Raw genomic sequence first — 249,940 nt, forward strand, 5'->3', positions numbered from 1 at the left:
CACAGTGGTGCACACCTGTAATCCCAGCTACTCAGGAGGCTGAGCCAGGAGAGTTGCTTGAACCCAGGAGGCGGAGGCTGCAGTGAGCCGAGATCATGCCACTGCACTCCAGCCTGGGTGACAGAGCGAGACTCCATCTCCAAAAAAAAAAAAAAAAAAAAAAAGGAATTCTCAATTCTCAAGCTTCTCGGGGAGACAGATTTGAGGTTTCCTCTTACATCTTTGTTTGGTGGCCCTACAATTAAACCTCTTTCTCTGCTACAAAACAATGGAAAAAAACTGGAATTTCTAAGGCTCCTCATTTTTTTTTTTTTTTTTTGAGTCAGGGTCTCACTCTGTCACCCAGGCTGGAGTGTAGTGGTGCCATCATAGCTCTCTGCAACCTCTGCCTCCAGAGTTCAAGCAATCCTCCTGCCTCAGCCTTTTGAGTAGCTGGGGTACAGTGTGCCAGCACACCTGGCTATTTTTTTCTTTTATTTTTAGTAAAGATGAGGTCTTGCTATGTTGCCCAGGCTGACTTCTTTTTAGCACCTCTGAAAAGTTGTTTCCCCAAGCCATGCTACTAGAAGCTTCTTATTCCATCATTCCATCATTGCTCAGAGTGGGGACCAGAAGTAGAAGGGACCCTGGGTGACAGGCTGCTTGAAGATCCAAAGAAAGTTTCATGCAGTGTGAATGGCCTGTCATCCCAAATTGGTGAAATCGTCCTACTTCCTCATTTGTGGAACCCAGATAACCTTTGAGCTACACTTCTCAAATCCACGTATCATATGTAAATTCCAGGATGTGATCTCAGAGGCCTGAATCACAGGATCCCAGGCAGCTGTTTGACAATGGTGGAGTTAGACACCAAATCATGATGCCAAGGACATTTACTGGGCTCTTCCTCTTTGCCAAACATGGCTGGACATAATTTAATTCCCACAACAACCTCTGAGGCTGTCATTCTTGTGGTTCTGTTTCACAAATGAGGAAACAAGACCGGTCATGGTGGATCACGCCTGTAATCTCAGCACTTTGGGAGGCTGAGGCAGGTGGATCACCTGAGGTCAAGAGTTTGAGACCAGCCTGGCCAACGTGGTGAAACCTCATCTCCATTAAAAATACAACAAAAAAAAAAAACCAGCCAGGCGTGGTGGCATGTGCCAGTAGTCCCGACTACTCGGGAGGCTGAGGCAGCAGAATCGCTTGAACCCGGGAGACAGAGGTTCCAGTGAGCCGAGATCATGCCACTGCACTCCAGCGTGGGCAAAAGCTTGAGACCCTGCCACAACAACAACAACAACAAAGAGGAAACAGGCTCAGGAGGAGAGAGGAAGGGACTTGCCCAAGGTCCACACACAGCTGGTCACCAATCCATACCTGGTGTGGCCGCTGATCTGATGCTCATTGTCTGACTCCAGGGGCCAATATGAGGCCTCGAGGAAGACACTGGTGACTCCATCACTGCGTGGTGGGCACAGAAGTAGTGTGAATGGTGGAAAGCTCATCTCATGACAAATGTTGATGGGCAGAGCCCTGTGCCGGGAACCCTGGGATTATGGAGAAGCAATAGCGTGAGGCGCCTCCCTCCCAGAGCTTTCAGTTTTCATATGGACAGGCGAAAATTAGAAGCAGTTAAGAGCCAAAGGGGTGAACGTGACAGCTGGTGAGGTGGTAGGGAGGGAGAGGCGACTGCACTCAGGGAGTGGTGTATGCTTTGAGGGACGATTCAGAGGCAATAATGAGGCAAGACAGAAGTGCGCTCGAGGCTGAGGACTGAGCAGCAAGTGGGAGGAGGCAGCGGGAACTCTGTGCATGGGGGCAAGACGAGGGCTGGCATTTTCCAACCTTCGTGCACAGGCCACCTTGACCTCTCCATGCCCAAGGACCGCTGTAACTTCCATTACTTATTTTTCATTAAATCAGTTCAACATGATTCCCCTTAAACTTCAGGTCACTGACATAAATAGGAAACCAGCATCATTTGCCGTAAATAAGAGGTGACTGCAAAATTAGTGAAAAGAAAACAATGTTTTTCAGCTGCAGCCAGGTGGAATCGCCCCAGGGAAAGCTCTGCTCTTGTTTTCGTATTAAAAAGGAAAACTGACAAATATTACAGAGATGTTACGGGCATACACGTACCCAATGGAGACTTTCTCCTTAAAGCTTTCAGAAAAGGCCTGTAAAGGACAGACTTTGGGGACAATATCACTTAATACCTTCCAGTATGTTTCTAAAACTTCCCCCAGTTCCACTGGAAGCCCTCATCCACTTCTGGAAGCTCACTCACTAGGACAGCTGGCCCGCACACAAGTGGTGGGGACCTCAAATACTGGACAGAGGAGTATGGAATTTCTTCCGGGGAAAAGGAAGCCACTAGAGGTTTCTGTTTGTTTTTTGAGAGGGGTTCTCGCTCTGTCACCCAGGCTGGAGTGCAATGGCGCGATCTTGGCTCGCTGCAATCTCTATCTCCCAGGTTCTAGCAAGTCTCCTGCCTCAGCCTCCCAAGTAGCTGAGATTACAGGAGCATGCAACCACACCCAGATAATTTTTGTATTTTTAGTAGAGATGGGGTTTCGCCATGTTGGCCAGGCTGGTTTCCAACCCCTGACCTCAAGTGATCCACCCGCCTTGGCCTCCCAATATGCTAGGATTACAGGCATGAGCCGCCACGCCCGGCCCACTGGAGGTTTGAGAGCAGTGAAGGTTGTAGGCAGATCTGTATATATGTATATAAAGATACATATATTTATATATATTATATATTATATATTTATATATTTTATATTATATATTTTTATATTATATATATTTTATATTATATATTTTATATATATTTTTATATATCTATATATTATATATTTTATATATATTTTTATATATTTATATATTATATATTTTATGTATATTTTATATATTTATATATTATATATTTATATATATTTATATATTATATATTTGTATATTATATATTTGATATATTATATATGTTTATATATTATATGTTTATATATTATATATGTTTATATATTATATGTTTATATATTATATATGTTTATATATTATATGTTTATATATTATATATTTATATATTATATGTTTATATATTATATATTTATATATTATATGTTTATATATTATATATTTATATATTATATGTTTATATATTATATATTTATATATTATATGTTTATATATTATATATTTATATATTATATGTTTATATATTATATATTTATATATTATGTTTATATATTATATATTTATATATTATATATGTTTATATATTATATATTTATATATTATATATGTTTATATATTATATATTTATATATTATATATGTTTATATATTATATATTTATATATGTTTATGTATTATATATATTATATATGTATGTATGTTTACATACATATATACATATGTGCGTATGTAAACATACTTATATACATATGTGTGTATGTATGTTTATATACTTATACATATGTATATATATATATTTATACATATATGTGTGTGTGTATATATATATATTTTTTTTTTTTTGAGACAGGGTCTCCCTCTGTCACCCAGGCTGGAGTGCAGTGGCGCAATCACAGCCCACTGCAACCTCTGCCCCCTGGGCTCAAGTGATCCTCCTACCTCAGCTTCCTGAATAGCTGGGACCACAGGCACCAACAACTATTTTTTTGTATTTTTAGTAGAGACGGGGTCTTGCCATGCTGTCCAGGCTTGTCTTGAACTCCTGAGCTCAAGCAGTCCACCCGCCTCGGCCTCACAAAGTGTTGGAATTACAGGTGTGAGCCACTGCACCTGGCCAGATCTGTATCTTTAAAACAACACCCTGGCTGCTTTGTGGCAGACGAAGAGGTGCAACTGTAAGCTGGGAGACCAATGAAGACACAAGTGCACTGGATCAGGTGAGAGGTAGTGATGTCTACAACAAGATGGTGGCAGTGGAGTAGAGAAAAGCACCAATCCAAGAGACTTTCATTCATTCATTCATTCATTCGTTCATTCAACAAATATTTAGTGAGTGTCTATCTGTTGAACATTTTTCTGAGTCTGAGAGGTAGGCAGGGGTGAGACCAGAGGTAGCCTTCTAGGCCACGAGAAAGATTCTGGATTTTCTTGTTGGTATAGTAGGAAGCTCTTCATTTTTGAATAGAGAAGTGATATGATCTGCTTGATGTTCTTAAAAGGCCACTCTCTGCTGTATAGATAATGGACTATGTGGAAAAACAGTGGAAGCAGAGACGCCCACAGGTGGCCTGGGCAGTGGTCCAGGTGAAAGATGATGGCAGCATGGACTAGGGTTGTGGAGTGGGCAGAATTTTTTAAATGCCCCCCAAGACGCCTGCCTTTGGTGCATACACACCTTCTTTCAGTTATCCAATTAGACATGAATCTAGGTGTTCCTGTGAAGAGATTTTGCAGATGTAATTTAAGTCCCAAACCAGCTGACTTTTTGATAGAGAGATATTCTTTGGTGGGCCTGGCCTAATCAGGTGAGGCCATAAAGGGAGCTGAACTCTTTCTATGAAATTAGAAACATGAGAATTAGAAACGTGAGAAATTAGAAATGTGATTCCACATAAGGGAGAGTCTCTGTTGCTGGCTTTGAAGACAAGGGGGCCACTTGGCAAGGGATGCAAGTGGCCTCTAGAAACTGAGAGACCCCTGGCTGACAACCAGCAAGAAAATGGTGACAGGGTGACAGTCCAACGACCATGAGGAACTGAATGCAGGCAACAACATGAATGAGCTTGGATCCTTTCCTAGAGCCCTCAGGTAGGTACACAGCCCAGTCGTTTAAGAACCCGAGCAGGAGACCCAATCACACCACATCTGGACTGCTGGACTATAGACCTGTGAGATCACAAATGGGCAGCGTTTTCTTTTCTTTTCTTTGGAAACAGAGTTTCGCTCTTTTTGCCCAGGCTGGAGTGCAATGATGTGATCTTGGTTCACTGCAACCTCCACCTCCCAGGTTCAAGTGATTCTCCTGCCTCAGCCTCCCAAGTAGCTGGGATTACAGGCATGCACCACCACGCCCAGCTAATTTTGTATTTTTAATGGAGATGGGGTTTCACCGTGTTGGCCAGGCTGGTCTCGAACTCTTGACCTCAGGTAATCTGCCCACCTCGGACTCCCAAAGTGCTGGGATTACAGGCGTGAGCCACTGTGCCCAGCTGACAAATGGGCAGTGTTTTAAGCATCTGCATTTGTGGCAATTTGTTATGCAGCAATAGAAAATGAATACAGGTGGTGGTGGTGAGAGGCGGTCAGAGTGGAGTGTTCTGGAAGTAGAACAGCCAAGAACTTACTAAGGTATGTGAAGGAAAGTAACTGTGGCCAGGTGGTGCTGTCTGTTGACAGAGGAAGACTGGAGGAGCTGCAAATTTGGGTTAGAAAATAAGAGCTTGGTTTTGGATGTGCTGTTTGAGATCCCAATTAAACATCCAGGGACTTGTTGGATATATGAGTCTAGAGCTTGGGGAAAAGTTGGGGCTAGAGATAAAGAGTCTAAGTCATAAGCATAGATGAGAAGTTTAATAATCAACTGGGCTGAGCATGGTGCTCACTCCTGTAATCCCAGAGCTTTGGGAGGCGAAAAAGGGAGAATCCCTTGAGGCCAGGAGTTCGAGACCAGCATCGGCAACACAGCAAAACCCCCGTCTCTACAAAAAATTAAAAAAAAAAAAAAAGGTAGGTGTGCTGGCACATGCCTGTAGTCCCAGCTCCTCTGGAGGCTGAGGCAGGAGAATTGTTTAAGCCCAAAAGTTTGAGGTTGCAGTGAGCCATGATCAAACCACTGCACTTTAGCCTAGATGATAGAGCAAGACCCTGTCTCTATTGAAGAAAAAAAAGTCAATAGGAAGATTGCTCAGCAATAAAAAGAAGAGAACTACTGATACAAACAACATGGGCCCAGTCGTGGTGGCTCTATTCCTAGCACTTCGGGAGGCGGAGGAGGGGGTGGATCATTTGAGGTCAAGAGGTCAAGACCAGCCTGGCCAACATGGTGAAACCCCATCTCTATTAAAAACACAAAAATAAGCTGGGTGTGGTGGCACATGCCTGTAATCCCAGCTACTCAGGAGGCTGAAGCAGAAGAATTGCTTGAACCCTGGAGGCGGAGGTTGCAGTGAGCTAAGATCGAGCCACCGCACTCCAGGCTAGGCGACAGAGGGAGACTTAGTCTCAAAAAAGAAAAAAAAGAAAACCATGGAACTCAAACTCATAACACTAGGTGAAAGAAGCCAGGCTCAGAAGACTACATACTATATGATTCCATCTCTGTGATGTTCTGGAGAAGGCAAAACCATAGACACAGGTATGTGGCTGCCAGGGGCAAGGGCTGGGGTAGGGGTTTGAATACCAAGGGACACAGGGGAGGGGGTTTGGAGTGATGGGAATGCTCTGAGAAAATCTTGATTGTGATGGTGGTGACATGACTGCATACATGTGCCAAAACGTGCAAAAGCATACACTAAAAAGGGCAAATCTTAGTCTATGGAAATTATACCTTAATTTGGCCAGGTGCGGTGGCACACGCCTGTAATCCTAGCACTTTGGGAGGCCAAGGCAGGCGGATCACCTGAGGTCAGGAGTTTGAGACCAGCCTAGCCAATATGGCAAAAGCCCATCTCTACTAAAAATACAAAAATTAGCTGGGCATGGTGGCGCACACCTGTAATCCCAGCTATTCGGGAAGCTGAGGAAGGAGAATCGCTTGAACCCGGGAGGTGGAGAGGTTGCAGTAAGCCGAGATGGCACCACTACACTTCAGCCTGTGCAACAGGAGTGAGACTCCATCTCAAAAAAAAAAAGAAAGAAAATTATACCTTAATTTAACAAATGAAAGAAATGAAAAGCCAATAGTTGCTTGGGCTCATTGAAGAGTGAAGAGAGGAAACAGAAAATAGGTGAGGACTTCACTCTAGGTTGCACCACCATGGAGGTTGGAGAGAGGGAAAGGGAAAGCTGCAAAGAACAAGTGAGGTGAATAGAGGCCGGGCATGGTGGCTCACGCCCGTAATCCCAGCACTTTGGAAGGCTGAGGTGGGAGGATTGCTTGGAGCAATCCTCAGGTCCCTAGGAGTTCAAGACCCACCAGGGCAACTTAGTGAGACCCCCCGATCTCTGCAAATATAAAAAAACTTAACCAGGCGTGGTGGTGTGTGCCTGTAGCCCCAGCTACTTGGGAGGCTGAGGCAGGAAGATTGCTTGAATCCAGGAGTTCGAGGCTGCAGTGACCGTGACCGTAATTGTGTCACTGCACTCCAGCCTGGGAAACAGAGTGAGACCCTGTTGTAAAAAATAAAAACAAAAAAGATGAATATAGTTGGTGAACGAAAGGGATTCAAGCAAATTTGTTGCAGACCTACTAGGTGCTAAGTGTGCTGACATACTGGTCTTACCCACTCACCTTACTGAGATTGTTGGGGAGGTGAAATGGACTAGCCCTGCTATACGGATGAGAGGAAAGTGGTTTGCCCTGGGTCCACACACAGCATAATAGTGGTGAAGTGAGAATATCCATGCTGGTGTGTCCTGCACACTCTTCCCTTTGTATCAAATGAGTGGAAGAATGAATGAGTGAATATCACTGCAGGTGCTGAGGTTTCACTAGCAGATTCCAGCCAAGGATCTGAGAACGTGATATTTTTAGCGAAGTTGGGGCCATAAAACTTGTTCCATTTCCCAACTTGTGCAACGCCCAGCCCCTCCCCCTGTGGCTCTGAGATTGCTCCCCGGCCTTGGGAAGGGCTCCCCAGGCTTATCTAGGGGGGAGAGTGAAACTGTAAAAGCCTTTATGGCTTTGAGATCACGTCTGCAAGGGGCAGCGATTGTCGTTATAAACTTGAGCTGGCCCTGCAAGGGAGGGCAATAGCCTGGGCTGAGAGGAGTCAGGGGAGAGTTGAGCAATGCCAAGGGAGCGGCCGTGCTGAGCCGAGCATTCTGGGGCCTGTGGTCAGGGACCATCATTCATTTACCTCATTTCATCCTCACATAAAACCCTGTGAGTTTTTTTCTTTTTGAGACAGATCTTGCTTTGTCACCCAGGTTGGGGTGCAGTGGCTCAATCATGGCCCATGGCAACCTCGATCCCCTGGGCTCAAGTGATCCTCCTGCCTCACCCTCCTAAGTAGCTGAGACAACAGACACATGCCACCATGCTTGGCAAATTTTTAAATTTTTTGGAGACTTAGGGTCTCACTATGTTGCCCAGGCTGATCTCAAACTCCTGGGTTCAACTTGTCCCCCCACTTCAGCTTGCAAAGTGCTGGGACTGCAGGTGTGAGCCACTGCGTCTAGCCTTATTGCAATGTTTTTAAACATTCTATGACATGCCCTTTTTCACATTATGGTATCTCTGAAATCAGGATGCGTCTTTAAATCAATGGCGTCCCACAATTGCTAAGGGTTTGATCAGGTGGTAGCCCTGACCTAGTTGGTTCTGGTCATTATTTCCAGTGGCCTAACTGGACAACTGCACCCCCTTTGTATTTCATCAAAAATGACTTAAGGACCATTTGAGGAAGGGACCAGAGTCCTGCTTGTTTCCCAAAACCTTCCATTAACACCTTCTGATAAGATCAAGAAAGCACCTGGGGCAAAACCTGCAGAATAGGAGGAAGTGGGTTGGGAGGAAATCCAGGAGACAATAGTGGAGTGTTTTTTCAAGAAATGCTGCATGGGCCGGGTATGGTGGCTCACGCCTGTAATCCCAGTACTTTGGGAGGCCAAGGCGGGTGGATCACGAGGTCAGGAGATTGAGACCATCCTGGCTAACACGGTGAAACCTCATCTCTACTAAAAATACAAAAAATTATCCGAGCATGGTGGCAGGCGCCTGTAGTCCCAGCTACTCGGGAGGCTGAGGCAGGAGAATGGTGTGAACCCCGGAGGCAGAGCTTGCAGTGAGCCGAGATCCCACCACTGCACTCCAGCCTGGGAAACAGAGTGAGACTCCGTCTCAAAAAAAAAAAAAGAAAAAAAAAAAAGAAGAAATGCTGTAGGAACAAAGCATTAATGGGATGGAAGTTGATATTGCATGGAAAAATATGGACAATGAAGATTCTGGGCAGAAAAGTGACCTCAGTGGGCTGGATGCTGACTGTGAGATTTTGAAACTCCTTACCTAATCTATCTTACCCAGATTTTCCTTTTTATGTGTGCACAAGGGTGATATATGATTTTTTATTTTCTTGAGACAGAATCTTGCCCTGTCGCCCAGGCTGGAGTGTAATAGTGTGATCTCAGCTCACTGCAACCTCCACCTTCCCGGTTCAAGCAATTCTTCTGCCTCAGCCTCCCGAGTAGCTGGAACTACAAGCGCGCACCACCACACCTGGCTAATTTTTGTATTTTTAATGAAGATGGGGTTTCACCATGTTGACCAGGCTGGTCTCGAACTCTTGACCTGAAGTGATCTGCCCACCTCGGCCTCCCAAAGTGCTGGAATTACAGGTATGAGCCACCATGCCTGGCAATTTTTTTTTTTTAGATGGAGTTCCACTCTGTCGCCCAGGCTGGAGTGCAGTGGCAAGATCTTGGCTCACTGCAGCCTCCACCTCCCAGGTTCCAGCGATTCTCCTGCCTCAGCCTCCCGAGTAGCTGGGATAAAAGGTGCCCGCCACCACACCCGGCTAAGTTTTGTATTTTCAGTAGAGATGGGTTTTCACCATGTTGGCCAGGCTGGTCTCAAACTCCTGACCTCCTCCCGCCTCGGTCTCCAAAAGTGCTGGGAGTTTTACAGGTGTAAGCTGCAGTGCCCTGCCAATATATAATTTTAAAAACTATGTCTAAGTCTCAAAGAGCCTTTTAATAAATAGAAAATAAAAATTCTAAGTGATAAGGAGGCATTGTCACAATTAATTGGCAGTGTCTTTTCTAAGTGGTACATAAAATGCTAGTGCTGCTTACAGCAGAAGCATCTCCAGTCAGGTTATCTCATTTCACAGATGAGAAAACTGAGGACACAGAGGCCACAGGGCAAATCAGTGATGGTGCCAGGGCTCTCTCTGACAACAGATACTGTGCTCTTCCTGACACCTGAGGATGACTTGGATGTGGATTAGCCCCCTGGCTCTTCCTCCCTCAAAGGTCTTGGTCCCAGCCAGACAACTCCAACTCTGCCATCCCAAGGGCCTCTGGGAGGCAGTAAGTTCTCCTATTGTTCAAAACTCAGGCCAGCATGGTGGCTCACACCTGTAATCCCAGCATTCTGGGAGGCCGAGGTGAGCAAATCACCTGAGGTCAGGAGTTCAAGACCAGCCTGGCCAACATGATGATACCCTGTCTCTACTAAAAATGTAAAAATTACCCAGGCATGGGGTGGTGGGCACCTGTAATCCCAGCTACTCCGGAGGCTAAGGCAGGAGGATCACTTGAACCGGAGGCTAAGGCAGAGGTTGCAGTGAGCCAAGATCACGCCACTGCACTACAGCCTGGGAGACAGAGCAAGACTCCATCTCAAGAAAAAAAAACCAAAAAACTCTAGCTGAGGAGGGTTAGCCGGAAGCCTTCTTCCCAATGTACCAACCACCCCTACTTCCCACTGCTCACCTCAGCAACCCCAGTCTGGCCAAGTCCATCCCAACCCATGCTGCCACACGCCCTTCATGCTCTTCCTAGGACATTTAATCACCTGGTCTTGGGCCAGGCAGACTGGACTCTCCCTTCATTTTACAGACAAGGAAACTGAGACACAGAGAGGCTGCTGGACTGTTGCAGGCAAGTCAGGGAAGGGCACGGTCTGGAACCCAGGGCTCAAAATGCAGTGTTCTTTCCAACTTCACAGATTTCTTAGATCCAGAAGAGGCAGGCTGGCAAGGGACAGCAAGGGACTCAGAGTGAGTCAAAAGAAAGGACTTCCAGATCAGAAGGATTGGTAAGACCTGAACATGTAATTGTGGGATGATGCCAAAGGTCTTCACCTGACTCTTGTCAACACTAACAGGTTCCGGGACAGCTGCACTCTAGGGGGCCAGTAGAGGCACCATCTTGCTCAAAGAATGGGGCCAAACTACACCAGGCATCTCTACCATCCCCATCAGATCCTACCTCTCTCTGCTTAAAACCCTCCAATGGCTTCCCATCATTCTTGGAACAATTTTAAATTCTTCACCAGGGCCCCAAGGTCCTACAGAACCTGGTTCCTGATCACGCCTATGAGATCATCTCCCCATGGTCACTCCATTCCAGCCCCCTTGGGCTCCTCCCTGTTCCTCAACACACTAAAGCTGTTCCCATTTCACAGCCTTTACCCTAATGTTCCCTTTATCTGGAACATTCTGTCCTCAGCTCTTCTCATGGCCACTTCCTTCTAAACATTCAGGTCCCTACTCAAACGTTGCCTCTTGGAGAGGCCTTCCCTGATCACTTGGCTAAATACACGAGGCTTTGCAGGATATACAGTCCCTGCTGCAACTACTTAAGTCTGCTCTTACAGCGTAAAACAGCCATAAGCAATATGTAAGTGAATGGGTGTGGCTGAGTTCAATGAACTTTATTTACAAAAGTAGGCAGTAGGCTGGATTTGGCCTATGAATGTAGTTTGCTTACTCCAGCTCTAACTAATTGTCTTGTTTGATTGTCTTCCTCTATCCTTCCCTCTCTAGACTGTTAACTCCATAAGAGCAGAGACTCTAGTCTCATTCAATGCTGCTGTGGTAGCCAGCCTCCAAGATGTCCCCCAGTGATCCCCATTTCCTGGTATTCCCACCATTATTTACTCCCCTCCCAAACTGAGTAGCGTTGTCTGTGTAATCACTAGGATATTGTGAAAAAGATGGAGTGTGACTTTTGAGGCTAGATGATAAGAGGCATTGTGGATTTCATCTTGCCACCTTGAATCCCTTGCTCTGGGGATGCCAGCAGCCATGCTGTAAGGACACTCAAGCAATCCTATGGCAAGGTCCACATGGGAGGAATTGAGGCCTCCTGCCAACTGCCAGCCATGCAAGTGAGCCAAATTGAAAGTGGATTCTCAAGCCCCAGTCAAGCTTTCAGGGGATCACTGTCCCAGCTGGTATTTTGACTACAACCTCATGAGAGATCTAAGCCAGAACCATCCAGCCAAGCCATTTCTGAAGTCCTACCACACAGAAACTATGATATAATACATGTTTGTTGTTTTAAAATTAAGGTAATTAGTAATTAGTTATGCAGACATAGATGACTCACATAGTTGCCTAGCACAGTGTCTGGTCACAGAATAAATAGGCTAATTAATATTGGTTAATAAATAAGTGCTTAATAAATATAGAAGGACACATTATAAAAATAAATGTTTGGGGCCGCTGCGGTGAGTGCATTCTCACTCAATAGGCGCCAACTAAACTTTTATTAAAATAAAATAAATGTTTGAAAGACAAATGTATTATAGTTTTTATATAAATAAATGTAAAAATATACATTAAATAATATAGAAGGGCACAATTAAAATTTTCCTAATCCACTGATAGTCCTTGGACAAGATGCCTATATAAGAATTCTTTCAACCTTGAGATCCTAAGATTCGGAGATTCTCAGTTTCTGTGTATAATTAATGCTAAGTCTAGGATTATATAATTCTGAGACTTTAGGCTTCTGTTTCACCAAGTCCATGGCTCTAAAAGCTTGTGATTCTAACATCTTATGATTCATTTATCAACATATATCTTGGCTGAACAACTCTTCTCTGCCAGGCACAGTGCTGGGTGCTAGGGATTCAGTAGAGAAAAGATGATCCCGATATCTGCCCTCCTGTGGCTCATGAGTGGATGGGGACACAGGCAAACACACGGGCACACATGATGTAGTGATCTCTGTCACATGGTAAGCACAGCAGCTGGGGTGGGGACTGTGGTAAATGAAGGAACACCAACCCAGATATTCAGGAGGGATGTGAGCAGAAACTGTCCTCAGAGCAAACAGGAAGAGAGAGGACTTCAACCAGAGAAGGAGGTGGTGTTGTAGACTGTGTTCCAGGTAGCGGGAACAGCCAGTGCAAAGGTCCAGGGGTCAGGGGAGAGAGCCAGCATCCAGCACATCTGGTGAAGCAAAACAAGTTCTGTATGGGTTGGTATAGAGTTGGGGGTGGGGGGCGGTAGAAGGCAGAGTGGCCAGACTGTGGCCAGATGACTGAGAACCTAGTAAACCATGTCAAGGAGTTTGAACTTTATCCTGAGGGCAAAGGGGAGCCAGGGAAGGGTTTTAAGGGGCAGCAGAGTGGCACAATCTGCTTGGTAGTTTGGAAAGATGCCTCTGGCTCCTGTGTACGGGTTTGGAAGGAGGAGAGACAAGAGACAAGTCTGGAACAAGATCCCAGGTGAGAGAAGAGGCCTGAGTGAATGGGAGGTGGGCCCCAGAGAGACATTTCATTTACAGTGTGGGGAATGGACAGGGAGTTGGTGGCAGTGTGGGTTATACTGGTAACCTAGGAGCCCAGGACTCCTAGATTTTATGATTCTAAAATTCTTGGCCAGGCACAGTGGCTCATGCCTGTAATCCCAGTACTTTGCGAGGCCAAGGTGGGCAGATCACTTGAGGTCAGGAGTTTGAGACCAGCCTGGCCAACATTGTGAAACCCCGTCTCCACCAAAAACACAAAACAATTAGCCGGGCCTGGTAGTACATGCCTGTGATCCCTGCGACTCGGGAGGCTGAGGCAGGAGGATCCCTTGAACCCAGGAGGTGGAAGTTGCCCTGAGCCGAGATCGCGCCACTGCACTCCAGCCTGGTTGACAGATTGAGACTCCTTCTCAAAAAATAAAATAAAGTAAAATTCTCTGATTCTGTGTTCAACACTCCATCATTCTTCAACACAAAATGTTCAATGATATCACCATATGTGTAGGATGCCCAACCTTACCGCCCTCCATCCCTCCTTTCTGAGCTTCAGTTTTCCTTGTTTACAAAGTGAGGATCATTAACACTGTCCTTGCAAAGCAGCCGTGGGAGTGGGAGACGGTGTGTACTCAGCATCTGCACAGAAATGTGGTCCATCATGGCAGGCGTGTTTGTCTGGAAGTGCTCAACACACAGGCACTGTCAGGAAAGAGCCGGGTGTTGAGAGAACAAGACATCAGCAGGGAAGAGCAGGGCAGGCAAGGAAGAGCCTGGTCCTTGTCTGCTCCTGGAGACCTGGGCTGCTCTGGCCTCCCGGCTTCTGCCTGGGCATCTGATACCCAGATTTGGTTGTTTGCTTCCGGGTACCGACAAGTTTACATGTTGTTTGTGGAATTCCCCATTTCTGCAGCTGGCCAGAAACTCCCCTTTCCTGGTCTTAAACTCCCCCAAGGGCTACAGACACCAGCTGGGGGTAGCCAGGCAAGATCTGGTCTTCCCTGGACTGATCTAAGCCAGATCAAGTCCCAACCTGCTCACACTCTAGCGCCCCCTCTAGGTCACACTATAGGCATTCCCTTCTTAGACAACTAACTGTCCATTGGCTCCAGCAAGAGCAAGTCTTTGGAGACAGAACCCTCACTCCTCTCCCCAAAACACATGGTCTCCTGAACCACACCCAAGGTTTATGTGTCTCCTGCATTCTAATTTGCTTCTCACCAATGGTTCAGTTTTAATTCAGTCCAATCCACAAAACATCCATTGAAGCCGGGCATGGTGGCTCACACCTGTAATCCCAGCACTTTGGGAGGCCGAGACAGGTGGATCACTTGAGGCCAGGAGTTTAAGACCAGCCTGGCCAACATGGTCAAACCCCATCTCTACTAAAAACACAAAAATTAGCAGGGCGTAGTGGCGGGTGCCTGTAATCCCAGCTATTCGGGAGGCTGCAGTGGGAGAATCGCTTGAACCCGGGAGACAGAGGTTGCAGTGAGCTGAGATAGCTACACTGCACTCCAGCCTGGGTGACAGAACAAGACTCCACCTCAAAAAATAAAATAAAATAAAATAAAATAAATTGAACAACATAACTGTGACAGGCTTACCCGTTGCTTGGAGAAAGAGATGGGAGGCCAGCAGTGGTGGGCCTGAAGCTGCCAGTGCTTAGTGGATCAGGGTTGGGCTTAGGGTGTGAGGCCAGAGAGCTCAGTTCATTTCTTTGCACACAGTAGGGGCTCTGTAAACACCCGTGAAATTAAATCAAATTAGGAGTTTAAGTGACACAAGCTAGCATGTGCACCAACTATTTCCGGAAGGCGATGAGAGACCGGAGAGTGAGATGGCTTTCGGGGTGGGTGTTGGGGGGCTGGGTAGCTGGGGTCGGGGTGGGAGGAAGACCTACTTCTCATTTTATGCCCTTTTGTACCTTTTGAAATGTTTTACTTTCACCACATGCACACAGAGCAGAATCAATCAAACAAACAATCACAATTAAATAAACAATGCAGGGAGCCAGGCTGTCTCAGAGCTCCATGGCTTCATGCCTGCTCTTCCTGCTGGTGAGATACTGTTTCCCAGCTTTCTCCAACTGGGGAAGTACACGTCCTCCAAGAAGTACACAAATGTCCTGTCTTCTGGGGCCTGTTCCTGCCTCCCTGTGATGGTTCTTCTCTGCTTACCCACCTCATCCACACACGAGTGGTCCAATCTCCAACCCTGTCTGTCCTGCTCTGTGGCCTGGAGGCACCTGTGCCTTCTGACATCACAATACATTCAGCCAAGGGGAGGAATCGGCAGAGATAAAAGGGCAGGATGAGGGAGAACTGGGCATGTTTATGCCACCCCCAGCTCCCTCCCTGTTTTGCCTTAATTTTGGCAGTGGCTGAATTTCTCCATGGTCTTAACTCCTGTCTTAGCCTCACTTATATGGCTCCAGCTATCTCTGGGTCAAGTAACACCATTCTCTCTCTCACCTCTTTGGCCTTGGGGTGCTAACAGCTCCCCACTGTTGCCAGTCCCTGCATGCCTCACCTCTGCAAACACTTCCTTCATTAAGTTTGCTTCAGTTAAGCCAGTGGTTCACAATCTGGGGTGACTTTGCCCCCAGGGGACATTCGGTGATGTCTGGAGACACTTTAGGTTGTCATGACTGGTAGAGAAGATGCTACTGGCAGAGGCAACAGATAGTGCTAACCATCCTACTCCGCACAGGACATCCCCCACAACAGAATTAGCCAGCCCCAAATATCAATAGCACGGAGACTTTGGGTCTCCCACTGCTCCCTGCCTGAAGCCCGACAGTTCATGGCTGGGATTCTGGACTCCTGCTGGCCTCTCTGCTTTGTGGTGTGATCTGCCAGTTTCCACACCTGCTGTTGATCTCCTCTTAGTGACACAGAGATGAAAAGACCCCATCCTTGCCCTCAAGCTGGCCATAGTGCAGTGGAGAGAGACCCTGGTGAGCGGGGTTCCCCAGCAGCCTCGAGTCCTTGAGGGCAAAGTCTCTTTGTCAGTCACCACGTAGCCCCAGTAGTAGGAGAGCAGCAGACATTTGCCAATTGAAACAAAAGGTCCTTTAAAAATATCTTAAAACAAGGCCAGGCTCAGTGGCTCACGCCTGTAATCCCAGCATTTTGGGAGGCCAAGGTGGGTGGATCACCTGAGGTCAGGAGTTTGAAACCAGACTGGCCAACATGGTGAAACCCTGTCTCTACTAAAAATACCAAAAAAAAAAAAAATTATCTGGGCATGGTGGTGAGCGCCTGTAATCCCAAGCCACTACTCGGGAGGCTGAGGCAGGGAGAACTGCTTGAATCTGGGAGGTGGAGGTTGCAGTGGGCTGAGATTGCGCCACTGCACTCCAACCTGGGTGACAGAGCAAGACTCTGTCCCCCCCACCCCCCCCAAAAAAAAGTCTTAAAACAGACAGAAGGTTAGGCTCAATGGCTAAACAAGACCCAGGAAACCCTGGTGAGTTTCCCTGTAACAAAAGTTCCAAGGAAACCACAATCAGGCAAAGATGTACCAAATGAATGAATTCTAGTCCCAGGGGTATGGGTGGGTGAGTGGGACAGAAGACAACTATGAGCATCCCGTCTCTAAAATGGTTATAATGGTAGAACCCACCTCCTAAGATTGAATGAGATTAAATTTAATGAAAATCACTTACAGTGTTACCTAGGGCATAGTGAGCACCAGATAAACAGTATCCACCAGCTACCTGGAGGAAATGATGGGGCAGCAGCTTCAAGACGGGTCTAGGGAAGAGCTCTGCCGCTAATATTGGACTGGTTTGCACCCCTGGGCCTCACTTTCCCAATCTGTAACGTGAGGAAAATATAAGCAAGATTAGTGTTTTGCAGAAATTATATCATAGGGATGCTTGAGAGGGGTTCTACAATACGTAGTGCAAATATCATTTTCAACATCAAACCTGTAATTTAATACAAGTAAAAGGTCAGTCTGTTAAACTGGAGGGAAATATTACCATCAGGCAGGGCTAGGGTGACCAACTCATCCTCTTTTGCCCAGGACTTGTCTAGTTTTAGCTCTGAAAGTCCTGTGTCCTGAAACTCTCCCTCAGTCTCAGCGGATTAGGATGGCTGGTGACCCCAGCAGGTCAAATGATCAGCTTGCCCATACTAATTTTAAAGATAATAAATAGCTAGCTGCCCGACACAGTGGCTCACGCCTGTAATCCCAGCACTTAGGGAGGCTGGCTCGGGCAAATCACTTGAGGTCAGGAGTATGAGACCAGCCTGGCCAACATGGCGAAACCCCGTCTCTACTAAAAACACAAAAATTAGCTGGGAGTGGTGGCAGATGCCTGTAATTCTACCTACTTGGGAGGCTGAGGCAGGAGAATCGCTTCAACCCAGCGGGCAGAGGTTGCAGTGAGCCAAGATCGTGCCACTGCACTCCAGCCTGGGCAACAGAGCGAGACTCCATCTCAAAATAAATAAATAAATAAACAAACAATATATGTTGAATACTTATTTTGTGCCAGGCACTGACTTCACAAGTATTAGCTCATTTAATCTTTATAAGAACCCAGCAAGGTAAATATTAACATCTCTCTTTATACAATCGCACAGAAAGGTTCTGTAATTGCCTGAGTTCACACAACTCCTGAGTAGTAAAGCCAGGATTTGATTCCAGGCCATCTGGGTCCAGAGTTGCCATATTTAATTTGACCTGTGCTATATATTTGAATATATTTTTATTTTTTATTTTTTGAGAGGAAGTCTCGGCTCTGTCACCCAGGCTGGAGTGCCGTGACATGATCTTAGCTCACTGCAACCTCTACCTCCCGGCCTCAAGTGATTCTTTAGCCTCAGCCTCCTCCCAAGTAGCTGAGATTACAAGCATGCACCGCTATGCGCAGCTAATTTTTGTATTTTTAGTAGAGATGGAGTTTCACCATTTTGGCCAGGCTGGTTTCAAACTCCTGACTTCAAGAGATCTGCCCACCTCGGCCTCCCAAAGTGCTGGGATTACAGGCGTGAGCCACCACGCCAGGCAAATATATTTTTAAAACGTCTTTGGAGACAGTAATAATATCAATAATGATGATAATAATAATAATGGAAATATATTTTAAAACATTTTTGAAATAGTAATAATGACAATACATTTTTGAACACTGAAATATGCATCCCAAAATTTAACACTATGGAGGCCACGTATAAACTAACTTGAGCTGCTTGATTAGCCCATTGTTGTGCAGACCTTAGAATAAAGCATTTTTGGCCACCTCTGCTGAATTAAAGCTAGAATGGAAGACTCAAATGTTTACAGGGCCAGGTGGGTGATGTCAGTGAGTGGTTTTAGGGCAACAGAGAGTGGTGGGGACTGTGGCAAACGGGAATAGAATGCATGAGCTGAGAAGATGCAGCCAGGACTCAACTCCAGGCACTTGGAATTGGGGACCAGCAATGGCAGATCCTTCAGGAGGAGACAAACATCCATCTTTATCAGCAACTAATTCAATGAAAACAATACAAAAACACAAGGTGTGTGAAACAAAACGTGCCTGTGGGTCAAACCCAGTTCCTGCTCTCCTTCCACCGCTGCCCTGCCCAAATTGAATGTGTGCTCAGATTATCAGGAAAGCTGTTAAAAACAACAACCACAACAACACTGGCCAGGTGTGGTGGCTCACGCCTGTAATCCCAGCACTTTGGGAGGCCGAGGCGGGCGGATCACGAGGTCAGGAGATCGAGACCATCCCGGCTAAAACGGTGAAACCCCGTCTCTACTAAAAATACAAAAAATTAGCCGGGCGTAGTGGCGGGCGCCTGTAGTCCCAGCTACTTGGGAGGCTGAGGCAGGAGAATGGCGTGAACCAGGGAGGCGGAGCTTGCAGTGAGCCGAGATCCCGCCACTGCACTCCAGCCTGGGCGACAGAGCAAGACTCCGTCTCAAAAAAAAAAATAAAATAAAATAAAACAAAAAACTATTTGAAACTGTGGCATATTCATTCAATGGAACACTATACAGTAACAAGAATAAACTCTAGCTATGAAAAATATGGATGAATCTCACAAACATAAGCCAGACACAAAAGACTACATCCTGTGTTATTCCGTTTCTTTAATGTTTAACAACAGACAAGACTCATCTCTGGTGTCAGGAGTCAGGCTTGTGGTTACCCTGGAGAGGGGTGCTAGTGAGTGATTGGGAGGGGCAAAGGGAAGACTTCTGGGAGCCTGGCCGGGTTCCATTTCTTCATCTGGGTCCCAGTGGCATGGGGGTTCTCTTTGCGATGATTCATTGAGCTGCACACTTGAGTTTGTGCATTTTTTGATGTCTGTTTTTTGGTTTTTGTTTTCTTTTGAGTTGAAATATTTGTCACCCAGGCTGGAGTGCAGTGGCACCCAGGTGGAGTACAGCTCGCTGCAGCCTCCACCTTCTGAGGCTCAGGCAATCCTCCCACCTCAGCCTCCCGAGTAGCTGGGACTACATACAGGCACGTGCCACCATGCCTGGCTAATTTATTATTATTATTTGTAGAGGCAGGGGGTTTTGCTATGTTGCCCAAGCTAGCCTCCAACTCCTGGGCTCTAGTGATCCTCCCGACTCAGCATCCCAAAGTGTTAGGATTACAGGCATTAGCCATCATGCCAAGCCGTATGTGCGTTATACTTCAAAATTTATGTAAAATTTTTTGAAACACATACACAGAAACCATTACCATTTGGAAATATTTCTCTGGACAAAGCAGGATTGTGTTTGGATAGAAGGGAAAACAAATGAGGAAATAATCCATTCCAAGTATGGGAAGCATCTGACGACCCTTTGCTGAATAGGGTGAAAAGAATACAATTGTCAGGGCTGGGCTCACCACTGAACTCCAGCCTGGACAACAGAGCCAGACCCTGTTTCAAAAAAACAAAAAACAAAATGAAAAAACAAAAGTGTCTCCTTGGAGAGGCCTTTCTAGGAAGCAACCTTCCCAGTTACTTCCTCTTAGGGTACTATAACTTCCCCTTAGGAAATGCTGATTACAGTCTGCAATTCCCTTGTTTATTTGGGGTTTTCTTTCTTTTTTCCTTTTTTATTTTTTTTGAGATGGAATCTCGCTCTGTCACCCAGGCTGGAGTGCATGGCAAGATCTCGGCTCAATGCAACCTCTGCCTCCTGGGTTCAAGCTATTCTCCTGCCTCAGCCTCCCAAGTAGCTGGCATTATGAGCACCCACCACCATGCCTGTCTATTTTTTTGTATTTTTAGTAGAGACGGGATTTCACCATGTTGGCCAGGCTGGTCTTGAACTCCTGACCTCGGGTGATCTGCCTGCCTCGGCCTCCCAAAATGCTGGGATTATGGACGTGAGACACTGTGCCCGGCCCTTTTTTTCTTTTTTTAGTTTATTGTCTATCTCCCCTTCATGAAGACAATGATTTTGCCTGTCTTATCCATCACCTGGCACATAGCAGGTGTCACAAAATATTTATTAAATGAGTGAAGAGAAGAAGGGAGGGAGAGAAGGAAGAACAACTGAGTGGATAATTGGGAGTTAACAAGGCAAAGCTGGGGGCAGTTGGAAGCTGTGAAGACCGATGCGACTAGAGATGAGAGACCAGGGGGTGCGGCAGGCAAGATGATGTCCATTTTACAGATGAGGCATCTGAGGCTCAGAGATGGCAAGGGGCATGACCAAGTCATCCAGTGGGACAGGTCCTGGATGAATCCAGTTTCCGACTCAAGAGTCAATAGAACCTCAGTTACTGAGCACTCATCTGTACTAACTGATGAGGTGAGTATTGTTATTCCTTCCTAAGGCACAGCCAGGAACAGTGGTTCATGCCTATTAATCTCAGAATTTTGGGAGGCCGAGATAGGAGGATTGCTTGTGGCCAGGAGTTCAAGACCAGCCTGGGCAACATAGTAAAACCTCCATCTCTACCAAAAAAGATTTTTCGAATTAGCTGGGCTCGGTGATGCCTGCCTGTAGTCCTAGCTGCTCAGGAGGTTGAGGCAAGAGGAACACTTGAGCCCAGGAGCTCAAGGCTGCAGTGAGCTATGATCAGGCCACTGCACTTCAGCCTGGGCAACAGATCAAGACCATGTATCTTATAAAAAAAAACAAAAAACGGTGGGGGGAGCCGGGCGCGGTAGCTCACACCTATAATCCCAGCACTTTGGGAGGCCTAGGCGGGCAGATCACCTGAGGTCAGGAGTTAGAGACCAGCCTGACAAACATGGAGAAACCCCATTTCTACTAAAAATACAAAATTAGCTGGGCATAGTGGTGCATGCCTATAATCCCAGCTACTCAGGAAGCTGAGGCAGGAGAATCGCTTGAACCCGGGAGGCAGAGTTTGCGGTGAGCCGAGATCGCACCATTGCATTCCTGCCTGGGCAACAAGAGTGAAACTCCGTCTCAAAAACAAAACAAGACAAAACAAAACAAAAGGACCTAAGGCACAGAGAGTTTGAGTGACTTGCCTAAGGTCACACAGCTAAGAAGCAGCCAAGCCTCAGGGCTTTTGTCTACTCTGAATGGCTATTCTCCACCACCCACCCCACCTTGCTGCCAACTCTCTGCTCGGACCCCAGCACGGTCTATGAATTCAAACCCTAACCCTTTCTAGAGCTTTGGGCAAAGCCAGGAAATTCCATGAAACCCCTTCAAGGCCTGGGTTCCAGTTCCCCCAACTCCAAACCAAAAGAGAGCAAAACTAGCCCTCCTTGCAAGGTGGCTGTGAGAAAACAGTGATAAAAATTAATTATAGGACTTGTATGTAATAAAAATAATTGCAGGGCTCCTGGCAAACAGCCCAGCTCTAGAGATACGGACTGATGATAGCAGGCATTTATGGCCCTGCGGCCCAGCCTTTCTGAGGCTGGGGTGATAGGAGCCGGGTCACGAGGTGGGGGTGGTCACAGGCAGGAAACTCCCAGCAGCAAGGCCTGGGCCTGTCTCTGATGCAGCCTGCACATTGGTTTCAGGGACGCTTGGAAGGACACTCCCCTAGCCTCGGGGGGTCACCATTAGTTATCCATCTGGTTGGGTCTGATGTTGCTTGCTGTTTGCCTTTCTAAAAACCTACAAACAAGGCCAGGTGTGGTGGCTCACACCTGCAATCCCAGCACTTTGGGAGGCCAAGGTGGGTGGATCGCTTGAGGTCAAGGGTTCAAGACCAGCCTGGCCGACATGGTGAAACCCCATCTCTACTAAAAATACAAAAATTAGCTGGGCATGGTGGCGGGTGCCTGTAATCCCAGCTACTCAGGAGGCTGAGGCAGGAGAATCACTTGAACCCGGGAGGCGGAGGTTGCAGTGAACCAAGATCGTGCCATTGCACTCCAGCCTGGGCCACAGAGTGAGACTCTGTCTCAAAATAAATAAATATAAAAACCTGTAAATAATGAGCACTTTACAGTGACTTCATTCATTCGTTAATTCTCAAGGCCCCAAGGATAGGCAGGGAGCAGATATTGGTGGTGGTGGAGGTGGAGCAAGGCCCAGAGGAGACAGTGGTTCATTCTTCCTCTATCCAATGGATATTTATTAAGGGCCACTCCATGCCAGGTGCCTCGCTGTTGGAAGGTAGTGACAGGGACACCAGGGACTTGCCCAGGATCACAGTGGGTGGGAGAAAGTCAGGGCTGGCCCCTGGGTCCTCAACACCAAGGACAGTAGTCTCATTGCCACAAAAAGAGACCGGAGTGGTTTGTCCCTTTGGAAAAATGACTCCCTCTTAGGATTCTAGCCTTCCCTGCAGGCATTCATAGTTAATTCTTAAAGACATCAAAAACCCATATTAGAACTCCAGTAATTTTTTTAATGAAAACGGAACCTACTTATCACAAAAGCTCAACCAATAAAGAGAAGTACAAATAAGAAAGTTCAAAATGTGGAAATTTTACTACCCAGAGAAAAATGCTCTTAGCAGAGGTAGCAGAGCTAAGTGGTCAAGAGCACAGACTCAGACCAAAGTGCCCAGGGCCACGTGCTGGCTTGCAACCTAACCATGCTAGAGTGTAGCCTCTCTGCTGCCTATTTCTTTACCTGCAAATCTGTATAATGGCAGCACCTGTCACACATAGGGTATTAAATGTTAGGAGCATGAAACAAGCTAACCATTTGTGGAGTGCTTAGCACAGCACTCAACACAGAATAAGTGCTATTTAAAGGGTTGTTCAGTGTATCCCCAGACGGGGCTCCATGCAGACATACCACACCTGCTTATGGTCTTAGGACCTGATTTTATATATGTATATACACATATATATGTATATATACGTATATATATATGTGTGTGTGTGTGTGTGTGTGTATACACACATATATACATATATGTATACACACATTTATACATATATATATACACACATATACACACTAAACAAGATATTCCAGGCACATTGCCATGTCTATAAGCTTCTTTCTATAAGTAAGAATTTGATTTAGGCTGGAGACAGTGGCTCACACCTGTAATCCCAGCACTTTGGGAGGCCAAGGCAGGAGGATCACTTGAGCCCAGGAGTTTGAGACCAGTCTGGGCAACTTAGTGAGACCTCCCTAAGGTGTTGCAATGTGCAGCTGTAGTCCCAACTAATTGGGAGGCTGAGGTGGGAGGATTGCTTGAGCCTTGGGAGGTAGAGGTTGCAGTGAGCCAAGATTGTGCCACTGCGCTGCAGCCTGGGCAACAGAGTGAGACCCTATCTCAAAAAAATAAAAAGAATGTACGTTTCATATCGGTAGAAACTTTCTGGCTGTTTCAGGTCCTAAAAGAGTGCTTGGCACATAATAGATGTGCAAAAAAAAAAATGTTGAATGAATGAATGACTCTAATTTAGTCAATATCCATGACAAAGGGATCTGTTACATACTGGGTGTGTGACTTTGAGCAAGTATCTTCAAGCCTCTGAACTTCAGTCTTCTCCTAGGTTTCATGGGTATGACACAGATAACATGTACTGAGTTAACTCTGTGCTGGGACTAATTTGAAGTGGTTTATATGGAATATCTCCTTTAAACCATACAACAGCATTTGAGGTACTATTATTAGTCCATATTAATGTGGAGTTAGCTGAGGCATAAGGAGATTAAGTAACTTGGCTAAGGTCACAAGTAAGAGGTGGAGCTAAGAGACAAGTCCCCCAGGCCTCTGATACCACAGTGCATTCACTTACCACCACTCTATACTGCTTTTCTAAGATAACCCACCCTTGGCCACCGACAGTAGAAGGAATAAGTACATGGTGGTACATTTGTACAATAGAATACTATACAGCAATTGAGTGGCTCATGGGCTGGGAACCGTGGCTCATGCCTATAATCCCAACACTTTGGAAGGCTGAAGCAGGTGGATTACTTGAGCTCAGGAGTTTGAGACCAGCTTGGGCAATATACCAAGACCCCCATCTCTAAAAAAAAGAAAAAGAAAAAGAATACTATACAGTGATTAAGAAGAGCACATTGATGCCAGGTGCGGTGGCTCATGCCTGTAATCCCAGCACTTTGGGAGGCCAAGACGGGAGGATCATGAGGTCAGGAGTTTGAGACCAGCCTGGCCAACATGGTGAAACCCTGTCTCTACTAAAGATACAAAAAAAAAAAAAAAAAAAATTAGCCAGGCATGGTGGCACGTGCCTGTAATCCCAGCTACTTGGGAGGCTGAGACAGGAGAATCACTTGAACTTGGGAGGCGGAGATTGCAGTGAGCTGAGATCATGTCATTGCACTCCAGCCTGGGTGAAAGGGCAAGACTCCATCTCAAAAAAAAAAAAAATAAAATGACATCCTGAATTTTTATGGCAACCCTAAAGTTTGCATATGTATGATTCCATTTATGTGAAGTTCAGAAATAAGCAAAACGAATAAATGGTAATAGAATCAGGAGCATGGTTTCGTTGGGTGGGAGTAGGAGTGAGTAGAAAGGATATTAGAAAAGCTTTACATCTTGATCTGGATGGAGGTTACCTGTGTGTATACACATGTAACAATTCACCAAGCTGTACACTTAATGTTTTTACCTTTTACAACACTTGTGAATTACAACTCCATAAAAAAATATTTTTAGGCCAGTTGCGGTGGCTCATGTCTGTAATCCCAGTACTTTGGGAGGTCAAAGGCCAGCTTGGGCAACATGGCAAGACCCTGTCTCTACAGAAAAATTAAAAAATCAGCCAGGTATGGTTGTGCATACCCGTAGTCCCAGCTTCTTGGAAGGCTGAGGCAGGAGGATTGCTTGAGCCCAGGAGATCTCGGCTACTGTGAGCCGCAATTGTGCCACTGCACTCCAGCCTGGGCGACAGAGTGAGACCCTGTCTCAAAAAAAATTATATATATATACATATATATATATGTGTATATATATGTATATACGTATATATATATGTATATACGTATATATGTGTATATATATGTATATACGTATATATATAATACACAAATTTTTTAAATCCCACAGAGCGATATGCCCTATTATAAAATCTTTGATAATATTCTCTAACTGATGGGATGTTTGCAAGGTTAAAATGTGATAAAGTTTGTGACTCTCTTGCTACATTTTAGGCTCTCATAGTAAGAACTCAATGTTAAATGTAAACAGCATTGTTAAATGTAACAGCAGCATTCATACAGCATCGTTATTATCATGGCTTTTTGTATTTCTCTCTATTGCTGATAGACTGGAGCGCCCTCGAGTGTTTAATTTGTTATAGTACCTCAGTTATTACAAAGAGCACCCTAAACCCAAGTTTGTAGTCTCAATGCCAAAGGGCAATGCTTTTCTTTTCTTTCACTCCAGTGCCACATAAAAAAGGACCAAAACATGACCTCCTGGGAGCAAAGAAACACCAGGTTGCCTAAGGAGAGGTGAACTGGCCCAGGCTGGAAACAGAGCAGGTCAAATCTCACGCCCTGATCAGTGGTGGGATCACGCCTGTGAATAGCCACTGCAGTCCAAACTGTGAGACTCTGTCTCTTAAAAAAAAAAAAAGTAGCAAAATTCACATCAAATCAATGGGTCCCAAGGCCAACTCAAGCCCTGCCCATGGTCACTCCCTGAAATGTGTCAGAAGGAAGGCAGAAGGGAACACGCAGCTCTACCTCCCTTTGATGCAAGCACATTGCAAATATCATCTCGTTTCACAGGAACTCACATAATATTTGAATGTGGCATCATACTGACTACAAAAATCCTTTCATATTACTAATAGTCACAGCTAGCTTTCAGTGACAGTTTCCTGTGTCCCAGGTACCCTACTAGGAGCTAGATGTCATTGTTAGCTTTGATCTTTAAAATGGCCTGTGAGGCATATATTCTTTTGTAGCCTGCTTTTTTCCCTTCAGCAGTACGCTTTGGGCATCTTTCCATGTCAATAAATAGAGCTGGGTCGGAAGTAACTGATTCAAAGGCTGAGAAACTTAAACAGTCAGCAGCCACTGCCCAGGTGAAGATCAATAATAGTTAACATTTATTGAGTGCTTTATTACACACCAGGCCCTCCACTCATTGTTTAAGGTGAACTCTCTCGCATTTGATCCTTGAGGCAATCCCAAGGTAGCTTCTATTATTATTCAGATGGGGAATCTGAAGCCCAGAGAAGCAAAGGAACGCAGTCAAGGTCAGACAGCTGGTGTTCAATGGCAGAGGTGGGATTCAAACCCAGGTCCCTCTGATTCAGGCGCTGGGCTCTCAGCCAGCACATTTGGAGGACAACATGGAGGAGGATGTAAGGGGAGTCTTCGAAGTGGGAAAAGGATCCACTAGCAAAGGCTGAAGACAGGCAGGAGGGTGGTGTGGGCCCAGGCCACTGTCCTCCATGGAAGTGACAGTAAGGCTTCCTGGAGGTGACACCGTTTGGACTAATTCTATGTCTCCAGACAATAAAGGAGGTCTTTTTATAGCTTACCAGTTCCTGGGCATACGTCCAGTGAGACATACGTGGGTTCAAATCTTCATTGTGCCACTCTAGTTTAAAAAAAAATCAGCATTATCGCCAGACACAGTGGTTCACGTCTATAATTCCAACACTTTGGGAGGCCAAGGCAGGCGAGTCACCTGAGGTCAGGAGTTCGAGACCAGAGTGGCCAACATGGTGAAACCCCATCTCTACTAAAAATACAAAAATTAGCTGGGCGTGGTGATGCACACCTGTAATCCCAGCTACTCGGGAGGCTGAGGCAGGAGAATCATTTGAACCCAGAAGGTGGAGGTTGCAGTGAGCCAAGAACGTGCCTGGGTGACAAAGTGAGACTCAGTCTCAAAAATAAAAATAAAAAATAAACAGCATTGTTGAGATATAATGATGTTCAATAAACTAAACATACTTAAATTGAATAATCTGATGAGTTTCAACATATGTACATACCCAAGGAACCATCACCACAATCAAGATGCCAAGTGTTTCCATCGCTTCCAAAAGCTTCATGCTCGTTTATAAGCCATCCCCCATTCATCCCACCACCCCATTCCCAGGTAACCATCACCAATATAGGTTGCTTTCTTTCACTATAGATGGCTTTACATTTTCTGGGATTTTATAGAAATGAAATCATGCTATATGTACTCTGTCTTAATTTTTTTTTTTTTTTTTTTGAGACAGAGCCTCTCTCTGTTGCCCAGGCTGGAGTGCAGTGGTGAAATCTCGGGTCACTGAAACCTCTGCCCCCCAGGGGTTCAAGCAATTCTCCTGCCTCAGCCTTAGTAGCTGGGATCACAGGCGTGCGCTACCATACCTGGCTAATTTTTTTTTTTTTTGTATTTTTAGTAGTCTCGAACTCCTGGCTTCAGGTGATCCGCCCACCTCAGCCTCTCCAAGTGCTAGGATTACAGGCGTGAGCCGCTGCGCCCCGCAAATATGTACTCTTTCTGTCTGACTTCTCTCATTCAGGCATGAACCACCATGCCTGGCCATTTCGCCATTACTTTTAACGGCAAAAACCGCAATCACTTTTGCACCAACCTAATAGATCTCACAGGTGAAGCACGGTGGCTCACACCTGTAATCCCAACACTTTGGGAGGCTGAGACGAGCAGATCACTTGAGCCCAGGAGTTTGAGACCAGCCTGGGCCACATAGCGAAACCGTGTCTCTACTAAACACCAAAAAATTAGCCAGGCATGGTGGCATGTGCCTGTCTGTAGTCTCAGCTACTCAGGAGGTTGAGGTGGGAGAATCGCTTGAGCCCTAAGGTCGAGCTGCAGTGAGCCGTGATCGCACCACTGCACTCCACTTTGTCTCAAACAAACAACAAAGAAAGATACAGAAGCCATAGTTTCTTCACCCATGCCCCTGGGCATGTCATTGTTTCCCCCAGTTTTTGCCTATTACAAATAAAACTGCTATGAACACTCATGTTCATGTCTTTGAGAGGACAAACGCTTTCATTATGCAGGAATACAATTGCTGGTCACATAAGTGTGTGTTTAACTTTTTAAGAAACTGCAAACTACTTCCCAGTCTGGCCTTTTTAATTATAGTCATTTTAGATGCACTCATTTTTTTTAACCTGTGGATCTAATAGATGGTTTCTTAGACTGTCTGGACCTCAGTGTTTTCATGTGTAAAATGGAGATAATTGGCCGGGTGCAGTGGCTCACGCCTGTAATCCCAGCACTTTAGGAGGCTGAGGCAGGCAGATCATGAGGTCAAGAGATCGAGACCATCCTGGCCAACATGGTGAAACCCCATCTCTACTGAAAGTACAAAAATTAGCTGGGCATGGTGGTGTGCACCTGTAGTCCCAGCTACTCGGGAGGCTGAGGCAGGAGAATCACATGAACCCGGGAGGCGGAGGTTGCAGTGAGTCAAGATCGTGCCACTGTACTCCAGCCTGGCAACAGAGCGAGACTCCATCTCAAAAAAGAAAGGAGATAATTACATCAGTTTTGAAAGGTAGTGAAGACAGAGTGAACTAGCACATAAGCACATATGCAGCACATAGAACAGGGACTGGGACATAGTAGGGGTTCCATAAACGGTGGGTTTTTGTTGTTGTTGTTGTTTTTGAGATGGAGTCTCGTGCAGTGTTGCAATCTCAGCTCACTGCAACCTCCGCCTCCCAGGTTCAAGTGATTCTCCTGCCTCAGCCTCCCAAGTAGCTGGGATTACAGGCACGCACCACCATGCCTGGCTAATTTTTGTATTTTTAGTGGAGACAAGGTTTCACCATGTTAGCCAGGCTGGTCTCGAACTCCTGACGTCAGGTGATCCACCTGCTTCGGCCTCCCAAAGTGCTGGATTACAGGTGTGAGCCACCAGCCTGGCCAAGGGTGATTATTTTATTACAATTGAACCACAGCCATCCTATGATCTGGCCACTTACCCCAGGATACAGCATCCTCAACTAGATGGCAAAAAGCCACTTCCTTTGCACTTAGTCAGTGCTGTTAGCCTGGAGGAATAACAATGGCACCATCGATTGTGCCAGGCACTATCCTAGGTGCTTTTGTATGTTGAATCCTTGCAAAGCCCTGTGAGGTGGGTCAGTGTTTGCCTTCTGTATGACAGATGAGAAAACTGGGATGTAGTAACTAGTCATTGGCCAAGGTCACACAGCAGTGAAGTAATGGTGCTGTGATTTGAATCTATGTAGTTTGATTTAGGATCTAGAAGTTTCGCTAATGGATTACCTAGCTCAGAACTAGTGAAAGAGCCCAGTCACAAAAGCACCTCCTGATGCCCAAAATCATTTTCAGCTCCTCAGACACAGAGCCTGAAGCAAAGATTAGGTACTGTGTGATTTATAAAGGAAAGAACCTGTAAGGGATGAAGGGAAGCAAGACAGGGAGGGAAACAAGAAAAGATGTGGTCTCAGGTAAAGTCTAGCAAAAAGGCTGGCTTTGTGTACCTCTGTACGAGTCAGCTGTTGGCTGCCAGCCACCCTGTGGGTGAGGGGAATAAACTCCAGGGTGAGGTGATTCCTGAGATGGCAGTTCTCCGTAGAAATGGAAATAGTAAGCCATTCGAAGCCAACAACTGAAGCATCTGGGGGGATGGTGTTGGTGTGCTAGCCCATGAAGGGCTCAAGAGGTTCCCAGAGGCACACTTCTTGCCTGCCTAATGAATCAAGTTCTAGAACATTCTGGAACATTCACTTCCTAGACTTGTTTTGGAGAATCCTCCTTCTCACTGAGACCAGCATGTTGAACAAACCCAGCCTGTGACATAATCAAAGCATACCTTAATTTGTATCTCCCAGTGTCCTTTCTAAGATGTATTTGGTAGAGAAACATTTTCCCTGCCACTGGGTGAAATCTCCCCATTATTCTTCTGCTTGTTCTGAGGAAACAGGCAATTCTATGGTCACTTTAGGTCACAAACACAACCTCAATTTAGAAATGAGAATGTCCAGTCAAGCTTCTAACCAAAATTCCCAATTTGATTTGGGTTTAAACCTTCTCCCCTCACCCTCAGGCCTGCTTCAGGGAGGTGGTGTGGGTGACTCCTTCTCTATCTCTCCTTCCCTCACCCACCCGTGGGGTACAGTGGGGGGTGTTGGAGATGGCAAGGGGAGAGGAAGGGTCTCCCTTGAGCTGCCACCATCCTGGCTGGCTTCAAGCTGCCCCTTTCTGTCGTGGGCTCCATGGAGATGGCCACTGTCACAGGGGCCCTCTCACTCTTAACCTTGGGGGATGCATCTCTCCTCATAGGGGTCCCTTGCAAGTCCTTCGTCAGCCCTTAGGAACCCAACATCCAACTCAAGCTTCTTGCTGCTGCCACACCTCTGCCCCTCCAGGAGGCTCTAGGGGACAGGACCCAAGAGGACCCCTTGTAGGTGCTCTCTGCCAACACTGGCCCATGGGAAACACTCCAGCCAGCAGCCTGTACTCCGAAAGTCCTGGGAATGTGGCTTACCTTAGCACGCCCACACTGGCTCCTTCACCAGTTCAGCCAGGCAGCCCGTTTCTCTCAGCCTCTAGATGTCCATGCCCACATGAGACCACTGGGCCCCCTCATAATGGCCACACATTATTCTCTACATATAGTGGCCCCTCTCATGGAAGAGCCCCCATGACCCCATTCCACCCTTCCAGGGAGATGGTCACCAAAGAACTCTTTGCTTCCTCTTCCCATCCTAGGAGAATGTGGTGGGTATAGGGGTAATAGTAAATGTGGGGGTTTTGGGTAGCCATGGCCAAATTTTAGCAGCTGTGGGTTTGGACTGGGCTCTTTTTTGTTGTTGTTGTTGTTACGTAAATTAACCCATTTATTACAGGCCAGTGATGTCTCAAAGAGTAGAGGAGCGTCTACTGGTCTTTCAACTCCTTCAGGCTTCTGATGGCGGACTTTACCGTGATAGCGGAGGTGGTATTGTATGTCCAGGCACCGCCAGCCACTGTCTTCACGCGGGAACCACAGTGCCAGATCCCCGCAGCTCATCTCTTCATCTTGGTTTTGCCACAGAAAGAGCAAGTGTACTTGGCCTGCTGGCTGATTTCAACTTTCTTCACCATTTTCCAGAGGGAGGCCCCATAGCGGGTCCCGTATTTACCGACGATCCCGACTTTCTTGGTAGGTTTGGCCATGTCACCGCGAACTAGGTCCGAGCCCAGAGAGTTGGACTGGGCTTTTAAAAAACAGTTACTGGTTGTCACAGCAGAGCTTTCTAGAAACATCTTACAAGTCATGTCCACCACCCCCAGCCTCAGTTTTTTCATATCCTTACTGCGGGTGGCAGCACCTTACTGGGTGGGGGTTTGTGGTGAGGGCTGAGTGAAGTAGTGAATTTGCGGAGCTAACACTCCAGAATTCCACAATCACAGACCTGCAAATTCCATCTCCGTGGGACCATTTACAAGTGATGTGGCTTCTCTGAGTCTGTTTACTCCTTTGTTAAATGGAAGAGCCTCTACTCCATTGCATCTCTGTAAGGTTAGTTAAGTGAATACATATGACATGCTTAGCACGGGACCTGGCACCTGGTAAGAACTCAGTCCATGCTGGGCGTTTTTAATACAACGGTGGGTGGCTGGTACTGACGGAGGGGATTTGGGATCTCCACCCCTTCCGTTTCCCTCACTATTCCAGGCCCTGTTTTGGAAATGCTTCAGCCAGGCTGGGATCCAGGGCCCCTGGGAACAGAGAGGACATACTGTACCTCCAAGCAGCCATGCTGACTCAGGTTAGGAAATCAATGTGTGACCACAAAAACACAGCCAGGTTCTTCCCACTTCTGGGAAATCTGCACAGCCAACCCATGGGCATCTCTTTACCCTGTCCCGAGAGGTGGCCAGCTTCGTTCTAGGACCTGATTCTGCAGCTTGTGAGCACAAGGCTGGCACATGGAGAAACAGGAGTCTCTCGCTCCTTAGGGAACCCCAGGCCCGGGGTCACAAGCTTTGCACGACCCTCTGATTGGGGTCAAACATGTCTGGTGTTTGCGAAGCCTCTGACTTCCCCCAGCCTGCGTCTGGACACTTCTCAAGCCAAGCCAGGCTCCGGACCACTGGTTGGGCAACGCATGACCTCAAACTGGGTCAGACCCATCAGATGAGCATCTGTTTAAGAGTATAGGACACTTTGTTCTTTAGAATCCCAAGGGTCAGAGTATGAACCCTCCCCGTCCCCAATTCAAACTCCTCCTCCATCACTTACTGCCATTTACTTACTCTGTTACTTTGAGCAAGTTTTTCAGCTCTCTGAGTTCTAGTTTTCCTAGCCACCAAATGCAGACTAACAAGTACCTTCACCTTCCAGGGTTGATGTGAGATTCGGGTAGTGAATGTCAAAGAATGGCACACATATTAGCAGGCACTCCATAAGGGGGAGTTATTATTGCAAACAGGGGCACTAGACACCAAGTAAAAAACAGTATGGTACATATGCTACAGTGGATGAGAGGGCAGAGCTGAAAGCCAGACTGCCTGGGTTCCAAACCAGGCTACTGGCCAGGTGCGGTGGCTCATGCCTGTAATCCTAGCACTTTGGGAGGCCAAGGCGGGTGGCTCACTTGAGGCCAGGAATTCGAGACCAACCTGGCCAATATGGCGAAACCCCATCTCTACTAAAAATGCAAATAAAATTAGCTGGGCGTGGTGGCATGTCCCTGTAATCCCAGCTACTCAGGAGACTGAGGCAAGAGAATAGCCTGAACCCAGGAGGCAGAGGTTGCAGTGAGCCAAGATTGTGCCACTGCACTCCAGCCTGGGCCACAGAGTGAGACGCTGCCTCAAAACAAAATAATACAAAACAAAACAGGCTGCCCTGCCACCTCCTGTGTGGCCACAGGGAAAGTCTCTAAGCCTCAGTTTTCTTCTCTGTAAAATGGGAATAATCATAATACAGTTATAAGGATTCAATTAGATTAGTTGCACTGGAAACAGTGCCTGGCACATAGTATCACCTAATAACCATTAACGATTTTTTATTTTGTTTTATTTTTCCAGTCTCTGCCCCAGTTGGGAAGCATGAACTATTTTTAATTAGCCACACAAGTTAGTAATGTCGGTAATGGTGCTGAAATCACACGGGTCAGTGTTTTGAACAAAATTCACATGGAAGTCATATTTAGTGAGCATCTACCTACATACCTGGTGCTAACAGAAACCATACATTTAGATACATGTATATGTACATGTAAACACACATATGCACACACACATAGTGTGAAGTAAGTGTTGCTGTCCTCATTTTTTAAAACCTTTATATTATAGAGCAAAACAGTTGCAGAAAACCACACAAATTAAATTTGTAGCAGCCAGGTGCAGTGGCTTACACCTGTAATCCCACCACTTTGAGAAGCCGAGGTGAGTAGATCACTTGAGCTCAGGAGTTTGAGACCAACCTGGGGAACATGGCAAAACCTGAAATGCCATCTCTACGAAAAATACATAAATTAGCCAGGCATGGTTGGCACGTACCTGTAGCCCCAGTTACTCAGGAGGCTGAAGCAGGAGGATTACTTGAGTCTAGGGAGGTCTGAGGCCACAGTGAGCTGAGATCACACTACTGTACTCCACCCCAGGCAACAAAGTGAGACACTATCTCAAAAAAAAAAAATTGTAGCTTAGTGAGTTATATCAAGGCAAACACCCTGTAACCACCACCCCGGTCAAAATACAGAATTTTTTCAGCCACCTCAGGGTTCCCCTCCCCACCTCACCAGGTACTCCATACCAATCACAGCCCATCCCCCCAAAATAATCACTAATCCGACTATTAATTACTTCCTTGCATTTCTTCATGACTTAATCATCTGAGTGTGCATTCCTAGATGTTATTGTTTAGTTGAGTCCACTTTTTATTTTTATTTATTTATTTTTTGTTGAGATGGAGTCTCGCTCAACCGCCCAGGCAGTGGCATGATCTTTCTTGGCTCACTGCAACCACCGTCTACCGTGTTCAACAGATTCTCCTGTCTCAGCCTCCCCAGTAGCTGGGATTACAGGCACCCACCATCATACCTGGCTAATTTTTGTATTTTAGTAGAGACGGAGTTTCTCCATGTTGGTCAGGCTGGTCTCGAACTCCGGACCTCAGGTGATCCGCCCGCCTCAGCCTCCCAAAGTGCTGGCATTACAGGCGTGAGCCGCCACTCCCGGCTAAACATATTTGATAAGTTTCAATCAACTGCAAGTATTGTCTTTGTTGCAGCTAAAATTGTTTCATCCACAGGCTGGCTTGTAAGTCCTTTTGGTGTGACCCTGGTAGCCTTCGATAGCTTCCTTGTTAATTGGCGTGACAAGATATTCCAGGCTTATTTTGTATATTTCCTGCTACAGATCTGGAATGAGTAATTTCTTCAAGAAGTCTTTTTATTTGTATTAATCAAAACTATTATCTGGGTGCAAGATATGCTCATTGCTACAAGATTGATTATGGTTTAAGTCTTTTTAATAGCTAGAACTAGGTATTATATATATGAATACACGCATATACATTTCCTTTAAAAATAGTTTCGAGTTCACATTGATATATCCAATGTAAATAGAGTTTTATAGGATGTTTATGGAATCTATTCTGTATTACACCTGTAGTTCCTTTCTTCCACACTTGGAATCTTTCATTTTCAAGGATACAGGGGCTGATAAAATGGAAAGATGCTATAATTACTGGTTAAAATGACTCAGTAATTCACAGGGGTTAAAAACTCCTTTAAACCTTAGGTTGTGTGGCAAACACCTTACACTCGCCCACTACTGGAGTTGGCAAACGCTTTCCAGTTTCAGCTGCTGTTTTCCCAACAACACGTGAATACATGTTGCAATTTTAGCACTCTCCATGTCTCAGGCCCGCCAGACACCTTGCTGCTTCCCTTCTGTTTCTACTGCACAGAGATGCCAATGGCATGCAGGCCTTGTAGCTGTTGGTGATTTGTCCCCACACGTTTTTTGGAGTTCATGAAGATGCCTTGTCACTTAGTTTTGTTGTAAATGTGTTTATGAATTTTTTTCTATTTTTATTTGGGGATTTGGGGATATTCAAATCTATGCTAGGCATTATTGCCTCCATCTTTCCAGAATTCCCCAGCTGGTATTATTTTCACCAATGAGGAAACTGAGCCCCAGGGGAAATGTGATTTGCCCAAGATCACACAGCCAGTGACAGCGCAGAGATGCATGTGAGGTCACCTGCTTTCATGCAAGGTACAGAGAAGATGCCTGATATGGACCACTCCCTCCTCATCTTCCTCCCTATTTCCACTGGTCAGTGTCTTTACAGGATTCTGGGGGGTTTGGTGGGGGGCTTTTTTGTTTGTTTTTTGAGGTGGAGTCTTGCTCTGTTGTTTAGGCTGGAGCGCAATGGCACGATCTCGGCTCACTGCAACCTCCACCTGCCGGGTTCAAACGATTCTCCTGCTTCTGCCTCCTGAGCAGCTGGGATTACAGGCACCCACCACCACACCCAGCTAATTTTTGTATTTTTAGGAGAGATGGTGTTTCACCATGTTGGCCAGGCTGGTCTTGAAATCCTGGCCTCAAGTCATCCTCCTGCCTCAGCCTCCCAAAGTGCTGGGATTACAGGCGTGAGCCACCGTGCCTGGTCCCATGATTCTGTTATTGACAATCAAATGAAACTATCCATGCAAAGAGCTTATCACTGTACCAATGAAAGCATTCAGTGACTGGTAGCAGTTAGTATAGGATTTTATGGTTGATGAAACCAAGGGTTGGAGAGACAGATAACTGTTCCATTGTTACACAGCTGGTAAGTGACACAGGCTTTAGACTCAGGTCTGTCTGACCAGAACCTAACATTCTTTCTCCCACACTAGTTCTTAATTCAGAGCAGCTTTGTCTCCCAGCTGGTATTTGGCAATGTCTGGAGATACCTTTGGTTTTTATCACTGTGAATGTGGAGTGCTACTGTCATCTAGTGGGTAAAGCCTAGGAATGACATTAAACATCCTACAGGACAACATCTCTCCCATGCCCCCGAAACAAAGACTTTTCCAGCTCCAAATGTCAATAGTGCTAATGTTGAGAAATTATGCCCTATACTGTGGTGCCATCCTAAATAAGCCTTGCCAGGCAGGGCACGGTGGCTCACTCCTGTAATCCCAGCACTTTGGGAGGCTGAGGCAGGCAGATCATCTGAGGTCAGGAGTTTGAGACTAGCCTGGCCAACATGGTGAAACCCGTCTCTACTAAAAATACAAAAATTAGCCGCGCGTAGTGGTACACACCTGTAGCCCCAGCTACTAGGGAAGCTGAGGCAGGAGAATCGCTGGAACCCAGGGGGTACAGGTTGCACAGAGTCGAGATTGTGCCACTGCACTCCAGCCCGGGTGACAGAGTGGGACTCCATCTCAAAAAAAAATAAAAAGAAAATAAATAAAACTAAATAAGCCTTACCTTAGAATCAATACTAAGGCTGGTCCTAGGAGATTTTCTGAGCTCAGAATCACAGGCCCTGAACAGAGACAGCTCAGGCATGTCTAGCCTCCTCCAGCAGGTATGCAATGCAATGTCAAGATTTTTTTCTTCAGAGGCTGGATGAAACGAGGAGAGCAAGATGTTTGAAACCTTCCAAACCAAGACACAGGGCAAGCCGCCCCCTGGTGATCTTTCTGCTTGAGAGGGGGTGATCATCACCGATAAACAGACATTTCATGATACAATGTGCCAGAACTCTGCACATGCCATTCTTTTTTTTTTTTGAGACAGAGTCTCACTCTGTTGCCCGGGCTGGAGTGCAGTGGCATGATCTCGGCTTACTGCAACCTCTGCCCCCCGGTACAAGCGATTCTCCTGCCTCAGCCTCCTGAGTAGCTGGGATTACAGGCGTGTGCCACCACACCCAGCTTGTTTTTTTGTGTTTTTAGTAGAGACAGGGTTTCACCCTGTTGGCCAGGCTGGTCTCAAACTCCTAGCCTCAAGTGATCCGCCCGCCTCAGCCTCCCACAGTGCTGGGGTTACAGATGTGAGCCACCGTGCTCGACCTGCACATGCCGTTCTATGACATCCTCCCAAGGATCCCCTCTAAACAAAGGCCATATCCCCATTTTATACATAAGGAAATGAGTCTTTTCAAGAGGTTGTTCAGACTCCATAAATTCTGAGTGTCCAAGGCAGAGAAGACAGACATCAAATACCAGCTCAAACACTTAGTCATCATGTGACTTTGGGCAATTTTTTGTCCTTCTCTGATCCTTTTTCCCAACCTGTAGAAACAGAGACAGGGCTACATGACCTTTAGGACAAAGTAAAATTTGGGACCATGGTGTCATACAGGCTTGAATTGATACCTAGCTCTCTCTTTCATATCTTGAGCCCTTAGGAGACTTTCTCTTTCTGAATATTTTACATTATTTTATTTTATTATTATTTTTTGAGATGGAGTCTCGCTCTGTTGCCCGGCCTGGAGTGCAATGGCACAATCTTGACTGACTGCAACCTCCACCTCCCGGGTTCAGGTGATTCTCCTGCCTCAGCCTCCAGAGTAGCTGGGATTACAGGCGCCTGCCACCATGCCTGGTTAATGTTTGTATTTTTAGTAGACACGGGATTTCACCATGTTGGCCAGGCTGGTCTCAAACTCCTGACCTCAAGTGATCCACCACTTTGGCCTCCCAAATTGCTGGGATTACAGGCATGAGCCACCAAGCCTGGCCTCTTTCTGGATTTTAGTTTCCTCTTCTGTAAATGGGACAATCCTAGCTCGCTGTTCACAGGGTCATTGTAAGGTGAAATTAAGATCATACAAGCACAGTGCCTGGTATATATAATTCAAAAAGCAGAAACTCTTTTTGTTGTCATTGTTTATCGGAGATGTTCTAATCCTGATATAATCTGGTTCTCTAAAATGTAATACCAAGAGGAACAAGAAATAATGGCCCTCAGTTGAGGGAAGAGGCAGGGATTTCTGGGGCATCTCTGAATCCTCTCCCTGCCCTGCCCTTGAGACCAAGTTCTTCTCCTGCTGGCAACATCTAGGATTGCCATCTGGGCTCCAGGTACCAGTAGTAGGTCCTAGGTTTGGGTTAAGGAGAGGGGTGAATTTATTCCAATACCTAGGACAGCCTGGTTAGGACAGGGTCATCCCTCACCCTTTGCCACAAGAGCTGCCATTTGGCAGGGCGCAGGAGAATGGCTTGAGCCCAGGCAGCCTCCCAGGTGGCTGGGATTACAGGCCTGGCTAATTTTTGTATTTTTAGTAGAGACAGGGTTTCACCAGGTTGGCCAGGCTGGTCTCGAACTCCTGAACTCAGGTGATCCACCTGCCTTGGCTTCTCAAAGTGCTGAGATTATAGGCATGAGCCACCACATCCGGCTGTTTTGGGGGGTTTTCTTTTTGAGACAGAGTCTCGCTCTGTCGCCCAGGCTGGAGGGCAGTGGCATGATCTCGGCTCACTGCAACCTCTGCCTCCTGGGTTCAAGTGATTCTCCTGCCTCAGGCTCCCGCATAGTTGGGTGTGACAGCCGGAAGTGGGGGCCTCGGATTACAGGCGTGTGCCACCACGCCCAACTAATTTTTGTATTTTTAGTAGAGACAGGGTTTCACCATGTTGGCTGGGGTGGTCTCATCATACTCCTGATCTCAAGTGATCCACCTGCTTCAGCCTCCCAAAGTGCTGGGATTCCAGGCGTGAGCCACTGCACCCGGCCTTACCTTACGTTTTAAAAGATCTCACAGATGTGATTAATGTAAGGATCTTGAGATGGTAAGATTATCCTGGATTATCTGGCTGAGCCCAATGTAATCCCAAGAGTCCTTATAAGAAGAGGGAAGCAGGAGGATCAGTCAGTAGTAGAGGTGACAACAGAAGCCAGAGGTTGAGGTGATTTGAAGAAGGGGCCATAAGCTAAGGAATGCAGGTGGCCTCTACAAACTGTAAAAGGAAAGGAACTGATGCTTCCTCCAAATCCCCAAAAGAATGCAGCCTTGCCAACACCTTGATTTTAGACTTTTGACCTAGAGAACTGCAAGAGAATATATCTGTGTTGTTTCAATCCATGAAGTTTGCAGTAATTCCTTGTAACAGTAACAGGAAAATAATACATAGATTTAGCAAACAAAACAAAATCCAGGATGCCCAGTAGTCATATTTGAATTTCCTATAAACAACAATTTTTAAAGTATAAATGTGTCCCAAATGTTGCATAGGACACACTTATCTGTGTGTATGTGTGTGTGTGTTTGGAAAGGAACATGCTTAAATGTTTATCTGAAATTCAAACTGTAGTGAATGTTATATATTTTGTCTGTCAATCTTAGAAGTGATGAAACTGAGAGCAGGAGTCAAAACTCATGATTCCCAGGTCGCCTCCATACTGCTGCCCCCTGCCCCTCAATCTGGCAGAAACTGCCACGTTCTTGTGGCCCTCATGGGTCACTTCCCATCTTCTTGGGACTCCTCTTGCCCCTGGGGTAGGAAAATGAAAAGACTGTTTAAGGTCGTTTCTTTAGGCTCAGAGTTCTCCTGGACCACCAGAGGTTCTGCCTCAGAGGGACCTAGGAGATTTGCCTCAAAGTTGCAGTTGCACAAAATACTTGCGGGCGGATCTTAATGGACTGGGGTGGGAGTTAGTAAAGCCTTTGTCTGGAGGGAACGTAATGAACCCCAAAGCAGGAAAAAAGTAATTATTGAATCAGGCTCCAGAGCAAGAATCAGGTTTCAGGTAAGGAAACGGAAGCACAAGAAGGAATGGGGACTTGCTCCAGGTCACTCAGTTAATGACAGACAGATGTCCCCTGGTTTGGAGTCTCCCTTTTTGGAGCAGCTAGTCCTGATAGCAGCCATAGTGGGGGGAAGTCTAGAATGCTAATCCTGAGGTCCGGGTTTGAAGCCCTTTACTGCCTTGATTGCCAGTTTCCCTTTCCTGAAATAGGGGAATTGCATAAATATGAGGAGTTAATGAGATCATGGATGTTAAACAACAGGTACATGTTAGCATGTTCTTGGAAAATGGCAGCTTCTTTCCTTCCTTCTCTGAGCCTCAGTTTCCCCATCTATAAGCCGGGTTTGACAAGCGGCTGGTGCCCCAGCTCCTCCCAGCCACTCCAGGTCCGCAGCTCGGAGCTCCGGCAGCCAGGTGGGGACTGAACACCAACGCCGCGGGGAGGCGTCGCACATGCGCGCTCCTAGGCGGAGCCCCGCCTCCCACGCCCTGGATCGTCACTTCCGGCGCGAGAGGCCGGGCAGGCCGGGCAGGGAGTGCGGGTCGGTTCTGCGTGCGCTGCCGGACGAGGCTCCCGCCGCCGATTGACCCGCGCTCCGCCCGTAGTCGGGCCGGTGAGTGCCCGCGAGCCCATCCGTGTGCCCTGGGAGCTGAGGAGAGGGACCCCTGAGAGGGAAGGATAACCGGAAGTGGGGACCAGAGGAGCGAGAGACCCCAGGAAATGGGGACACCTGGGGAGGGGGTGACAGCCGGAAGTGGGGGCCTCGGAAGGTTGTCCACGGGATATGGGGTCTCGGGGGCTCTAGGAGAGATGGCTTCCTGACCTCTCCTTGTTGAGAGGAAGGGGTGGAAAGGAAAGTGATGCTCCAGAAAGGATGGGCTCCAGGTGGGGGAGATCTTTGGCTTCACCGTTACCAATGGTGTCTGCATCTCACTCATATGTCCGCCTGTCAGCTCATTCACCAGCCTGTGACTGAGTCCTGCTGAGCGCTCGGCACTGCTGAGTCCCTGGAGAGTCAACATGAAGCTCCAGGTGGAGGGTACAGATTAGAAGCCCAGGGTGGGGCTAGACGCATCCTTGCTCTGCCTCACCGGGTGTGCCCCCTTGGGCGAATCGCTTAACCTATATCCTCCGCTGATGTGTACAGACCACTGCCATGTGCCCGGCACTGGGGGTGGCAGTGGACATGGCAGACAAGCCCTCTGCCCTCGTGGAACTTAGATTCTAGGGGACAGTCCTTTTTGTCCTCCTTTGTAAAATGGCAACAGTAATAGCGCTCTCACCAAATAACGTGAAGATTAAATGAGGAAATGGGTAAAGGGCTTAGCAATGCTTGATACATGGTAAAATGCTCAAGTATGCATTCTCTTCATTCCACTATAATGTAAGCTTTATTAGGCAAGGAATTGTATTGTTTGCGTCTGTGTTCCCAGTGCCTGTGAGCACAGTGCCTGACATATATGGTAGGTGATCGGTAATTATTTGATAAATGAGTGCGTGGTGAAACTGACTCTAGATAAATGCCCATAGCATTGGACTGTAATTTCTAAAAAAGAAATAGGAACCCAGTTCTGTGGAAAACTGGAGGGAATCACCCTCAGGGAGTTTGGGAAGGATTCACTGAGGTGGTGACATGGCAGCTGAGCCTGAGCTGTCAAGTTAGGAACAAATTAGAAGAGGAAATTCCAGGCAGAGTGTATCAGAAGTGCACGAGTTATTCCAAGGATGATGGGTTATTAGTTTGTTTTGACTGGCATTTAATGTGCATCAAGGTGGGGTGCGATGGAAAATGAGGCTGGAGAGGGGCTTTGAGGTGAGGCTTGTACCTTGTGAACACTGATGTTTGATGGGATTGCAGGCATCTCTTGGTTACTTCCATAGAAACAAAGCCATAGTTGTTCCATTCCTCACTTAGCATACCTGTGCCAACCAGACTAAAGTCATTCAACAAATATTTATGGAGTGCAGATTATGTGTCTAACACCATGTTAGGCGCTGGGTTTCAGGTGATGAACAAGACAAACTTGGATGTTGCTCACAAATTGCCAACAGACAATTGCAACAGGGTGGGAGAAGTGCGGGGGAGGCACCTAACCTGGCTGGGGGTCAGTGAAGGCTACCTACTCCAGGCCACCAGCATCTCTCAGCTGGATTATTGCAATAGCCTCTAAATGGTCTGCTTCAGTCCTCACTCCCTTAGAGTCCATTCTCAAGACAGCAGATTGGTCCTTTTAAAATATATTTTTATTTATTTATCTATCTATCTATTTATTTATTTATTTATTTATTTATCTGAGATAGCGTCTCGCCCTGTCGCCCAAGCTGGAGTGCAGTGACATGATCTCGGCTCACTGCAACCTCCGCTTCCTGGTTTCAAGCGATTATCCTGCTTCAACCTCCCAAGTAGCTGGCACTACAGGCCCGCACCACCATGCCTGGCTAATTTTTGTATTTTTAGTAGAGACAGGGTTTCACCATGTTGGCCAGGCTGGTCTCGAACTCCTGACCTCAGGTGATCCATCCACTTCAGCCTACCAAAGTGTTGGGATTACAGGCATAAGCCACCACACACAGCCCAAGAAAAAATTTAAAAATTAGCCAGGCGTGGTGTGTGCCTATAGTCCCAGCTACCTGGGAGGCTGAGGCAGGAGGATTGCTTGAACTTAGGAGTTCGAGGTTGCAGAGAGCTATGATTGCGCCACTGCACTTCAGCCTGGGTGACAGAGCAAGACCCTGTCTCTCTCTTAAACAAAAAAGTGCATGAGTTCAGGTCCTCTAAGAAGCAGACACTAGGATGAGGTTAGACGTGCTAGAAATGTAGAGGCAACCCTTGCGAAGGACAGCACCTGGGAAGGGAGCTGGAGAAGTCAGGAAGAGCCACTGGCAGTGATGCAGATCAGCTCCTGTGAAGGAGGTTTGGGCAGCAAGTCTCTGACTGCAGGGCAGTCCCAACAAAGGTTTGGCCAGGCCCTCAAGCAAACGCTGCCTGTTAGAGGAGTCCTATGTCTCACTAAATCATTGGCTAGGAGCAGTGAGGCCACAGAAGGGCTGTGGAAAGTTCTGGCTTCCCCTGGATAGTGGATCTAGAGGGACAGCCACTGGGGCCCTTTATCAATTACGTTTTCCCAGCAGATCTGACCGGCACATATTCCCGACTGCCACGATAAGTTACATGGGTGTGTAGTAAAAAATTCAAACAGTATAGTAAAAATCCTCTTTCTCATCTTAAATCTTCACTTGTCCAGTTCTGTTCCAAGAGATAACCATTGGTAAGTTTCTTATATCTCTTTCCAGAAGTTTTGTGTGCATTCACAAGTGTATGTGTATAGTTTAAAAACGTGATTTTCTGTACACTATTCTGCAACTTGCTTTTTTAATATGTCAATTCATAAAGATCTGCCTACTTTTCGCTTTTTTTGTTTGTTTGTTTTGAGAGGGAGTCTTGCTCTGTCACCCAGGTGGGAGTGCAGTCATGATCTCGGCTCACTGCAAGCTCTGCCTCCCGGGTTCACGCCATTCTCCTGCCTCAGCCTCCCTAGTAGCTGGGACTACAGGCACCTGCCACCACGCCCGGCTAATTTTTTGTATTTTTAGTAGAGATGGGGTTTCACCGCGTTAGCGAGGATGGTCTCGATCGCCTGACCTCATGAGTCGCCTGCCTCGGCCTCCCAAAATGCTGGGATTACAGGCGTGAGCCACCGCGCCCGGCCCCCTAATTCTTTTTCATGACTGACTAGTACCCCATTAATATGGTAATATTACTTAACCAGTCTCCCCTGATAGGCAGTTAAGATGTTTCCAATCTTTTATCATTATAATCAATACTTGTGAAGGCCATGTGCATATTATGCATATATATACAAGTATATGTCCTAGAAATGGAATTGCTGACCCAAAGGGCATGTAGGTTTACATTCTGAAGATATTGACAAATGCCCTCCAAAGAGGCTGTCAATTTATACTCCCAGCAGCAGCAAGCATATTAGAGTACGTTTATTTTTGCCAATCTGAATCTGAGTTGTTTTTTTTTTTTTTTTTTTTTTTTTTTTTGAGAGTCTTGCTGTGGCTGGAGTGCAGCAGCGCCATCTCGGCTCACTGCAACCTCCACGTCCCGGGTTCAAGCAATTATCCTGCCTTAGTCTCCCAAGTAGCTGAGATTACAGGCACTCACCACACCTACCTAATTTTTGTATTTTTAGTAGAGATGGGGTTTCACCATGTTAGCCAGGCTGGTCAGGTGATCCGCCTGCCCCAACCTCCCAAAGTGCTGGGATTACAGCATATACATTACAGTTGTTTTAATTCACATTTATTTAATGATGAATAAGGTCGAGCACCTATTAATACATTTATAAGGAAGGCCCTGGTGTTTATTAGGGAGTGTATAGTCTGCTGTAGCTGCTGCCTGCCTCCCTGGGGACTAACAGCAGCCGGCCTGGGGTCAGACTTGCGTGTATGGTTTAGATCCAGTTCATTGCCCCCAGTTGAGAAACACTGCCCTGAGGTTACTCGGTTTTTACAGAAGTGTTCCTGTCCCCTACACTGTACTGCCCTAGGATTTGAAATAAGCACTTGTTAACTTTGCTTAGGGCTTCTCTGTTGGCAGGGACCTTGGTAGCTAATGTCCGAAGAAAGTGACTCTCTGAGAACCAGCCCTTCTGTGGCCTCACTCTCTGAAAATGAGCTGCCACCACCACCTGAGCCTCCGGGCTATGTGTGCTCACTGACAGAAGACCTGGTCACCAAAGCCCGGGAAGAGCTGCAGGAAAAGCCGGAATGGAGACTTCGAGATGTGCAGGCCCTTCGTGACATGGTGCGGAAGGAGTACCCCAACCTGAGCACATCCCTCGACGATGCCTTCCTGCTGCGCTTCCTCCGAGCCCGCAAGTTTGATTACGACCGGGCCCTGCAGCTCCTCGTCAACTACCACAGCTGTAGAAGAAGCTGGCCCGAAGTCTTCAATAACTTGAAGCCATCAGCCTTAAAAGATGTCCTTGCTTCCGGGTTCCTCACCGTGCTGCCCCACACTGACCCCAGGGGCTGCCATGTCGTCTGCATCCGCCCAGGTATCTCCCTAGACTGTTGTGGGGTGTGTGTGTCCAGTCCTTCTGCAGTGTGTCCATTCAGCACCCTGTCCTCCTTTCCAAGTCCCTTTTTTACCCCTCCTTTGTTATAGTCAAGGCTCTTTTGATTGCAGATAACACAAACCTACTCAAACCAACTTCAGAAAAAAGGGAGGATTTAGTCGAAGGAGACAGGAGTCCCTCCCAGAACCAGAGAGCTGAAGGCGTGGCAGCTTTTACTAGGGCCTAGAACCAAGAACCAGAATGCCACCAGGAGCCAAGACAGCCGTTCTCCCTGTCTCTGCCTGACGGTCTGTGTATCCTTCAGCCACACATTTCTGCCTTTTGCATATCTTCTTCACACTTTTTCTGTGTATGGCTGTCCCGCTCCTGTGCACGTAGTTAAATCTGGCACCCTCTCAGCTCTCAGGTTTGCCTGACCACCAAATTAAGTTCCTCAATGCAGATTCCCAATTTCTAGTGGGGAGCATCTGGTGGGGCCTAAGAATCTGCCCCTGGCCATAGGATACAAGCATGACTGCCAGGGCCCTCTCTGAGCCCTCTTTGTGAATAGGTTGAGGTACAGGTATCAGTGCAAGGGTGCGGACTGGGCAGACACCTGGAAAGGTGCCTCCTCTGTGCCTCCTCCAACCTTTCCTTCCTTTCCTCTATTTTGTGAAGCCACTGACAGGATTCACTTTGGATTTGTTTTTTGATCTTAGCATTTCATGGCAGTGATTAGGATACCTTACATTTCTTTGTCATGGTGGTTTACGAATGGGGGCTCCCTGCCACTAAAAGAGCATTTAGAAATACTCCCCTGCCAGGCGCAGCAGCTCATACCTGTAATCCCCGCACTTTGGGAGGGTGAGGGAGAAGGATTGCTTGAGGCCAGGAGTTTGAGACCAGCCTGGGCAACATAGTGAGACCTTGTCTCTACAAAAAATTTAAAAAAAAATGCTCTTTGGGGAGCATTTCAACACAATGACCAGGGGCTGCCAGAACTCAAGATTTCTGATTCTTAGGCCTGTTCTCTTCCATGACACCAAAAGCGTTATTAAACTTTGGAATGTTCTACTCCATTCCTAGCCTCAACATTTTCCATCAGACCAGAGCTGAGAGAAAAATGGAAAGTAAGATGCAATGTTCTCCCCAAGTAAGCCAGGGAATGAGAACACACTAATAGCCCTCTTTCGCTCATTCATATAAACGCCCTCTTGAAGGGAAGTTTGATGGGGAGTGGACACCTCCATGCACTTTCCTCCGCCTTTACTCATTCCCCAAACTCTCTTTGGAGGCTAAACCATTCTCTTCAGACTTTACTATGTATGTACCAAGACCACTGTTAATGGCTTACCTGCCATTTTAGGTACTTGCCAAAATTAGTGGTGTTTATTTTAAAATAAGCAATGCAGTGCAGATTTTAGGGCGCCAGGAGACTTAGAAACCAGTCAGCAGGTTTTTCTGCTGCTCCTCTGTACTCAACTCATAAGAATATTACAACACAGTCAGATATTACAACACTGATTGCACCTTTGCTTGTGTAGTTTCAACCCTTTGCTTGTGAGATGAATTTTTTCCCCATATGTCTGGAGCAGATCTGGACCCCTTTCCACTGACCCAGCGTTTTAGGAAGAGGCATACACAGAAAGGTTTCTTCTCAATTGGGTATCAGCTTTGCCTTTGTTAAAGCTCTTTTGAGACATGTGATTGAAAGGGATGATATCCAGTTACATAGAGGCAGGGTTAATTGGCAGCAACGTTAGACAGCAAGCTGGCACAATTTGGGGACAAAGATCTTTCACGAGAATTTTGCACATATCAGGTCAGGTGTGGTGGCTCATGCCTGTAATCCCAGCACTTTGAGAGGCTAAGGCAGGTGGATCATGAGGTCAGGAGTTCCAGACCAGCCTAGCCAACACAGTAAACGGCCCCCGCCTCCCCCCAACCCCCACCCCCTGTCTCTACTGAAAATACAAAAATTAGCTGGGCGTGGTGGCACATGCCTGTAATCCCAACTACCCCGGAGGCTGAGGCAGGAGAATCGCTTGAACCCGGGAGGCAGAGGTTGCAATGAGCCGAGATCACGCCACTGCACTCCAGCCTGGGTGACAGGGCAAGACTCTGTCTCAAAAAAAAAAAAAAAAAAAGTTTTTTGCACACATCACATATCCCATTGTTGGCAAATGGGAAGTTTTATCTTTTAAGAAAGAGGCACATAGATTTTGCTGGGATTTTCTTGAGAACAGTGGTTAACAGTAAAAAGTGGGCATTCTCATTTTTTTTTTCCCAAAGAGAGGAAAGAATCATTAAATACATGGGGTGTATTAAAAAAGTATCCACCTTGGAAAGAGGAGGGGAACATAGCACTATGTTCCATCCTTACAATACCTCCGTCAAGGTCGTGTATGAGTCAAGACTCAGCTTTTTTTTTGAGACAGAGTCTCGCTCTGTTGCCCATGTTGGAGTGCAGTGGCGCGATCTCGGCTCACTGTAACCTCTGCCTCCTGGGTTCAAGTGATTCTCCTGCCTCAGCCTCCCAAGTAGCTGAGACTACAGGTGTGCACCACCATGCCCAGCTAATTTTTGTATTTTCAGTAAAGACAGGGTTTCACCATGTTGGCCAGGCTGGTCTTGAACTCCTGACCTCCAATGATCCACCCACCTTGGCCTCCCAAAGTGTTGGGATTCCAGGCGTGAGCCACCACATCTGGCCAAAACTCAGTCTGTGTGGCAAGTGACAGCCAACTCACGTTAGCTGAAACAAACAAAAAAACCTCAGTTGCTCAGATAACTGAGGTCTAGCCGTATTTCCATTCAGGGGCCCAAACTCTGGCACTGGAAAGCTGTCCCCACCACTGCTGTCCTCAACAGGGGCTTCACTCCCAGGCCAGCTCTCTTGCCTCATGGGGCCCGTGAATCTCAGACTCACCGCCTCAAAACTACAAGAGGGAAGACAGAACTCTTTCCAAAGGGCCAGGGGTCCTAGAATTGAGTCTCCTTGACTCTGCTTGACCTGGCTTGGATCACACACTGTGGCCAGAAGGATGTGCTGTCAGATTGGCCAATCAATCCCCAGTCACTTGCTCACCTCTGAAGTCAGGAGTCAAGTCAGTTCTATCCAAACTGCATGGCTAGAGTGGGAGGAGGTGGTTCCCTAAGGAAAATCAGGTTAGTGCTATGAAGATAAGGGGAAATACATGATGGCAGAAAGCACAGATGTCCATGAAGGTAGGCATTATCACCCTATTCTACTTATGAGGACATCGGGGCTCAGAGTGAGGTATTATAGTAACTTGCCCAAGGTCACATAGCTAGTAACATTCAAACCTCAGGTGTGTCTGACTTCAGAGTGCATACTTTTTTTTATATTTTTGAGACAGGGTCTCACCCTGTCACCCAGGCTGGAGTACAGTGGCATGATCACTGCAGCCTCAACCTCCTGAGCTCAAGAGATCCTCCCACCTCAGTCTCCCAAGTAGTGAGACTACAGCCACACCCCACCATACCTGGCTAGTGTTTGTATATTTTGTAGACATGGGGTTTCGCCATGTTGCCTGGGCTGGTCTTGAATTCCTGGGCTTATGCTTAATTCCTCCCACCTCGGCCTTCCAAAGTACTGGGATTACAGGCATGAGCCACTGTGCCCAGCCAGAGCTCATGCTCTTAACCTCAACACTCAATTGTATTTCCATCACAAAATGTGCTGCTGTTTGGAGTTAAGAAACCAGCTGCTGCTTATTGTTCCATTTACTAACCTAAATAAGAGTCATGGCTACTAGAATATCTTTCTTTTCCATTTTGAAACAACAGTGATAGAAAGGAGATAAATCTTTGTTTGACCACTTATTTATATTAACTTCTGTAACATACTGTCAATCTCTTATGACCTTAGACAGATGGATACCAAGCAACTATCCAATTACTGAAAACATCCGAGCCATATACTTGACCTTAGAAAAACTCATTCAGTCTGAAGAAACCCAGGTGAATGGAATTGTAATTCTTGCAGACTACAAAGGAGTGAGTTTATCAAAAGCATCTCACTTTGGCCCTTTTATAGCCAAAAAGGTGATTGGCATCCTCCAGGTAAGACCCGTATGTGTCCTGCCTGTTTCGTGGTGGCTCTGGCTTTCCCCAGGGCCTGTCCATTTACTGTGGGTCTCACATGATACACAAACTGCACATCCCACACCTGCAATCTGAAAAACACAAAAGCATTATGGGAAGAAATTTAAAAGTCCTATTTACCACTTGTTCTCATCAGTCTCTCAAGTACTCTCTGGAGTAGGTACTTCAGTAAGACAAGAGTCCAAAAAACTAGAGAATTTGCTTGTTGCCTTTTCTTGGTCTGGAAGGCAGAGGAAGAATTCTCATAACAAACAAAACTGGCTGGGCGCGGTGGCTCACGCCTGTAATCCAATTCTTTGGGAGGCCGAGGCAGGTGGATCACTTGAGGTCAGGAGTTTGAGACCAGCCTGGCCAACATGGTAAAACCCCATCTCTACCAAAAATACGAAAATTAGCTGGGCATGGTGGCAGGCACCTGTAATCCCAGCTACTTGGGAGGCTGAGGCAGGAGAATCATTTGAACCCAGGAGGCGGAGGTTGCAGTGAGCTGAGATCGCGCCATTGCACTCCAGCCTGGGTGAGAACAGCAAAACTCTGTCTCAGAAAACAAACAAACAAAAAACCTAAGAAATTATGCTTCTGCGTAAGGTGCTGGAGCCCCTCCTGCCCTCTGTGGACCTGAGGGATATGGTGTTCTGTTGGGCTGTATTTTGGTCAGATGCTTCACACCTCATGTTCTGTGTTTCAGAACATGAGTCACTGGGGACTGTGGTGCTCCCTCCATATCTGCACCGTGTTTAACAGCTTGCACAGTGCTTTTACAGTCATCAGGGCCTATTCAGTCCCTCAGCGAATCCTCTGAGATAGGCAAGGCAAAAACTATTTTTCCTTTTTGATAGATGGGAAGATGGAGACCTAGAGAAAATATAGCCTGTCACAGCTGTGACAGGTTTTGATTACTTGTTCATTCTGACCCACCACGTGGGGTGTTTTCCCTTGTAAACTATGGGGCACCGGTGGTATAGTAGCTCTTCTCACTGATTCCACAAATGTTTCAGCCCCTGTGGTGCACCAGGTTTATTATTTAAATAAATCAGTGCACATTTGGACATTATCAAACATTTGGATTCTGGCTTTGAGCCAACCCTGGCTTTCCTTCGCTGGCACTCCTTTTGATGCCTCCTCCTGAATACCTTGTAGATTCAAGTGTCAGGATCAAGAGTGTGGATCAGTGTTAGTACCGTAAGATCATCTGGAGAGGAGAAAAAATTAAGTAAGTTTGGGAAATGCTGTATAGCATGTCCCTTTCTTGTGAATTTCACTGTAAGAATTTACATGTTAAAGGCTCTGAACAGGAATGCAGTTAAGGAAACTCACTTGATTATGCTTAGTGGACTACGTTTCTCAAACTCATTTGCCTGCTGTGGAGCCCTGTTTTATATAACCTCTAATAGCCTGAGAAATATACTTTGGGCAACACTGATCTGGAAGGTCTGGTATTTGCCAGATCTGTCCCTGTAGACTCAGACTGTTTTCTGCTGTAAGAGCAGCAGCTCTTCATATGTTTGCCTCTCTTCTTTTTTTTTTGAGATGGAGTCCAGGCTGTCATCCAGGCTGGAGTACAGTGACACGATTTTGGCTCACTGCAACCTCCACCTCCAGGGTTCAAGCAGTTCTCCAGCCTCAGCCTCTCCAAGTAGCTGGGATTATAGACACGTGCCACCATGCCCAGCTAATTTTTGTATTTTTAGTGGAGATGGGATTTCACCATGTTGGCCAGGCTGGTCTCGAACTCCTGACCTCAAGTGATCCGCCCACCTCGGCCTCCCAAACTGCTGGGATTACAGGCATGAGCCACTACACCCAGCCTCTGTTTGCCTCTCTTCTAACCCAGTTTTGGGTCCCAGGAAAGACTTTCCCTGAGGTCCGTCTTCCTAGTTAGGCCCCACGTGGACTGTCATTGAGGAGGCCATAAGGATCAGATCAGACTGATGTTGGGGCTGAAAGTGAAGATTTAACTTGGGGGAGGAAGGTGTGGAAAGATTCTCCAGATGTTCTAAACCCCTTTGCCTTTCCCACACAGGATGGTTTCCCCATTCGGATAAAAGCAGTCCATGTGGTGAATGAACCTCGAATATTTAAAGGCATTTTTGCCATCATAAAACCATTTCTAAAGGAGAAAATAGCAAACAGAGTAAGTGATGATCCTATTGACTTCAGATTTTTCTTTTCCTCTGTTGATTTATTTGTGACATCTGGTACTTGTTTATTATTTTTGCCCTGGAACAACTAATTTGGAAAAGTACAGAGTTACAGATAAAATAAATGAACAGTCCCTTTTGTGAGGAGAAGATGGAAGAGTAAATGAACAAGAATTTAATATTTGCCAGTAGAGAGAGCAGAACCAGGATTTTTATCATAAGAGCCTCCCTGGGCAGTATAGCAAGACTCATCTCTAAAAAAATTTTTTAAATTAGGTGGGTGTGCCTGGGGCACAGTGGCTCACGCCTGTAATCCCAGCACTTTGGGAGGCCGAGGTGGATGGATCACTTGAGGTCAGGAGTTCGAGACCAGCCTGGCCAACATGGTGAAACCCCGACTCTACTAAAAATACAAAAAATTAGCCAGGCATGGTGGCACATGCCTGTAATTGCAGCTACTTGGGAGGCTGAGGGAGGAGAATCACTTGAATCCGGGAGGCGGAGGTTGCAGTGAGCCAAGATCATGCCGCTGCACTCCAGCTTGGGCAACAGTGAGACTGTCTCAAAAAAAAAAAAAAATTAGGTGGGTGTGGTGGCACATGTCTGTAGTCTCCACTACTCAGGAGGCTGAGGTGGGAGGACTGCTTGAGCTCAGGAATTCAAGGCTGCCATGGGCTTGAACAATGGGCTATGGTCTTGCCACTGTGTTCCAGCCTGGGTAACAGAGCAGAACACTGTCTCTAAAATAAATTTTTTTTAAGTTATGGTCATTAGAACTGTGGGGTTTAAAAATGCTACTTAAGCCTTTCCATTTGCCTAATATGTTGTCCCACTGTACAGTTTGTGGAGCAATTCAAGGTTTACGAGCTATGTGAGTTTTTAGCTTACCTCTTATTTAAGAAGGGATAAATAGCACTTTGTCTTCCTTTCTGACCCAGAAGAGCCAATTCCCTCTTCAGCCTTTCCCAGTCCCACTGATTGAAATGGGATGGGTGGTATTTTTCTCCTTCCCTAGGCCTAGGAAGGTCACTGCAAAGACTGGGCCCTGAATTTTACTTGCTTTTTCTTTTTTTGAGACGGAGTCTCGCTCCGTCACCCAGGCTGGAGTGCAGTGGTGCGATCTCAGCTCACTGCAACCCCTACCTCCCGGGTTCAAGCAGTTCTCCTGCCTCAGCCTCCCCAGTAGCTGGGATTACAGGCACGTGCCACCACGCACAGCTAATTTTTGTATTTTTAGTAGAGATAGGCTTTTACCATGTTGGCCAGGCTGGTCTCAAACTCCTGACCTCAGGTGATCCACCCGCCTTGGCCTCCGAAAGTGCTGGGATTACAGGCGTGAGCCACCGCACTGGGCCCTTGCTTTTTCAAAGTAACATATATAGATGGAAAATCTCAAGGAGGTAAGGGAGGGAACTTGAAATCCAGCTCCAGATTCCTAGGCTCTTTCCCTGAAGATTTTGATTCATCAGCTCAGGGATCTGTGCTTTAAAATCCCCTTAGGAAATTCTGATGCACAGCTAGATTTGCAAACCACTAACTTAGTGGCTTCCCTGACTGTATGTGAACCCATGTGGGTCCCTAAAGATTCTGTTTGGAACTTTCACCAAAGCAGCCTTTGGACAGGTCTTTTACATCTGTGAAATGCGCTGATTTGGGGCCCACAATGTTCTTCGTTTGTTCCTTCATAGGTTCCTTTATTCAGAAATATCTATTGATCAACTCTATGTACAAGCATGTTCTAGATGAACAAAACAGACCAAAACCCCTGCCCCTAGGAAAATTATATTCTAAAGGGAGCCACAGTGAATTATCTAGTATTAGAATGTGGTAAGTGCTACAGAGAAAAATAAAGCAGAGAAAAGTATAGCGTGTGTGAGGTGGGAAGGGTTGCAGTATTCAACTGAGTGGTTAGAGATGGCAGCCTTGAGAAGCTGACATTTGAGCAAAGACAAGAAGTGAGAGAGTGAGCCATCTAGGTATCTGGGAGGCCAGCAAGGACACAACCCTGACGTGGGAGCCTGTCCGGCATGCTGGGAGAGCAGCTAGGCTGGCGCAGCTGGGTCAAGACTGGAGGGGCAGGTGGTGAGAGGAGCACTCAGAGAAGTAATGAGGCTAGATTATGATGGGCCTCAGAGTCTGAGGTGGGAGTGCTGGAAGGCTGTACATAGAGGCACGACTGTGATCTGAGTTTCACTGAAAAGAACTTAGATTGCAGAGGGACAAGAGTGGGAGCAGGGAGACCAGATAGGAGGCCACTGGAGGAATCCAGGGAGAAGCGATGTGGCTGCTGCCATTAATTGAATAGTGTGGTGGTGAGGCGGCTGGATCCTGGATATATTCTGAAGCTCCAGCCAACAGGATGTATGGTATAAGGAAAAGAGAATTAAGGATACTCCAGGCTTTCTGGGCTGAAAAAGTAAGGGTAGAGTTGCCATTAACATTTCCTTTCTTCATTCAACAGATATTTATTTGAGCACCTACCATGGAGGAGATTTCTGCATTCCTGATTAACCTAAGGACATGTGTGTTTTCATTTCATTCCCTTTTAGTTCTTCCTCCATGGGTCTGACTTGAACTCTCTCCACACAAACCTTCCAAGAAGCATCCTCCCCAAGGAGTATGGGGGCACGGCTGGGGAGCTGGACACTGCCACCTGGAACGCGGTACTGCTGGCTTCAGAAGACGATTTTGTGAAAGAGTTCTGCCAACCTGTTCCTGCCTGTGACAGCATCCTGGGCCAGACGCTGCTGCCCGAGGGCCTGACCTCAGATGCACAGTGTGACGACTCCTTGCGAGCTGTGAAGTCACAGCTGTACTCCTGCTACTAGCCCGTCCCCCAGGGTCACCATCTTTAATTCTTTTCCTTCTTTTCTTTGGAGAGGCACAAGGAGAATTTAAGGGTCCATGGATTCAGTCTTGCTCCTTGTAATTAAACTGCAGGATGGAGGAACAGCCTGAGATATGAGCATGAGCCCATTTTGGGGTAAGCCTTTGGTTACTTTAATTACTCCATGGAAGACATGGAAAATGTCCCCACTGATTCTTAAACATTTGGAATCCCAGTCTGCAACTATTAATCTGGAGGCTATATCTATTTTGTTTTGCTTTTTGGTTGGGGGGTGGTGATCTGGTTCTTACACATCTTGGAAGCAAGAACAATCAGGACCAAAGTCACTTTGATCCCACTTTTCCAGGAGAAAAACCACCTGTTTGGCCAGTGAGAACTACTTGTATGAAATAATTTGGCCAAACCTTCAGTGTGACCAAATGTGAGACTGGGAGTTTGTGTTTTTCACAGGAACCCTAAGTATAGACCTCTGCTGCTCATCAGGAAACTTACTGGAGATGAAGGCCCCAGCTGTTGTCACCGGGTTTGGAAAGCACCTTAACTGAATCATGTAAGCATCAGGACATAAGCAGCACTTTGTGGTCAAATGTGGAAGCCGGAGACTTCAAAGCACCTCTGGGACCCACTGGTTGAAGTTTGCAATAGAAACTTAAGTTTTCCCAAATCCATAAAGCCTTAGCCCTGGTTCTCAATAGAATCAGGGACCTAGCAGGAAATGATTTTACTCAACCTAAAATGCTGGATCCCAGGCCCGTGTAGCTATAAGAATTCTGGCCTGGATCCCAGGTGTACAACTATGGACAAGATATGGGCCTCTACTTTCTCCTCTATAAAATGAGGCTGGATGAAATGTCAGCTAGGGCCATTTTGGCTGCTGAGGCTCTGGGATTTGGTTTAGTTACTGAATGTTAGATTTTCTGCCTAGAAAGATAACTATCTAGATACAAGTGGTTGGATCCTGTTTTTGTTTGTGGTACATGTGTCTTTCCAAGAGAGATGTGTCACCAATTAGCCCTGCCTTTAAAGAAACTATTATGTGTATTCCTGGGACTCACTGACACCAATTTTCTTTTTATAGTGATGGTTCAATTTTGAAAAGATGGCTTTTGTGAGGCCAGGTTAAGGTGACCAGGATCTTGTATGATGAATTCCTTCCATCCCTGAGACTCTGGTACTATATTGTAAACCTGGCTACAGTAGTTAATTACTTGAGATTCTTTAATTTTGGTCTCTGAGCTGGGCGTGGTGGTTCATGCCTGTAATCCCAGCACTTTGGGAGGCCAAGGTGTGCGGATCACAAGGTCAGGAGTTCGAGACCCGCCTGGCCAAGATGGTGAAACCCCATCTCTACTAAAAATACAAAAATTAGCTGGGCGTGGTGGCGGGCTCCTGTAGTCCCAGCTACTCGGGAGGCTGAGGCAGAAGAATCACGTGAACCCAGGAGGCAGAAGTGGCAGTGAGCCAAGATCGCACCACTGCACTCCAGCCTGGGCGACAGAGCAAGACTCTGCCTCAAAAAAAAAAAAAAAAAAAAAAAATTTTTTTTTTTTTGGTCTCTGGAAATGAACACAAGGGCAGGTTATTCCTGGGTCACTTCTGGGCCCCCCTGCCCTCCCAGCCCCACTTGAGTTTCTCTCTCTGGTGTGGGTGAACCAGTCAGCCTGAATGTTCTGCATTTCAGCACTTTAGAACCTCCCTGTGAAGATTTTAGCCTTAGCCCAAACATCAAATTAGACGGTTCACATGATGGTTTTTGACCTATTTCCTTTCTAATGTATTCCACATGATCATGGTGTTAAATAGTGAAAAGTACTGTGTTGTGTGTGCACCTTCTCCGTGCATTTATTAGACTAACCAGTCAAGCAGACAGCTCAGTTAGGGAGAAAACAATACTCTGAAATTTGAAGGCCAATCTGTTGTTACTAAGCTGTTTATCTCTATTGCCTTTTTAAATGTCTGGATAAGTTGTTGGTGGAAATTAAGTTACTTAACCTCATTAATACCAATTCTAGAGAAAGTTCTTTTCACCATGGATAGTAACCCTGGATCCTCTACGGTACTGGCTGAGCTGGAAGTGCCAAAAAGCACTCCTGGCTGCTTCTGGTTCCATCTGATGATGATGTGACACACACTGCTGAAAAGGCCCAAGCAGGGCAAGTGGGATGGCTGAAGGAGGGAAGGAGGGGGTTCAGAACCCACTGGCCTGGATGGGAGAACTGGGTGGAGGCTTCCCCAAGAGGGAAGACAGATAAACAAAACAAAACAAAAACTGGGTAAAGAGGAATGAATCACTCAGCCCTGATGTTTCAATTCTACACTGCATTCCTGGCCAGTCGCATTTGTTTTAATGCAGGCATGGCCACAGCTCTCCTAGAGAATTATCTCAAAGACCAGAAGGGACCTGGAGAGGCCTATTTCTTAGGTTTTTCCAGTTGGACAAGGAAGGAGTGGTTTCACTCAGCTTCTAGAAGGAGTTGGAGCCTAAGTTTATCTGCCTCCGGGAGCTGCTTGCTTTGTTTTGGCTCCGAAGAGGTATCAGATAGTTTTGACACCTCAGGAAACTTGAACCAAGCTGTGAAACCAAGACCTCCCTGCGTGAAAATCAAGGTGGTCTCCTTGTGGCTTCACCAGGATGTTTGTGTCAGGCTGTCTCAGCAGGGTGGGGAATGACCAGCCAGGGAGCACAGTGAGCCTTACTCAGCACTGGGGAGCGCACTGGTGAGGCAAACCCATGAACCTCAAGAACTGGGAGTATGTTCCTTCAGGGAGAAGTTCTGGCCCATTGCACAAACACTTGGAAATTAACTTTTCCCTAAATTCAAGATAGTGTGGTGTCGGAAGGAAATGGGACAGTAAATTAGGAGACGCGGGCTCCACCTTTACCTTACTACGTGGCCTTTGATGAGCTGGCTTAACATCCCTGAGTGATTCCATGATAGAGATCTATACTCCAAACTTTATTCCTGGTATCTAGTTGGCTTCACTGCCACAGACACTGTACTCTCTCTTTTTAGAAGTTTTTTTCCTTTTTTTTCCCCCTCAATTGGCTTATTTAGTAAATTTAGGTCTGAATGAATTGGTACCTAAAAGCTTCCAAATCTATACATTTCAGAATATGGGAATTTTCTTCCTCTTCTTCCCCCATATCCCAACATGGAATTCTGGAAAACTGTGCCTCTTCCCCTGTTCTGCCTTCATGGGGGAGAGACTGGATGAAATCTACAAAAACAGCCAAAAGTGCCACCCTGGCTTCATGTCTTGAATTTCTAACTTGCTCTTGGCAAAGGTCGCTTTATTTTTTAATTTTTTTCCTTGCATTTTCTTTTTTATTCTATTGCTGCTGCAAAAATTAAGGCAAAAGTAGCTTTCGATCTTTCATATTTCATCCTGGTTTCACAAGGAGTCACTTATCTTAGGAGGTCTGTAAGTCAGGTTACAAGGCCGGGAGCGGTGGCTCACACCTGTAATCCCAACACTTTGAGCGGCTGAGGTGGGTGTATCACCTGAAGTCCGGAGTTTGAGACCAGCCTGGCCAACATGGTGAAACCCCGTCTCTACTAAAAATACAAAAAATTGGCTGGGCATGGTGGTGGGTGCCTGTAATCCCAGCTACTTGGGAAGCTGAAGCAGGAGAATCACTTAAACCCAGGTGGCGGAGGTTGCAGTGAGCCGACATCGCGCCATTGCACTCCAGCCTGGGTGACGAGTGAAACTCCATCTCAAAAATAAAAATTGAAAAATCAGGTTACAAAACACCATTTTTCCCGAAATAAGACAATAAGAGGCTTTTCTCTGAATTCCTTTATATTGAGCCTTTCAGAATTCTCCCTGGGTGGGCAATTTCTTTAAATAGTATTTGACCCTCAGATCAATCCTGGGAATTTTTTTCATTTGGGTAGCAAAAGCTAGAGTATTGCTGTGGCGATTATAATACTTTTAAAAAGTTTTACCATTTTAAAGTTGCCAACATTTAATTAAGGTTTTCCTTTGAAGCCTCCTTTAATTTAGGGAGTAAAATGTTAGCTAAACCAATTATATACTATATACTATACACTGTATCTCCTGTGGCCATGAGAGGTGTGGCTATACCGAACAGAAACATGCCTACTGTTCAGGAAAGATGTCAGTTCTGGTAACACCTCTCTGTATTGGGATCTGTTAATTTTGTAAATCTAAATTCTTCTGCTCTTGGCCAGGTGCAGTAGTTCATGCCCTGTAATCCTAGAACTTTGGGAGGCTGAAGGGGGGGCGGATCATTTGAGGTCAGGAGTTTGAGACCAGCCTGGCCAACATGGTGAAACCCCATCTCTACTAAAAAGTACAAAAATTAGCTGGGTGTGGTGGTGCGTGCCTGTAATCCCAACTACTTGGGAGGCTGAGGCAGGAGAATCGCTTGAACCTGGGAGGCAGCGGTTGCAGTAAGCCAAGACTATGCCACTGCACTCCCGCCTGGGTGACAAAGCAATATTCTGTGTCAAATAAATAAATTCATTCTTCTGCTCTCCTGACTTAGAGAAATGGTTTGCTTAAAATGCTAGTAACAAACATCACAGTCAACAGGAGCTTGCTTCATGCGAAGGATCAATGTGATTTGTGGATGGAGATGATAGTGATGAAATTCCTGTTTCATGGGGCTGTTTTTCTTTTCATCTCACTGGGCAGCAGGTTTAGTGAGGCAGTGAGATGCTGCTGCTGTGGATTCTTGTAGCTATGCCTCGGCTTCTTGGCATATCAGGTAGGAACCTGTTACAAGTGAAATACTTGAAACCTCTCTGACCAAGAGCCTCTGATGGAGTGGGAGGTGAGCTAATTCTCTGACCAGCTTGGGGCACTGTTTCAGCCACTGGTCACATTCCTTGCTTCAAACTGAAATTCAGTTTGGCTTTGAGTATAGGGATACATGGTGGATTCATGTACTTCAGTGTTTGTTTTGACCAAAGTTTATTTTTCTAGTGCATTTTCTAAGTCAAAGTGGTGAAAATATGTAATAATTTTAGTATGCATGACTCAGTCTGAAACAATAAAAATCTCTGAAAAATGTGCATGGGGTTCTTTTGTGATGATGACAGTTTGGATAAAGGTTCCAAGGTTCATTATTCACAGCCCGGGTAGACCACCTCCTCTGCAGGTGAGGGAGGGAGGGGCACTGTGATAGGACAGTGCATTCTGTAGATGCGCTGGCTGCCTCTGAAGATCATACACAATTAGACTGCTGCAGTATGGAGAGGAGAATGCAGCTAGCTACACAGAGCAGTAGAGGTGATATGCAAATTTTTACATTCTTGAGGCCCAGCTATACTTCTTGGACTGGCCTTGAGTCTTTCCAGTGATAGCCAGCGATTTCCTCAATGTGCGCATGTGGGCTGGGCACACATGTGTTAAGGACACTCATAAATAATGTATTTTAACCTTCAGCTACCCTTAATGAAGCTGCATTACTGTTCCTGTTGGCAAAATGTAGCTTGCCCAGTGACACACAACTAGCCAAATACTAAGGATGGGATTCAAACCCAGGAAGTATGACAAGCCCACTGTTTTCTCCTGATGGCTGGAGACAAATAACGAGTCCCCAGATAGAAGAGAGAGAGAAGGCAGGACTCTTTCATAGAGTAAGAAAGAACCAGAAATTGACTTTTTAACTGGCTTCTTGAAAATACAAGCAGTGGTTGTTAACCTCTCTGAAACCCAAGTTGTAACAACATTTTATTCCAGAAGTAAGCCCAGACTCCTTGAGGGGTAACTGGAGCACGGCTTGCCCAACTATGGTCCCAGGCCTGCTAAGCTGTTTCTATGTCCCCTGTTTATTTGGTACTCTGTGCCCCAGAGTAGACAAAAACTAGGTCCCCATGGTAGATCTGGTGACTTGATGAGTCAGTTGAGAAATACTCTAACACAGGAGGTACACTTTTGATGATGCAACAGGTTAAGTACTTATATTGCAGCATAACCACCCCTTCAGGTCAGCCTTTCCTGAGGAAATTGTGGAACTTAAGTTCAGTCTGTTTCTCACATATAGAAAAATGAAGCTAACTGTTAAAATCCTTTTCTCTCACAGCAGTCTTATGAGGCCCTTTTCCATGAGTCAGTATTTTCTTGATGCCCCCTGCCCCCTCCTTACACAGTACTGGTTTGGTACCCATACACTCAATGGCAATAAAGTTTCACATTATCGCATTTAAAGGGTAAGTAATAAGACCCTTTAGGGTACCACTCTTCTGGGGAAAACGTTTTTAACCTAATATTCATGCTTTTTCCTGAGTAGGTGCCAGCCACTAGGGATAGCTGACCTAGTAAAAGACATGAGTCACTTGCCTTCAGGTGACTACTAACTTGTCTTTGTCAGTGATGGGTAGAGGAGCAAACACTCTGTGCCTGAGAGTAGACAAAAACTAGGTTCCCATGGTAGATCTGGTGAGTTGGTGATGAGTCATTAGTGAGCCAGATGACTCCCCTACATGTCTCTAATAAATCCTGTCTCTTATATTCTTATGGCCCAAGAGACACTGAGGTCTAATTGAAAAAAGAACTCTTAAGCCAAGCCCTGGGTTTCTCTGTTTCACCTCTTACTGAGTAACCATAGGCAAGTCACGAACTTCTCTAAGCCTCAAACTGATACGTAAAAGGAAGGAGGGAGGGAAATAATCACCACCTTACAGGCATGTGGATACTGTCTGTTTAATGCTTGGTACACCTACCCATCTATGTGGTTTCTATTATTCTTCTTCACCTGAGAACATAGGCATGGTGTGGCTTGAGTCATCCAGCAGTAATTAGGACATCACTGAGTTGGGTGCCTAGGTAACAGGACGGACAGACCAACACAACAGGAGTAAAGAGATGAACAGCAGCTTCCATTAATAAGCATAAGCCTACTATCTGTTATCAATCTGCACAGATCAAATGCACAACTCATTATGTGAATACTCACTTTAGCCTGAATGTGTAAAAACAGCCAGGTGCAGTGGCTCCCGCCTGTAATCCCAACACTTTGGGAGGCTGAGGCAGGTGGATCACCTGAGGCCAGGAGTTCGGGACCAGCCTGGCCAACATGGTGAAATCCCATCTCTACTAAAAACACAAAAATTAGCCAGGTGTGGTGGCGCGCACCTATAGTCCCAGCTACTCAGGAGACTGAGGCAGGAGAATTGCTTGAACATGGGAGGTGGAGGTTGCAGTGAGCCAAGATGGCACCACTGCACTCCAGCCTGGGCAACAGAGCAAAACTCTGTCTAAAAAAAGAAAAAAGAACCAGTTACAGATTTCTTTGTTCCTTCTCCATTCCTCACTTGGCTAGCCAAAAAGAAAAAGAACAAAACCTCTATACTGAGAACCAGGTCCATGGCTACTCTTTGGCAGGCAGTTTCTTTGATTACCAAGAGAAAGTTTTACTTCCCAACCAGATAACCCGCAAGACCAACCTAGAAAATAAAGGAGTCCAGCATGGACCTAGAAGCTTTCTCCCGGCTTTAACGAGGTAAAAGTGGCAGCCACTGCTATTGCCTTTGATGAGTTCCTAGAGCATGTCCCTGATCTGAAAGCCAGGGCCCCAACCCGCATTCCCCAAGGCTAGGCAAGCCCTTTCATAGTGATGAAACATAAAGGTACTCATCTGGAATGAAAGGCCACCCTGAGATCTGATGACTCAAAATACTCCCCTGCTTTAAATGATGATCCTGGCCTTATTCAGAATGCTGTCTTACTCATGCTTGTATATAATTCAGCATTCACATGTATAATTCACTTGAGTCTTGATTAGACTACTGGTTTTCCTACTAAGAGGCAGACTTCACTACTTCTTAAGGTAGGACCAAGCAAAGCAGGGACACTGCCTCCCGACTTTTAAAGAGCATTTGTTACTTCAAATTAATATCAGTTATCATCATGAGAAAAAAATAAAAACTTTATTGGACTTTGTTACATTTATTTTACAGTTTAGTATTGTTTGTATTTTGAATTACATTAAGGCGGAGGATGGGGCACTGTAATGTTTTTGAAGTTTAGGACCTTTAAAGCTCTTAAGCTGACTCCGCTACTGTAAAGAAAAGCAGGGTATCTGCTTCACACTGGCAAAATAAGGGGCTACATTTCCCCATCTGACCCTCAAATCCCTTGAAACGCTATACCCTGACATAAACCACTGGTTTAAAAGACAATGATTCCAATAATTTATATCAAGTCCTGCTTCCCTACCCCACACCTCCACCCTAACTGAGCCTGTCCCCTCTGTGTTCCTCTGTCTAATTCTGTAACAAAATCTGAAATCCAGCCTCCATCAGATTCTGGCTAGATATCTCTGACCTTTGAATATTGTCTTATTTTAGCCCATAATGAGATCAGCAGCTACTGTCAGTGCTATGTCAGTGCTAAAAATGGGTTACACTTTGCAAAATAACTTTATTCTTTAACAATCTTGTACACTAGGCACCAACACTGAGGCTCAGCTGCCTGTGGTCATAAATCAAATAGTACGTACTCAACAAATAATAGCTGACAAGTTTGATAGCCAGAAAACGGCAAAGCTGGGATGCAAACCCAAGCAGTCTGACTCCCAAGCCTCTTAACCATTCTTAAGAGACCACCTACCTCCATTCTTCTTCGAACACATGTTTTTCCTGTTTGCCACCTGAATACGTGGAACCACCATCCACCCAGCTGGTTAAACCAGAATCACTCAGAAATCTACCTCTCCTTCATATTATTCATAACTGCCAGTGTTAAAATTCTAATTGCTGGCCAGGCACGGTGGCTCATGCCAGTAATCCTAGAACTTTGGGAGGCCGCGGCAGGTGGATCACGAGGTCAGGAGATCGAGACCATCCTGGCTAACATGGTGAAACCCTGTCTCTACTAAAAATACAAAAAAAATTAGCCAGGCGTGGTGGTGGGTGCCTGTAGTCCCAGCTACTAGGGAGGCTGAGGCGGGAGAATGGCGTGAACCCGGGAGGCGGAGCCTGCAGTGAGCGGAGATCGCACCATTGCACTCCAGCCTGGGCGACAGAGCAAGACTCCGTCTCAAAAAAAAAAATTAAAATTGAAAAAAAAAAATTCTAATTGCTAAGTAGCCCTCACCTGTCAATTTCTCCCCGTCCCTACGATTCCACTTCTCTATTTCACATCTCATATGGACTGCACCTGGTCTCATCTCTCTAAATCCATTCTCTATATATCAGCCCAAGTGACTGAAGATAAAATTTGTTCATGACACTATGAATATGTTTTCAGCCACCCTCAACATAAGGTCCAAACTCTTTACTGAGGTTGATAAAGCCCTTTAAAATTCAGTCCCTGACTACATTTCCCCATTCCAGCTTTACTGAACTTTTTTTCCCCATCTTCCTGCCTTTAACATGCAGTTTTATCTACTCCAGCAATGTCGTCTCATTTTCCCATCTCTCTCTTAGCTAACTTCTAAGAGTTCTTGGCTTAAATATCATTTTCTCCAGAAAGCCTACCATTACACCAAATACCTCTCCTTTGAGTTCTCTCCAATTCCTAAACCACAGCACTAATTCACATTATAACCACCTGTCAGCTCATTTGCTCTCTTCTCTAAGCTATTAAAGTCCAAGACGGCAGAGCCTCTATCATGTTTAACACTGTACCCCAAAACCTACAGGGTCTAGTACAGAATAGACAGTAAATCTTTGTTGAAAGAACTCTTTTATTCTACCTTTTTGCACACCACCTCTCATGAAAATGGTTCTTGACAATGCCTTCCGTCTCTCATCTACCAAGTGTCTTACCTAGAGAAGGTATTTAGGACTTTTGAATAAATTCAAGACTTTGCTCACTAGTCAGACCGTAATTTTTAGAAGGAATAGGAGCATCCTGACTAGAAGCGTGATAAAACCTGGCTATCCAGAAAATAAAGAATGGCTGCTAACTATAAAAGCTGTTGGAAGAAAGGGCCTTAAAATCTTAAAAGTCTTTGTATTTTAACCAAATACCTTCATAGTGCAAATATGATAAATTCACATGCATTTTACTTTTACATACTCATAACAAGATAGTAACACAGACTAAAGCTGCAGTGTTTTCCCAAGTGAATCTTCATTTTAACCAAACTCACAAAGCATTTATGGAAATTAATACATCTGGCAAAGCACCAGACTTGAATCAAGCAGTCTCAATGCTACAGTGTAAAAAAAGTAAATTAAAAAACTCAAGATGTAGAAGCAGTAGCCATATCAGCAACCATTCTTCTAGGGAAGGGACCCACATATACGATCCTTCCCCAAGAACTTTGATGCTACCCCGCTGAAGAGTTTAAGCACAAAACACAGTGCTTGTATCATATAAGTAAGGACTTTCATAGAGGAAAACTGTAATATAAATGCATTTTTTTTTTTTTGCTTTTAAAGGATACTGCAATATAAATATATTAAGCATGGCCTCAAATATCCAACATTTTCCTATCTTACATTTTAAACCAAAGTTAAAAGAACCTACAGGCTTTATAAAGAACTCTCTTCACAGCACAGCTGTAGTTCACTTTAAACAAAAAATGTTCCCTTTGTGCTATATCCTTAGAAGTAAACATAATATACAGATAAATGAGAAGTTTCGATTCTGCATCAAGCATTATTCAATCTCACCTTCTGATATAAACCTGCATACAGTCAAACTTGCAAAGCATTCACTTAATATTTTAGTTGAAACAAACTTAAAAGGTATATGGGTTTTCGGTGAAGGAGACCTTTGTGAGTTCCAGTGGTGTCCTTGGCACTCAGAGGTTCAGCTGAAGTCCCGACTGGTGAGGACAAGTGGAGCCACAAGGGTCCAGACGTAAAGCAGGAGGCAGACCCAGCTGGAGCTGATCTTGACCCACACAGCTGGCCACTTGCTGGTCATGCTCTGAAACTTTGCATCAGGGCTAAGAAAACAAGAGAGAGTCAGGTAGAAAAGCCTGGTCTACCTGACTTCTATCAGCCTCCTGCAGCCCCCCAGCCAAGGCCAAGAAATTCTCCAGTGAAACTTGGCTGGCACTACCCCCCAGTAGGGTTGAAGGGGACCAGAGGAAGCTGCTATTTTTAGTTCTTATGACCAAGAACTAAACAGCTCATTGACTCTGCCTCTCAAATGACTTTTCTTCTTGCCAGCATGAAAGACCCTATCAGGGCAAAGTTCTTTAAATGTTCCTAGTTACTGGCAAAGGTCTAGATTGAGATAGCCTCCCTGAAACTTTCCTTCCTTAGTACATTATTACGGGAACCAGAATGCTCTGACATGGCCATCTCTATACACAGAAAATTAGTGAACAAAGATGGGTCAGATTGCTTTATGTCATGATTTTCTCTCTCAATTAACTCAACTCTGTAAGAGCTCCCAATGATTTGCATTGCAAAGAATTCCAATGGGTTTTAAATGCTAGAGGGGATAAAGTCAAGAGTATTTAACCCAACTTCATTATATGGGTAAGAGCAAGGGTTCTGAGGTCAGGACAATGGATGAGATTTTATAGGCCATCCAAGGGTTTTATGGTCTTCTGTCTGTTTTGTCTGTGTCTCCTACCTGTACCAGCTGGTCAGGGTCATCATGATGTACAAGGAAGCCAAGCAGAGCATGAGGTGGAATAAGGAGTAGCTATACTGCACTCCCTCTTTCTCGTTGTCCACAGCCCGCCGAGGCTGTCCATCTTCTTCATCACTGGCACCACTGGTAGTTGTATCACCAAGGATGACGCTGTCACTCCCTGACAGGGTCAGCTTGTCTACTTGGCTATTAGTGGAAGTGCGGATGCTGGAAAGTGATCCCAAGGAAGACAAATCAGAAAGGGGCCATGACAATGAACTGCTGCCACTGGCCTGTATACAAGACACTTACTGCTGAGCTGTTCCTACTTTGGAGACTGAAAGCTTTCTGAAGATCCTGCTTAAAGTTCTGAACTGCTGCCTGTCATCATAAGACTGACGTCACTGTCATCAGTTACTACTTGATGTGATGGCTTAATTGCTTAGGAGTTTCATAAAACACACTATGCTCTCTGTGTCTGTTTCCGTGACTTCACAAGTGCCGCTTCTATGATTGGAAGGTACCACGTGCCAACCTCCTTCCAACTAACTTACTCATCCTTCACTTCTCTGACTTGCTGTCATGTCCTCTGGAAGGCCTTCCCTGACATCACCCCTCACTGGCTAGGTTACAAGACACTCCTCCGACTTCCCACAGCTTCCTAGGCTTCCTTCTGCCACTGCACATATCACTCCTATCTTCCTTGCTATTCAAAGAATGCCTTAACAGTGACCTTAGTCTATGTAATTCTAGCACTACAGATGTTCACTAAAAGTTTGTTAAATGACTGAATAAAAATGTAAATACAAAAACAGGACAAAAATTACATGCTCGTTTCAACAGACACAGAAAAAACATCTCACAAATCCAATACCTTTCCATGATAAAAACAGTCAAAGTAGAACTTCCTCAGGCTGACAAAAGGAACAAAAAACCCAGAGCTAACATCATACTTAACAGTGAAAGACTAAAAACTTTCCCCCTGAGATCAGGAACAAGACAAGGATCCTACTCTCACCATTTCTATCCAACAATGTAGTAAAATTCTAGCCAGAGCAAATAGAAGAGATAAATGGTATCCAGACTAGAAAAGAAGTAAAACTATCTCTATCTGTAGATGACTTCATCTTGTTTATAGGAAATCCTATGGAATACATACACATGCAAACTATTAGAACCAATAAATAAGTTCACCAAAGTTGCAGGATACAAGATCAATATATAGAAATCAGGACTGGGTGTGGTGGCTCACGCCTATAATCCCAACTACTTGAGAGGCTGAGGTGGGAGGATCGCCAGAGGACAGGAGCTCAAGACTGGCCAGTGCAACACAGCAAGACTGTTCCTAAAAAGATTAAAAATTAGCTGGGCATGATGGTGTGTGCCTGTAGTTTCAGCTACTCAGGAGGCTGAGGTGGGAGGATCACTTGAGACCAGGAGCTTGAGGCTGTAGTGAGCTATGATCACACCACTGCATTCCAGCCTGGATGACAGAGCAACACTTCTTCTCTTCAAAAAAAAAAAAAAAAAAACACAAAAATCAATTGTATTTCTTTTTGAGATGAGGTCTCACTCTGTCACCCAGGTGGACTGTAGTAGTACAATCACAGCTCACTGCAGACTTGACCTCCTGGGCTCAATTGGTCCTCCCACCTCCCCAAGTAGCTGGGACTACAGATTGCACCACCACACCTGGCTAATTTTTATAGAGACGGGCTCTTACTATCTTGCTCTGACTGGTCTCAAACTCCTGGATGCAAGCGATCCTCCCACCTCAGCCTCCTAACGTGTGGGAAATACAGGCATGAGCCACCATGCCTCGTCACCAATCATATCTCTATACACTAGCAATAAACAACCCAAAAGTTAAGCTAAGAAAACATACATTCATTTATAATACCATCGAAAAGAATAAAATACTTAGAATTGTATTTAGAATAAAACACTTAAAAACAAAATAAGTTTAAGATTTGTATACTAATAACTAACTATAAACCACTGAAAGAAATTAAAGACCTAAATAAATGGTTTAAGTAAAGAAGACTTCAGTAAGGTATCTTCATGGTCACAGACTGGAAGCCTTAATATTGCTGAGATGACAATACTCCCCAATTTGGTCTATACAGATTCAACTCAATCCCTATAAAAATCCCAGCTACATATTTTTTTGCAGAAATTGACAAGCTGATCCTGAAATTCACATGGGAATGCAAAGGACCCATAACTGCCAAAACAATTTTGAAAAAGAACAAATTTGGAGGACTCATACTTCCTAATTTCAAAACTTACTACAGGCTGGGCATGGTGGCTCACACCTGTAATCCCAGCACTTTGGGAGGCTGAGAAAGGAGGATCACCTGAGGTCAGGAGTTCGAGACCAGCCTAGCCAACATGGTGAAACACTGTCTCTACTAAAAATACAAAAATTAGCCAGGCATAGTGGCAGGTGCCTGTAATCTCAGCTACTTGGGAGCCTGAGGCAGAAGAACTGCTTGAACCCAGGAGGTGGAGATTGCAGTGAGCTGAGATCCTGCCACTGCACTCCAGCCTAGGTGACAGAGCAAGACACTGTCTCAAAAAAATATATATGTACACAGCTCTGTAACTGAAGCAAGTAAAGAACTTTTCATTAAAGAGAGTGAAGTTTTTAAATTTCTCATGCTGCTTTTTGAAAGCAAAACAGCTTCTTCACTTTATTATCAACCTCCATGAAAATCTTGTTCTAAGTACCTTTTAACTTACCTAGAATACAAGAGGCAGAGAACAAAGACAAACAGTCCAATAAAATTATCTGAATCCAGTAAAGACCCACTCTTTGATGGTGGAGTAGGGGTAGGGACCACAGCAGTTGAATTTCCAGGAGCCAGGGTTGGTGCAGTTATGCGTGTAATAAAGCTCATCAGGTTGGGATTGCAGGAACGATCTGAAAATGAGAAAATTTGTATTATCCTTGGTTACAGCTCATCTTGTTCCAAGAAAGAACTTGAGGAGTTCCCTACATATCATTCAGTCATGATGTGAAACATGGGAATGCTTTACTTAAAAAATCTGAAACTTAGCAGTCAGTAGTAACACGTTTGGTCACAATCAATGACAGAATTAGGAAAAAAAAAGAAAACAACAACAGAATCTGTCAAATTTCATAAACATCATTATTGATTTTATTGGTTTTGTAGTTTGACAAATCTTTTTAATTCTTTAAGTGTCAAGGTTTTAAGCACAGAAGTTTATCTCTATTTTGGTTTTTACATAGTTACTTAAGAACAAAATATAAGTTATCATTGGTGGAAGGGGGGTCTGCATTGTTTTCCTTTAAAAGAAGCCCATAGAATATCCTACTGAGAAACAATCCTATAATAACTACAAAAGGAGATTTCCTACAGCTGTTTCTTCTACAGCCTGTGACATCAAACTAAAATTCAGTCACAACAAAGGGCCAAAGCCCTTGACCACAGCTCTTAACTAGTTTGACTCAGCCTAGGTTAGGTAAAGCCTAGACCATCTAAAGGACTCTGACCCTTTAGACTGTCAGTTATAAATAGCTATCAATAGATGTGGGGACTAAAATGTGAAAGGTAAATACCTACAAACCTACAGTGAACACTGTACGTTTAAGTTTTGTTTGCTTGTTTCACATTTGCTCTAGCTCTAGTTTTTGTACCAACTATGTAAAGGCTGATTTCCTACTTTCTTTTTATCAAATGAATGTGTTATTGACATTCCCTTACCAGGTTCATTGGACATGGCTGACCAGGTGAGGTACATAGTGTAGAGGGTGATGAGGGAGGACTGCAAGAGGCCGGAGCGAGGCTGGTGTTCCTATGGAATCAAAAGGAAAACAGTGGCACAGGGACTGCCAAGGGCTGACTTTCCAAAATGCAGTGCACTTCTCTGGAGTTAATTCAACTATCAGTAACTGAGAACTTTCGGATTCTTCTTGAGAGTTGAAAGGTGACAAGTAACCTTCTGTTCAGTTAGCTCGCAAAAGAACCCAGAAAGACCAAGCAAGTACTACTGGTTCTCAACGCATTTCACAATCCTAGAAATTCCTGTGCATCACACAAGGACTTTGATTTTCCACTCCCTTGGTGTAGTGAAAAGATCTAAGATCAGCTCTGCAACTAATTAGTAGCTGGGAGAGGCCTATCACTTCTTTGAGACTTCTGTTTTCTCACTTTTAAAAGGAAAGGTGATGTCTAGATAGAATTTTCATATTTCATATCTATAACTCCATGAATTTTTTTAAACGGTTTTTTTTTCTTTTTTTTCTGAGACGGAGTCTCGCTTTTGTCACCCCGGCTGGAGTGCAGTGGTGCGATCTCAGCTCACTGCAACCTCCTCCTGGGTTCAAATTTCTCCTTGCCTCAGCCTCCTGAGTAGCTGGGATTACAGTGCCCGCCACCACACCCGGCTAATTTTTGTACTTTTAGTAGAGATGGGGTTTCGTCATGTTGGCCAAGCTGGTCTTGAACTCCTGACCTCAGGTGATCTGCCCGCCTTGGCCTCCCAAAGTGCTGGGATTACAGGCATGAGCCATCACGCCAAGCTGGAGTTTCGCTCTTATTGCCCAGGCTGGAGTGCAATGGCGCAATCTCAGCTCACTGCTACCTCCGCCTCCAGGGTTCAGGCTATTCTCCTGCCCCTCAGCCTGCCAAGTAGCTGGGATTACAGGTGTGCGCCCCCACGCCTAGCTAATTTTGTATTTTTAGTAGAGATGACGTTTCACCATGTTGGTCAGGCTGGTCTTGAACTCCTGACCTCAAGTGATCCACCCGCCTTGGCCTCCCAAAGTGCTGGGATTACAGGCGTTAAGCCACCACACCCAGCCTAAACTATGGTATTTAGAACTCAAGAGCATGAGTTTTGTTTTGAAATATTAAAATCAATTATTTTTCAGTTTAATTCCCCTAAAATATCTTGGCTAATGACTCATAAGAATCATTCCCAGCCACATGCGGTGGCTCACAACTGTAAAACCAGCACTTTGGGAGGCTGAGATGGGTGGATCACCTGAGGTCAGGAGTTCGAGACCAGCCTTGCCAACATGGTGAAACCCCGTCTCAACTAAAAATACAAAAATTAGCCGGGCATGGTGGCAGGCGCCTGGCCAAGGCTGGAGAATCACTGGAACCCAGGAGGTGGAGGTTGTAGTGAGCTGAGATTGCACCATCGCACTCCAGCCTAGGGGACAAGAGTGAGACTTTGTCTCAAAAAAAAAAAAAAAAAAAGACTCATTCCCGGCCAGGCGTGGTGGCTCACGCCTGTAATCCCAGCACCTTGGGAGGCCGAGGCGGGTGGATCACGAGGTCAAGAGTTCAGCCTGGCCAAGATGGTGAAACCCTATCTCTACCAAAAATACAAAAACTGGCCAGGCCCGGTGGTGGCTGCCTGTGATCCCAGCTACTCGGGAGGCTGAGGCAGAGAACTGCTTGAACCCAGGAGGCAGAGGTTGCAGTGAGCCGAGATTGTGCCACTGCACTCCAGCCTGGTTGACAGAGCGAGACTCCATCTCAAAAAAAAAAAAAAAAAAAAAAAAAAGCACTATAAATTTTCAAGTTACCTGGGTTTTTTTTTAATGATAGTGAAATTCATTTAATTATGATATAGGCATGAAATAGAATTATGAAGACTTTATAATATGGAAAAATGTTCAAGTGGATAAACTTAGACATAAATTCATAAGAAAGGGTACCTAGATTTTAAGCTTAGAATTAAAAACCTTTCACAGGAGAAAGAAGTAGTAAACAATCATACCTGAATTTTTGGGTGGATCGATATAATAGAAGCCACAACGCAAAGGATCAGGTTAATACTGATGAAGAACTTGTTTTCTGTGCAGCCATCTGGTTTGGTGTAATATGTATAGAGCAGCCCGACACAGATGATTGACAGGATATAAAAGGCGCTTGTGAAAGACAGTAAAGCTGGAGAAAGGGAAACCAATATGAATGACCACAACTATAATAAACTAATAATGAAGGCCAATTTTCTTCCACTCCATATAAAAATGAGGAGACATTATGTCACTTTTCTGGGGTAATTTACAGTAAAATTACAGAGGTCTCAAGGTTAAAGTATCAAGATTGTATTCAATTGGCTTGATGTTAAATTCCAAAATCCACCAAGCAACTGAATTCACTTCCTGAATTACCTGATTTGATTTCATGGGTTGATTACCAGACATTTGATCATTCCAGCTAGAGTTTACTGCTACCTATATGTTAATTAATGTGTATTGTGAGCTTTTCTTAGGAACCTAAATGATTCCTTTACCCTCAAAATGACCCAGTTCACAGCAAGCTCCATGCCAGGATGGTGTTAGAGGAAAACAGAATACACACACTGGTATCTTTTTATGACAGTTTTTTCCTCTGCAGCCATTGGCTATCTAAATCCATTTCCCATCACAAACAATAAGACTGTCCCTGAACTGGAAAAGTGGCTCATTTGCTATTTTTTAATATCTAAAGTAATGGTCTTTTCCATTCACACTAAAAATCAACAATTAGCTGTGTTGGCTGAACATGGTGGCTCATGCCTGTAATCCCAGCACTTTGGGAGGCCAAGGTGGCTGGATTGCTTGAGCCTGAGTTCCAGACCAGCCCAGGCAACATGGCCAAACCCTGTCTCTACAAAAAATACAAAAATCAGCCAGGCATGGTGGCATAAGGCTGTAGCCCCAGCTACTTGGGAAGCTGAGGCAGGGGGATTGCTTGAGCCCAAGACATAGAGGTTGCAGTGAGCCGAGATGGTGCCACTGCACTCCAGCCTGGACAACAGAACAAAACCCCATCTCAAACAACAAACAAAACAATTAGCTGTGTAGCTCTGAAAATTAGAAAACATGAAACAGCACATACAGTACACTCAGACCAACTGCAAGAATGATGAGCTCAGCTAACTTGTATTCAAGTCAAAGCCCAGATTAAGAAAACTAGTTTCTACTTATCTCAATGAATTTTGCATGTCTAAAATTAAATGATGTACATTAAGTTACTAGCACACTTAATGTTTTCACCTCTGAATATACAAGATTTTTCTACACTTAGTTACTGTAAAGTATGACCAATTTGCAACTCAATAAATTCTTCTAGAGTTGTATGATCCAAAATGAATTAAAGAAAATAACAGCCGGGTGTGGTGGCTCACGCCTGCAATCCTAACACTTTGGGAGGGCAAGGCAGGTGGATCGATTGAGTCCAGGAGTTCCGGCAACATGGCAAAACCCTGTCTCTACAAAAAACACAAAAATTAGCCGGTCGTGGTGGTGTAGGCGTGGTAGTGTGGGTGTGGTGGTGTGCACCTGTAGTCCCAGCTACTTGGGAGGCTGAGGTGGATAGCTTGAGCCAGGAAGGCAGAGGTTGCAGTGAGCCATGATTGTGCCACTGTACTCCAGCCTGGGTGAGAGAGTGAGACCCAATCTCAAAAAAAAAGAAAAAAAATAGATAAAAATAAAATTGTCATTACAAACAATTTAAATGACCAACACTAGGGTAAAGGTTAAATAAATTATGGTATACTCCGCTATGGAATGCCATGGAATTGTATGGAATGGAATACCATGCAGCTTACAGTAAACTCCATGCCAGGAGCTTGAATGCAGGTTAAATGAGTAAGACATACCTACACTCACTGGTAAGGAAGGATATTCATCATGTAGGAAGTGAAAAGAGCAAGTCATGGAACAACATACAGTACAATCCTGTTTACATTTAAATACAAAAGCAAGGTGAATGCATAAATACATAAAGGTTCACAAGAGTGGCTACATCTGGAAAGGAAAATGGGTTGCAGATAGGTGGAGATTTGCATGTTTTAGTCTTTATAAAGTTCTATCATTTGTCTTTATGGTAAACATAGTATTTTTAAAAACATGTAAATATTTTAAAAAACTAAATCAAATGAAAATAAAACTGCGCAATTCAATAGTATGTACTGAAAGCATTTTAAAATATTCATACACTTTGACTCTTCTATTTCTGGGAATCTGTCCTAAGGAAATAATCAGAAATGTGTGCAAATGTATATTATGAAGTAGTAAGTGCTCTAACATAGCCAAAATATATTCGCAAGCTACTGTTAAATCCCATTATCACTCTAGAAATTGTAAGTGCCCCTTTCCCACCAGAAAGTTTTTCATAGCAGGTATGGGGCCCCTCTCTGAATAAGGCCATAAGGACTACTCACTCCTATCTGCCTAAAGTAGGTGGGCAGCTGTCCCATATGTTGAACCCATCTGAGTTTCCTCTCCATGGAAACAAGGTTATCAAAACCAGAACTAAGTCACTAAATATAACTGTTTTTCCTTATCTAAACACATGTAATTAAATTATGACTCTCAAAATACATAAATTGGGAAAATCGAACAATTTATATTATCTGTGCTACTTTCTTCCAGTGATGCATATAATTCAGAGCCAAATTCTGGAAATTGTGGATTTTTTTCCTTTTATTTAATGTTATTATTATTTTTAGAGACAGGGTCTTGCTCTGTCACCCAGGCTGCAGTACAGTGGCATGATGATAGCTTACTGCAGCCTTGAACTCCTGGATTCCAGAGATTCTCCTGCCTTAGCGTGCTGAGTAGCTAGGACTATAGGTATATGCCACCATGCCTGGCAAATTTTTTTTTTCTAATGTAAAGATGGAGTCTCAATATGCTGCCTAGACTGGTCTTGAACTCCTGGATTCAAGCCATTCTCCCACCTTGGACTTCTGTCCCTGAGGACTATAGCTGCTGGGACTATAATGATGATTTTTATTGTACACCGTGCTTAATGTAGCAGTATGGCTAACATAGGTGAGTAGAGATACCTACCAGCATACCACAACCTTGGGTTTCCTTCTTCCATTCGATTTACCCATGATTCATTCCAAGAATGAGCAAAATCTACCAGCAGCACCAGCTGAATGAGGATGAAGAGGGCGGCCCCTATCATGCCAACAACAAACCAGACTACAAGAACCAAGAGAACAAAGTTATTCTCTACCATAGAGTAACATTTCAGAAGATCCAACATTCTGAACGGATTTCAATTAAAACAAGACAGAGGTGGTAAAGACATTCTGTCTCCAGCAGTACAGCAAGATTCCAAACTCAACGGCATTCTTAAAAGCTTTCTACTGGGTTTCAGACCTTTTAAAATATGTTTTAGCTTGTGCCAAGGGAAGCCTGGGACCTGAGTTCCAAATGATACTATAAGTCTTTTCTTTTAAATCACAGTAGAAATCTAAAGATGTCACCTGATGCCATGCTTAGGAAGTAGGTTAAGACAGAGATAGGGGAGCACAAGAGTTGTAAGTCCTTATTTTGACAGGCTCTCTGATTAGCTTTGTATTCCATCAAGTGAGAACACAAACTATTAAGATATTGCCAAAAGATTAACATATGGTTCCAGAAAATCTGAGAGGTGCAGTGAATGCCTCCTGACCTAAATCCACATATTAATAATGAGTTGCAGCCGGGCGTGGTGGCTCACACCTGTAATCCCAGCACTTCAGGAGGCTGAGGCAGGTGGATCATGAGGTCAAGAGTTCAAGACCAGCCTGGCCAAGATGGTGAAACCCCGTCTCTGCCTAAAATACAAAAATTAGCTGGGCGTGGTGGTGGGCGCCTGTAATCCCAGCTACTCGGGAGACTGACGCAGAGAACTGCTTGAACCCAGGAGGTGGAGGTTGCAGTGAGCTGAGATCGTGCCACGGCACTCCAGCCTGGGAGACAGAGTGAGACTGTCTAAAATATATATATATATATAGTGAGTTGCAGGTACTAAGTCATATTAATCGGATACCATCTCATTTACTTGTCAGTTCTACAAAAACAGTAATTAAAAGGTAGTTTTGTTTTGTTTTGTTTTTTGAGACAGAGTCTTGATCTGTCGCCCAGGCTGGAGTGCAGTGGCACGATCTTGGCACACTGCAACCTCTGCCTCCCAGGTTCAGGCAATTTTGCTGCCTCAGCCTTCTGAGTACCTGGAATCACAGGCGTGCACCACCACGCCTGGCTAATTTTTGTATTTTTAGTAGAGACAGGGCTTCACCATATTGGCCAGGTTGGTCTCAAACTCCTGACCTCAGGTGATCCGCCCGTCTTGGCCTCCCAAAGTGCTGAGCTTACAGGTGTGAGCCACTGCACCCGGCCTAAAATGTAGCTTTAACTCAATCATCTATAGAGTTTATATAGTTTAAAATTAACCCCCTCAATGGTGAACCCTACCTGAGCTGAAATAGCCCCCAGGGATGTAGAAAGAGCCAACCATGATTCCAATAAGGGCAGCAATTTTGAAGAACCAAAACCTATTAAAATATAAAAATGCATTTATGAAATGCTAAGTTTCACCCTTATACTGAGAAAAATTCATTTCTGAAATGCAAAAATAATAACTTAATAGCTTTTTTCCCAACATGATTGTCTGGACTATTTTCTTCATTTGACTATTCATTTAATAGGCTAATTCATTTAATATTTCACACAATTAAAGGACAACATTAGCCTAGAAGATAAATCACTCACATTTATTACCAGAGAAAACTGAAAATTTAGAGTCTCCCTACTTTTAGCACTTAAAGGTAGGCATTTTTCTAGCATTCTGGGAGTTCTAAAATAACAGTGTTAGGTACACACACAGCCATTAACTGTTAAGGTCTGGATGAAAAGTAATCACAAATATTTACAACACAGGGCACAGATACCTTGCCCACAATGACACAGCTCATCACTGGCACCTGATTTTCAGTTCATGATCTTTAATGACTGCCTTGTATGGCAGAGTGGAAAGAACCAGGCTTTGGAGCTGGACAGATCTAAGTTTCAATCTTAGCTCCAACCTCCAACTGGTTAACAGGTCTCAGACAATTTATTAACCTCTCTGCAGTTCAGTTACTACATCTGTAAAAAGGGGATTATAATACACATCAAGTTTATAAAACGCCATTCAGTCTTTGAGAATTAGAAATACGGCTGGGCACAGTGGCTCACGCCTGTAAGCCCAGCACTTCAGGAGGCAAAGGCGGGCGGACCACCTGAGGTCACGAGTTCTAGACCAGCCTGGCCAACACGGTGAAACCCCATCTCTACTAAAAATACAAAAATTAGCCAGGCATGGTGGCAGGTGCCTATAATGCCAGCTACTAGGGAGGCTGAGGCAGGAGAATCACTTGAACCCGGGAGGGGGAGGTTGCAGTGAGCCGAGATCACGCCATTACACTCCAGCCTGGGTGACAAGAGTGAAACTCCATCTCCAAAAACAAAACAAAAAAAAAAAAAAAAAAAGGAGAGAATTAGAAACATAGGTAAAAGGTGGTCAGGAGTCAGAAGCAATAGAATATGTAAATCAGTAGCACATATATATTCACTGACTTTTGTACACTGTTTAAATTTATCAGGTACATGTTTATCTTTAAACAACAGAAAGAAAAAAGTGTGTGTGTACGTAGTATCTAGCATAGTGCTTCAACTATTTAACAGGTGTTCAATAAAAATCTAAGAACATGAAGCAAAGGAATTTAATAGAAGAAAATAAAAAGACAAGACCCCCTATCCCCTCCATGTTACAGCAATCTAACTGAAAATGACATTAAAACAATTTCACATGCATAATAGATCAGAAATGCATCTGAGCCACTCATTTACATATTCCATTGATTTCATCAGAATGGCTATATTAACTGCTGAAGGGAAGGAAGAGCCACACCATAATGTAACCAGTTAATCATAAATCTAACATACCCATTGTGTACTGCCGCTCGGAGATCTTTACTTGTTTTTACTTTGAACATGAGCAGAGAAAAGACAAAGAAAAAGATGGCCATGGCAAAGCTGATCCGATACACAGCTTTATAACCAACCAGCACATCACAATCTTTATCTGCATTTATATCAGCCTCATGGATTTTAAATCCCCCTTCACAAAATCCAGGAATCTGGAAAAAAGCAATTTCAATGTTACGAGAATATCTACATTTAGACAGAGACTCTAACCCACTGCAGGAAAGCCTGGATTTAGAAAATTAACTACTTCAACAACTGCAAGACTGACTATGGAATTTTTCTCTTTGTCTTCCAATTCATTTACAATCTTGTTACCAAACAGTATAAATAACATGCATTTTAAAAATAAAAATGCTCTCTCGGCTGGGCACGGTGGCTCACATCTGTAATCCCAGTATTTTGGGGGACCGAGGTGGGTGGATCACGAGGTCAGGAGTTCGAGACCACCCTGGCCAGCATGGTGAAAACCCTATCTCTACTAAAAATACAAAAAATTACCCGGGCATGGTGGTGCATGCTTATAATCCCAGCTACTCGGGAGGCTGAGGCAGGAGAATTGCTTGAACCAGGGAGGCGGAGGTTGCAGTGAGCCAAGATCATGTCACTGCACTCCAGCCTGGGCAACAGAGTGAGTCTTAGTTTCAAAAAAATATGGTCTCTCTTCTTTGCCCTTTTAGGATGAAGAGGCTGTGTGCCACTTTCCTGTGAGATTTTCCAGCTACGACTGAGTCCTTCCAAAGGTGAAGAACTAGTCCAGTTTAGATGCTTCGACCTTTAACACATAAGGAAAGAAAATGTTTTGGAGCCACCCTTTTAATGTTTTCTCTCAGTTGTTCGACTGGAGCCCAGATGTTCATTCTGTATTTCTGGAAAAGGACTAATGTCCTCATATTTCTGTGTTTTGACCACACCCCCATATAAGTAAAAAATCTCCAAATTACAACCAACTTGATTAACAACGACGAAATAAAACTAGAATTTTGCAGAATATAAAAATAAAAATAACCAATACCTTAAGGGCACTGTTACTTCTTACCTTCTTCAAGTAAGTTTCCATCTCTTTTCTCTGCATGATATAGGATACGACAGTGCTCAGGAGGAGAATGAAAGCATAAATGAGGCGAGTCACCGTGGAATTCTTACTGTTAGGACAGCAACTACACAGCAAACATGAGGCACCGCTGCAGAGGCATGGAACCTGGAATGAGCACACCATGGTCACCTGAGACCGCCTTCAGTATACTCCTTTATGACACAGATGTCGCAGAAGAGAAAGCGAGGCAAATCAGGCTTTATAGTTTTAACTCAGAGAATCATGGCTGGGAGGAAGTGGTTAAAAGTACGGGCTCTGGAGTAAATATTATTTCTGCCGCTTTTTACCCCAGCAAGTTACGTACTCTAACCCCATTTGACCATTTGTAAAATGAGCTCAATAATGGAATTTTCCTCCCTCAGACTCTGCTGTATTAAATGAGCACTCAACACTACCTAAAATGCATTAACAGTTCAATAAATGTTAATTATATTCTGAGAGCATCATTTGTTTTAAAATATGAGAAAAATATAAACCTAACTCCACTTGCTGCTTACTGCGAATCCAAGTTACCAAAGCTGATATTACAACATAAAGCAACATGCCGGGCGTGGTGGCTCACGCCTGTAATCCCAGCACTTTGGGAGGCCGAGGCGGGTGGATCACAAGGTCAGGAGATCGAGACCATCCTGGCTAACACGGTGAAACCCTGTCTCTACTAAAAATACAGAAAAAATTAGCCGGGTGTGGTGGCGGACGCCTGTAGTCCCAGCTACTCAGGAGGCTGAGGCAGGAGAATGGCATGAACCCAGGAGGCGGAGCTCACACTGAGCTGAGATTGCGCCACTGCACTCCAGCCTGGGCTACAGAGCGAGACTCCATCTCAAAAAAATAAAATAAAATAAAAAAATAAAGCAACACTACATGGAAACCCTCTGACAAATAATAACAGCAAGGGCCATTTAGCTCAATTCAAGAGGAACCAGGTTCCTCAGAAAGTTAAATACAGAATGACCATATGACCCAGAAAGTATATACCCGACCCCAATAGCTGTTTTGTTTGAAACTGCTATTAAAACAAAAGCTTGTACACGAATATTCACAGCACCACTATTTACAATCACCAAAATGTGGAAACAACCCACTGTCCATTAATTGATAAGTAAATATGGCCTAAGTAAAAATATGGTATATCTGGCTGGGTGCGGCAGCTCACACCTGTAATCCCAGCACTTTGGGAGGCTGAGGTGGGCAGGTCACCTGAGGTCAGGAGTTCAAGACCAGCCTGGCCAACATGATGAAATCCCATCTCTACTAAAAATACAAAAATTATCCGGGCGTGGTGGCTCATGCCTGTGGCCCCAACTACTCAGGAGGCTGAGGCAGGAGAATTGCTTGAACCCAGGAGGTGGAGGTTGCATTGAGCTGAAATCATGCCACTGCACTCCAGCCTGGGCAACAGAGTGAGACTTGGTCTATCTATACAATGGCTTATTCAGACATAATAGATAGATACATGATAGAACACAGGTGAACCCTGAAAACATCATGCAAAGTTATTTAAAAAGCCAGACATGAAAGGTCACATACTGTATTAGTGCATTTATATAATAAAATATCCAGAATAAGTGAATCTAGAGACAGAAGATTAGGGGTTGAAGGGAAGGGAAATGGGAGTGATGGTTTAATGGGTAAAGGATTTCCCTTTAGGGCGACGAACTAGACAGATGTGATGGCAGCAAAACATTGTGAATGTACTAAATGCCACTATACGCTTTTTTATTTTTTTTTTTTTGAGACAGTCTCACTCTGTTGCCCAGGCTGGAGTGCAGTGGCACAATCTCGGCTCACGGCAACCTCCACCTCCTGAGTTCAAGCAATTCTTGTGCTTTAGCCTCCCAAGTAGCTGGGACTACAGGTGTGCAATGCCACCCCCAGCTGATTTTTTTTTGTATTTTTTAGTAGAGACAGGGTTTTGTCATGTTGCCCAGGCTGGTCTTGAATTCCTGAGCTCAGGCAATCCACCCACACTGGCCACCGAAAGTGCTGGATTACAGGCGTGAGATACTGCACCCGGCCCACTAAACATTTTGAAATGGTTAATTTTATGTCAACTTTACCTCCTTTTTTTTAAAGAGTAACCTAGGGCCAGGCGTGGTGGCTCACGCCTGTAATCCCAGCACTTTGGGAGGCCAAGGCAGGTGGACCACAAGGTCAGGAGTTCAAGACCAGCCTGGCCAAGATGGTGAAACCCCATCTCTACTAAAAATACAAAAATTAGCCGGGTGCAGTGGCAGGCACCTGTAATCCCAGCTACTCAGGAGGCTGAGGCAGGAGAACTGCTTGAACCCGGGTGGCCAAGGTTGCAGTGAGCCAAGATTGTGCCACTGCACTCCAGCCTGGGCGACAGACTGAGACTCCGTCTCAAAAAAAAAGAGTAACCTAGATCTTTAGTCTGCTAAAATCTGTTAGTGACCACACTACATGAAAGAAGATATAATTTTATTTCTTTTTTTCTTTTCTTTCTTTTTTTTTGAGACAGGTTCTCACTCTGTCTCCCAGGCTGGAGTGCAGTAACGCCATCTCGGCTCACTGCAACCTCACCCTCCTGGGATCAAGCAATTCTACCTCAGCCTCCCAAGTAGCTGGGATTACAGGGATTACAGACACGTGCCACCATGCTCAGCTAATTTTTGTGTAAAGACAGGGTTTCACCATGTTGGCCAGGCTGGTCTCGAATTCCTGACCTCAAGTGATCTGCCCGCCTCCGCCTCCCAAAGGGCTGGGATTACATGCATGAGCCAATGCACCCGGCCTTTGTTTTGTTTTGTTTTAAAAAGACAAGGCGTCACTCTGTTGCCCAAGCTGGAGTACAGTTGTGTGATCACAGCTCACTGCAGCATCAAACTCCTGGGCTCAAGCGATCCTCTGGCCTCAGCCTCCTGAGTACAAGCAAGCACCACCATGCCCAGCTAAGAGAGGATATAATTTGAGTCATTATGCTTGATTAGGAAACTGCTTGAAATTGCTCTGAGGGGGTGACATTATCAAGTCATATTACAAGGACAAGCTAATTCAGAATTAGCAGAAGTAAACAATGGATAACTCTGGTCTTAAAATATGGTCCCAGGAATAATCTTCATTTTTTTATAGATGGTATCTTGTGTGCACTTTATGATAATTTTGTGTGGTTTGCAGCAGGGTGCTAACATTCTAAAAAAGTTCAGTTTTCTCATCTGTAAAAATGAGCATAATACCACCTACTCGAACAGGGTGATTGAGCAAAGAATGAGATGATGTCAGGAATATAAAGAACCTAGTATAATGCCTGACATATTTATCAGGCTCAATATATCGTGGTAGCCATTATTATTTGTAATTGCAATAGCAATGGGAAATTGACCAGCCAGTCTCAGTCTCCAATTCTTAACTACAGTATAGGCCAAACACTGCAGAGGCATGTCCTCCACAAATTCTTATGTTGAAGTCCTAATGCCCAATTCCTCAAAATGTATCCTTACTTGGTCACTGCAGATGTAGTAAGTTAAGATGAGGTTATATGGAGTAGAGTGAGCAGCTAATTCAATATAACTGTGTCCTTATAAAAAGGGGAAACTTGGACAAAGGCTTACAACACAGGGAGAATTCCACATGCCATGTGAAGGCAGAGATCTACAAGCCAAGGAACATCAAAGACTGCCAGCAAACCAAAAAAAAAAAAAGCCAGGGGAGAGGCATGATACAGATTCTCTCTCACCACCCTTAGAAGGAACCAACCCTGCTGACACCTTCATCCCAGACTTCCAGCCTCTAGAATTCAGAGATAAGAAATCACTGGGTTTAAGCCACTCGGTCTGTGGTACTTTGTTATAAAGCCCTGGCAAACTAATAAACTTACTTACCTATAGTTGTCTTAAGAATGTAAATATCTCGAAGGGGAGACTATCTTTACAACGTTATATCTTTTGTATCTTTACAGAGCAGGTACTCAGTAAATATCTGTGGGACAAATCTGTCCTACTATATGTTATGTCATTTTTCTATTTCAGTAAATGACAACTCCATTCTTCCTGTTGCTTGGGCCCAAAACCTGGAGTCATCCCGAATGCCTTCCCTTTTCCCAAAATCCTCATCCAATCTGTCAGTACATCAGCTCTACCCTTAAAATATATCCAGAATCTGACCATTTTCACAGTATCCTTAGCTATCACCTTTGTCCAAGCCACAACTATCATCTCTCATCTGGATTAAGCGCAAAAGTTCCCATCTCACAGCTGTAGCGACCCATTCAGAAGCTCTGAGTTGGCCGGCACAGTGGCTCACGCCTGTAATCCCAGCACTTTGGGAAGCCAAGGCAGGCAGATCACCTGAGGTCAGGAGTTCAAGACCCGCCAGGCCAACACAGTGAAATCCTGTCTCTACTAAAAATGCAAAATTAGCCTCAAAAAAAAAAAAAAAAAAAAAAGAAGCCCTGAATTGTTATAAAGATTATTTTAAGCTTTTAAGCTGAAGCATCTGAGCTTCAACAGATGCAGAGGAAAAAAAAAAGCCTTCTGGGAGCTTCTCTTATCTGACTAAAAGCAGCAACTTCTGGGAAACGAGGCTGCCATAAAGTCCCTCTCCAGGGCAGTTTTAAGATCATGAAGAAGCTGGAAAGACCCACCATACCTGCATAAACAAGTACTACCACAAACGTATTTCCTATTTATTCTCCTAAAAAAACTTGTCTTTCCTAAAGAAACCTATTTGTTCTTCTCATAGAAGCCTTTCTCCCAGCTTCCTTTTTCCTACTAAATTAGAAAGCCTTGGCTGGGTGCAGTGGCTCACACCTGTAATCCCAGCACTTTGGGAAGCTGAGGTGGGCAGATCACCTGAGGTCGGGAGTTCAAGACCGGCCTGACCAACATGGAGAAACCCCATCTCTACTAAAAATACAAAATTAGCCAGGCGTGGTGGCACATGCCTGTAATCCCAGCTACTTGGGAGGCTGAGGCAGGAGAATCGCTTGAACCTGGGAGGTGGAGATTGCAGTGAGCCAAGATCCCACCATTGCACTCCAGCCTGGGCAACAAGAGTGGAACTTGTTTTCTCAAAAACGAAAAAAAAAAAAAAAGCCTCAAGTTCTAACCGCCCCCTTTGAGTTACTATTACTGAGCACTCCTGTGTGTACATGTCTTGCATGCATAAACTCTAAATAATCTGTTTTGTCAGTTTAATTCACAAGCCCCCAGAAACAGAACCCAAAAGGCTGGAGGAAGATTCTTCCCAGCCTACACTGCTTTACCTTTACTTTTCTACCATCTATTCTCCACACAGCAACCAGAAACCACCTCGTTAAAACACAGGCCCAGATCACATCACTCCTTTTTTCAAACTCTGTAATAGATTCCCATATAACTTAAGAGTAAAAGCCGGGCAAGACGCGGTGGCTCACACCTGTAATCCAAGCACTCTGGGAGGCCGGCGGATCACGAGGTCAGGAGATTGAGACCATCCTGGCGTGAGCCACCATGCCTGGCCTTCAACTCACCAGGATTTTCTAATGTGATAGAAGATAAAAGAAAAATTGTACAGTAAACGATTATTTCATAAAACTTTGTCTCTATATGGGTGCATCAGATCACAGATCAACTATGTACAATCTTTCTTTAGGTCAAGGTCAGAATAATTAGAAAACCACTGCTCTCAAGAAAGCCCTTAAAAATGGAACACTCTTTTGATTTAGGACCAACAACCTTAAAATACATTCTGTTCCTAAGAAATAGTGGAATGAAGCCAGGCATGGTGTCACACACCTGTACTGGGAAGGCTGAGGTGGGAGGATCACTTGAATCCAGGAGTTCAAGGCTGCAGTGAGCTATGACTGAGCCACTGCACTCCAGCCTGGGTGACAGAGCAAAACTCTGTCCCCCTCCAAAAAAAAAAAAGAAAAATAGTAGAAAGAGCTGAAACAGAATCCTTGGTGTAATACTGTCAAATATATGTATGTTTGGTTCCCATTTCCTGGCATACAATTTCTAAAATCCTTGGAATAACCAGCGTCTTTTTGTATGCTAATGAGATGACTGGTGACTGGCAGCCCCTAGGTGGCTTCATGATGGGTGAGGGTCATAGTAGGAGGTTGGGACTTTTCAGTCTCACCCCTGACCCTCCAAGGAGGGGCTGAAGGTTAGGTCAGTAACCAAAAGCCAATGATTTAATGAATGCTGACTACATAATGAAGCCTGCATAAAAGCTCAGAAGGACAAAGTTCAGAAGAACTTTTGGCTGGGCATGGTGGCTCACACCCCAGGAGTTCGAGACCAGCCTGGCCAACATGGCGAAATCCCGTCTTTATTGAAAATACAAAAATTAGCTGGGCGTGGTGGCATACACTATAATCCCAGCTACTCCGGGAGGCTGAAACATGAGAATCCCTTGGAGGTTGAAGAGAGCCGAGATGGCGCCACTGCCCCAGACAGAGCATGGAAGCTCCAGACCCGTTCCCTCTACACCTTGTCTTACATATCACTTCATCTGTATCTTTAAAAATATATTAATAGTAGCCATAAAAAAAGAAGAAAATCATGTCCTTTGCAGCAACAAAGATGCAGCTGGAGGCCACTATCCCAAGTGAATTAATACAGAAACAGAAAACCAAATACAGCATATTCTCGCTTACAAGTGGGAGCTAAACACTGGGAACACAGACACGAAGATGGCAACAATAAACACTGGAGAGTCCAAGAGTGGGGAAGGACGGTGGGGGGATAGGGGTTGAAAAACTACCTGTTGGATACTGTGTTCACTGTTTGGGCAACGGAATCATTAGAAACCCAAACCTCACGATAAGGCAATATACCCATGTAACAAAACTGCATATGTACCCTCTGAATCTAAAATTAAAAATACATAAATACACAAAATAAAATACTTTTATAATAAACCAGTAAACATGTTTCCTTGAGTTTTGTGACCAAATTAATCAAAGCCAAGGAGGGAGGTCACGGGAACTTTGATTTATAGGTGGCCGGTCAGAAGCACAGGTAAAACAACCTGAGGCTTGCCATTGGCACAGAAAGTGGGCACAGTCTTGTGAGACTGAGCCCTCCACTTGTGTGATTTGATGCTATCTCCAAGTAGAGAGCTTCGGAATTGACTTGTAGGGCACCAAGTTGGCATCCCCTGCAGAGCTGACTGTTTGCCTGATGTTTGGGGGAAAATCCCCACACACCACACATCAGGTGTCAAAAGTGTGTTGTGAGTACAGCAGGAGAAACTGAGTGTGCTTTTTCTACACACTTGGTCAATTAAATCAGCTGGAGAATGAGGAATCAAGGAATCACGCTCCTCTGAAGTGGGTAAATGAGGGAACTCAGCATATTCTTTTATAGGCCCTATAATTTTCTCTTTAAAATGTTTACAGTTTACAAGGTGATTAAACCTTCACTTCACTGTCACAATCGTTCTCGAAGAGAGGAATGCTGGGGTGATTATCCTCGGATAAATGACTTACAGCAGTCCCAAAATATTCAGGCCCTGGTTTCCAATTTTGAATAACAATCCACAAGGGCTTCTTTCCCTTGCACCTGAACTGCAGACAAGCCTCCGCTAAAACCCCAGCTTTGCCACACACTCTGTAGTTTTGGCAAATCCCGTGCTAGGGGATAAAAATATTACTTGAGCCACCTAGAACTAAATGATGGCACCTTAAGAGGTGCTTCGGGAGGAACCGGAGCCCCTCGCTGGGAGCTGTCATTCCTTGGTCCCTCTCCAGCTCCAGAGGAACCTAGTCAGGAAGCCTCGCAGGGCGGAGCCATCCGAATTGTAAACAATGGCGGCCTAGCCTCTTCCGTTCCCCGAGGAACCCGGAGGGCGAGCCGCCTAAGCTGGACCTGAGGGTATCGCGGATTTGCGTCTGGGGCCCCGGAGACCCTCTGTAGCCCAGGGCCTGCTGACATCCCGAGAGCCTCTGGAGCCAAGGCCCGTGCAGCTCTGGTCTCGAGGCCTTTCCCCGCAAACCGCAGGTCCGGCGAGGACTCGGGACCCCGAACTCACCCAGCTGGCGAGGGAGAAGACACCCAGCACAGCCCCCATGGTGACGCCAGTGATGGAGGTGGCCGGTCCTGAGGCTGCTTTCTAACACGGTGGTAACTGCCAGCTGAGGTGACTCCCCAGAAACATGACGGTTTCTCAGGCCGGAAACGCAGCCTTCCACAGACGCACGGATGCGTCACGGCGTGGCCCCGCCCACCGTCCGCGACCGGAGCGGCAGAGGGGGGCGCCTGTCATTGGCTGAGGGGGAAGGTGGGGCTAAACCATCCTGGGGTTGCAGGAACTGTGAAGGTGTCATTCCTTACATCATTTGTATTCATTGTGCAAAGATCTGGAAGTTACAGAAGTGTACAGAGAGGCACAGTACGCTCAGAATTTATTCTCTAGTTAATAGGAGATCTGACAACATAAATGCACCGTGCCCCAATGTAATGAATACGATGAAGTAGTATGGGGGAATAGGCTTTCAATAAAGGTGTATTTAGTGCCTCCTATTGTAAGGGGAAAGTAATTTAGCTGGGCAGTAGTCTTGGAAGGCTTCTCTGAAGGATTTATTTTTTAATCTGCGAACTAAAGGATGAGTCCAAATTAACCTAGAAACGATGGAAATCGTATCCTAAAATGTGGGATGCACCCCATTTGGGAAAAATGAATGGCTCTAAGGGTGCATGAAGGACATTAAGCGATATTAAACAGCAGAGTGAGAACGTCCCATTTCAAACCAACAGGCTAGTTGTTTGAGGCCAGTATGGTATTTAACATTTTTCTAGTATTTATCTCCCTTTCTAACAGAGTAAAGCCTTCATTTTCCAGATCTCTCAAACAGGCAACCATGCCTGCAGTTTTAAAATATTGTTTTGTTTTGAGGTGTGTGTTAGCAATAACCTTTTCATTTCTTCCGAGCAATGCTGATTTCCCATTTAAGCAGTGATGTAAATATTCCTTTCAAAATACATGTCAAATTTGAGAGTTCACTTAAAGAAGAAAATGAAAACATTTTTTACTTACACATATAATAGTTTAGGTGGAATGTGGCAAACAATGATGATGTCCGGACAACAAGGTGTCACACTTCAATATCTTCTCCTGTGGTGTGTTAATCTTCCCTGATAGATAAAACTCTCTGGAAGGGGATTCATAATTGAATTCCTTCTGGATTGTCAGCCTTTAGTCTGATAAGGGAAATTCATGAAAAGCCCCTCTCTCCATGTGCTGTTCCCCAAGCAATCATCATACCAGTGTGGCATATTTGGGGATGTTATTTCCTGGATTCCTTGAAAATGTATTCCAAATTCATCTTTTACAGAAATGGAATGAGGCTCAAAGTTTGCCCAAGGCCATGAAAAGGGCTGATGAAAGAAGAAAGAGAACTACTCACATTTAATAATTCCTACCTCTCTTTTCCCAGATCCCTCTCCTCACCACACATACACAAATACCAGCTCAAGTCAAGTTGCTTCAGGACCACTGAACTTTCCAGGTAGTCCTTAACATTCTTGCTTCTTCCTGTCTGAGTATTGCTGGTCTGGACTTAAGAGAGCTGACTGTGATAAATTTTACAGATCGAATTCTACCAGAAACATACCTGTAGTCAAAAAGAATTAGGTTTATTTAGCTTGTTCAGAAAGGGAGAACACATATCAGAGAAAATATAAGGTGTCTTGGTAAGAGGTGACTGGGGAGAACTTATTTTAGGATTTGGGTTTATGCTGGGTAACTAAATCTAAGGAGAGTTTAAGGAGGAGGAGAACAGTTTTGGATTGGACACAGTCAAGGAGTAGAGGCAATTCAGTGATTAGGTATCTTACAAATTTTTATCCAGAAGGAAGAAGGATTAAAACAAGGCTAGATTAGTCCTTGGAAAAGTGTGATACCCTACCTTGTCTTAACCTGAATTGACTCTCTCTTAGCTGAGGGAGACAGACAAACTCCATTTTGGCTCCTTCACTTGCCGCTCCTTACCCATCCCACTTCCTCAAGGATTTAACTTGTGCAAGCTGACTCCCAGCACATCAAAGAATGCAATTAACTGATAAGATACTGTGGCAAGCGATAGCTGCAGTTTCCAGGAATTCACCCGGTTGATAGTACCCTAAGCCCCTGCATTTTTGTCCGGTTGATGGTACCCAAAGCCCCCACATCTATCACCTTGTGATGGATTTAAAGCCCCTGCACCTGGAACTATTTGTTTTCCTGTAACCATTTGTCTTTTTAACTTTTTTGCCTGTTTTACTTCTGTAAGATTGCCTCAGCTAGGCTCCCCCTCCCCTTTCTAAACCAAAGTATAAAAGAAAATCTAGCCCCTTCTTCGGGGCCGAGAGAATTTTAAGCACTAGCCATCTCTCAGTTGCCGGCTAATAAAGGACTCCTGAATTCGTCTCAGAGTGTGGCGTTTCTCTATAATTCGCTCGGTTACAAAAAAAGAAGCAAAATCCACTCATTTATTAGTCAGAATTGGAAGATGTTGAGTCCTATCTGCGGTACCAGAGTGGCTTTGTCTGTATCTTGATCCAACTACATGGTGGTCTTGTCTGATCTTTGTTTATATTCTGTGATCACTGTTTTTGTTCAGTTAGAAACATTAGGTCTAGCTGTCAGCTGAACAGTTTTTCATTTTCTTACCTGTAAGCATTTGTCCTCCCACATGTAGGATCCCCCCATCTCTTAGTGTTTCTGGCCCTAACTGGTTGAGTGTGTCACTTCTACTTGGCCAAAGCGAGGACAGCAGATCTTTGTGATCATCTACTCCAATTTCCCGCCTCAGGCAGAAACCCCTTAGCAACATCTCTTCTAGGGTAGGGGGCTCACTGCCACCCAAGGCAGCTCCTCCCATCTTTACACATCCATTGTCAAACCTGTCAGGCCTCTGAGCCCAAGCTAAGCCATCATAACCCCGTGACCTTCACATACACATCCAGATGGCCTGTTCCTGCCTTAACTGATGACATTCCACCACGAAAGAAGTGAAAATGCCCTGTTCCTGCCTTAACTGATGACATTACCTTGTGAAATTCCTTCTCCTGGCTCATCCTGGCTCAAAAGCTCCCCCACTGAGCACCTTGTGACCCCCGCCCCTGACCATCAGAGAACAACCCTCTTTGACTGTAACTTTCCTTTACCTACCCAAATCCTATAAAACGGCCCCACCCCTATCTCCCTTCGCTGACTCTCTTTTCGGACTCAGCCCGCCTGCACCCAGGTGAAATAAACAGCCCTGTTGCTCACACAAAGCCTGTTTGGTGGTCTCTTCACACGGACGCGAGTAAAAAAACCTAGGTTATTTCCCCCCATATGTTGTTGAAAAGATAACACATGTACTTGGTTATAACATACTGCATAAAGGAGCACACGGTGAAAATGAAGTGTCCTTCCCACCCTTCCCCCACCCCCATCTCCCAGATCTCCTTTCAGAGTTCCTACAGGAATATGCATATGCCAGCATTATGGCACTTTTTTTTTTTTTTTTTTTTTTGAGACAGAGTCTCGCTCTGTCGCCCAGGCTGGAGTGCAGTGGCACAATCTTGGCTCACTGCAACGTCCGCCTCCTGAGTTCAAGCGATTCTCCTGCCTCAGCCTCCTGAGTAGCTAGGATTACAGGTGCCCACCACCATGCCTGGCTAATTTTTTTTTGTATTTATAGTAGAGACAGGGTTTCACCATGTTGGCCAGGCTCGTCTTGAACTCCTGACCTCAGGTGATCCACCCGCCGCTTTTTTTTCACTTAACTTATTAGTTCATTCGATAAATATTTACCATGCTATTACTATGTGTCAGGCACTGTTGCCAGTGATAAGAAAATAGTAGAGAACAAAACAAAGTGCCCACCCTTAAAAGACCTTATGCTGTAGGGAAAAAAGACAAGCAGCAAACACACACGTATATAATATAACACTCAGACACTGACAAGAGCTGTGAAAAAAGAGAAAGGAGAATACAGAGTTGGTGGGGGTCCATTATTTTCTTTTCTTTTATTTATTTATTTTTTTTTTTTTGAGACAGGGTCTCACTCTGTCACCCAGGCTGGAGTGCAGTGGCATGATCTCACCTCGCTGCAACCTCAGCCTCTTGGGTTGAAGCAATACTCATGCTTCAGCCTCCCCAGTAGCTGGAATTACAGGCACATACCACCATGCCTGGCCAATTTTTGTATTTTTAGTAGAGACAGGGTTTCGCCATGTTAGCCAGGCTGGTCTTGAACACCTGACCTCAAGTGATCCGCGCACCTAGGCCTCCCAAAGTGCTGGGATTACAGGAACGAGCCACTGCGCCCGGCCCTACTATTTTCAAGAGTAGTCTGGGCAGGTCTTTTAGAGGGCTTGACACTGGAGCACAGACATGAGGGAACCGAGGAAGCAAGCCATAAAGATACCTGGAGGAAGAGCAGGAGAAAATGCCCTGAGATGAAAGCATGCTTTAAGGCAGGAAAACAGAGTCTGGAGTCGGGGAACAAAAGGCTGATTCACACTTCAGCTATGACAGGAAATATCCTCTCCATAGGGTGTAGGCCAAGTAAATGACTTTGTAACTTTACTTCATCCTTTTCATTTACATAGGGCGTGTCCCAAGTAGAGGGTATTTAAACTCCCAAAAATTCTGTAACAGGGGCCCTTGAGCTCCTATGCTTGGGCCCCCTCCCACACTGCGGAGTGAATTGGTGAGATGGAGTCTTGCTCTGTGGCCCGGGCTGGAGTACACTGGCTCAAACTCGGCTCACTGCAACCTCCACCTCCCAGGTTCAAGCAATTCTCCTGCCTCAGCCTCCTGAGTAGCTAGGATTACAGGTGTGCACCACCATGCCCAGCCACTTTTTGTATTTTTAGTGGAGACGGGGTTTCACCATGTTGGCCAGGCTGGTCTCGAACTCCTGACCTCGTGATCCGCGCGCCTCGGCCTCCCAAAGTGCTGGGATTACAGGCGTGAACCACCGCGCCCAGCCCATACTTTCATTTTCAATAAATTCCTTCATTCCTTCTTGCTTTGTGTGTTGTGTCCAATTCTTTGTTCAAGATGCCAAGAACCTGGACACCCTCCAATGGTGACAGCTGAGAGGGAAAATGGTGAGAGATGAGGCTGGACAAGTATTCAGGGGGCAGTTCACTTCCAGCCTTGTTGATGGTGACAACAACTCTACATCTTATTCTAAATGTAATGGGGAAACAGTTGAAAGCTTTTGAGCAGGTGAGGGACATGGTCATGCTTACTTTTTTTTTTTTAAGCTGGAGTTTCAAAAAAAAGCCTTCAGCCACCGCGCCAATCATGTTTACATTTTATTTTATTTATTGTTTTGAGACGGAGTCTCACTCTGTCACCAGGCTGGAGTGCAGTGGCGTGATCTCGGCTCACTGCAACCTCGGCCTCCCAGGTTCAAGCAATTCTCCTGCCTCAGCCTCCCGAGTAGCTGGACTACAGGCGCACGCCACCACGCCCAGCTAATTTTTGTATTTTTAGTGGAGACATGGTTTCACTATGTTGGCCAGGATGGTCTTGTACTCTTGACCTCGTGATCCACGTGCCTTGGCCTCCCAAAGTGTTGGGATTACAGGCATAAGCCACTGCGCCCGGCCGTGTTTACCTTTCAAAAGGATCATTCTGGCTGCTGGTTGGAATAAAGACTGGAGCAGGGATGGGTTAGGGTTGAGGGTTATAGTAGAAGCAATGGCGGGACTAGTTCGGAGACTGTTGCCGTATACATAGCTGAAACTGCCTTTGCAAAATTATGACGGAGACAGTGAAAAAGATCTAACTTCATCTTCGTTCTAACCTTTAACCTGTCCTTGTTCCTTCCTGGGTGTAGGCTGAACTAACTTTGGGAGGAACTTAGTTTATAGTTTAAAACAAAGATGATAACAGCCCCTTCCCAAAACAAACCTTCCTCTTGCCTGGGTACTAGACTGCCTTTGTAGGACTAACAAATTAGCCACAAGATTAGAAATTATGGCTTAGGAGTCATGCAGCTGGAGGCTACAAGATTCTGACCCTCCCTGAACTTCTGCTAAGATCAGCGCTTGAGATATTTTCCAGACCCTGAACTTGATGGATCAGCTGGCACCACACAGATTGATAAAGTGGCTCATCTGATCTTGTGGCCCGCACCCAGGAACTCAGTGCAAGAGGACAGCTTCAGCTTCCCATGATTTCATCTCCTACCTGACCAATCAGCACTCCTTGCTCACTGGCTTCCCCCCACCCACCAAGTTAACCTTAAAAACTCTGATCCCCAGCCTGGAGCGGTGGCTCATGCCTGTAATCCTGGTACCTTGGGAGGCTGAGGCGGGTGGATCACTTGAGGCCAGGAGTTCTAGTCCAGCCTGGCCAATATGGTGAAACCCCCGTCTGTACTAAAAAAAATACAAAAAATTAGCCAGGCATGGTGGTGCATGCCTTGTAGTCCCAGCTACTCTGGAGACTGAGGCAGGAGAATCACTTGAACTGGGGAGGCAGAGGCTGCAGGGAGTGGAGATTGTGCCATTGCACTCCAGCCTGGGCAACAGACTCCGTCTCAAAACAAACAAACAAACAAACAAAAAACTCTGATCCCCAAATGCTCAGGGAGGCTGATTTGAGCAATAATAAAGCTCCGGTCTCCCACACAGCCGGCTCTGTGTGAATTACTCTTTCTCTGTTGCAACTCCCCTGTCTTGATAAGTCAGCTCTGTCTAGGTAGCAGGCGAGGTAAACCCCCTGGCTGGTTACACAGCTTGAAGACAGCTCTGTATCTAAACTGTATCTACGTCTATATCTACCTTGGTCCCTCTTAATTCTTGCTACGGTAATCTATTTTATTTTATGGATGTATCATAATTTATTTCCTCAGTTCCCTAAGGATAGACTTTTTTTTTCGTTTGAGACAGAGTCTCGCTCTGTCGTCCAGGCTGGGGTGCAGGGGCGTGATCTCCGCTCACTGCAGCCTCTGCCTCTCGGGTTTAAGCAATTCTCCTGCCTCAGCCTCCCAAGTAGCTGGGACTACAGGAGCGCGCTGCCACGTCTGGCTAATTTTTGTATTTTTAGTAGAGATGGTGTTTCACCACGTTGGCCAGGACGGTCTTGGTCTCCTGACCTCATGATCCGCCTGCCTCGGCCTCCCAAAGTGCTGGGATTACAGGCGTGAGCCACCGTGGCTGGCTTTTTTTTTTTTTTTTGAGACAGGGTGTCCCTCTGTCACTCAGGCTGGAGTGCAATGGCACAGTCTCTGCTGACTTCAACCTCCGCCTGTCGGGCTCAAGGGATCCTCCCACCTCAGCCTCCTGAGTAGCTGGGACTACATACAGGTGCACACCACCACACCTGGCTAATTTTTTAATTTTTTGTAGAAGTGAGGTCTCACTATGTTGCCCAGGCTGGTCTTGAACTCCTGGGCTCAAGCAATCTGCCTGCCTCAGCCTACCAAAGTGCTGGACTGCCCAAGGGGTTCACCTTGCACGCTGCCTAGACAGAGCTGATTAATCAAGAAGGGGGAATTGCGACAGAGAAAGTAATTCACACAAAGCCTGCTGTGCGGGAGCCCAGAGTTTTGTTATTACTCAAATCATCCTCCCGAAAACTCAAGGATCAGAGTTTTTAAGGATAATTTGGTGGGTAGGGGGCCAATGAATTGGGAGTGCTGATTGCTTGGCTGGGGGATGAAATTGCAGAGAGTCGCTGGGCGCGGTGGCTCATGCCTGTAATCCCAGCACTTTGGGAGGCCGAGGCGGGTGGATCACGAGGTCAGGAGATGGAGACCATCCTGGCTAACACGGTGAAACCTCATCTCTACTAAAAATACAAAAAAACTAGCTGGGCGTGGTGGCGGGTGCCTGTAGTCCCAGCTACTCGGGAGGCTGAGGCAAGAGAATGGCGTGACCCCAGGAGGTGGAGCTTGCAGTGAGCCAAGATCGCGCCACTGCACTCCAGCCTGGGTGACAGAGCGAGATTCCTTCTCAAAAAAACAAAACAAACAAACAAAAAAACCAGAAATTGCAGAGAGTCAAAGCTGTTTTCTTCTGCTGAGTCAGTTCCTGGATGAGGGCCACAGAACTGGTTGGCAGGTCCAGTGGGGCCATCTGGTTGTTAGAAATGCAAAAACCTGAAAAGACATCTCAAAAGGCTGATCTTAGGTTCACAATAGCGATTTTACCTCAAGAGTAATTGGGGGCCAGGCACAGTGGCTTACGTCTGTGATCCCAGCACTTTGGGAAGCTGAGGCAGGCAGATCACTTGAGGTCAGGAGTTCAAGACCAGCCTGGCCAACATGGCAAAACCCCGTCTCTACTAAAAATACAAAAATTAGCTGGCGTGGTGGCAGGTCCCTGTAATCCCAGCTACTGTGGAGGCTGAGGCATGATAATTGCTTGAACCTGTGAGGCAGAGGTTGCAATAAGCCAAGATTGTGCCACTGCACTCCAGCCTGGGTGACAGAGCAAGACTCTGTCTCAAAAAAACAAAACAAAAAAATCTTATGACCTCTAGAATAAGAATAATGGTGGGTACTATTTAGAACTCCAGCCCTTCTCATCTTGGCTTGGTGGCTGGTGGCCTGTGGCCTTTCATTTGTTTTACAAGAACAGTTTAGCTTTCTGGAAAGGGCTATTGTTTAAATGATACACTAAATTCCTTCCCAAGGCTAGTTTGGCCTGGCTTGGCATGGTGGCTCACACCTACAATCCCAGCACTTTGGGAGGCCGAGGCGGGAGGATCACCTGACCAACATGGAGAAACCCTGTCTCTACTAAAAATACAAAAAATTAGCTGGGCGTGGTGGTGCATGCCTGTAATCCCAGCTACTCAGGAGGCTGAGGCAGGAGAATCACTTGAACTCAGGAGGCGGACATTGTGGTGAGCCAAGTTGGCGCCATTGCACTCCAGCCTGGGCAACAAGAGCGAAACTCCGTCTCAAAAAAAAAAACAAAAAACAAAAAAACAAAAAAAACTGGTTTAGCCTATACCCAGGAATGAACAGGACACTTTAGAGGTTAGAAGCAAGATGGGGTCAGTTAGGTCTGATATCTCAGTTATGATTTTTTGCAAAGGTGGTTTCAGGATGACAGGTGTGAGCCATTGCGCCCAGCCCCTGATAGATATTTAGACTGGTCGCAACCCTTTTGCTTTTACAAAAATGAATTAATGAATATATCCTTTGTGCTCAGGTTTCAGCATATCTGCAGAGTTATTCCAAGAAGTGTAGTTGCTAGACACAAGGAAAAATAAATTATTCCTCATATTGAAATTAAATCTGGTGATCTAATTCTCCATCAAAGAAACCAATTTATTCACTCTTTGCCACACCACCCCTTCAGAGACTATAAAAGAGAGGAATCTGCCACCCTTCCCACATCAGTTTTCTTGTCTTTAAATATTCCCAGTCTTGGCAGGGAGTGGTGGCTCACGCCTGTAATCCCACCATGCTGGTAGGCCCAGGCGGATGGATCAGCTGAGGTCGGAGTTCGAGACCAGCCTGGTCAACATGGCGAAACCTCGTCTCTACTAAAAATACAAAAATTAGCCAGGCGTGGTGGCACCTTCCGGTAATCCCAGCTACTCGGGAGGCTGAGGCATGAGAATCGCTCAAACCCAGGGGGCAGAGGTTGCAGTGAACCGAGATTGCGCCACTGCACTCCAGCCTGGGCGACAGAGTGAGATTCTGTCTCAAAACAAAAACAAAAACAAAATAACAAAAACCCAGTCTACCAAGCCACCACCTGAGGCCCTGTCTCCTCCTCGCACGGTCCCCATTTGAGGTTACAGAGAGATAAACTGAGGCACAAGCAGCACCCGCGGCCCAAGACCTCCCCTTGGCCTCACTGTCCCCCTTTCCGTATCTTCCCCGGGCCAAGTTCCAACCCGGATCCCTCCTTCGCAGCTCAGCCCTCGACTCCCACTTCGTCCCTCCTCTGCCCCCTCCGCGGCTGCGGAAGGGGACGCGAACCGTCCTGGTCCCATCCGAGCCGCCGTAGCGCGAGTGCCGCGGGAGTTCGGCAGCCCAGGTCGCCAAGGCAACGGGCTCCGCTGCGGGTTGCGGGCTGCGGGCGCTAGGCTGCCCCGGGGAGGCGCTGCGGACCGGCGGCCCAGGCACGGAGAGGCGGCGAGACCGCAGGTGAGCAGGAGCCGGGCGGCCGGTTGCGGCCCCAACGCTCCGGGCCTGGCGTCGACACGTCGCAGGGGGCGAGGGGCTGAGCCGCCGGGGATCCCGGGGAGGGAGGCTGCGGCCCGATCTTTGTCCCTCAGCCGCGCCGGGGACGGCGCCCCCGACGCCCTTTGACCCCGCCCCGCGTTCAGGGAGAGTCCGTTTTCGGCTGTTTATTATATTTGTAGCCATTGGTCGACCTCATTCGAAAGTTTCTTAAAAAAAAAATCCCTTCTTGTTTGGGGGCCAGAAAATAACTCAAAACTGTGCAGAAAATTTATTTGTGTGTGTGACTCTTCTGGGGCCAGAGAGGATTGACTTCTTTGTGCGTCAGTTTTATCGTCTGCAAAATGGGAATCATGGTAGCACCTGTCTGATGACGTTATTACAAGGTAAATTTATATTTAAAATTCGTGGAGGTAAGCCCTCAATACATGGGAGCTTTTATTATTACTACTACTACAAGGAGGACCATCACTGAGCATTTATTGTGAGCCACGGCCCGGGCTGATAGCCAGGGTAAAAAAGTGAACGAGAGACATCGTGTCCTGAGGGAACTCCACAGTTTTCCGGAGGAGACAGACTCGTAAACAAGAATTCACAGTGATTCCGGTTATGATTTTGGACATACAGGGGGGCTGTGAATGCACAGAGAAAACAGTTAACCTGGATTTCTGGAGGTGAGGTTAGTGTGGATGATCAGGGAGAGATGCCAAAAGAAGGTGACTTCCAAAATGAGACATGAAGGCTGTCTTTATGTTGGCCAGAAGATGAGGCTGGTGGAGTGTACCTTGCTGTGGGTAGATAAAGCAGGTAGAGAAAGTAGGTAGAGAAAAGCCTTGGGGAGAGAGTGCAGACTTCTTGGGAATCTGCAAGGATTTCAGGCTAGCTGGAGAGCAGATTATGAGAGTTGGAGGGGGTCTGGCTAGATGGTGTTTGAGAGACAAGCAGGTGCTCCTCCTGAAAGACTGTAAGTGTGGAGGAGTTTGGGCTTTGTGTTGGGGGCAGTGGGAAGCCATCAAAGGGTTTTAAGCCGGAGGTGTGTGTCTTTGATCAGAGGTATAGTTTCAGAAAGATCAGTTTTTTGTGTTTCTCTCTTGGTCTTATCATTCCTCCCATCTGTTTTTCACTTTGCAGGCATTCATTTGTGGTGATTCATATATATGTGTGTGTGTGACAGTGTGTGCGTGTATGTATTTATTGTTGAGATGAGGTCTCACTATGTTGCCCAGGCTGGTCTCAGATTCCTGGGCTCAAGTGATCCTCCTGTCTCAGCCTCCCAAGCAGCTGGGACTGCAGGTGCACACCACTGCACCTGGCTAATTCAAAAAATATTTAATGAGCATCTTCTTCTATGTGCAAGGCACTGTGTAGGTAGTAAGGAAGCAGGTCCCTGCCCTCAAGGAGATCACAGATTGGTGGAGAAAATATTCATCAAACAAGTGATTATAATTGTGATGAGAATTGTGAAAGGGGGCGCATGTTAAGATCAATCTAGCATAGTTTGGAGATTCAGGTAGAGTTTTGATAAAATGTATGGAGGGTGTAGTCTGAGTTAGCTATCGTGGGGATGTTCCAAACATTTTCAAAAGTACATTCATGGAGCCAAAAGCAGTCCACTACAACTGGAACTTAAAGATCAATATTGAAAGAGATCCATCCAGAGAGGTTGACAAAAAAAAAAAGGCTGAGATTATTCAGGGCTACTGCATTGCATACTCTTGGAAGAATGAGCCATGCACTTAGTCTACACTAAAAGAAATGGCTAGAGAAACAGGAACAGGAGAGAAACCAGCAAAGTATAGTAATGAAGGCCAAAGGGAGAGGTTGGTTGGCCTTTGTAGATGTTGCTGAGATGTCGAGTAATACAAGTTAAAAATTAAAATGTGTCCTTTTGGGTAAATAAATATGGAGGTCGGTTGGGACCTCATTGAGCAGATTTGGTGAAATGGTTGGGGCGGAATCTATAATATCAGCAGCTTTCAAAGGTTCAATATAATATATCAGTGGGATGAGTTAAGAGTGGGATGTGAGAAAGACAAAGTGTAGGCAGCTCAGAGAAGTTTGGCTGCGAAGGGAGGTAGAGAGAAGGCTGAGGAGCGATTGGGGAATAGGTGAAGTTTTTTTGAGCATGAGAGAGATTAAATGCTGTTGGCAAAGAGCCAGTGGAGAGAGAGAAAGGCTGAGAAGACACAGGATATGAAAGGGAGAATTGATAGTATAACTTTCCTGAGAAGGTGGGAGTGGAGGAGCTCCACAGTACAGATCCTTCAATAGGAGTCTGATGCCTGTTACTTTTTGGAGACGTGGGAAGCCAGGTTATTCCTGAAAGGAGTGCACCAGTGTAATGCAACAAAAATAAATAAAGGTATAAGTGTGGAAGGAAAGTCACAATTTTCATTGTCGGCAGATAGCAGGCATTTATTGAACTAGTATTGTGTTAAGTACTTTTCATGCACCATTCTTTTTTTTTTTTTTGGGACAGGGTATCACTCTGTCGCCCATGCTGGAGTGTAGTGGTGCAATCTTGGCTCACTGCAGCCTCTGCCTCCTGTGCTCAAGCGATCCACCTGCCTCAGCCCCCCAAGTAGCTGGGAATACAGGTGCGAGCCACCACACTCAGCTAATTTTTGTATTTTTAGTAGAGATGAGGTTTTGCCATGTTGACCAGGCTGGTCTCGAACTCCAGACCTCAAGTGATCCACCCGCATCGGCCTCCCAAGATGCTAGGATTACAGGCATGAGCCACTGCGCCCGGCCTCATGCACCGTTCTTAATGAATAATGTGATGTTTACAACAACCCTGTGAGATAGGCCCTCTAATAATTGCAAATTTATGGATAAAGAAACTGAGGTAACATGCTCACTCAGGGTCACACAGTATTTGAATCTAGGTTTACCTGAACCCAGAGCTTTTACTCTTAACCACTACCTGGATGATATAAATCTCTACCTGTGATATGATTGTCTGCTGAGAAAATTCAAGAGAATTAAACTAAAAATACTTAGATATAATAAGGCTAAGTGAACAGCAGTTATAAGATAGACAAAAAGCAATAGCTTTATGCAAACAAAAATAGAAAATGTAATTGTAGGAGAACTGACAATAGCAACATGAAAAATAAATACTTAGAAATAAACTTAAAAATACATGTACCCAGCTTAGCCACACAGAGTAAGAGTTGGCTGGGCATGGGGATGGGATGACAGGATGAGTAAGGTAAAGTAGTTTTCCCATGGGAACATCAGAGTATTGATACTGGAGAAGGGGTAGGTTAAAAAAAAAACAGGTGTCTATCATAAGACATCATGAGATATTGACTATCATGTTTTTATAAAATTGAAAAATTGGCCTGGCACGGTGGCTTACGCCTGTAATCCCAGCACTTTGGGAGGCCAAGGCGGGCAGATTATCTGAGGTGAGGAGTTTGAGACTAGCCTGGTCAACATGGTGAAACCCCATCTCTGCTAAAAATACAAAAATTAGCTGGGTGTAGTGGTGCACGCCTGTAGTCCCAGCTACTTGGGAAACTGAGGCAGGAGATTCTCTTCAACCTGGGAGGCAGAGGTTGCAGTGAGCTGAGATTGTACCATTGCACTCCAGCCTGGGTGACAAGAGCAAAACTCCATCTCAAAAAAAAGGACAGTTAGGTGGGAGCTATATATATTAGAAAGATGTTTACATTATGTGGTTAGGTGTAAAAAGCAGATTACGGTACAGTATGTTACTGTTTTCTTAAATGTATACATGTTTATAATAAAAATGTCTGGAAATACTAGTTCTTTTTAAAAATGTTAAATCTTTAATTGTGATAAAATTTACCATCTTAACGATTTTTAAGTTTACAGTTTTGTAGTATTAAGTGTATTCATGCTGTGCAACCAATCTGCATGACTTTTTCATCTTGCAAAAGTGCAAAAGCCAAACTATACCTTTAATAGGTTTAGCTCCCCATTTCCGCCTCCCCACCAGCCCTTGGCAGCACCCATTCTACTTTTGTTTTCTATGTGTTTGGTTACTCTGGATACATCGTGTTAGTGGAATCTTGCATTATTTGTCTTTCTGTGACGGGCTTATTTCACTAGCATAGTGTCCTCAAGGTTCATCCTTGTTGTGTAGCATGTGTCAGAATTTCATTCTTTTTGTAAGGCTGAATAATATTCCATTGCATGTTTATACCGCACTTTGTTTATCCATTCATCGATGGTCACTTTGAGTTGCTTCCATCTTTTGGCTATTGTGAATAATACTGCAGTGAAACATAAGTGTACTAGAAAGGTAAGCTGTTTATGAGATCATGGGGAAACTTTTATTCTGTTCCTCATTGCCCTAATTTTCCTTTTTTATGAGCATGAATTGCCTTCATAATCAGAAAAAAAATGAGGAAGTATCTTCTTTAGGAGGCTGGGGAAATAAGGGTAAAAAAGGGCAGTGGCAGCGGAAAGGGAAAGGAGAGGGCAGATTTGAGAGACATTTCAGAAGGAGAATCAACAGGACTTGACCAACAAGAGGTAAGGGAGAGAGGAGTGGAAGATGAAGCTTTCCTGGCCTCTGGTGGGAAGGGGCATCAGTCCTGGTGGGGCTTTGACTAGGGGAGGAGGGAGGAAATAAGGCTGGAGAGCCACCCAAGCCTTTGTTTAGCAGTTTGGACTTCTAGAAGGTGGAGAGAAACCATTGAAAGGAAGTGAAATGACTTGATCTGATTTGCACATAGAGAGATGACACTGGCTCTTTCCAACCATTCTTTAAACTGAAGGCAGATAGTGCCAGGTATCCCTTTGTGTTGCTTATACTTGAACTTCTGTTAATTTCCTTTTATTTGAGATGAACCTTTAGTACTGAAGTACACATATCTATTATTCTAAAAGCACCTGGAATATTTTAAACAATGTTTTAGTGTGTGTTTTTTTGTTTTTTGTTTTTTTGTGTGTGTTTTTTGAGACGGAGTCTCGCTCTGTTGTGCAGGCTGGAGTGCAATGGCACCATCTCAGTTCACTGCAGCCTCCGCCTCCCAGGTTCAAGCAATTCTCCTGCCTCAGCCTCCCAAGTAGCTGGGATTACAAGCACTTGCCATTATGCCCGGCTAATTTTTGTATTATTATTATTTTTTTTGAGATGGAGTTTCACTCTTATCGCCCAGGCTGGAGTACAATGGTACGATCTTGGCTCACCGCAACTGCCACCTCCTGGGTTCAAGCGATTCTCATGCCTCAGCCTCCTGAGTAGCTGGGATTACAGGCACGCGCCACCACGCCCGGCTAATTTTGTATTTTTAGTAGAGACAGCATTCTCCATGTTGGTCAGGCTGGTCTTGAACTCCCAACCTCAGGTGATCCACTCGCCTTGGCCTCCCAAAGTGCTGTGATTACAGGTGTGAGCCACTGCTCCTGGCATTTTTGTATTTTTATAGAAATGGGGTTTCACCATGTTGGCCAGGCTGGTCTTGACTCCTGACCTCAAGTGATCTGCCTGCCTCGGCCTCCCAAAGTGCTGGGATTACAGGCGTGAGCCACCGTGCCCTGCCTGTGTTCAGTTTTATCTCAATAACACAGTCTCCTGTAAATATACTTACTTTTTTTTTTTTTTGAGACAGAGTCTCACTCTGTCCCTCAGGCTGGAGTGCAGTGGTGCGATTTTGGCTCACTGCACCCTTCGCCTTTGAGGTTCAAGTGATTCTCCTGCCTCAGCGTCCCAAGTAGCTGGGATTACAGGCACACACCACCACACCGGCTATTTTTTTTTTTTTTTTCATTTTTAGTAGAGACAGGGTTTCACCATATTGGCCAGGCTGGTCTCAAACTCCTGAACTCAGATGATCCACCCATCTTGGCCTCCCAAAGTGCTGGGATTATAGGTGTGAGCCACTGCACCCAGCCATCCTGTAAATATACTTTCTGACTTTAGTAGGAGAAGTATGAATAATTGGGAAAATAAATGAAACAAAAATAATTCAAGGTAGAGTATGTCACAATTCTGTTAAAATTTTAAAATTTAAAATTTTTCACATTTTACTGAATTCTGACAGCCTCCTTTTGAGAGAAAAAGGACAATATAAGGTATACAGTGTCATATTAAGGAACTCTTACAAAATGAAAATTTGGAGGGTCCAGATGGATTCAGCCCGTCACTTAGCTCCACTCCCACAAACCTGTAGTCTCTGTCTACTTCCAGAGCATTACAGACAGAGGGAGCTAACTGTTGTGCTAACATTTGTAAATAGCTCTGCAGTTTAGAAGAGCTGGATTTCCAAAAGATGTAAATCCATGATATCATTTTAGTCCTCCTAACAATTCTGTGGGGTAGGGATTATCATTCCCATTTTCAAATGAGAAAATTGAAGATCAGAGGATGTGACAGATCCCTCTCAGATACTATATCTAATAAGTCCTGGAGTTTGAATCCAGGTTTTATTTTCTTCTTATATTTTAGCATTTTATTATGGAAAAGTTTAAACATACAAAAGTAGAAAAGATAATAAAAGACACCTAATATACTGAGCTTTAGCAATTGCCAACATATGGTCACTTTTATTTTATCTATACTGCCTACTTCCATCCCACCTTAAATTATCATAAAGCAAATCCTAGTCATCATATTTCATCCATGAATACTGTACTTCAATATACACATCTAAGAGAGAAGGATTTTTTCCTCCTCCTTTCCCCCCTGTAGTCACAGTTTCATTATTACACCTAAGGAAATAAACAGTAGTCAGTCCTAAATATTACATAATATCCATTTGGTATTCAGTTTCCTCAACAATTTTATAAATGTCTTTCTAAAAAAATGTTTTTTTCAAGATGGAGTCTCGCTATGTTGCTCATGCTGTACTTGAACTCCTAGGTTCAAGTGATCCTCCTATCTCAGCCTCATCAGTATCTGGAAATACAGATGTGTGTCAGTGTACCTAGCTTTTTTTTTTTCTTTCTTTTTGACACAGAGCCTCACTCTTTTGCCCAGGCTGGAATGCAGTGGCGTGATCTCCACTCACTCACTGCAACCTCTGCCTCCTGGGTTCAAGCAATTATCCTGCTTCAGCCACCTGAGAAGCTGAGATTACAGGCACGTACCACCATACCCCACTAATTTTTGTATTTTTAGTAGAGACAGGGTTTCACTATTTTGGCCGGGCTGGTCTCGAACTCCTGACCTCAGGTGATCTGCCCGCCCACCTCAGCCTCCCAAAGTGTTGGGATTACTACAGGCGTGAGCCATCATGCCCGGCCTGCCCAACTTTCATAAATGTCTTTTTACAGTTGGTCTGTGTTCACTGGGATCCAAACAAGGTGCCTGTATTAGACCTGATTGATGATCTCTTAAATCAAGCTTGTCCAATCCGCAGCCTGTGGGCCAAATGCAGCCCAGGACAGCTTTGAATGAGGCCCAACACAAATTTGTAAACTTTCTTTCTTTGTTTTTTTTTTTTTTGAACGAAGTTTTGCTCTTGTTGCCCAGGCTGGAGCGCAGTGGCGTGATCTCGGCTCACTGCAACCTTGCCTCCCATGTTCAAGCGATTCTTCTGCCTCAGCCTCCTGAGTAGCTGGGATTACAGGCGCCCACCACCACGCCCGGCTGATTTTTGTATATTTAGTAGTAACAGGGTTTCACCATGTTGACCAGGCTGGTCTTGAACTTCTGACCTCAGGTGATCCACCTGCCTCGGCCTCCCAAAGTGCTGGGATTACAGGCATGAGCCACCATGCCCAGCCTCAAATTTGTAAACTTTCTTAAAACATTATGAGATTTTTTGTGTGTGTGATTTTTTTTCTTCTTCCAATGTGGCCCAGGGAAGCCAAAAGAATGGATACCCCTGTTTAAAATCTTCTTAATCTATAGCCATTTCTCCTCTTCTTTTTTCCCCCTTTGCCATTTATTTGTTTAAAAAAGTCATATCATTTGCCCTATACAACTTCTCATATTCTGCATTTGACTGATTACATCTATTTATTTATTTATTTACTTTTCTTAGATGGAGTCTCGTTCTGTTGCCCAGGCTGCTGGAGTGCAGTGGTGTGATCTTGGCTCACTGCAACGTCCACCTCCAGGGTTCAAGCTATTCTCCTGCCTCAGCCTCCTGAGTAGCTGGGACTACAGGCGCATGCCACCACGCCTGGCTAATTTTCGTATTTTTAGTAGAGATGGGGTTTCACCATGTTGGCCAGGCTGGTCTTGAACTCCTGACCTCCAGTGATCAACCTGCCTCAGCCTCCCAAAGTGCTGGGATTACAGGCATGAGCCACTGTGCCTGGCCCAGTTTTTCCAATATTTAAACAACCAACCTGTGCTATAGCAAGTTTCCCAGTCAAGGATTCATTTATGTTCAAGCATGCTACTTATAAAATAATACAGTATATTGATCCATTTATAAAATTATGCAATATATTGATTCATTTTAGAATTTCCTTTAAAGGCTTTCTTGGGTGACTACCAATTAACCAAAATTAATTACGTTATCCCAATGACCAAATTAATCCCCTGGTCAAATTGAACTGGATACATGAGTTATGTGAAAAACCTTCCAGGGGTTTTCACATGTACTGATGTTTTTGTTTTGTTTTTTTTTGTTTTTGTTTTTGTTTGAGATGGAGTCTCAAACAAAACTCCAGTTTCCCAGGCTGGAATGCAATGGCATGATGTCGACTCACTGCAACCTCTACCTCCTGGGTTCAAAGATTCTCCTGCCTCGGCCTCCTGAGTAGCTGGGATTACAGCTGCCCACCACCATACCCGGCTAATTTTTAAAAATATTTTTAGTAGAGACAGGATTTCACCATGTTGGCCAGGCTGATCTTGAACTCTTGACCTCAGGTGATCCACCTGCCTCGGCCTCCCCAAGTACTGGGATTACAGGCATGAGCCACTGCGCCTGGCCGTACTGATGTTTTTGATTCTCTGGTTATACTTGAGGTAGAGTAAATGATTCTAACCAGCACTGGAACCATTAAAGGAATGTAGGGCCTCGTCAGTATTAGTTGGTTGGAGAGGGGAAGGAAGTTAGGACCAGGCAGGAATGAGTGGGTGGAGAAACTGACTCAGCCGTTTGGTTGGCTTCTAGGCATGGGAATTCAGCGGAGGGAGCCAGACCTCCTATGCATATGATGGTAGCAAGAGTAGCCCTCATTTTATTCCTGCCCTTTCTAATCAGGATAGGCTTAGGACATGAGCAGTGGGATGTTTAGTGACATCGGCAATGAAGGACTAGGAAATACAGACTTTGATTTATTTTTTAAGTGATTCTCCATCAGCTGTGTGCTTTTAAGACTAGACTATGGGTTTTTTTGTTTTGTTTTGTTTTTGAGACTGGGTCTCATTCTGTCACCCAGGCTGGAGTTACTGTGGTGCAACCATAGTTCATTGCCACTTCAAACTCTGGGACTCAAGTGATCCTCTCACCTCAGCCTCTTGAGTAGCTGGGACTACAGGTGTGTGCCACCACATCCAGCTAATTTTAAAATTTTTTGTGGATACGGGATCTCTGTATGTTGGCCTGGCTGGTAGACTGTGTTTTTATTTGAATATTTGTACCAAAACTTAACATTCTGCTGCTTATTGATTATATTTTACTACCTAAGAAAATAAATATGTATTATTTTTAATTGGCTTATATAAAACATAATACCTGTTTTCTTGTAGCTTTTAAGTAAAATTTGAAGCATTAGATTTTTAAGTGTAGGTTCTTTAGGTTCTTTTTTTTTTTTTTTGAGACGGGGTTTTGCTCTTGTTACTCAGGCTGGAGTGCAATGGATCACGGCTCACTGCAGCCTCGCCTCCCAGGTTCAAGCGATTCTCCTGCCTCAGCCTCCCGAGTAGCTGGGACTACAGAGGTGTGCCACCATGCCCGGCTAATTTTTGCATTTTTAGTAGAGACAGAGTTTCACCATGTTGGTCAGGCTGGTCTTGAACTCTTGACCTCAAATGATCCACCCCCCTCGGCTTCCCAAAGTGCTGGGATTATAGGCATAAGCCACCACTCCCGGCCAAGTATAGCTTATTTTCTTATTTGTAATTTATTAAAGCCAAAGACACCAAGATTGAAAGCAACTGAAAATGAAAATGATATTTCCGGGGAGGCTAATAACTTACGGAGCTTTCCTGTGGCCTCAGGGTCATTGTTCTCTGTTAGCCAATCCTTAGAAATTGCTAGAACTCATAGGAATGCAGAGTTGTATGATGAGAAGAACAAGAACTTGGGTTTCAGGGAGATCAGGGTAACCTTGGGCAAGGTCTCTGAGTCTAGGTTCCCTTATCTGTAAAATGTCTCATGAAGTCATGTGAGAGTTAATTGTTATAAAGCTTGGCCACTCGAAGGGGCTTAATGAATGTGAGTTATCTTCCTTTCTCCCAGTCCTGATTTTGCAAACCTACCTACTCCGTGTTTCTGCTAATCACCAGAATGAAACTTAAAAAAAAAAAGAAAAAGCTGATGGTTTAATCTTGATTTTCAGTGTCAGTTAAGCATAAAATAATTCTATTGTTTTCTTATGTGCATAAGGCTTAACTTTCATTGGTTTTTGATGATCTCTGCATGTTATATATGGTACATATTAAATATAGTGGCCATATTTTTTTTTAATTTCTTTTATAATATTTTTTTCGAGATGGAGTCTAGCTCTGTCTCCCAGGCTGGAGTGCAGTGGCGTAATCTTGGCTCACTGCAGCCTCAGCCTCCGCCTCCTGGGTTCAAGCAATTCTCCTGCCTCAGCCTCCCCAGTATCTGGGACTACAGGCATGCGCCACAATACCCAGCTAATTTTTGTATTTTTAGTAGAGACAGGGTTTCACCACGTTGGCCAGACTGGTCTCGAACTCCTGACCTCAAGTGATAGGCCCACCTCACCCTCCCAAAGTGCTGGGATTACAGGCGTGAGCCACTGTGCCCAGCAGCTATATTTTATAAACCAAAAAATTGGGACTTGTGGTGTGATAAGTATAGTATACTTAGGAAGGTTAGGAGAACAGAATATTTTGAAGAAGTGCACTCTCAGAGAAATGGTCGCTGTGCTTTTATGTATTCATAAGGAAGCAGTACAAAGTTGTGGTTAGGAATGAGGCCCTAGAGTCCTTTGGACATGAATTCACATCTTGGCCCAGGCACTTTCTACTTACTGCACAATATACTTAACCTTTCTAAGCTTCAGAGCTTCCTCACTTGTAAAGTGGATATTATGAGAGTTCCTTGTTTCTTGTGAGGATTGCATGAAATAAAGGGCTCAGCACAGTCTTGGCAGATAGAACTTAACATGTAAATGTCAGCTGTTATGTTTATTACTGTAAAGCCTTTGATACGTGCACACTTATACAGTAAACTTTTTTTTTTTTTGCAAAAACCTGTTCAAAAAGCACTTCTAAAATAACTCAATATTTGCAAACTTACTCTATAGTAAGTTCTTTATCAGGCCTCGTACAGAAAGGGCACAGAAATATTTTGAAGACCGCATGCCCTGTCTTGCATGCCCACTGGGAAGACCTGACTGACTTTGGCCTTCTCAAAATATTTGCATAACTCTCAGCACCTACTCCATTGCTTCTGAGATGACCTCTGCAACGTGTATATGTTTTGGCTGATACAGCCAAACTTGTCCTGGACAGACTTCAAGGTTCACTTAATCTACTGTCACAGGCTTCTTTCCCTAAGATTTTCTTGGTTGTGCCCTCCCTAGAGTATTGGCTTCTTCCTCAGGCTAGCAGCAAAATAGCTGCAGTAGGCCTAGGCCCCAGATTTATGTATGGCACCCACCTAAGGAATAGAAAGATTGTCTTGGCTGGGCGCGGTGGCTTACACCCGTAAAATACCTGTAATCCCAGCACTGTGGGAAGCCGAGGCGGGTGGATCACCTGAGGTCAGGAATTCGAGACCAGCCTGACCAACATGGTGAAACCCCGTCTCTACTAAAAATACAAAAAATTAGCCGTGTGTGATGGTAGACGCCTGTAGTCCCAGCTACTCGGGAGGCTGAGGCAGGAGAATCGCTTGAACCTGGGAGGTGGAGGTTGCAGTGAGCTGAGGTCACACCACTGCACTCCGACCTGGGCAACAAGAGCAAAACTCCGCCTCAAAAAAAAAAAAAAAAAAGATTGTTCCTTAGAGTGAGAATTTTTCTCAGAAGCCTCCAGAGAACTACCCTAGAATCTCATTGGCCTGGACTGGGTCATATGCTCATTCCTGAGCCAATTTTTGTTAGTAGGGCAATGTGATGCCCTGATGGGCTTAGGCCTGGTTCTTGAACAAGCCATTTACAAGAGGGATGAAATTATCTCTAGACCATTCAGAAACAGAATTGTGTTTCTGTTAGGAAAATTTTTTTTTTTCTATGAGTAGGTGAATGGACGCTGAGTAGATTGGTCGAAGAGGAATTGTGTTGGCTGCTGATAACAGTGCTTTAAAGAAGACAGGTTATTTTTCTCTCAAAAAATATTAAGTCCAAAGTAGATAGTCTGTTCCTGGCATGGCAGTTCCACAGTGCCATCAGGCAGCCTAGATCTTTCTCTCTTTCTGTTTCACCATGCTTATCACACAGCTTGCAGTCACCAAGTGGTCGCACGTGTTGGCTCTGGCTCTCTAGCCAAACGGTCTTTGAGGCAGGAAGAAGTAGGAAAGGGGAGGGCAGAGGACACCCTTTAAAGTACCCTAAGTCCCAACCACCATGTTCAGTTTACATCTCATTGTCCATTCTTACTTGTGAAGAAGGCTGGTAAATGCAGTTTCTTAGCTGTACACATTGCCATTCCCCAAAACAGGGATTCTGCAGCTGTGGAAGAATGAGAAATAGATACAAGCCTGGAAGTGGGCAGTGCCCACCACAGGAGGCGGCCAACAATGTCAGCTATACCCTGTATTTGGAGAAAATTGCAGTTTTTACATTGACTTTCCTCTTTCTTTTCTTTTCTTTTCTTTCTTTCTTTCCTTCCTTCTTTCTTTTTTTTTTTTTTTTTTTTTTTTTTTTGAGATGGAATCTTGCTCTGTGGCCTGAGCTGGAGTACGGTGGCACAATCTTGGTTCACTACAACCTCCACCTCCTGGGTTCAAGCAATTCCCCTGCCTCAGCTTCTGGAGTAGCTAGGATTACAGGCGTGCCCCACCATGCCCAGCTAATTTTTGTATTTTTAGTAGAGACAGGGTTTTGCCATGTTGGCCAGGCCAGTCTCGAACTCCTGACCTCAGGTGATCCACCCACCTTGGCCTCCCAAAGTGCTGGGGTTACAGGTGTGAGCCACTGCGCCTGCAATGCCCGGCCTGCATTATAAATATTTGTTCATAATGTGTTGCTAACAGTGACAATCAATAAGAATCAACTGGGTTTGTTCCCCAGCCTGTTTAGTTTTATTATTGTGATTACAAAATAATTAAATATTATGTTAACCAATGAAATGTAAAGGGAAAAAGGAAAAAAGATACTGCTTTTATGAAAAATAAGTTGAATGTGCTTACCTGATAAAGGCAAATGGCTAAGAAAAAATATTTTTGTCAAATTAGGGGTGGAAGAGACCTCTGAAAAGATTGAAGAAAAAAATTATAAAAATATGGAGATTCTGACAGATAGGGTAACTCTCACCTGTAATCCTAGCACTGGGAGGCTGAGGCAGGAAGATTACTTGAGGCCAGGAGTTTGAGACCAATCTGGGCAACAGTGAGACCCCGTCTCTACAAAAAGAAAATTAGCCAGATGTGGTGGTGTGTCCCTGTAGTCCTAGCTACTTGGGAGGCTGAAGTGGGAGGATCACTTAAGCCCAGGAGTTTGAAGTTACAGTGAACTATCATCACGCCACTGTACTTACTCCAGCCTGGGACACAGAGTAAGACCCTGTCTCCAAAACATATATATACATATATGTTTCTGCCTTCAGAACACTTCACAAGTATCATTCCAGTAAAAACTGAAAATCATAGATGTACATCATGAGTGTAGTTCATGCAGAAACTTTAATTGCTTGAACTTACTCTCAAGAAAAGGCCTTCACTGGGCACAGTGGCTCATGTCTATAATCCCAGCACTTTGGGAGGCTGAGGCAGGTGGATTACTTGAGTCCAGGAGTTCGAGACACAAGCCTGGGAAATACAGCAAAACCCTGTCTCTACAAAAAATACAAAAATTAGCAGGTTGTGGTGGTGCATGCCTGTACTCCCAACTACTCGGAGGCTGAGGTGGGAGAATCACCTGAGCCCAGGGAGGTTGAGGCTGCAGTGAGCCATGATCATGCCATTGCAGTCCAGCATGGGTGACAGGGAGAGACCCTGTCTCAGAGAAGAGAAGGAGAGGAGAGAGGAGAGGAGAGGCTTTCATCCCTTAGCCAGTATTTGGAAAATAAACATGCATTTTTAATGATTCCTCTCTTTAACTGTATTTTTTAAAAAATGAGTTATACCATTATTAGTTCTGATTCCATCAAGGAGAGAACTTCTACTTTGTTTCTTAAGTTGTTATGTATGGGTTACTGTGTATCAATTGAAATGAATATCACCAGGCCTTATTGTTGGTCATTATAAATTGTGCCCTGGTGAACTTCTTTCCAGAGACATCTTCTCTAGTATATTTTTTGTTTTTTTGAGTTCTTTTTTTTTTGAGACAGAGTCTTACTTTGTTGCTTATGCTGGAGTGCAATGGTACAATCTTGGATCACTGTAGCCTCTACCTTCCCAGTTCAGGCGATTCTCCTGCCTCAGCCCCCCGGGTAGCTGGGACTACAGGCATGCACCACCACTCCCGGCTAATTTTTGTATTTTTAGTAGAAACGGGGTTTCACCATGTTGACCAGGTTGGTCTCGAGCTCCTGACCTCAGGTAATTCCACCCGTCTCAGCGTCCCAAAGTGCTGGGATTACAGATATGAGCCACTGCACCCAGGCCCCTCACTGATTTTAAATAATGTGAAGTTTGGAATGTCTCAGGGAGTTCAATGTAATGGAATTTGTCCTGATGTTATTTCTTTTTCCAAATCACATAGCACTTCAAACTTTTCTTTTTATAACATTTCTCATAAATAGTCCTCCTCCATAATTACCTTTGTGTTTATTTTGTGTCTGCTACTAAACTCTTAGCTTGTTGAGGACAGGAGTCCTTCCTTGGACCTCTGTACATCCTAACATACAATGGGTGCTCAATTTATGTTCATGGAATGAGAGAATGAATCAATGTCACTGTCTTCTATTATTGCATAGACATCTTCAGTAACACTTCCTTTGAATTCATTGTCAGTGGAGCTAGTCTTGTAGCCTTTTCAATAGCTTACATTCCGTGTTGGAGCAAAAAATGTTAAATGTTTATAAGGTAATTTCAAATATAAGCAAAAGTAGAGAGAATGGTATAAAGAAACCTCCATTATCTATAATCAAGCTTCAACAATTACCAGCATTTTAGAGCAAATTTTGATTTAGGATAAGGGTAGAGAGAATATGATGACATCAGGATGCTGATTTTGATTTTGTGGGGAGAGAAGCAGGCCATGTGTGGTGAGCAGGGTAGAGAAAGAGGAGGCTGGTGGCCCAAATACAAACCTGCCTCATAGGAGTTGTCTTGAGGATCACTTGAGTTGACATAGGAAAGTGGGAAGAACAATGCCTCACACATGGTGAGTACAGCCTAAGTGCTCCCACCACCATTACTATCACTCCTGCGTAGTTTGTGGGAGCTGAATGTGGGAGCTGTGGCACTTACTAACTTGGTGACTTTGGACACCGACCTTTCTGAGCTGCAGTTTCTTCGTCGGAAAAAATGGGAATAGTAATAACATCTTAAACATAGCATTGGCGGGGCGCGGTTGCTCATTCCTGTAATCCCAGCAGTTTGGGAGGCCAAGGTGGGCGGATCATTTCAATTCAGGAATTTGAGACCAGCCTAACCAACATGGTGTTGGTTTTAATGGAGAACCCTGTTCTCCATTAAAAATAGGCTGGGCATGGTGGCTCATGACTTGTAATTCCAGCACTTTGAGAGGCTGAGGCAGGCGGATCACTGGAGATCAGGAGTTCGAGATCAGCCTGGCCAACATGGTGAAACCTCGTCTCTACTAAAAATACAAAAAATTAGCCGGGTGTGGTGTTGTGCACCTGTAATCCCAGCTACTCAGGATGCTGGGGCAGGAGAATTACTTGAACTTGGGAGGTGGAGGTTGCAGTGAGCCGAGATCGCACAACTGCACTCCAGCCTGGATGATAGAGCAAGACTGTCTAGAAAAACAAAAAAACCCAAAAAAGGTAGCATCTTATCCCACACAGGCAGTGGAATAATATATGTAAATATGTTCTGGGTTAATTAACATTAATCACAATTTTCCAGAGTGGTTTTCTAGTCTGGAGGGAGGGACCATGTTTCTGGAGGTTTTTTCGGGAGTCAAGCCAATTCCTTCTGTGTATTCTCATTCTGAGACTTCATAATATTCGTGGCAGAGTCATTTGTCAGCCTAGCAAATAAACATTACAGGACAATAGGCTTTGTTTCCGTTTGCAAAATGTTTTTTAAATAATGAAAACAATTTTACTTTATGTAGCTTGTCCATATATGCACTGAAAATGAAATACTTATCAACCAAGTTGATAAAGGGATAAAAATAGTTTTCCTAAGGAAAACTATTTGCTGGGGATTTGTGTTGGACAAGTTTTGTAGCAGTCTGTTTCCCCGTCTTTGAAATATAAACAGCATCTTTATTTGTCTAGATTTTGCTTATAACAATTTGCTCAACTCCTAATTAAAGATAGCTCTGTCATCCACACATCACTTAGCTACTTTCCTAAAGCCAGAATTTCTTTAGAAAATCAGTTTTCTTTTAAGACTTCAAAACACTTTGCCTTCTCCTTAGTACTATAAAGAATTCTAATTATGTAGGACATTCATCCAGCCACTCCTCCCACCACACACACACACACACACACACACACACACACACACACACACACACACATATATCTGTCTGAGATAATAATTAGATACTGTGGGAAGAGAAATGAAATATCCCTGATGGTTTTAATAATTTTCTGCAGTGTTTGTTTGGACAAGAAAATCAGCTGTCACATCCCCTGGGTATGAGAGTTATATAAACCCAGATCAGAAAGTCAATGCTGCAGACTTAAATTCTCAGGAAGTTTTAAAACTTTTAAAACTACCACTTGCCTTTTGGATTTGACTTTTTAAAAGTTTGATTTTTGCTTTTTCAGATACTAAACTTTTGGCATTCTTAGTATTTGTGATTTATAGCATCTTGTACTTTTATAGACTTACTTATTCAAACAAACTAAACCCCCACTCTATGCCCAGATAACAAAAAAACACGTACAAGATACAGTTTTATCTCAAAATGAGCAATATCCTGAAGCTATCATTTGGTCCCAGTGACATATGAACTGTTCGTTTTTTTCCCCATATACTGTTCTGTGTAAATGTTCTATTACACAGTCTTTTTTTCTGGATTATTTTTCTGGAGATTTCGTTATACTTTGTTGATGTTTCTTTTCAAAAGCTCCCGCACAAATCATCTCCAGTAGTCATCCAGCCAGTGTTGTACTAGAAGATGTGTTACTTCTAATTTAAACTTCCATTTAAGGCTTGACGCTGTGGCTCACACCTATAATCGCAGCACTTTGGGAGGCCAAGGCAGGAGGATCACTTGAGCCCAGGAGTTCAAGACCAGCCTGGGCAACAAAGTAAAACCCCATCTCTACGAAAAATGGAAAAAAATAGCTGACATGGTATCACATGCTTGTAGTCTCAGCTACTTGGGAGGCTGAGGTGCGAAGATGGCTTGAGCCCGGGAGGTAGAAGCTGCAGTGAGCTGTGTTTGCCCCACTGCACCCCAGCCTGGGTAACAGCATGAGATCTTTTCTCAAAAGAAAACAAACTTCCATTTGAGAAAGTGACAGAAAAGTTTTGGATTTTTGTAATTATAGGAATTCTTTACTTTTCTTTGATAATATTATATCTCTTTCAGTGAAAAGGGAGTTAGGAAGAGATCTAAATGTACTCTTTGATCTTCCTTGTTAATCATTTAAAAATGGAATTCGGAGCTAATTTTAACTTCTGAAGGACCTGGGGGAATTTTATCTAGCACCTGAGGTATACCTTAGTTTTTTATGTATTGAATCTTTAGGACCAGTTTTATTCTTTCATTTAAATATGTAGTGAGCATCTAGTATGTGCTTACCATTGTGCTGTGTGTTTATATATATTATCTCATTTAATTCTCACACAAGCGTTGTTAGATACATAAAAGGGGACTTCAAAAAATTCATGGAAAAAATTGAATTAAAAGATAAAAATGAAAAATATAAACTTTATTTCTCAATATAAACTCCATCAAGTTCAAGGCAATATTGTAGTGATGATACCGGCCATTTAGCCCGTCCCTAAAGAACTGAGGGTTCTGGAAATTTAGCCATATTAATGCAGTCTTTTTTACATTATTAACTGAAAAAAAAAATGGATTCCCTTTAAAGATTTCTTAAGATTAGGAAACAAAAAGAAGTCAGAAAGAGCCAAATCAGGACTGTAAGGTGGATGCATAATGATTTCTGTGCACAGTGATTTCCCATTGAAATCTCGCAAAAATTGCCCTTGTTTGATAAAAGGAATGAGCAGGAGGAGTGTTGTCATGGTGGAGAAGGACTCTGGTGAAGCTTTCCCAGGCGTTTTTGTGCTAAAGCTTTGGCCACTGTGCCCAGCCACAACTTTCATTTTGTTAAGTCATCTAATCCTTACAACTGCTCCATGAAATAGGTACTATTATTATCCTTATGTTACAGATGGAGAAACTGAGGCAGAGAGCGGGACAGTAACCTGCCTAAGGTCCCAGAGCTCTAGAGTCAGTGGTCTTAACCTCTATTATGACCTCTCACTTAATGAGGGCCAGATTTCCCCTCTAGCTTTTTATTATGAAAAATTTCAAATGTGGAAAAAAATTAACAAGAGTACAATGAGCACCTGTATCAAAAACCTAGCCCAAACAATTGTTAACATTTTGCTGCATATAGTTTATCTGCATGTGTGTATTTCAATTTTTTGCTGAACTATTTGAAAATATATTATGGACATTATAATTCACTCCTTAAATACAAAACAAAGCAACATTTTCCTGTTTTTTTTTTGAGACGGAGTCTTGCTCTGTCGCCCAGGCTGGAGTGCAGTGATGCTCACTGCAAGCTTCGCCTCCCGGGTTCACACCACTCTCCTGCCTCAGCCTCCCCAGCAGCTGGGACTACAGGCACACGCCGCCACGCCTGGCTAATTTTTTTGTATTTTTAGTAGAGACGGGGTTTCACCGTGTTAGCCAGGATAGTCTTGATCTCCTGACCTTGTGATCTGCCCACCTCGGCCTCCCAAAGTGCTGGGATTACAGGCGTGAGCCACCGCGCCCGGCCCAACATTTTCCTTTTACTTGGTAAATGCATTCTTGGAAAATACATTGCCTCTAAAATCATGCAAAAGTACTTTGCTACAGACAAAAAGGAGTGGAGTTCTAGGTTCAGATAACTGTAAAGAGCTTTACATGAGTATCTTGATATTTAAAAATCAAGCAGAGTAAAGGGACAATTTTTGTTTCTATAAGACAGCCCCTCAATTTGCTGGATGTTTAACATCTTGGTCTCTACCTACTAAATGCCCATTTGAATGAGGAGACAATTGACTGTTGTGTCAACCAAAAAATGCCTCCCATCCCCTCCGTTTCCAGAAAGTCCTCTAGCCAGCTGTGCCTGTTGAGTGTCATTGACTTGACTGGTCTTCTGCTGAAGGAGCTATAGGTTAAATTAAAATAAAATGTGCTGTCACAGAATCCTTATCATCATGATTCAGAGTTGAGGTAATAAAGGTGGTAGAACTTATCTGTAATTCTCCTTTAGTTCTACAACCACATATGCTCTAGATTTGTAAACAAATATTCATTTATTCTGTTGTATTCTACCACCACCACTTTGTTCCACAAAAGGTTATACAGCAGATTTTTATTTATTTAACCATTAAGAGTGTCTCCCCGTGTATTGGAATCGGCTAGGAAATATTCGTAATTGCTACACTTTTCTATATAAAAAGGGACTTGAAGCAGACTCAGGGCCAACACAATGTAGAATCTGTTTCTTCTAGCTTTATTTCTCCCTGTGCTGCTAGAGGTACCAAAGGGTTTGTCTCAACTGTTACTACCCCTGACATATTCCATTGATCTCTTTACTTTTCTCTGTTGTCTGTCAGTCTGTTTGTCAGACTTATCTCAAATGCCACGTTGTTTGCGCGTATTTCTCAAAGCCATCCATCAGGATACAATCTAAATCATCACAGCACATTCTGTCTTGTGACACTAAGCACAGACTGCCTGTGTTACATTTGATTGTGTGTTTCCCTTTTCTTCCACATATGTTTCAGTAGTAATTTCCTGGGCAACTTATGTGTGGCGGGCCTTGTTTGGGATCTTGGAAATAGAGAGATGAAGCTCTCCTACATAGTCTCATTTACTTCCAATTTTGCTTTCTTGATAATTGGAGTAGCCTTTTCTAGCTTGTATCCCCTGCAGTACCTGATGCATTGCCTTGCTCAGGGTAATTCATATATATTTCTGAATTCAGTTTGGAATGAAAGGAGACAAGCAGGCACTTTTGAATCAAATCTGGTGCTGCCACTATGCAACTGTATATAAATCTAACCCAACCCCTGTGCGCCAGGTTCCTTATCTGTAAAACATGGATAATAACAACCATCTTACAGGATTGTTGTAAAGTTTAAAGATGAATTGTATGAAGCCTAGCAGAGTTATTGGCACGTAGTAGGTGCTCATGAAGTAGTTGTTATTGTAAGGGAGGTTCAGTCATTCCTTTAGGTCACTTGAGTGGGCAGTGGAAGCATTTAGGATCTTAATTGTCTTTAGGGAAATGCTTACTTAGTCTGGGGGCTTCTCCGAGAAGCAGGCTCTGGGGAAGGTCTGGCTCATTGCTGATTAACTGTTCCCTTTTTAGAGTCAATGATCTGAGTCTGTGTTTTGGAACCACTTATATAATGTATACCACCTGTTATTTGTGTATTTTTAGAAGTGGGAGTCGGGTAATCCTAGTCCTGTCAGTAAAAGAGCAAACTGTTTACCAGAAGCAGAGCTTTTTTCTTAACACTGACTCACACTGACTCATCTTTCTCATTTTTCTTCCCACCGCCTCATAACAACCTTGCAAGAGAGAGAATTTTTAGGGAATCAGTTGACTTACTTTTTTGTGATTTTCCAAAGTTGAAAGCTTGAAGGTATCAGGTCATTAATTCCATCCCAGGAAAGGCTAAAGTTTATGCTGCCTCGGAGTGCCAGTATGACCAACGCCATGTAGTGAATATCTCACATAAACCCTTGTCTAGACAAACCACTTCTGTTGGCTGAGAGGTTAGACAAGTGCCTGAAGTGTACATGTTAAGAGTAAACACATTTTGCTCTTTGAAAATGGTTGCCTTAAGTTGAACCTGGAAAGTTTGCTCTTCTGAGATAGGAAACCCAAGCAGTATTAGAGTCAGAGCTGTGGTAGCTTCACAGATGGATTTCAGATAACAGAGAGGCCAGACAGCACATTAGATCAGCAAAATGGTGAAGGAAGCTTTATAGATCAGAATGACTGATATCTTTGTGCCTTCATTTAACATTCATTAAATGAACATTTACTGATCATCTGTGATATACTTGGTGCTAGGGTTATGACAGTGACTAATAAAAACATAGTGCCTGCTGTCATGGACCTTATACTCTAATGCTCGTTTATAGTAAATGCTAAGGGAACAGAGAGATGCCTTGGCCTGCATATGTGAACATGTTCCTGTGCACACGGGTGAGGGGAGGAAGGAAGGCTCCTTGGAGGAAAAGGCACCCAAGCTGAGTCTGGTGGGGTGAGTAGGCATTAACTAGGAGAAAAGGGTTAGTTAGGGGAATGTGGGGTTGGCTGAAGAGTATTACATGCTGAAATGAGCTATGAGTCTTGGGGTCGAGAGAAGAGCTTGCCCTTGGAGAAGCTGAAAAAAGTGACCAAAGGACAGTGAGAGGGAAGTTTGGCACAAAATAAATTCAGAGAAGCTAACAGTGACAGCAGAGCATTGTAGACCAGTTTATTAATTTAAAAAAAAATTTTTTTTTTTTTGAGACAGAATCTTGCTCTGTCGCCCAGGCTGGAGTGCTGTGATATGATCTCAATCTCAGTTCACTGCAACCTCTGCCTCGCAGGCTCAAGCAATTCTCGTGCCTCAGCCTTCCCAGTACCTGGGATTACAGGCACACACCACCATGCCTGGCTAATTTTTTTTTTGTATTTTTAGTAGAGACAGGGTTTCACCATGTTGGTCAGGCTGGTCTCGAACTCCGGCCTCAAGTGATTCACCCACCTCAGCCTCCCAAAGTGCTAGGATTATAAGTGTGAGCCACTGTGCAAGGCCTAAAAAATTTTTTAATCCAGATAAATTTAACATATAGTGAAATGCTCATGACAAATGCATATACCTATGTAACCAACACCCCATTTTGAGTAGGAACTTTTAACTTGGTAGTCAGAGCAAGGGGAAGGATGGGTTTTTGAGCAGGGTCCAGACTTGATGCTAATTGCTAGCTAAGAACTGGGACAAGGGTGAGGGGGTGAGGGGGTGGCAAGTACCAGTGGGGACAGAGCTGGAATAGGCAGTAGTTTGCTGGTGGGCAGGAGCTTCCAGCTTGGGGGCAAAAAACAGATTCTTGGTTTTCCTAACTTGTTTTTAGCAGAGGACAAACCTCTAAGTGCTTTGTAAGATCCAAAGTGTCTATGCAGAAGACAACAGACTGTGTTTTTTCAAAGATTTTCTGGGAAGACTTCCAGGCTACCTGCAGTTTGAAGAAAGTCTTCTGAAAAGGGCAGGGGGCGTGGGGGCACCTACAGAGACAGGATTTCCCCCAACTCGATAAGATACAGGAAAATAATCATCTTATTGATTTACTTTTGTTCTATAGTAATGTGACATTTTTTCTTTTCTGAGAGTAGGGTATTAAAAATTGTTACGGTTTTGGGTTTTACAGATTTGTTGAAGCTTAATATCATTTAAGTGTCCTATTTTAATATCTGTTTTAATATCTGTATTTTTGACAGACTGCCAGAAATCATTTAACATGTTACTGTGCTATTTTTGTTGATGTTGTCATTATTATTTTTGTTGATGTTATTCTTAAAGAAAAAAGAAAAGATACTATCGATAGAATTATCGTCAGTATTAGAAATTAAGAAATGTTTTAATTTCAATTGAAAACAAACAAGTAAACAAACATGAAAATGTATTGAGAGATGTGTGTATTCTCTACCTTTGTTTTATTCCTTTTACAAAAACTATAAGGAATAGTGCTTAACAGTGTACTGTCAAAACACTGACATCTATTTACAGGAAGTTCATTTCTGACCAGAATTGTTTGTTTGTCTCTCCAAAGCTTGCCAAATTCTATAGGTTTTATGTAAGTTTATAAATATTCTTGTAAACATTGGCTTTAAACTAAATCCTTCTAAATATCCAAACTACCATGTATCTTTCTGTGTCTAAATTCAGAGATACCATCCTGTTGGCTTTAGATAAGTTACAGAGTAGTTTAGGCCCACATGATTTAAGCTCACCCACAGTTCTTTGTTGATACTTGAGGATTTCATCTGAAAAGCATCCTGTTCATACTCTGAAAATATTTCTTTCATCTTAGTACTCCCACTCATTTTGTGTGTGTATATGTGTATAGATTATTTTATTGTTCCACATATATGTATATTTATTTTTTGTCCACTTGCTAGGGAACCTCATTTTTTTTAACAAGAAAATACTTGTGTGATAAGGTCATAAAACCCAAGAGTTGGGAGGAATATTAGAGACCTACTTTATTTATTTTATTTTATTTTATTTTTTTGAGACGGAGTCTCGCTGTGTCACCCAGGCTGGAATAGTGCAATGGCGTGATCTCTGCTCACGGCAACTTCTGCCTCCCAGGTTCAGGCGATTCTCCTGCCTCAGCCTCCCAAGTAGCTGGGACTACAGGTGCGTGCCACCATGCCTGGCTAATTTTTGTATTTTTAGTAGAGGCAGGGTTTCACCCTGTTAGCCAGGATGGTCTCGATCTCCTGAACTCATGATTCACCCGCCTTGGCCTCCCAAAGTGCTGGGATTACAGGCATGAGCCACCACACCCAGCCTAGAGACCTAATTTAAAGTTTATTGCTGCTTTATTACTCTGAACAACTACATCATTTATTACCTAAAATAATCTTTTTATTTTCTGTTCTCATTTAGCTGAATCTCTGAGCTTAAAAAAAGTGTGTTTGGCTTATATATCACATTATCCCACATATGTTACAACCAAAACTTAATTATTAGCCATAATAGTGTCTTTTGGCTAATATTAGTAGTAAGATTTTTGTTTGTTTGTTTGTTTTTTGAGATGGAGTCTGGTTCTGTCACCCAGGCTGGAATGCAGTGGCGCGATCTCGGCTCACTGCAACCTCTGCCTCCTGGGTTCAAGTGATTCTCCTGTCTCAGCCTTCTGAGTAGCTGGGATTACAAGCGTGTGCCACCATGCCTGGCTAATTTTTGTATTTTTAGTAGAGACGGGGTTTCACCATGTTGGCCACGCTGGTCTTGAACTCCTGACCTCAGGTGATCTGCCCCCCTTGTCCTCTCAAAGTGCTGGGATTACAGGCATGAGCCACCGCGCCTGGCCAATAGTAGTAAGTTAATGAAGATCTGTACTAAATTTGGATTCCAAGTGAAACATTTCTTTTTTTCTTTTTTATTTATGGCAGAGTAGAGGGTTGATAGATATTTGTTGGCTTTATTAGTTTTCTCAAATTGGTATGTAAAAATAATACTAGATATATAGGTTTAAGTCTCCTTCATAAGATTTTCTTTCTTCTAAACCTTTGGAATATGCCATGCTTTTCAAAAAGCCCCACTCATTATTTTTATGATAGTGGAATAAAAGTCTCCAATTTGTCAAGCTCATTATTCAAGCCTTCCAGGATTGTTTGCAGTTTTAAAATAAACTGCTGGGGGTTTTATGCATCTTGCAATATGAGTACTTAATTAAAATTAAAAAGGGGGCCATGCATCTATCTATTCTATTAAGGTCGTATATAAATAAATGATTTTATTGGGATTTTCAGTGTATTTAGAGTAATCTATACTTAATGAGAGGGACTTGTACTTTTCATTTCTTTGTACTATTTTTCAGCCTTTCCTGAACAGTAAATGTTTTAAAAAAAACTATACCCTTATTCCTTGGTCTCTAAGAACTGTGGTGGGCTGGGCGCGGTGGCTCACCCCTGTAATCCCAGCACTTCGGGAGGCAAAGGAAGGTGGGTCACTTGACAAGGTCAGGAGTTGGAGACCAGCCTGGCCAACGTGGTGGAACCTCGTCTCCACTAAAAAGACAAAAATTAGCTGGTGTGGTGGCGAGCGCCTGTAGTCCCAGCTACTCGGGAGGTTGCTGCAGGGGAATTGCGTGAACCTGGGAGGCAGAGGTTGCTGTGAGCCGAGATCGCACCACTGCACTCCAGCTGGGTGACAGGTGACAGGTGACAAAAAAAAAAAAAAAAAAGGCCAGGTGCGGTGGCTTACGCCTGTAATCCCAACACTTTGGGAGGCTGAGGTGGGTGGATCACAAGGTCAGGAGATAGAGACCATCCTGGCTAACACAATGAAACACTGTCTCTACTAAAAAAAAAAAAAAAAAATTAGCCAGCCGTGGTGGCGGGCACCTGTAGTCCCAGCTGCTCAGGAGGCTGAGGCAGGAGAATGGCGTGAACCTGGCAGGTGGAGCTTGCAGTGAGTGAAGATCACGCCACTGCACTCCAGCCTGGGTGGCAGAGCAAGACTCCATCTCAAAAAATAAAAAATAATAAAAAAAAAAGCTGTGGTGGAGTATATGGTACAAACATGAGACTTGGTGCTCTTTTGGATTCCTAAGGCTTTTCCATGTCTGAGAACTCAGGAGGCAGCCTTTGCATAGCAGAGGGACTAGGAACCTCACTATTTCTCCAAAGTTGACTAGCTTTCTATAAGATAACCCCCATAAAATCACTAGTCATTAGTAATAAAACTTTGTCTTTAAATGACTATAATATTTTTAAAAAGGACAATGAATATGTACTCTATGCCATCCCTTTCCATACTGTAAATGTGTTTCTGAAAGGTATGCTATTTAGATATACTTGAGTCCTATTCTAATATACGGAGAGGTTGCTTTTTAAATTGTCCTCATCATTGTGGTAGTAATAGTAATATTAGTAGTACTGGTAGTTAACATTTATGGAACACTTCATATATTTTACATACATAGCTTCCTTTAACCCTTATAATAATCCTATGAGTTAGGCATTTTATTCTCTCCATTTTGTGGGTGGGAGAACTGAGACTTGATATGTGGACTATATGATTGATCGATTGGTTGATTTTGGTAAAGTTCAGATATCTTTTGTCCTGTGCTTGACACTCTAAAATAGTAAGTATTTGGGTAACAAATAATTGTAAGAGAGAGAAAATCATCTTATCTTTTGGACTATTCCCTTCTATTCCATTCCTACTGCCAACACTCCAGTCCAACCTCACATTTCTTTTTCTTTCTTTTTTTCTTTTTTCTTTCTTTCTTTCTTTCTTTCTTTCTTTCTTTCTTTCTCATTCTTTCTTTTTCATTCTTTCTTTTTTTCTTTCTCCTTCCTTCCTTCCTCTCTCTCTTTCTTTCTTTCTCTTTTTCTCTCTCTTCTCTTTCTTTCTTCCCTTCTTTCCCTTCCTTCCCTTCCTTCCTTTCTTTTCATTTTCTTTCTTTCTTTCTTACAGGGTCTTGCTCTGTTGCCCAGGCTGGAGTGCAGTGGCATGATGACAGCTCACTGCAGCCTCCACCTCCACAGCTCAAGTGATGCTCCTGCCTCAGTCTCCCAAGTAGCTGGGACTATAAATGCGTGCCACTGTGCCCAGCTAATAAAGCTCCTTCTGCTGAAGTTATGCCTAAACCCTTCTTTGCACATGTCATTCCTTATCACTTATCACCTAAAGAATGACAGGGGGCTTTGGCTTTGAATGGCCCTCAGTATGTATAAGCACCTAAAGATTTCAGTTTATCTCAGCTTCAGAGCAGTCCATCTCATCTGCCTGTTTTTCTTCTTAAAATAAACTTTTAAAAAATAATTAAAGTTTTTAAAAGGTGCAGAATATTTAAGTAAGATTTCTTCTCCCCTTTCCCCTAAATCTCCATTCTCATTTCGTAGAAGTAAACCATTCTTAACAATTTCCTGGATAATTCTTCCAGAAATTATGCATGTCCAAACATAAATATAAAATCTATTGGTTGCTTAAAAAATCTATAAATGAGATCATATTATACAAACTATTCTACTGCTATTGTTCACATAGATACATTTTATTCTTTTAAATGACTTCATGGTTGTATCACTTACAAACCTTTTGGCTTTGAGTAACAGAAGCAGGGAATGTACAGAAGGGGTGTCAGACAAGGCTTCCAAATTATCAGAACCAAGGCAGGCCAGGGAATCATCATCCTGTTTTAGCTGAAGCAGCCAGGCCAGTATGTTGCCATCACTGCCCTTGGACACTGTCAGGAATAAATTCCAACTGTTCCTTTGTCATAGTGTCATTTTTTAAGGTTCAGAGTCCCAGTGAGACTATGCACAATGGGGAAGTACCCCCAAATAGAAAGAAGTGACTGGATGTTGGAAAACTTAAAAAATGATACATTTCCATTACATTGGTATTCTATTGTATAAACATGCCATAATTTATGTATTAATAACTAGCCACTTCTTGGTGAATATTCAGATTGTCATATTCAATTTTTTACTAGCAAAAACCACTGCTGCAAAGAAAATTATTTATGTCTTTGTGCATTTTTGTAAGTATATCTGTGAGATTAATTTCAAGAAGACTGTGCTGGATCAGAGAGTATGTATATTTAACATTTTGATGTAGCGCCGGGCATGGTGGCTCATGCCTGTAATTCCAAAACTGAGAGGCTGAGGTGGGCGGATCACTTGAGCTCATGAGTTCCAGACCAGCCTGGGCAACATTTTTTTCATGGGCAAAACCCGGAGAAGAAAATATGAAAAAAATACAAAAAAAAAAAGAAAGAAGGAAAGAAAAAAGAAAATTAGCTGGGCATGGTGTTGCACACCTGTAGTTCCAGCTACTCAGGAGGCTGAGGTGGGAGGATGGTTTGAGCTGGGGAGGCGGAGGTTGCAGTGACCAGAGATTGTGCCACTGCACAGGAGCCTAGGTGATAGAGCCAGACCTTGTCTCTAAATAAATAAATAAATAAATAAATAAATAAATACCATTGTGATGTATATTGTAATTCATGCTTAGAAGCTTTCACTGGTTTACACTCCCATCTACAAAGTGAACTGGCTTTTAACTTACAAGATACAAAGTTATTTATGGCCATATATTCAGCAAAAGCCACAAAGTGTCACACCAGGTGAAAAGGGAAGTCCAAGTTTCTGAGGTATAGAGTTTCAGTATTTATCAGGTAAGCATAGCTACCAAAGCCATTTTTGTTCTGGAAGCATTTGCTGATCCCGAGAAAGCATTTTTTAGGTTAAGCTGTATTTTTGGTGTCTTCATATATGAGGACAGAATTCTTAGCTTGTTGTCCGTCAAGGATGGGGAATCAGATAAACCACTTTTTTAGTTTGAATGGAACCCCTAAGGGCATAAGAGGGAACTTGAACTAAGCCAACCCTCACAATAGCCTTGCCACCAAGCTTCTAGGTGTAGGGAATGTAGACCAAGATCTTTCATCATTATGGTTCTCAAGTAATAATGCCATCAGGCAGCTGGCAGAAGCAAATGCAAATTTTCTCTCGAGGAAGATGTTATCATCCCGGACATCAAAATAGTCCTCTAAATAATTTTTTATGTAATCACTAGCACATGGGATTAAAACCAGGTTCACAAAGAAATAAGATACCATGAAAAGAATTAGCAAAAGCCATATACAACAAAAGTATCAAAGCCATGAGATACTGGAATTTCAGATGCAGAATGTAAAACACTGTATTTACTATGCAAAAAGAAATAGAAGCCAAGATAAAAACGTCACAATGGGCCGGGTGTGATGGCTCACGCCTGTAATCCCAGCCCTTTGGGAGGCCTAGGCAGGTGGATCACCAGGTCAGGAATTCAAGACCAGCCTGACCAACATAGTGAAACCCCATCTCTACTAAAAATACAAAAAATTAGCTGGATGTGGTGGCGGGCGCCTGTGATCTCAGCTACTTGAGAGGCTGAGGCAGGAGAATCGCTTGAACCCGGGAGGCAGAAGTTGCAGTGAGCCGAGATCGCACCAGTGTATTCCAGCCTGGGTGACAGTGCGAGACTCCGTCTCAAAAAAAAAAAGTCAGTAAGTAGACACTGTCAAAAGTGACAGCAGATTTGAAAAAATCCAAATAGACATTCTAGAACCAAAACATATAATAATCAAAAACAAGAATGCAGTGGATGTATTTAAAGTAGATTACCTAGCAAGAGAGAACTAGTGAACTAGAAGATAGAAGAAAATTCTCCAGAATAAACCTTCAAGAGATTTAAAAAATGTAAAATATAGAAAAGATGATTAGAGAATTAAAACGATCCAGTGACAAGTTCTAATATGCATTTAAAAAAATTTTTTTTTCAAGTTTTTTCTTGCTGCAGTGTCCAGGCTGAAGTGCAGTGGCTATTCCCAGGTGAGATCATGGCACACTGTGGCCTCAAACTTCTGGCCTCAAGTGATCCTCCCACCTCAGGTAAATAGGTGGGACTGCGCCCAGCTTTAATATACATTTAATTAGAATTACAAAATGAGTGGAGCAAGAATGGTGCAGAAGCAATATTTGAAGAGATAATTGATGATCATTTTCTAGAACTGCAGAAAGATGAATTTGCAGATTCAAAAGTGTATAGCCTTAAAGAAAAGCTAAAAGCTAAAAACTGAGCAAGCATCCATCTTGTAAGTCAGATCACATTTTGTAAGTCAGAGAAAACACAGCAAAATAATTCTGAAGAAGATAAAGAGAAGCTAGGCATGGTGGTGCATGCCTGTAGTCCAAGCTGCTTGGAAGGCTGCAATGGGAAGATTGCTTGAGTTGGAGGCCAGCCTGGGCAGCATAGTGAGACCCCACCTACCCTGTCTCTAAAAGAAAGAAAATAAAGGGAAAGAAAGAATGAAAAGAGTAGAAGTTATGAAGTATAAAGCAAATGTATAGCAGGGAAAATCAATGAAGCCAAAGTATGATTCTTAGAAAAGATTAATAAAAATGATAATACTCTGATTAGGTTGATCAAGAAAAGGAAGACAGAAATAAAGAAAGGAGCACAAATAACCAAAATCAAGAATGAAAAAGAGGGGGCTGGGCCCAGCCTTTAATCCCAGTACTTTGGGGGACCGAGGCGGGCAAATCACTTGAGCTCCGGAGTTTGAGACCAGCCTGGGCAACATGGCCAAACGCCATCTCTACAAAAATTAGCCAGGTGTGGTGGTGTGTGCCTGTAGTCCCAGCCACTCAGGATGCTGAGGTGGGAGGATGGCTTGAGTCTTGGAGGGGGAGGCTGCAGTGAGCCTAGATCGTGCCACTGCACTCCAGCCTAGGGGACACAGTGAGACCCTGTCTCAAAAAAAAAAAAAAAAAAAGAGTGCTTAAAAAAAAAGAGTGAAAAAGGGAGATAGTATACTCATTAACAAAATAATGATACTATGAATACTATGAATAATTTTAAACCAAAATTTTGAAAATTTAGATGAATGGATAAATTTATTAGTAATATAACTATTAATAAAAATGGAGTCATCTGGGCATGGTGGCTCACGCCTGTAATCCCACCACTTTGGGAGGCCAAGGCAGGAGGATCACCTAAGGTCAGAAGTTCGAGACCAGTCTGGCCAACATGGCGAAACCCCATCTCTACTAAAAATACAAAAATTAGCTGGGCGTGGTGGCCTGTGCCAGCTGCTTGGGAGACTGAAGCAGGAGAATCGCTTGAACCCAGGAGGCGGAGGTTGCAGTGAGTGGAGATCGTGCCATTGCACTCCAGTCTGGTTGAAAGAATGAGACTCCATTTAAAAAAAAACAGAAACCAAATGGAATCAGCAGTTAAACTCTTCCCTTAAAGAAGACTACTAGCCCATCACTAGGAGTCTACCAAGCACTTAAGAGAAAGAATTAATATTACACAAATGCTTCCTGAGAATAGAAAGAGATTAGCAAAACAAAAAACCTGACAGTGACATTATGAGAAAGGAAAAATCATAAGCCCTTTTACTCAGGAAAATTTCTACATTTTACTATGAAAAATTCCCAACTATATATTAGCAGAGCACAATCCAATATTTTACTTATTATTGTAGTATAACAAACTACCAAAGTTTTGTGGCTTAGAACAACTGATTTTTTTTTTTTCCAGAGATTCTGTGGGTCGGAAGTTTGGACTGGGCACAACAAGGATGGTTTGTTTCTGTTTTTGTCTAGGTTCCCAGCTGGGAAGACTCATAGGAGGGCTTGGAATCAAGCCCTTGGCTTGTTGATCTTTGTCGTGTCAATTTCTTGTTTTTCTTTTTTCTGAGACAGGATCTTGCTCTCTTGCCCAGGCTAGAGTACAGTGGCATAATCATAGCTCATTGTAGCCTCAGCCTCCTGGGCTCAAGCGATCCTCCTACCGCAGCCTCCTGAGTGGCTGTGACTACAGGCACATGCCACCACACCTTGCTAATTTTTGTATTTTTTTGTAGAGATGAGGTCTTACTGTGTTGCCCAGACTGGTCTAAAACTCCTGGACTCACGTGATCCTTCCACCTCAGCCTCCCAAAGTGCTGGGATTACAGGCATGAGCCACTGCACCTGGCTGTCTGTCTTACCAGTTTCTAAAATCTCTTTATGGGTTAAGGAAATAAGCTATTTATATTGATAGGAAATATAATTTCCTCTAGCCTGACATTTGATTTTTATTTTGCTGATCATGCTTTTTGCCATGCAGAATATTTTTATACATAGTCAAATTTATTAATATTTCCTTTAATGACTTCTGGATTTTATATCATAGTACTTGGAAATACCTTCTCCATTGTGAGGTCATAAAATATGCCATGTGTTTTTCCAGTGCTTTTATGGTTTCATATTTTTACATTTGGATTTGTGGATCCTCCAGGAGCTATTTTTGGGGTGAGGTAAAAGACTACTTATTAACCTCGCTTTTCTCAGTCAGATGGAGAGATTAATTTTGACTGTGGAGAAGGGGGCTCTGGTAAAGTATCTTGATCATCTCTTAGGGTATGGGATTGTGAGGAATTACTCTCTTTTCACCCAAAGGAATTGGAATGAGCATCTGAAGTCAAAACTGCCTCTCCTCTACAGCAGGTGGGAAAAATTGTTTTAAACTGAATCCTTTTTCACTGTTCCTTCTCATTTCCTAAGACTTTCTGCTACCGTGGTATCACTGGCCTCATGACATGTTATGATTTTGATCTCGTTTTTGTACTATTTTAGTGTTTTTTTTTTCTGATGTCATGAAAGGACACAGCTTCATTTTATGTATAAGCTCTCTCTAAATTGTGATATAGTGTTGAGTTACTGTGAATTCTAGCCGTTGTTATTATTATTTTTTTTAGAGATGGGGTCTTGCTGTGTTTTCCACAGCGAGAATCAGAGCTCCTGGGCTCAAGCCTCCTGCCTCAGCCTCTTGAGTATCTGGGACTACAGGTGTTCCCGGCTTTAGCCATTATTTCTAGGATCAGTTTTGGAGGGCTCTCCTTTCTTGTTTTGTTGTTTGATCCCAAGTCCATCTCAGGCAGTGGTCTTTCTGTAACTTTCTATAACACTCCATTCATTTATTATATTATAAGATAGGCTGTGAATATAGGAGAAAACAGACCTTCATGATCATGATTTCACATTCCTATCATTGTTCCAGACATGTATAAACCTCTCAGACCTTTGAGGCTTAGTCTAAGATAAGTCCTTTGAACAACCAGTAAAAATCATTAATAAAAATAAAGAAAATCAGCAATTCTTTTTCTTCATTAGGACGTGTTGACCTTGATACGAATACTACTATGCTACTTGTTCTTGGATGAATGATACCAACTTTGACCTGGGCGCTTATGAAAATATTTTAAAGCATCACTTAAAAATTACCTTTCTCACCATTCTAACTAAAGCAATAGGTTTTGTGTGTTAGTGGGTTTTTTTCTAATGTCTACTTATGTTCATTTATTAAGCGCCTTCTGTTTGTCAGGCCTTCTGCTAGTGCTGGGACTATAGAGTTGAATAAAATATAAAATTTTCCATCTACTAAGGGAGATAGAATATAACAAGTAGTTATAATGTACAGTGCTGTGAACTATAATAGAAGTGTTATTGGGGGCATGTATTGGTCAGGATTCTTAGTAGCAAACAACAAAATTCACTGTAGTTGGCATAAGCAGAAAGGTAGTTTTAACATCTGTGCTTGGATGTTACACAGATGAAAGTGAAGCAATCACAGACAATATTTCCATGAGAAATGGTCAACCCCACTAAGGGGGACTCTTCTAGAGAAAACACCACTGCTGCCTTTACCAGCACTGGTGACATCAGATACTGGACATCAGAAACTGTCCCATAACAGTCCTAGAACATGGGCTTATAATTTTCTTTACGTTTTCTAGTGCAGTTAGATGCAGTTAGCCCATTCATAATCTTTATATCCTTCATGCCCTTCATTGGTCTATAGCAACTACTACTGGGTTTGAAATAGCCCTGACTTTAATATGGACTTTACCTCAGGCAATCATAGGTGATTATTTTATTATTTATTTAGAGACAGAGTATTGCTCTGTCGCCCAGGCTGGAGTGCAGTGGCACGATCTCGGCTCACTACAACCTCCGCCTCCCGGGTTCAAGCAATTCTCCCTCCTCAGCCTCTCGCGTAGCTGGGATTATAGGCACCCGCCTTCATGCTCGGCTAATTTTTGTATTTTTGTAGAGATGGGGTTTCACCATGTTGGCTAGGCTGGTCTCGAACTCCTGACCTCAGGTGATCTGCCCACCTTGGCCTCCCAAAGCACTGGGATTACAGGCGTGAGCCACCACACCCAGCCAATAGGTGATTATTTTAAAACTCTTACAACATTGCATGCCACTAACTACCCGCATCTCATTCTCTAAGACAGAGATTGGGAAACTATGGCCTGCAGGCAAAATCCAGCCTGCCACTTGTTTTTGTAAATAATTAGTTTTATTGGAATACAGCTATGTTCATTTTGTTTACACATTGTGTGTGGCTGCTTTTGCACTATAGTGGCAGAGTTGAGTAGTTACCACAGAGACCACAAAGCCTGAAGTACTTACTGTCTATCCACTTACAGAAAAAGCAGAAAAAGTTTACTAGCCGCTGTTGTAATGCTTATTAAATTCTCTCTGCCTTTTAAGTCCAGCAGGTGAGGTAAATCAGTTTCTTTCAAACTTTTTGACTTTGAAAATAAGATGCACAATTTATATTATGACTCATGCATGCATATCATATATTATATGTAAATGAAACATTTTCTTCTTTTCATTCTATTCTATACCGTTTCATGTTTTGAAAAGTATGCTAGTCCCAGCTGGGCATGGTGGCTCATGCCTGTAATTCCAGCACTTTGGGAGGCCGAGGCAGGCAGATCACTTAAGGCCAGGGGTTCGAGACCAGCCTGGCCAACATGGCGAAATCCCGTCTCTACTAAAAATACAAAAATTAGCTGGATGTGGTGGTGCACACTTGTAATCCCAGCTACTCGGGAGGCTTTGGCAGGAGAATTGCTTGAACCCAGAAGGTAGAGGTTACAGTGAGCCAAGATTGTACTACTGTACTTCAGCCTGGGTGACAGACCAAGACTGTCTCTAAATAAATAAATAAAAATAAAAATATGCTAGTCCCAGTCTACTAAATTGATTTCATGTTCCACAAATCAGTTGTAACCCATAGGTACATGAATAGGCATGTTCCATTCATGAATTATCCAAGATCTGTTTCATTTCCTTAGGAGTTTTGTCTGCATTCCCTTCTGGTTTCCATTACTCAATCTGTCAGGATTCTCAGGTGCTACTAACAATAAGTGTCTGCTCCAGCTGGTTTAAGCAGAAAAGCATTTCTTAAAAAAAAGTAGGGATCTTACAGAATCTTATAGAGGGCCAGATAACAGATCCTAGTGCTACCTAGATGGCAGTTAAGCAGCAAATGAAATGCAGGCTGGGGAAAGCCATCTAACTACACCATGAGACTTCCCTAGAGAAAACCCTATTCCTGCCATTGCGCAGCACCTGTGACCCTAGGGTCTGGCTACCAGATATCCTGCAAGGTCAGCCCCGTAAGAACTCAGTCTCTGTGATTGTCTCACCAAAGCTCCTTGAAGGAGGGCTCTCCTGGCTCAGGAGCTCAGAGGCTGCTCAGGGCATTTCTACCTTTTGGAATCCTGCTTCATTTTCATCTCGCTGTTCTAAAACTCCTAATTTTTCTTCTCCTATTTTATTTTCCTTTTCTTCAGCTATCTACTTTGCTCCTTTCCTTCTCCTTTTCCTTTATCCTCATACTCATCTTGGCCATTCCTATCATCAGGTGGCGTAACTCAAGGCTGAGGTCCCTGAACAGAGCTTAGAGCTCATTTCTTCCCACTTTCAGTGTACCTTCAACGGCTTTTCTAGCTACTCCTCATTGAGGTTGTCCAGCTTGTGTTTCTTGTGCACCTTCCAGTGCCGGGCACAGGCTGGGCAGCACACCTTCTGGGCCAGGCCCAGGATTAAGAACAGGAGCAGGGCCCTAGAGACTGAGACTGTTCCCGGCTGACAGAGTGTGGCTTATGTCTCTCTTCACCATTTTTAATGGCCAGACAATGTGTTTGATATTTTGATTATTTCTATTATTTCACTATTATAAATAACTCTGCCTGTAATCCCAGCACTTTGGGAGGCTGAGGCTGGCAGATCGCCTGAGCCCAGGTGTTTGAGATCAGCCTGGGCAACATGGTGAACCCCCGTCTCACAAAAAAAATACAAAATGAGCTAGGCATGGTGGCGCATGCCTGTAGTCCCAGCTATTCAGGAAGCTGAAGTGGGAGGATCACCTGAGTCTGGGAGGTCGAGGCTGCACCATGATCATGCCACTGCACTCGAGCCTGGGTGACAGAATGAGACCCTGTCTGAAAATAAATAAATAAATAACTCTGATATAAATGTCTCTCTCATTTATAAGTCAGTGTATGCACATTTTGTAGCACTTGGTATGTATTTTCCAAAGGAACTTAAAAATAACTTTTCGTATTTTTTCTTTTTGTAGAAGTAATGCTATATTTTAGTGTAAAATACTATTTTATAGAAAAAATTTAAAATACCAATAAGAAAATAAAAATTACCCACAGTGTCATCATCCTGATATGCTACTGATTAATAGTTTCTTCCATTTTTTTCTACTTTCCGTTTTACAGACATGAGCCCCTTCTACATATAGGGGCTCACCTTAACATTAAAGTGAGACTTTTTTTTTTTTGAGACAAAGTCTTACTCTGTCGCCTGGGCTGGGGTACAGTGGCACAACCTCTGCCGCCTGGTTTCAAGTGATTCTCCTGCCTCAGCCTCACGAGTAGCTGAGATTACAGGCACCTGCCACCGCGCCTGGCTAATTTTTGTAATTTTAGTAGAGACGGCGTTTCACCATCTTGGCCAGGCTGGTCTTGAACTCCTGACCTTGTGATCCACCTGCCTCAGCCTCCCAAATTGCTGGGATTACAGTCGTGAGCCACTGCACCTGGCTCTTATGTGACTATTTTTTTTAATGTCATCAGATATTCTTCGATAGTATCATTTATTGTGACTGTGTAATATTCCATTCTGTAGATTTACCAAAGTTTATTTAACCACTGCCTAATAGTGGACTTTAAGGATTTTCAGTTTTACAGTTTTCTGAACAGTGCTGAAGTGAACAACTTTAAGTCAAGTCTTTGCACACACATCTATAGTGGTTTCTCTTGGATAGATTCTTAGATGTAAGATGAGTGGGTCAGAGAGCATTTACATTTTTTAATTAAGAAACTTTATTTTTTAGACCAGTTGTAGGTTCCCAGTGAAACTGCACAGCAAGTACAGAGAGGTCCCATGTCCCCCCTACATTTTTAAGGATTTCAGCACATATCGTCAAATTGCCCTTTAGGAATGTTGTACCGTTTTCCATTTTCACCTACATTTTCTCATATCTCTGCAACACTGAGAAATATCATTTAAAAGAAATCTTTGATAAGGCACATGTCTAGTAGAATACCTATTCCAGTCAAGCTAAGACTAAATTTTCTCTCTCCTGAAATTTATATTTACATTATTCAGTCCATTATTATTTATTGTGGTTAGTGATCACACAGTTCCACCAACCTTCCTTCTTTGGCCAATTTAACAAAAATTATAAAACTAATACATAGACACAAAAATAAACATTCAGAACAGAAAGATATAGCGATGAAAGTAAAAAAAATCCCCACTTGCTTTAGCCAGGCCTTCTGAAAGCGGTTTGTTTTTTACTTTAATGCTTTTTTGTAATTGTGGTGGTTACTTCCAAAACTGTAAATAAAATATACATAAACATGTAATTTTTATTTTTTTTGTTATTTTATTTTGTCATTTTATTTATTTTTTTTTGAGGTGGAGTTTTACTCTTGTTGCCCAGGCTGCAGTGCAGTGGCGCGATCTCGGCTCACTGCAACCTCGGCCTCCCGAGTTCAAGAGATTCTCCTGCTTCAGCCTCCCAAGTAGCTGGGATTACAGGTGTGAGCCTTGCCATATCGCACACTCCCCGTGTAATCCTGCTGTCCAGAGATATACAATTTGGTGTATTGTATATCCTTTTAGAGATTTAAATGTAGGCTGGGCTCAGTGGCTCACGCCTGTAATCCCAGCACTGTGGGAGGCCAAGGCATGAGGATTACTTGAGACCAGAAGTTTGAGACCAGCCTGGCGACACAGTGAGACCCTGTCTCCACAGGAAATGAAAAAAATTAGCCAGGAATGGTGGTGCATGCCTGTAGTCCTAGTTATTCCAGAGGCTGAGTTGTGGGAGAATCACTTGAGACTAGGAGTTTGAGGTTACAGCGAGCTATGATGATATCACTGCACTCCTGCCTGAGTTACAGTGCAAGACCCTGTCTCGAATGAATCAATAAATATATCAGTAACAACAAAACATGGACTGTGAGCCAGGTACTATGCATAGTCTCATTAAATCCTCATAGTGTCTGAGATGGGGGCCCTTGTTTACCAAAACGTAAACTTGAACCTTATGGCTAACTGGTGACTTGCCTAAACATTTCCAGTATTTCCTATGATAAGTTGTATGCAATAAATAAGATGTATCTAATTATGTGTTCTTGTGTGATCATCTCCATTTAATACATTTCCACAACTAGGATGGTTTGGTTTAAAAAGTGTGCACATTTAAACTATTTAAACTTTTGTATCATCCTGAGGGAGGTAGTTTAGAGTGTGGACTTTGTCGTCATACATACCAGTATTTAGATTCTGACTGCCACTTACTGGCCACTCACTAAAATGAAACTGTACATCAGTTTACCTATCTCTAAAATGGAAGGATAACAGAAGCCTCATATGGCTGTGAAGATTAAATGAGATGCTGCTGCAATGTCCCTGGCTAGTGTGCAGCACCTAGGAAGAATGGTGTCCAAGACAGACCAGGCCCCTCATCTCATAGAACTGATATTTTAATGTGGGACAGGAGGAGGCAGCAGTGAAAGGCAGTAAAGAAATGAATGAACAACAAAAAAAAGTGGTGCTGTATGGACGCTTAACAGAAAGTGACATGATAGGTAGATGGGTGGTTATTTTAGGTTGGGTGGCTTGGGAAAGTTTTTCTGAAGAAGTGACATCTCAGCTAAGGTCTCAGTGATAAGGATAGTTTTATAATTCAAAAATTCCTAGAAATAAAAACATGGGATCAAACATTACATGCATTAGGCCAGGCACCGTGGCTCACGCCTGTAATTCCAGCACTTTGGGAGGCCGAGGCGAGTGGATCACTTGAAGCCAGGAGTTCGAGACCAGCCTGGCCAACATGGTGAAACCCCGTCTATACTAAAAATACAAAAATTAACCGGATGTGGTGGTGCAGGCCTGTAATCCCAGCTACTTGGGAGGCTGAGGCAGGAGAATTGCTTAAACCCAGGAGGCGGAGGTTGCAGTGAGCTGAGATCGTGCTCTCACTACAGCCTATGCGATAGAGAGACTCAAATAATAATAATAATAATAATAATAATGACAAAATGACCTGAAAAAATTTTTAAATAATTTGCATTCTATGTATAGACATGCCTCTTTTTCTTTACCATTACCAGAACTTTTTTCCTAATGTAAAAAAAAAGTGGGGTTGTTCAAAGATTGTCTTAGGGACCTTCTAATGAGCTTTACTGGCAGAGGGAAAAGATAAGAAAATGTGTAAGTCCCTTTTAGGAATCTCTTCTATTTCCTCTCCCTGTGTTAATTGTCTACCATCATCCATTATACTATAAACCGTTGTCTTCACTTTACTGGCCTTTTTCTTTACACCACATCCTGCCTACATTGTAGGACTGGAAGCTGCCAACATGCATGTTAACTAACAAGCACTTTTTCGTCTTTAGAATTAGGCAGTGCCTGGGTCAGGGGAGATGCAAGATTCAGAACAGCAATGCTTTTGCTATAAAAACAAGGCAGCTTTTAGGGTAGACTGGTTTTTCCAAACAAATTCATTGTTAAGGCTGTAACACGTTCTGTGAGTTAAAACTGTGCAGAAGGCTCTGCACATATGTTTGTTACAGTTGAGCCTTTTTCCTGTATGGCATGCAATGGGGGCAATGGGCATTGGTGAACACTGTACACTACCATTGCTTCCACAGGTAATAAGACCTCTTGTTTGTAACGTGTATATGATTACATATTGTGGATCTGTTCTGAAAGCCTTTAATCATCGTAGAAACGTTCTCTTTGTAGGGCTTGAGCAGGCCTCAGCATCTTTACGACAATATACATGTTTTTGTTTGTTTGTTTTGAGACGGAGTCTCGCTCTGTTGCCCAGGCTGGGGTGCAGTGGCACAATCTCAGCTCATTACAACCTCTGCCTCCCGGGTTCAAGCAATTCTCCTGCCTCAGCCTCCCCAGTAGCCGGGATTACAGGTGCCCACCACCACACCCGGCTAATTTTTTTGTGTTTTTAGTAGACACAGGGTTTCACCATGTTGGTCAGGCTGGTCTCCAACTCCTGACCTCAAGTGATCCACCCACCTCAGACTCCCAAAGTGCTGGGATTACAGGCGTGAGCCACCACGCCAGGTCAATATACGTGTTAAATTATAGACATCACTCAGTTACTGTTTTGTTCATGTATGGGGCAAATATATATTTTTATAGAATATACATGTATTATAATTTAATTTCTGATTCAAGCCTTAAAGAAAATATGTAGTTCAAACTTGGAAATAAATGGATTAAAAGTCACTTGCTCTTAAAATGTGGTTTCTTTTTATAATCTTTTAAAATTCAGCAACTTAAATAAAACATCCTGAGGGCAACATGTGTTAGTGAGGGGGACTGGGGGTGGCGTGGGGAGGGAGTGTGTTTGATGAAATTGTCCAGGAGCAAAGCACCACTTACTTGAAGCCCAGAGATTTGTCATCCAAATATGTGCAGATTGCTGGGCTATAAATAGTTTGAACTCAAGTAAACAGCCTCTTCTCCCTAACTGCTGCTTGGCCATTGTTCAGATGCCAGCACAGACTGAGGAGCATCTCACACCAAGCTCAAGGCTCTTGTGCCCAAATTTTGGGCTGCTTCTCTTGTGGGGAGAGCTTCAGCTACCCTGACTTGAGATGACCAAGGGTCACATGTTCACCCTCTTTAGTTATCCCACGTTTGGCTCCCACCCCTATGCAACCTGATGTACAGTTTCATAAACATGCCTCTGCTCTGATGAGTAGCGCTGATCTAAGAAGATTCCTGGCAACTATTAAAAAGCCCTGGGGCCCCATGGCTGTTGACTGAAGTAGATTTAGGAAGCACAGAAGTTCTTTTTTCAGGGCAGAGGCACGCATGGCTCATTTCTTTCTTTGGAACTAAGTAGAGTGGCACTGGTTGTCAGAACTGCTGCAGGCTGCCTGTGCCAGCAACTCATCTGCTCTGTGCCAGGCAGGCAGGCTGCTGACATTTCAAGAGTCCCTTTGAGGACTCCAGCAACATGCTGTCATTAGAGCAACTGAGGACAGTCCATAGTTTATTAGTATATTTCCTTTGGAAAAAATGTCTCCCCCTCTCTCTCTCTTTAAAATTCCTGCTTTAGCTGCATTGCTGCATTCATGTGCAGTGACTCTTATGTCAAATGCCTATGAGGAGATTATGACTAATTTAACATTTTGTTGTTGAGAGGACATAAGGAATGGTAGAAGGAGTACTAGATTAAGGATCAGGAGCCTGGATTCTTGCGCAAGTTACGTAACTTTTCCTAGCTTTGATTTCTTCATTTGTCAAGTAAAGATAGTCATGTCCCTCCTGTTTCTTGGGGTTGATGAGAAAATTTATGTAAAGGTACTTTCTGGACTATACCGAACAAATGGAATGCAAAGGAGAAGTAGGGTAATGGAAGGAGCTTGGTGTTTGAGTCTCACAGGCCTCGCCCACACTGTGACCTCAAGCAAGTGGCTAATGTCTCTCAGCCTCAACCTTTTCATCTGTAAAATGGGAACATCTATACTTGCCTTGCAGGAGTGTTAGAAGGATTAGAAATAACATATGTAAAGCACTGACAAATGGCAAACAATAGTTGAATAGCAATAATTGTTATTATTACACTTAATGTGGATATATTCACTCTGGGTGATTTAGGATTCTAAACCTAAGGAAGTATTCAGTTTATAGATGTAGAGATTAGCAAAAGGCCCTGCTAGTAACTGATAGTAGCAACTGATAATAATAGCTAACTTTAAAAAATCCAAGTAATACATGAATATGACTTTTTAAAAAGTCTCTGAGTCTAGAAAGGCATCTGTCTCCTGCTTACCCCTCACCCTGAGGCAGCCATTTTATTTTTCTGCTTTTACTTCTTTTGGTGGTTACTTCTATTTCTCTAAATAATGTTACTCCCATTTCCTTTTTTAAATGAATTTTGTTTTTGTCAGAAAGGTACATGCACATAGTTTGCCTTAGTCTTTTTAAGGTCAAATATCATAAAAGATTTGTAATAAAAACCATCTGTTCCCTGCCCCCACCCTTTCTTTACCCTTCCTCCTATCCTGCTCCCAAGGGCATACACTTTTGATCCTTTTAGGCGTTTGATCTAGCATTTATCTCTCTATATCTAAATAATATGCTTATCGAGATATGGTTTTTTTTAACTGTATTACAGAAATTTTGAAACATGTACAAAACTAGAAAGAATAGTATAATGAATCCTCATGTACCACCCATTACCCGGCTTCAAAAATCAAAAACCCATGACCAGTTTTGTTTCATCTGTGCTGGTAGCCATTTTCCCCTGCCACTAGATTATTTTGGAGTAAATTCTAGACATCATTTTATCAGTAATTACTTCAGCATGTTTTTTTTGTTTTTGTTTTTGTTTTTGTTTTTGTTTTTGCAATGTCGCCTGTCACCCAGGCTGGAGTGCAGTGGTACGATCTTGGCTCACTGCTACCTCCACCTCCCTGGTTCAAGCAGTTCTCCTGTCTCAGCCTCCCAGGCAGGTGGGACTACAGGCACACGCCACCATGCCCAGCTAATTTTTTTATTTTTAGTAGAGACAGGGTTTCACCATATTAGGCTGGTCTCGAACTCCTGACCTCAGGTGATCTACCTGCCTTGGCCTCCCAAAGTGTTGAGATTACAGGCGTGAGCTACCGTGCCCAGCCTAGCATGTACTTTTAAGAGAATAAGGACTCCTTTTAAAAATATAACCACACTATCACACATAAAATAATTAATAATCCTTTATTATTAGCAGTGGTCTCCATTTAACTCATAAGTTATTTTTTTAGTTCTAGTCAGATCCAAACAAGGACCTCACATTACCATACTGCTTTTTCTTGACTCATCAGTTTTTTGTTTGTTTTTGAGACAGTCTCGCTCTATTGCCCAGGCTGGAGTGCAGTGGCACCATCTCAGCTCACTGCAACCTCCACCTCCCAAGGTTCAAGTAGTTCTCCTGCCTCAGCCTCCCAAGTAGCTGGGATTACAGGCATGCGCCACCATGCCTGGCTAATTTTTGTATTTTTATTTTTGAGACGGAGGCTGGCCGTCACCCACGCTGGAGTGCAATGGCATGATCTCGGCTCACTGCAACTTCTGCATCCTGGGTTCAAACGATGCTCCTGCCTCTGCCTCCGGAGTAGCTGAGATTACAGGCACCTGCCACCACGCCCAGCCAATTTTTGTATTTTTAGTAGAGATGGGGTTTTGCCATGTTGGCCAGGCTGGTCTCAAACTCCTGTCATGCAGCTGGTTTTGATCAGACATCCTGTCATGCTTTATTTGGCCATTCACAATCAATAATAAAAGACTTCTTTAAGGGGATAGGTCTCAGTTCATCTGTTTGTCCCATAGGCCTCTGCCCTGCCTGGGAAGCTGCTGGGTACTGGAAGGGTACTAAGGTACTAAGTGGAAGATGCTTTAGGGCACATGAGCAGGAGCAGCAGTTAGACTGAGGGCCCTTCACGTGTTAGCATAAGGAGGCCAGTCTCTTACTAGAAGCCCTCGATCAATCCTAGGCAGTTCATTCAATTTATTTAAAGAGGCCTCCTGTCTTTGGCTGTGGTTCTGCAGAGCTTTTGGGCCCTCTGTGTGCTGCAGGTATGGGATAGAGGAGCTGGCTGGCACAGGACCTTCAGTGGATCCCTTAATTTTTTGGCCCTTCTGAATCTTCTCGACGCCTGCTGTCTTCAGGTTCAGAGCCTCCCTGGGGTCCCACACCATTCCTTGTCTCTCATTTCCAATGGTGCTTTCTTGTCCTTGTGCTCCAAACTTCAGCTTCTGTTGTCATACCTCTCTGAACTTTTTCTATCTTCCGGAAATTATTTGAAATGAAATCCCTTGTTCTCTAATGATCCTTCCTTCAGCAAAAAGGCCCAATTTGTAGTTCAGAAGACGTGGTGCTTTTTACAAAAAGTATGTTAATGTTTTACCATAGACTGGACTAAGTAGAGTGTGTGTGTGTGTGTGTGTGTGTGTGTGTGTGTGTGTGTGTTTAGAAAATATTTATTGAGTTTCCTATTTTATGCCAGGCACTCTTCTAGGCACTTGGGATAGATGTATTCAGTGAACCAAGGAGACATACTGTTGACTTTGTGGAGCTTACAGTCTGGTGGGGAAACACATGGAACGTGTACTTATAAATATGTTAAGGGTTATAAGAAGAGACATAGGAGTACCATGAGACCAGTACAGCAGGGGGAGCTAACGTGGCTCAGAGAAAAGGGCGCCCTAGGGAAGTGATATTTAATCTGAAATCTGATGGCTGAGTAGGAGTTAACCAAAATAAGAGGGAAGAGCCCTTCAAATTTGTATGTCAAAGTGCAGTAGCAAGTGAGAGTCTGAGACCAATAGAGAGTAGCAAGTGAGAGCCTCAAACCTTCTCCTGTTGGAGCACCAGGCTGTACTACCTCAGGATAGTCCCTTGCCTTCTCTGGATCTGGCATTCCTCACCCCTAAAATGAGGAGACCACATGCTCCTTTCAGCTGCAAAAATCAATGAGTCCAAGACTGTTTAAAGTTAAGGTCACTGTTTAAGTGAAGGTCCATCTCTCCCAAAACAGCTGTAGTTGGAAACTTATCTCAAGCTGGTGGGAAGTGGTTTGAAAAAAGGCAGGGAGGGGACAGTGTGATATCCTGCGAACCTATCCAGTTTCTAGCCACATAATCACTGGGGTCAGGCTTCTCTTCTCCTTCTGGCTCTCCTTCAGACACACCAAATCAGCAGTCCAAAGGGGACCACAAAGTGGATCCTCAGGACATCGAACCCTGAAGAAAAAGCAGCCACGTGTACTCCAAAACCAAAAAAATACGTTGAGCAATGTCTTAGTCATCTTTTGTGGGTTTGATTCCCCATCCCCCAAAAATGACTTAAGTTTCTGATTTCAAAACATTGTGTGTATGTGTGTGTGGTTTTTTTTTTGAGACAGATTATCATTCTGTCACCCAGGCTGGAATGCTGTGGCATGATCTCATCTCACTGCAACCTCTGCCTCCCAGGTTCAAGCAATTCTCCTGCCTCAGCCTCCCGAGTAGCTGGGAGCCTCCTGAGTAGCTGGGACTACAGGTGTGCACCACCACGCCCAGCTAATTTTTTTGTGTTTTTTTTAGTAGAGACAGGGTTTCACCATGTTGGCCAGGCTGGTCTCGAACTCCTGACCTCAAGTGACCTGCTCGCCTCAGCCTCCCAAAGTGCTGGGATTACAAGCGTCAGCCACCGTGCTTGACCAAGAACATTGTTTTAAGTGTAAGTGTGGTTCCTTCTCTGGGGCCTTACACCAGGATTGTGGTGAGACGATGTATTGTTCTCCTTTCTTTTTTCCTGTTCTTCTGTATTTTCTTATCTTTTTACAATAAGCAATTATGATTATAATTGGAAGAAAACAAAATCTACTTTTATTCGTAAATCTCAATCAATATACTTCTCAATTAATTGTCTAGAAAAAGCATGGACCTTCTAACTGCATGGCACAGTGAATAAGTGAGTTGGAAATGGTATGACAGCTGAAACCTGCCTTTGATGGGTGATGAGCGATTGCACTGTACAGCAGCTGTGTGGACTAGAAAGTGGGTAGTGGTGGCCAGAATTTCTTTATTCATATACTCCTTCAACAGATATCCGTCAGTTGCTAGCTGATATAGTTTGGATGTCTAACTATATTGGTGGATAGCTGTTGGATGTCATGTTGAAATGTGAACCCCAGTGTTGGAAGTGGGCCCTGGTGGGAGGTGTGTGGGTTATGCGTACAGATCTCTCATGAATGGCGTGATCCCCTCCCTGCTGTAATGAGTGAGTTCTTGTTCGGTTAGTTCAAGTGAGAACTGGTTATTTTTTAATTAAAAAAAATTATTTTGGCCGGGCATGGTGGCTCATGCCTGTAATCCCAGCACTTTGGGAGGCCAAGGTGGGCGGATCACGAGGTCGGGAGATCGAGACCATCCTGGTTAACACGGTGAAACCCCATCTCTACTAAGCATACAAAAAAATTAGCCGGGCATGGTGGTGGGCGCCTGTAGTCCCAGTTACTCGGGAGGCTGAGGCAGGAGAATGGCGTGAACCTGGGAGGCGGAGCTTGCAGTGAGCCGAGATTGCACCACTGTACTCCAGCCTGAGACTCCATCTCAAAAAAAAAAAAAAAAAAAATGCAAGGGACTACATGTGTGCACCACCATGCCCAGCTAATTTTTGTATTTTTAGTAGAGACGGTGTTTCACCATGTTGGCCAGGCTGTCTTGAACTCCTGACCTCAGGTGATCTGCCTGCCTTGGCCTCCCAAAGTGCTGGGATTACAGGCGTCAGCCACTGTGCCTGGCCCTGGTTGTTTAAAAAGAACCTGGCACTTCTCCCTCTCACACTTGCTCTCCATCTTGCCATGCAACATTCCGGCTCTCCTTTCCCTCTACCATGTCTAAAAGCTTCCTAAGGCCTCACCAGAAGCAGATGCTAGTGCCATGCTTCTTATACAGTCTGCAGAACTGTGAGCCAAATAAACCTCTTTTCATCATAAATTATTCAGCCTCAGGTATTCCTTTATAGCAGTGCAAACGGACTAACACTGCGTAACAAATTAATCAATCTGTGCCTGTGATTTTCTCATGTGTCAAGCAGGGATAATAATTATACCTACCTCATAGAGATCCTTATGGGGTTAAATGAGGTAATTTATATAAAGCAGTTAGAATACAACCAGGCACGGTGGCTCACACCTGTAATCCCAACACTTTGGGAGGCCAAGGCAGGCAGATCACTTGAGCTCAGGAGTTCAAAACCAGCCTGGGCGTATGGTGAGACCCCCGTCTCTACAACATAAATAAATAAAATAAACAGAATATTACCTGGCATATGGTAAATATACAATAATAGTTTTGGGGTTTGTTTATGGATTTCCTTATTTTAATAAGTATCTCATAATATGTACAAAATGCTGCTATATTAGACACAGATCTTTTCCTTAAAAAGTTAGGATTCTGGCAGAGAAAAAAGACCTGCCCCCAACTAAATATGTGTCATCAGAGAAAAGGGTATGTTTCTTAAGAGAGAAACAGAGCATACTAAGGAAATTCAGAGGAAGGAGAGACCCCTTCTAAACTGGGGGTAAAAGGTGGAATTAAACAGCCAAAGTTTCCTTCATCCTCAAATGGAGCTGATGCTGCTGTCTGTGAAAAACAGCCAAGTTTCCTGAAGGGAAGCCCTTTAAGAGGTGGTAGTGCAAGGGGGTTGTGGATTCAGGACTGGCACCACATGGTCCCTAGTTAGAGTGCAGGCTCTGCCCCTTGCTCCCGTGAGCCTTTGAGCAGGTTGGTCGGCTCACCATGCATCTGTTGCTACAGCTGTAAGATGTGAATATTAATAATGTCTCCTGCACCCGATTATTGTGAGGATGACATGAAGTGGTGTTCATAGAGTGCTCAGTGCACAGCTTGGCCCCAGCCCACATAAGTGTGTCCAGTATTGTCAGTTATAAGAAGAAATGAATGTGCCAGTGTTGCTATGGTTCTGTCTTCCGGGATTCTGTCACAGACGTAGAATTATTCCGTTCACAAGGGAAGTGATACAGAGTACATGTTGTTGAAGAAAATGATGTTGTTTTTATGAATGGGCTCCTTACTATTATTTTTGTTCAAGTAACAAAACATGATTCAAAGCACCCATCTTCAAGAGCCCAGCCTCATTTCCTGACACCTACTCAGTCTTCTGGAATAAAGGCTCAGCCAAACAATAGCCCTGACCTCCAGTCCCTCCAAACTGAGTGTTGCTGCTGAGAACAGGCCTTACAGCTCTGGGTGGGCTTTTGTTCATTACTCATCGTGACATTCTGGAGAAATACAGGACCCTTTTGACTTCCCGACCAATCTCTGACTTTCTTTCATTGTCACATCACCATTAGGGCAAAGGATGATGAAATGGTCAGAATTAGACAAGAAGTATTCAAATATTTTTCAATGTATAGTATGTGCCAGGCACATAACCCACACAAGAACCTTGGAGAGTAAGGCTGTTATTCTTCTCATTTTACACTGGGAAACCAAAGCACAGCAAGAAGGTCTAGGGACCAGAAGGAAGCCCACATCTCTCTGAGCTGTGAACGGCTGCTCTCTGTGGGTTACCAGGCTGGTGTTTTTTTGTTTTGTTTTGTTTTTTGTTTTTTGTTTTTTTTTTAAAGACAGAGTCTCACTGTCGCCCAAGCTGGAGTGCAGTGGTGCAATCTCGGCTCACTGCAACCTCCATCTCCTGGGTTCAAGCAATTCTTCTGTCTCAGCCTCCCAAGTAGCTGGGACTACAGGAACACGCCACCACGCCTGACTAATTTTTTTTGTATTTTAGTAGAGATGGAGTTTCACCGTGTTGCCCAAGCTGGTCTCAAACTCCTGAGCTCAGGCAATCCACCCACCTCGGCCTCCCAAAGTGCTAGGATTACAGGTGTGAGCCACCGCGCCCGGCCAGGCTGGTGTGGTTTTTATTCCACAGCAGTCCTACGTCACATTGTCACATTGTTGAAAAGCCTTCAGATTGACAAACTCCCTCCTAATATAGCCTGTTTTCTTGGATGTTTTCTGATAAGCATCTGTGTTTTCTGAGAACTAATAAAAATTCTTGTTAAACCACAAATTACCACAGCCTCTTCCTTACCTATAGAGAGCCGCTTTCCCAGTAAAGCTCCGGTCCTACCTTCCCATCACCATCAAAGTGGCATTGAAACAGATCAGATCTGCTCCTTTTGAGGGAGTTAGTTGAAGCCCAGTCTTGCTTCAGGCCACACAGGATTTGGGTAGCAAAGCAAGGAAAGCAGCCTCTCTGACCTAGTGGCCTGAGTGTTTCCTTTCCCAGGCTGGCTGCGGCAACCACTTTGAGAAATGGCATTGGCATTGGCATGTGTGTGGCATGTGTGCTGACCTAGTTAGGAGTTGAGGCTTCATTTCTAATTCTGTCCCTTTCGTTTTGAGCTGTGTGACCTTGGGCATGTCACCTAACTTCTCTGTATATGTCTTCTTATCCAGGAAGGAGAGATTAATAATGTAGCCTCATAGCACTTATCTGATTCTCCTAAGGATGTTATGAGAATCAAATGAGATTATGTACAACGAGAGCAAACATTTATTCAATACTTAGTATGTACCAAATACTTTCAGTTTCCTTACATGTGTTTTTTAATTCTCACAATCCTAAAACAGAGGCACTAGTATCCCACTTGACAGTTAAAAAAACTGAAGTTCAGAGAAATTAAGTCAGACAGGACTCAGATCCACATCTGTGGCTCCCAAATGATGTTCCTAACCACTATGCATGTCACTCGCTCCCCATTGTACACGAAAGTAGAGAGATGTTCTTTGTCTTTACCATCAAGCACTCTCCAAATGCAAGAAATGATCTCTCGTAACCACTGCTGTTCCATGTTGGTCCCTAAGGACACTTATAGCCTGTTACTTGTTTGTCTTATCTTGTAGTTTATGCTGCTGCTTTTCATGTCCCTAAGGACTTGTTCAGTGAATTCTTTTGGTTTTACTCCCAGAGAATCTGTTCATCTCCTTCATAAAGGGGGTTAAAGGTGCCCAGCTGAGCCTGGCATCTTGGGCAGTGGCCTCTGACTTCTCCAGGGTTCTTCCTTCCCTCAAGCATGTAGTTGGGTAGCTTGTAGTAAAATGCTCTATAATGCATTTGTTTATAAGTTCCCCAGTCACTGATTTTTACTCATTGAATCTCAGAAGTGGAAAGCACCAAAGCCAGCATTTTGTTGATAGGGAAACTGAGGTCCAGAGAGGGATGTGACTTGCTTGAGGTCATTCATTCAGTTGAAGGCCTGACCAAGACTGGAACCCAGTTTCCCAGGGGACACACCAGTGCTGTTTCCAAGCCTTCCCCGGGGGCACACATCACCTCCCCTACATGAAGGACAAACTCATGTACTGTGCCCAGCATGTACCTAGGAGACCTGGGAGAAATGAAACAACTTGGAAAATTGGGCAGGAAGAAAGAGATGGGTGTGGGGTGGGGTGAAGATCTCCACCCTAACTAGTATATTATATACCAAAGAAAGGAATTAAACACACAGGAAAGCAGACAACCCACTAAGAAGCAAAGGAATTTACCCAGGAACCCTGGCTCAGTGAGTGGATAGGAAGCCTTTTGTCACTAAAGCTGCAGGGTTGAAAATTGAAGGAAGGATATTAGGCAAGCGTGGTGGCCTGGGATGCAGTTACAGCCCCCTGGCTCATTGTCCAAAGGAAATGGATCTCTCCTGTGGACAGAGAGGTGGAAACTGAGTGAGTGAGTTGTGTGGTTGACATCATCAGGCTGAGCATTGGATTACAACAAATGGGGACTTACTTGGCCCGAGACATGGGAAACACCCACTAAAACCTCAAAGTGCTTTTCATTTAGGAGACACGGGGAAGAGACAGAGAGGAGGGTAAAGTGAGAATCCTGCCCGCACCACAGGTCTGGACTGCTAACCTTGAATCCTGGTTTCTTAAATTCTGCCTCCGCTTCTGACTGAGGACCACTGGATTTTGAGGAAACTTTGGTCTTGTAAGTAGAACTTTACTCTCCTCCCCTGCCCAACACCCCCAGGGAGAAGCAGAGCTTGGAGGCAGAGCTCTCTGGAGAGCTTGCTTTCCAGCCTGTTGGCCACAAAATGTCTATTTTTATATAATGATATATGTGAGCTTGCTCTGAAAATTATGGCCTTGTCTGAAACTGCCTAAGGCTAGTCGGAGCCTCCAGTCTCACAAATGGGCTCCATTCAGATGCTGTTTCATTTTTACTCAAAGAACTTTGACAGAGTATTCAGAGCTTTAAAAGCAGCTCCTTGCTCCAAATATAGGTGAAGAAATAAATCTTCCCTAAGAAATTCGTGTTTGTAAAACCCTTTCTTTTTTTCTGATTACAAAGGTGGTATAATAATTTTTAAACATTCTAGAAAGAAAAGTCTCCGAAAGTAGTGAAAATTCCCTATTATCTTCCCCCTCAGGAACATGGTTGTTGTGTTAAATTTCAGTTACAGATATGGTCAGACTCCATGAATTTACCACATATAAACCCAGTGCTGCAGCAGCTGTGTGGAAAACTCCAAGATGGAAAGGGGTTGGAAATCTTTAACCTTGGGTTTGCGATCTTTTTATTGCTTCCTTTTAAAAATTTGCTGTTTATGCCTGGAATATAAACAGGACATGTAAGCCTTTAGGCATTTTATTTGTTGGTATCTGTTTTCAGGGTTTGAAACTAAGCAAGCTACTCTGTAGAGAGGGAAAGAGGGGGCCCTTGCTGTACCCAGGTCCCTTACTTGGTGGGTCCCTGAACTGAGGAGGATTCCTAGGTGGCTTGAGATGGCTTGCAGTGTGCTAACAGGGGAGGTGTCCCCTCTTAGCAGGTTAAGTATATTTGAAAAGTTACAGCTAACGGGAAGATTTCAGCTTCAACAAAAAGCTACCATATATTAGAAGGGTCACCCAAGGAAACTGTCACCTTGGGCAAGTGTTTCACACTCTCTGGGTCTTGTTTCTTTATTTGTACCTAATGAGGGGACAAAACTAGATGATCTCTGTATTTCCAAATTCAGTATGAAATGAACTGTCCATATTTCTTTTCCCTTTGTATTGGGCCCTTATGGCTTTAGGAGCAAAGGACCCTAGGTTTTCAGTTTCCCAGAGTAGCTAAAAACGGGTGCCTGTAGGACAGTTAAAAGAAGACATAAAACAGGCAACATTAAGTTACTTCTGAGTTTTTATGGGTCTTTTTCAGATTAGGTGTTCTTGAAGAAAGAGAAAGAAAAAGTCTCAGTGGTAACTGTATGTGCACACGCATACACTAGCACATACACTTGGGGAGAGAGGAAAGAAGGAATTGGCATTATTGAGTATCTCTTAAGCACTAGGCCCTATGTTATGCTCAACCCTTTACAGAGCACTAGATGGTCAGTATTATTCCCTAACCCCATTGACTGAGGACAACCATCTACTTATATGTTTTCATATTATCCTGAACTAAACTGTATTTACATAATTACTGGCATAACTTCAATTCCCCATGTCTCCACTAGACCATCTGCACCTTCTCTGCGTGTCTGTCTAGCCCATCACTATGCCCCACTGCCTAGTAGAAAGCCTGGCACATAGGTACAAAGGAGACACAACTTAATTTAAACTTAAAGCCCGCCATCCTAGTTCCTCATTTGGCAAGAAAGAGGGAGAAGAAGGGGGAAAATCCCTCTATTTGCCCCTCTTTCATCATTTAACATAGAGCCACCCTCTCCTGCCACAAGGGAAGGATAGCCACAGCCAGAGTGCAAAAAAAAAAAAAAAAAAGCAAAAGACGTCAGATCTTGAATTTTGAGTTTCCAAGGTGCCGGGTCTTGACAAATTAAGGTTTTTGCTTTGTTTTGTTTTGTTTTTGTTTGTTTGTTTTGTTTTCTTTAAGGGCATCAGAGACCCTAATCCTCAGGAAGTTGTGGTATTTAGAAACTATTTGTTTGAATTAAGGTCCTAGTTAATAAGAGGGTTCTCAAAGGCCCTTGGCACTTCTTTTTTTTTTTTTTTGAGACGGAGTCTCACTCTGTCTCCCAGGCTGGAGTGCAATGGTGCAGTCTTGGCTCACTGCAGCTTCCACCTCCCGTTTTTGTTCAAGGGATTCTCCTGCCTCAGCCCCTCGAATAGCTGGGATTACAGGCGCCTGCCACCACGCCCAGCTAATTTTTGTATTTTTAGTAGAGATGGGGTCTCTTGGCACTTCTAAAGCTGCAGTCTTCCCCAGCATTTCATCCCATGAAGGTGGACTGTTGCTGCCATGGACCCACCCATGGGCATGGGCAGTGGGAAGGCCAGGGCATCCTCTGCTTCATCCCAGCCCCGCTGGGATCTTGAGATTTGGGGTAATCAAAAAAGGCATCCTTTTTCCTAAGGTGGTGGTGAGGAGGTGATGTTCTGGAAGGAAGGTACCTAGACTTTGTGGTCCCTGCCAGGAAGTGGAGAGTGGAAATGTGGAATGCCTCACACTCCTCAACTAGGTAGGCCTTCATGTACCAGATGAGGGTGGCTTTCAGTTCTTGTTTTGTGTGTCAAAGTTGCTCCTGTTATCAGTGTGTGTTTGCTGATCTCTCCCACCTCAGTCACTCCCGGCAGTGAGTTTAGGGCATCTTGGGAGTGGAGGTAGGTTGTGGAAAAGATGTGTCCAGAGATCTCATTTGGCTTTGGTATCTTCCTGAAATAAATGTCACACACAGGGCTGGGCATCTTGCATATGCTGACTTCTCTTAATCTTCACAGCAATGATGTGAGGCAGAGATCATCTCCATTTTACACCTAAGAAAGGCACAGAGAGGTGCAGTGGATTGCCCAGAGTCTCACAGCTGGCAGGGGCTAGAGCTTGAGTTCCCAATGAGAACTGGTTGTCCCCGAAGCCCTTGAATATTTCACCATACTGCAGTGCCTTTTTCATATCACCTCCCTGGATCTCAGTTGCTCCATCTGTTAAATGATGACAAGTGAACTCTAGTCAGAAGTCAGAGTGGTGTTTTGTTTTTAATTTGAATGCCTTTAGGCAGGTGTGTTCTCCAGTTCATTACCATTTGCGCATTCCCCTGTGCCCTCTAGTCTCCTGCCTGGCCCCTGGCCCCTGTGGGAATTTGCAGCCCTGCATCTGGTTGGTGTCTACCGTTTCTTTCGATTTAGACAATCTAGAGGGCAGTGAGAAATTGGAAAGGGGTAGCAGGTAAGAGCTCTCGAGTTCAGTGAGAAATTGGAAAGGAATAGCAGGTAAGAGCTCTAGAGTTCAGTGACAAATTGGAAAGAGATAGCAGGTGAGAGCTCTTGAGTTCAGTGAGAAATTGGAAAGGGACAGCAGGTGAGAGCTCTCGAGTTCAGTGAGAAATTGGAAGGGGATAGCAGGTAAGAGCTCTGCTTTCACCGCCTCCTAGCTGGGAGATCCTGGACTGATCACCTCACTTTATAGAACCTACTTCTCTTTCTGTCAAGTGGGGGGTCACAGTCATACTGACCTCAAAGGGGTGCCATGCGGATGAAATGAGATAGGGCTCATAAAGCACTTAGTTAGTACAAAAATACATGCTTAGGATTAGCTGCTCTCAATTTCCAGAAAGAGAATGTCAGCCAATGTACACAGGCATCTGCCCCCTCAGACATAGGATGGCATTTGCATGAGGAACCAGAAGTTATCTTTGAACTCATCATTTTGAAACCCCTGTGATGAACCCTGGAGCTGCCATGTTGGCTCTTCAAACCAAGCCTCAGCATTATTTCCTGTCACCCAGTCAAGTGATGCTGAACCTCAAATCAGCCAGCCAGTGCTGAGGCCAAAAGCAGAAGTGGGTGCTATTCTCTTGGGACCAGAGGACCCTAGCCCAGCCACTTAAGGAAGAAGCTGGTAACAGGTGCTGGCTGTGACAGACAAGAAGCTGAACTGGCCCAATTAACTCTGCCAAATGCTTTCACGAGGGGCCAGAAGCAATTCCTAAGTGGAGACTGAGGTGGAAAATCTAAAGTTCTGGGAAACAGGTTATTAATCATGACCCTAGGCTGAGCTCACTACCTCCTGGAAATCCTTCAGAAATGTCTTAGGAAAACTTGGAGTACTGCTCCTTCAAAGAGTGGTTTCTTTGGAAGTTGCCGTGGGCTCCTATGCTGACTGATTATGAATTGCAGATTAGAACACATAATGTATCCGCTCTTACTGGAGGAAGCTGCATTTCCAAAAAGAAGTCTCTTTAATGTTTCAAGAAATTACAGGCTTTAGCTTGACTCTTCAGAACTGAATAATGGCCCTTCATGGCACCGAAGAAAGTATTTGGTGTATTCTTACTATGTCCCAGGAACCTAGGTCAGTTACTGTTTTAGTACTTTATCAGTGTAGTCTTTAACATTCCATAAATGTACATTGAGGACCTGTTAGTACTAAGCACTGAACTAGAGGACCAGGGTAAAGACACTGCCTCTGGTCTTGTGGAATTCTCTGTGCAACAAGGGAAGATAGACAGAGGAGTGAATAATTTTAATGGCACGTGAAAAGTACTGCAAAAGAAATATGCACAAGTGCTACAAAACACCAGACACTGGATCAGCATATTGTGGAGGTCCTGATCTTGCGCTGGGTTGATTCCTTCTGCTCTCTCCCTACAATTCCTGGCTCTGGGAGCTTTGCCAGCATTTGCATTAGGGAGCAACTGAGAGCTGCCCCTGCTGAAGCACTCATTTCTGGCACCTTCCTATCCCCCGTGGCTTCAGAGGGGTGGAAAGAACACTTCCTTACAAAATGTATGGGCCCCACCTGAGAGGGCCCTGAATCTGAAGTCCAAAGTTGTAGTAAGGAAACAGAGGGACGGGTGACTTTTGTAGTCTAAAATCACCACTGATTTTCCGTTGGTTTGTTTTTATAACATTTATTGTGGATTTTTTTTTTCTGATTGCAAAATTAGAATATGTTCAAGGGAAGAAAAGCTAGATAGTACAGAAAAACACACTTAAAATAAATCATCACTCAGTGATTTCACTTCTCTGTTTTTGAATAAGGGCCTGTCTCCCAATCCCCCCACCCACATACCGCTGTATTTCAAGTTTAGCTCTAATTTTAATTTCTCCCTGGGCAAAGTCTCATGTTTGTTTGCATATCTCAAAGGTGCTTGTGTTGTGGGCTCCAATCACTACTATCTGCAATTGGTTAGAGCCTGCGGCCATCATTTATACTTTCCTGGACGTGTGTGTAGATTCATCTACTGCTAAGAACCCTTTATGTGTTAGGCATTATGCAAGGTGCGGTGGGGAATGTCGAGGTAAATAAGACTTTGAGGTTGCTCATGGCCGGATAGGAAAAAAAGACTCAGATAACATGAACACATTGTGAAAATGTGCCCCAAGATGGGGACAGAGTCCTGTAGAAAGCCTAAGAGATTGGAGGAGCAGTAGCATTTGAGCTGAGCCTTCAATAAATTTTTCATGTATTTAGCCAATATTTGTTGAGAACCTAATATCCGCCAGGCACTGGGCAAGGTGATAGGTGGATGATGTTAAATATAACAGGCATGGCCTTTACCTGCATGAAGTTTACAAGCACAAATGGTGGCGTTAAGAAGTCAATAAGCAGGGGGAGTGAAAGAGGAGAGTGTGGCTGGGGTCTTCCTTGAAAAGGTGGTATTCAAACTGAGAAGAGGGCTGGGCGCGGTGGCTCATGCCTGTAATCCCAACACTTTGGGAGGCCAAGGCGAGTGGATCACCTGAGGTCAGTATTTCAAGATCAGCCTGGCCAACATGGTGAAACCCCGTCTGTACTAAAAAAATACAAAAATTAGCCGGGCGCGGTGGCACGCACCTGCAGTCCCAGCTACTTGGGAGGCTGAGGCGGAAGAATTGCTTAAACTTGGGAGGCAGAGGTTGCAGTGAGCTGAGATTGTGCCATTGCACTCCAGCCTGGGTGACAGAGTGAGACTTTCAAAAAAAAAAAAAGAAATGGAGTCACTTATACCAAGAGTAAAGGAGGGAGAGGGAGTAAAGAAGGGTGCTGGATTATTCCTTCCTTTGCTCATTATTGATTCTAAAAATCTCACTTATTTTCTGTATTCAGTTTCCTTTCTATTGGAGAATATTCTTGGGGTCTGTGAATGGTAAACTTGCCCAGTCTTTGTTTGAAAATATCTTTTGCCCTCACACTTGATATGTTAGCTAGATATAGAATTTTTTGCATAGCATGTGTAATGAATGTGAAAGTTATACATGCCTCTTTAAAAGTTTTCAATCAAAACAGAAATAGATAATGTACAAAGTGAAAGTCTTTCATTTCTTTTCTCACAATTTCTCAAAAGAGAATAATTTTTTTCAAAAGAGAGAAGTTTCCCAGGGGGAACCATTGGTTACAGTTTGCCCTTTTCTATATATACTGAAAATTGTTTAAAGTGTAAAGTATGTATACTTTTTAAAAATGTGCACGTACACAAATGCTGTACTTTTTTTTTTTCTAAACATAAATAATCATGTTCACATTTGAGCAGGACACAGTAGTTCACACCTGTAATCTCAACTAGTCAGGTGGCTGAGAGTGGATGATTGCTTGAGGCCAGGAGTTTGAGGCTACATTGAGCTATGATTGCACCAGTACACTCCAGCCTGGGGACAGAGTGAGACCTGGTCTCTTAAAATTAAAAAGAAAATGTAAAGTTCTTTTTTTAATTAAAAAATGATAATATATGCAATTTTACAATATGCTTTTTAACAATCAAGCATGTACTTTTTTCCACATCAGTACAATGAAATCTCCTTCATTCTTTGAAGTTGCTGTATAGTTTCTCATGATATTGATACACCATAATTTAACTATTTTTCTATTAATAGACATTTAAGTTGTTTTCGCCCCTTGGTTTTGCTACTATACAGTATTTCACTGAGTATCTTTTTACTTAGGTAAATATATCTGTAGTATAAATTCCTGGACATTTCAGGAATGTGACGTGTCTAGGAATTTGACCCCAAAGGATATGTATGCACATTTAACAAGTTAATAGATATTGTCAACTTGTCTTCCCAAAAGATTGTTTCAATTTATAATCCCAGAGTATGTCTGGCTCTAATTTTTGTTTTTCTTCTGGTTCCTTAGAATTCCCGTACTGATTAGTCAACAGTGGAAAATCTGAAGAGATGCAAGCAGGAAAAAGAAATTAAACCAGGTAGGTAGTGGCACTGTTCATACTCTACTGCCAGAGCAGCACACGTTTTTGCCTGAATATCTTTATTTCTGGTTGAAGGAAGAAAATACGTAAGTTCCAAACTAAATTAGTGGGAGATTTTGACCTTATGAAGAAAAGGCAGGATGGCTCTTTTCAGAAGTTATATACATAACAGCATGCTACAATTTCACAGTCAAGATTCTGTTTTCAGGCGTTTTTTTTTTAATAGCATCAGAAAGAAAATTTACCTTTGGTGGCTTAAGAGGGGATGGGTTTCCCGGCCATGTACTTAAGCTTAAGCAGGTGGAATCATACACAGGAGTTATTAGCAACATTGGGCCTGGTGCCAGCTTTCCTCTCCACCAAGTGTTTGCTGTAAAGCTGTTTTCACAAAGACCAGGGCACATTATGGGAATTTTCATTTTAATGCTGTAATAGAGGAGCAAAAGCCAGCAAAACCCAACCCAAAGAAATGGGTTCGGCCCAGTAGTCTGGTGAGAAGGGATGAAGATGCAGTCCCTCCAGCTGAGAACAAATTGCCATTCAAAGAGCACAAGTGGCCCACCTGGCAGTATGGCCACCTTGGGTCCAGTGTCCATAGTTTATGATATCTAAATGTTTCTGGCATAAGTTAATAATTTTAAACTCAGGGTAACATAATAATCGACTTTTTACCTAAAGCAGCAGTATTTATCAACAAATCTGGTGAATTTCTTTGAATTGTCAAGTTGGAAGTACTGGGTCCACAGAGATCTTTTCACCCACCAGGCATCCATCAGCATCCATGGATGTGGTTGTTAAGGTATCAGAATTGAAGGCTATTCTAGATTGGCCTACACCCACCTGGACCTTCTCCATAGCTGGAATTTTCACAAAGAGGCTAAAGAGCCTGGGGATGAGCGCATCGCTCTGAAGAGCTTGCCGAATCCACTGTGCATCTGTCCATAAGCTAAGGATGGTGTGAGGACTGAAAGCTGCATGGGAGAGAGAAGGTCTTGTGATTTTCTCTCTCTTCAGCACTGTAGGGGGCACATTGCAGCTGTGTCTGGTGCAGCTCAGTTTAGACTCCTGCCTCAGCCAGGAAAAGTTTTTTTCATTTTTACATTAATTTAGCAGGTATTTATGGAGCATCTTCTATAAATTGGACACCAGATAACAAAGCAAAAGTGGCACAGTCCTTGCCCTCAGGAAGCTTGTGGGTCTGGCTGACAGTAGACTAGTAGCAGTAGTCTGCGGTAGGTCCAGAGGGCTAGTGGGCAGAGGGTGCTGCGGCTTGAAAGGTATGCAGGAGATGACTTGGAGAAGAGTGGGCGGGGACAGGCTGGGGGCTTGCGGAGCAGCACAGCGAAGGCCTGGAGGCTTGGGGGGTGCAGCACTCCATGGAAATTCCATGGGCCAAACACAGTGCAGAGGGGGTTCCCTGGCTGGAGTTGAGTCTGGAGGTGTCCATGAATGAATCTGAACTTTATCCTGATGGCTCTGAATGGAAAGTCGCTGGAGGGCTTTAAGCAGGGGAGAGTTGTGAGTCAGGCTTAGGAAGGAGACTGTCTAGCTTCAGTTTGGGTAAGGGACTGAGAGAGTTCTAAGGGACTGAGAGAGTTCCGCACTCTGCCTGGCCCACTCTCATCACCTCTCTTCTTAGCGCCTGTGCTCCTCCTTCCCTTGGAACTTCAAGAAGGCAAAGGACAGAGCCCGAAGTCTGAGATAAGATAGACTCCTTGGGGAGAAAAGAGGAAGTGGTGCTGGGTGGGTGGGTGGGGGCACCCAGTGTAAAGCAGAGTGTACAGGTTGCCTTGGACAAGTCACTTCACACCTATGAGCTTCAGCTTCCTTATCTATTAAATGAAGATAATAAGTATTACTCTTCTTTTCTCTCATCTCATGAGATATCATCATGATATCTTAAAATATCATGGATATTTTACATGCCCAGCTAGGGCTTCCAGAGAAATCTCTCTGTTTCGTTTGCCATGTAAGGATTTGTTGAAATCCTCAAGCGCACATTAAGTGCATCCTGTCGCTGCAGCTTATCGCCTGGGATGAGAGCAGTGAAGAAGCCCTAGCCTCAGGATCAGTCTCACAGCTCCCTCTCCCTGCAGCCAAGAAGGACCGGTCTACAGAGGGGAGGGAGCAAACACTGACCGAAGGCCAGGTGTGTGCTTGGCACCACCCACAGACAAAAGAGTGCTTGGGCAGAGCTGCTAGAACTATTATTTAAGCCATGTGCCAGATGTGATAAGCACTTACATCCTTCTCAGCCTCATTTAGTTTGATCTTATGAAGTACATATATATTATCTCCATTTGATAGATGAGGAAACCGAGACTCAAAGAGGTGGAACTGCTTGCTGGTAGTGACACAATTGGGAAGAAGGAGAAGGGCCGGAGTCTGGAGTTCGTGCTCTCTGACTTCTGTGGGTAGCATCTGCCATTCTGCTGGTGCTCCTTCAGACCTTTCAGACAGTGCAGAGGACACAGAGGAATCAAGGGACAGCTGTTCTCTTACAAACCTTGAAAATCCTGTACAGAGCCCTCAGATAACCAAAACGTGGTCCAGAACTGAATCCTGGGGCCAACATGCCCATTTAGCACTTCTCTCAATCAGTCCTTTTCCCCAGGTGCATTAAACAGGGCAGCTGCCTTCCCACCCTATGGGCAAACTGCTTGGCAGCTAGGAGTGTGCCTGCTCATCTCCCAGGCTGCTTTCCTTTGCACCTCAGCAAGGAGGGCAGGCCGTGCATCCAGGGAAGCACATAGTTACTCCTTCTGCCAGAAGGCCACCCCCTAATCTGGTTTACCGTGGACACTGAAGTCACTCCCTGTCTCCTGGCCATGAGGAAAACTCCTTTGAGAGGAGCCTCTGAAGCCAGTGGAGAGAGTAAAAAGTGAGAATCCTGCCTAGTTGAACAGGCAGTTCAGCCTGTTCTGGAAAGAGTTAAGGCTGTGTCCATACCAAGCCATTTAAAGAATCTGCCCAGTAGAATCAATATTGTCAAAATGTCCATACTACCCAAAGCGATCTACAGAATTAATTCCATTCCTATCAAAATTCCAGTGGCATTGCTTACAGAAATAGAACAAATAATCCTAAAATTCCTATGAAACCATGAAAGACCCCAAATTACTAAGGCAATCTTGAGCAAGAAGATCTAAGTTGGAGGCATCACACAACCTGATTTCAAATATTATAGGCTGGACATGGTGACTCACACCTGTAATTCCAGCACTTTGGGAGGCTGAGGCGGGAGTTCGAGACCAACCTGGGCAACATAGCGAAACCCTGTTTCTATAAAAGAAAAAAAAAAAATCCAAAAAGTAGCTGGGCATGGTGGCGTGCACCTGTAGTCCCAGCTACTCAGGAGGCCAAGGTGGGAGGATCACTTGAGCCCAGGCATCGCATCAAGGCTGCAGTGAGCCGTAGTCATGCCACTGTACTCCAGCCTGGCTGAAAGAGTGAGATTATGTCTCAAAAAAAAAAATTATAATGCTATAATAATCAACACACACACACACACACACACACACACACACACACACACACACACACGACTATTACTCAGCCTTAAAAAAGAAAATCCTGACATTTGCAAAAACATGGTTGAACCTGGAGGACATTGTGCTAAGTGAAATAGGGCAGACACAGAAAGACAAATACTACAGGATCTCAGTTATATGTGGAATCTAAAAGAGTTGAACTAAGAGAGAGTAGAAGGGTGGTTTCCAGAGAGAGTAGAAGGGTTGTTGGGGAAATGGAGAGATGTTGAGCAAAGGTTACAAACTTGCAGTTATAAGATGAATAAATTTTGGCGACCTAATGTACAGCATGGTAATTACAGTTAATAATATGGTATTGTATACTTGAAATTTGCTAAGAGAGTAGATCTTAAGTATTCTCGTCACAAAAAGTAACTGTGTGAGGTGGTGGATATGTTAATTAGCTTGATTGTGATAATCATGTCACAGTGTGAATATATAACATTTTTATTTGTCATTCATACCTTAATAAAACTGAAAAAAATTTAAAGAATCTGCCCAGGTCACAGGAAGCCATCAGTCATACCCTGAGCTGTTGTGTAAGCTCAAAGAGTATGGTTTATAGCATATGGATGAGTGCTCTTGTGCCAACGCTGGGCTAAACCTTTACATCCAGTGTCTAATTAGGTAGTTTCTGTTATTATCCATGTTTTACCAAGGAGGAAACTGAGGCTTTTGGAGATTACATCATTTGGCCAATGTACCAGAGCTGGAAAGTTGCATAACTAAGATTTCACTTGAGCTTTTTTTAGCTCCACATCTTCTATTTTTTCAGCTACACCAAAACGACTTCTTTAATTTAGCTTTGCTTTTCTGATAATAGTAACCACCACCCTTTATTGAGCATCTTGTCATGTGAGCCAGGCATTATACATCCATTATTTCCAATCCCAGTAGAACCTTACAAGTAAAGTATCATTGTCCCCGTTTCACAGATGAAGAACCTGAGGTTCAGAGAGGTCAGGAATTTTGCCTCACAGATTTCATCTGAGACTAGAGTGAGCTCTCAACTATCATCCTGTACTTCCTTCATTCCTTACCTTTTCAGGTTCCTAGGAGGAAAGGACTCAAAAAAATTATGCATGAATTTCCTTTAATTTCACAACAACCCTAAGGGTTGGGGGTTGATATCTCTGTTTTACAAAAGAAGAAACTGAGGCTCAGAGATGTTAAGTGATTTGCTCAGCGTCATGCAGCTAGCAATTGGTGGAGCCCCGATTCATACAGGCTCTGACCCATAGCTTAAGCTTACTTGCCTCCCCCATTCCCACCCCTCACCCCTCTTCGGCTCTGTCTCCTTGCAATGGGGGCAGAAAATCCAGCCTTTATTTCTCCAGGTCCTAGTAGTCCTGGGAGTCTGGGGGATTTCCAGCTCCTTTGAATTCCCTTTTTTGGCCTCTACTCTGCCTCCAGCACCTCTCTTAAGAGTCCTTTTCACTGTTGTCATAGCAAGGGTCTCATCTGGAGGGAAGCTGCCTTGAGGTTGGAACTATTTGGCTGCTTATCAGCAAGGCTTCAGGGCCTTGCCATAGCAACTTTCCAAGCCACCCATCTTGTGACCTGTTCTGACTCAGGGCCCCTGGGAATCCCCTGGGTGCAGATGTTTGCAGTGACTAGGATGCAGCAGTCGGCTCCCAGGACTCTTTTTCTGGCCAAGGCCATTTTAGGAAGGCTTCTGTTCCAGCTGTGCTGGGAGAGTTGAGGTCCAGAGCCTCCAAACCTTAAGAATGCAGGGTTATGTGATGTCTAGAGCTGGAGTTTTTAGCCAGGGGCTTATGGGTTAAGAGCCCCCTGTGATCATAGGTATGGTTACACACACACGCAGAGAATATATACTTTTCTGGGCAAAGTATCTGTAGCTTCCCTCAAACTCTCAAATGTGTCTGTGACCCTTAAAGTTTAAGAACACTGGTCTAGAGAGAACCCAAAGTGTTGTGGGCCACTGTGCTCCCTTGGCCACCAGCCTCTCAGATGCCAGAATCTTGAGAGAGCACACCAGGCCTCTAGTGTTTCTGCTTAGGCATGAACTGGGATACAGTATCAAATATTGCTGAAGTTCACAATTATAACTATAAATGTACAGCTGTCCTTTGGGATGCCCCAAGTACTTTTATTTATTTATTTATTTTTTTGAGATGGAGTTTCGCTGTGTTGCCCAGGCAGGGGTGCAGTGGCATGATCTTGGCTCACTGCAACCTCCGCCTCCTGGGTTCAAGCAATTCTTCTGTCTCAGCCTCCTGAGTAGCTGGGATCACAGGCGTGCACCACCATGCCCGGCTAATTTTTGTATTTTTAGTAGAGATGGGGTTTTACCATGTTGGTAAAGCTGGTCTCGAACTCCTGACCTCGTGATCCGCCAGCCTTGGCCTCCCAAAGTGCTGGGATTACAGGTGTGAACCACTGCGCCTGGTGCCCCTGGTGCTGTAAAAGTACAACTGTCCTGTGGATGCCCCAAGTACAACCACGAAAATGCATGCCCAGCACCCCAAACATGTCAACATGTTTGAACATAGTATATTCACCCCATAAGTGGTAGCCAATTTTTTATTTTATTAAATATTAAATAAATTAATTTTAAACACATTTTTGTTTTGTTTTACTCTTATCATTGTTATTATTTATTTGGTCAGGAGCCAGGAATCAGATGGTTATTTAGTCACTGAGTGATTAAAATCTATATGTCAGGAGCTGTGCTATATTTCAAAGATACAGTGACAAACAAGAAAGGCAGGGTACCTACCCTCTTGGAATCAGTTGGAATGGCAGATAATGAACAAATGTATCAGCATCATGCCTGGCTCACGGGACATTTCTGTGTGTATTTGTCGAATGACTGTTGAATGAATTTCGACTGAGTCATTATTAGGAAGAAGTCAAGGTGCTGCAGGTGGCAGGCAAGGAAACTTCATCTCTTCTGGTGGGTCAGGGAAGAGGAAGAGGGACTCAGGCTAAAGGGCCTACGCCCCAGGCTGCCAGGAATTACACAGGACTGTTTACAGGGGGCTGGCATTCCCATGAAGACTGGAGGTGTGGGGGGAGGGCTGGAATACTGAACAACCAAGGGCTTAGGAACCTTGAGTAAATGATGTTAATGTGGGCCAGAGGTACGGATGACATCTACACTCTGCTCAAGTAGTGATGGTCCCTGGCTTGCAAACATGTTGCTCTTCCAGGTTCCAAGGGAGGCTGTTGTTCAACCGGTATTTACCTATGTAGCAAGTTCTGGGTTCGGAACCCTACTTCTCTCAGGAGGCAGGAAGGATGGAAGGACATCCCTCCTGCAGCTGAAGACGGCAGAGCCCCAGCCACTGCTGGCAGTGGCCGTGGACACACAGTGCAGTGTCTGAGCAGTGTGTGAAGAGACTCCCTTACTGTCTGAAGGGCTTCACTCACCCTACACTAGTGAGAAGCCTCTGAATATTGTCTTGGAAGGGAAGCATTCACATATTAAGGGTAAAATCAAAGTCAGAGCAAAATTTAAAGTCTGCTCTTTGCCCCTCAAGACCCTGAAAGTCCCCAGTGACTGTCATTCCACTCACCTCCTCTCCCATTCACTGCTCCCCAGCCCCATGGCCTCTTATTAGTCTTTCTGGGCAGCAGGCTCCCCTTGCCTCTTGCATGCTGTGCCCTCTGCCTCGCATACTTAGATGTATATGCAGAAGTGGTTTCTAAACTCCTCTCTCTCATCATGTGTGTGGGCTGTGATACCCAACCATCAGTAACAGCAGCTGATGAGGACAGTGATCATTAGCTAGAGAGCACACCCTCAGTCGCTCCACCCAGCATTATTAGAATAATAATAATTCCCCACCAGGTCCCCCCACCCGGCATTATTAGAATAATAATAATCCCCCACCAGATCCCCCCACCTGGCTTTATTAGAATTACTATGAGAAACTATCCTCTAGTGATTCTGTTAATTGTGATTTTTGCCCCCCTACTACCACTGGTTAAGAATTACGGGCTTATGAACTGAGCTCCCTAACTAGACCATGGACTTCCCTCAGGGGCACAATGGTATCTTACTGTTTTTGTATCTGTGGTATCTAGTCCCAAGCCTAGTATACACTGAGGGATCAGTGAAATTTTTCTGAAGGAATGGATGAATACTATAGAGATAATATCTTGCTTCTTTTCATTCTCCACGGTGTATTTTGGAGATGCATTTTATAGAATTAGAGGAACTAGAATTGACACAAACTGTCTTCAACCCATGAAAGTCTGTGCTTCCATGAAGGTCTCTGGAAAGCAGCAGAACAGTCCATCTGGATCACTGCTTGGTGGCTGGGCATGCTGGGTCCTCCCCGGGCCTCCTGCTGCGGATGTATGATCTAAATTTGCCGAGGCTCAGCTACACAGCAAGGTTCTCAGAGAGTGGCAGTCTCCATCCTACTGTGAAAGGAGGGGCAGTTTTCCAAGGACTTCCTTGCTTTCCTGCCCTTCCTTCAGAGCTAGAAGACTCTTACCTCCCTTACCCCAGAGCTAGAAGTAACATTAGAGATTGCTTCAGTTATCCACTTCTGCATAATCCATCACCCCTGTTACTCAGTGGTTTAAAACAACAGCAATAGTTTCTTATATCTCATGGTTTCTGTGGGTCAGGAATTTGGGAACAGCTTGGCTGGGCAGTTCTGGCTTGGATCTTTTATGCAGTTGCAGTTAGATGGTGGCTGGAACTGGAGCAGCTTGGGGCCAGCACCGCTGAAGGCTGGCCGGCTGCTGCTCTTTCCTGGCCGTCTCAGGACCTCTCCCCTGTGGTTACTTCATAGGGCCTGTTTGGGCTTCCTCACAGCACGGCCACCTCAGATTTCCCATATGCAGCTCAATGCTCTAGAGGCAGGTTTCCCCAGAGAGAGCTAGGTGAAAGCTGTATAACCCTTTATAGCCTCATCTTGGAGGTGACACAAAATCATTTTTGTTGCATTCTATTTGTTAGAGGTCATTAAGGCCAGCTCGTTCGGGGAAATTGAAATTAAACTCTACCTCCCGAGAGGAGGAATGTCAGATAATTTGCAGACATGTTTCAGAACCACCACAGAGATACCCAGTTTCCCCCTTCATTCCACACTTGAGACTCCCGAGGTTTGAGGGGAAGAGCCTTGTCCAGAGGTGCCCAGCCTGGCATGGGCAGACCTGGAGTGTGACCCAGCCCCTAGGCCTTTGGCAGGCCTGCCAGGAAGTGATCTCACTTTCCCTTCCTTCCTGTCCCCTCACAGTAAGATAGAGACTGCCACTCTCTGGGAACCTTGCTGTGTAGCTGAGCCTCAGCAAGTTTGATAATACAGACACAGCAGGAGGCCTGGGGAGGACCCAGCATGCCCGGCCACCAAGCAGTGATGCAGCTGGACTGTTCCGCAGCTTTCCAGAGACCTCCATGGAAGCACAGACTTCCATGGGTTGAAGAGAGTTTGTGTCACAATTCCAGTCCCTAGCCCTGGCCCTGTGTGAAGTAGTAACACCGCCCTGCCAGTAGGATATAGCTGCTGAGGAGGTAAGAGTTTTAAAAAATTCATACCCCAAAATAATTATTTTTACTCTTGCTGTGAAGTTAGATACCAAAGAGTAGAATGTGGTGGTAGAATCAAGAGAGTCAACCCAACATCACTGAAAAGATTCTGAAGGTTTGTATCCAGCTGAATATCCAAAACAGGATGTTGCTTAAGCATGGGTAAAATGCATCTGGTGTATGTTTTAGACAGCCTTGTACTATGTTTTCCAGGGACTTGCTTACTTTCTTGCCCTTCCTTAAGAAATGCCTTATTATGAAGCTGGGGGCAGGGGAAAAAGAAGGTCAGAAAAGGGAATGGGTACTTTTCAGTAAATCCATACTACATGCCAGGCATAATACTAATTCACTCCCCTGCTTTATAGCCTAATAGCACAGGCTCCATCTGGCTCCAAGCTCCCTAACCTTGCTGAGTTTCAGCTGCCTCTTTTGTACTATGGGATAATGATACTTTCTGTCATAGAGTTGCTATAAAATTAAATGCTTGTAAGATGCTTAGCACAGTCTGGCATGCAGTAAGAAAGAACTGTGTAACAGGCCAGGCACCGTGGCTCAAGCCTGCAGTCCCAGCACTTTAGGAGGCTGAGGCGGGCGGATCACAAGGTCAAGAGATCGAGACCATCCTGGCCAACATGGTGAAACCCTGTCTCTACTAAAAGTACAAAAATTAGCTGGGCATGGTGGCGCACACCTATAGTCCCAGCTACTTGGGAGGCTGAGGCAGGAGAATCGCTTGAACCTGGGAGGCAGAGGTTGCAGTGAGCCAAGATCGCGCCGCTGCACTCCAGCCTAGTCACAGAGCGAGATTCTGTCTCAAAAAAACAAAAAACAAAAAACAAAAAAACTGTATAACTGTTGGCTCCAATTAATCCCCACAGCCACTTTTTAAGACAAGTGTGAGCCCTCCCATTTTATAGAAGGGGTGTCTGCAGTTAGGTGAGGTGCCCAGCATCATGTGCCACTGTAGGGACAGCAGCTGAGACTCTGAAGTCCTTGTGGCATCCACCACACCACATTACCCTCCGGGCAGCTCTGCCAGGGCTTTCCTGACATGCAATAGTTGGGGGCAGAGGAACTCAGGAGGCTTTGTGCCCTACAGGAGCCCCATGTCAGGTCCTAGAGCAAGAACATTTGAAAAACCAAGGCCAGGAATCCATTTATCCACTTAGGAGGCTCTATAGGGAGCAGGGTTACAGAGAATGTTGTACACAGAGGAAATAGTCTAGTAAAGGCTTTGAGGTCAGGAATTAAATGAGGTTTGAGGATTTAAAGAGAGGCCCAGTGTGACCAGAGCAAAATGGACCAAGAAGAGAGTAGAAATGAGACAAAGGCTCATCTGCAGAGGCAGGCAGGGCCAGGTCAATGCAGGGCTTCAGGGACTGGCATCAGGAGAGTGGATTTCACTAGATGTGAAATAGAAAAGCATCAGAAGTTGAACGAAGCAGGGAAATTCCAGTGATCCAATTTCCATTTTGAGAACGTTACCCTGCCTGCCATATAAAAAATAGACCCTGGGCTAGGGGTGAGAGAGACACAGGACTCTGGTCAGGGTCTCTGCTCAGAGTCCTGGTGAGACATTCCGGAGCCTGGGTGGTGCATGTGGAGGAGAGAGGTCAGCAGATTCAAGCTCTGTTTTGCAGGTAGAAACAAAAGGACCAGGCTGGGCACTGTTGCTCATGCCTGTAATCCCAGCTCTTTGGGAGGCCAAGGTGGGAGGATTGCTTGAGGCCAGGAATTTAAGACTAGGCTGGGCAGCATCGTAAGACCCTGTCTCTACAAAAACATTAAAAAAAAAAAGAAGAAGAAATGACAGGACTGGGTAAAGAATTGTCCATGGGTGGTGAAGAAGAAGCGAGGTCAGGGATGGTCCTGGGTTTCCAGCTGGGCAGATGGTGGTGCCCTTGCTCAGTTGGGAAGGCCGTGGCGAGCAGGCTGGTGACTTGACGTCTGAAGCTTGCAGTGCTGTGGGATAGCCAAATGACACGCTCAATAGGCTGAGTCAGAAATCTAGAACTCTTAAGAGAGGGTTGCAGCTCTTTGAAGGTCACCAACATAGATTATTTCGGGAAAGGATAAGAGCCCCTCGGGAGCAAACAGAAGAGACTGGCGTCCTAACACAAAGGTCCCGGCAGTAGCAGGTGCCTGTGCAGACTGGTTGGAGGGAGGCCCAAAGGGTGTGGTGTCTGGAAGTCCCATGAAGAGAATGGTCCGGGAAGAAATGAGTTGGAAGAGGAGGACAGAAAGGTGTCCCTGGGGATAGGCACCGTAGAAGTCACTCAGGACCTTGTCTGACTTGAGCACCCTGACCTTCCCTTCCTATCACTGCCTGCATCCAGGCCTGCTTGGGTCTAGGCCTGGCAGGTGCAGAGGCCAAGGCCCGGCCTCTCTGCCTCCAAACAAAGCCTCACCCAGGGCCACTCTTTGAATGGCAACAGGCACTGCCCAGGCAGGCGACAGGCTCCTCTCTGGTGACCTTGTGCTGGATGTGCCCCAAGGCGCTGGGTAGGGCTTTGCAGCCAGCCCCAGGCAGGCCACACATGGATAGAACCGGCAGCCCTCCCTTTTCCCAGGTTCTTGGAATATTCTCATTTTGGGGCTCTGAGTTTTCTGTTGGCCTCAGTGCCTCTCTTTTCTGGCTTTCTATCACAGAGAGAAGCCGCTACCCTTGAAATTTGATGAATGCCTGTTCAGTAGGCCCTGGCATTTCTGTTTCCACGGCCCTTTCGTCCCTCAGAGAAGCCTTAGAGAGCATTTTGCCCACCCCTGATAAAACTTCTCCCATAAGACCAGGTCCCACTTCTGTGCTTCATGTCTTCTGCAAAAGTCTGTTTGCTTTTTGTATGGTTTCTGCAAATACTGAATTTTTGAAAAAGAAAAAAAAACAGGAAATGACCTTTCTAGTATATTTGGAAAACAATTTGGAGCTTGTAATGGAATCTGCCTGAGCAATGAGGACTAATAGCTGCAGACTTGGAACAGACCATGTAGCTCTTGGCAGAGCCTGGGGCCTCTTCAGTTTACAAAGCTGGGGGGAGTATTAGAAACCCACGGGAGAAGTGGCTTCCTGTGGGGAAATGCCCAGAGCAGGCACCTGCAGGCACTGTAACCTCTGACCCCAGGGCCCCAAAAGGCCTGGGGACAGAGTATAAGGGCTTCACCCTTTGTCCTGGGCATTCAAGGTCAATCACATGTCTGGCAATCATCCAGATCCCACAAGATACCAAAACCTCCTGAGGATGAGGAAAAGAAAGAGCTTCATTCTTTAGCACCCTGTAGGGCTCAGGCTGAGCTAGAAGATTCTAGATTGTTTTTAGACTCAAATTGCCTGTTGGCTCTCTGGGTCCCTCTCTATCCAACTTTTCTGTAGATTTCAGCAAAAACCACCTCCTCAGAGAGGCCTTTCCTGATCATACAGCCATTAACTGCATGATCCACATGCAGAGAACCCTCTCCTCTTCTCCCATAGCACATACCATAATCTGTGATAAGATTCATTTACTTGTGCAGTGCCTTTTTCTCTTTACACATTGTAAATATCTTTTTTAGTTTCCAGTATATACCCTATGCCCGGCACAGTGCCTGGCATGTAGAAGTTGCTCAGTACATTGAATGAATAAATGAAATATCAAGACTGGAAGACTTGGAGGCCAGGTGCGGTGGCTCATGCCTGTAATCCCAGCACTTTGGGAGGCCGAGGCAGGTGGATCACTTGAGGTCAGGAGTTCAAGATTAACCTGGCCAACATGGTGAAACCCCATCTCTATTAAAAATACAAAAAAAAAAAAATTAGCCGGGTATGTTGGTTCATGCCTGTAATCCCAGCTACTTGGGAGGCTGAGGCAGGAAAAGCACTTGAACCGGGGAGGTGGAGGTTGCAGTGAGCAGAGATCATGCCACTGCACTCCAACCTGGGCGACAGAGTAAGACTCCATCTCAAAAAAAAAAAAAAAAGACTGGAAGACTTGGAGATCATATTTCAAACTTCATTATTTAGATGGTGGGAAAGGAAGCTGAGAGAGAAGGGGACTCATCAAGGGTCACCCTATTGCGCGGGTATTGAACCAGATCTTCAGCCACTGTTATGATGCAGGGCCGCACATTCTTTGCTCTTCTTTCCCTGTAATCTAGAACATCTTCTATTATTCACTTGTTCATCAGCTATTCATTGAGCTTCAAGTATGTGCAGGGCCTTCTGGACGTAACAGTAAACACACCAGCCAGGGTCACCACTTCTGGGGAATTTATATTCTTACCACACAACACCATAAAGCACCAAAGAAGGAAGTTTTAATCTTCTGTAGCACCGTTAAACAGAGTAAAAACAAAGGAGCTGAATGAAATGTCCAAAGGCAGGTTTTACTAACTCAGCCCCCAAATGAACCATCCTAATCATTTATTAATTGCATTCCACTTACATTCCCCATCACTTACTACACTTTTTGCATCACCATCTTATTGAATCTTCATAACAGCCCCCTGAACTGCAGGGTGTGACTGTTAGCCCCGCTTTGCTGAGGTGAGGGGAGTTGTGCACGGCCCACAGCTGGTAAACAACAAAGCTGGGCTGGACGAGCACCCTAGATGCCTTCTACCCTGCCACCCATTCCCCTCAGAGATTTGTAATGTCATCAGGGACTCCCAAGGGGGCAGTGTGATGTGGGGAAAAGAGCTCTGGACCGGGAGTTAGGACCGCTAGATCAAGAACCCTGGGCAAGTGCCTTGCCCTTTCTGAGCCTCCGTTTCCGCAGCTGTTGATGAGAGGCTTGTCTAGATGAGCTCTGGGATGTCTTTCGGTTAGATTCTACAACAACTTTTCATTAATTGAACAGGTATTTGCCCTGTGATGGTCCTGAATGAATCAAAGCTGTCTCCCTGCTGGAGATAGGTCATGGGCTGTTGGAAGTAAAGGTTTAGAACTCAGGAGAGAAAAGACTGTAGACCCATGTGTTAGGGCATATTAGTAATCATATATTGAGAACATCCTTCCGTGTCAATATACATAAATGGATTGGCCTGATTCTTTTTAATCATTGAAGGTTTCTGAACTGAGCATGAGGATGAGCCAACTGATGTTGGGGAATGTCCCTCTTGAAGTAGAGGACAGAGGGCTTGAGGATGAATTGGGGGTGGGGGTGGTGAGGAATAAGTGAGAAGACTGGGGGCAGAAAAGCCAGTTGGGGAAGGTTGTAGTAGACTGGATAGAGATGATGAAGCGTAACTGAGGCCATGATTACTGCATGGAGAAAATGGGAAGATGGACCTGAAGAGAGAAAATAATTGAACCTGGGTAATTGAGCTTTAAGGTGCAGGATGCCTTCTTAAAGAGAGGAAGAAGTCAGGCATGAGTTACGGGTAATAGGTTTTTGACTTGCATAATTGATTGTGGAGGTGGCTCCTGACTAAGGGAATGAATGAGAGAGAGTCCTGGAGGAGGGAGAGCATAATTTTGTTGATATCCTCCGGGAGGATTCATCTAGATGTCTGCAGCTCAGCAATGAGGGGATCGACATTGAAATGAATGGAAGATGATGTCATGAGAGAGAACGAGACGTGTAGAACAATTAGAGAAACATTAGAAGAGAGTAAAGGATGGAATTAAGGAGATATACAAGTAGTCAAGGTGTTGGACTAGGAGAATGTAAAAGAGCATTCTGAGAAGTTGAAGGCAGTTGCTTTACTGCCTGAGCCTTAGTTTCCTCATTTCTAAAATGAGGATTAGAATCGTGCCTACTCGTTGTGTTTAGGGTTACATGAGAGAATGTGTGGAAGGCACTTACCTTGCATATCAGAAGTAGAACTCATGCAATAATTCATCATTCATTCCGTAAGTAAGAGTCAAGCACCAGCATATGCCAGGCAGCTGGGCCAGCCCTTTGGAGTACACAGAGGAGCAAAAGGGAAGTCTGAGTGCCTGACCTTGTGGGAGAGGAATTGTGAAAGAAAGAAGACTCAATATCATAAAAATGTGATTTCTATCTACATTCAGGTACCAGATATTACTATATATATTTAATGCAGTCCTGATAAATACAAGATAAATTGGGGGACAAGTTAAATGACTATTAAGTTTATAAGAAAACATAGATCAGCAAAAACAGCCAGAAAAAAAAAATCTAAAGTCAAAAAAGATTTGAGCTATGAGAAGGAAACCATCCTACAACATGATACTAGTATATGAGTAGACAGATCAGCTGGAGAGATTAAAAGATTCAGAAACAGGCCAGGTGCGGTGGCTCACGCCTGTAATCCCAGCACTTTGGGAGGCCGAGACGGGCGGATCACGAGGCCAGGAGATCGAGACCATCCTGGCTGACACGGTGAAACCCCGTCTCTACTGAACAAAATACAAAAAATTAGCCGGGTGTGGTAGCAGGCGCCTGAGTCCCAGCTACTCAGGAGGCTGAGGCAGGAGAATGGCGTGAACCCAGGAGGCGGAGCTTGCAGTGAGTCCAGATTGCACCACTGCACTCCAGCCTGGGCGACAGAGTGAGACTCCGTCTCAAAAAAAAAAAAAAAAAAAAAAAGATTCAGAAACAGACCCCAATACACAGTTTTGTATGTAACAATGATAGCTTTTTACATCAATGAGGAAATGATGGATTACTCCACAAATGATTTGAGATAGGTAGAAAAAATTAAGGTGGCTCGCTAATTCATACCTTATTACAGATAAATTCTAGATCAAAGATTTAAATGTGAAAAGGGAAGCCATAAAAGTACTAGAGAGGCCAGGCGTGGTGGCTCACACCTGTAATCCCAGCAGTTTGGGAGGCTCAGGCAGGAGTATCACTTGAGCCCAGGAGTTCAAAACCAGCCTGGGCAACATAGTGAGACCCCATCTCTTAAAAAAAAAAGAATTAGCTGGGCACATTAGCATGCACCTGTAGTCCCAGCTTCTCAGGAAGCTAAGCTAGGAGGATCTCTTGAGCCCAGGAGTTCAAGGTTGCTGTGAGCTAGGCTGGCACCGCTACACTCCAGCCTGGGTGACTCCAGACCCTGTCTCAAAAAACAAAGTACCAGAAATAAACAAAGGGATTTCTTTACTAATCTTAGAGTGGGGAAGACATTTCTAATTATGTTACAAAGCCCAGAAACCATAAAATAAAATAAAGATCAATTTTACTAATGAATATAAAAATATGTATGTGGGGAGAAGTGCCGAAAAATAAAGTCAAAGTACAAATGACAAGTAAAAAATACTAGTAACTCCTAATTAGACAAAAGACTAATTGCCTTAATATATTAAGAACTCCTACAAATCAATAAGAAAAAGACCTAAAATCCATTAGAAGTGGGCAAAAGAATTTGAAGAAACAGTAAACAGAAAAGGAGATGCAAGTGGGAAGATGCTCAGGTTCACTCCTAGGAGCAGTAGGAACTAAAACAATCAGGCACTGGTTTTAAAACCACCTTTTAGATTAGGAACAAAACAGCATTAAGAAGACTGTGGTGAAGGAAAGTGCTCATCTGATATACCTACTGGGGATTGCTATGGTTTGAATGTGTTCCCTCCAAAATACCAATGTGATAATATTAAGAGGTAGGGCCTTTAAGAGGTGATTAGGTCATGAGGGCTCCTTCCTTGTGAATGGGATTAGGCACCTTTTATAAAAGGGCTTGAGGCCAGGCATGGTGGCTCACGCTTGTAATCTCAGCACTTTGGGAGGCTGAGGTGGCTGGATCACCCGAGGTCAGGAGTTCAAGACCAGCCTGGCCAACATGGTGAAACCTCATCTCTCCCAAAAATATAAAAATTAGCTGGGCGTGGTGGTGCACACCTGTAAGCCCAGCTACTTGGGAGGCTGAGGCAGGAAAATCACTTGAATCTGGGAGGAGGAGGTTGCAGTGAGCCGAGACCATGCCACTGCATTCCAGCATGGGCGACAGAACAAGACTCCATCAAATAAATAAATAAATGGGCTTGAGGGAGTGAGTTTGCCCCTTTTTGCCTTTCTGCCATTTGCTCTGTGAGAACACAGTGTTCAAGGTGCCCTCTTGGAAGCAGAGAGCAGGCCTCACCACAGGCTGGCGCCTTGATCTTGGACTTCCCAGCCTCCAGAACTGTGTGAAATAAATTTCTGTTCTTTAGAAATTACTGAGACTCAGATATTTTGTTGTAGCAGCACAAAACGGACTGAGAGACAGGAACTAACTTCTGTGGGGAGAAGTTGGCAATACCTGTTATAATAAAAAAGTCACAGATCCTTTGAGGTGGCAATTCCACTTTTATAGAAACAATCCTCAGGTCCATCAACAGGGAAGTAATTAAATCAATCTACAACAGTGAGACAACAGAGTATCATGCAGACAATAAAAGGAACAATTTAGTTATTACTTTGGGTTTGTTTTCAGTGTGTTGATGTAATCAGTGCTGCAGTGGCTTCAGAGTGATCTACAGTTGTTTCCAAGGTGTGTGTGTGTGTGTGTTTGTGTGTGTATATGTGTGTGTGTGTGTATATATATATATATATATTTTTTTTTTTTTTTTTTTGAAATAGAGTCTCACTGTCACCCAGGCTGGAGTGCAGTGGCGCAATCCCGGCTCACTGCAGCCTCTGCCTCTCGGGTTCGAGCAATTCTCCTGCCTCAGCCTCCTGAGTAGCTGGGACTACAGGCGTGCACCACCACACCCAGCTAATTTTTGTATTTTTAGTAGAGATGGGGTTTCACCATGTTGGCCAGGCTAGTCTTGAACTCCTGACCTCAGGTGATCCACCCGCCTCAGCCTCCCAAAGCCAAGACACATTTTTAAATGAAAAAAAGGCAAGATGGAAAATAAATTTTTTTTTTTTTTTTTGAGACGGAGTCTCACTCTGTCACCCAGGCTGGAGTGCAGTGGCACGATCTCGGCTCACTGCAAGCTCCACCTCCTGGGTTCACGCCATTCTCCTGCCTCAGCCTCCCGAGTAGCTGGGACTACAGGCGCCCACTACCACGCCCAGCTAATTTTTTGCATTTTTAGTAGAGACGGGGTTTCGCCATGTTGGCCAGGATGGTCTCGATCTCTTGACCTCGTGATCCACACCCACCCCCCGCCGCCTCGGCCTCCCAAAGTTCTGGGATTACAGGCATGAGCCACCATGCCCGGCCAAAATTTTGTTTTAAATAAAGGAAAAAGGAAGGGAAGGAGAAAAAGGGGGAACATATATATTGCATAAATTTTGTCTGGAAGGACACCAAAACGTGCTTGCCTTGGGGAGGGTGTCTGGATCGGATGGGAAGGGAGACTAAGCTCTTATCTCTGTCCTTTTGGACCTTTTGAGTTTTAGACCACATGCACACATAATCTAAAATTAAGTAATTTTAAGATGAAGTGAATGTGTTCACTATAAAAAGGAAATATAACAGATTTTAAAATTACTTATAAAAATATTAATGTATGTAATTATATCACTGGTATTCTTTTTCATTTAACTATATGTGAACATTTTGCCATTTCTTTAAAAAATATTCACAAACATCATTTTAATGCCTGAATGGTATTTCATTTAGATACAAATTAGTTAAGTATGTATATATTAATAATTCTCCATTGTCCGTTTAGGACATGTGACACATCCATTTAGGAACTCATTTTGGTGTCTTTAGTTTCCTGCTATTATAAATAATACTGTGGGCCAGGCGCAGTGGCTTAGGCCTGTAATCCCAACACTTTGGAAGTCCGAGGCAGGAGGATCACTTGAGCCCAGGAGTTTGAGACCACGAGTTTGAGACCACCTTGGTTAACATAATGAGATTCCCATCCCTGAAAAAAAATGAGCCAGACATGGAATAGTCCCAGCTACTCAGGAGGCTGAGGCAACAGGATTGCTTGAGCCCAGGAAGTTGAGGCTACAGTGAGCCATGATTGTACCACTGCACTCCAGCCTGTGTGACACAGCGAGACCCTGTCTCAAAAAAAAAAAAAAAAATACTATGAGGAACATCTTTGTACATTTTATCTTCATGTAGATCTTGGATTATTTTCTTAGAATAGATTATTATAAACTGATTTAGTAGCTAAAAGATATGGAAAAAGTTGAGGTTTCTGGATACACACTGTCAAGTCACTGCCCAAGGAGGTCTTGGAAGTTTACAGTCTCATTAACAGGGTTTGAGAATGACCATTTTCTGACAGGATTTCCAACTCTGAGGATTCTTTATTTCCCCATTTGCTGTTGACTCTAAAGATGAGAGGGTGAGTGACGAATATAAATATGGGAGAAAAATAAAACGATGTGTTTCTGCTTTCGATTGGAGAGCTCCCCAGAGCCGTCTTTGGAATTGCTGTTCCCTGAGGGGATATGGTAGCCAGAGCATGTTGGCCCAGCTGATGTTTTCTAGGATTGGTCTTTGAGTGTGGCATTTGCTGTCTCTGTGTCCCGAGGGCCAGTGGCCTGCACTGGGCAGCCTGTAACATCAGATGGCATTGTGAGATCAAAGCCCCAGGAGACATTCCAGCATGAAGCTGGCCTTTCAGATAGAGCCTGTAATTCCATCCCATGGTGTCAGGTCCTAGGACAAGAACACCTGCACAGCACTCCACGGTGCACGGAGGCCCTTCTCAACAGCCCCAAGAAGGAACTGCGGCTCCTCCCCACAGAGGACAGGCGGGCAGCAGGGGAGAAGAGGGATAGACACAAACTCCCTCTCCTTCAGAGGCCCGAGAGTGAAATCCAGCGAGTGTGCATGGAGCGCCTGCTCTTTACCAGGTGCTGGATGAGAATCAGGGAATGCAGCGGCCAGAACCTGTTGGCTCAGCTGCCAGGATTAGGTTTCAGCTGGACATGGGAAAAATCCAGACCAAATTCCTGTTCCCGTGGAGCTGACAGTCTAACTGAGGAAGAGCCGAGGACTCGGAGGCTCCGGGAGCCAGTGTGGCCTGCTCGGGGTTTGTCATTTTCCAGAGCAGCGGGTTTCAGGTGGGGCTGAGGCCCTTCTGAGCCGTGGCTGTAAACCGGCCTCACTCACCTCAGAGGGCAGCTGTGGCCACTGAGTGCGTGATGTGTATGAAAACACAGGCACCTGGGCCATGGTACCTTTCCTTATCGTAGGAATTGTCAGCATCATTTTTATCCTCTGTTATTACTGTTATTATCATAAGCCATTTTCCTGTCCTGAAGCATTGAGCGGTTTCCCCAGAGGCAGAGCGCAGGAGTGAACCTCCGTGACCTGTAGAAGGAGCCACCTCTGGAACTTCCGGGAATTCTTTTAGCCAAGGAGGAGCCAGAGCGTGACTAGGGCAGCGCGCAAGGCTGCTAGGAAGATAGGCAGGGTGCGCCATCTGCTGTAGCCGGGGGGAATTGCCGTGGACAGTGTCCTGGCCCTCCTCTATTTTACACAGGGGAAATGAAGGCCCCAAGAAAGGCAGGGTCTTGCCCAGGGTTAGGTGGCAGAGCTTGGGTTTAAGGTCACGTGTCTCATTCTTTGCTCTTTCTACCATAGGACACCTCCCTGTCTCACCTGTCTGATCTTTGAGGGCCCCTAATTCATTCTTTAGGTGTTTCTTCTGAGCTAGGTGTTGTGGGGGGATGTGGGCCTTGCCCTCCATACTGATCCTCTTCTCTGTCTCTCTCTTTCTCTCTCTCTCTCTCTCTCTCTTCTCTCTCTCTCTCTCACACACACACACACACACACACACACACCTGCAGCACTTACTGGCTCAACCCCACCCTGGGTGCCTTCTGGGCACTTCTGCCAATGTCAGCTACCTTCTAAAAGCATTGCACAATAATTTGGGTTTATAAAACTTCAACCATTGAAAAAATATAGACTTAGAAAACGAAAGTTCCCCTTAATCACAAAGAACCACAGTTGACAGGGTTGATAGATGTTTTTTCAGATTTTTTTTTCATATGTCTGCTATCTTTCCCCACAGGAACTGGGTTTTATTTTAGGTGTTGTTTTGCAACCTCTGTTTTTCAGTTGCCAGTTTATCTCAGACATTGTCCTATGTCAGTACAGGCCCATCTGGCACATTTCTTTATTATTTTTTTTTTACTGACATGTCATTGTATATATTTGTGGGGTGCAACTTGATGTTTTGATACATATATGTTGTATAATAATCAGATCAGGGCAGTTAGCATATCCATCATCTCATGCATTTATTTCTTTGTGATGAGAATATTCAAAAGCTTCTGTAGTTATTTTGTAATATAGAATGCCTTTTTTTTTTTTTTTTTTGAGACGGAGTCTCGCTCTGTCTTGCCCAGGGTGGAGTGCAGTGGCGTGATCTCAGCTCACGGCAGTCTCCGCCTCATGGGTTCAAGAGATTCTCCTGTCTCAGCCTCCAGAGTAACTGAGACTACAGGCGTGTGCTACCACACCCGACTAATTTTGTATTTTTAGTAGAGGCGACGTTTCACGATGTTGGCCAGCCCAGTCTCGAACTTCTGACCTCAGGTGAACTACCCGCCTCGGCCTCCCAAAGTGCTGGGATTATAGGCATGAGCCACCGCACCCGGCCTAGAATGCCTTATTGTTAACCATCACCATACTGTACAATAGAACAGGAACTTACTGCTCCTATCTAATTGTAACTATGTACCCGTTGACCAGCTTTCCATCCTTTCCTCTCCTCTCCCCTCCCCAGTCTCTGGTAACCACTGTTGTATTCTCTCCTTCTATATCAACTTTTTTTTTTTTTTTTGACAGAGTTTTGCTCTGTCACCTAGGCTAGAGTGCAGTGTCATGATCTTGGCTCACTGCAAGCTCCGCCTCCTGGGTTCACGCCATTCTCCTGCCTCAGCCTCCTGAGTAGCTGGGACTACAGGCGCCTGCCACCACGCCTGGCTAATTTTTGTTTGTTTTTTTAGTAGAGAGGGGGTTTCACCATGTTGGCCAGGATGGTCTCGATCTCCTGACCTAGTGATCCACCCGCCTCGGCCTCCCAAAGTACTGGGATTACAGGTGTGAGCCACTGTGCCTAGCCGATAACAAATTTTTTTTTTTTTAAGATTCCATGTATGCGTAAAATCATGCAGTATTTGTGTTTCTGTGTCTGGCTTATTTCACTTAACATTATGTCCTCCAGGTTTATCCGTTTTGTCCCAAATAACAAGATTTCATTCTTTTTTATGGCTGAATAGTATTCCTTTGTGTATATATACATTTTCTGTATCCATTCAATCATGTTGGACATTTGGGTTGATTCCATATCTTGGCTATTATAAATAGTGCTGCAGTAAACATAGGAGGTCAGATGTCTTCTTGACATACCAATGTCAGTTCTTTGGATATATACCTAGTAGTGGGATTGTTGGGTCATATGGTACTGTTTTTAATTTTCTCAGGAACCCTCCATACTGTTTTCCATAGTGGCTGTATGGCACATTTCTTTTTTATGACTACTTCATAATTCACGCGATGCCTAACCTCCTGGTGGACATTTGGGTGGTTTCCTATAGGCTGCTATTACTGACCAGGTGCAGTAAACATCCTCACACTAGAGAAAACATTGGGCATTTGCCTGAGTGGGTCTAGAACTAGGATTTGCTGGGTGGGCCCATGGGCCCACCCCACTGGACTATGAACTCCTAAAGTCAGGCCAGTGCTTAGACCACCCCTCCCACTTACTAATTCAGGTCTGCGAGGTAGCCAGAGTCCATGCAATGACTGCTATCTAATTGCCTTCAGAAAACCATAGGTGCTCAATGAGAGATACTAGTATCCCCTTCGCAAATTAACCTTTTGTTAATATAGTAGCAGTACTTCTTGTTGCCAAGAGTACATAAATGGACAATCTTGTGTGCTACTGGTGGGAATATAAATAAAAACAGCACTGACTTTATAAGTCTTTCTGCCAATTTTTTGTCATCATGAATACCACTGTGCTATTTGGGAAGGCAACTGGGAAATGTGTCAAAAATCTAAAAATTATTTCACCCTTCCCTTTAGCCCAGCAGTTCTACTTCTAGGGATATACTCTCAGGAAACAATTAGGGATGGGCACAGAGACTTTCATAAAGTCCCAGTGCTGTGTGTGGCGGTAGAAAACAGGGAAGTACCTCTGTGTTCATTTCTGGAGGCCTCATCCTAGAGTAAATCATGGCCCATCCAAGCATGCTGGCACAAAATTCATGTGGAGGGAGACTTAGTGACATGTTCTAAAGCGTCCCAAAGAGTAGGCTACAAAACACAACATAAGGTATGGTCCCAAATCATTTCTAAATGTATGTGGCTCTTCTTTATATATGTGGCACTCTTCTCTCCTTTCTCTAGACTGTGTTACCAAGCACCAGGGCTGTTAACTGCTGTCTCTGTAGTAAGAACTACTAATTTATTTTTTCTTTTTTTCGAGATGGAGTCTCGCTTTGTCGCCCAGGCTGGAGTGCAGTGGCACAATCTCGGCTCACTGCAAGTTCTGCCTCCCGGGTTCATGCCATTCTCCTGCCTCAGCCTCCTGAGTAGCTGGAACTACAGGCGCCCGCCACCACGCCCGGCTAATTTTTTTGTATTTTTAGTAGAGATGGGATTTCACTGTGTTAGCCAGGATGGTCTTGATCTAGAACTACTAATTTCATATCTTTCCTCCCCACTCCACCTCTCTTCTGAGCTCCAGCCTCCTAGTTCCATGTACCTAGCCTACCTCTCCCCTTGGAGGGCTCACAGGCATCTCAAAGTTACCGAATAGGCCAAACAGGACTTTATGCCCTCAAATATTCCTCCTTTGTTCTTCCATATGTCAGCAAACCACACTTCTGTCCACCTACTTATTCACACCAGAAACCTAAATTACCTGTCAATCCAACACTACTTCTTGTTGGTTCGATTTCCAAGTTATATCTAGAATCCTTCCCACTGCCCCCCTCCTCCACCCACCATCTTGGCACCTGAACTTCACAGGAGCCTCCTAACTTGCCCCTTCCCAGCACTGCTGTGCCCGGCCGCCACAGTCACCTTTGAAAATGCACGGCTGCTACTTCATGGCCTTGCCTAAAGCCCCTCAGGAACCAAGTTCCAGATGTGGTCTGGCTCCTGCCTACCTCAGCAGTGTCCTTGGTGTCATTGTCCCTCTTCTGCCATGCTCCCGCCTGCTGGCTCTTTCTGTCCTTCCAAGCCCTCATGCCTCCCTCCCTCAGAGCCTTCACACATGCTGTTCCCCTCTCTGTAGTGCTCTTCCCCTCACTCTTCATCTGCATGACGCCTCGTCCTCCTTGGTTCTCAGCTAAAATGTCACTTTGTGACCCCCAGCCTTGATCAGGTCCCAGTGATCACTCCAGCACCCTGCATTCTCCCTTGAAGCCTTGAGCACCAAGGCCATGACTTAGGTACGAGGTGACTTTATGCCACCTGTAGTAGATGGTAAGCTCTGTGAGGCCAGGGACCATGGCCAGTTTGTTCATGGTGGTATCTGTGCCAGTGCCTGGCGCATGGTATTAATAAATGTGTGTACATGTTTGTCAATAATTTTATTTAAAGAAAAGTCTGAGCCCATGTTCTTTAAAATGTTGATGGTGGTTGTCTGGGTGTGGAATTATGAGTGACTTGTTTTGTTCTTTGTACTTTTCTGTGCTTTTTGCTTTGTTTTCAATAAGAGGCAATAACTGTCATTTTGACAGAAGCCACTGTGCTGGGGAACTGGAGCTGTCCTCTCTGCAGAATGCATCTGGACTTACCTCTGCCCCCTTGCCTTCTGTCCCCACAGGCCTGAGGAGCGATGCGACAGGCATGATGGAGGTCGAGTCCTCCTACTCGGACTTCATCTCCTGTGACCGGACAGGCCGTCGGAATGCGGTCCCTGACATCCAGGGAGACTCAGAGGCTGTGAGCGTGAGGAAGCTGGCTGGAGACATGGGCGAGCTGGCACTCGAGGGGGCAGGTTAGAGCCAGCAGGTCCTTGGCACTACTGCATGCCAGAGGCCCTCTGCCGGGCCCCGGGCTAGCCTCCAAGTCCTAGACTGCCCATACTTTCTTAGAGAAGAAACCACATTTAAGTCAGGCCTGCCCCATGGTCAGTGGCAGAGTCCAGCAATCTCTAGGTTGGAAGATGTTTGAGTCTCAGGCCCCAAGGACTCCTCTGGACAGGCATCCGGGACTCTTCCTGTCCCCCTGCCCCCTAGCCCAGGTCCCTCCACTTCTCGCTATCCCCACAGCTATACCTGGCTCTGGCCACTCACAGCTCTCACCTGGCTGACTTTAGCGGCCGGCTTCCCTGGGCTCCCTACACCCATCTCCGCCCTTCCTGTTCAGCTCTATGCAGCAGCCAGCAGACCCCATTTAAACCATTCTGTCCATCATGCTTCTGCCAAAAAAAAAAAATCCCCCAGTGGCTTCACTGAGTGAAGCTAAGCTTGTCACATTGCCCTGGGGCAGTCCTGCTGTAGGCCGGGCCCTGCCCAAGTCTCACCCGGTGCCACTCCTCTCCCTGACACCCTCCAGCTACATCTACCTTTGGTCTGTTTCTCAGTCAAGCCTCTCCAAGGGGCCTTCTCTGAGTGCTAGATCAGCCTTCCCCAATCACATGACCCTCATCACTCTCTGACAAGGTCTCAGGGGTCTAAATGTGAGCGCCGGGAGGGCAGAGGCCTTGCATTCTGTTTGGCACACAGCAGGTGCTTGGTAACCACAGACCGAATGACAAAAGGAAACAGCATCCACCCACCCAAGTCCTGGCTGGAACACCCCCACCCCCTCCATTCCCCCAGAGAACCCCTTGGCTCAAGTCCACAGTCAGCCTGGGAATTTCCTTGGGAAGCTTCCCTGACCCCTGCACGGCTGAGGCCTTTCCCTCCTGCTCTCACAGCGCCACAGAGGCCGTGTGTGCTTCTCACAGCACAGCCATCAGGCTGCAACTGTCTCCCCGTGGGCTGTCCGGAGGGCCACAGCCCTGCCCCTCCCTGGGTAGCCCTAGTCTTCTTGCCCCTCACTGGCCAGAAGTGAATCAAAAGTACAGAACAGAGAAGACTTTGCCGGGGCTTGGACCCAGCCCTCTCATGTTACAGATGGACAAACTGAGGCCCAGAGAAGTTGGAGGACTTGCTCTGGGCCACCCAGGGAGTTAACATAGAATCTGGCCGGCTTGAGAGAGAGCCCCCAGCACCCTGTCGACGGAACCCCACCCCAAAAGCCTTCCCTGTCCCATAATCTATTCATTCTCCTCTGTCACGTGGCCCAGGCAGAACCTCCACAGGCTCACCCTGCTCGCCTCTCCAGCATCAACTCTCATCCTCTCGCCAGCCATAGTCAAGTACTTTGATCGCTCAGAAGCCCCTGTGGGCCTTCACACGCTGCACCTCTGTTTGCTTCTCCCCTCCCTCCCCTTGCCTGGCTGGGTTCTCTTCATTCTTAGAGACCCAGGCATCTGCTCAGCTGAGAAGCCTTCCCTGACCGCAGTACCCCTCCCAGACCGGGGAGGCACCTCTTCTCCCTGCTGCCTCCATGAGCCCACTGAGCATAATGGCCCTGCTCTAGACTGAGCTTCTCCAGCACAGGCTCTGTGTCTTGTGCCCTCGGTGCCTGGTGGTGTTTGGCACATGATGGAGGTACCGAGTCAATGGCTGTTCATTGACCGACTGAATGACCAGCATGTCCAGCTGCCACACTGGGCACGCTGCCCTGGGCTCTCTCTCAAGGCTTCTGTGTCCTCACCCTCAGCTCTGGTGAGCTCTGTTCTGTCTCTCTCTCCCTCAGCAGTTGTAGCTGCTGGCCCATGTGCCCAGGCTCTCCTAACACCTGTTTTCCCTGACTCAGATTCCCTAAAGTATGGGTCCTCTGGCTACATGACATTCACCTGCCAGGGTGACTGACATTTAAAAAGGGGGCCTGAGGAAAGAACAGTGCTCACTGAAGGAAAGGAAACACTCACGGTGGCGTCCAGGCAAGAGTGACTGGCCAAGGAGCCTTCCAGGAAGCCCGCAGGGAGCAGTTCCGTTTCACAGGCGGGGCTGCGGGCCACGCCCACTCCAGCGACTCCCCAAGGCAGGGGGAGTACAGAGTTCCAGGCGCCACCCCGCTGGGAATAAAAGCAGGCTTTCCAGGCAGCGGGCTCGGAATAGGGTCCCGAGCTACCACCCACTTCCTAGCTTGCCGCAGGGGCACAGTGAGGCAGTGCTGATGTCAGGCCTCTATAAACCTTCAGGAATGCTGCTTATTGGAGGAGGTTAAATTTGGTAGAAGGGGTACTAGCCTTGGTGGCAGGCAGGGCTCTCCACCCTTGATCCAGGCAAATCAGCTCACCTCGCTGGGCCTCGGTTTTCTCATGCATATCATGACCCTAGTTACACCTCCATGTTACTGTGTGCATTGCACGAGAAAGTGCCCATCCATCTGCAGACCCTGGAGCTTGCTATAGGGTGGTGATTCTCCTGGTTCTGTGAAGGGCTTAGCCTGAAGGATAAAAAGGTGTGGTCTGGTTGGGCTGGATTTGAACTCAGGCCCTCAGTGAGCTTGTAGGGCACCTAGTAACATTGCACAGTGTCACTGGGGTTTAAGAATGTACCACCTATTGAGCTCTGCCCACATGCCAGGCCCCACGTGGTGCACCTTATGAAAAGACACCTGTTTATCATGCAGCCTGAGGAGGAAAGCATGGAGACTGGGGCCTGGGTGTGAGTTTGGCACTCCCCTCAACCTGCACTGCTGGTCCAGTGGGTGGCAGGAGCTGCCTGTCCCACCTTGCACAGGGGGGCTCAAGGGAAGCTGAAAGTGAGGAGACTTGGCTTGTATCCTGACTCCCCTCAGTGAGGTGCTCCATCTCTGTGAGCCTGCTGCTGCCCCTCACCCCACCAAGATGTCTGACAGGATGGATTTGAGAAGGAGGTACAACACACACCCCATGATGCACGGTTGGCCCCCACAGACTCTGATGCAGGCCACACCCTGGCGCTCCCTGAGCTGGCCTGGTTCAGTGCTCTTTACTCTCTTAGAAGAACATTGGCCGGGCACGGTGGCTCACACCTATAATCCCAGCACTTTGGGAGGCTGAGGCAGGCAGATCACCTGAGGTCAGGAGTTTGAGACCAGTCTGGCCAACATGGTGAAACCCCGTCTCTACTAAAAATACAAAAATTAAAAAAAAAACAAACAAACAGAACAGCTGCCATTTGCTGAGCACCTGTGACACACTGGGGACTTAACATCTGGCCTCTCCCTCTGGGGAACCTGCACAAACAAAGCAACCTTCAAGAGCCCTTCACTTGATGCTTTAAGCACCCATCCATAATGGCCCTTAATTGACTCTTAATTATACTAACAAACACTATGTGTATTTCCATGTAAAAAGATGTTACAGACCAGGCTAAAGTCCATAGGCCACCACCACCTCAGTCCAGCTCCAGCTCGTCTTGCTCCCCAGGGCATATCCACTGCTATCAGTTTGGCTGGGCCCTTTCACACCTCCTTCTGTGCATTACTTTGTGTATATGTGCCCAAGAAAAACCTCTTTCTCTCCTCTCCAGAAGGACAGGTGGAGGGAAGCGCCCCAGACAAGGAAGCTGGCAACCAGCCCCAGAGCAGCGATGGGACCACCTCGTCTTGAATCTGACCTTGTCCAAGAAGGCTGGACGAGAGACCTTCTGTCCCCTCCCAGAGGGGGAACCCTGGCACTGGCCCAGCAGCCTCTTCTCTGAGCTCCATGTCCCAGATAAACCAGGCCAGACTGAGAAGGCTCCCCAGAGGCCTCTGTGGCCTCCACTCCGGGAAAGCCCTCTGCCCACACCCACAGGCTTCACATTCCCACCACCTTCGCACCGTGCCCAGGTACACTTTCAAGACACTGTAACCACAAGATGTTATTTATTGAGCTGGCGCCGGGACTTGGGCGGGGCCTGCCCTACAGTGAGCAGCCCACACAGGAACGCTCCTCTCGCGAGCGGCCCGGGCAGGGACCCTGTCCCAACACCAACACCTCCTCTCCAGCCCAATCTTCTGGGTCCAGACCTGCTTGTCCCTTTTTTAGAAAACACTTTTAAACTTTTTAAAAATTTTAAACCTTTTTTCAGCAGATATGGAGAGAGCTGACAATCAATTCACATTTTTTAAGCCATTTTAGCTAAACTGTCATTGTGCATCTCTGAGGTTCCCTCATGGAGCTCCACAGATCCATTTTTAGGGAAGGGATTTTGGCTCAAAACGATCTGACCACCTCTGCCCTGTCCACCAGGATAAGTGACACCTAGGACCCAGGAAATAAATGCCGATGATTTGTGTGACTGGTTTAAGATTATTTCTCCTTAACCTTGCAAAAACAGGGGTTGGGCCTTATTTTCCCCAAGTCCACAATTAGCCGGACTTGCCCCAGGCTTCTAGAACATACGATTCTGAGAAGATGCTGGCGTTCTGCAGAGGCCAGCACCCTCCAAGGCCAGTGTCTGATGAGCCCTCTTCCATCTCATCTGCTCTCACCCCAACTGCCAGCTTCAGGAACCCAAAAGGAAGCTTTACTCCTTAAAACCTAGAGTTAGGAGGGGCTGAGAGTTCAGGGAATGTTTGAGCAACAACCAGAGAAGCCTTATTTCTTCTGGAAGGAGGACAGCCTCTGGACCCCTCTTGGCCCACAGCATTGGGATCTCTGGCCTGGCATTCACAGCCACCCTTAGGCTCAGGCCCTGCTGCTGAGCAGGCTGACCCAGCTCCCTCCATGCTCATCCTGCCCACATCGGCCCGCCCAAGACCACCAAATTACATGCCACCTGCTGCATGCCACCAGCCATGGGCTTCTTTATTGAGCACCAGATTTTCAGTACAAGTTGCCACAGAAGGAGGGTTTCAGATTCAACCATGCCCATGTGCAAGGGCGCTGGTCCCTGGCCAGGGCACATAATCAGAGAAGTGACGCGGCCATGCCGAGGTATACGTGTGTGCAGAAATGGACACATAGGGTTCAGGAGCATCAGTAACTGACTATTGAGATCATGGTCTTCTTGGAAGGAATAAATGTAAAAATGTTGCTCAGCCCCACAGAGTTGGGGTGACTCCACAGGGTGAAGGCTTGGAGGAGTGGCGTCTTCAGAGGTTCTGCCCTGCTCGTTGGTTCAGAGAAGCAAAAAGATCAGGCAACTTGTAGTACCCAGGATGTTGTAAAAATCATAGAACACCAGAACCAGAAAGGAACTCCTTCCTATGATGGCAAGAAGATGCCTTGCCAAGACCACATAGGAAGAAAGGAGCAGAACAGGCCTGGGCCCCTCTCCCTGCCCTTGGCTTTGGGCAGCCATGGAGGTGTCCCCAACTGCCCAGACCTTTGGGACTGGGCTTCAGAAAGTCTCCCCTTAGAACAGCCTCTCAAGAACTTTTATAGAAAACAAACCGATCTAATGAGACGCTGCTCCCAGCCAGGGCCCAGAAACCAGGGAGTCATCACACATTCATGGCGCTGCCCAAGAATGGAAGGGCATCTTGCTAGAAGTCCCACAGAAAGCCACACTGGGGCCAGGACAGGGCAACTGCCCAGAAGCCCAGACAGGAACCTACCTGCAGAGGCTGAAGGTGGCATCCCATAGGCTTTATAGAGCAGGTCGAGAAGCTCCCTCTTTTCATCTTCTGGGAGGAAACTAGATTTGGCCGCATTGATGTTCTGGAAAGGCCAGAATGGCAGACAACATGGAACCAGAGAACAAAGAAGGCAGCTCTTAGCAATGTAGTGATAGTCCATCCTCTTCACTCAACATGGGCAGATACGCTTAGAGGGGGAAGGATTTGTCCACTGTCACACGGCAGCAAGTGCCAGAGTAGAGACCATGAGGTCGTGTTCTTAATTTGTCATTACATGAAAAAGGGCTGTGAGAAGGAAGTTGGAGAAACCTTTGAGAGACAGGGTGGCATGTAGGGGGCCAGAGACACCTCGCAGACACGTGCAGGAATGGACTTATTCAGCCTGGGATTTAAGAACAACCTGAAGAGAGTGTGCAAGACTTCATAGCTGCTGCACACACCTTTCTGGGGAGAGGGTTGACAGCTTTCACTGGATTCTTTAAAGGCACTCAACCCAAGCAAAGGATCAAAAACCTGGTCCTAGGTCAGGACGTCAACACAAAGATGTCTTCTCTGTGGAAAGTGTCTAGGTTGGGCTTGTCTTGGACTGTTGAGGCAGACTCACTCCCTCTCTCCAAAGATTCCAGGCCCCGGACTGGACCTGTAGATACCATACTCCCAAACCCGAGTCAAGGCCAGTATGGCTCACACCCACTCACCAGCCTTTTAAACTCCTCTTCAGTAAAGCCCATGTCCCGTTTGGTCATCTGGTAATCAGTGTCCAGGGTGGACTTGAAGATGAGCGGGTCATCTGTGTTGAGCGAGTAGTTAGCCTGGTCATTTTTGAGCCTGCAGAAGAGGGAGGAGGAGAGAATCAGCCTCCTTTTACTCTTACATAAATAGTCAGAACACATTGACGTTCACCCGCCTTTGATCCTCACAGCAGCCTCAAACAGATCTGAAAGATCTGATCCTTGTGCAGAGGGGGAAATAAATTCAGAACTTAGGTGACTTGTTCAAGTCTATGTAACCAGAAAGTCCAGAATCCAGCCCATCCTGAAGACCAGAGCTGGGCAAAGGCAGCAGAGGGGCCAGACATGGGAACCAGGCAGAATGGCAGCCGGTGGGGGCGTGGGGGTGGGAGCCAAGAAAGCAACATCCCCCTCCGGCTGCCACCCTCTCCAGCCTTCCCCTCTGCACCCTACCCTGCTTGTTCCTCAGTCCCACTGGGAGCTGGCTACTCCAACATACCATGGAAGCTGTTCTTGGCACGATCCCTGACCACCATCTTGTTGTATCTAATGGATCTTTCCTAGCTCTGACCATAATCGACTTGCATAGCAGAATTTCACACTGTTGACTGTTTCTTGAAACCTTTTCCCTGGATTTCTGTGACACCACACTTTTGACTTTCCTCCTACTTGTCTCTTTTGCTGGTCCCTTAAATACCATTGTCCTTCTGGGTTCTATCCTAGGCCCTTCTTGCTCCACCACCTCCTGGGGCCACTGCTTCTCCTTCAGCCACCATATCTGTGCAGATGACTCCTGGATCTTTTTCCAGCCCATGGTATACCCACATGCCTCCAAGAACCTCCACAGGTGCCACGTGTCCCTAAGGCAAGCCCCAAGACCCCCTTGTCATCAGAACATCAGAGCCGAAGCCCCTCCCCTTCTCATATGCCTGGCAGATGGATAAGTGCTGGCCTGACCATGGTCACCCTGAGTTCTTGCTGTCCTTGTCTTGGGGAAGGCGGCTTTTTCCTAAGGCCTGATACTGCTCCTGTGGCTTGGCGACAGGACGGAAGGAGGGCCTTGACCCTGGTTAGACTCCAGGATGGGAGCCAGGCAGGGTGGAACAGACCCTCCGGTGGAAAGCTTCAAGATGGCGCTCAGGGGAATGCCCAGGGGTCCCAAGGGCCAGGTGTCAGGAAGAGAGAACATGCTGGCCAGAGGGACTCCTGCTTCCTATGCGATGCCCAGGGGGCAGAGTTGGGAGAATTGGAAGTGTGGAAGCTTCCCTCAGAGTAATGGAGCGTTCTGCTCCAGCTGATGAGCTGTAGGGCCCCAGCTCTGCTGGTTAGCAGCTGGGTAATCCCAGTCAAGCCACAGCACATCTGGGCCTCGGATTCCTCATTTGTAAGATGAGGACGGCAATGCCTGCTTCCCAGGGTGTCGAAGAGATTTCATATCTAAAAGACGCGGCATGGGCTGATGCCCAATCCCTAAAGTTTCTTCCCTCTTTGGCCTTCCTGGAACAAAATTGAACAGGCCCAGGGGAACAGAGCTCACCGAATGACTGCATGCTCCGTGTCCGGCTTCCAGGCACCAGTGAGGTAGCTGGACCAGGGGCAGATCTGGAAGAGCAGGTGTGTGGCTGGCAGGGATGGCCCCAGGCCATGCTGATTCCTCCCCCCATGTCTGGGCCTGGGGCCACCCCTCGAGTTCCTGGGACCCGCCCTGCTTTCTGCCTCTCTATACAGGAAGTTGGGACAGCCGGGGATGGTTCCTCCCCACTCCCTGGCCCGCTTACCTCGAAGTGCATGTTTTCCTGCCGCAGCCTGTTATAAAGGGCCTGGTCTTCCAGGGTGTGGTAGCCGTGTCCCAGCCGCTCTGTCTTGAGTATGTCCACAGCCTGTAGAGAAGCAGAATAGAGCCAAGTATGGGAGGAGGCAGTGAGGAGGGACCCCATGGCCAGCCCAGGCCCTCACCTCTTTTACTACTTCGGCCGAGCCCACCTCCCCGGCGTGGACAGTACGGTGAATGCCGCTCTTCACAGCCTCCTGGAAGGGGGAGAGCCAGGTCATGGGTGCCCTAGCGGGAGGGCCCCGGCAGGCCCTGCCTTGACCATGCTGTGGAGATTGAACCATCCTAGTCATGCTGCCTGCTTCAACAGCATGGGGAAACCTGGTCTTTTACCCTCCAAGTCCTTATCTAAGTGGTAGCTGTCACTCATTAGCCAGTTACCATGTGTCAGGTAGTATATGAAGTGACTTGTATACATTATCTAATATTCACAACTATTATCCCACCCATTTTATGATGAAGGACTGAAGCTCAGGAGATTCAAGTAATGTGACCAAGGTCAGACAGGAAGTGTGGAACCAAGCTCTGAGCCCGGGCAGTGGGACTCCAGAGCCCTGACTTCTCCACCATGCTGCACCCTCCACAGGAGGCCCATTCATCATCACGCTGGAAGCGACTTTTGAGATGTCGGCTCCAACTCAGTCATCCCAATAGAAGAAACAGAGGCCCAGAGAAGACACAGTGTTGCCCAGGTTCACACAGCAAATCACAGCCAGAAGCAGGCTCAGCACAGGACTCCCAACACCAAGTGGAGGCTTTTCTTTCTCTCTCCCTTCCTTCCTTCTTTCCTTCCTTCCTCCCTCCCTCCCTTCCTCTTTTTCCTTCCTTCCTCTCTTTCTTTCTCTTTCTTTTCTCTTTCTTCTTTCTTCCTTTTTTTTTTTTTTGAGACAGGGTCTCCCTCTGTCACCCAGGCTGGAGTGCAGTCGCATTATCACAGCTCACTGCAGCTTTGACTTCCTGGACTCAAGCAATTCTCCCACCTCAGCCTCCCAAGTAGCTGGGACTACAGGCATGCACCACCATGCCTGACTACTTTTTTTTGTATTTGCAGAGATGGATCTCACTATGTTGCCCTGGCTGGTCTCAAACTCCTAGGCTCAAGCAATCCTCCTGCCTCGCCTCCCAAAGTGCTGGGATCACAGGCATGAACCACCACGCCTGGCCCAGGGGGATTCCAGTTCCAAGCCTTAAGACCCAACAAAGACACACTTCAGAACTCAGGAGACACCATGGTCCCTGGTTCTTGTGATTTCTCCCAACTATGGGTGGGAGACAAGCTCACCCAGGGCCAGCCTCTCCATTCCTTCTCACAGGACCCACCTGGTAGGCCTGGACATGTCCAGGCAAGAGGCTGCTTCCTGGGATGGTCTCATCTCCAGCCAGGTCAATGGCTACCACGGTCTGCTGCTGGTACTTCTTACACAGCTCCACCACCTTGGGGGACCAGTCTGTGGGCGAGATGCCCACCCAGGCTCTGTCACCAGCACCATGGAGAGACCTCCCAGCCTACCTGCCTGCTGTCCCACCCAAACCCCCCATGGGAGGCCAGCACAAAACAGGGCTCAGTGTCTTCAAATCCTAACTGCTATGTCCTAACCACATGGCCTGCGGAAAACTGCTCTGCTTATGGCCTCAGTTTCCGCCCTTTTCAGAAAGAACCCTGCCAGCTATTGCACAGGGTCACGGCCAGGCTTTGCCGAGGCCATGTGTGTAAAGCACCAAGGACGGGGCCTGAGCTCAGTAAATGACACGGACCCTTCTCTCACCTGGTGTTTCCAACAACACTCATGGTAGGCTTATTCCCATGCGCAGATGAGGAAACGGAGGACCGTTTAACACGTCATCTAAAATAGAACTCACACTAGTATTGGGAAGTATCTCGCTAATGTATTAGGTACTCTTAACCAATAAAGTTATTCTGAAGTGTTTAAGAAAGAATGAATGAACACAGGCTTTGGAACTAGATGTCCCCGGATACAAATCCAGGGTTTGTGCCTTGCAAGAGGCTGCACCTCACTCCACCTCAGTTTCCTCATCTGTCAAATGGGACTAAGCAATGGTAGTTCTGCTTTGCAGGCTGCTGCGAGGATTAGAGGAAATGCGTGCAGGTAGCTCTTTGGTTCTTACTAATCCTGAGGGTAGAGGAATGAAGTAAGTGTGATCATCTCCTTGTGACAGTGCACAACTGAGGTGTCTTGGTGCATAACCAGAGCAGCAGTGTGACCTGCCCAATATCACACAGTGAGGCTGTGCACCATGAGGCACAAACTCTAGAGATCTGATCTGCGTCAGTGACAAGGGAGACCCCTCAGAAATCTTGGAAATCAGACCTATTCAGGCCCAGACAGGATGGGGCCTGGTCCACTGGGTCTCGAGGGAGGACTATGGGCTGATCAGAATCTAGCCTAGATTTTTTTTTCAATAGTTACGTTCCTATTTGGTGTTGAGCTTCCTGCAGGGTGGCTATAAAGGCATGGTGTCCCTGGGGAGAACATCTCCAGAAGTTCTGAGCCTGCCTAGGAGGTCTCCAGTTGTTTCATGAAGCCCCAAGTTCATGCCAGTGGGCTCAAGGGGACACCATGGGGCTGTGGGGCACAGGGGAGATCAGGTACAGCCCCACTGCTAGGCCAGGAGGTCAGGGCCAGGGTGAGACGGGCGGCCCTGGGCAGGGCGGTGATCCTACTCACTGGGCTGGTGGCGCATGCAGCACAGGATGGACCGGGCCTTGACCCCGAAGTCTCGCTCCCCCTCCTGCAGGCCCTGGCCCACTAGGGCCACCACCTCGTCTGGGGTGAGGTCCCCTCTGTGTGAGGAGAGGAGTAGGGATGGGCCTGAGGCAAAAGGAAGGCCTAAAGGGCAGCTCTGGGACTGGGACAGAGGAGGAAGAGGAGGCTTTGGGGAGGACCCTCCTCCCCCACTGACCCACTGCCTCAGAGGAAAGACTGGCAGAGATGCCCCCAGGCCCTAGCATGTCCCTCTAGCTCTTAAAGCAGCTGGGTGCTCCTAGATCTTAGTGGGAGGTGTGGGGTGTCAACATGGCCCTCCCCACCCCCAGATGGACAGCATTGCTAAGCTTGGGCCTGCCATGATGTTCACATTCTATATGTATCAGAATCATGGCTCAGAAAATGGGGCAGGGTGGTTTTGTGATACCACTTAGAGATCCATGGGGGCCCAGGCAGGGGGCTAGAAATGGGCCAGACTCACTTCAGTTATGAAGTTAGAGCAGGACCTTTAGGGCCTTTAGAGATCTGATCAGCATCAGTGACAAGGGAGACCCCTCAGAAATCCTGGGTGGCTAAGCAGGTTAACATTCCTGGACAGCAGGCCTGTGGCCAGAGCAAGACACAGCCAAACACTTGTGCCCAAGGTAAGAACATAACGGCAAAGGGAGGATGGGAACCACGTCTCTTGTGACAGAGTTAAACCCATCTTTCTGAGGCCATGGACCAGACTGGGGGCAAGAACAAGGTCTTGCTTGGGTCAGGGATTCCCAGCAGTTCGCCCTTCCAGTCTCAGAGCTGAGCCTCCCAGCCACACCCTCAGCATGGCCCCTTCCAGGCCCATCACTCACTCAGCCTGGTTCCAGGGGATTGGCTCCACTTTGGAGTTGGCCAGCAGGTGCGGACTGTACCGCACCTCCACATACACCACGCCCTCTTTGGCCTTCATCTCTACAAACTCATAGGCGATCCTTTTGATAGCCTCCCGGCAGCCCCTGGGAAGGGAAGAAAGGGGTTGGGAACAACCTTCCCCAAGTCCCTTGGGAGCTCCAGGAGCAAATGACATCCCCAACCCTTGGCAGATTAAACCCACTTCATCCCCCAGACCCAAGCTCTGGGCATCCACTGGATAAGATCCCAGACACTGGGCAAGTCCTATCAGCTCTACTTTGGAACTGCATACCAGTTCTCACCCCTCCATCCTGGCCTGAATCACGCCATCTCTAACTGGCCTCCCTGTCTCCATGCTTGCCCCTGTCATCCTGTTCTCCACCCAGCAGTTGGGGCAATCTTTTAAGAAGGTAAATCAAAGCATATCACTTCTCCCCTCGAAGCCCCAGTAGCTTCCTGCCACGGAGAGTGACATCGCAACTCCCAGGTCCTGCCCACAAGGCCTGCATCCTCCAGGCCTTGCCAGCCTCCCCAGCACCTTCCTTCTCCCTCATTCCCTGAGGCCACCGGAGAAGACACAGGCCTGCTCTTCCCCGATACTGTCCTACACTGCGTCTCTCCCGCTCCCCTGGTTTAGAGCCAGCTGAAGCTTCACCTCCTCAGAGAGGCCTTCCCTGACCACCTTATCTTTTTTTTTTTTTTTTGAGACAGAATCTTGCTCTGTCGCCCAGGCTGGAGTGCAGTGGCGCCATCTCAGCTCACTGCAGCCTCTGCCTCCTGGGTTCAAGTGATTCGTCTGCCTCAGCCTCCCAAGTAGCTGGGATTACAGGCGCATGCCACCACGCCCGGCTAATTTTTTGTATTTTTAGTAGAGACAGCGTTTCGCTGTGTTAGCCAGGATGGTCTCGATCTCCTGACCTCATGATCCGCCCACCTCAGCCTCCCAAAGTGCTGGGGATACAGGCGTGAGCCACTGTACCTGGCCCAGACCGCCTTATCTTAAAACGGCCCCTCCACCATTCTCCTGGGCTTTCTTTTTCTCCCAGGTCCTTATCACTACTCAACATTGTGTGTCATATGGCTTATCAGCCAGTTTGCTGTATTCCCTACTAGAATGCAGTCTCCATGTGGCAAGGACCCCTCTGTCTTGGGATGGCTGCGACCTCTCAGCTGAGGACCATGCCTAGGACAGAGTAGCCCAATATTTGTTGGTGATGGAGTTAAGGCTGGCAGGGAAGAGAAATGAGAGAAAAGGACACAGCTGGACAAGTCCAGAGGGATGCCTGGATGTGGGAGACACGTGGGATACAGTCATGGACTTGGATCCTTGTGCCCACACTTATCTGCTGTGTGACCCCTGGTTAGTCACCCTCTGACACCTAGGTCAAGGAGTTATTGCGGGGACAAATGAGTCAAACTTCATAAACCCCACCCGGGTCAGTGCTTGGAGCAGAGCGGACAAATGCTCAAAACATTTTCGTTGTTATTACTGCATGTTTGTTCCAGAAGCAAGGCACAAATTGGCCTGCCAGGGCCACTGTGTTGATCACGTAACGGTGGACTGTGCTTAGCTGGAAGTTCCCACCATGAAGAGTGAAAATGAAGTGGTTACTAGAATGTGTGAGGGAAGGCACACAAGTGCTGGGAGAGCCCAGCGTGGGAAGAAAGTGCCCTGCCCAGGGGAGATCAGGCCACTCTCAGGAGAAGGGGTCACCAGAAGTTCTTGCATCTTCAGGATGAGGATGGAGGCCAGGCGCAGTGGCTCACGCCTGTAATCCCAGCATTTTGGGAGGCCGAGGCGGGCAGATCACCTGAGGTCAGGAATTCGAGACCAGCCTGGCAAACATAGTAAAACCCCATCTCTACTAAAAATACAAAACCATTAGTTGGGTGTGATGGTGGGTGCCTGTGATCCCAGCTACTTGGGAGGCTAAAGCAGGAGAATCCCTTAAACTGGGAGGTGGAGGTTGCAGTGAGCTGAGATCGCACCACTGCACTTCAGCCTGGGCAACAGAGTGAGACTCTGTCTCAATAAATAAATAAATAAATAAATAAATAAATAAATAAAGCAGTCATGGAAATTTCTCTCTAGTACTCGCCCATACCCCTTCTGGGCCTTTTCGGTACCTAGTGCTGTTCCCTGGCGACTCAAGACAAGAAAAAGAAAAAGCCTTTTGGAGAATCTTCCCCACATCTCCCCGCCCCCACCCTATATTCAGGCCTCTCCTCCCCTCACAACACGAAGCCCTGAACTAGGAGATAGATGGCCCGGGTTCAAGCCCTGCACTGCCTCTGACCCTGTGTTCTTAGCTCCCATATTCTGCCATTTCTCTGTAGAACTTGAAGCAATTTCAGTCCATCACACCCACATCTCAGAAGGGAAAACTGAGGCCTAAAGGCACTGGAGAGACTCACTAAGTGTACACAATGGTGAGAAAGACAGCTGTGGTTTCAGAGCAACTTCTCTGGCCCCCACAGGCTGAGGGACAGGCCTGGTCCTAGTCATAGGGATCAATGCTGCCCTAGGACCTGTGGGTTGGGGGCAACTCACGCGATAGCAGGCATGTAGTAGTCAAACTTGGCCAGGAAGTCTGGAAGGGTGAGCGGCTTGTCCATGCCAATGACGTTCAGCAGCCCCTCTGCTGTGTTAGCTGGGAGGGCGATCCCTCTCCTCCTGGAAACAAAACAGTGAGTGGTGGACCAACCCGGGGCAGGATCCAGGCAGGCCTGACAGGCCAGGATGGAGCAGACTCAGGAGCGCCAGCCTCCTTGCAGGACCACAGCAGGAGACATGGGCGTCTCTCAGTCCAGCTGCTCCCACTGGACAGATGGGGAAACTGAGAACCAGGACCGGAATTTTTCCAGCACCTTCTACCCCCAATGCACAAGTCAGCAAATCTCAAGGGGGATAAACAGGTTGAAGTGTGTGTGTGTGTGTGTGTGTATGTGTGCACACATGCACACACCCCCTCCATATCCTTGGTTGACTGATGCTTGGAGACAAGGAAAGTGCCAGGTCAAGTTCATGGCTTCCTCCTCAGCCCCAGGAGCTGGCTCAGCCAGCTGGTCCTATGCCCAGTCAGGGGTTATCAGGGGCAGTAACTGCAGCATCACAATTCCCAGGGTAGGGGCAGGCATCAGGACTTCACCCTCCATCTGGCTGGCACATCAGAGGCTTGCCCAGCCCAGCGCACTGGGAGAGGGCCGGTGGAGGCTCAGGGGAGGGGCCCAGTGGGCCGCCAGCCAGCTCAGACCTCTCTCCCCTCCCTGCCCACAGCCGCCACACCAAGCTGGACTACAGCAGCGCTCAGTAAGAGCGTGCTGGAAACAGCCCCTCTGGCTTGGAGCCTCCATTTCTCCCCAAGCATCTCGGCCTCCCCTCCCAGCCACGGGAAGCAGGGTGCGAGCTCAGGGGGGCTCCCTCTCTTCTGCACACGCTCCTGCCTCCTCATCCCATCCCGGCTCTGCTCCAGCTCACAAGGTCACCTCGAGCCTCAGTTTCCCCCCCCTTTTTTTTTTAAGATACAACAGCCAGAGAACACCAGACATTAAGAAATGCTTCTAGGCTGGGCATGGTGGCTCACGCCTGTAATCCCAGCACTTTGGCCTCCCAGGCCAAGGTGCGAGGATCATGAGGTCAGGAGATTGAGACTATCCTGGCCAACATGGTGAAACCCCGTCTCTACCAAAAATACAAAAATTAGTTGGGTGTGGTGGTGTGTGCCTGTAATCCCAGCTACTCAGGAGGCTGAGGCAGGAGAATCACTTGAACCAGGGAGTCAGAGGCTGTGGTGAGCCGAGATCATGCTACTGCACTCCAGCCTGGTGACAGAGCAAGACTCTGTATCACAAAAAAAAAAAGAAAAAAAAAAGAAATGCTTCTAACATGAGGGACAAAACAACAGAATAGACAAAAGCACTCCGAGGAAACAGCACAGAGAACAGATGAAAACCTAAGAACCAAAACAAAAAAGACATGAATATCCTCAAAGAGATGAGAAGATCCTTGAAAGGAGGGAACATTCAGAACCCAAGAACGAGCCCTCGGAAATTTACAAGAGAATGCGGCAGCAACTGTCACGATGTAAGAAAAGAACTGGAAGCTAAAAGTGAAGAAATCCTCCACAAAGTAGAACAAAAAGACAAGATGATGAAAAATAGGAGTAAACAGTTAAGGAAATTAGAAGATTAAATCAGGAGGTCCAAGCATCCAATTATCCACAAAGCAGAAGCAGAAAAATAGGAGGCCGGGTGCAGTGGCTCATACCTGTAATCACAGTACTTTGGGAAGCCAAGGCTGGCGGATCACTTAAGCCCAGGAGTTTGAAACCAGCCTGGGCAACACAGTGAAACCCCTTCAAAACAAAAATTCACCAGGCGTGGTGGCGTGCACCTGTAGTCCCAGCTACTTGGGAGGCTAAGGTGGGAGGACCACCTGAGCCTGGAAGTCAAGGCTACTGCGGGCCAAGATTGCACCACTGCACTCCAGCTTGGGTGACAGAGCAAGACCCTGTCTCAAAAAAATAAAAAAGAATAAAGGAGGAAAGTGCCAAAGAAACAGAAGTTTGACCAAATAGTGTTTTAGTGTATGTAAGTAAGTTTGTAAGTCCTTTAATAGCTTCTGTTACTAAAATATTAAAATGCTTCCCTACATAAATATGTTTCCTAAGCCCCCTGAATGTGCTCCCTTCCCCATCTGTTAGCCCAAGTCCCCATGAGTGCCCAGAGGGTACCACCAAGGGGTCATGCTGGTGCCCACCAGCCTGCTAGTCAGCCCCTAATCACTGCTCCTTACCAGCCCCTAATCCCTGTAAGAGCCTGCAGGGGAACGGTGCCCTGGTGCGGCATTGGCACCTGGAGGTCGGAGCTCAGTGCCTCAGGTACCCCTGAGACTGCTTCCCCTCCCACTGCTGGCCAGCTGCCCCAAAGTCACCCTCACAAGGCCTTGCCCAGTAACTGTGGCCGCTGAAGAGCCTGTACCAGTTGTCAAACACTGTTGGGGATATCACTCTGGGAACTGCTGGGTAGAAGGCAGGGAGATGACACTAGGGCTCTGGCTCCCATATTGCCAAACCCAGTGGCCACATTTGCCTGGGACCTGCTGCGCCAGCCATGTGCGATTCTCCTAATGGTCTCCCTCCAGCCCCCAGAACTCCACCTGCGGGGGCTCTGCCCTCTGGTCGTTCTCTCTCAGACTCTGCCTTTTACACACCTGGCCAGGCCAACTCATCTCCTTTGGTGGTTTTCAGCTCCGGATCCAGAGGTCCACAGCTTCTAATTCTCTATGCCCATACACCACCACTGAGGGCCTGTGATGTGCTGGGCACTGGGCAGATAGCAGTGACCAAGACAGACCCATGTGTCTGGCTACCTGTTGAGAGGCAGGCATCTCGCGCCACCTTTCCCCTCCCTCTAGATCACTCCCTTCCTGGGTTCCACATTTCCAAATACGGCTCCTCCATCTACCCAGCTGCCCACACCAGAGACGGGCGCCTCCCCGTGCCCAGCACCAGCCCGTCCCCTAGAACAAATTATTTTGCTTTCTATTTCTCCTCTTCGATTCTTCTTCTCCAGCCTCCCTCCTCAACAACCATCAAGAAGGAACTTCTCAACACAGAGTTTAGACAGAGCAGCCAGGGAAGGCCTCTCTGAGGAGGTGACATTTCAGCAGAAGCCTTGGGGTGGGGGCAGTTCTGGGCAGGGGAGGGGTCTGTACTAAAGCTGCAGGCAGGAAGCCGCGGGCATTGGAAGTGCAGGGTGGCTGGAGGTCAGAGAGCAGGCATTTGTGCAGATGATGCACCAGGGAGGCAGGGCCAGGCTGGGCTTAGGAAGGGACTGGGGCTTTGGCTGAAAGCACTGGGAAGGCACTGTAGGATTTCAAGCAGGGGACTAGCATGAAATAATTTACCTTTTTGAAAGCTCCTCTGGCTGCTGCGTGGGAAACAAATTGGAGGGAAGCCAGAGCTGAGGCCAGAGAGCTAATGTGGGGGCCCGACAGGAGACAAAGAGCACAGGGGACTCCCAGTGTCTCCCATGGGACACAGCTTCCCGAAGCTGCTCAGACTGAGCTGGAAAGCGCCCATCTGGAGCCCAAAGTTGAAGCAGGAAAGAGCTGTTCCTAGGGCCCTGGCACCTCTTGCTGTCCCTGGCCACCCACACAAGCGAAGGCTCCTCATAGGGCCACCCTCTGTTTTTTCTTTTGTTTTGTTTTTTTGAGACGGAGTCTTGCTCTTGTTGCCCAGGCTGGAGTGCAATGGCACGACCTCGACTCACTGCAACCTTCACCTCCCTGGTTCAAGTGATTCTCCTGCCTCAGCCTCTCAAGTAGCTGGGATTATAGATGCCCACCACCATGCCTGGCTAATTTTTTATATGTTTAGTAGACACGGGGTTTCCCCATGTTGGCCACGCTGGTCTTGAACTCCTGACCTCAGGTGATCCACCCGCCTTGGCCTCCCAAAGTGCTGGGATTACAGGCGTGAGCCACCATGCACGCTCTGTTCTTAGATGATCCCTACTCCCTGGTCAGCCACAGCTGCTGTGCTGGGGCACTGTCTGGTCCTCTTCCGGCCTTGGTGGGCAACACAGTCACAAGAAGCCCACCATCAGGAGCCCAGGGAGGGAGGGAGGATGAGCTCAGGGGTTGCAGGTCAAGTCCATCTCCCACCCCTATTTACCACATCATCCCAGGCAGGAGCGCTCCCCTCTAAGGCCCTTGGTGCCCTTGTCAGTAAAACATAATATTTTCCATGTAGGGGTGCACAGAGGAAGAAATGAAACTTTGTGTGTCATGAGAAAGAGCAGACTCTGAAGCCCAGTGGTCTGGGTTTGAATCCCAGCTCTGTGACTTAAAGGCTGTGTGACCTTGGGCAAGTAACCCAGACTCTCTGTTTCCTAGGTCTGGCATGTTTGAAAAACATCCAGTGTGGACTAAGCAAGGAGCCTTAGAGAGGTCAGAGAGGCAATGCAGGCTTTGCAGAACTTTAAGGCCCATGTGTGGACTTTGGCTTTGACTCTGAGTGAGATGGGGAAGCTGGGGAATGAGCTGGGAAGACCATGGGTTAAGGCTCTTGCTCCAACTACAGCACTGCAGGGCCCGTAGAGAGGAAGGCCAGAGTAGATGGCTGAGACCAATCAGGAGGCCACAGCACCAGGGAGGGGCAGTGGTGGCCCAGACCAGGGCAGTGATCGGAGGAAAGAGCAGCCAGTTTCAGAATCTCTGTAGAAATAGTTGACAGGGTTATAAACAAGACTGAGAAAGAGGTTGGAGAGGCCCCTGAAAAGGCCAGAATCCTGGGAACTGGAGGAAGGAGAAATGGGTGAGGACAGTTAATGAGGCAGGCCTGAGTCCCAGAGCTGGAAAAAGGGCCACTGAATTGGGCCTAGCAGGGCTCAGGCCAGGGGCTCCCCTCCTCCTTCCATTCTTAGCCCATATTTGTGTGCATTTACAGACACCCATATCTGAGTGTGACAAACTCCCCAGTCCCCTGCCTGCTGACTTCAGGCCAAGCTCCAGCTGGCACCTGCCGCACGCCATCTCCAAGGCCCAGAGGTGGTGTGAGGAATGGACGATCAGACCAGTGCCCCTCCCGGCGGCTCCTTTCCCCTTTCTCTTAGCCCCACCCGGCGCTCCCAGCCCCTGGCTGCAGCTGATGAGCCCTCCGTGACCCCTTAATGAGTGCCTGGGTTCGATCTCATCTTGGTGCCCCACTGAACGACCTCATTAGGGGCCTTGTGGCAAGTTGGCGGCTTGACATGGGCAAAGGCCAGGCAGAGATAAGCCAAGAGGTTTCACCCCACTTAGAGATATAAGCTCCAATTAATAAGAATATTATCATTAAGTGACATTTATGGAGCACATTAATGTGTGCTAGGCCCTGAACTAAGCATTTTACGGGCGTCACTTACCAAAACCTCTAACTGACAGGGGGTAATGGCCAGGGCCATGGACTCGGGGGCAGACTATCTGGGTTCAAACCTCCGCCCTGTGCTTACTGGGCACCTTACTCCACCTACCACGGCTCAGTCTCCTCATCTGTAAATGACGGCAATAGAGTTCCTATCTTACAAATTGTTGTGAGGCTTCAATAACTTAACCCGGGTAACGCACTTAAAGGAGTGTTTGGCACACAGGAGGTGCTACTGTGCTTATGCCTTGCAGTTAAATAGGAATTAAATCAATGGCAGCTTCCTGGGGCAGAAGAAGGTCCCTGGAAGTGCGAAAAGATGGAGAATAGTGGACTTACCAGAAATCTCTCAGGGAGTTGGTGGAGATGCTCCCGAGAGTTGGGGGCAACCCCCCGGGATCCCTCATTCTCTCCATGAGGGCAGGCCTCTGAATAACAGGATTCTGGCTTATGGAGCAGAAATGTTCAAATTTGGGTCCCGAGCTGAATTTCAAGACTGTGACAGAGAGGCTGAGTTCTTTCAGCTCCAAACAAAATGAGTGTTGTGCAAACATCCGAGGAACACAGGTCTGCGGGGGCAGGGCTGGGTGGACAAGGAGCCCCTAGCTCCTAGGTCATCTCTCTAGGGAGGGCCTGTTCTTAGCCTCAGTTGATAGAGACCAAGTTCGCAGACAGGAGATAATATGTCCAAATTTGAATCCAGATCCACTGGCCTTTAAAGTCCCTGCCCTTAAAAGCTGGTCCTAAGAGAGGAGCTGCTGTGAGCCCTTGAGGTCTGGGTAGGAAGGGAAGAACCTTCCTCGCTGGGGAACAGGGGGACCCTCTGGCCCCCTAGCATCTCTGAGAGCTGAGGCAGGAAGTGTGTTCTCACTTGGAAGATGCAGAGATTTAGGCCCAGAGTTGGGGAGCCACTTTTCCGTGACTCCTAGCAGGTTATGACCCTGATGATGTAGTAAAGCCTTAGGGGTCAGACAGCCTTGGGTTCAACTCTTGATCTGCTATTAATTTGTGTGACCGTGGACAACTGTCTTGGCTGAGCCCATTCCCTCCTCAGTAAAATGCAGAGAGCGTATCCTCCTCTTCCAAGCGTGGAGGAATTCAATGAGCTGATAAAGCCCAGCCCAGCTCTAGGAGATGCTCAAGAAATTGTACTGGCATCTCATGTGAGCACATCACCTGCTATATATAGGCTCTCAGTTAAGTCAAAAGACAGGAGCCAGGCACAGTGGCTCATGCCTGTAATCCCAGCACTGTGGGAGGCCAAGCTGGGTGGATCACTTGAGGTCAGGAGTTCGAGACCAGCCTGGCCAACATGTGAAACCCCATCTCCGCTAAAAATACAAAAATTAGCTGGATGTGGTGGCATGTGCTTGTAATCCCAGCTACTCAGGAGGCTGAGGCAGGAGAATCACTTGAACCCAGGAGGTGGAGGTTGCAGTGAGCCGAGATCATGCCACTGCACTCCAGCCTGGGCGACAGAGCAAGACTCTATCTCAAAAGAAAAAAAAAAAGACGGATTCAGCCCTGGGAACTACCTTCATGCACGTATGTGGGTGGGTGGGGAGAGCAGGCTCAGGCCTGGCTCACCTGACACCAGGAGGACAAGACTCAGAGGCCCAGAAAGCTCAGGAGTTGGTCTGCGGGTCTCCAGCTCAGTGCTGAGGCCTCCATGTCCTCACAGTCCCACTTCTGGCCTGGAGCTGGCTTGATTCCCACAGGGAGACAGGAAGGAACAGTGACCCTGGAATTCCCCAGGGGCCTCTGGGTGGAGCTGGGGACCCCACTCAAATCCCAGGGAGAGAGGGCTCTTCTGTATGGACTTACCTGCCATAGTATAAGATGGTTTCAGGCTTGATGGATCCGTCTAGGTGGACATGCAGTTCCACCTGCAAGGGGGCAGGGGGAAGAGAGAGAGAAAGGGAGAGAGAGAACAAATACCTATGAGTTCACGAAGGACCTTTCAGAGCTTAATGTTAACATTAATCATGATAACCATTAGCCACCATTTTACTGGCTGGCTGCTGACCCCATATACTTCGGTAAACTCTGTACTGCACTATCTCATTTAATCCGCTCCTGGGATGTGGGTTCAGCTGTTATCTCGATCTCTTTCACAATTGAGGACACTGAGGTTCGGAGGTGTTAAATATCTCATCCAAGGCCACACAGATTGCAAGTAATAGAGGCAGGAGCCCAACCCAGTATCTTTGTTCTTAATCGCAGCTGGTGAGTGGCAGAGGCGGAATTCTAACCCAAGCCCAATTCCAAAGCTTGTGCTCCAGGTCACGTAGGCAGCTCCCGCTCTCAGCCAACTAAATAAACTACTTTAACAAAAGGGATTGACCCAGATGTCCCAAACTAGGGAAGAGTCACAGCATATTTCAAAATTCAGGATCCATTTTCGTTTTCTTTTTTTTGAGACGGATGGAGTCTCGCTCTGTCTCCCAGGCTGGAGTGCAGTGACATGATCTCCTCTCACTGCAACCTCCACCTCCTGGGTTCAAGCAATTCTTGTGCCTCAGCCTCCGGAGTAGCTGGGACTATAGGCAGGTGCCACCACGCCCAGTTAATTTTTGTATTTTTAGTAGAGACAGGGTTTCACCATGTTGCTCAGGCTAGTCTCGAACTCCTGACCTCAGGTGTCCACCCACCTCAGCCTCCCAAAGTGCTGGGATTACAGGTATGTGCCACCGCAACCGACCCAGGCTCCATTTTCAAAAGCAGATGCTACTCAAGCATAGCCTATCAGGAATCAATATTAGGCAACGGAAGATCTTTCTAGTACTCTAGAGTTTAAGAGTAGGATCCTTGGAGGCAGCCCATCTGGCTTGACTCCCAGTTCTGCTGTGTGACCTCAGACAAGACACTTGACCTCTCTGAGCCTCAGTTTCCTCAACTGAAAAACAATGGAATATTATGCCCCCGTGTCCAAGAAAAATTGTAAGGATTAAAAAGGGCAGTGTAGGTGGACATGGATAGCCCAAAGGAAACAGCCCCTGCCGCTCAGTCAGGGTGTTTACCATGAGCTGTTAGGAGAAGCACAGCAGGCAGTGGGAGATGGTGGGGAAAGGGACTTTGCTGTTCCTGCTGTTCCTGTTCCAAATGATGGAAGCTTTCCCCCTAGCTAGGGGAGATCCAGAAAACTCTCAGCTGACATCTCATGCTGGGGTGGGGAGCATGGAGAGCTGGATAAGAAAGTTGGCTGCCCTGGCTCAGGGAGGAACAGCCAAGGAGCTGCTGGCCCAAGGGCGTCTAGGAGCACATACATGAGCTGCCTCCTGCAGAGGAAACCCAACCCAGGCCCAGGGGAGGCCAGCAGGGAACAGAGACACCAGAGGTCCTATCAGCAGGACCTCAGAGTCATCAGATCTCTCCTGAGGTCATCCAGCTGGCAGGGGACAGAGCGGTCTTCACACCCAGTCTCAGGGCCAACTTAGTTGTTGAATTCCCTGACAAAATGAGTTCAGTTCCCACCCAGCCAAACGTCTGTTTCTCGGGTTCTCAAAATATGCTCAGCATTGGGAATACTGAAGCTTATAGCCCAGGGAACGGCCAACCAGCTGTGTGACCTCAGGCAAGGGACCTCAACTCTCTGAGCCTCTGTTTTCTATCCTTAACCCTCACAGGGCTATGGAGAGGGCCCAGCCAGAGAGCCGGAGTCACACTGTATAGAGCATCATGCGGTTAGAGCTGGAATCTCGGCTCCTCCACTCACTCCCTGCTTGACCCTGAGAAAGTCACTTCACTTCCTGTGCCTCGGCATCCTCATCTGTTAAGTGGGGAGAATGGCAGTCCTTCCTTCTAGGCTTCATGAGGGTTAACTGCATTAGTAGGCAGGGAGTTCTTGGCACATAGCAAATGCTAAATAGTTGTCAACTAAAAGTCAATGAAGGCTGGGCATGGGGGCTCACGCCTGTAATCCAGCCACTTTGGGAGGCCGAGGTGGGTGGATCACCTGAGGCCAGGAGTTTGAGACCAGCCTGGCCAACATGGTGAAACCCCATCTCTACTAAAAATGCAAAAAATTAGCCAGGCGTGGTGGCGCACACCTGTAATCCCAGCTACTTGGGAGGCTGAGACAGGAGAATCACCTGAACCTGGGAGGCAGAGGCTGCAGTGAGCCGAGATTACGCCACTGCACTCCAGCCTGGGCGACAAGAGCGAAACTGCATCTCAAAAATAAAAAATAAGAATAAAATAAAAGTCAACGAAGGCCTGCGCTCCTGCTGGATGCTAGATTGTAGAGTTAAACAGGAGGGTCCAAGTCCTGTTCCTGGGGCTTGTACAGGCCCCAGAGTGGGAGAGGCATTAAGCAAATGTCACATGGGAAAATGTACAGTCACAAACCAAGACGACTCCTTGGGAAGTACGAACACAGTCCTATGACAGAGGGTAACAAACAAGAGAAGTGAATACATCTAGAGGGCCAACAATGAGCCTGAGCGAAAAGCTAGAGGATAGCGAGGAACCCACAACACAAGGCAGGGGTGCGGAGGGAGGCAGGAAGAAAATTCCAGGCAGAAGGAACAGCATGTGCAAGGCCCTATGGCAGGAGAAAACGGGGTATATGAAATGGATTAAATAGAGGTTCAGAGAAGGGAGGGTTCATGGTACTGGAGAGGCTGCAGGATAGGACCACCCAGGCAGGGCTGTGCGGGCCACGAGGAGTCAGGCTTTATCTGGAAAGCACACAGAGGCCATTGCAGGGTTGGCAGCTGGTTAGAGAAAGAGGATGGCTCCTCCAAGGCCAGTTAGAGGCTACTGCAGCCATTTGAAAGATGACGGTGGCTTGGACCAGGGTTGTGAGGTGCATAGAGGAAAAACAGGTGGATAGAAAGAGATGCCAAGGCTCACACTTCAGGTTAGGCCTGGGTGGGGAGCAATTCCCGCAGTTTGAGACAGAGAACTCTGGAAGAGAAGACCAAGTCCTGGAGCTCCCTCCAGGAGGGAGGATGCGGGGGAGGGAGGCATGATTGGTTTGGTTTTAGTTATGTTACACTAGAGACACCTTTTGTTTTTTGTTTTTTTAAGACGGAGTTTCACTCTGTTGCCCAGGCTGGAGTGCAGTGGCTCCAGCTCAGCTCACGGAAACCTCCACCTCCCGGGTTCAAGCGATTCTCCTGCCTCAGCCTCCCGAGTAGTTGGGACTACAGGCACCCACCACCATGCCCAGCTAATTTTTGTATTTTTAGTAGAGATGGGGTTTCACCATATTGGCCAGGCTGGTCTTGAACTCCTGACCTCAAGTGATCTGCCCACCTCGGCCTCCCAAAGTGCTGGGGTTACAGGTGTGAACCATCGTGCCCAGCCAACTGGAGATGCCTTTGAGATATCCAAAGGTAAGTGGAAGAACCCAGTGGGATACAAGAGTCTAGAGCTGGCCTGAGAAGCCCAAGCTGGGAATGTAGGTAGGAGTGTGGGTAAGCACAGAAGCTGTGGGCTTGAAGGAGCTCACCTAGGGAGAAAATATCAAGGGAGGTAAGGAAAAGGCCTAGGATGAAACTTTGACCAGCACAAGCACTTAATGGCCTTACGGAGGAGGCTGAGCCTACAGAACTGTGGCCAGAGAGGTGGGAGGGTGTGTGGTATGCAGAAGGCCAGGCCGTCAGATGTCAAGGAGAAGCGAGCAACGGTTCACAGGGTTAGCATAGTGGGCTGAATGGTGGCCCCCACAAAGCTGTCTACATGCTAATCCTAATCCCCAGAACCTGTAAATATTACCTTATATGGGTCGGGCGTGGTGGTTCATGCCTGTAATCCCAACACTTTGGGAGGCTGAGGTGGGTGGATCACTTGAGGTTAGGAGTTCAACACCAGCCTGGCCAACATGGTGAAATCCCCTCTCTATTAAAAATACAAAAATCAGCCAGGCATGGTGGCATGCACCTGTAGTCCCAGCTACTCAGGAGACTGAGGTAGGAGAATCATTTGAACCTGGGAGGCGGAGGTTGCAGTGAGCCGAGATTGAGCCACTAGCACTCCAGCCTGGGCAACAGAGCAATACTCCCTCTCAAAAAAAAAATATTAACTTATGGCGGGTGGATCACCTGAGGTCAGGAGTTCGAGACCAGCCTGGCCAACATGGTGAAACCCCATGTCTACTAAAAATACAAAAGTTAGCTGGGCATGGTGGCAGGTACCTATAATCCCAGCTACTCAGGAGGCTGAGGCAGGAGAATTGCTTGAACCTGGGGGCAGAGATTCCAGTGAGCCGAGATTAAATCACTTTACTCCAGCCTGGGTGAAAGTGCAAAACTCCACCTCAAAAAAAAAAAAAAAATTACCTTATATGGCAAAGTGTGATTATTAAATGTCTTGACAGGAAGAGTTTATCCTGGATTATCTGGTTGGGCCCTAGATGCAATCACATGTATCCTTATAAGACAGAAGCAGAGAGTTTTAAGAGAAACACACACAAGAGGAAGCAGCAACGTGACCTCAGAGGCAGAGACTGGAATGATGCAGCCACAAGCCAAGGAATGCCTAGAGCCACCAGCAACCAGAAGAGGCAAGGAATGGATTCCCCCGAGAGCCTTCAGTGGGCATGTGGCTCTGATGATATCTTGATGTTGGACTTCTGGCCCCCAGAACTGCCAGGGCACACGTTTCTGTTGGTTGAAGCCATGCAGGGTGTGGCAACTTGTCACGGCAGCCACAGAAAACTCACATGGTCAGGCCCTGCTGGAGGTCACAGGATGGAAGGGCAGAAACTTGTCCGTCGGGCTAAAAGCGCAGGCACTGGGGGCTTCAGAGGAGTAGTTCTTAACCCCGGCTGCAAGTTAGGAGCACGGGAAGTTCTGGCCAGTTCCCAAGGCCTCAACCCCATCTGAGGTCAATTAAAGAAAAATCCTTGGTGGCAGGCCCAGGTGGAGGACTTTTTTTAAAAAAACACGTAGTCAAGATTGGGAACCACTGCCGTAGAGGAACCGTTCTAGAGGCCTGAGTGAGGGTAGAATCCACATGGGAATAAGGTAAGAAAGAAGTGGAGGTAAGAAGAGGAAGAAGGTTTAGACTACTCTTTCACAATTTTGCCCCTAAAGGAACTAGCAGCCTTGGAGGGGGCAGGACGTGCATGTGGGTCAAGAGAATGGCAGGCTTTTTCAAAGGGGCATGTCTTGGGCAAGTTTAAACACCCATGGGGATGATTGAGGCTGAGTGAAAGGAGTTGCATGAGGTTACTGGGAAGGTAGGAGGAAGTCAGAAAGTCAGAAGGTCAAACCAGGCCTGGCCTTGGAGCCCCTGAGAACAGGAGGATCAGGCAGTGAATGGGGGCGGTAGTCACGTCCGCTTGTGGGTGGGACTGGTGGGGGGAGGTCTGCATGGCTACTTCTGGCTAAAGTATTTATTCATTTATTTATTTGTTGTTGTTGTTTTTTTTTTTTTGAGATGGAGTCTGGCTCTGTTGCCCAGGCTGGAGTGCAGTGGCAAGATCTCAGCTCATTGCAGCCTCTGCCTCCCAGGTTCAAGGGATTCTCGTGCCTCAGCCTCCCAAGTAGCTGGGATTACAGGCGCCCACCACCATGCCCGGCTAATTTTTGTACTTTTAGTAGAGACAGGGTTTCACCATGTTGGCCAGGCTGGTTTTGAACTCCTGACCTCAGGTGATCCACCCACCTAGGCCTCCCAAAGTGTTATGATTACAGGCGTGAGCTGCCTTACCCTGCCTGGCAAAAGTATTTAAATGCCAATTCAAGAGCCCACCTCCCAGCTCTGCTTTACTCTGGCACAACAATTGGCAATGTTCAGAGTGGAATCTTCCCATCTGCCTGGGGCCCTGAGTGATCCAAGGAGCCGAAACCTCACTGGAGGCCCTGGAGGGACAAGCAGTATGAGGTCAACCTGGGTCTCTGCAGACCCCTCAGACCTGGGGGCTGTTTGTTACCACAGCAGCACAAGGTAGCCTCTCCTGCCTCAGAATGAGCAAACACACCTTTCTGAACTCAGCCTTGCAAACTGTGATAAGAAGCAGACCAAGTGCTATGAGATAAAGAAAAATCACACTGGGGTGGGGGCAATTTAGAAAGTGTGTTGGGAAAAGATCACTTAAAGGGGGAGTTCGCCAGGGAGAAGAAAGAAGGAGAGGGAGAATGGCTCCAGGCAGGGGAGCTGCGTGTGCTTAGTGTCTGAATCAGGAAGCAGGCGGGGAGTTGGCCAGAGTGCAGAGTGAGGTTAGTGGTGAGAAATGAGGCCAGGGCAAAGTGGAGAGGGGGCAGGGAGATTGCAGAGGCCGAAGCAAAGGGTTTTCCACCCAAGTGTGTTAAATCGGAGAGTCCCCTTTAAAAAAACCTTTCCCGGCTGCTGTGTGGAGGACAGGATGGCAGGAAGCCAGAACAGAAGACCAGCTACTGCGGGAGGGAAGATCTGATTGGGATTTGAATAACATGCGGGAAGTACTCAAGGCAGCGTCAGAGACAGTGGGTGCTCAGCGGGGCAGAAGCCAGACAGTGCCGGGGTGCAGAAGCTAGGGGTTCAGGGAGCTGGGCAGGAGGCAGGAGCGCCTCTGGGAAGGGGGAAAGCAGAGCCAGCTGCCCACCATGACCAGTAGCACTCATCCCTTCTCACGGCTGCCTGAGAAGAGGCCCAGACGCGTTTCAGGTGTGGAGCAGAGGCAGGAAGCCACCTCCACAGGTGGCTCAAGCTCAGGCAGGCCTCCTACTGAATTTTCTAGAAAACTGCAACACACCATGGGAAGTCTGTCAGCCTATTCCAGATGACAATGACAATGGGGTGGCGACCCCGCTCTCCTGTCTCCTTTCAGGGAAAAGGGTCAGCAGTGGCCTCAAACTTTTGAGTATCTACTATGTGCTAGACCATCTATATGCATTATCTTATTTCATCCTTACAACCAGCAAGGTAGAGACTTCACTCCCATTTTACTGATGAAGAAACTGAGGTTCAAAGAAGTACCCCAAAACAGTCAGTGATGGAGTCAGAATTTGAACCCTAGTCTGATTCTTGAGCTCCTAACCACTCTACTGTACTGCCTCTGTGGGCCTAGCCTCAGACATCAATAATACAGAAATAATAATAATGATAAAGCAGCTACCTACTGTTTTCAGACCCTTTATCTCATTTAATCCCTAGGCAATGTACATATCGGCCCATGTTACAGATGGGGAAATGGACTTGCCAGGCTAAGCCCGGAGAAGTTCAGTGGCCTGTCCAGAGTTACACAAAATTGATGGTGGTAGAGCTAGGGTGGAACTCAAGTCCCTCTGCCTCAGCCCAAGCCCTGCCCACAGGCCACACCCCCTCCCTGGCACTCATGTCGAGACAGTGCCTGGCCTCCTGACCTCTCCAGAGGGGAATCTCACGCCCCTTCCCACTGCCTTTGCTCTCTGCAAGGCTGACTCACAGCCAGCCCAGCATTTGTCTGAACAGCAGGAAATCCTCCCAGCGCTGATGTGAACAGGAAGCATCCTCAGTTACCAACAAATATTTACTAAGCCCCACTATGTGCCAGGCACCGTGGAGGCCCTCGGGAAATGCACTAAGTCCCTGCTCTCAAGAGATGCGTGCCAGAGAGGTCCAGGGCGGTGGGTTCACTTACCCAAGGTCACTCAGTGTGTCGGTGGCAGAGCTACCATGAGGACCCAGGTCTTGGACTCCTGGGACAGATACTCCCAGATCTGACTCATGTTTCCACGTTCCCAACTGCTGGAGGGCGAGCAGGGCCGTCTACCTCCAAGGCAAACCTAGTCAGATTAGTTCTCCCTGGTGAGCCTTGGGGACAACTAATCTGACTGGGTTTACCTTGGAGGTAGACGCCCTGCTCGCCTCCGGCAGTTGGGTTTGCCTCCCAAACACATCGCTCTGTTTTGTTTTCGTCTGACTTTTTGGGTTCATGTATGTAACATGTCTGTCTCCCTCATGAGCCGTTTGCTGAGAGGGGGGACCTTGTCTGTGTCATCATGTCGTGTCCTCAGCACCTCGCACAGCACCTAGTGCTCTCTGTGTTCAATGACCACACCGTTATTTCCTCGTTTCCCTGTCCCATGTCAGCAATGCTGGGTGCTCTCCCTGCAACAAGGAAGGGGCTGACCTGCCCCCATGGGACCTGGCAGAACCCACACGGGGGCAGAGGAGCCAGGGCTGCCTGGTCAGCTCACAGAACCTGAGCACCGTGGCCAGAACCCAGATGAGCCACAGGTGCCCACTGCCAATCGAATGTCCCCTCCCTCCCTAGCCCTGCTTTTGGTGATGAGCTGGGCAGTGCCAGGGTCAGTGACTTATGCCACTATGGCCTCTCAACTGACTTTTAGTGTGAGGCCAGGAGACAGAGCAGCCCTGGGCTGAGAAACTGTTTCAGCTCCACTTCCTCCAGGAAGCCCTCTATGCTCAGCCTCATCTAGGCTCCGCCAGCTCCGAGGTACACAGTGGAAGGGACTGAGCAGTCCCCACAGTGTCTCCTGCTGACGGGGCCTGACAGCTCTGCTGCTGAGAGGTTTCACAGAAGGCAAGATGTGTCTTCCACCTGGGGAAATTCCTGTGGAGCCACAGCATAGGGACTCAGCACACTTAAACTCGTTTTAAAGGCAACAAGACTGAGGCTCAGAGAGTGGGAGGACCTTGAGTTAGAAAGTCTAATGCATACCACAGCCAGGAAGCTATTTGACTCTAAACCCGGAGGTCTAGCAGCACGCTCCCTGCATGCCACATAGCAAGGTGCTGGGTCACTGATGCTAACATCTAAACAGGGGCCAGGTGCGGTGGCTCACTCTTGAAATCCCAGCACTTTGGGAGGCTGAGGTGGGTGGATCACTTGAGGCCAGGAGTTTGAGACCTCCTCTTCACAGAGGTGGAAGGGAGGACCAGCGGGGGCAAGTGTATCCCAAGTCCCAGCTACTTGGGAGGCTGAGGCAGGAGGATCGCATGAACCCAGGAGGCAGAGGTTGCAGTGAGCCAAAATCGTGCCACTGCACTCCAGCTTGGGTGACAGAGGAAGACTCCAGCTCAAAAAAAAAAAAAAAAAAAAAGTCACTGAAGTCACCTGGTACCCAGGACTACTTCAAGGACAGCCATTGTTATGGCCAACATGGTGAAACCCTGTCTCTACTAAAAACACAAAAATTAGCCAGGCATGGTGGCGCACACCTGTAATCCCAACTACTTGGGAGACTGAGGCAGAAGAATCACTTGAACCCGGGAGGCAGAGGTTGTAGTGAGCCGAGATTGCACCACTGCACTCCAGCCTGGGCGACAGAGTGAGACTCTGTCTCAAAAGTCAAAGTAGGACCATTACCAACCATGATGATGATGCTGACCAATGGCAGCTATTGCTGCAGCACCTGCTCTGAGCCAGGCCTGCACTTGGTGTTTGAGAGGTGGGTATGGGTATAATTCTCATTTTAGAGAGGGGAAACTGAGGCACCGTGAAGTTAAATGACTCATTCAAGCTCCTCTAGCTGGAAAGTGGGAAATCAGGACTCAGACCCAGAGAGCCTGACCCCAGCTGGTGTCCAAGTTCAAATTCCTTGCTGTTCTAGCTCCCTGGTCACTAGGAGTGCAGAGGTTATCCCCCACAACTGCTCAGGGGCCTGAGAACATTAAGGGCTGAGGGCAAGCCTACCCCCAACACCTTGGGTAAATACAGATTCCAACCTCACTCTGCGCCCACAGCCTGCTCCTCTCCACCTCCCCAGCCAGACCATGGTCCTACTACCTTGCCCCGCCCCAGGGGGTACCACAGGGACCCCTTCAAGACACCTGAGCAGGTGGACAAGTCTCTCCTGGATCACAGGGCCCCCAGCCACCCAGGTCAAGCCCACCCTGAGGTTGAATGCAGGATTGGGAAGCTGCCTGGCCTCCCCTGCCTCCCTGTGTGAACACAGACCACTTCCTCTCTCTGATCCTCCCTTCCTCCTCCGAAGCAAAAGGCTTCGATGAAACTCAGTCTCCTTTGTTCCCCTCCACCACCAACTGCCATGTGAGTCAAAATGGGTAAGGCAGGCTCTTCCTAGGCACATTTTTGTTTTAACAGGTGGCTCTGGTAACTGAAAGCCACTGCAAGCCCAAAGAAGTGCAGCTGGTGGGTTTTGTGTCAGGAAGACAAAAAGGAGGAGGGAGGAGGGAGATTCTGCAGCTGGAGAGGCCTCCCAGAGTCTACTGCAACCCCCACTCCAGTCCCCAGGAAGGAAACGCACCCCTGAGGGCCTGCTGTTACCAGCCAGGCACTGTACAAAAACCAATCAGCATGTCAGTTTCCCCAAGAACCCCAAGATCTTGGTTTTGTCACCCCATTTTACAGAGGGGGAAGCTGAGTTTCAGGAGTTGTCTACCTGAGGTACCCTAGCTGCTAAGCGGCAGGCAGGAATTCAACCCCAGTACATCTGAAGCCCAGGGCTAATGCACTGGCCCACCCTGCCACCCTGATTCTAACTCTTCCCCCCACACTGCCCCCTCTTTTTTGCATAAAGTGGAATTGGCAAATGAGCAAAGCAATGAACAGCTTCTACTTGAGTGCAGGCAGATCTGGGTTCAAGTCTAGCTCTGCTGCTTGCCAGCTGTGTGACTTTGGCAAGTTCCCTCCCCTCTCTGAGTCTCAGTTTCCTCATAATAAGTGAAGTTAATAATAGGACAGGACCTTCCTCAGAGGGCTGACATAAACATTAAATGAGTCACTGTATGCAAAGCAGGACAGCGCCTCGTGCAGAGTAGACATTCAAATATGAGACAGAAAAGGCACATTGCTGATTTAGCCCCAATTCCCCTCTGCATCAGAGAGGGACAGTTTAGAAACTGCTGTCCCTTGGCCGGGTGCGGTGGCTCATGCCTGTAATCCCGGCACTTTGGGAGGCTGAGGTGGGCGGATCACCTGAAGTCGGGAGTTCGAGACCAGCCTGGCCAACAAGGAGAAACCCCGTCTCTACTAAAAATACAAAAAATTAGCCGGGCATGGTGGTGCATGCCTGTAATTCCAGCTACTTGGGAGGCTGAGGCAGAAGAATCACTTGAACCTGGGAGGCGAAGGTTGCAGTGAGCCGAGGTCGTGCCATTGCACTCCAGCCTGGGCAACAAGAGCGAAACTCTGTCTAAAAAAAGAAAAAAAGAAAGAAACTGCTGTCCCAGCCTGTACCTGTTCACTTGCCAGTCTACAGCTTCAAGGCTCTCAGATTTTGTGTAGCCCTGGCAAGTCCCTCCACTCCCTAAGCTTCAGTTTCTTCATCTGTAAATGGGGATGAAGACCCATGCCTTGTCAAGTCGTCCAGAGGATTCCGTGAGATAAAAGTTACTAGCCGGGCACAGTGGCTCACACCTGTAATCCCAGCGCTTTGGGAAGCCAAGGTGGGAGGATCACCTGAGATCAGGAGTTCGAGACCAGCTGGCTAACGTGGTGAAACCCTGTCTCTACTAAAAATACAAAAATTAGCCGGGCGTGGTGGTGGACGCCTGTAATCCCAGCTACTCCGGAGGCTGAGGCAGAAGAATGGCTTGAACTCGGGAGGTGGAGGTTGTAGTGAGCCAGGATCACACCACTGCACTCCAGCCTGGGCAACAGAGTGAGACTGCGGCACACGCCTGTAGTCCCAGCTACTTGGGAGGCTGAGGCAGGAGGATCGCATGAACCCAGGAGGCAGAGGTTGCAGGGACCCAAAATCTTGCCACTGCACTCCAGCTTGGGCGACAGAGTGAGATTCTGGCAAAAAAGAAAAAGTCACTGAAGGCACCTGGTACCCAGGACTACTTCAAGGACAGCTATTGTTATGATTATTGTAACAGGCATGTGATCAGCACTGGCCTCCAGGATGCAGAATGCCTGAGTGCCTGGTGCCACCTGTGAACATAGGCTGATAAGGGCCACCCCTGCAACCCCCCTTTCCACTTCTTCCAGTGCCCAGCAGGTGCTAAGTCAAACCAGGTGGGGGTATGGGAGGCACACCCGACAGGGCAAACTTGACTTGGGCATCCCCTGACGATGACCCTGCATGGCAGGCACACTTGAATGGGTGTTCAGAGTTCTGAGCGAAGGAATCCAAGAGTGGCCAACCTGGAGATCCAGTCGTTATCTATGAGGAACATCTGAGCCCCACCCCATTCCCACGGGACACTGACCATACAGGGGTATAGGGACCGAGGCCCTTTGTTTTGGGTTAAATGAAGGTTACTAGGTGGAGATGGTTGGGAGAAGGTGTTAAATGAAAATGCTACATAAACTGCATGATTTGCAAGTGGTTGCGGTTCTTCTGCTCAGTCTGCCGCCACTGGACTCTCTTCCCTGTGTCTAAGCCCCCAGTAAAACCCCGTATCTTGTTTGCTACCTCTTCCAAAGAAGGTAGCCTCTTGAACCTGGTGCTATATCCATTGGAGTCAATAGGGGTCCCGCACAACAGAAGGCAGCTGCCTAGGGCCTTGCTAAGCAAAGTGTGTTCCTGGATCGTTGACATTAGCATTTCCTGGGAGCTGGTCAGCAGTGCAGCATCGCAGGCCCCAACCCGACCCACACAGAATCACAGTGTGAACATTAAAAGTCAGGCCACTTGAGTGCAGTTTGAAAAGCGCTGCCCTGCTCTGCTTTCTTCTAGCTGACCAGGTCCCAGGCCTCAGCTGGTGGCAGGTATGAGAAGCTGAAGGACACAGCAAAGGCTCCTGTCTCAGGAGGTTTGCACCTGGGGCACTGGCACCTCTATCCCCAAAGGCTTCTGCAGAGGTAGTTTAGGAAAGATGGTTAGAGGCATGGGATTTCGAAGCCAGCCTCCCTTGGACTCAAACCCCAGATTGGACATTTCCTAGCTGTGTGATCTTGGGCCTAGTTAACCTCTCTGTGCCTGGATTAAATAAAAAATGCAGATAATGTGTTTAGAACGGTGCCTGGCACAGAAACATCAACACTCCATTAGCTGCAGCTAGTAATGCTAATAATTATAACTGTCATCTGTCCCTCCCACAAGAGGGCAGGGAGCTGGCTCTGGTCACAGTGGCTCTGAGATTCACACTCCTTCCCACTTCTCCTGCCAGCTCACACAAGTTCCTCCTCACAATCATACAAGATTTGTCACGCCTCAAACACATGGCAGGTAACATTCTACCTTCACTCTCAAGCATCACCTTGTGGCCTTGGGACTCAGGACACGGGACACCCACATAAGCAGCTGATGTTCCATCCTCCAGGTGTGGACACTGAGGTCCCAATAGGGAAAATGATCTGCCAGCTTGAATCAGATGGGAGGACTGAGCAAGGCCAAAAAATGGGGATAATAATATGAGCCCCTCCCTTGATGGGCTGTTACAGAAGAACTGCAAGGATCCAATGGGTGTCTGCAACAAGTGCTCTAGAAGTGGGCCCTGCTGTTCTCTCCATAACTCCCAACATGTTCGCAATCAAGGAGCCTTTTTTTTTTTTTTTTTTTTTTTGAGACAGCGTCTCACTCTGTCACCCAGGCTGGAGTGCAATGGCGAGATCTCGGCTCACTGCAAGCTCCACCTCCTGGGTTTATGCCATTCTCCTGCCTCAGCCTTCTGCGTAGCTGGGACTACAGGCGCCCGCCACCATGCCCAGCTAATTTTTTATATTTTTAGTAGAAATGGGGTTTTGCCATGTTGGCCAGGCTGGTCTCGAACTCCTGGCCTCATGATCCACCCACCTTTGCCTCCCAAAGTGCTGGGATTATAGGCGTGAGCCACTGCACCCCGCCAATCAAAGAGCTTTGCTATTGCCATAGGATTCACATCAGGGTACAGTGGGTCCCCAGCCCAAGGGCAGAGGGAGCCCAGAGCATTTAATAAAAAGACTGCAAAGGGGAGGCGCCAATCATGGGCCCCAGCTCCAGTAAGACGTGAAGGAGGCAGGGGTGGGGGTAGGAGGGCTTGTACAGCACCTCAGTGCTTCCAGCTTCTGACGGGGAGTAGCTGAGCATTTTCCCTGGGCTGGGGGCATCAGTAGTGGGGGCCAGGCCTCACCCTCCTCAGAAGGTAGGTGGGCTCTCCACAGCCTGTCTCCCTCACTGACACATGCACACTCACTGGATTCTCACCGGCACTTTTGTGATAGCTGTCATCATCATTCACACCTATTTCTTTTCTTTTCTTTTTCTTCTCTTTTTTTTGAGACAGGGTCTCGCTCTGTCTCCCAGGCTGAAGTGCAGTGGCACCATCACACCTCACTGCAGCCTCAACCTCCTGGGCTCAAGCGATCCTCCCGCCTCAGCCTCCTGAGTAGCTGGGACTACGGGAGTGCACCACCACACACACTTCCCCTAACTTTTTTTATTTTTTGGAGAGACGGGGTCTAGTTTTGTTGTCCAGGCTAGTCTCAAACTCCTGGACTCAAATGATCCTCCCGCCTCAGCCTCACAAAGTGCTGGGATTACAGGCGTGAGCCAACCTCCTGGGCCACTCACACCTATTTCTTAGAAGGGTAAGTTGAGGCTGACTGCAGCTGACTCCTTCCCCAACCACTCTCACACCCTACTGGCTGACTCACCCTGCTTGGCAGACTCCTGGGCCCCTCCTCTCGGACTCTGCGACAGGCCAAGGGGGTCCAGACCCTCCCTGACCCCAACAGTCCCAAGACGCCACAGCTGGTGGGCGGAGAAACAAGGGGATTCTCCCCTGGGGCCAGTGGCCATGGCTTGGCCTCGAGTGAACCCTGCTAGGGCCCCAAACCCAGGGCCTACCTAGCTCCTGTTCTTCCCGCGCGGGGGAAGGGGGGTGCTCTGCTCCCCTCCCTCCCCTTTCTGGCAGGGCTCACGGTTCTTCCCCGGGGCGCATCCACAAACCTGAGCTCCTTGGCGCTCACCACCATAACGCTGGCGTACAAAGCTGCTTCCATTCACTGAGCACTCAGTAGGCGCCGGGCACAGCACTAGGTGCCTATCCGGCGTAGACATCGGGCCTGATCATACAGCTGAGCTTCAGAGACCTCAAGTCCCTGCCCAGGCCCACACAGCGCTCAGCGGTGCTAGGATGCCCACTTGACAGACAGCGAAACTGAGACCCAGAGGGGTCAAGTCAGGGGCAGAAGCAGACTCTGGAGGCCTCCGGGTTCTGGACCTTCTCTGCCCCATTGTCCCTGATTAGCCCGCAAGCAAGCCACGGCCTAAGCCGAAGGAAGAACTCGCCTGCAGGAGCCCCCGTTCGTTCCCAGGGTTTGGACGCCCCGGGCTGGGCCCCGCTAAGCCCCTCGGGCCGCCCAGGCGCCGGACCCCCGTCCCCGGAGCCCCCGCGCGCGCTCACTTTGGGCTTGTCGAAGGCGGGCGTCTGGGCCATGGTGCCCTCGTGCGCCCCGGCGCTGCTCCCTCCGCCGCCGCTCGGTGGGTCTCTGCCGGCTCGGTGGCCGCTCGGCTTTCCCTGGGGCCAGCGGTGGCCGCGGCCGGCCACGCTCTTCTTAACGGGCCGGGCCCCGCCTCCCGCCCCGCCCGCCGCCGTTCCCGGGGCCCGCCCTCTCGCCGGAGCCCCCGCCCCGCCCGCCGGCCTGGATCGCGCATTTCCTGGAATTCTGGACCCGGCGTCCTCGCCCGCCGACCCGAAAACTACGGCCCCGCGGCGCCCGACCGGACCCACCTGTGGGCGCGCGCTCCAGCCGCCTCGCTGGGCGCTGCCTTCCCCCCGGCTCCTCCAGCAACTTTCAAGCGTCCCCCTGCAGTCTGGGCGCTGCTGTGCGCCAGGCCCAAGCTAGAAGCGGGGACCCCGGGAGCATCGCAAGCCTCGAGCGGCGTGCCTTCCACCGGATAGACGGACGCTCGTCGCAGAAACACACACCATAATTGTATAGTTAAGGAACTTTCGAGGGGGGCCAGCCGTGGCCTGCAGAACCTGCAGGAGTTCATCAGGGGTGGGTGGGGGTGGAGAGGACATTCTACGTGAGAGACTCCAGGGAGCTGGGAGTGAAAGGAGGCGAGGAAGGCTGGAGCTCGGAGGGAGGGAGAACACAGACAGTCCCCTCCTGGGCATTCACCTTTAAGAAACCCGCCCAGGCGCAGCCAGAGACCTGTGCAGAATGTTCACACCAGCGCTATTCCGAATAACAGGAACATTGGAAACACCCTCAAATGCCCCTCCACGGGCGAGTGGGCAAATAAACCGGAATATTCACACCATGAAACGTTAGACAGCAGTGAAACGGAATGAACTTCAGCCAGACAACAACAGAAACAATGTCTCAGAAACAATGTTGAGTGAAAAAAACTAAGTTGCGGAAAACTGCATACAATGGTGCAACTTTTAGAATGTGTAAAAGCAAAACCAAAAGTATGTATGTTTAGACACATGCATCGGTGGAAAAAATGTAAAGCAAGGGAAAGATGAGCATAGATACGAGAAGAGTGGTTATCTCAGGTGAAAGGGAAGGAGCCGGGAGGAGGTAAGGACGGAGGGAAATAACACGCGGGTACAGGTTATTTATTTATTTATTTATTTATTTATTTATTTATTTATTTATTTACTGAGACGGAGTTTCGCTCTTTCGCGGAGGCTGCAGTGAAGTGGCGCGATCTGGGCTCACTGCAACCTCTGCCCCTCTGGCCCGCCTCCTCCCCACCGCTCCCCCGCACCCCCAGCGTTTCAAGCGATTTTCCTGTCTCAGCCTCCCGAGTAGCTGGGATTATAGGCGCCCACAACCACGCCTGGCTAATTTTTGTTTTTTGTTTTTTTGTTTTTGTTTTTGTTTTTTTGAGATGGACTCTTGCTCTGTCGCCCAGGCTGGAGTGCAGTGGCGAAATCTCGGCTCACTGCAACCTCCACCTCCTGGATTTTAAGCAGTTCTCGGCCTCAGCGTCCCGAGTAGCTGGGATTACAGGCGCGTGGCACCGTGCCCTGCTAAGTTTTGGATTTGTAGTAGAGACGGGGTTTCACCATGTTGGCCAGGCTGGTCTCGAACACCTGACCTCACATGATCCACCCACCTCGGCTTCCCAAGGCGTGATTACAGGCATGAGCCACCACGCCTGGCCACACACAGGTTATTGATAATGTTCCAGTACTGGGGTGGATGGTAGCTTCATTTCATTTCATCATAAATAAATTAACAAACCCATAAACAAGGGGGAAAGAGAGAGTGGGAGAGTGGAGAGCAAGGGGCTAGAAGGTCTGATGGGAGCTGAATCCTGCCAGGGATGTGGGACCCAGCGATGGTGTGGGATTCCTAGGAAGTCAGTGGAGTGTTTTAAGTGGAGGCGAGACAAAATCACCCTTTTATTTGGAAAAAATATTCTCCAGCTACTGAAAGTGTGATCCAGGGATCATCAGCACCCACATCACCTGGGAGCTGACTACAAATGCAGACTTTCAGACCCCATCCCAGACCTACTGAAGTAGAATCTGTATTTTATACAAACAGGACCCCCAGGTGGTTCGCACCCACAGGGCACTTTGAGAAGCCTGGGCTCCCTGCTGTGAGGGGAGGGCATTACAGGGGGCCAGCGGGGGTGAGGGAGGACAGGATACCAGGAAGGAGGCAACTGCCATGGTCTGGGTAGGGCATAGTGATGTCAGTGGGGGAAGTGGAGAAACTCATATTCAAGCTGCATTTAGGGTGTAAAATCAGCTGGATTTGGGGTTTGGTTGTATGTGGGAGTGAGGGAGAGGGTGGCTGTATTAGTCCATTATTTTCATGCTACTGATGAAGACATACCCGAGCCTGGGCGCAGTGGTTCATGCCTGTAATCCCAGGACTTTGGGAGGCCAAGGCAGGAGGATCACCTGAGGTCGGGAGTTTGAGACCAGCCTGACCAACATGGTGAAACCCCGTCTCTACTAAAAAAAAAAAAAAAAATACAAAATTAGCCAGGCGTGGTGGTGTATGACTGTAATCCCAGCTACTCGGGAGGCTGAGGCAGGAGAATCGCTTGAACCTGGGAGGTGGAGGTTGTGGTGAGCCAAGATTACACCATTGCATTCCAGCCTGGGCAACAAGAGCGAAACTCCATCTCATGAAAAAAAAAAAAAAGACATACCTGAGACTGGGTAATTTACAAAAGAAAGAGGCTTTAATAGACTTACAGTTCCACAATGGTGGGGAGGCCTTGCAATCATGGCAGAAGGCAAAGGAGGAGCAAGTCACGTCTTACATGGATGGCAGTAGACAAAGAGAGAGCGCCTGCAGGGAAACTCCCATTTTTAAAACCATCAGATCTTGTGAGACTTATTTACTATCACAAGAACAGCATGGGAAAGACCATCCCCCATGATTCAATTATCTCCCGCCGAGTCTCTCCCACAACATGTAGGAATTATGGGAGCTACTAGATGAGATTTGGGTGAGGACACAAAGCCAAACCCTATCAGTGGGTCTCATACATTGTCAAAGCCAGGGGAGTTTTTTGTAAGATCCTTTCTTGGCTCTCTGTGTTACTCGGGTTCAATAATAGGGGCTGCCATTTACTGAGACAGGTTTGGAGCCAGGTACACTGGGAAGCACTTTATAAGCACCCATCCCATTTCATCTTTACAGTCATCCTCAGATGTAGGAGGTGTTCTCCTCATTTTACAGATGAGGACACTGAGGTTCAGATAGAGAGACAGCCTGCTTGGCTCATGGGTTGTAAGTGGCAAAACTGGGGTTTAAATTTGAATCTGACTCGAGAAACTTCACTCCCCACCTTATTGCCTCCCCAGCCTCTCATGACATTCAAGTCCCTCTTCAACATCAGTCCCACCACTTCCCACCACATTGCTGAAATGCCAATCAACCTAGATGAGTTGCTGGTTGCTTAAGGGTGACACAAATTATTTGCAATTCTTCACATTGCAAGATGGAGTCTAGGTTTCCTCCTCTTGGACCTGGGCTGGCCTGAGTGACTTGTTGGAGTAATAGAGCGTGATGGGAGCAAGCTTCCTGGATTTCCGAGCCTTGGTCATAAAGAAGCTTTGTGGTGTCCTTTGGGGCCTCTTGAACATTCTCTCTGGGAACCCAAGCTTCTAGAAGAGACCATCATGCTAAGAGAGTCCACATATGGCCATTCCAGTTGACAGTCCCACTGAGCCCAGGCTTCCACCATCCCTACGAAGACAGCAATCATGTTAGCGAAGCTGTGTTGGGCCATCCAGCCCAGCTGCCCACTGAAAACCAGGCTTTGGTCAATGCCATGTGGGACAGAAGAATTACCCAAGTAAGCCCAGCCCAAATTCCTGACCTATAGTATTGAGATATGTAATGAAATGGATGTTATTTTAAGCCATTGTGTTTTAGGGGGAGATTGTCACACAGCAGTAGGTAACAGGAATGCTTGCTTCTACCTGCCCCAGCCCTCCAGCCTCTGCACCTTAGTCACTTCCATCCTGACACCTGGAAAACCCTTTACCCAGATCCTAGACTATCAAAATTCTGCATTCCAAATGGGTCAGATCCAAAGGGCCAGGCTGCGTGATGCAGTTCTTCTGTTTGCCCCTGCAGGTGCACTCTCCACCCTTCTGCACGCTGCTCTGCTCCTCTGTGTCCGGCAGCCATGCTGCTGTGGGTGAGACCAATGGGCTCTCCTGCCCTCTGGCTCTGGTTGGGTTTTGTCAACAGGGAGCACCAGCAGGAGAACAGCAGATGAGAGGAGAGAGGTCAGGATATTCATTCCCCCTTTCCCTCGGTGCACAGTCACTGGGCTGACTGTGTCTCTCTACCAAGGCCACATCTCCTGTCAGTCCTCCTGGCCCACCTCTCCATACCCTCCCCATTCCAGATTCCCTCTTGCCTATTGATTGATTGATTGATTTTGAGACAGAGTCTCACTCTGTCGCCCAGGGTGGAGTGCAGTGGTGCAATCCCAGCTCACTGCAACCTCCACCTCCTGGGCTCAAGCAATTCTCATGCCTCAGCCTCTGGAGTAGCTGGAATTACAGGCACCCACCACTATGCCCGGCTAATTTTTGTATTTTTAGTAGAAACTTGGTTTTACCATGTTGGCCAGGCTGGTCTTGAACTCCTGACCTCAAATAATCCACCCACCTTGGCCTCCCAAAGTGTTGGCGTTACAGGCATGAGCTACCGTGCCTGGCCTCCTGCCGTTTTCTTGAAAGGCAGTGGTTCCCTTTGTTACCAGAGTCCCACGCCACCCGTTGTTGCTTTCCTTAAACTCTCCTCGCTAGGTTCAGGTTTCCCCAGAAGCAGAGCCTGAGACAAAGATTTCAATGCAAGTAGTTTATTTGGGAAGAGGAAACATGGGAAGGATGTGGGTGCGAAACAAGACAGGAAAGGGGAAGAAGCTGACATGAGCAGGTCACCACACTGAGCACCTGGAGCTCTATCCCTGGGCAGCACTCTGGGAGATGATGAATATGTTGCAGGCTTAACCCAGCAGAGGAGCGAGGAAGCTGGGGAATCTAACTGCCCCCTCCCCTCTGGCAATGCTTCCAGGACATTAACTTCCTGGCACTCTTAGTTTGTTCAACATGACCGGCTGAGTTTCTTGCATGGCTAGAAAATATTTGCAGCAATGAGAGAGAGACTCTGTTAGCAGTAAGTAGCTATTGCCATGTAGAGGTGATTTTGAGGGCATATGGGCAGCTACACCAGCCCACACCTATGTAAATAACTCCCATATTAAACCCTCTTCAATTACTCAGTTTGAGTGTGGCACCTGGTTCCTGCCAGGACCCCGAGTGATACAGGCTGGTCTTGAGCTTCTTCATAGCAATACAGAGTGGACCAGTGACTACAGAAAGCTTGAGAGGGGCTGGAGAGAGATGCCTTCCCCAATATTCATTATCCACACAGCACGCCACTCCTGTGAGAAGACAACAGAGATTGTGTATGTTTGAGAATGTCTCTCTACCTCCAATGTAGCCCTCCTGAAAAATCTAGTTCAAGATCTATTCCAGGCCAGGCGCAGTGGCTCACACCTGTCATCCCAGGACTTTGGGAGGCCGAGGCGGGCGGATCACCTGAGGTCAGGAGTTTGAGACCAGCCTGGCCAACATGGTGAAACCCCATCTCTACTAAAAATACAAAAATTAGCCGGGCATGGTGGCATGCACCCGTAATCCCAGCTACTCGGGAGGCTGAGGCATGAGAATCCCTCTGGGCCACAGAGGGAGACTCTGTCTCAAATAAATAAATAAAAATCAAGATCAAAATGTATATGATCAGGAGCCTCAGCTCCACCACTTACAGCTCTGTGGCTTTGGGAAAGTTGTTTTGAGCCTTGATTTTCTCATCTGTGTAGTGGGGATAACATATACATACTAATTAATAGGATAAACCATAGACACGCCTCGCTCATAGGAGGAGAAGAACATCCTCACACAATGGGAGAGGTGGGGATTGTGGAAAGGAGAGAGCAAATGCCTCGTCAAGATGCTGCTGTGCTGAAACATAAATCCAGTGTTGCCAGATCCTCCAATCATCCAAAAAAGCCGGAGACCCATCTTTTAATGTTTAAACTGTATTCAAATGTGTCCTAATGTTTAAAACTTTGTATAAGCCAAAGAAAACATCTGTGGGCCAGATTTTGCCCCACACAGCCAAGGTCCCTGCTGATTCTGATCTTCTAAGATCTCTGAATAAGAAAGAGGACAAGGGACAGGTTGCCCTTTCACTCACATTTATCAGACAGGATTAGGATCAGTTGCACACAACAGAAAACACCCAAATAATAGTGGCTGAAAAAAGACAGAAGTTTATTTCTCTGTTGTGTAAAAAGGCCAGAGGCAGGCAATGCCACTGATGTGACAACTCTGTGAAGATGCCTCCTTCTATCTCTCTGCTCTGCCATCCCTAGCATCCAGCCCCTATCCTCATTGTGCAGTATGGCTGCTGGGGCACCAGCCTTCACATCTGCAGTCCAGAGAGCAGGGCTGAGGAAAGGATGCAGCAGCTAGTGCTTGTCTCTCTTTTTTTTTTTCTTGAGACAGAGTCTCACTCTTTTGCCCAGGCTGGACTGCAGTGGCACTATCTTGGCTCACTGCAAGCTCTGCCTCCGGGGCTCACGCCATTCTCCTGCCTCAGCCTCCCAAGTAGCTGGGACTACAGGCGCCTGCCACCACGCCTGGCCACTTCTGTCTTTTAAAGATCTAGATACCTGGTTTTCCTCACAACAAATTCTGCTTATATAGTCACATGGCCACATCTAATCGCAAAGGAAACTAGGAAATGTCTTATACCTGTAAGGCAAGGTACCCAGCTAAAAAAAAGGAGATTGTGTTACTAAAGAAGAGGATAGTAGGCCCACTGCAGTGGCTCATGCCTGTAATCCCAACACTTTAGGAGGTCGAGGTGTTCGATCACAAGGTCAGGAGTTCGAGACCAGCCTCACGAACATGGTGAAACCCCGTTTCTACTAAAAATACAAAAATTAGCTGGGCACGGTGGTGCACACCTGTAATCCCAGCTAATTGGGAGGCTGAGGCAGGAGAATTGCTTGTACCTGGGAGGCAGAGGTTGCAGTGAGCCATGATTGTGCCACTGCATTCCAGCCTGGGTGGACAGAGCAAGACTCCGTATTGGGGGAAAAAAAAAATTAGAGGATAGTAGATCTAGAAGGCTGCTCATTTCTGCCACATCAAATAGCCTGGTAGGTGAGGAGGGTATATGGATAGGTGGAAAGAGTGTTACCAGGAAGCCAGATTCTGCTGTCCATATCATATGTCTTTAAGCCTCTTTCTGACCAGGAGAAGAAAATAAGAGAGCAAGATAGAAAGAGGCCTGAGTATAATCATAGAGACAACTTACCAAGGACCTGTTGCATGCCAGGCCCAGCACTGAGTCTTGTGCCAACATTGTTTTAGTCCATTTTGTGCTGCTATAGCAGAATACCTGGAACTGGGTAATTTTTATGGAACAGAAATGTATTGGCTCATGGTTCTGGAGGCTGGAAAGTCCAATATCAAGGTGCTGGCATCATTCAAGGGCCTTCTTGCTGCATCATTCCATGGTAGAAGATGAGAGAGTCCGAGAGGGTAAGAGAGGGAGCAAGAGATTGATCTCACGGCCTCAAGCCTTTTTATACTCAGCATTAATCCACCCATGAGTGTGGAGCCCCCATGACCTAAACACCTCCCATGAGGCCCCACCTGCCAACACTGTTGCATTGGGGATTAAGTTTCTAACACATGCTTGTTGGGGAACCACATTCAAACCATAGCAAACATCATCTCAGATTATTCTTTTCATCCAGCCTATCCGGTGGGTGGGCCTCGTGTTATTGTGGGGTGGGGTCACATCTTGCCTGTGCCAGCTGGGGTAGGAGGCCTGGACATCCAATTGTCTCCCAGATTGATAACCAACCCACCCTTCTGTCTTCTGCCCTACCTGACACCACTTGGTCTTCAGAGATTTCTGGTCCCTCCAATCCCTGAGCCTGAGATTCTGCAATTTGCTTTGTCCTAAAGGCTCCCCGTGAGCAGCCAGGTTTCAACTTCCTGGGTTTCTTGTCAGTCCCCACTCACCATCTGCCTTCCAGCTTCCGGAATTTGGTTGATTCTTCTCATCTGCTATTTTCTTCCTCATACGTTTTCTTTGTCCCAGTAGATAGATGTGCATTTAAAAAAAAAATCCCTGTGTCATTTTCTTGGAATTTCAGAGAACAATGGAGAGAAATAAGTGTGTTCAACCTGCCATGTTTAAACAGCAGTCTCCAGCCTCAGTTCTTGACTGGGGGAATCCTCAGCCCTCAGGAGGATTGTATGGTATCCCCATCCTTCCCCCATTCCTTCCTTATCCTGCTCCAGGAGTCCATGGGAGCCCTCGGCACACAGGACTCTCTTCCCCACTCTCTGAACCTGGGGCATAGTTCTGTCCTGCCTCCATAGCCCATACCTGCTTCTCAAGAGCAGGGGCCTTGTCTTCTTCTCTCTACTTCGACAGGTCTGGGCAGGCCTCAGGAAGATAGATATGAGCTCATGGTGTGGGTCATTCCTAAGAAGTCACTTTGGACTTTGAGGAGTTAAAATTCAAAGCTGGGGATGAGAGTCAGGCATTTCTAAATTAGAATATCAAGTGTATTCCCACTGTATTTACAATGGAGGCCAGCATCAACACTCAAGGTGAAAGCCTGATAGAGTCACATTGGTCCTTGAAAACCTCTTAGGAAGATGCCAGGTGGAGACAGAGGCATCGTCCCTCACTGAATCTGATACAGCCAGCATTTTCTCCGGGGCTTCTTCCCCATGTCTTGAGTAAGTGCCTGCTGGAGATCCTGGTTTGGGTTGAGAAGCTGTGTTATGTAGACAAAGTGCATCTTCAGATCCTAGAATCTTCCTCAGTGGGTCATGAGCCTCATGTTGCTCATAGGAAAAGAGGCCAAGAACTAGGGTGACCAACCATCCTGGTTTACCAGGTCTGAGTAGTTTATTGAAATACAGAGTTTTCAGTGCTAAAACCAAAACAGTCCCAGGGAAATTCCCAATTGTGGTCACCCTACAGAACAACCGTAACAACAGGATTACCTCTCACACACCCTCCTGGACATGTGCATGTTACACAATTTGTCCACTTTCTGTTGCTGTCATAGAACCCATGGGACTGGGTAATTGACAAAGAAAAGGGGTTTGTTTTTTACAGTTCTGGAGGCTGGGAAGTCCAAGACAGGGTGGCTGGATCTGGTCAGCTTCTGGTGAGGGCCTCGTGCTGTGTTGTAACACAGCAGAATGCATCGTAGGGTGAGAGGAAGCAAGAGAAAGCCGAGGAAGCAAGAGAAAGCCGAGGAAGCCAAACTCACTTTTGTAATGAACTGCTCTCAATAACTCACCCACTTCTGTGAGAATTAACCCACTCCTGTGAGAAAGGCATTAATCCCTCCTAATGACCTAATCCCCTCTTAAAGGCCCCACCTCCCAATACCATTACATTGGGGACCAAGTTTCTACATGCATTTTGGAGGAGACAAACCACATCCAAACCATAGCACACACACAACATAAAATCGTTATCTCCTACAGTTTACCACACCCCTCAACCTCCACGCCCCTCTCACCAGCCTTTTTTTTAATACGAATTCTTGCTGTTGTTGGCCTGGGCTGGAGTGCAATGACACGGATTCGGCTCACTGCAACCTCTGCCTCCTGGGTTCCAGCAGTTCTCCTGCCTCAGCCTCCCGAGTAGCTGAGATTACAGGTGCCCGCCACCACGCCCACCTAATTTTTGTATTTTTAATAGAGATGGGGTTTCACCATGTTGGCAGGGTGGTCTCAAACTTCTGACCTCAGGTGATCCACCCACCTCAGCCTCCCAAAGTGCTGGGATTACAGGTGTGAGCCACTGCGCCCGGCCTCACCAGCCCTTTTAAGGGAAATAGATGGTAGACTTGTTCGGAGAGTGGGCTCTGGAACTAGGCTCTGGAAGCTTCAGTTGCAGCATTCATTAGCTGTATGTGTTTGGGCAAGTCACTTTACCTCTCTCTGCCTCAGTTTCCTTATCTATAAAATTGGAAGAATAATAGTAAGTTCTACTCTGTCAGGTCATTGTAAGGATTGAATGAATTAATATTATGGAGAGCAGTTAGAACAGTGCCTGTCATGGAGGAAGCTACACAGGTCACAACTCCTTAACTGAAACTCCAGTGTCTCAGGATCCTGATGCATTTTGGAATTTAGGGAGTTTTGGGATTTTGGAAAGCACATGACTTATATAACACACTAGTGGGTAGTGGGATCTGGCTTAGCATCCCATAACGAAACACATTAATATTTCTGCAGAAAACAATATACGAGTATTCATACATCTGTTCAGGTTAGGTTTTGGCTACCCAATGAGTTTTGGTGTTACATTATTTTGTTCAGAAACACTGGGATCTCTGAAGTGTGGATAAGGGCTTGTAGGTCTGTGTAAGGTTTTGCTATTATTATTGTTGAATGTGCATCTGATATAACTGCCATGCAGTTGCTTCTTGAGGACAACTCTGAGCTTTTATGCCCAAGGCCCTCCTGGACTCTTGGAGTTTTCTAGCAGGGCCTTCCTGCACCAAGAGCTCTGAATAACCTTTGAAGGCTGACAGGACACTCTCTTCTTCTCTCTCTACCTAGGTCCTCAATTTAGTGATGTCTCCCTGTTCCTCTCAGTGTGGTAATAGAGGTTGGCAGGGGAGGGGTAGGTTGCAAATGCAATCTCCAGGAGCCTTCCCCAGCCTGACCCTCACCCCCTCAACCCCAGCTGGTCCCAGTGGGGGAGGGGCACAGGTTGTGTGGAAGTGATGAGTAAGCCCCTCTTCTGGTGAAGCTATTGTGGGTTCAGGCAATCGTCTGGCCTGCACAGGCAAGATAATGGAGTCAAAGGAGGCTTATGGCCCCTCAGCCGCCCCTGGGCATGCACAGATGTCTCTATGGCACACACTAGCACTTGCAGAAAAGCATTGGTGCCAGGTGCGGTGGCTCATGCCTGTAATTCCAGCACTTTGGGAGGCCAAGGCGGGTGGATCACTTGAGGTTAAAAGTTCGAGACCAGCCTGGTCAACATGCAAAACCCCGTCTCTACTAAAAATACAAAAATTAGCCGGATGTGGTGACGGGCACCTGTAATCCCAACTACTCGGGAGGCTGAAGCAGGAGAATCACTTGAATCTGGGAGGTGGAGGTTGCAGTGAGCCGAGATCGCGCCACTGCACTCCAGCCTGGGCGACAGAGTGAGACTCTGTCTCAAAAAAAAGAAAAGAAAAGTGTTGGAGGGGAACGAGAAAGTTCCCCCTTAATTCTCAGCCAGTATTTACTGAGTGTGACCCTGGGCTGGGCCCCAGGCTAGGTGCTGGGGACACACAGTGAGGAAAACCTGGCCCCTCTGAGATAAACCCACAGGCCAGGGGCAGCTGCCTTCTGACATTGGGGGTATGGGGCTGGCCCTCACCCTGACCATGGTGGCAGGTGCCCACCCACCCTTCAAAGCAAGAGGAGGGAGGGAGAAGTGCCTGTATGTTCAAGAGTTACTTTACAAGGACAAATGGGTCCATCACCTTGGTTGACGTCAGCAAAGAAGCATCAGCCAAAGCCTTGAGGTGACCCCAAAAGACTGGGGTGCAGGTTAGGGGGTTGAGACAGGCTCAGCATGGAGAGAGGAGGGTAAAGCTCCTGCAGAGGCCCCAGCTCCCAAAGATGAAGCTACCGCTTGATGATGCTGTCTCCAGGGCCAGAGATCTTCCTCTCATCCCGCACTATCTGCAGTCCTCTCTGGTGTGTGTGGGGCGCAGTCATTAGACCCATCTTCCAGGTGAGAGATCTCTGCCTCAGGGCTCAGAGGACCTCCTCCTGGGGTTTCAGATCAGTCTTCCAGGATGGAGGATGGGAAGCAGGCCATCAAGAGTTCTGGTAAGAAATGAGGTTTCTAGTCAGGTACGGTGGCTGACGCCTGTAATCCAAGTACTTTGGGAGGCCGAGGCAGGAGGATCACTTGAGGTCAGGAGTTCCAGACCAGCCTGGCCAACATGGTGAAATCCCATCTCTACTCAAAATACAAAAATTAGCCAGGAGTGGTGAAGTGCACCTGTAGTCCCAGCTATTTGGGAGGCTGAGGCAGCAGAATCGCTTGAACCCAGAAGGCGGAGGTTGCAGTCAACTGAGATCGCACACTGCAGTCTAGCCTGGGTGACAGAGGGAGACTCTGTCTCAAAAAAAAAAAAAAAGAAAGAAAGAAAGAAATGAGGTTTCCCTGACTGAGTCTGGGAAGCTGGCATTCATTCGTTCTTTCACTCATTCATTCTGGCTGATCCCGAGCTCTGACAGTTCCTATCTGCATGACCCTGGCAGCTCACCTCAGCCCTGAGCCTAAGATTCTACTATGTACCAGGCACTCTTCAGTCTACTTAGGATACAGAAGGAGCCAGGTAGTCATGACCTCCAGCCTCATGACGCAGATAATGGGGTGGGGGTAGGGGCAACTAGCTTATTCTGGAGGCTTCCTGTAAAAAACAACGCTTAAGTGGAGGTGGACAGAATCTCCCCATCACGCTGGGGAAAGGCAGAAATGGATTTAGCAAACTTACTGTGAAAGTCACAGCTTAAGCCTTAGAGCCCCTCACTTGCCAGGGGCCTTCCAGGGGCCTGGGAGGGGCCAAGTAATGCACACTCAGGATCACATGCTTTAGTAGAATTTGCCAATGTAAGATGTTTTAACTGTAATTTATTAAGACTGCTGCCCCTCTCACTCCAACTTCCCTCTCTGTCATACTTCCCCTTCTTTTGGGTATTGCCCCAGTGCTTCTGGCATTTTGGGGGATCTAGCTAAGGAGAAGTTGTCACGGAATACTGACATTGATGAAAATAACAAAAGTCAAAATACACCACTACAAAAAGGATGTAATAGAAAGCATCAATTCAAAAAAATTTTAAGATTAGTCATCAAGGAAACATAATAAGTCCGGAAATCTTACAGCTCCGATATGAAAGAAACTTGATAGAGGTTCTTCCAAATTTGACAACAATCCTAGAATTTTATGACCTTCCAGTAGTCCCCCCTTATCCTCGAGGGATACATTTCAAGACCCTCAGTGGGTGCCTGAAACCGTGGATAGTACGGAATCCTATTTAGACTATGTTTTTTTTGATCCAATAGCCAAGACAACTACTAAGTTGACGAATGGGCAGGTAGTGAAGATGCTGGACAAAGGGGCAATTCACACCCCTGGTGGGACAGGGTGGGGTAGAGTGGGGCAGCACCAAATTTCATTACGCTACTCGGAACAGCATGCAATGTAGAACTTAATGAATTGTTGATTTCTGGAATTTTTCATTTAATATTGTCAGACTGTGGTTGTCCATGGGCAACTGAAACCTCAGGAAGCAAAACCTTGCAGAAGAGGGGGCTACTGTACCAGTAATAAGTTGCAAAGCTGAAAGAAACTTTATCGACCATAAGAAATTTGGGGCCAGGCACAGTGGCTCATGCCTGTAATCCCCGTATTTTGGGAGGCCAAGGTGGGAGGGTGGCTTGAGGCCAGGAGTTCAAGACCAATCTGGGCAACATAGTGAGACTCCATCTCTACAAAATCTTAAAGTATTAGTTGCATGTGGAGACACATGCCTGTAGTCCTGATTACTTGGGAGGCTGAGACGGGGAGATCCTTTGAGCCCAAGAGTTTGAGGCTGCAGTGTACAAAGATCAGACAACTGCATGCCTGCCTGGGCAATGGAGCAAGACCCTGCCTTAAAAAAAAAAAAAATGGGGGCCGGGCACGGTGGCTCACACCTGTAATCCCAGCACTTTGAGAGGCCAAGGTGGGTGAATCATTTGAGACCAGGAGTTTGAGACCAGCTTGGCCAACATGGTGAAACCCTATCTCTACTAAAATTACAAAAATTCGCCAGGCGTGCCTGTAGTCCTAGCTACTCAGGAGGCTGAGGCAGGAGAATCGCTTGAACCCAGGAGGTGGAGGTTGCAGTGAGCCTAGATTGCACCACTACACTCCAGCCTGGGCGACAGAGCAAGACTCTGTCTCAAAAAAAAAAAAAAAAAAGAAAAAAAAATTAGTCAACTGTGCTAGAGAAAAGATTAAAGTATCTTCTTATTCTCTCTAAAGAAAATGACATTACAAAATCAATGTCACATGAAGAGGTTAACGTAAAAGTATACAAACACAATGTAGGAATGAAATAATTATAGATATGTATCATATTGATGAAAATATGAATGTAAATGTAAATTTTAATTTATGTAATTATGAACAAAAATGTAATGCTATTATGTAAATAAATATATTTATTATGTTACATGTAACTTAACATGTTTAATAACTTATTATGTTATGAACTGTTGCTGACTATGTGGCCACAACAGGGGAGGGAATCTTGGGACCCTTATTCAGAGAGATCAAGACCAAATAAAGGACCTAATAAGTCATTTCCTTCAACCTGTCACCAGTGCAGGAATCCTCTTCCTGATGACAGCTGTCCACTGAGCCTCGGCTCTGTACATTTCCTGGGATGAGGAATTCACCCCTCCTCCAAATCCTGTACTATCTTGGGTCAAAACTCTGGTTGTGGGAAGTTCTTTAGTCAAGCTGATCACTAGCTGTCGGTGGTTTCCCCTTGGGTCCTCATCTTCCCCAGCACCCCCAGAAATCATGGGCTGCTGCTTCCCATTTTATTATAGCTCTGCAGTGCTACAATGCAGCTCTAGTATCTTGCCCTGGCCTGGGATAACCTGCCCTTCTTCAAAGTTTCCTTTTATGTCTTGACTTCCAAAGTCTTCCTCATCCATGATCGCAGAGATTGATCAGCCACTCATACATATATGAGGACGACAATGATGATGATGATAATGAGAACAGCTAGCCAGCACTGAGTGCTTACTGTGTACTGGGCTCCGTGCTGGGTGCTGTATGAGCACCTGCTGTTGGTCTCATGCACACCTATTTATGTTGGTTTTGAGTAACTTGTGCAGGTATACCTTTGATTTAAAATTTTGGTTTCTATTTAGACTACGATAGGAATTTTTGTTTTGTTTAGCCTTCTCTCCTAAGCTTAATGAAACCACATATTCAGAAAGAAAGGACACATTTAATTAAAACATTTCAAAGACACACAGCTTAAAAGAGTGATTACCCTAGACCTCTTACAAACAAATATGCCCCTCCTCCAAAACTCTTCTTAATGTAAATTTCAGAGAGGAAAAGCCAAAAACAAAAACAAAATCGAGAATGTGTGTTAATTTATCTGGCTAAAACCTGATAAAAAGATTTTCTTGGCCGGGCGCGGTGGCTCACGCCTGTAATCCCAGCACTTTGGGAGGCCGAGGCGAGCGGATCACGAGGTCAGGAGATCGAGACCATCCCGGCTAAAACGGTGAAACCCCGTCTCTACTAAAAATACAAAAAATTAGCCGGGCGTAGTGGCGGGCGCCTGTAGTCCCAGCTACTTGGGAGGCTGAGGCAGGAGAATGGCGTGAACCCGGGAGGCGGAGCTTGCAGTGAGCCGAGATCCCGCCACTGCACTCCAGCCTGGGCGACAGAGCGAGACTCCGTCTCAAAAAAAAAAAAAAAAAAAAAAAAAAAAGATTTTCTTAAGAGCTCTGTAGTTCAAAGTCAACTTAATTAAAAGCAGGTATTAAGACTATAATTTTTAAAATAGAGCCTTTCTGCTTCTTCTATTTTGGATCTTGTTTTGGGGAATTTTTTTTCAGGTGACTGAAACCCCTCTTTTAATTATATGGTGAGTCCCTCTCTCTGTTCGCTTCCTTTCTTGTTGGTGTGATTTTTTGCTGAAGGAAAAAAAAAATGTAAAACTTAAGCAGCTTTCTGGAAAGCTTAAATTTATTCTCTGTGCTTTGAAATGTAAATTTCCTACCTTGTCTAAAATTCAGTGAGGTACTCGCTTCGCAGCACATATACTAAAACTGGAATGAAGGCCGGGTGCAGTGACTCACGCCTGTAATTCCAGCACTTTGGGAGTCTGAGGCGGGTGGATCACCTGAGGTCAGGAGTTCGAGACCAGCCTGGCCAACATGGTGAAACCCCATCCATACTAAACATAAAAAAATTAGCTGGGCGTGGTGGCACATGCCTGTAATCCTGGCTACTTGGGAGGCTGAGGCAGGGGAATTGCTTGAATCTGGGAGGTGGACGTTGCAGTGAGCCAAGACTGCACCACTGCACTCCAGCCTGGGTGACAGAGAGAGACTCTGTCTCAAAATAAATAAATAAACAAATAAATAAATAAAATGAAATTGGAATGATAGAGAAAAGATTAGTAGCATGTCACCTGTGCAAGGATGAAATGTAAATTCTGAAGCGTTCCATTAAAAAAAATATGTTATTTAATAAAATTAATTAAGGCCAGGTGTGATGGCTCACACCTGTAATCCCAACACTGGGAAGCTGAGGTCAGGAATTCAAGAGCAGCCTGGCCAACACGGTGAACCTAGTCTCTATTGAAAATGCAAAAATTAGCTGGGCATGGTGGTACACGCCTGTAAGCCCAGCTACTTTGGAGGCTGAGGCAGGAGAATAGCTTGAATCCAGGAGGTGGGAGGCTGCAGTGAGCCGAGATTGTGCCACTGAACTCCAGCTTGGGCAACAGAGCAAGACTCTGTCTCAAAAACAAACAAACAAAAAAATGAAAAAAAAATAAGTCACAAAGGGATCAAACTTCATTTTGGCTACTCCTGCTTTGGCGATGGCCACAAAAGGGAAAAAGTTTTTCAAATTTTTTTGGTAACTATGCCTTTAGAGTTTTGCCAAGCTAAATTAAACTATGAATATTTATTGAAGATCTAGATCATTTCCAAATAAGATATAATGCTAAGACATTAATTACTACATATAAGTTTAAGCTCATATACTTTTGGTTTCTTATTTCAGAGAAACAAAAGATATTTAGGGGCTGGGTGTGGTGGCTCATACCTGTAATCCCAGCACTTTGGAAAGCTGAGATAAGAGGACTGCTTGAGGCCAGGAGTTACAGACCAGCCAGGGCAACATAGTGAGACCTTGTCTCTACAAAATAAAAATTTTAAAGTTAGCCAGGAGTGGTGTTGCATGCTTGTTAGTCCTAACTACTCAAGAGGCTGAGGCAGGAGGATCGATCACTCAAGCCTAGGAGTTTGAGGCTGCAGTGAGCTATAATCACACCACTATATTCCAGCTTGGGCAACAGAGCAAGACCCTGTCTCAAAAAAAAAAAAAAAAGAGATATTAAGATCCGCTAGTAAAAGTATCCTATTCCACACTGAAAAATTGTTCCATTAGAAAGCCTGTGTTTCTAAATATTATAAAATGTGTATTAATCAATTGTTAGTACATAGTGACAAAATTACTTCTGGCTGGGCGGTGGCTCACACCTGTAATCCTAGCACTCTGGGAGGCTGAGGTGGGCAGATCACCTGAGGTTAGGAGTTTGAGACCAGACTGGCCAACATGGTGAAACCCTGTCTCTACTAAAAATACAAAAAATTAGCCAGGCGTGGTGGTGTGTGCCTGTAGTCCCAGCTACTTGGGAGGCTGAGGCAGAAGAATCACTTGAACCTGGGAGGTGGAGGTTGCAGTGAGCTGAGATCGCGCCACTGCACTGCAGCCTGGGTGACAGAGTGAGACTCTAAAAAAAAAAAAAAAATTACTTCTTAGATTTTCAGTATAAATTAAGATTACTAAGATTTAAAATTCTGACTAATATATGGTAACTAACACTAGAGACCAGAAGGAAGACAATTCTGTATTCAGAATATGTAAGGAAAGTAAGACATCTTTTTAGGAAGGAAGATTATAAGAAAGACATAAGCATGTGGTTTTTGTTAAAGAGAAAGTGGTTTTGCCTAGTTTAGAGGTTATTTAAAGGCTGTATGAAATTGGGATAAAAGAAGGAAAGAATAAAATAGATTAACTGAATGGATATAGAAAGTTGGGAAAAGAAAGAGGAATGGAAAAATTGTAAGAAGTTATAAAAGGTTTATAGAAATATTATCTCGTGTGGTCAAAGCTGATTGAGATTAGATGATTTATAAGGTTTTATTAAAATTAGGCTTTATATTTATAATGCATTGATGCAAAAGTAGAATCATTTTTCTATTTTGAACTAGATAGTCACATAGTTTTTTTTTTGTTCTTTTTTTTTTTTTTTTTTGAGATGGAGTCTCGTTCTGTCACCTAGGCTGGAGTGCAGTGGCGTGATCTCGGCTCACTGTGACCTCCACCTCCTGGATTCAAGTGATTCTCCTGCCTCAGCCTCCTGAGTGGCTGGGATTATTGGCATGCGCCTCCATGCCAGGCTAATTTTTGTATTTTGAGTAGAGAAAAGGTTTTGCCATGTTAACCAGGCTAGTCTTGAACTCCTGATCTCAGGGTGATCCGCCTGCCTTGGCCTTCCAAAGTGCTGGGATTGCAAGCGGGAGCCACCGCACCCTGCCTCATATAGTATTAATAAGAGATAGCAAAAGATTTTTTTGTTTACCTTTTGAGTAAACTGCTGCTAAAAAAAAAAAAAAGGAGAAAAGAAACGGGGGAGAGGGAGAGACATTCTGTTGGTCTCAAGTTGTCTTTTTCAGGTCTTTTGTGTCAGGCCTCTGAGCCCAAGCTAAGCCGTCATATCCCCTGTGACCTGCATGTATACATCCAGATGGCCTGAAGCAACTGAAGATCCACAAAAGAAGTGAAAATAGCCTTAACTGATGACCTTTCACCATTGTGATTTGTTTCTGCCCCACCCTAACTGATCAATGTACTTTATAATCTCCCCCCACTTAAGAAAGTTCTTTGTAATCTCCCCCACCCTTAAGAAAGTTCTTTGTAATTCTCCCCACCCTTGAGAATGTACTTTGTGAGATCCACCCGCTGCCCACAAAACATTGCTCCTAACTCCACTGCCTATCCCAAAACCTGTAAGAACTAATGATAATCCCACCACCCTTTGCTGACTCTCTTTTCGGACTCAGCCCGCCTGCATCCAGGTGAAATAAACAGCCTTGTTGCTCACACAAAGCCTGTTTGGTGGTCTCTTCACACAGATGCGTGTGACATTTGGTGCTGAAGACCCGGGTCAGAGGGACTCCTTCGGGAGACCAGTCCCCTGTCCTCACCCTCACTCCGTGAAGAGATCCACTTACGACCTCGGGTCCTCAGATCAACCAGCCCAAGGAACATCTCACCAATTTCAAATTGGGTAAGTGGTCTTTTCACTCTCTTCTCCAGCCTCTCTTGCTACCCTTCAATCTCTCTGTCCTTCCAATTCCAGTTCTTTTTCCTCTCCAGTAGAGACAAAGGAGACACATTTTATCCGTGAACCCAAAACTCCAGGGCCGGTCACAGACTCAGGAAGACAGTCTTCCCTTGCCATTTAATCACTGCGGGGACGCCTGCCTGATTATTCACCCACATTCCATTGGTGTCCGATCACCGCAGGGACGCCTGCTTTGGTCATTCACCCACATTCCCTTGGTGGCAAGTCAATTGCGGGGACGCCTGCTTTGGCTGCTCACCCACATTGCAGCCCAGGGCTGCTCCCCACCCCCTTCTCCATATCTCTACCCTTCTCTTTAAACTTGCCTCCTTCACTATGGGCAAACTTCCACCCTCCATTCCTCCTTCTTCTCCCTTAGCCTATGTTCTCAAGAACTTAAAACCTCTTCAACTCTCACCTGACCTAAAATCTAAGCATCTTATTTTCTTCTGCAACACCACTTGGCCCCAATACAAACTAACAATGGTTCTAAATGGCCAGAAAATGGCACTTTTCATTTCTCCGTCCTACAAGACCTAGATAATTTTTGTTGAAAAATGGGCAAATGGTCTGAGGTGTCTTACGTCCAGGCATTTTTCACACTTCGTTCCCTCCCTAGTCTCTGTTCCCAATGCGACTCGTCCCAAATCCTCCTTCTTTCCCTCCCACCTGTCCCTTCAGTCCCAACCCCAAGCGTCGCTGAGTCTTGTGAATCTTCCTTTTCTACTGAACCATCTGACGTCTCACCTTCTTCCCAGACTGCTCCTCCTCAGCTCGCTCCCCACCAGGCTGAATCAGCCTCCAACTCTTCTTCAGCCTCTGCTCCCACATCCTATAACCCTTCTATTACCCGCCCTCCCCACACCCAGTCTGGTTTTCAGTTTCGTTCTGCGGCTAGCTCTCCCCCACCTGCCCAACAATTTCCTCTTAGAGAGGTGGCTGGAGCTGAAGGCATAGTCAGGGTACATGTGCCTTTTTCTCTATCAGACCTTTCCCAAATCAGCCAGCATTTAGGCTCTTTCTCATCAGACCCCACTAAATATATACAGGAATCCCGATATCTAACTCTGTCCTACAGTTTAACCTGGAGTGACTGAAATGTCATCCTGACTTCTACCCTCTCCCCAGATGAACGGGAAAGAGTTTTTTCTCTAGCCCAATCTCACGCTGATAACCGCCGGCTTCATGAACCTGACCTCCAGGAAGGCAGTAGAGCAGTTCCCCGAGAGGACCCCCAATGGAACTATCAGGCAGATTCCCCAGGTATGGCTAGGCGAGATTACATGGTTTCCTGCCTAGTTGAAGGGCTTAAAAAGGCAGCTTACAAAGCTGTTAATTATGACAAACTTAGAGAAACTACCCAAGGTAAAGACGAAAACCCAGCTCAGTTCATGGCCCGCTCGGCAGCAACCCTTACACACTTTACCGCCCTAGACCCAGAGGGGCCAGAAGGCCGCCTTATTCTTAATATGCATTTTATCACCCAGCTCCTGACATTAGAAAAAAGCTTTAAAAATTGGAATCCGGCCCTCAAACCCCACAACACGAATTAATCAACCTCCCCTTCAAAGTGTACAATAATACAGAGGAGGTAGCCAGGCAGCAACGCATTTCTGAGTTACAGCTGCTCGCCTCCGCTGTAAGACAGCCCACAACCACGTCTCCAGCATACAAGAACTTCAGAACATCCAAGCCACAGCTCCCAGGGGCTCCTTCAAAACATCCTCGTGGACCTTGCTTCAAATGCTAAAAGCCTGGCCACTGGGCCTCAGAATGCCCGCAGCCCGGGATTCCTCCTAAGCCGTGCCCTGTCTGTGCGGGCCCCCGCTGGAGGTCGGACTGTCCGACTCACATCACTGCCACTCCTAAAGCCCCTGGAGCCCAAACCCTATGTTCCTTGGCCGACTCCTTCCCAGATCTCCTCGGCTTAGCAGCTGAAGACTGACGTAGCCCGATCGCCTCAGAAGCCTCCTGGACCATCACAGACGCTGAGCTTCGGGTAACTCTTAAAGTGGAGGGTAAGTCCATCCCGTTTAATCGATATGGGGGCTACCCACTCCACATTATCTTCTTTTCAAGGGCCTGTTTCCCTCGCCCCCATAACTGTTGTGGGTATTGATGGCCAAGCTTCAAAACCCCTTAAAACTCCCCCACTCTGGTGCCAACTTGGACAACGTTCTTTTATGCACTCTTTTTCAGTTATCCCCACCTGCCCAGCTTCCTTATTAGGCTGAGACATTTTAACCAAATTATCTGCTTCCCTGATTATTCCTGTACTACAGCCACATCTCATTGCCCCCTTCTTCCCAACCCAAAGCCTCCTTTGGGTCTTCCTCTCATATCCCCCGACCTTAACCCACAAATATGGGACACCTCCACTCCCTCCCTGGCAACCAATCACATGCCCATTACTATCCCATTAAAACCTAATCACGCTTACCCCACTCAATGCCAGTATCACATCCCACAACAGGCTTTAAGGGGATTAAATCCTGTTATCACTTGCCTGCTACAGCATGGGCTTCTAAAACCTATAAACTCTCCTTACAATTCTCCCATTTTACCTGTTCAAAAACCGGACAAGTCTTACAGGTTAGTTCAGGATCTGTGCCTTATCAACCAAATTGTTTTGCCTATCCACCCTGTGGTGCCCAACCCGTACGCTCTTTTGTCCTCAATATCTTCCTCCACAACTCACTATTCCATTCTTGATCTTTAAAATGCTTTTTTTCACTATTCTCCTACACCCCTTGTCCCAGCCTCTCTTTGCTTTTACCTGGACCGATCCTGACACCCATCAGTCCCAGCAGCTTACCTGGGCTGTACTGCCGCAAGGCTTCAGGGCCAGCCCTCATTACTTCAGCCAAGCTCTTTCTTATGATTTACTTTCTTTCCACCCCTCTGCTTCTTGCCTTATTCAATATATTGATGACCTTCTACTTTGTAGCCCCTCCTTTGAATCTTCTCAACAAGACACCCTCCTGCTCCTTCAACATTTATTCTCCAAGGGATATTGGGTATCCCTGTCCAAAGCTCAAATTTCTTCTCCATCCATTACCTACCTCAGCATAATTCTTCATAACAACACATGCGCTCTCCCTGCGGATCGTGTCCGACTGATCTCTCAAACCCCAGGCCCTTCTACAAAACAACAACTCCTTTACTTCCTGGGCGTGGTTGGATACTTTTGTCTTTGGATACCTGGTTTTGCCATCCTAACAAAACCATTGTATAAACTCACAAAAGGAAACCTAGCTGACTCCATAGATTCTCAATCCTTTCCCCACTCCTCTTTCTGTTCCTTGAAGACAGTTTTAGAGACTGCTCCCACACTAGCTCTCCCTGGCTCATCTCAACCCTTTTCATTACACGCAGCCGAAGTGTAGGGCTGTGCAGTTGGAATTCGTACACAAGGACTGGGACCGCACCCTATAGGCTTTTTGTCCAAACAACTTGACCTTACTGTTTTAGGCTGGCTATCATGTCTCCATGCGGTGGCCGCTGCTGCCCTAATACTTTTGGAGGCCCTCAAAATCACAAACTATGCTCAACTCACTCTCTACAGTTCTTATAACTTCCAAAATCTATTTTCTTCCTCACACCTGACACATATACTGTCTGCTCCCCGGCTCCTTCAGCTGTACTCACTCTTTGTTGAGTCTCCCACAGTTACCATTGTTCCTGGCCCGGACTTCAATCCAGCCTCCCACATTATTCCTGATACCACACGTGACCCCCATGACTGTATCTCTATGATACACCTGACATTCACTCTATTTCCCCACATTTCCTTCTTTCCTGTTCCTCACCCTGATCACACCTGGTATATTGATGGCAGTTCCACTAGGCCTAATCGCCACACACCAGCAAAGGCAGGCTATGCTATAGTATCTTCCACATCTATCATTGAGGCTACCACTCTGCCCACCTCCACTACCTCTCAGCAAGCTGAACTCATTGCCTTAACTCGAGCCCTCACTCTTGCAAAGGAACTACGCACTACGCATCAATATTTATACTGACTCTAAATATGCCTTCCATATCCTGCACCACCATGGTGTTAAATGGGCTGAAAGAGGTTTCCTCACTACGCAAGGGTCCTCCATCATTATTGCCTCTTTAATAAAAACTCTTCTCAAGGCCGCTTTACTTCCAAAGGAAACTGGAGTCATACACTGCAAGGGCCACCAAAAGGCATCAGATCCCATCGTTCAGGGCAACGCTTATGCTGATAAGGTAGCTAAAGAAAGAGCTAGCATTCCAACTTCTGTCCCTCACAGACAGTTTTTCTCCTCCTCATGGGTCACTCCCACCTACTCTCCTGCTGAAACTTCCACCTATCAATATCTTCCCACACAAGGCAAATGGTTCTTGGACCAAGAAAAATATCTCCTTCCAGCCTCACAGGCCCATTCTATTCTGTCATCATTTCATAACCTCTTCCATGTAGGTTACAAGCCGCTAGCCCGACTCTTAGAACCTCTCATTTCCTTTCCATCATGGAAATCTATCCTCAAGGAAATCACTTCTCAGTGTTCCATCTGCTATTCTACTACTCCTCAGGGATTGTTCAGGCCCCCTCCCTTCCCTACACATCCAGCTTGGGGATTTGCCCCTGCCCAGGACTGGCAAATTGACTTTACTCACATGTCCCGAGTCAGGAAACTAAAATACCTCTTGGTCTAGGTAGACACTTTCACTGGATGGGTAGAGGCCTTTCCCACAGGGTCTGAGAAGGCCATCATGGTCATTTCTTCCCTTCTGTCAGACATAATTCCTCAGTTTGGCCTTCCCACCTCTATACAGTCTGATAACGGATTGGCCTTTATTAGTCAAATCACCCAAGCCGTTTCTCAGGCTCTTGGTATTCAGTAGAAACTTCATACCCCTTACCGTCCTCAATCTTCAGGAAAGATGGAACGGACTAATGGTCTTTTCAAGACACACCTCACCAAGCTCAGCCTCCAACTTAAAAAGGAGGACTCTGTCAAGGATACAGCCCAAAAACTCAACAACCAAGCAAGTAATTACGCTGAACAGCCTTGGGCACTCTCTAATTGGATGTCCTGGGTCCTCCCACTTCTTAGTCCTTTAATACCTATTTCTCTCCTTTTATTCAGACCTTGTGTCTTTCATTTAGTTTCTCAATTCACACAAAACCGCATCCAGGCCATCACCAATAATTCTGTATGACAAATGCTCCTTCTAACAACCCCACAATACCACCCCTTACCCCAAAATCTTTCTTCAGTTGAATCTCTCCCACTGTAGGTTCCCATGCTGCCCCAATCCCACTCGAAGCAGCCCTGAGAAACATTGCCCATTATCTCTCCATACCAGCCCCAAAATTTTTCGCCACTCCAACACTTCACCACTATTTTGTTTTGCTTTTCTTATTAATATAAGAAGACAGGAATGTCAGGCCTCTGAGCCCAAGCTAAGCCATCATATCCCCTGTGACCTGCCTGTATACATCCAGATGGCCTGAAGCAACTGAAGATCCACAAAAGAAGTGAAAATAGCCTTAACTGATGACTTTCCACCATTGTGATTTGTTTCTGCCCCACCCTAACTGATCAATGTATTTTATAATCTCCCCCACCCTTAAGAAGGTTCTTTGTAACCCCCCCCCCGACCCTTAAGAAGGTTCTTTGTAATTCTCCCCACCCTTGAGAATGTACTTTGTGAGATCCAACCCCTGCCTGCAAAACATTGCTCCTAACTCCACCGCCTATCCCAAAACCTATAAGAACTAATAATAAACCCACCACCCTTTGCTGACTCTCTTTTCGGACTCAGCCCGCCTGCACCCAGGTGAAATAAACAGCTTTGTTGCTCACACAAAGCCTGTTTGGTGGTCTCTTCACACAGACGCACGTGACATTTTGATTGTTTGGAAAATTCAGTCTCCTCTCTATGAAAGAGTAAAAGTTTGCTTTTTGAAATATTTGAATCATCACTTTGGCTAGATGAATGACTACAATTTTAAACTCACTTTGCCAACACACTGACATTGGCAGAGTGCAAAGATGGCAAGAGGCTGGGTCCATGGTGACACTGTTAGGGAAACAGGAGCATAACAGAGTCAGGGTGACACCATTTTAAAATCAATTGTGGCTGGGCACAGTGGCTCATGCCTGTAATCCCAGCACTTTGGGAGGCTGAGGTGGGCGGATCACCTGAGGTCAGGAGTTCAAAGCCAGCCTGGCCAACATGGAGAAACCCCATCTCTATTAAAAGTACAACAATTAGTTGGGCATGATGGTGGGCACCTGTAATCCCAGCTACTTGAGAGGCTGAGGCAGGAGAATTGCTTGAGCCCGGGAGGCAGAGTTTGCAGTGAGCTGAGATCGTGTCACTGCACTCCAGCTTGGGTGACAGTGTGACACTCTGTCTCAAAAAATAAAATAAAATAATAAAATAATAAAATCAACTGCATCTTCAAACTAGCAAGGCACATTCCTTGGCAGTCACAACTCATGGCCATGATATGTTTTGGGTGAAGGAAGCGATTTAGTAATGCCTGCAAGGGCAAACTCCTATGGTGGCAGGGTGTCCAGATATCCTAATAGCACATAACAATATCTGCTTTTGAGATAGGTAAAGTCATGCTTTGAAGTATTTCCTCACTAAAATACCAAGGATAATTTTATTTAAATCAACAAAGCACTAAATTTTCTTTTTTCTTTTTTGAGATGCTCACTCTGTCGCCCAGGCTGGAGTGCAGTGGCACGATCTCGGCTCACTGCAAGCTCCACCTCCTGGGTTCACGCCATTCTCCTGCTTCAGCCTCCCAAGTAGCTGGGACTATAGGCGCCTGACACCATGCCTGGCTAATTTTTTGTATTTTTAGTAGAGACGGGGTTTCACCATGTTAGCCAGGATGGTCTTGATCTCCTGACCTCGTGATCCACCCGCCTTGGCCTCCCAAAGTGCTGGGATTACAGGTGTGAGCCACCACACCCGGCCTAAATTTTCTTTAAAAAAAAAAAATTATTGTATTTATGGCTGGGCACTGTGGCTCATGCCTGTAATTTTAGCACTTTGGGAGACTGAGGCAGGCGGATCACTTGAGGCCAGGAGTTTGAGACCAGCCTGGGCAACATGGCAAAATCCCATCCCTAATAAAAATACAAAAAAAAATTAGCTGAGCATGGTGGCACATGCCTGTAGTCCCAGCTACTTGGGAGGCTGAGGTGGGAGGATCACTTGAACCCGGGAGGCAGAGGTTGCAGTGAGCCAAGGTCGTGCCACTACTCTCCAGCCTGCACAACAGAAAGGACTCCATCTCCAAAAAAAAAAAAAAAAAAAGTATTTATTTATTTTTCATTTATTCCAGGCAGAAGAAACAGCAAATGCATAGGTCCTGAGGCAGGCATGCATTTGGCATGTTGGAAAACATGTGGCACTGGCCAGACCAAGCAAGGCCTTGGAGAACATGAAGAGCAGTCTGGCTTTTGCTCCAGTTGCCACAGAAGTCACTGGAAGAGGCCTCCTCTGAGATAAGACACTAAGAAAGCAGTGTCAGGCCAGTTAGACAGGTCTGGACTTGTCTTCTGGAGTCAAATGCAGGCGGCAGACATTTAAATGGCCAGTCACAGAGAGGGTGATGGGGGCCATGATGGGTGACCCACAGGGCCGTGAGAGCACAGAGGAGGGACCCTGCCCCATCCTGAGGGCCCAAGGGTCCTTCCCAGGGGAAGAGAGAGCTCAGCTGAGACCTGAAGGCTGCAGCAGAGTTAGCCAGCTTGAAAGAGAACGACAAGGGATGGGATGGGAAGTGGATTCCAGGCAGAGGAAGAAGCAACTGCAAACGCCTGAGAAGAGAAAGCCTGGAGCATTTGGGGGACCAGAAGGGGGTTAATGTGGCTGGATTGTAGATGCAAACAGGGGTTGGCCTGGGGGGCAGGCGGCAGCGGCTAGGAGGGCTCTGCTTTTCTCACTTGATATACTGTGAACATTTTTCTATGTCAGAAAGGATCCTTCTGCTATAGGATTTTTAAGGGCTGAGCATTACGTCGTGGAATAACTGGTTCTCCAGTGTCAGACATTTAGGTTCTTTCTAGTTTTTCCCTCTTAGAAACAATGCTATGTTGAACATCTTTGTCTGTGCATCTTTGTGCACACGTATTATTATTTCTGTGCGGTAAAGTTGGGAAGTCTCGGAGGCTACTTGGTGGACAGGATTGAGAGCTGCCTTGGAGAGGCCTGAGTCAGATCTGTTTGCCAGATCAGCCTCCACTGGGTTTCTACTGGAGGGGCCATACACAGGGAGATGCAGGGAGAAGGCCTGAGGGAGAGATAGAGAGCCCTGATTGTGAGCTGTGGCTGCCCAGGCCAGATAATGGCAGGGGAGAGAGGAGGCCCCGATCCTGGGCCCCTGTCTGTGCTGTCGGCCTGGTGCGTTAGCTCCTGGTGCCTTCTAAAGAGGCAACAAAAGTACTTCAAATTGAGCATGAGCTTGGGTTCAAATCACACCTCTACCGCTAAAAAACTAAGTGCCGTTGGGCCAGTTACTTAGTCATTCTGAATCTCAGCGTCCTTATCTGTAAAATGGGGAAAATAAGCCAATAGGGTTATTGTGAAAGATACATGAGATTAATGAGTCTTGGCGATAGTCCCTGCTCCCAGTAAATGACGGCGTGCATTTTTATTGTCATCTTGGGTCTCCATCCTTTTTAAAAAAATACTTGATTATAACAGCTTTATTGAGATAAAATTCACATGCCATACAATTCACCCATTTAAAGTGTACAATTCAGGCAGGGTGTGGTGGCTCATGCCTGTAATCCTGGCACTTTGGGAGGCCGAGGCGGGCAGATCACTTGAGGTCAGGAGTTCGAGACCAGCCTGGCCAACATGGTGAAACCCCATCTCTACAAAAAATACACAAATTAGCTGGGCATGGTGGTGGGCGCCTGTAATCCCAGCTACTCGGGAGACTGCGGCAGGAGGATCGCTTGAACCCGGGAGATGGAGGTTGCAGTGAGCCAAGGTCATGCCACTACACTCTAGCCTGGGCAACAGAGCAAGACTCTGTCTCAAAAACAACAACAACAGATAAAGTGTACAATTCAATAGTTTTTTATATATTTGTCACAATCAATTTTGGCACTTTTTCATTATCCCCCACAGAAACCCTGTACCTATCAGCAGTCAGTCCTGCAGCCGACCCCCCTCTGGCCCCAGGTAACTGCCAATTACTTTCTGTCTCTATGGATTTGCTCTTTCTAGATGTTTCATAGAAAAGAAGTCATGCAACATGGGGTCTTTTTTTTTTTCTTTTGAGACAGGGTCTCCTTCTCTTGCCCAGGCTGGAGTGCAACAGTGCAATCACAGCTCACTGCAGCCTCGAACTCCAGGGCTCACATGACCCTCCCTGCTCAGCCTCCCAAGTAGCTGGGACCACAGTGCACCGCCATGCCCAGCAAATTTTTAAAAAATTGTTTGTAGAGATGGGTTCTCCCTATGTTGCCCAGGCTAGTCTAGAACTCCTGGGCTCAAGTGATCCTCCCACCCTGGCCTCCCAAAGTGCTGGGATTACAGGCATGAGCCAGTGCGTCCAGGCCTGTGGTCTTTTATGACTGGCTTTGTTCACTTTTTTCATCCCTGTCAGCAATGTATGAGAGTTCTGATTTCTCTGATTCCTTACCAACACTTATTATTGTTTGTCTTTTTTATTGTAGCCATCCTCGTGGGGGTGTGTAGTGGGATCTCATTGTGGCTTTGATTTGCATGGCCTTGACGGTTAATGTTTCTGGTTTTTTTCAGTGGAATCCCCTTTATAAATTCTGGGACACCCTATTCCCAGTGTGGAAACACTAACCTGTTCCAAAGAAAGAAAAAAAATTCTAGATGGAAAAAGATGTTCATTACTGCGACATAACATTTCTTAATACAAGTGACTCGTCTATAGCAGTAGGTAGTTCCTAATTTTTTTTTTTTTTTGAGACAGAGTCTTACTTTGTCACAGGCTGGAGTGCAGTGGCATGATCTCAGCTCACTGCAACCTCTGCCTCCCGGGTTCAAGTGATTCTCCTCCCTCAGCCTCCCAAGTAGCTGGGACTACAGGAACATACCACCACTCCCGGCTAATTTTTGTATTTTTAGTAGAGATGGGGTTTCACAATGTGGAAACACTAGGCCACATTGTGAAATGTGGCCAGGATGGCCTCCATCTCCTGACCTCATGATCTGCCCACCTCGGCCTCCCAAAGTGCTGGGATTACAGGCGTGAGCCACCGCGCCTGGCCTATTATCTTTAATAATTATAAATACTGGGCTGGGCGTGGTGGCTCATGCCTGTAATCTCAGCACTTTGGGAAGCCAAGGTGGGCAGATCACTGGAGGTCAGGAGTTCAAGACCAGCCTGGCCAACATGGTGAAAACTCATCTCTATTAAAAATACAAAAATTACCCTGTCATGGTGGTGCATGCCTGTAATCCCAGCTACTCAGAAGGCTTAGGCAGGACAATCGCTTAAACCTGGGAGGCGGAGGTTGCAGTGAGCCGAGATTGAGCCACTGCACTCCGGCCCAGGCGAGAGAGTCAGACTCCATCTCAAAATAATAATAATAATTATAATAACTATAAAGACCAGCTATCATATGGAAAATGTCCCTGATGTGTGAACAAATGCAGGATGGAAAAATACTCAGTGTAGTCATTTTAGCTAATATATATTTGTTAAAACATCCAAATATTTTTTTCGAGCTCGGCGCTGTGTGCCAAGCTCCATGCTGGCTCATGGACAAAGTCAGGAAAAGAACAAGCAAAAATGAAATTCCTTCTTGTGTCGGGAGTGGTGGGGTTTTGGGGGACAGGTATCTCCCCTTCCCCATGTTTTCTTCTCAAACTTCCTCCACTGTTGTTATATTACCTTTGCAGTGATAAAACCAAGAGAACAGAAGAAATACTTCTGGACCTAAGGATGAAAGAATGATGGGAGAAACATTTCTTGAGCCAGTCCCTTTCTGCGTTCTTATTTTGTGGAATCCGCACACATCCCCGAGAAGCTTAATAAAAAGGGCTACTATCATGACACTTACTGTGTGCCTTGCCGGTTCCACCTGTTAGGTGCCATTGTTGTCCCCATTTTACAGATGAGGAAACTGAGGCGGGGCAAGGAGATGCCCTTCTGCTTGGTGGTCTATCCTTCAGCATTACCCACACACATGCAGAGCTACATATAAGCTCACGTTCACACTCGGATTCACGTCTGCACCCATGGGCACATGGAGGATCGCACAAGCCACACTCAGACACACATGTGTGCTCACACACAGGGCTGCCCATGTCCACAGGTATGTGCATGGGGACACGCATGTATATATGTGCATATTCCCATATGCACACAGCACAGGTCAAACACTTTTGGACACACATCTGCCTGAGAATGGGAAAAGGGGTGCAAGATAAAGGGGCAAAGTCTGGCTTTTGCCTCCTCCCTGCACCTGCTACCAGCTGTGTGCAGGACTGGGTGGGGCAGAAATAGGTGGCTCTGAGCTCAGAGGGCAGAGGTGGCCTTGCACTAGAAATCCACCTGCCAAACTTCCAAATGGGCTACAGCGACTAAGGGGCCTCACCTGCTGGGCAAATCCCCCAGCTGGAGGGTGTGCTCCAGATCCTCCAGGGGTCCCCAGGGGGTTGAGAAGATGAGGGGCACACCCAGCAGCCCCTAAGGGAGGAAGCGTGGCCATACTGGCTAAGGGGGCGCACTCTTCTTGCAGGCCGCCTGATCAGATGCCTGTAAAATAAGACAGCTTTACAAAGAGGGTGTCGGAATGTGAGGAGGCAGAGGGACAGGCATGAGTAGAAAGACCTTCCTCAGGACCTGAAGTCCAATGATCCTGGTCCTGCGTCCCACTAGCTAGGTGATATTGAACAAGTCACATAACCTCTTTGAACCTCAATTTCCTCATTTGTAAACTTTGCACAAATCATTTCTTTGACTGCTAAACAAGTATGTTTTGAGGACCAACGACATGCCAGGTACGGTGCTGGGCACTGGGAAAACAGCAGCAAGCAACACAGACATGGGCTTGCCGTGTAGAGCCTGCAGAATTAGGGAAAGGATAAATGGAAACATCTCACACATAGTAAGTGCTCAGTTACGTTCCTCCTGGTCTCTCTTTTCTACCATTGTAAAGGCGATGCAATAACATAGAAAGTTGGGAGAATGGGGTGGCGGTTGCTGAGGGGGGAACTCTGTCATCCAGAATCCCACCACCCCAACACAATGACTAGCTTCATTTTTGCCAATTTCATCAGCTCATGCAGGGGTTGACCTGCTGTAGGGCACTCAAAATATTCAAACCAATTAATGCATTGCATTTGTGATCAGAAGAAAAAAGCTAATTACAATGTAACAGATTTACCTGATGCAAAGCAACGCAAGCATGGCCATCCCTCTGCATATATGGAAGCTTTTCCTTTTGGGGGAAACAGCAATATTTCCATTTTACGGAAAAAGAAATGGAGGCACAGAGAGGTCAAGGCACTTGCCCAAGGTCACACAGACAGAAATGCGAAGAGCAGCTCCAGAGGCCAGAACTCCTGCCCATCCTGTCCAGGACTGTGGGATGCATCCAGGGACGGACACTGGGGCTGTGGGCTGGATGACTTGGCTGCCTTTGCATTGATTGGAGCTGTTTAGGGAACCTACCCCAGCCACTAGCATCCAGTCCTAGAGACACAGAAAATTCACTGGCCAGCCTCACTTTTGAGCCCAGAAACCCCTTACCCTTCCTCCTGCCTCTTGAGAGGCCAGTGTTAGGTGTTAGCCGGGGTGCAAAGCTCTGGAAGGCAGGTTTCTGCTTTCTGCTGCCCTCCAGTGGGCAAAGAAAGCAAACCTCTGGATCCATCTGGAAGCAGGTAGCAGGTGTTGCCCAAGTCAGCTGCGGCTAATAGTAATAATAATGGCTGCCGCTCAATGAGCACTTACCACGTGCAGACGTTTTTACACCTAATCTAATGTAACCTAACCCCTTTAAGCAATTTAATTAACATTTAATTCCTCTCTCAAGGTAGGAATCACTTCCTATATACCCATTTACATACATAATCTGAGACTTAGAAAAATGACTTCCCAAAGTCACAAAGCTGGTCAGTGGCAGAGCCGAGAGTGCAAGTCCTTGGAGATCAGAGGAGGAAGAGACCATGATCCTGGACCAGGAGACAGCCCTGCATTCTTGGGCACAGAGGTGAATTTACTGTGAGGCTGGTGACGCATCAGGGCTCCTGACTTGCATGTCCTCTCCCAGGGCCATGGAGGAACTTTCCAACGCATTCGCATGGGCATATGTTTCACATTTGCAAAACTAACACATTTCAGTTGCAATTGGCTGAGACCACTATCTCTCTCCACTGCCTAGAATAATGTCTTCACATAGTAGGTAATAAATATGTGCTAATAAATCCATTTTGTGTTTAATAAATCATGTTGAATGAATGGGTAGAGAAATGAAGGAAGGAAGGAAGTGGCATTTAGTTCAATCTTGAAGGAAGGGCAGGATTTGAGAGAGCGTTCCTCATGTAGCCTAGTGGGCCCCTCCACACACAGACCATCCAAGGCCATGAGTGGCCTTGAATGCCAGGGTGAGGAATCTGGCCTTAGGTGGTAGGCACTGGGGAGCCATGGAAGGTTGCAGAGCAGAGGAAGGATATGAGTGTAATTGTCAATTAGGCAAGAGTTGAATGTCAAATAAGAGGACAGGGCCCTACAGCGGGGGGCCAGAGTGGCTCAGATAAAACTCCCCTCATCCAGCACCACACAGAGAGCTGGTGCTCAGCCAGTGTGATCACAGAAGCCTCTGCTGGGGTGTCTATAAGCTCCCTGGAAGAAGATATCCAAATGCTTTGCATGTGTGGCTTTGTGTATGTGTGTGTGTGGGGGGGGGAGGGGAGGTGCTGAGTGTGGATTTGCTCAGCACTCTAGTGTGCCCAGCCCAACGTGGGGGAAAGGTCAAGGCCCTGTCTGGCTTAGGCAGGGAGTTCTCAGCATTGCAGTATGACTGAGCCTCTGGCTGGAAAGTAAGGGAGCCAAGAGAAAACAGGTTTAGAAGTTGGCTAGGCAGAAGTGGA

General features: G+C 46.1%; 4 protein-coding genes, 3 long non-coding RNA genes and 1 pseudogene across 44 annotated transcripts, besides 91 other annotated features; 2 read left to right on the forward strand and 6 right to left on the reverse strand.

Moving 5' to 3' along the window:
• Positions 1-13,743: 13,743 nt before the first annotated feature.
• Positions 13,744-15,524, reverse strand: LINC01430 (long intergenic non-protein coding RNA 1430). The gene is made up of 3 exons (NR_109893.1): positions 15,504-15,524; positions 14,927-15,057; positions 13,744-14,021 (listed from the first exon to the last, which is right to left on the reverse strand). It is a non-coding gene; the product is annotated as a long intergenic non-protein coding RNA 1430 (long non-coding RNA).
• A 1,426-nt stretch (positions 15,525-16,950) lies between these two features.
• Positions 16,951-30,311, reverse strand: LINC01620 (long intergenic non-protein coding RNA 1620). 2 transcript variants are annotated; one of them, NR_132343.1, is made up of 3 exons: positions 30,132-30,311; positions 27,191-27,249; positions 16,951-17,140 (listed from the first exon to the last, which is right to left on the reverse strand). It is a non-coding gene; the product is annotated as a long intergenic non-protein coding RNA 1620 (long non-coding RNA). The 2 variants fall into 2 exon arrangements; NR_132342.1 differs by lacking the exon at positions 16,951-17,140 and having other exon boundaries at positions 26,730-27,249.
• Positions 31,470-31,840, reverse strand: RPL37AP1 (ribosomal protein L37a pseudogene 1; annotated as a pseudogene).
• Positions 40,637-40,726: an enhancer, noted in NCBI's record as "active region_17924". NCBI's record gives its function as "activates an Ori minimal core promoter by ATAC-STARR-seq in GM12878 lymphoblastoid cells {active_cell/tissue: GM12878}" and the evidence as "EXISTENCE:reporter gene assay evidence [ECO:0000049][PMID:35858748]".
• Positions 40,817-40,946: a silencer, noted in NCBI's record as "silent region_12941". NCBI's record gives its function as "represses an Ori minimal core promoter by ATAC-STARR-seq in GM12878 lymphoblastoid cells {active_cell/tissue: GM12878}" and the evidence as "EXISTENCE:reporter gene assay evidence [ECO:0000049][PMID:35858748]".
• TTPAL (alpha tocopherol transfer protein like) lies at positions 40,841-59,570 on the forward strand. Of its 23 annotated transcripts, none has more exons than XM_047440482.1 (6): positions 40,841-42,158; positions 43,591-43,614; positions 44,952-45,411; positions 49,304-49,497; positions 51,563-51,673; positions 54,230-59,570. In XM_047440482.1, exons 3-6 carry the CDS (start codon positions 44,967-44,969, stop codon positions 54,506-54,508), a joined length of 1,029 nt encoding a protein of 342 aa, XP_047296438.1. In that variant the 5' UTR covers positions 40,841-42,158; positions 43,591-43,614; positions 44,952-44,966; the 3' UTR covers positions 54,509-59,570. The 23 variants fall into 23 exon arrangements, with proteins under 23 accessions (XP_047296438.1, XP_047296443.1, XP_011527346.1 ...); XM_047440487.1 differs by having other exon boundaries at positions 49,304-49,395; XM_011529044.4 differs by having other exon boundaries at positions 40,841-41,808.
• Positions 54,962-55,071: an enhancer, noted in NCBI's record as "active region_17925". NCBI's record gives its function as "activates an Ori minimal core promoter by ATAC-STARR-seq in GM12878 lymphoblastoid cells {active_cell/tissue: GM12878}" and the evidence as "EXISTENCE:reporter gene assay evidence [ECO:0000049][PMID:35858748]".
• Positions 61,155-62,354: an enhancer, noted in NCBI's record as "P300/CBP strongly-dependent group 1 enhancer chr20:43124829-43126028 (GRCh37/hg19 assembly coordinates)". NCBI's record gives its function as "activates an origin of replication core promoter dependent on BRD2, BRD4, P300/CBP, MED14 and CDK7 cofactors, with strong dependence on P300/CBP, by STARR-seq in HCT116 cells {active_cell/tissue: HCT116}" and the evidence as "EXISTENCE:reporter gene assay evidence [ECO:0000049][PMID:35650434]".
• SERINC3 (serine incorporator 3) lies at positions 61,188-87,037 on the reverse strand. Of its 2 annotated transcripts, NM_198941.3 has the most exons (11): positions 86,880-87,037; positions 78,846-79,007; positions 77,768-77,961; positions 76,256-76,335; positions 74,858-74,995; positions 71,794-71,963; positions 69,768-69,858; positions 68,782-68,962; positions 66,040-66,267; positions 65,225-65,401; positions 61,188-61,322 (listed from the first exon to the last, which is right to left on the reverse strand). In NM_198941.3, the coding sequence occupies exons 1-10, from the start codon at positions 86,916-86,918 to the stop codon at positions 65,263-65,265; spliced, it is 1,422 nt and encodes a 473-aa protein (NP_945179.1). In that variant the 5' UTR covers positions 86,919-87,037; the 3' UTR covers positions 61,188-61,322; positions 65,225-65,262. The 2 variants fall into 2 exon arrangements, with proteins under 2 accessions (NP_945179.1, NP_006802.1); NM_006811.4 differs by lacking the exon at positions 61,188-61,322 and having other exon boundaries at positions 62,408-65,401.
• Positions 86,248-86,800: an enhancer, noted in NCBI's record as "H3K27ac hESC enhancer chr20:43149922-43150474 (GRCh37/hg19 assembly coordinates)". NCBI's record gives its function as "activates a minimal SCP1, AML or CMV promoter by ChIP-STARR-seq in primed H9 embryonic stem cells {active_cell/tissue: H9 hESC(primed)}" and the evidence as "EXISTENCE:reporter gene assay evidence [ECO:0000049][PMID:30033119]".
• Positions 86,719-87,028: an enhancer, noted in NCBI's record as "active region_17926". NCBI's record gives its function as "activates an Ori minimal core promoter by ATAC-STARR-seq in GM12878 lymphoblastoid cells {active_cell/tissue: GM12878}" and the evidence as "EXISTENCE:reporter gene assay evidence [ECO:0000049][PMID:35858748]".
• Positions 86,719-87,229: a biological region, named in NCBI's record as "Sharpr-MPRA regulatory region 7879".
• Positions 86,935-87,229: an enhancer, noted in NCBI's record as "tiled region #7879; HepG2 Activating DNase unmatched - State 1:Tss, and K562 Activating DNase unmatched - State 1:Tss". NCBI's record gives its function as "activates a minimal TATA promoter and a strong SV40 promoter by Sharpr-MPRA in HepG2 and K562 cells {active_cell/tissue: HepG2 | K562}" and the evidence as "EXISTENCE:reporter gene assay evidence [ECO:0000049][PMID:27701403]".
• Positions 89,262-90,138: an enhancer, noted in NCBI's record as "NANOG-H3K27ac hESC enhancer chr20:43152936-43153812 (GRCh37/hg19 assembly coordinates)". NCBI's record gives its function as "activates a minimal SCP1, AML or CMV promoter by ChIP-STARR-seq in naive H9 embryonic stem cells {active_cell/tissue: H9 hESC(naive)}" and the evidence as "EXISTENCE:reporter gene assay evidence [ECO:0000049][PMID:30033119]".
• Positions 91,015-91,890: an enhancer, noted in NCBI's record as "NANOG-H3K27ac-H3K4me1 hESC enhancer chr20:43154689-43155564 (GRCh37/hg19 assembly coordinates)". NCBI's record gives its function as "activates a minimal SCP1, AML or CMV promoter by ChIP-STARR-seq in primed H9 embryonic stem cells {active_cell/tissue: H9 hESC(primed)}" and the evidence as "EXISTENCE:reporter gene assay evidence [ECO:0000049][PMID:30033119]".
• Positions 96,431-96,931: an enhancer, noted in NCBI's record as "H3K4me1 hESC enhancer chr20:43160105-43160605 (GRCh37/hg19 assembly coordinates)". NCBI's record gives its function as "activates a minimal SCP1, AML or CMV promoter by ChIP-STARR-seq in naive H9 embryonic stem cells {active_cell/tissue: H9 hESC(naive)}" and the evidence as "EXISTENCE:reporter gene assay evidence [ECO:0000049][PMID:30033119]".
• Positions 96,431-97,169: a biological region, named in NCBI's record as "H3K4me1 hESC enhancer GRCh37_chr20:43160105-43160605".
• Positions 96,830-97,169: a silencer, noted in NCBI's record as "silent region_12942". NCBI's record gives its function as "represses an Ori minimal core promoter by ATAC-STARR-seq in GM12878 lymphoblastoid cells {active_cell/tissue: GM12878}" and the evidence as "EXISTENCE:reporter gene assay evidence [ECO:0000049][PMID:35858748]".
• Positions 96,842-184,004, forward strand: PKIG (cAMP-dependent protein kinase inhibitor gamma). 11 transcript variants are annotated; one of them, NM_181805.3, is made up of 6 exons: positions 96,842-96,945; positions 147,552-147,698; positions 150,067-150,171; positions 154,764-154,833; positions 179,501-179,674; positions 183,252-184,004. In NM_181805.3, exons 5-6 carry the CDS (start codon positions 179,524-179,526, stop codon positions 183,329-183,331), a joined length of 231 nt encoding a protein of 76 aa, NP_861521.1. In that variant the 5' UTR covers positions 96,842-96,945; positions 147,552-147,698; positions 150,067-150,171; positions 154,764-154,833; positions 179,501-179,523; the 3' UTR covers positions 183,332-184,004. The 11 variants fall into 11 exon arrangements, with proteins under 11 accessions (NP_861521.1, NP_001268373.1, NP_861520.1 ...); NM_001281444.2 differs by lacking the exon at positions 150,067-150,171 and adding an exon at positions 163,583-163,857; XM_047439852.1 differs by lacking the exon at positions 96,842-96,945 and adding an exon at positions 163,583-163,857 and having other exon boundaries at positions 147,546-147,698.
• Positions 144,487-144,626: an enhancer, noted in NCBI's record as "active region_17927". NCBI's record gives its function as "activates an Ori minimal core promoter by ATAC-STARR-seq in GM12878 lymphoblastoid cells {active_cell/tissue: GM12878}" and the evidence as "EXISTENCE:reporter gene assay evidence [ECO:0000049][PMID:35858748]".
• Positions 159,779-159,888: an enhancer, noted in NCBI's record as "active region_17928". NCBI's record gives its function as "activates an Ori minimal core promoter by ATAC-STARR-seq in GM12878 lymphoblastoid cells {active_cell/tissue: GM12878}" and the evidence as "EXISTENCE:reporter gene assay evidence [ECO:0000049][PMID:35858748]".
• Positions 159,919-160,028: an enhancer, noted in NCBI's record as "active region_17929". NCBI's record gives its function as "activates an Ori minimal core promoter by ATAC-STARR-seq in GM12878 lymphoblastoid cells {active_cell/tissue: GM12878}" and the evidence as "EXISTENCE:reporter gene assay evidence [ECO:0000049][PMID:35858748]".
• Positions 162,545-163,292: an enhancer, noted in NCBI's record as "H3K4me1 hESC enhancer chr20:43226219-43226966 (GRCh37/hg19 assembly coordinates)". NCBI's record gives its function as "activates a minimal SCP1, AML or CMV promoter by ChIP-STARR-seq in primed H9 embryonic stem cells {active_cell/tissue: H9 hESC(primed)}" and the evidence as "EXISTENCE:reporter gene assay evidence [ECO:0000049][PMID:30033119]".
• Positions 165,805-166,306: an enhancer, noted in NCBI's record as "H3K4me1 hESC enhancer chr20:43229479-43229980 (GRCh37/hg19 assembly coordinates)". NCBI's record gives its function as "activates a minimal SCP1, AML or CMV promoter by ChIP-STARR-seq in primed H9 embryonic stem cells {active_cell/tissue: H9 hESC(primed)}" and the evidence as "EXISTENCE:reporter gene assay evidence [ECO:0000049][PMID:30033119]".
• Positions 174,020-174,594: an enhancer, noted in NCBI's record as "H3K27ac-H3K4me1 hESC enhancer chr20:43237694-43238268 (GRCh37/hg19 assembly coordinates)". NCBI's record gives its function as "activates a minimal SCP1, AML or CMV promoter by ChIP-STARR-seq in primed H9 embryonic stem cells {active_cell/tissue: H9 hESC(primed)}" and the evidence as "EXISTENCE:reporter gene assay evidence [ECO:0000049][PMID:30033119]".
• Positions 175,352-175,421: an enhancer, noted in NCBI's record as "active region_17930". NCBI's record gives its function as "activates an Ori minimal core promoter by ATAC-STARR-seq in GM12878 lymphoblastoid cells {active_cell/tissue: GM12878}" and the evidence as "EXISTENCE:reporter gene assay evidence [ECO:0000049][PMID:35858748]".
• Positions 175,472-175,571: an enhancer, noted in NCBI's record as "active region_17931". NCBI's record gives its function as "activates an Ori minimal core promoter by ATAC-STARR-seq in GM12878 lymphoblastoid cells {active_cell/tissue: GM12878}" and the evidence as "EXISTENCE:reporter gene assay evidence [ECO:0000049][PMID:35858748]".
• Positions 175,602-175,661: an enhancer, noted in NCBI's record as "active region_17932". NCBI's record gives its function as "activates an Ori minimal core promoter by ATAC-STARR-seq in GM12878 lymphoblastoid cells {active_cell/tissue: GM12878}" and the evidence as "EXISTENCE:reporter gene assay evidence [ECO:0000049][PMID:35858748]".
• Positions 180,717-180,846: an enhancer, noted in NCBI's record as "active region_17933". NCBI's record gives its function as "activates an Ori minimal core promoter by ATAC-STARR-seq in GM12878 lymphoblastoid cells {active_cell/tissue: GM12878}" and the evidence as "EXISTENCE:reporter gene assay evidence [ECO:0000049][PMID:35858748]".
• Positions 182,741-183,468: an enhancer, noted in NCBI's record as "OCT4-NANOG-H3K4me1 hESC enhancer chr20:43246415-43247142 (GRCh37/hg19 assembly coordinates)". NCBI's record gives its function as "activates a minimal SCP1, AML or CMV promoter by ChIP-STARR-seq in naive and primed H9 embryonic stem cells {active_cell/tissue: H9 hESC(naive and primed)}" and the evidence as "EXISTENCE:reporter gene assay evidence [ECO:0000049][PMID:30033119]".
• On the reverse strand, positions 184,489-216,666 carry ADA (adenosine deaminase). Of its 4 annotated transcripts, NM_000022.4 has the most exons (12): positions 216,542-216,666; positions 201,194-201,255; positions 194,014-194,136; positions 191,423-191,566; positions 190,536-190,651; positions 189,169-189,296; positions 187,974-188,045; positions 187,796-187,897; positions 187,555-187,619; positions 185,985-186,114; positions 185,266-185,368; positions 184,489-184,814 (listed from the first exon to the last, which is right to left on the reverse strand). In NM_000022.4, the coding sequence occupies exons 1-12, from the start codon at positions 216,572-216,574 to the stop codon at positions 184,801-184,803; spliced, it is 1,092 nt and encodes a 363-aa protein (NP_000013.2). In that variant the 5' UTR covers positions 216,575-216,666; the 3' UTR covers positions 184,489-184,800. The 4 variants fall into 4 exon arrangements, 3 of the variants coding, with proteins under 3 accessions (NP_000013.2, NP_001308979.1, NP_001308980.1); NR_136160.2 differs by lacking the exon at positions 187,555-187,619; NM_001322050.2 differs by lacking the exon at positions 190,536-190,651.
• Positions 193,971-206,968: an enhancer, noted in NCBI's record as "fragment c". NCBI's record gives its function as "enhancer of ADA expression in duodenum" and the evidence as "EXISTENCE:transgenic organism evidence [ECO:0001131][PMID:9334245, PMID:11053006]".
• Positions 193,971-206,968: a DNaseI hypersensitive site, noted in NCBI's record as "duodenal hypersensitive region containing HS-A, HS-B, HS-C, HS-D, HS-E, HS-F and HS-G; the nucleotide coordinates are approximate for this feature". NCBI's record gives the evidence for it as "EXISTENCE:in vivo cleavage assay evidence [ECO:0001075][PMID:9334245]".
• Positions 193,971-217,438: a biological region, named in NCBI's record as "adenosine deaminase intronic regulatory elements". NCBI's record gives its function as "regulatory_interactions: ADA".
• Positions 194,208-194,958: an enhancer, noted in NCBI's record as "H3K4me1 hESC enhancer chr20:43257882-43258632 (GRCh37/hg19 assembly coordinates)". NCBI's record gives its function as "activates a minimal SCP1, AML or CMV promoter by ChIP-STARR-seq in naive H9 embryonic stem cells {active_cell/tissue: H9 hESC(naive)}" and the evidence as "EXISTENCE:reporter gene assay evidence [ECO:0000049][PMID:30033119]".
• Positions 194,959-195,708: an enhancer, noted in NCBI's record as "NANOG-H3K4me1 hESC enhancer chr20:43258633-43259382 (GRCh37/hg19 assembly coordinates)". NCBI's record gives its function as "activates a minimal SCP1, AML or CMV promoter by ChIP-STARR-seq in naive H9 embryonic stem cells {active_cell/tissue: H9 hESC(naive)}" and the evidence as "EXISTENCE:reporter gene assay evidence [ECO:0000049][PMID:30033119]".
• Positions 198,225-201,641: an enhancer, noted in NCBI's record as "fragment g". NCBI's record gives its function as "enhancer of ADA expression in duodenum" and the evidence as "EXISTENCE:transgenic organism evidence [ECO:0001131][PMID:9334245, PMID:11053006]".
• Positions 199,106-199,411: a DNaseI hypersensitive site, noted in NCBI's record as "HS-D; the nucleotide coordinates are approximate for this feature". NCBI's record gives the evidence for it as "COORDINATES:manual assertion [ECO:0000218][PMID:11053006]" and "EXISTENCE:in vivo cleavage assay evidence [ECO:0001075][PMID:9334245]".
• Positions 199,116-199,145: a protein binding site, noted in NCBI's record as "FP 5 PDX-1-binding site". NCBI's record gives its function as "required for duodenal enhancer activity" and the evidence as "EXISTENCE:protein binding evidence [ECO:0000024][PMID:11278481]".
• Positions 199,116-199,445: an enhancer, noted in NCBI's record as "0.3 kb core duodenal enhancer region". NCBI's record gives its function as "enhancer of ADA expression in duodenum" and the evidence as "EXISTENCE:transgenic organism evidence [ECO:0001131][PMID:11278481]".
• Positions 199,170-199,195: a protein binding site, noted in NCBI's record as "FP 4 PDX-1-binding site". NCBI's record gives its function as "required for duodenal enhancer activity" and the evidence as "EXISTENCE:protein binding evidence [ECO:0000024][PMID:11278481]".
• Positions 199,194-199,232: a protein binding site, noted in NCBI's record as "Y2/NFI YY1-binding site". NCBI's record gives its function as "developmental timing of duodenal enhancer activation" and the evidence as "EXISTENCE:protein binding evidence [ECO:0000024][PMID:15677472]".
• Positions 199,194-199,232: a protein binding site, noted in NCBI's record as "Y2/NFI NFI-binding site". NCBI's record gives the evidence for it as "EXISTENCE:protein binding evidence [ECO:0000024][PMID:15677472]".
• Positions 199,222-199,260: a protein binding site, noted in NCBI's record as "G3 GATA-4-binding site". NCBI's record gives its function as "required for high-level duodenal enhancer activation" and the evidence as "EXISTENCE:protein binding evidence [ECO:0000024][PMID:12571085]".
• Positions 199,271-199,292: a protein binding site, noted in NCBI's record as "FP 2d PDX-1-binding site". NCBI's record gives its function as "required for duodenal enhancer activity" and the evidence as "EXISTENCE:protein binding evidence [ECO:0000024][PMID:11278481]".
• Positions 199,287-199,306: a protein binding site, noted in NCBI's record as "G2 GATA-4-binding site". NCBI's record gives its function as "required for high-level duodenal enhancer activation" and the evidence as "EXISTENCE:protein binding evidence [ECO:0000024][PMID:12571085]".
• Positions 199,287-199,306: a protein binding site, noted in NCBI's record as "FP 2c PDX-1-binding site". NCBI's record gives its function as "required for duodenal enhancer activity" and the evidence as "EXISTENCE:protein binding evidence [ECO:0000024][PMID:11278481]".
• Positions 199,301-199,324: a protein binding site, noted in NCBI's record as "C2/Y1 Cdx-binding site". NCBI's record gives its function as "developmental timing of duodenal enhancer activation" and the evidence as "EXISTENCE:protein binding evidence [ECO:0000024][PMID:15677472]".
• Positions 199,301-199,324: a protein binding site, noted in NCBI's record as "C2/Y1 YY1-binding site". NCBI's record gives its function as "developmental timing of duodenal enhancer activation" and the evidence as "EXISTENCE:protein binding evidence [ECO:0000024][PMID:15677472]".
• Positions 199,317-199,337: a protein binding site, noted in NCBI's record as "FP 2a PDX-1-binding site". NCBI's record gives its function as "required for duodenal enhancer activity" and the evidence as "EXISTENCE:protein binding evidence [ECO:0000024][PMID:11278481]".
• Positions 199,347-199,371: a protein binding site, noted in NCBI's record as "C1 Cdx-binding site". NCBI's record gives its function as "developmental timing of duodenal enhancer activation" and the evidence as "EXISTENCE:protein binding evidence [ECO:0000024][PMID:15677472]".
• Positions 199,418-199,439: a protein binding site, noted in NCBI's record as "G1 GATA-4-binding site". NCBI's record gives its function as "required for high-level duodenal enhancer activation" and the evidence as "EXISTENCE:protein binding evidence [ECO:0000024][PMID:12571085]".
• Positions 199,563-199,712: a DNaseI hypersensitive site, noted in NCBI's record as "HS-C; the nucleotide coordinates are approximate for this feature". NCBI's record gives the evidence for it as "COORDINATES:manual assertion [ECO:0000218][PMID:16950765]" and "EXISTENCE:in vivo cleavage assay evidence [ECO:0001075][PMID:9334245]".
• Positions 199,563-199,712: a transcriptional cis regulatory region, noted in NCBI's record as "HS-C temporal element". NCBI's record gives its function as "controls duodenal enhancer activation timing" and the evidence as "EXISTENCE:transgenic organism evidence [ECO:0001131][PMID:16950765]".
• Positions 199,582-199,601: a protein binding site, noted in NCBI's record as "NFI site 3". NCBI's record gives the evidence for it as "EXISTENCE:protein binding evidence [ECO:0000024][PMID:16950765]".
• Positions 199,632-199,652: a protein binding site, noted in NCBI's record as "OC site 2; binds OC-1/HNF-6 or OC-2, but not OC-3". NCBI's record gives its function as "enhancer activation timing in developing postnatal intestine" and the evidence as "EXISTENCE:protein binding evidence [ECO:0000024][PMID:16950765]".
• Positions 199,632-199,652: a protein binding site, noted in NCBI's record as "YY1 site 2". NCBI's record gives the evidence for it as "EXISTENCE:protein binding evidence [ECO:0000024][PMID:16950765]".
• Positions 199,681-199,701: a protein binding site, noted in NCBI's record as "YY1 site 1". NCBI's record gives the evidence for it as "EXISTENCE:protein binding evidence [ECO:0000024][PMID:16950765]".
• Positions 203,592-216,534: a locus control region, noted in NCBI's record as "12.8 kb BssHII intron 1 fragment". NCBI's record gives its function as "high-level expression of ADA in thymus" and the evidence as "EXISTENCE:transgenic organism evidence [ECO:0001131][PMID:2606352]".
• Positions 206,668-207,267: a DNaseI hypersensitive site, noted in NCBI's record as "HS VI; the nucleotide coordinates are approximate for this feature". NCBI's record gives the evidence for it as "EXISTENCE:in vivo cleavage assay evidence [ECO:0001075][PMID:2606352]".
• Positions 207,344-207,933: an enhancer, noted in NCBI's record as "H3K27ac-H3K4me1 hESC enhancer chr20:43271018-43271607 (GRCh37/hg19 assembly coordinates)". NCBI's record gives its function as "activates a minimal SCP1, AML or CMV promoter by ChIP-STARR-seq in primed H9 embryonic stem cells {active_cell/tissue: H9 hESC(primed)}" and the evidence as "EXISTENCE:reporter gene assay evidence [ECO:0000049][PMID:30033119]".
• Positions 207,860-208,459: a DNaseI hypersensitive site, noted in NCBI's record as "HS V; the nucleotide coordinates are approximate for this feature". NCBI's record gives the evidence for it as "EXISTENCE:in vivo cleavage assay evidence [ECO:0001075][PMID:2606352]".
• Positions 207,925-208,044: an enhancer, noted in NCBI's record as "active region_17934". NCBI's record gives its function as "activates an Ori minimal core promoter by ATAC-STARR-seq in GM12878 lymphoblastoid cells {active_cell/tissue: GM12878}" and the evidence as "EXISTENCE:reporter gene assay evidence [ECO:0000049][PMID:35858748]".
• Positions 207,934-208,524: an enhancer, noted in NCBI's record as "H3K27ac-H3K4me1 hESC enhancer chr20:43271608-43272198 (GRCh37/hg19 assembly coordinates)". NCBI's record gives its function as "activates a minimal SCP1, AML or CMV promoter by ChIP-STARR-seq in primed H9 embryonic stem cells {active_cell/tissue: H9 hESC(primed)}" and the evidence as "EXISTENCE:reporter gene assay evidence [ECO:0000049][PMID:30033119]".
• Positions 208,055-208,234: an enhancer, noted in NCBI's record as "active region_17935". NCBI's record gives its function as "activates an Ori minimal core promoter by ATAC-STARR-seq in GM12878 lymphoblastoid cells {active_cell/tissue: GM12878}" and the evidence as "EXISTENCE:reporter gene assay evidence [ECO:0000049][PMID:35858748]".
• Positions 208,525-209,114: an enhancer, noted in NCBI's record as "H3K27ac-H3K4me1 hESC enhancer chr20:43272199-43272788 (GRCh37/hg19 assembly coordinates)". NCBI's record gives its function as "activates a minimal SCP1, AML or CMV promoter by ChIP-STARR-seq in primed H9 embryonic stem cells {active_cell/tissue: H9 hESC(primed)}" and the evidence as "EXISTENCE:reporter gene assay evidence [ECO:0000049][PMID:30033119]".
• Positions 209,484-210,083: a DNaseI hypersensitive site, noted in NCBI's record as "HS IV; the nucleotide coordinates are approximate for this feature". NCBI's record gives the evidence for it as "EXISTENCE:in vivo cleavage assay evidence [ECO:0001075][PMID:2606352]".
• Positions 209,788-209,867: an enhancer, noted in NCBI's record as "active region_17936". NCBI's record gives its function as "activates an Ori minimal core promoter by ATAC-STARR-seq in GM12878 lymphoblastoid cells {active_cell/tissue: GM12878}" and the evidence as "EXISTENCE:reporter gene assay evidence [ECO:0000049][PMID:35858748]".
• Positions 210,023-210,581: a transcriptional cis regulatory region, noted in NCBI's record as "559 bp SphI-TthIII 3' facilitator fragment". NCBI's record gives its function as "facilitation of T cell-specific enhancer activity" and the evidence as "EXISTENCE:transgenic organism evidence [ECO:0001131][PMID:7823928]".
• Positions 210,023-212,276: a locus control region, noted in NCBI's record as "2.3 kb SphI LCR fragment". NCBI's record gives its function as "high-level expression of ADA in thymus" and the evidence as "EXISTENCE:transgenic organism evidence [ECO:0001131][PMID:7565722, PMID:9016677, PMID:7823928]".
• Positions 210,878-210,957: a silencer, noted in NCBI's record as "silent region_12943". NCBI's record gives its function as "represses an Ori minimal core promoter by ATAC-STARR-seq in GM12878 lymphoblastoid cells {active_cell/tissue: GM12878}" and the evidence as "EXISTENCE:reporter gene assay evidence [ECO:0000049][PMID:35858748]".
• Positions 211,019-212,272: an enhancer, noted in NCBI's record as "1.3 kb thymic enhancer fragment; includes HS II and HS III". NCBI's record gives its function as "enhancer of ADA expression in thymus" and the evidence as "EXISTENCE:reporter gene assay evidence [ECO:0000049][PMID:1508212, PMID:2606352, PMID:1781406]".
• Positions 211,057-211,656: a DNaseI hypersensitive site, noted in NCBI's record as "HS III; the nucleotide coordinates are approximate for this feature". NCBI's record gives the evidence for it as "EXISTENCE:in vivo cleavage assay evidence [ECO:0001075][PMID:2606352]".
• Positions 211,088-211,187: an enhancer, noted in NCBI's record as "active region_17937". NCBI's record gives its function as "activates an Ori minimal core promoter by ATAC-STARR-seq in GM12878 lymphoblastoid cells {active_cell/tissue: GM12878}" and the evidence as "EXISTENCE:reporter gene assay evidence [ECO:0000049][PMID:35858748]".
• Positions 211,121-211,636: an enhancer, noted in NCBI's record as "H3K27ac-H3K4me1 hESC enhancer chr20:43274795-43275310 (GRCh37/hg19 assembly coordinates)". NCBI's record gives its function as "activates a minimal SCP1, AML or CMV promoter by ChIP-STARR-seq in primed H9 embryonic stem cells {active_cell/tissue: H9 hESC(primed)}" and the evidence as "EXISTENCE:reporter gene assay evidence [ECO:0000049][PMID:30033119]".
• Positions 211,204-211,230: a protein binding site, noted in NCBI's record as "PU-binding site". NCBI's record gives the evidence for it as "EXISTENCE:protein binding evidence [ECO:0000024][PMID:1508212]".
• Positions 211,263-211,275: a protein binding site, noted in NCBI's record as "TCF-1alpha- or LEF-1/TCF-1-binding site". NCBI's record gives its function as "necessary for position-independent transgene expression in thymus" and the evidence as "EXISTENCE:protein binding evidence [ECO:0000024][PMID:1508212, PMID:9016677]".
• Positions 211,270-211,297: a transcriptional cis regulatory region, noted in NCBI's record as "28 bp critical core". NCBI's record gives its function as "necessary for ADA thymic enhancer activity" and the evidence as "EXISTENCE:reporter gene assay evidence [ECO:0000049][PMID:1508212]".
• Positions 211,274-211,286: a protein binding site, noted in NCBI's record as "ADA-NF2-binding site". NCBI's record gives the evidence for it as "EXISTENCE:protein binding evidence [ECO:0000024][PMID:1508212]".
• Positions 211,281-211,299: a protein binding site, noted in NCBI's record as "ADA-NF1-binding site". NCBI's record gives the evidence for it as "EXISTENCE:protein binding evidence [ECO:0000024][PMID:1508212]".
• Positions 211,286-211,294: a protein binding site, noted in NCBI's record as "c-Myb-binding site". NCBI's record gives its function as "necessary for LCR and enhancer activity" and the evidence as "EXISTENCE:protein binding evidence [ECO:0000024][PMID:7565722]".
• Positions 211,681-212,276: a transcriptional cis regulatory region, noted in NCBI's record as "591 bp EcoRI-SphI 5' facilitator fragment". NCBI's record gives its function as "facilitation of T cell-specific enhancer activity" and the evidence as "EXISTENCE:transgenic organism evidence [ECO:0001131][PMID:7823928]".
• Positions 211,858-212,257: a DNaseI hypersensitive site, noted in NCBI's record as "HS II; the nucleotide coordinates are approximate for this feature". NCBI's record gives the evidence for it as "EXISTENCE:in vivo cleavage assay evidence [ECO:0001075][PMID:2606352]".
• Positions 212,258-212,657: a DNaseI hypersensitive site, noted in NCBI's record as "HS I; the nucleotide coordinates are approximate for this feature". NCBI's record gives the evidence for it as "EXISTENCE:in vivo cleavage assay evidence [ECO:0001075][PMID:2606352]".
• Positions 212,834-213,002: a silencer, noted in NCBI's record as "fragment chr20:43276508-43276676 (GRCh37/hg19 assembly coordinates)". NCBI's record gives its function as "represses an EF-1alpha promoter that drives an FKBP-Casp9 reporter gene in an ReSE screen in phorbol 12-myristate 13-acetate-treated (for megakaryocytic differentiation) K562 erythroleukemia cells {active_cell/tissue: K562(+PMA)}" and the evidence as "EXISTENCE:reporter gene assay evidence [ECO:0000049][PMID:32094911]".
• Positions 213,025-213,525: an enhancer, noted in NCBI's record as "H3K4me1 hESC enhancer chr20:43276699-43277199 (GRCh37/hg19 assembly coordinates)". NCBI's record gives its function as "activates a minimal SCP1, AML or CMV promoter by ChIP-STARR-seq in naive H9 embryonic stem cells {active_cell/tissue: H9 hESC(naive)}" and the evidence as "EXISTENCE:reporter gene assay evidence [ECO:0000049][PMID:30033119]".
• Positions 214,698-215,001: a mobile genetic element, noted in NCBI's record as "direction; reverse".
• Positions 214,906-214,927: a non allelic homologous recombination region, noted in NCBI's record as "proximal ADA NAHR recombination breakpoint sub-region, recombines with the distal ADA NAHR recombination breakpoint sub-region within the distal ADA Alu-mediated recombination region, resulting in a deletion". NCBI's record gives the evidence for it as "EXISTENCE:nucleotide sequencing assay evidence [ECO:0000219][PMID:3366897, PMID:1696926]".
• Positions 216,115-216,224: an enhancer, noted in NCBI's record as "active region_17938". NCBI's record gives its function as "activates an Ori minimal core promoter by ATAC-STARR-seq in GM12878 lymphoblastoid cells {active_cell/tissue: GM12878}" and the evidence as "EXISTENCE:reporter gene assay evidence [ECO:0000049][PMID:35858748]".
• Positions 216,455-217,438: an enhancer, noted in NCBI's record as "H3K27ac-H3K4me1 hESC enhancer chr20:43280129-43281112 (GRCh37/hg19 assembly coordinates)". NCBI's record gives its function as "activates a minimal SCP1, AML or CMV promoter by ChIP-STARR-seq in naive H9 embryonic stem cells {active_cell/tissue: H9 hESC(naive)}" and the evidence as "EXISTENCE:reporter gene assay evidence [ECO:0000049][PMID:30033119]".
• Positions 216,475-216,864: a silencer, noted in NCBI's record as "silent region_12944". NCBI's record gives its function as "represses an Ori minimal core promoter by ATAC-STARR-seq in GM12878 lymphoblastoid cells {active_cell/tissue: GM12878}" and the evidence as "EXISTENCE:reporter gene assay evidence [ECO:0000049][PMID:35858748]".
• Positions 217,948-218,256: a mobile genetic element, noted in NCBI's record as "direction; reverse".
• Positions 218,162-218,183: a non allelic homologous recombination region, noted in NCBI's record as "proximal ADA NAHR recombination breakpoint sub-region, recombines with the distal ADA NAHR recombination breakpoint sub-region within the distal ADA Alu-mediated recombination region, resulting in a deletion". NCBI's record gives the evidence for it as "EXISTENCE:nucleotide sequencing assay evidence [ECO:0000219][PMID:3366897, PMID:1696926]".
• Positions 221,418-236,706, reverse strand: LINC01260 (long intergenic non-protein coding RNA 1260). Its single transcript, NR_034104.1, has 5 exons — positions 236,606-236,706; positions 228,321-228,520; positions 224,678-224,745; positions 223,962-224,148; positions 221,418-222,018 (listed from the first exon to the last, which is right to left on the reverse strand). It is a non-coding gene; the product is annotated as a long intergenic non-protein coding RNA 1260 (long non-coding RNA).
• Positions 235,445-235,946: an enhancer, noted in NCBI's record as "H3K27ac hESC enhancer chr20:43299119-43299620 (GRCh37/hg19 assembly coordinates)". NCBI's record gives its function as "activates a minimal SCP1, AML or CMV promoter by ChIP-STARR-seq in naive H9 embryonic stem cells {active_cell/tissue: H9 hESC(naive)}" and the evidence as "EXISTENCE:reporter gene assay evidence [ECO:0000049][PMID:30033119]".
• Positions 235,947-236,446: an enhancer, noted in NCBI's record as "H3K27ac hESC enhancer chr20:43299621-43300120 (GRCh37/hg19 assembly coordinates)". NCBI's record gives its function as "activates a minimal SCP1, AML or CMV promoter by ChIP-STARR-seq in naive H9 embryonic stem cells {active_cell/tissue: H9 hESC(naive)}" and the evidence as "EXISTENCE:reporter gene assay evidence [ECO:0000049][PMID:30033119]".
• Positions 242,934-243,434: an enhancer, noted in NCBI's record as "H3K27ac hESC enhancer chr20:43306608-43307108 (GRCh37/hg19 assembly coordinates)". NCBI's record gives its function as "activates a minimal SCP1, AML or CMV promoter by ChIP-STARR-seq in primed H9 embryonic stem cells {active_cell/tissue: H9 hESC(primed)}" and the evidence as "EXISTENCE:reporter gene assay evidence [ECO:0000049][PMID:30033119]".
• Positions 243,435-243,935: an enhancer, noted in NCBI's record as "H3K27ac hESC enhancer chr20:43307109-43307609 (GRCh37/hg19 assembly coordinates)". NCBI's record gives its function as "activates a minimal SCP1, AML or CMV promoter by ChIP-STARR-seq in primed H9 embryonic stem cells {active_cell/tissue: H9 hESC(primed)}" and the evidence as "EXISTENCE:reporter gene assay evidence [ECO:0000049][PMID:30033119]".
• Positions 248,554-248,613: a silencer, noted in NCBI's record as "silent region_12945". NCBI's record gives its function as "represses an Ori minimal core promoter by ATAC-STARR-seq in GM12878 lymphoblastoid cells {active_cell/tissue: GM12878}" and the evidence as "EXISTENCE:reporter gene assay evidence [ECO:0000049][PMID:35858748]".

Source organism: Homo sapiens, chromosome 20 (assembly GCF_000001405.40).
Source record: "Homo sapiens chromosome 20, GRCh38.p14 Primary Assembly".
NCBI lineage: Eukaryota > Metazoa > Chordata > Mammalia > Primates > Hominidae > Homo > Homo sapiens.

What these genes read in the sequence shown, in the direction of transcription:
- TTPAL (XM_047440481.1), top strand. Translation starts at nt 44,967, where the DNA reads ATGTCCGAAGAAAGTGACTCTCTGAGAACCAGCCCTTCTGTGGCCTCA. An exon ending in TGTCGTCTGCATCCGCCCAG is followed by an intron (nt 45,412 to 49,303) that starts GTATCTCCCTAG and finishes TTATGACCTTAG; the next exon opens with ACAGATGGATACCAAGCAAC. An exon ending in AGGTGATTGGCATCCTCCAG is followed by an intron (nt 49,498 to 51,562) that starts GTAAGACCCGTA and finishes TTTCCCACACAG; the next exon opens with GATGGTTTCCCCATTCGGAT.
- SERINC3 (NM_198941.3), bottom strand. Translation starts at nt 86,918, where the DNA reads ATGGGGGCTGTGCTGGGTGTCTTCTCCCTCGCCAGCTGG. An exon ending in TGGAAACTTACTTGAAGAAG is followed by an intron (nt 77,962 to 78,845) that starts GTAAGAAGTAAC and finishes GCTTTTTTCCAG; the next exon opens with ATTCCTGGATTTTGTGAAGG. An exon ending in CGAGCGGCAGTACACAATGG is followed by an intron (nt 76,336 to 77,767) that starts GTATGTTAGATT and finishes ATATTTTAATAG; the next exon opens with GTTTTGGTTCTTCAAAATTG.
- PKIG (NM_181805.3), top strand. Translation starts at nt 179,524, where the DNA reads ATGATGGAGGTCGAGTCCTCCTACTCGGACTTCATCTCCTGTGACCGG. An exon ending in GCTGGCACTCGAGGGGGCAG is followed by an intron (nt 179,675 to 183,251) that starts GTTAGAGCCAGC and finishes TCTCCTCTCCAG; the next exon opens with AAGGACAGGTGGAGGGAAGC.
- ADA (NM_000022.4), bottom strand. Translation starts at nt 216,574, where the DNA reads ATGGCCCAGACGCCCGCCTTCGACAAGCCCAAA. An exon ending in ATCCCCTGGAACCAGGCTGA is followed by an intron (nt 190,652 to 191,422) that starts GTGAGTGATGGG and finishes CTCCTCACACAG; the next exon opens with AGGGGACCTCACCCCAGACG. An exon ending in AGGAAAACATGCACTTCGAG is followed by an intron (nt 187,620 to 187,795) that starts GTAAGCGGGCCA and finishes CTGCTCTTCCAG; the next exon opens with ATCTGCCCCTGGTCCAGCTA.